This window comes from Pseudorca crassidens, chromosome 21, assembly GCF_039906515.1.
Source record: "Pseudorca crassidens isolate mPseCra1 chromosome 21, mPseCra1.hap1, whole genome shotgun sequence".
NCBI classification, from domain to species: Eukaryota; Metazoa; Chordata; class Mammalia; order Artiodactyla; family Delphinidae; genus Pseudorca; species Pseudorca crassidens.
In genome coordinates this window covers 26,278,106-26,491,461 of record NC_090316.1, presented here as the reverse complement: position 1 = coordinate 26,491,461, position 213,356 = coordinate 26,278,106, and the positions used below count along the sequence as shown (strand labels likewise).

The 213,356-nt window shown below is 45.4% G+C and overlaps 2 protein-coding genes, 2 long non-coding RNA genes and 1 pseudogene across 17 annotated transcripts; 2 read left to right on the top strand and 3 right to left on the bottom strand.

Moving 5' to 3' along the window:
• Window positions 1-907: 907 nt before the first annotated feature.
• On the top strand, window positions 908-50,581 carry TDRP (testis development related protein). 3 transcript variants are annotated; one of them, XM_067722026.1, is made up of 4 exons: window positions 908-925; window positions 1,446-1,661; window positions 46,184-46,287; window positions 48,032-50,581. In XM_067722026.1, exons 2-4 carry the CDS (start codon window positions 1,530-1,532, stop codon window positions 48,375-48,377), a joined length of 582 nt encoding a protein of 193 aa, XP_067578127.1. In that variant the 5' UTR covers window positions 908-925; window positions 1,446-1,529; the 3' UTR covers window positions 48,378-50,581. The 3 variants fall into 3 exon arrangements, with proteins under 3 accessions (XP_067578127.1, XP_067578128.1, XP_067578129.1); XM_067722027.1 differs by lacking the exons at window positions 908-925; window positions 1,446-1,661 and adding exons at window positions 43,312-43,433; window positions 43,713-43,808; XM_067722028.1 differs by lacking the exons at window positions 908-925; window positions 1,446-1,661 and adding an exon at window positions 45,714-46,068.
• FBXO25 (F-box protein 25) lies at window positions 47,937-111,535 on the bottom strand. Of its 11 annotated transcripts, XR_010939603.1 has the most exons (12): window positions 111,382-111,535; window positions 104,954-105,094; window positions 87,625-87,728; window positions 86,648-86,697; window positions 83,972-84,064; window positions 70,270-70,363; window positions 68,840-69,024; window positions 67,597-67,779; window positions 66,213-66,356; window positions 62,801-62,827; window positions 60,690-62,205; window positions 55,847-56,240 (listed from the first exon to the last, which is right to left on the bottom strand). XR_010939603.1 is itself a non-coding variant. In XM_067722016.1 (11 exons), the coding sequence occupies exons 2-11, from the start codon at window positions 105,085-105,087 to the stop codon at window positions 62,116-62,118; spliced, it is 1,104 nt and encodes a 367-aa protein (XP_067578117.1). In that variant the 5' UTR covers window positions 105,088-105,094; window positions 111,382-111,535; the 3' UTR covers window positions 55,847-62,115. The 11 variants fall into 11 exon arrangements, 10 of the variants coding, with proteins under 10 accessions (XP_067578122.1, XP_067578117.1, XP_067578120.1 ...); XM_067722016.1 differs by having other exon boundaries at window positions 55,847-62,205; XM_067722021.1 differs by lacking the exons at window positions 55,847-56,240; window positions 60,690-62,205; window positions 62,801-62,827 and adding an exon at window positions 47,937-50,252.
• On the bottom strand, window positions 80,751-83,412 carry LOC137216138 (uncharacterized). Of its 2 annotated transcripts, XR_010939605.1 has the most exons (3): window positions 82,151-83,412; window positions 81,751-81,808; window positions 80,751-81,690 (listed from the first exon to the last, which is right to left on the bottom strand). It is a non-coding gene; the product is annotated as an uncharacterized lncRNA (long non-coding RNA). The 2 variants fall into 2 exon arrangements; XR_010939606.1 differs by lacking the exon at window positions 81,751-81,808.
• Window positions 111,536-113,120: 1,585 nt separating the features above from the next.
• On the bottom strand, window positions 113,121-184,314 carry LOC137216010 (uncharacterized). Its single transcript, XR_010939542.1, has 14 exons — window positions 184,242-184,314; window positions 181,617-181,737; window positions 168,773-169,027; window positions 167,482-167,712; window positions 135,397-143,654; window positions 133,030-134,517; window positions 123,388-127,623; window positions 122,595-122,656; window positions 122,250-122,471; window positions 118,368-118,493; window positions 117,214-117,331; window positions 114,050-116,950; window positions 113,576-113,688; window positions 113,121-113,446 (listed from the first exon to the last, which is right to left on the bottom strand). It is a non-coding gene; the product is annotated as an uncharacterized lncRNA (long non-coding RNA).
• On the top strand, window positions 172,055-173,578 carry LOC137216188 (ubiquitin carboxyl-terminal hydrolase 17-like; annotated as a pseudogene).
• Window positions 184,315-213,356: the final 29,042 nt, after the last annotated feature.

The window sequence follows — 213,356 nt, the reverse complement described above, 5'->3', positions numbered from 1 at the left end:
TTATATTTTATTGTTTGGCTCTTTTGTGAGATATGAAATCAAAGTCATCTTGTACTTGGGAATGTGTGAGGTACTTCTCCTGCTTCAGAGTTTTGGTGAGAGGCCAGAGGACACTTCGGGCCGGTCCTCTTCTGCCCCAGGCTGCGGTTCGGGCGGGGGCCCTGCCACGTTCGCCGTGACTGTGGCTGTAACCTATCTTACCTAGAAAAAGTAACAATTTTCGGCTGTCATAATTAGCTGTCAAAGTCCCTTCAACTGCCTGTGAACTACACCAGGTGTGCCACATCTTACTTGCTCGTCAACGTCAGGCTCCCCGAATGCGAGGGACCAGCGAGCACCACGGCGGGTTCCAAGGCGGCCTGGCCAGCGCAGCTGCCCACTTTTCCCTCGGACCCTGGGCTCCTAACGTGGAGACGTTGGAAGCTCGCGTCCCTCCCCCTGCCTATAGCTGAACACGGTCCCTGCACCCGCCCCGGCCGAGCCCACCTCCTGCTGCCCATCCCGGGGCTCGGCCGCACCCTCCCCCCGGCAGGTCCACGTGCCCAGCGCCTCCGCCCTCGGGGTTCCCGGCCACCATTCGCGCAGTTTCCCACCCGAACAGCTGGGCTGCTGCGCAGCCCCGAGACCACCAGGCGCGGGGGCGGAGCGCCCTGGCGGGAACTGGAACCGCTTCCAGTCCCGCCCACCGCGCCCTCGAGCCACGGACCCAGGGGTGTGCGCATGCGCACTATGCCCGCTCCGCGTCCGGCGGCTGTCGCCATGGTGACCGGAGCCCCGGCCGCCCCGCCCCCAGCGCCCCTGCCCCGCAGACCTGGCCGCGCCCCCCCGCAGGGTGAGGGGTTAGGGGGTCAGCTCGGGTTGGGGGTGGATCCCGGGCTGAGGGGTGAGGAGGTCCGCCCGGGTTGCGGGGGCCTCGGACTGAGGGGTGAGCGGGGGCGGTCCCAGATGAGTGGGGGCCAGGTTAAGGGGGCCCGGGTGAGAGGTGATCCCTGGTGGAGGGTGAGGGGGTCGGCCGGGAGGTTCGGGGATCATCCCGAGGTGTTGAGGGGCCCGTGGTGGGGGGTGAGGTGTGAGGGGGTCAGCTTGGGGTGGGGACCCGAGGTAAGGACCTCGTGGAGTGATGTGGGGGGCGGGGACCTCGCTGAGAGGAGGAGGAGGAGCCTCGTTGGAGGTGTGGGAGGGTCGGTCGGGGTCAGGGCCTGGCCGGAGGGGCGGTGACTTGGGGTGGGGGGACCGCGAGCAGGGGAAATGGGGGCCTGGGGGGTGTGGCCCGCCTGGAGGTGGGCCCGGTCCCGGGCGTACGGTGGGTCTCGCTGGGTGCGGGGACCGGGTCCGGTCCGGGAGGGGCCGGGGCGGGGTGGGGGTGGGGAGGGCCCGGTCCTGGAGGTGGGCCCGCCCCACAGCCCGGCCCCGCCCGGCCCCACTGGCCGCGTCCGGTCCTGCAGGAGCCGCAGCCGGTGCGTCCGCGCTGCGGGCCGGCCGAGGAGGGGCGCGCACGGACGCACGGACGCCGGCGCCCGCCCGGGAGCATGTGGAAGCTGGGCCGGAGCCGGGTGCTCCTGGACGAGCCCCCCGAGGAGGAGGATGGCCTGCGGGCGGGGCCGCCGCCCTCCGTCGCCCCCGCCGCCGCCGCTGCCGCCGCCGCCGCTGCCGCCGCGCAGGTGAGGGGGCGCGGGTCGGGGAGGGCGCGGGTCGGGGAGGGCGCAGGTGAGGCCTGCGCTGCGCCGTTGGAGAGGCGCACAGGTGGGGTGCGCAGGTGAGGCCCGCGCCGCGCGGCCCGTTAGGATCCCGCGTGGCTCGTGGTGACCCCCCCACGTTAGGAATGACTGAACCCCATGCCCCGCCACCCTCTTCGCGCGTGTTCGGGACCGCGGGCGCAGTCCCCGGAGGTGGTAGGGCAGAGGGCGCGCACCCAGGAACCTCGGGCCGTGGCCTTGCTGCGGACGGGGACCGCGCCACGCCGGGGCGGACTCACGGGCAAGGCCTGGACCGGTGGGGGCCAAAGCAGCGCGCTAAGTGTGCTAAATACTTGTTTGTTTAAGCAACAGACCTTCACCTATGTTTAAACCTTTGGTTGGAGGAAGAAGGCAGATGTCCTTTATACAGAAAGACACTGGCCTTACGAGTTCAGAGATGTGCCTGGGATGTTTAGAATTTTTTAATTAAAAAGGATCCCAGGTGGATCCTGTCTGCGCTACAAATGCTTGCCTCCACCTCATCCCCAACGCAGCGTTCCTTTCCATGTGCAGTGAAATTCAGCTCTTTATTTTATTTTTAAAATGACGGTGGTCATACAGTTTCTTGTTTGTTAAATGTTTGGAAACTCTCCTGTTGCTGGTGGCCTGTAACGGAAGTTAATGGGGATTGGTATCTTTCTTCTCAGGACTTGTAAATAGTTCACCAGATTGTTTCTTTCCCAGTTGGTTCTAAATAACTTCCCTTGGAACTGAAGTTGTCTCGTCTTGATAAGACATTTTTTTATAGGAGTTAAATGCCCTTGATTAAGCATTTAAATACGGTCCCTATCTGAAGTGTCTTTCAGAAGTCAAGTTTTGGTGGTATTAGTGCTCACCTTACTCTTTATTTTTTAAATCTCAAAATGTTATGGTTACTTCATTTTTATAAATTTATTTATAAATTTATTTATTTATTTATTTTTGGCTGCGTTGGGTCTTCATTGCTGCACGCGGGCTTTCTCTAGTTGTGGCGAGCGGGGGCTATTCGTTGCGGTGCGTGGGCTTCTCATCGCGGTGGCTTCTCTTGTTGCGGAGCACGGGCTCTAGGCACGCGAGCTCAGTAGTTGTGGCTCACGGGCTCTAGGGCGCAGGCTCAGTAGTTGTGGCGCACGGGCTTAGCTGCTGCGTAGCATGTGGGATCTTCCTGGACCAGAGCTGCAACCCGTGTCCCCTGCATTGGCAGGTGGATTCTTAACCACTGTGCCATCAGGAAAGCCCTTTATGGTTACTTTAAACAGCAGCTCTCTTAAATATAATGTTGAGAATTTATATGCAGTTTAAGTGTGGTTATAGAGTTATTTAATTTTGTAAATAACTATTATTGGTCAAAGATAAGCAATATTTGTTGTTTCTGAACGAACTATTAAAATTTTTAAATTGATTCTTCCTATGTTCTGCTTGTATTTCTCCTAATGAATTCTAAAACACGTTTTTTCCTCTTAAGTTAAATTACTTACAGGGAAAAGTTGGAAGGATAGGAGATTGAACACCCACATATATACTTCCTAGACTCAGCCATTAGTGATACATTTATTAAAACTTTTTTCCCGATCTTCAAGTTTACAGAATTACAATCTATACCTTTTTTTCTCACTGTGTATTTGTGTGTGTGTTTTAATAGTCTTTATTTTTAGGTACCCAGCAATTGAGTGGAAAATGCAGAGTTCCCATATACCCCCTGTCCCCATACAGACACAGCCTCCCCCTGATACTAGCAAAATCCCATTTGTTACAACCAGTGAACCTCTGTGGACACATCATTATCGCCCAGAGTCCACAATTTACATTAGGGTTCCCTCTTGGTGTTGTTCGTTCTGTGGGTCTGAACAAATGTGTAATGACATGAACTCACCATTATAGTGCCATACAGAGGAGGTTCACTGCCCGAAAAACCCTCTGTGCTCTGCCTGTTCACCCCTTCCTACAGCCCCACAGCCACTGATCTTTTTAGTCTCCATAGTTTTGTCTTCTCCAGAATGTCAGAGTTGAATCATAAAATATGCAGCTTTTATAGATTGGTTTCTCTTACTCACTGAGCAGTATATTTAAGGGTCCTCCCTGTCTTTTCATGACTTGGTAATTCATTTCTTTTTAACGCTGGTTAATATTCCATCGTCTGCATGTACCAGTTTACCTGTTCACCTACAGAAGGGCATCTTGGTTGCTTCCACGTTTTGGCAGTTGTGTATAAAGCTGCTGTAAAACATCATGTGCAGGGTTTTGTGTGGACATTAGTTTTTAACTCACTTGGATAAATACCAAGGAGTGTGATTCCTAGATCATAGGCTAAGAGTATGTTTTGTTTTGTAAGAAACCAGACTGTCTCCAAAGTGACTGTACCAATCTGCATGCCCACCAGCAATAAATGAGAGTTCCTCTTGCGTCCTGTCCTTGCATTCCAGTTATCAGTGTTCTGGATTTTGGTCATTCTAATAGGTGTGTAGTGGCATCTCGTTTAATTTGCATTTCCCTGATGACCGTGATGTGGACCACCTCTTTATATTGCTCATTTGCCATCTGTATGTCTTCTTCGGTGAGATGTCTGGTCAGATTTTTTTGCCCCATTTTTTGAGTTGCTTTTTCTCCTTATTGTTGAGTTTTAAGAGTTCTTTGTGTATTTTGGATAACAGTCCTTTATCAGATGTCTTTTCCAAATATTTTCTCCCAGTCTGTGGCTTGTCTTTTCATTTTCTTAACATTTATGTTTCACAGAGCAGAAGTTTTTAATTTTAATGAAGTCCAGGTTATCAGTTATTTCTTTCATAGATCATGTCTTTGGTGGTGTTTCCCCAAAGCCATCAGCACACCCAAAGTCATCTGGATTTTATCCTGTATTATCTTCTAGGAGTGAGAGCTGACTGCAGCTTCTGTGTTACTTTATTAAGGGTATCTATAGTTTGATGTGTTGAAAACTTTGCTATAGAAAAGCAGACTTTTTGTGGCAAGTCAGTCATACTCTAAATTGAGTTCATTTCATCAGGTAGATTGATCTTTATCCCAAAGCCAGCTTCTCTTAGCATTAAACTTTAAAATTCATGACAAGTCTACCATAAAACTTCTGCTGGCAAAATTTTATTTTAAAGTTGAAAGAGGTAGGAATTCATACGAGAAGAATTTAATGGATCTGTTAAATTGTGTCTCATTAGAAAGACGGTCTTATCTGTTTCATTTTCAGTCTCCAGCGGCCCGCCACCCCCCTCCACCCCTGTCAGCCCGCTCATATTAAACATGTAGGCTCAGAGTACACTTTGTCTTATTCTAGAAAGGCATTTAGTTTGTATTCAAATCTGGTCTGTTCGACCTACTTGAAAATCAGGTCACATGGCTGTAATCTGTGTTGTTTTTTTAAAAAGAAAAAAATAGCTTAATGTTAGGTTCTAATAAGTTTGAAATGTGAGGCATTCAGTTATTACTTGGATTTAAGGAACACTTGACTGTACTAAAATAGCTTTAACATTATAGAAAATAAATTTCTCTGAGCATTTCTTTAGGCAATTGGCCTTTTTTGTCATGAATACACATCTATTTTGTAACAGTGGGGTTTTTAAGGTGAATCATTTATTGTAATCATTTAAAAAAGAGAGACTTACAAGTTTTAATGAGTCTAATTAAAAAAAAACAAATCTGCTATGCATATGGTAGAAGATTTCTGGATATTAAATGCCGGGTCTTAACTTCTTCCTCTTTCCAGTGGGAAGTATTGTTACCTTTTTTTATATAGCTATCCATGCAACATTTATGCATATACATAAATGTGTGTTTAAAATCGTACATTTGTTTTCCCACTACAAACATTTTTCTGCACTTTGAATTGTTCCCTCGATAAATAATATGTGTAGCATGGAACACTTCCTGTCTTAGCACTGCAGCTGAAAAAAATCATCTTTAAGCCTGTGTATTATTAAATCTAATTGGGCTCCTTCTGGTGGATATGGAGTTGCTGAGTCTTCTTTAGGCCCTGCTCCGGGGTCTGTGAGCGGTGAGAAGGAAATGGGGGTCTGCGATGAGATCCGCGTGCTGAGGTTTGGGCCGGCCTTCACTTGCTTTGAGCTGCACTGCACTGGGACTTAGTTAGCTGTACTTTAATGTCCTTAGAAACAAAACTCATGGTGTTTTTGGCATATTTTCATGTTAAAATTTTAAAAGACTTAGACATATTCTGTAGGCATTCCAAAAAAAAAAATCAGGGAACATTTCAGGTGCTTTTTACTCTGCTCTGAAGATAGGAAGAACCAAGGGGTAGTAAGTCTTAGTTGAGATGACACCGAATCTTTCTTGCGGGGTACTGTGAGAGCTCTGTTTAAGTTTGCTTTATGGTGATGGGAAGAACGGAGTGAAGTAGATGCGTGGAGGTTTATGGGAGCGCTTTAGTTGAGAAAGTAAATGCTCTAAGGCCTCAAACTCTTTCTTGGGGCTGATATACTGGGAGGAGCATGGGCTTTGAGGATAGACTGGGCTTTAATTAACAACTTTAAGACACTTACCCCTTGCTTTTTCCACTTAGCAATACGTTTTGGATCTGATTGTTATGTGAAGGCTTCTTTATTCTTTCCAGTGTTTGTGTGTGTATCAGTGTTGTATGGTATTTCCTGGTATGGATATATAGACTTTAAATGCCAGACCTCTATTGGTGACCTTTAGGAGGTTATTTCTAGTCTCTTTCTATTACAAACATGAGTATAAATCATTTCACATATCTGACGATAGATGTCTAGAAGTGGAGCTGAGTCCAAGGGGACCTCCCTTTGTAATTTTTTTTAATCAAACATTTATTAGTTTATTTTTCTTTTTTTCTTATTAGTTATCTATTTTATACATATTAGTGTGTACATGTCAATCCCAATCTCCCAATTCATACCCCCCCTGCTTTCCCCCCTTGCTGTCCATACATTTGTTCTCTACATGTATGTCTCTATTTCTGCCTTGCAAACTGGTTCATCTGTACCATTTTTCTAGATTCCACATATATGTGTTAATATACGATATTTGTTTTTCTCTTTCTGACTTATTTCACTCTTTATGACAGCCTCTAGGTCCATCCATGTCTCTAGAAATGATCCAATTTCGTTCCCTTTTATGGCTGAGTAATATTCCATTGTATATATGTACCATATCTTCTTTATCCATTCATCTGTCGATGGGCATTTCTGTTGCTTCCATGACCTGGCTGTTGTAAATAGTGCTGCAGTGAACATTGGGGTACATGTGTCTTTTTTTTTCTTTTAAAGCTTTTTTTTGTTAATCAGTTAATGTTATTTTATTTATTTTTGGCTGTGTTGGGTCTTCGTTGCTGTGCGGGGGCTTTCTCTAGTTGCAGTGAGTGGAGACTACTCTTCCTTGCGGCGTACAGGCTTCAGTAGTTGTGGCTTGTGGGCTCTAGAGCGCAGGCTCCATAGTTGGGGCGCATGGGCTTAGTTGCTCCGTGGCATGTGGGATCTTCCCGGACCAGGGCTTGAACCCATGTCCCTGCATTGGCAGGCAGATTCTTAACCACTGTGCCACCAGGGAAGCCCCATGTGTCTTTTTGAATTATGGTTTTCTCTGGGTATATTCCCAGTAGTGGGATTGCTGGGTCATACAGTAATTCTATTTTTAGTTTCTTAAGGAACCTCCATACTGTTCTCCATAGTGGCTGTATCAATTTACATTCCCATCAACAATGCAAGAGGGTTCCCTTTTCTCCACACCCTCTCCAGCATTTGTATGGAGACACAAAAGACCCCGAATAGCCAAAGCAGTTTTGAGAAAAAAAAAAAAGGAGCTGGAAGAATCAGACTTCCTGACTTCAGACTATACTACAAAGCTACAGTAATCAAGACAATATGGTACTGGCACGAAAACAGAAATATAGATCAATGGAACAGGATAGAAAGCCCAGAGATAAACCCACACACCTATGGTCACCTAATCTATGACAAAGGAGGCAAGGATATACAATGGAGAAAAGACAGTCTCTTCACTAAGTGGTGCTGGGAAAACTGGACAGCTACATGTAAAAGAATGAAATTAGAACACTCCCTAACACCATACACAAAAATAAACTCAAAATGGGTGAAAGACCTAAATGTAAGACCAGTTATAAAACTCTTGGAGGGAAACATAGGAAAAACACTCTTTGACATAAATCACAAGATCTCTTTTGACCTACCTCCTAGAGTAATGGAAATAAAAACAAAAATAAACAAATGGGACCTAATGAAACTTAAGAGCTTTTGTACAGCAAAGGAAACTATAAACAAGACAAAAAGACAACCCTCAGAATGGGAGAAAATACTTGCAAACAAATCAACGGACAAAGGATTAATCTCCAAAATATATAAACAGCTCATACAGCTCAATATCAAAAACACAAACAACCCAATCAAAAAATGGGTGGAAGACCTAAATAGACATTTCTCCAAAGAAGACCTACAGTTGGCCAAGAGGCACATGAAAAGCTACTCAACATCACTAATTACTAGGGAAATGCAAATCAAAACTACAATGAGGTATCACCTCACACTGGTTAGAATAGGCATCATCAGAAAATCTCCCTTTGTAATTTTGATAGATGTCTCGAAAGTGCCCTCCCAAAGAGGTTGCATGAATGTATGCGTCAACCAGCCATGTATGCAACTGGCTTTCAGGATGGGCTGGCCAGTATGATACAATGCAGTATGTCTGCAGAGTTTTAGATCTGATGGGTGAAAAGTACTACCTTAATGTGGTTTTAATTTGTGTTTCCCTCGTGGACGATATTAAATAGCTTTTCCTATGTTTATAAGCCTAAACGAAGACTTCTAAAGTCTTCCCCATCAGTCCTGTTACCATGTCACTAGATGGATTAAACTGGAGTCAAAATAACTGCATTTATGTGCAGATACAGCCTGGTGGTTCAGATGTGGACGTTGTCACTGGTGTCCGTATCCATATGCCTTGGTTGAGTCCCACCCCTGCTGCTTGTTACCAGATGCCCTTGTGCAGGCCCCCATCCAGACAAGCTTCCGGTTTGTTTTTCATCTGTGAAATTGGCATAAGGTGAAGCTACTCTACCGTGTATTATCTGTTGTCCTTAGACACTGCTAAAAGCCCTTGACTGGGTTAGTGCCACCATTTGCCAGATGTGTAAACCAGTCACAAAGCAGGAGGGTGACAGCTACTACCAGGTGGTGACAGAGACTCTCTACTTGACCAGAATGGAGTCAGGCTCCCTTGTGCCCTGTCTCGGATCAATGTCAATGAGTCTTGACCCTGAGAATCTTTGTCAGCAGCTCTGGAATCTTCTTGCTGCCCATGTGGCCCAGCCGGGGTAGGGGTGGGGAGGCTACAGATGGACAGGAGCTTTGAGGGTGGCGGTGACAGTGATCCCAGTGTCAGCCCAGCTGCACTCCTACCAGTGACAGCGACCTCCTGCATCTCACTGGTTTGATAGCATTCAGAGAGCACTTAACTGTCTTCTTAAGAGTCATCTACATTCTGGTCCAAAGGCTCCACAGAGGAGGATTCTATGCCCACTGCTGTGACCCTAATGCCAAGAAGGGGCTGGGGGTGCACCTGTCCGTGCTCGTGGAGTGAAGGGACTGGGTGCAGGATTGTCGACACCACCAGATGTGGGAACTGGGCTTGTGTGTAGAGTGCTGAGGGGGTTAAATGGGTCATCAGGGAAGCAGCCGCAGCGTCGGTTTTCTTTTCATCGGCCTGGAAGGATGAGTGGGAGTCATCTAGCCTAGAATATCTGATTTCTTCCTGGATACAGGTTCATTTGGGACTAGGCAGATACTTCTCTGTGAGGTTAGTCTTACTGGACATTCCCGTGATAAATCTGATGTTTAGTCCGCAAAACTCCTTTCATCAAATAAAAGCAGACAGTTAGTTGAGGGAAGGGGAGGAAGAGGAGGAGAAGATAAAAGATCAGAGGTAAAATACTCCTTCCTTCTAGATTCACTTAAGGCATCTCAAAGGAGGCCTGAAGTTTCTCCTGTTTATGAGACAGAGTAGCACAGTCCAATAGAAATACAGTGCAAAAATTTTCTGGTAGCCACATTAAAAGTGTTTTTTAAAAAGGTGAAATTAATTTCAATGCAATATTCTAAATTAAATATATCCAAAATATTAATTATATCAATATGTAGCCAATATAAAAATTTGTTAAGGAGTTACTTTACTTTCACTTTTTTTTCATACTAAGTCTTTGAAATCTAGTGTGTATTTTACATTTACTAGCACATCTCAATTTGTATACTCACTTTTCCTCAGAAATACGTGGTCAGTATTTAGATTTTATAAAATTTGCAGTTGAAAAAGTAGATTGTTTTATCCAAGTTGTTCTGAACATACATAAAAGTTTTCTAATAACTGAATTGAGTGTCTTTTTTTGAATTGGTACATAAATAATTTAAAATGCGTTTCCTCAGTCGTGTTAGCCCTGTTCCAGTTCCCTGGCAACTGTGTTTAGCTGCTGGTTAGGGAATTGGATGGCGTAGTTCCAGACTTTTCCCCCAGCTTCAGATCAGCTCATCTCAGGTCTGTGGATGCTTGTACGTGCCTGGGCCTGTGAACCTCTCTAGGCATGAGCTGGTTGAATTCCAAGGTCCCCCGCCCTGTCCTGTTAGCACAGTGGCCATTTGAGGATGGAAATGGTTAAGGCTTGGTGTCTGTCTCAGGCCCCAGGCCCCAGCACACTACTCTGTGTAATGTTCACCTGTCAATGCTAATATTAAGCATTTAGATTGAAATTGTTATTCCTATGAGTTAAAAATCCTAGTTCGTAAGGTTCACTTTTACTGATTTTACTAGAACTTAAGGTCGTACGACTTAGAATATTCTTTAAAAATTGCTACTCATTAAAAATTGCATCACAGAAGATTGTGATGTACCTTAAGGAGAAGATGCATGTTAGATGAGCTTTGTTCAGGCGTGAGGTCAACGTTAATGGCTGTACAATACATATTAAATAAAGTGTCTTTATACAGAAACACACACAAAACAAGGTTATGTATTGAATGATTGATGAAAATGTGACAGAGGCTCACAGGAACCTGACCCTGTATTTCCTGTAAGAGCAGTGATTCAGTATTTGCTGATTCATTGTCTGTGGCAACTTTTACAGCGCAGCTGCCTTGAATAAGGAGAATCAACTCTATTTTACATTTGAGGAACTTAAGGAAGCTAAAAAACTTGTGCAGAGTTATGTAGCCACTAATAGGAATTTGAATCCGGGTTTCTCTTGAGGTTTTTTTTTTTGCTACCCTCTTTCTCTTACCTTACAGGTTATCATAAATTCGTGATATTTTTCTTCACTTTCCAAACATTCATATTTTATATTCAAAAAATTCTAGGGCTTCAACAATTAGTGCCTTAAAAAGCATTGATAAAATTGTGTCTTGGCTCAAATTTCAACAAACACCCTAGGATATTTCTACTTTTTGCTATGTTTAAGTATTGTAATAATGAGTGTATTTATCGAAGTCTTACTATGGGAGATAGATGGTTCTCTGGTGAATTAGCAAGTGAAAAGTACTAGAACATTGTGAGAAAAGCAGAGCTGTCACACATACACGCGCCCTTTTCTTTATTCACCTCCTTTTCAACTTAATTATTGGAGGAAGAGCAGGTAGACTTTAAGCCGGTTCTTGAGGAAAGACAGTGAGAAAGGGGGGAAATGGCGTAGCTTTGGATCCAAAAGAGGTTTGGGGGATAGAGAACAAACCAATTTAACTGGCACGGGAGGTTGGGAAGCCCATTAAGGGTTTCAGACTTCACCTTTTAGACGAATATTGAGGGCCTTTGAGTCAGGGCTTCATGCATTTGACAGGAAATACTTGTCTGCGGAGGAGGGATTAGAGGCAAGGTGCATTGAAACAGGATTCTGGTGTAGGAGTTGGGACGTGAAATAAGAGCCTGAATTCTAGATGGAACAGTATCAGGACAAGAGGGAAGAAGTGAGCTTGCCAAAGCCGGTGGAAGAGAGCTGTTGCCTTTTGAGGTGAAGGTCAAAGGCTGAAGGGCAGTCGGAGTGATCAGGACGAAGATGTCACCTCTGAGCAGCAGGGAAGCCCAGGGCGCTGTGGCTTTGGGAGCAGCTTAACGAGTTGACTGTGGACGTGTGACTTGGGGATGGCGTCGCACATCCTGATGGACGAGCTGCGCAGGTGCGGTGCTGGGGGGAGGAGCTGAAGGGCTCATCATTTGTGAAAAACTGCAAGGACCTGGCTCTCCATTTCAGAACTTACACTGCAGCTGATGAATGAACTGGGACCAGGGGAAAGGGAGTAGGTAGCCCGGTGTCAGCAGGCAGACCTGGGCCCACCTGTCGCTAATTGTGTGACTAGGGGCAGATGAGTCAGTTATTCCCTCTCCAGAATTGCTGTTCTCAGTGAGAGGTTTAGAGCAGGAATTGGGCTGTGTGCCCTGTACAGTCTCCATCACAGCTGCTCAACTTTGCAGCTGTCCTGTGCAAACAGCTATGACGTGTGTAAGTGCACAGGTGTGGCTGCGTTCCAATAGAACTGCTGACCCCTGGTTTAGACTAAAGGATCTTTGAAGTCTCTTCTAACTCTAAGGCAACTTGATTCATTAGAGGTTTGCAGTGTGGAATTTGTTGTGATTTCAGGTACAAGTAGGGAGTCTTAATTGCTAAACTTGGAAATAAATGGCAGGGTGCTAGAGCTCATTTATATTCTTCCTGGGCTTACATTTTGTTAATTAACAAGTGTGCATTCGTATAGCTTTCCATGCTTTCACATAAATTAATTGTCTGGTTTGGTCCCTTATCTCATTCCATGACGAAATGAGTCATGCTTTTATGGTCAAGGGGACGACATTAAGAACAGCATGTGATCGTCCATATCATCTTAACCCAGATGGAGCATGGAGGCAAAAGGAACCGGGAGGTGTTTTGAGACAGTAAGAACTGTGTGTGTAATGGTGTTCATCTTAGTTCTGCGGAGCCTGGGGGCCAGCAGGTGCCCTTCTGGGCAGACTGCTGACTTTCCCCCAGTAGCAAGTGTTCATTGGGTGTACAGCTCCCTAACCAGAGAGCATCGTTTGCACCAGCAGGGGCTCTGTGTCCAGGTTCTGGCCTGTCATGTGAGAGGAAGCCGTGTGTGCACCTGCCTCGCTTCCTCTCTTTCCCTCGTCACGTAGGTCAGTGGTGGAGGGCTGTCTTCCACCCCAGAGGTGGTGTTGTGTGGTGGTGTGCTGTGTTACAGCAGCAAATTTTATTACAACCAAGAGGCTTTATTACACAGTTCCCCCCAGTGACCTACTGTAAGTCACGTACCAGTTACTTCATTCTCCCTCTTCTGTATCAGGTAAACTTTAAACTAATACCTGATGTGATTTAGTGCTTCCTTGTAACTATTTGTATCTCTTTTTAGATCTTTTTTGCCAGGTATTTGGCTATAGCTAAATACTAAGCTTGTTGACTGAAGACCAGTAATACTTTTTAAAAACAAAGTTTTATAGTGATGGTGTTTTAAACAATAAATGGAGAAGTTTTGCCCCAAGATGTAATTATAGACATTGATCGATGTGACAAGAAAGTGTGCTAAGAAATTTTACAGAGAAAAGACAGTCTGTAACTATAATTAAGACTGATCATCTCCACACCTTTCCATTTTTATCATAAGGAATATATGTATCTCCGTGTTGCTTTTTCCTGATACCAAGCAGTTCTCCAATTTTCTGACACCAAGTGGGTGTTCTGCGATTCATTTCAGTTCTGACACTACCTGAAGTTAGCACAGACCCCACAAGCGAAGGGCTCAGTCCCACAGGACTGCCGCCATGTCAGAAGTCAGCCACAGATGGGGTGCCCAGGCAAGCATAAGAGGAGTGACGCCAGCAAGATGGTGGAAAGGAAGCCCCAAGCCTGTTTCCCCTCAGAGACACTGCCTTACAATATATGGTCCAAAAAAGCCTTTATGACTCCAGAAACCAGTTAAGGAGTTGCAGTAAACCAGGCAGGCACAAAGCTGAGAACAGCTGCATTGAAATGGGTAAGGAGGCTGCTTCACTTCACTCACAATAGCCGTTCCCACAAGTGTCCCTTAGCACAATTGGTAGTAAACGCCAAACTCAAGACTTCTCCGTCAGGAAGGTAATAGAAGAGTGGAGCACGTGCCCTACGTTCTGGCTTTTTGAGAAGCTGCCCAGGGGACTAGCTTGTCTCACCTGACTGGCATACTTGGCACACCTGGGGCCACTGAGAACAAATGAGAGTTCAGCTGCTTGTTGCAGTGCCAGAGAACCTACAGACAGATGCCAGAGGGAAAAAGAGGTTACAAGCTCTGGAAAGAGAAACTGAGAAAACTCTCTAATTGGGAAATTACATGCACAACCTCAGAGGAGACACATCCCCAGAAAAGATTTAGAGGCTCCCAGAATCTCTAGCCAGCATGCTTGGTGAAGGTCTTTCCCTGTATGAAGCCAGTCCATAAAGACTGGGAGAGGTGGCAGTTTTTTCAGATGCCCAAATCTCAGCAAAAAATAATGAGGCATCTGAAGAAACAGGGAAATATGGCCTAGTCATAGGAACAAAATAAATATCCAGAAACTGACCCTAAAGAAGCTGAGATCTGTGAATTACCTACAAATTCAAATTAATTGTCTTAAACACAGTATGCTACGAGAGAGCATAGAGAACTAGCTGCAGTTGTGAAAATGATGCATGAACGAAATGTAAATATCAACAAAGAGGAAGTATAAAAAAGGACCAAATTGTGGAGCTGAAGAATACAATAGCTAAATTGAAAATTTCTCTAGGGGGTTCAACAACAGAATCGACCAAGTAGAAGAAAGAATCAGTGAGTTTGAAGACAAGTCACTTGAAATTACCGAGTCAGGAACAGAAAGAAAAAAGAATGACAAAGAGTGTAGAAGGCCTAAGAGACTTATGGGACACGAATAAGTGGACCAATACATGCAGTGTCAGAGAACTAGGAGAAAAGGGCAGGAAGCTTCCCAAACCTGAGGAAGGAGATAAATATCCAAATTCAGGTTGCTCAAAAGAGGCCCAAACCAAGACACATTATAATAAAACTGTCACAAGGCAAAGCCAAAGAGAGAATCTTAAAAACAGCAAGAAAAAAGCGAGTTGTCACATACAAGGGAGCGCCCATAAGATTCTCAGTGAATATCTTAGCAGTAACGTTACAGGCCAGGAGGAAGTGGGATGATATAGTCAAAGTGCTGAAAGAAAATAAAAATGCCAACCAGGAAAACTATCTGGCAAAACCGTCCTTCAAAAATGAAGGAGAAATAAGACCTTCCCAGAGAAATAAAAGCTGAGGAAGTAATTACCTTGTCACTAGACTTGCTTTAGCAGAGGAACTAAAGGGAGTTCCTTCACATTGAAATGTAACATAAAAGCACATGAAAACATAATGCTTTTTGTTAAAGGTGAATATATAGACAGGTATAAAATCTGTAATACTGTGATGGTGTTACGTAGATCACTTTTAATTTGGGTATAGAACTTAAAAGATAAAAACATAAATATAGTAACTATAAATAAATGTAAAAAGATGTAATTTGTGATATTGATAACAAGTGGAGGGGAGATATAAAGGAGTAGAGTTTCTGTATGTGATTGAAGTTATTAGTTTAAAAGATTGTTGTAACTATAAAATATATTATGTAGCCCCCACAAAAAAATACCCGTAGAATATACACAAAAGAAAATGAGAAAGGGATCGAAGCATGTCCCTACAGAAAACCAATGAAACAAAGGAAGGAAGCAAGAACAGAAAAGAGGAACAAATAAACTGTAAGACATACAAAAAACAATCAACAAAATGGAAATGGTAAGTGCTTCCCTATCAGTAATTACTTTCAGTGTAAATGTATTAAACTCCCCAATCAAAAGATACAGAGTAGCTGAATAGATTTTTAAAAATAAGTATGCAAGGGCTTCCCTGGTGGCGCAGTGGTTGAGAGTCCGCCTGCCGATGCAGGGGACATGGGTTCATGCCCCGGTCCGGGAAGATCCCACATGCTGCGGAGCGGCTGGGCCCGTGAGCCATGGCTGCTGAGCCTGCGCGTCCAGAGCCTGTGCTCCGCAATGGGAGAGGCTGCAACAGTGAGAGGCCCGCGTACCACAAAAAAAAAAAAAAAAAAGTATGCAAGTACATGAGACAAAAAAATAAGTCAAAAATTTGTCACAGGAGACAAGGAGGGTCATCATATAATTATATATGTTACATATATATTATATATGTAATACATATATATTATATATGTAATACATATATCACAGCTCCCAAATATATGAAGCAAACATTGACAGAATTAAGGACAGAAATAGACAACAACATAATAATAGTAGGAAACTTGAATACCCCACTTCCAGTAATGAGTAAAACAACATACAGAAAATCAGTAAGCAAACAGCAGATTTGAACAATACTATAGACCAAATGGACCTAAACAGACTATATAGAACATTCCGAACAACAGCGGAATACATGTTCTTCTCAGATTAACAAAGAACATTCTCCAAGGGAAATCATGTTAGGCCACAAAACAAGTCTTAATAAATTTAGTAAGATTGAAATCATACTGAGGATCTTTTGAACCACAATGGAATGAAACTAGAAATCAATAGCTAAAGGAAAACTGGAAATTCATAGGTATGTAGAAAGTAAGACACTCTTGAACAACCAGTGGGCTAAAATCACCAGAGAAATTAGAAAATATCTTGAGGCAAATGAAAACAAAAACGCAAGACACCCAAATTTATGGGATGTAGCAAAGCAGTACCAAGAAGGAGTTTATGGTGGCAGATGCTTACATTAAAAATTAGACCTCTTGGGCTTCCCTGGTGGCGCAGTGGTTGAGAGTCCGCCTGCCGATGCAGGGGACACGGGTTCTGTGAGCCATGGCATGGCTGCTGAGCCTGCGCATCCGGAGCCTGTGCTCCACAGTGGGAGAGGCCACAACAGTGAGAGGCCTGTGTACCGCAAAAAAAAAAAAAAAAAAAAATAGACCTCAAGTCAGTATATTTACACTTTAAGGAACTAGAAAAAGAACAAACTAAACTGAAAGTTAGCAGAAAGAAGGAAATCATAAAGAATAGAGCAGAGGGAAATGATTAGATAGTAGAAGAACAATAGAAAAGAAGTCAGTGAAACTAAAAGTTGGTTTTTTGAAAAGATTAACAAAGTTGACAAACTCTCAGAGGAAAAAAAAAGAAAAATCAGAAATGACAGGTGGTATTAAAACTGATGTCACAGAAATAAAAAGGATTACAAGAGATTGCTATGAACAATTATACACTAACAAATTTGATAAACTGGAAGATATGAATAGATTTTTAGAAGCATACAACCGATCAAGACTGAACATGAAGAAATAAAAATCTGAACAGATATATAACTAGTAAGGAGTTTGAATCAGTAATCAAAAACCTCCCAACAAAGAAAAACCGCGGACCAGATGGCTTCACTGGAAAATTCTTTTGAACACTTAAAGAAAATTAACACCAGTCCTTCTTAAACTCTTCCCAAAAATTGAAGAGGAAGAAACATTTCCAAACTCATTTTTTGAGGCCAGCATTACTCTAATAGCAAAACCAGAAAAAGATACTACAAGCAGACTTCCCTGGCGGTCCCGTGGTTAAGACTTCATGCTCCCACTGCAGGGGGTGTGGGTTTGATCCCTGGTCAGGCAACTAAGATCCCACATGCTGTGTGGCGTGGCCAAAAAAAAAGAAAAAGATGCTACAAGAAAAGTATAGAACAGTATCTTTGATGAATATTGATACAAAAATCCTCAACAAAATACTAGCAAACCAAATTCAGCAACACATTAAAAGGATGATACACTATGACCAAGTGGGATTTATTCTTGGAACCCAAGGATGGTTCAAGATTTGAAAATCTATGTGTAACATGCCACATTAACATATTGAAGGAGAAAAACCACATAATTATCTCAATTGATACAGAAAAAGCATTTCATAAAATTCAGCACCTTATCATGACAAAGCATTTAACTGATTATAAACAGAGGGAAAATACCACAACATAATTAAGACCATATATGAAAAGCCCACAGCTAACATCCTACTCAGTGGTGAAAAATTGAAGGCTTTTACTCGAAGATCAGTAATAATGCAAGGATGCCCATTCTTGCCACTTCTGTTCCATGTAGTACTGGAAGTCCTAGCCAGAGCACATTAGGCAAGAAAAAGAAATAAAAGGCATCCAAATTGGAAAGAGAGAAGTAAAATTATCTCTTTTTGCAGATGACACGATCTTATACATAGAAAACTTAGAGATTCCACAAAAAAGCTTGTTATAACTAATGAGCAAATTTAGAAAAGTTGCTGGATACATAATCAGGTTTGTTTCTATACACTACAGTGAAAATTCCAAAACGGAGATTAAGAAAAAAATCCCATTTACAGTAGCATCAAAAGAATAAAAAACTTGGAATAAATTTAACCATGGGGACAAAAATGCAATGCACTGAAACTAGAAAACGTTGCTGAAAGAAATTAAAGAAGACACAAATAAGTAGAAAGACATCCTATGTTCATGGAGTGGAAGACTTGATATTCTTAAAATATCCACACTACCCAAAGTGATCTATGGATTCACTGTAATCCCTACCAGATCCAGTGGCAGTTTTTGCAGAAATAGAAAAATCCATCTTAAATTCATATGGAATCCTAAAGAACTATGAATAGCCAAAATTCTTTTTGACTAGCCTGCAGTTTTTTTCTTGAGAAAGAAAAAGCTGGAGACCTCACACTTTCTGACCTCAAAACATATTACAGACTACAGTAACATAAACAGTATGGCACTAGAGAGCCCAGAAATAAACTCTCACTTATATGGTCAAATGGTCTATGACAAGGGTGACAAGAACACATGATGGGGAAAGAACAGTCTGTTCAGCCAATGAAATGTAGAAAACTGGTTATCCACATGCAAAAAAATGAAGTTGAACCCTGACATTATACCATGTACAAAGGATAACTTAGAATGAATTAAAGACCTGAACGTAAGATCTGAAACCATAAGACTCCTAGAAGAAAACAGGCAAAAATCTTCTTCGTATTGGTCTTGGCAGTGATTTCTTGGATATGCCACCAGAACACAGCCAGTAAAACCAAAAATTGACAAGTGAGGCTACATGAAACTTAAAAACTTCTGTGCAGTGAAGGAAACAACAGTAAAAAGGGCAGCCTATGGAATGTGAGAAAATATTTGCAAACCTCATACCTGAGGTTTGGGGTTAATATGCAGAATATAGAAATGAACTACAGCTCAACACCAAAAACAAACAAGGAAACAAACCTGATTTTTAAAATGGGCAAAGAACTTGAGTATACATTTTTCCAAAGAACTATGCAAATTTACTATATTCTGTTTGCATGGAAATGCAAATCAAAACCACAATATCAGCTCACACATGTTAGGATGGCCACTATCAAAAACCCCCCAGAAAATAACAAGTGTTGGTAAAGATGAAATTGAAATTGAAGAAATTGCAACCCTGTGCACTGTTGGTGGGAATGTAAAATGGTGCAGCCACTATGGAAAACAGCCTGGAGTTTCCGAAAATGTTTTAAATATAGAGAAGTACCATATGATTCAGTAGTCCCACTCCTTCCTTCCATAAAGAAAATGTGGTCCGTGCGCAGAATGGAATAATGCTTAGCCTTTAAAAAGAGGGAAATCCTGTCATGCTCCAACATTGATGAACCTTGGGGATATTATGCTAAGTGAAACAAGCTCACCACGAAAAGATAAATGTGTATGATTCCACTTATATGAGGTCTTGAAATAATCAAAGTTTCAGACACAGGACATAGAATTGGAGTGCCCAGGGCTAGGGAAGGCAGAAAACAGGGAGCTACTGTTTGGTGGTTAGGAGTTTTAGTTTTGCAGGATGAAAAAAAGTCCTAGAGCTCTCTTGCACAACAGTGTGCATATAGTTAGTACTGTACTTGCTATAGACCGAATGTTTGTGTCTCCCTGCAAATTCATATGTTGAAACCTAACCCCCAAGGTGATGGTGTTAGGAGGTGGGGCCTTTGGGAGGTCATAGGTCATGAGGATGGAACCCTCATGAATGGGATTAGTGCCCTTAGAAAGGAAGCACCAGAGAGCTCCCTTCTCTCTTCCGCCATCTGAGGACATAGGGGAAAAAGTGCCATTGTGAACCAGGAAATGGGCCTCACCATACACTGAATCTGCAGGCCCCTTCATCTTGTATTTCCAGCCTCCAGAACTATAAGACATAAATTTCTGTTGTTTATAAGACACCTAGTCTGTTGTATTGTGTATGGTAATCCCAAACTGACTAAGACAGTACTATATACTTAGAAATGGTTAAAATGGTACATTTTGTGTTATGTGTTTTTTACCATAATAAAAAAGTGGGTGCCCAGGCTACCCACACTTCTCTCTAGCTGACTACAAGTCAGGGGTTCCATGATCTCCCACTGGTTTCAGTAATTAACTAGGAAAGCTTACAGAAATTCAAGAAAGCACTTTACTTAAAATTAGAGGTATATTGTAAAGGATAAAACGCAGGAACAACCAGATGGAAGAGATGCATGGAGCCAGGTGTGTGGGGAGGGGCCTCCTCGACCTCTGTGGACCTGCTGTCTTCCCTGCGCACGTGCCCTCACCAGCCTGGAGGCTCCTGAACCTGTTATCTGGAAGTTCTGTTTCCTCCTATCAGGCAGGATAGATTAAATCACTGGCATTGGTCACTGAGTCAATTTTAGCCTTTCCCAAAGGTCAAGGGAGGGGTGGTGGTGGGATGGACGGACCGACAGACGGAAAGTTCTGACTATAGGAGTTTGCTTTTCTGGTGGCCAGCCCCCATCCTGGAGTTCTCTGCCCCCCCCCACCAAGACCCCCCTGCGTCATCTTATTAGCATACAAAAGACTATAAATTCCAAGTCTTTAGGGGCTTTGTGCCAGGAAGCAGAGACAAAGACCAAATATTTATCTTTACCAAATCCCCAATATTTGATTTGTTGTAAATGTATATGGATTTCAAACTAGACTTTTTATTAAAATACGTAAATGTTTTCTTAAAAAATGATAAAATCTCTCAGTTTTTCTCTGTGTTTTTCCTCTTGCTTTTATGCTGAGAAAGGCATTTCCTTCCTTGAGATCAGATTCTCCTTAGTTCCTTTATGGCTTCATTTAAAAGGAAAAACTCTTTCATCTGTGTGGAATTTATTTTGCTGTCTGTTGTGAAAATAAGAACTTAAGTTTTTTTCTCTAAAAGTAGATAAGCAGTTGTTCTACATCTTTTTTTTTTTGTTTAAATCATTGTTCTTTTACCCTCTTGGACACATCACTCTTATTAAAATTGCTGTGTGTTATGGTTTGTTGGGTTTTTCCATTCTGTTCTCTTGAATTCTGCCTATTCTTGTTACATTTCCACAGTTTACTTGCTGAAGTTTTATAATATGTTTAATAACTGGTGGCACAAATTGCCTTTTATGAGACTTTTTAAAATGTCTTCCTTTTTGTGAATGAAAAATGTTGCCTGCCACATCTGGAAAAAAGTGTTGCTGCCATCAAAGCACTACGCCCCTCCTGATGGCGCGCCCTGAGGGGACTCAGGCTGGAGACAGATGGGCTGACTCAGCCACTGCAGCCCTCCTCCCTACCCCCCCTCCTCCCAAACTGTGCACCCTGAGGGAACTTAGGCTGGGAAAGCACAGGATGCTGGCCCCAGAGAGGTGCATAGCAAAGGAATGATTTCAGAGTCCAGACTCTTGCATCTTGCCATGCACAGAAAAGCACTAAATTCCTTAACTTGGTTTTCTTTAATTAACAGTACTCTTTGGATGTTCCCACTACCTGGTCTTTGTTGGAAAAACTTCTGTGTATCCTAGCTCCTCCCTTACCTCTTCAGAGCAGTCCCTCAGAGCCATCTAAGAGGCTGCATCCCAGGCTTGAAGCCCGCAGAAATAAAACAATTGTCAACTTTTAGGTTGTGCTTTTTTCTTTTCCAGTCGACACTTTCCTGTTTACTTTTTGTATGTATGTGTCTTATTGAGCTAGGTTATTATCTTCTTTTTTTGTTTTTAATACGACTTTATGTTTTAGAGCAGTTTTAGGTTCACAGCAAAATTGAGGGTGGGGCACAGAGATTTCCCATGTACCCCTCCCCCCGACCCTCCCCCAGCCCACTGTCACCATCCCCACCAGATGGGAGATTCGTTACAATCCATGAACCTGCACTGATACATCATCACCATCCAGAGTCCCTGGCTTACATCAGGGCTCACTCTTGGCGTTGAACATTCTGTGGGTTTGACAAATGTATAATGACAGGTATCCACCATGAGAGTGTCATAGAGAGTAGTTTCACTGCCCTAAAAATCCTCTGTGCTCCACCTGTTCCTCCCTCCCCCAAACCCTGATCTTTTTACTGTCCCCAGTTTTGCCTTTTCCAGAATGTCATAGAGTTGAATCACACAGTCTGTAGCCTTCTCAGATGGGCTTCTTTCACTCAGTTAAATGCATTTAACGTTTTGTCATGTCTTTTCATGACTTGATAGCTCATTTCTTTTTAGCTGAATAATATCCCCATTGTCTGGATGGACCAAGTTTATTTACCCATTCAACTGCTGAAGGACATCTTGGTTGCTTCCAAGATTTGGATATTATGAATGAAGCTTCTGTATAAACATCCACATGCAGGTTGATGTGTGATCATAGCTTTTTGACTCCTTTGGGTAAATACTAAGGCATGTGATTGCTGGACCTTATGGTTAGAGTATGTTTATTTGTATAAGAAACCGCCAACCTGTCCTCCAAAGTGACTTTTCCATTTTGCATTCCTGCCGGTAATGATGAGAGTTCCTGTTGCTCCACATCCTCACCGGCACTTGGTGTTGTCAGTGTTTTGCATTTTGGCCATTTTCATAGTTGCATAGTGGTATCTAACTGTTGTTTTAATTTGCAATTTCCTGATGACATATGTTGTTTGTCACCTTTTCATATGCTTAGTCACTGTCTGTCTATACATGTTTTAGTTAATGCTTAATTGTTTTCCGTGAAATAAATGTGCTGTGGACCCCCTGATATTTAATGGGTTCACTCTGGCTGGGACACCAGTTACAGCTGACATCTTTGATTATTCACTTTTGCATGTGAAAGTGGAAAACAGGTTTGTTTTTGTATGAGAAAATAGGAATTCACCTTTTTGGTTTCACCCTGTATATCTTCTTTGGTGAGGGGTATGTTCAGGTCTTTTGCCCATTTTTATATTGGGTTTTCATTTTCTTGTTGTTGAGATTTAAGAGTTCTTTGTATGTTTTGGACAATAGTCAAATACCTGATAGGTATGTCTTTTGCAAATATTTTCTTCAGGTCCATGGATTTTCTTCTCACCCTCTTGAATTTCCACCTTTTCTTGTTGTAGTCCACATTTCTGAGGACCATGATTTGAGCCGATGGGGGCAGCAGCTCACTGTCTGGAGGGACTTGGGAGAAGCAAGGGGCTTAGACCTGCATCTTCTGAGGCCCATAGGACTTAGAGTTGCCACATATTCTACCCCCATCCCAGGTAGAAATCATAACTACCAGACCAGTAATTTGAGAAGAAATTATACTTCCTAATATTTATTCTTGTCATTCAGGTAATGATTTTTTTATCTTCATTTATTCAAGTTATTTTTTAAATGTAATTTGTCAAGGTAACGTGTAACTTTTGTCTGAACATCTTAAATGTTCTTGTCTTGAGAATAGCATTTTTTCTGTTGTCTTTAACTGCAGTAAACCTATTTAGTTTTATACATTTATTTTATATTTAGCCATTTCATTAGGTCTAATGGTTCTTCACTTGATGCTTTTCCATTTTCTAGTTATATGGTCTTTGCCTAAATTATAATAATTGTATTTTCCTTTCCAGTTGTTTTAACTCATTTCTGTTTTATGCCTTGTACTGATTAGAACTTATAGAATAATACTGAGTAATAATGTGGGAGGGCTGCCGTATCTTTTTTCTGACTTTATTTTGGGTTATGCAGGCTGGAATATCATTTATTTTGATAGTACTTTAAGCATGCTCATGTACACAATATTTTGAATGCCTGTATCTGTAGTTGTAATCAGAGAGGGAGATTTCATAGTTTCATAGATACAGCTTTTTTGGCTGGTCAAGAGATTAGTGAGCATTTAAAAATCATAGAAAATGTAGAGCAGAAAATATATTTAAAGTGAGGATGGAGGAGGAACCTGTCAGATTCAGTCCCATGGCTGTCTCAGTACGCGGAGGCCAGTGTTGTCCAAATTTAATGAAGTTCAGGCTGAGTAGGCACTAGGTCATTTCCACTAGGTTGCAGATGGTAAGTGGGGACCTGACCTGACCTGCATTCCCAGTATATGTGGTATCTTTATTCAGAGATATTAGCTGAAGTGGAATAAAGTCTGAATTGGAAAACTTCCTTTTCTAGATTTTTTTTCAGGATAAATTCCATCAATATCCAGTTCCTTCGACATACAAAATGAGAATCTTTATTTTAGGTGGCCCTTCAAGGCCAGAAGCAAGTACTCTCAACCTGTTGGTGCCAGCCTCTGGGGGCGAGGGATGGCATGTGAGAGCTGCAAATCGGCTCATTCAGCATGTGTCCCCATGGTCTTTGGGTGGGACTCCTTCCCCGGAGCTGGAAAGCTGATTTTGCCGTTTCCCAGTGTCAGTGGGGACTACCTTTCCCTGTAGCCACTTACAGAAAACAGTCCACTGTGCCGATGTGGACCTTCTGGTCACCAAGGGGCTTTGTAACCAAAGGGTTCCTTGTATTTACACGTGTGAGCTAAGGAGCAGCAGGTCGGGCTGAGGCATCCTGGACCCTGGATTGTTGCAGAGAATGTTGATCCAGAGAAGCGTGGAGGACGGCGGCCTCCCTACTCCTGTGTTGTGGTTGTGAATCCGTGGCTGTTCCCTGGCAGGTCAGCTCTGGTCCCGTTTTCTGGGGGTCATTCCTGCAGGCTCAGTGTGGAGCCCCATCCTTCAGTCTTTCAGCAGCTGGACGTGCAGCTGTATTTTTCTGTATTAAATCTCTGTATGTGAGTTAAATAGTGGCTGCTGTTAATTGTCTGTACCAAGCTCTGCAGGCCCTGGGTGTGCTGCTTCCAGGATTGGAACATGTGAAGATCAGTCATGGCAGTTGGCATCTGCGCTCAGGCATCTTTACACAGGAGTGAAAAGGGTAGTGCATACCATGCCTTTGCTATGAACTGTTTCAGCTGTAAAACTACTATTAAGAGTCTACTTTTGTGATGTGACCAGATATTTCAGGCATTTTCCTCCATTGTTGGGCCAAGGCTGGTAAGAGGTGGTAGGAATAAGCTCTCTCTGGGCTTCTGAGTGTGATCTGCGCCCCTTCCACGGTATTTTCAAATACAACCACCTGCCTTTTTCTCTTTAAACAGCTTTATTGAGACGTCATTCATATAACAGTGAACTCATTCACTTAAATGGTACAATTAAATGGTTTTTAGTGTATTCACAGATATGTGCAACTGCCGATTTCAGGACATTTTCAGGACCTCAGAAAGAAGCCTTGTGCCCTGTGGCTCTCCGCCCCCCGTACTTTCCCTCCCCAAGCAGCTGCTCGTCTGCTTTGTATTACTACAGATTTCACTATTTTGGACTTTCACAGATCATGTAATGTGTGGACTTTTGTGACTGGCCGCTTTCACTGAGCATAATATTTTAAAAGGTTCACCTGTGTTATAGCATGTGTCAGTATTTTGTTACTTTTTATGGCTGAATAATATTCCATTTTATCCATTTACCACAAACGTTTGGGTTGTTTCCACTTTTTGGCTATTATGAATGCTGCTATAAACAGTTGTGGCAAAGATTTTGTGTGGACCTGTTTTTCACTTCCGACGGGTATATATCTAGGAGTGGAATTTCTAGGTGCCTCAGACTGAATGTTTATGCCCCCCAAATTCATATGTTAAATCCTAACCCCCAGTGTGAATTAGGTCAGGTGCCAGAAGCCTAATGAATGGGATTAGTGCTCTCATAAAAGGGACCCCTGAGAGTCCACTGCCTCTTCCATCACGTGGGAGTGCGCTGAGCTTAGCCATCAGTGAGCCAAGAAGTGGGCCCTCATCAGACACCCACTCTGCTGGCACCTTGGTCTTGAACTTCCCACCCTCCAGACTGTGAGGAATAAATTTCCATTGTTTATAAGCCACCCAGTCCGTGGTGTTCTGTTATAGCAGCTCAAATGGAGAAGACACTGGATCACATGGTTTCTCTATGTGAAATCGTTTTACAAACCTGCTGACTGTTTCCTACAAGTGACATCGTTTTTCATTCCCACCAGTAGTGTTTGAGGGTTTGATCTCTACAATTCCGCACATACACGTATTATTACCTGACTTTTTGATTCTAGCCATCCTTGTGGGAGTGAAGTAGTATTTCATTGTGGTTTTGATTTGTATCAGTATTTCTCTGATGACTGATGTATTGAGCATCTTTTCGTGTACTTATTGGCTATTTGTATCACTTTCTTGATAGTGTACTTTGAAGCACAAAAGTTTTAAATTTTGATGAAGTTCAGTTGCTTCATGGTTTGATAAGACATCAACTTATCAATGTCTACAAAGAAGTCAGATAGGATTACATTGCATTGAATCTGTAACCATGTTATGTATTCTGATCCATGAACATTGTATGATTTTTCCATTTATCCACATATTTTAAAAGTTTATTTCAACAATATTTTGTGGTTTTCAGAGAAGAAATTTTGAACTTTTGTAAAATGTATCCCTAAGTATTCTTTTTGATGTGTTTGTATGTGGCATTGTTTTCTTTATTTTTTTGATTGCTCATTGCTGGTGTATAGGAACACAACTGATTTTTGTATATTGATCATGTATTGTGTCACCACATTGAACTGGTTTATTCTAATAGGTTTTTAGGGGATTCCTTAGGATTTTCTATGTAAAATATGATGTCATCGCAAATAGAAGTATTGTACTTTTTCCTCTCCAATCTGGATGCTTTTTATTTCTTTTTCTTGTCTAATTGCCTTGCTGGCACCTCAACACAGTGTTGAATAGCGATAGGCATCCTTGACTCATTCCTGATCTTAGGGGGAAAGCTTTCAGTATTTTACCATTTAGTCTGATGTTAGCTGTGAGTTTTTCATAGATGCTCATTATCAGATTGAGGAAGTTCTCTTTTTTTAAAAAAAATAATCATTGATTTTTAAAAATAGTATAACAAGCAAAACAAACATTTAAAACTTATTGCTACCATGCTTAGAACATACAGTGACAGTTCTATTATAACTATATAATATATGTAAATTATACTTGAAACCTGAATGTTGTGTCTTGACTTTAATTCATTTCAAACTATTTCTGATTTCCCTTTTTTTTTTTTTTTTTTGCGGTACGCGGGCCTCTCACTGTTGTGGCCTCTCTGGTTGCAGAGCACAGGCTCCGGACGCGCAGGCTCAGCGGCCACGGCTCACAGGCCCAGCCGCTCCGCGGCATGTGGGATCCTCCTGGACCGGGGCACGAACCCGCGTCCCCTGCATCGGCAGGCAGACTCCCAACCAGTGTGCCACCTGGGAAGCCCTGATTTCCCTTTTGAGTGCTTGTTTGATTCATTGGTTATTTAGGCATGCTTTGTTTAATTTCCACCTCGTTGTGAGTTTTTCCTGGTATGGATTTTTAATTTCATTCCTCTGTTGTCAGAGGCTCTACTGTGAATAATTTTATCTTTTTCACCTGTTGTTTATTTTCTGTCTAGTTCTATCCATTATTGATAGTGGCATACTGAAGTCTCTTTTATTGTTGGATTGTCTAGTTCTCTCTTTATTTCTCTACACTTTTGCTTCTTCTTCTCGTATTTTTTTCTGTTATTATGTGCCTATATGTTTTTGTTATATCTTCCTGATGGTGAGCCATTTATCATTATGAAATAATCTTTATCTTTATTAACTTTAAATTTTTTAATGTTTATTTTATTCATTAATATAGCCACTCCAGCTATATTTGTGGTTGCTGTTTGCATGATTTATCTTTTCCCTTCCTTTTACTTTCAGTCTGTTTTTATCTTTGAATCTAAAGTATGTCTCCTGTAGGCAGCATTTAGTTGGATCACTTTTTAAAATCCAGTATGACAATCTCTGCCTTTGATTGGATTGTTTAATCAGTTTACATTTAATAGTATTATTGCTTAGTTGAATTTACATCTGCCATTTTTTGTTTTCTTCATGTCTTTTTTGTTCTGCTATTCCTCCTTTACTACTTTCTTTTGTGTTAAGTGTATACTTTCTAATGTAACATCTTAATATCTTCTTATTTTACTGTCTGTAGTCATCTTCACAGTCCAGTACACTTTTACCTGCACCCGCCTCTTTTATGCTATTATTGGCAAATGTATTACACTTTTGTTACATAAGCCTAACATTACATTAGATACGTGTTATTGTATACACTTTTTAAGTTAGTTATAAGAAGTAAAAAAATAAGCATTTATACTGTGTTTTATAATTACATAATTACTTCTACCAGTGCTCTTTGTTTTTTCATGTGGATTTGAATTACCATTTGGAGTTACTTTTAGTCTGAAGACCTTCCTTTAGTGTTTCTTGTAAGACAGATCTGCTAGCAACAAATTCTTTTAGATTTGCTTATCTGGGGAAGTCTTTATTTCATCTTTATTTATGAGAGATAGCTTTGTTGGATACAGGATTTGTGTTTGTCAGTTTTTTCATGGAGTACTTTGAGTGTGTTATTCCCCTGCCTCTGGCCTTCATTGTTTCTTCTGAGAGCCAGCTCCTAATCTTACTTGGAGGAGGGGGGGGGTCCCTTGGTAAGTGACTGTTTGTTTACACATTTCAGTAGTTTCACTGGGGAGTGGGTCCTGGTCTCTTCAGGCCGTCGTGGTGGAGGCTGATACTTGCTTTAATTTGTAAAGCCCGCCTAAGTGGGTGTTGCTCGTGCAGGGGCAGGGGCAGCGTGACCCCCCCCTTGTGTCGTGCGGGGGCCGGGGCAGCGTGCCCCCCCCCCCCCCCCGCACGCGTGCTGGCTCCGTTTCTCGTTTTGCTCATCTCTTGGCGGAAGTCAAATCCTCCACTCCTCTTCCTTCTCATGGGAAGTGTTTGGTACAGAAGTGAATGGAGGCTGGGAGTGCACGGGGTGAAAGTCCTGTTACTTTTGCTGTTTCTGGCGTTCGCCAGGCCTGTGCAGAGAGGACACAGCGGCCGCCACGCTTCAGCAACGTGGTGATTGCGCGCGCAGCTCTGCTCCGAGGCTGGACCCGTCGTTTACCGTCAGTTCAGGAGCCACTGTTTAAAATCAGTGTTTAGGATCAATGCCATTTAGTGAGTTATATGTCTCAAATAATTTTAAAAAGGAATGAGGGATTGAGTTAAGATGAGAGTTTTTTTCTTTTATCTATTGATTCTTATCTCTGGCTCTTACATATACTCGTCTACCTTTAAGTTTATTTTTGCGGTAGTAACTTAGAATACTGCCGTGACTTATAAACACTAGCTACCTTTGGTCTGATTTTTACATGTGTTTATTGGCATCTTTATGCAATTTGTAATTGCTCTGTTTTGACACTTAGAACAAGTTAGGTTCTTACTACTATTTTTAGTAGTATGACTGCAAATACCTAAAATTTTAGAATACCTGATGATTATGTGATTGTTATATGGTTAACGATGTTTAGCTTCTCATCCCGCTGTGGGAGTGGAGAACTGAATCTAAATTTCTGGTAGGATTATGGGCTGTTCTGTCACTTCTGCCCTGGAAACCAGGCATGTAACCCACACGGGAGCCTGGGAGGAAGACGGGAACCGGGCCCTCCATCAGCCTTTCCTTCCTGCCGTGCCCGCAGCTGGTGGCTCACTGGCACCCCTCTCTGGCGGTGAGAGCTGAATGGCCTCGAGGAGGTGGCCAAGCTGGCCTTTCTTAGGACAGAGGCCCGCGGTGGCAGAGCAGGAAGGGCTGGGACAGCGGCGGTGGTAGTGCTATCAGGGGCCGGAGGGAAGTGCAAATAGCCTGGTGCCCGCGTGTGAAGGTGGGGCAGCGCGGGTGAAGCGTGGGAATGGCTACCCTCCGGGCCAAGGAGACCTGGAGCTGAGACCACATGCACTGGAGCCTGCCCCTCCTCCTGGGACCGTAGGCAGGGGGAGGGGGGCTGGCAGGAAGGCCAGCTGCAGAGGGAGCGGGAGGGCAGCATCCCCACTTGGGGCCTGGGATCGGGTTTCTAGCTCTCCTGGCCCCGCTGCTCCCTGGCGAGGCCTCCACCTTCCAGGCCTCTTCACTGGAGGGTGTGCACACTTCCTTGCGTGATTTCTGTGCTGCTATGCAGAAGGCTGGGCTTTGTGAGTAACCATTTTTATTTCTTCTCAACCTAAGCCTCGTTGGTGTCCTGGTTATCTGATGATACTGGATGTGGGCAGCTTTTTTATTCCCATTGCTGTGAATGAAGAGGATATTCAGAGGTTGGAAGTGGGTGGGAGTAGATGGAATTTTCCTTTGGCTTCTGGCAACAGGTTAAGTTCATCCGTCTGAAATATTTCTAGCAAAAAAAATCCCCATATTTTGGATCTTGGTTGGCAAAGTGGTGGATTATGTTTCTTCACTGGGATTGCTTTTTCCAGTTTCTTTTAAGCGTCTTTGTCTTAGTGTGATCAGGCTGCTATAACTAAACACCACAGACTGGGTGGCTTAAACAACAGAAATTCGTTTCTCGCAGCTCTGGTGAGGACCCCTTCCTGGCTGTAGGCTTCTGGCTGTGGAGGAAGGGCTGAGGAAGCTCTCGGGGTCTCTTTTCTAAGGGCACTAATCCCAGCACGAGGGCTCCACCCTCAGGACCTGGTCACCTTCCCAAAGACCCCCCTCCTAACACCATCACATCAGGGTTTAGGATTCCAACATGTGAATTTTGGGGGGAAACATACATTTAGACCATGGCCTTCCATGTGCGGACGAATAGCATTTCTCCCTCCTGAAGGCCCTTCGGCCCTGGAGTCTTAGCAGAGGGCCTGCATAATGAGCCTGTTATTAAAGCCGATTAGCACTTAGCGCCTGGGGTGCGTGGATTTGTGTGGAACGGTTAACCTCCGACTGGATTAGTCCCTCTCAGCACTTGGCAAACCTGCTGCACAGTTTGTACCAAGGAAGGTTGTAGTGGGCAGTGTGCATGGGCTTGGATTTTCCAGTTACGTAAGTACTCCACATGTATTAATTAATGTTTGTTTTCATCAGGCCTACGAGAGTATATGAAGCTTGTCATTTATATTGGTTACATAAATTGAGTATTTAAGTAATCATTTAAGGTTAAGTTTTATTTTGGGTAAATACTCTGTTAAAAAATTTGGTGTGGGAAGGAAAAATTCCCTTTTCCCCACTCTCTAAATCCTGCTCTAAATAAGTAATTACCACTATTAATATACAATTAGCCAGTTAGTTTTCAAATAGCTCTTTTAAAAAGGACATAAGGTGGAAGTTTTTCAGAATGGGAAATGATTAAAAATGCAGCTTAAAAGCTCTGAATGAACTTACTACGTTTGGTTCCGAAACGTGCAGAAGCCGAGAGCAGAGTTCTTTTGTCTTAACCACTGTCTGTGTTTGAATAGTTTTTGGTGTGTTAGAATTTAAACATTCCAAGATCTCTGTGTTCACTTCCTGAGATAGTAGAGCACAAAGAAGTCAGTGAACCAGGAGTGTGAACGGGGAGTGTTTGCGGGAGGGCCGAGTACTGAGCTTCTCCTCCTGAGACGCTTGGGTGATAAGAAGGTGGTGGCCAAGGGTGTGCAGATCCAGGGCAGGCGCAGAGACCCGGGCCGCCTCTGTGGGGACAGCGCCCACGGTCCTGTGCCTCCTGAAGAGATCTCATTTCGCACCTCATCTGGGGACTTATTTCTAGCTTCAGGACTTTTAATAACACTTCATGGCTGCACCCCAAGGCTAAACGAGCGAAAGAAAACTGAAGGAAAAGAAGGGCATGTTATGCAGAAGACAGCGTCTCGGGCACCAGGAAAGGCCGAGGGCTGCCGGCAGGGCGGGGTGGGGGCACAGAGCTGCTGGGAGCTGTTTAATGACAGAAGATCCGAGTCATTTCAGGCCACGGGTCCTCCCCTTCTCTCTGGCTGTAGAACAGAAGGCTCGCCTGACCGGGTCCTGTGTCTCCTGAGCTGAAGACCTGGTCACATGACCAAGCTTCTCCCATATACTCAGCCTTCCCTAGTCAGAGAAGATCCTGTTCTCTTTCGTTTTGCCCATTTTCCTACTGGGTTGTTTTGATTTTTTTTAAATTGTTTTATAAAACTCTTTATATTGAGGACTTTGGATTTTTATCATTAAAAATCCAAAAACTTTTGCAATCTTTCCTAGAAAAATAGCTTGTTTTTTTTGTTTTTCAAATTCGGAAAGAACTGTACAGTTTATAATTAAATAAAAGAAGCAGTACCCATTTCTCCCCTCCCCACCATGAGTTCTGGTCTCAGAAGTTACCCTTTTTAATGTTGAAGCTATCTCTCAAGACACCTGCCTGCAGGTTTCCAAGCTCAGTGCTTATCCTATGTGGCAGAGAGAGATTCTGTAGAATGCGGCCTCTGTAGAGACTGGCCCCTGTGTGTATAAACTGTTTACTCTTTGCTTCTGGGTTTCAGAGGGAAGCACTTTTCAGAGCAGTCTTTTCTGCAGCATTAGGGAGACGTTTCCCACGGGCACGGGGTTGAGATGTGTTTTATTTGACCTGTTACCTACGGGGCAGAATCCCATGTGTCCTCAGTGGCCTCTGCTGTGGATCAGACGTTTTCCGACACCTGAGAATGCACTGCTGCACGTGTTCCTTTCCACAGCATCTGGGAGGCGTGGTCCCCCCAGCGGGGAGCTCTGTTCTGAACTGGGGGCTGCTGCTGTGGCCACTGCATGTCTGTCTTTGATGCTGGAAACCCCTCAGCCGTGCTCTTGCTTTTCCTCATGAAACCCATCTTAGCTGGGTCGCACCCTGACTCTGGCTGAGCTCTGCCCTGCGTCAGTTTCTATCTGGCAACTTGCCCTGTCGCACTGAGGTCTCCTCCTCCCAGAAGACTCAGTATCTGCTTGGTAACACCTCGTACTCTTTCTGTCCACCGTCTGCCTTTTAGTTTCCTGGGGCCTCCTCCCGCCTCGGCCCCCGCCAGCCAGCCCTTCAGGGATGCCCTGTTCCCTGCTCTCTCCGACTAGGACACATGGTCTGCAACTGTAGCTGTACTAAAGGGGACACGTTGAGTCAAGTGTCTGCCTGCCACCCAGTTCTCCAGTTCACAGTTTTTGCTCTTCCCTCTAGAGATCCTGTCTGCATGTAACACATCTAAACACAGAAGGACGTCAGTACACACATGCATGCCCAGATGTCCTAAGTACAAAGAGTGTGTGTGTCCCCAGATCTGTACGGGCAGCTGGTAGCACCGCTGGCATCTTGCTGGTTGGTCGGTGTTAGTCCCTGCGGCCCCTTCTGCCCCCAGGTGTGGATGCACCGCATCTGCCTAATGAGGCCTCAGCAGACAGGCGTTCGGGTCGCCCCCCTCGGGACTCGGCAGTGTATTTTCCTGCTCATGCTTTCGGCACAAAGATGCACTTTGCTCTGAATCACGAACCTCTCTTTTCTTCCATTAGCATGAATAATTTAGTTGACTGTCAAATGATTAGGGTATTTGAAAGATTTAAACATTGTTGAACAAGTGACCGAACCAACCAAGTAACCAAAGTGACCAAACCAACCAAGTGACCAAAGTTTAATTGGTGGTTGATCAGGAACATTTTTCATATTTTAGAAACTACTACATGTGTTTGTTACTATTGGCGAACGCAGCTGTAACGTTGCACACTCCAGAACAAGTGCACGTCCCCACCAAGGAGCATTTCCACGGCAGACCGTTGTACAGAGAATGTAGTTTCCAGAGCAAGCCGCGTGAAGCCTTAGCTGTTTCTCTCCTTAGTCCCAGGAGTTTGTGTACAGCTCTTCGGTGAGTGCCATCCCGACAGATAAACTGTCAGCCGGATGGATGCAGAGCCTCCGGCTGCGGAGAGGCTGCCTCTGGTCGGGTTCAGTCCAGGGAACGGAAGGCCCTCGGCTCACCCCAGCCGTCCCTAAAGCTCAGTGCACTAGTGGAGGAACCGCTGTGTCCCTGCGTTGGGCAGAGGGAAAGCACAGGGACACGGTCCAGCCAGCAGGCCTGCCTCACTCTACCCAGGACGGGGACGGGGAGGGCGCAGGTGCCTCTGTTACCCACAGGTCCTCAGCAGGTGTCGTCCTGCCTCAGGTCTGAAGAGTGTGCCTGAAGTGTGTGTGTCATATGAAGGGTTTTTTGAGATACAGGTGATGTACGATATTATATGAGTTACAGGTGGGCAACACAGTGATCCAGTTTTTAAAGGTTATACTCCATGTATAGTCATCATAAAATACTGGCTACATTCCCTGTGCTGCACAGTGTCTGATGGGCAGGGCTGAGGGCCGGGTGTCCCCTCGGCCTCACGCCGGCCCCCGTCCCCCTGGTCCCCCTTCACACCCGTGGCTGCTCCCACGCCCTCCCTCCCATTTCTGTCTCTGCCATCAGTGGCGGGACCACCTTCTTCTCAGACCTCTTCACCTCATGCGTCTGTGAGCCTGTGAAGGCCCCGTAGCAATTCTCCCGGAGCCGAGAGCTCTAGTCTGGCGACGGGGCCTTTGGTTTCACAGCTTGACCTAGAGGCCTGGATTGGGTTGTGAAATCAGTTTCCTCCAGGATTACCAGTTTCTCAATGAATTCAGTGTTTAAACATAAAGTGGTTGTGAGTTCTAAAATTTAGAAGGGTTAGGAAATTAGGCTTTTTAAATTACATTTTATTCAGAACCTTGGCCGTCGCTGTCCTTTGGGACACACCAGACTGAGCCCCTTCCCGTGCGGGGTACTGAGGGCAGGGCCTCGGCCCTGGTTTGTGGCTTGGAAGTCATGCCCACAGCACCCACTGCCTCCAGAGTCCCCAGGCAGAGTTGGGGTGCTGAGGGGGGGCTCTGGGGAGGCTCCCGCCCGGCCCCAAGCCACCCCACACTGCCCAACCTGAGTACTTTTCACTCCAAAGCAGCTTCCCGACACGGATCCGAGCCCTTCCTGGGGCAGTGATGGCCCTTAGCCCGCCGACAGGATGACTCGAGTTGGGCTCTGCCCTGACACAGCGCGTGGCCTCTGGCTTCAGGCGGCCGGCGCTATGCGTTGACCTCTTTGATCCACGCAAGGAAGCACACTCCCGGGCGGATGACTGTGGGGTGACAGCACTGCAGTAATGTCACCTGGTGCAGACGACCATGACACTGAAGCTGAACTCCACCCATGCGGGATGACAGCAGTGTTTTCCTGCTGAAAGACTGGGATGCCTGACCTAAGGAAGAGTAACATTTTTCTCCTGATGTTTGACCTTAAATACCTTTAAAAAATAATTGCTTTTATTAAAGCATTCATATGCCGTGGGATCTGGACTGGACCAGTACCCTCAGGTTATGTGGCCTCCACAGAACCCAGCAGGGCACTAGGTTGTGTTCTTCCTCCTCATCCCTTGCATTCGTTTCTGATTTTCAGAGATATCTTGGCATAACATTTCCTTCGCCCCCATCACTGAAATGGCGCATCTCATTTATCACCATGCAGTTTGCATGTAATTTTCCTTGCTCGGGTAAAATTTGTGTTTTGATCCTCTTTTGGACCAAGAGTTGCCCTGGCAGCCTGGGGGCAGGTAGCTAATGCTTTCTCACAGTGCACGTATAATCAGACACTTCTAATAACTCGGTTACACGCTTTGCCAGAAAAATCTGAGATGAGAAACTTGCATCTGTCACATTTGGATAATTAAAGCACTTAAAGCTTTATATTTGAGGAAAAACAAGAGTAAATGCAAATGGTACTATATTTTGGTCTTTAACTTAGAGACATTTTGTTCTTTTTTTTTTTTTTTTAGGTAATGAAGTTTTGTGCTTGGTTTTTTCTCGGCTTGTGTTTTGGGGAAGTCTTTTTTTTTTTTTTTTTTGCGGTACGCGGGCCTCTCACTGCTGCGGCCTCTCCCGTTGTGGAGCACAGGCTCCGGACGCGCAGGCTCAGCGGCCATGGCCCACGGGCCCAGCCGCTCCGCGGCATGTGGGATCCTCCTGGACCGGGGCACGAACCCGTGTCCCCTGCATCGGCAGGTGGTCTCCCAACCACTGCGCCACCAGGGAAGCCCCTTGTTCAATATTTTAAGATTACAAACTGTGAGACCGAGTTGGAGGGATGGCAGCTTAGAGTGTTTAACTTGGTCAGATAAGGTTCTATTTTCCAGATCCAAAGAGACGAAGTTCACAGGTCTAGTTAGTTTGCTTTTTTCCAGTTTTAGGAGATATAACTGACACACAGCGCTGAATAACTTTCAGATGTACAGCATAGTGACGACTTATATGTATTTCGAAAGGAGGACAACAATAAATTTAGCTAACATCCATGGTCTCATAGATACAAAAAAAGGAAACATTATTTTCCTTGTGATGAGCTCTTAACAGCCTTCTCTTAACAGCTTTCGAATGCACATTACAACATTGCCGTCCGTGTCATCATGCACACGGCCGATACTTGTTTACCTTATAACTGTAAGTTTGTGCCATTTGACCACCTTCCCCCAATTCCACCCACTCTCCTCTGGTAACCACAAATTAATTTTTTTTCAAGATTCTATTGATAACTGAGATCATATGGCATTTGTCTTTCTCTTTCTCACTTATTTTCCATAGCATAATGTCCTCAGGTCCATCCATGCTGTCACAAAAGGCAGGATTTTATTTTATTTTTTTTATGGCTGAGTAATGTTCCATTATATATATGCTGCTTTTTTTTTTTTTTTTTTTTGCGGTACGTGGGCCTCTCACTGCTGTGGCCTCGTTGAGGAGCGCAGGCTCAGCGGCCATGGCTCATGGGCCCAGCCGCTCCACGGCATGTGGGATCTTCCCGGACCGGGGCACGAACTCCTGTCCCCTGCATTAGCAGGCGGACTCTCAACCACTGCACCACCAGGGAAGCCCTATATGCCACATTTTATCTGTTCATCTGCCGACGGACACTTAGGTTGTTTCCATATCTTGGCTGTTGTAAATAGTGCTGCTGTGAACATAGGGGTACATATATCTTTTTGAGTTAGTATTTTTGTTTCCTTTAGATTAATACCCAAAAGTGGAACTGCTGGGTCATATGGTAGTTTTTATTTTTAATATTTTTGAGGAACCTCCACGCTGTTCTCCACAGTGGCTGCACCAATCTACATTCCCACCAACAGTGCACGAGGGCTCCCTTTTCTCCACACCCTCACCAACACTTGTTACTTCTTGTCTGTCTGACGATGGCCATTCTGACAGGTGTGAGGTGATATCTCCTTATGGTTCTGATTTTCATTTCCCTCATGATTAGAGACGTTGAGGACCTTTTCGTGTACCTGTTGGCGACCTGTATGTCTTCTTTTGAAAATTTTCTAGTCAGATCCTCTGCCTATTTCTACACCATATTGTTTGCTTTTTGTTGTTGTTATTGAGTCGTATGAGTTCTTCACATATTTTGGATATTATCTGGTATATAGTTTGCAAATATTTTTTCTCATTCTGTAGGTTGTCTTTTCACTTTGTTGATGGTTTCTTTCGCTGTGCAGAAGCTTATTTGTCTGATGTCATCCCACTTGTTTATTTTTTATTTTGTTGCTTGTGCTTTAGTGGTGATTTCCCCAAAAAAATCATTGCCAAGACCTATGTCAAAGAGCTTTATTTTCTTATTTCTTTTAGGAGTTTTATGGTTTCCAGTCTTACATTTACGTCTTTAATCTGTTTCAAGTTAATTTCTGTGAATGGTGTAAGATAGGGGTCCAATTTCACTCCTCTGCATGTATGTGGCTGTCTGGCTTTCCCATGACCATTTATTGAAGAGACTGTCTTTTCTCCATTGAATATTCTTGGCTCCCTTGTCAAGTATTAGTTGACTGTATATGCATGGGTATATTTCTGGGCTCTCTGTTCCATTGATCCATGTGTCAGTTTTTATGCCAGTACCATACTGTTTTGATGACTATAGCTTTATAGTATAGCTTGAAATCAAGAAGTGTGATGCCTTTTGCTTTGTTCTTCTTTCTCAGGATTACTTTAGCTATTCAAGGTCTATTATGGTTCCATACACATTTTAGGATTGTTTATGTTTTTTCCACTTCTGTAAAAAATGCCATTAGAATCTCAATAGGGATTGCATTGAATCTAGAGATGGCTTTGGGTAGTATGGACATTTTAACAATATTAATTCTTCCAACCCATGAACATGGGATACGTTTCCATTTATCTGTATCTTTTTCATCAATGTCTTGTAGTTTTCAGTGTAGAGATCTTTGACTTCCTTGCTTAAATTTATTCCTAAGTATTTTATGTTTTAGATGCCATTGTAAATGGTATCTTTCTTTTTCACATAATTTATTGTTAGCTTGTAGAAATGGTACCAATTTTTGAATGTTAATGTTTTAAATTTATTTATTTATTTCTATTTTGGGCTGTGTTGGGTCTTCGTTGCTGTGCGCAGGTGTTCTCTAGTTGAGGTAAGTGGGGGCTACTCTTTGCTGCGGTGTGTGGGCTTCTTATTGCAGTGGCTTCTCTTGTTGCGGAGCACGGGCTCTAGGCATGTGGGCTTCGGTAGTTGTGGCACAAGGGCTCAGTAGTTATAGCTCGCGGGCTCTAGAGTGCAGGCTCAGTAGTTGTGGCGCATGGGCTTAGTTGCTCTGTGGCATGTGGAATCTTCCCGGAACAGGGCTCAAACCCGTGTCCCCTGCACTGGCAGGCGGATTATTAACCACTGCACCACCAGGGAAGTCCTGAATGTTAATTTTGTAACCTGCAGCTTTACTGACTTTATTGATTAGTTCTAACAGGTTTTTTTTGGTGGAGTCATTAGGATTTTCTGTATATAAAATCATGGATTCTGCAAATAGAAACAGTTTTCCTTCTTCCTTTCCAATGCTGATACTCTCTATTTCTCTGGCCTGACTGCTCTGGCTAGGACTTCCAGTAAGTACTGTATTGAATAGGAGTGGTGAGAGTGGACAGCCTTGTCTTGTTCCTGATCTTAGGGGAAAAGTTTTCAACCTTTCATCATTGAGTATGATGTTAGCTGTGGGCTTTTCATCTGTAGTCTTTATTATGCTGAGGTATGTTCCTTCCATACTTGAGTTTTTATCCTGAATGTTGAAAATTTTGTCAAATGCCTTTTCTGCATCTACTGAGATGGTATTTCTTTCCTTTCGTTCTATTAATGTGATGTATCACACTTATTTGATTTGTGTGTTTCAACCATCTTTGCATCCCAGGGAAATCCCACTCGATCATGGTGAATGATCCTTTTAATGTGCTGCTGAATTTGGTTTGCTAGTATTGAGAATTTTTGCATCTGTGTTCATCAGGAAAATTGGCCTGCCTATAATTTTTCTTTTCTTGCACTGTTCTTTTCTGACTTTGGTATCAGGATAATTCTGGCCTTGAAAAATGAGTTTACAAGTGTTCCTCTCCGATTTTCTGGAAGAGTTTGAGAAAAATTAATGTTAATTCTTCTTTAAATGTTTGATAAAATTCACCAGTGAAGCTCTCTGGTCCTGGACTTCTCTTCATTGGGAGATTTTTTAAATTACTGATTCAATTTCCTTACTAGTAAATGGTCTGTTCGGATTTTATATTTCTTCTTATTCAGTCTCAGTAGGTTATGTTTCTGAGAATCTTTCCATTTCATCTTGGTAGTCCAGTTTGTTGGCATGTAACTGTTCATAGTATTCTCTTATGGTTGTTTGTTTCTCTGTGATATGAGTTGTAATTTCATAGTAGCTTCTTATGATCCTTATATTTACATGGTATCAATTGTAATGTTTCTTTCATTTAGAATTTTGTTGATTTTGGTTCTGTTTTCCCTGGGGAGTCTAGATAAAGGTTTGTCAGTTTTGTTTATGTTTTCAAAGAACCAACTCTTAGTTTTATAAATCTTTCTATCATTTTCTTGTTCTCTATTTCACTTATTTCTTCTCTTTATCATTTTCTTTATTCTACTAACTTTGGGCTCAGTTCGTCCTTTTTTTCCTACTTCCCTGAAGCACAGAGTTGTGTTACTTGGGATCTTCCTTGTTTCTGTGTGAACTTGTCTCTTAGAATTGCTTTCATTGCATCTGTAAGTTTTAGTATGCTGTGTTTCCATTTTTGTTTGTCTCCAGATAATAGTTTTATTTCCCCTTTAATATCTTCTTTGACCTGTGGGTTGTTCAAGAGAGCCTTGTTTAGTTTCCATGTATTCATGCAGTTTCCAGATTTCCTCCTCTTACTGATGGTATATGTTGTGGTCAGAGAAGATACTTACCATGCTTTCAGCCTTCTTGAATTTGCTCAGACTTGTTTTGTGGCCTAACATATGGTCTGTCATAGAAAACATTCCATGTGTGCTTGAAAGAACGTGTATTTTGCTGTCATGCTATATAGAATGTTCTGCATGTTCTGTTAGGTTCATTTCATCTATAGTGTTGTTCAGACTCACTGTTTCCATATTGATTCTCTGGATGATGTATATCCATTGTTGAGAGTGGGGTATTAAATTCCCCAGCTATTACTGTATTGCAGTTTATTTCTCTTTTTAGCTCTGTTAGTTTTGTTTTGCTTTTTTGGCCACACTGCGTGACTTTGTGGGGTCTTAGTTCCCCAACCAGGGATCAGACCCAGGCCCTTAGCAGTGAAAGAGCTGAGTCCTAACCACTGGACTGCCAGGGAATTCCCTTAGGTCTGTTAGTTTTTACTTTATACATTTATGCGCTCCAGGGTTGGGTACATAAATATTAATTGTGTCTTCTTGATGGACTGACCCCTTTATCATTATATAATGGCCGCCTTTGTCCCTCTTTACCATTTGTAAAGTCTATTTTGTCTTGAAGTATCTTTTCCCATCATCCATTCACTCTCAGCCTATGTGTGTCTTTAAGGCTAAAGTGAGTCTCTTCGTAGGAAGCATATTGTTGGGTCTTGTTTTTTTTTTTAATCCATTCAGTCATTTTGTGTCTTTTGATTGGAAACTTTAGTGCATTTAAATTTAATTATTGATAGGCAAGACACTTTGTTAATTTCTTTCTGGCTATGTCATAGATCCATTGTTACTTGCTTTTTATCCTGCTCTCTTTTGTTGTGGTTTTTGTTTGTTTTTTGGCTGCCTTGGGTCTTTGTTGCTGCGTGCGGGCTTTCTCTAGTTGCGGTGAGTGGGGACTGCTCTTCGTTGTGGCGCTCGGGCTTCTCATTGCAGTGGCTTCTCGTTGCAGAGCATGGGCTCTAGGCACACGGGCTTCAGTAGTTGTGGCACGTAGGCCCTAAAGCATGCAGCATTCAGTAGTTGCAGCACACGGGCTTCAGCAGTTGTGGCTCGTGGGCTCTAGAGCGCAGTAGTTGTGGCACACGGGCTTAGTTGCTCCGTGCCACGTGGGATCTTCCCAGACCAGGGATCGAACCTGTGTCCCCTGCATTGGCAAGCGGTATTTAACTTCTATTTCTTCTCCCCCTCACATTTTAGGTTACTGATATTATAGTTTACATATGTTTTATGTTGTATATCCAAGGACAGATTATTGTAGTTATGACTATTTTTAGTACTTTTTTTCTACTTTTAAGCTAGAGTTGTGATTTATGCACCACCACTACTACCATATTACAGACTCTAACTCTGACTATAAATTTACCTGTACTAGCGAGTTTTACACTACCTTCCTGTCTTTATGATGTTAATTAGAGTCCTTTTATTTTGCTGATGAGCTCCCTCAGCTTTTGTTTGTTTGGCAGAGTCTTTATCTCTCCTTATTTCTGAAGGACAGTTTTGCTGGTATAGAAATCTTAGTTGACAGTTTTTTCTTTTAGTATTTTATAACATTTTATAATATTGTATGTTAATTATAATTCAATAAATAAAAATTTTAATAATTAAAAAAATATTTTGAATATATCATCCCATCCTCTCCTGGCCTGAAAAGTTTCTCTTAGAAATCTCTCCATAGTTTTATTGGGGGAGGGTAGCCCGTTCCCTTGTATGTAACTTGTCTCTTTTCTCTTGCTGCTTTCAAAATTGTTTGTCTTTGACTTTTAACAATTTAATTGTGTGTCTCAATGTAGATGTATTTAGGTTCAACCTATTTGGGGTCCTTTGGGTTTCATAGATCTGGATATCCATTTCTCTCCCCAGGCTTGAGACATTTTCAGCCATTATTGCTTTAAATATACTTTTGTCCCTTTATCTTCTCCTGGAATTGCCGTAATGTGGATATTGTTGTTTCTGACTATGTTGCACAAGTCCCTCTGGCTTTCCTCATTCTTTCTTTTTTTTTTGCTCCTCTGACTGGATAATTTCAGCTGTCCTGTCTTCCAGGTCACTGATCATTTCAGTTGTTTCTCTGTATTGTGAAGGCTACTTTTGAAGCTCTCACTTGAAATTTTTCAGCTCAGTGACTGTTTTTCAGTTCCAGGATTTCTGGTGTGTGGTTTTCCTTTTGGTTTTGATGGTGTCTGCTTCTTTTTTGAACTCCTGTTTTGTTCATGTGTTGTTTCCTAATTTCATTTAGTTGTCTGTTATTGTGGTTCACTAAACTTCATTAATAGGGTTATTCTGAATCCTTTGGTAGTTCACAGATACCACATTGCTTTTGGGTCAGTTACTGGAGCTTTCTGAGTTCCCTTTGGTGGTGTGACATTTACCTGCTGTCGTGATGCCTGACTCCTTACGTTGTCTTCTGCGCTTTTGAGTGAGTGGGTTCTTCTTCCAGGCCTTATAGATTCTTTGCTAGAGACAGTTCTTGAGCAGCTTAGTCTGGGTTTCTGGACTTGTCAGCTGCTAACGTGCTCAGGCAGATGGGGCTTGCTATGCGTGTTTACTCTGGGGCAAGGCCACTATCTGAGCCCTGGGCCCTGAGGTCCTGTTGGGTCGGGGGGTTGCTGCTGGCTGACAGTGTTCAGACAGGTTGGCTGGCTTGGTTCTCTGCCCACGTTGAGCCTGTAAGAGGGACCGCAGGGCCTGGGTTCTCTGGTTAGGCTCCACAAACAGCCAGGATGGGACGCTATCCTCAGCAGTAGAGGGGGCTGTGCATTAGCTTCCGTGCCCTGGTGGGGCAGCAGCGTGGGCCTCAGGGTCTGCCCAGCTCAATGTCTGGGGTCCCAGATCTTACTGGACTGTGCCTGAATTCCCTGGCTACACGGGGCCACCGGTTCTGCTCTGCAGAAGGGAAGAACCTCGGGCTGTGCCCTCCACTCAGTTGCCACTGTAAGCAGGGCTCCTGGATAGACAGCACAGCCTCCTGTGTGCTCTGCTCAGGGCCCCTGGGCAGGCGGGCTGAAGGCTGTACTCAGCTGTGGGCGGGCCGTGGGTTAGTTTCCCCTCCCAGGGGCAGCAGCTGGTCAGGCTCTTTGTGGTCTCGACTCAAGCTGACCCACGCCCCAAGTTCCCTTGTCGGATGGTGCCGCTGGTTTTGCTTTGTGGGTGATCAGCTCTGCCTGTTGGACTCTGGTTGGCAAGGCTGGGAGCTTTACTCAGCCGTGGGCAGTGCTGTGAACTCACTTTCTGCCCAGGCAGAGCGGGAGGCCCGGAGAACCCAGTCGGGCTTTGTGCTCACGCGGGGCAGTAGACGAGGTGTGACAAGACCCTCCTGCTAAATTGCTCCAACAGAACGAGTTTTGGTAAGTTATGGATGACAACTTTCTTTCTAGGATTCCATAGATTTTCCTCCCATGGGATGTGAAGTACTTTTTTTTTTTAACGGAGTTATGGGCACAGGGAAAAGTAATTCTTCCTTGTTCGGAGCTGGAATTCATTTTCTCATCTCTTTTGGACAGCTTCTTGGGTACTGCTCAGTTTCATAGCGTATCACCTGTGTCTTCATTTTGGGGTCGTCCCTTTCTCCTGGCTCTCGTCTCACTTATAAAGAATTTTTTTACCCCTGGCCCTTCTGACTGCAGGACGCATTTGAGTTTGTCATCTGCCCTCTGAGGATGGAAACTTCCTCACCCCACACCGCGAACGGCACCTGCCCTCCACACAGCCCACCTTTCCAGGTGAGCTCAGGAGCGCTTCCACGTCCACGGGCACCCTTCATGTGGCGCTTGTGGAGGGCAGCCTCCCTGAGATCAGGGGCAGAGCCCTTGGGCTGGGACCTGCTGGGTGGCTGCAGTCATGTCTGTGGGTGACATCCCCGTGTCCCTCTCGGGGTGCAGTTCAGGTGTAAACGTGGGCACTGCAGGCAGAGCAGGTCTGTCAGTGAAGGAGCGGTCTGGCTTTGACACATTCTTCTGGGATCGTTAAGCCCAGCGTGACGGCCGCGCTCCTGTAGGATGTGCCTGGCCCAGGGTGGGCCTCCCTCAGGCTGCCGGCGGGCCGTTTGCCCCACACTGTACGTGAGCGCTCACCACTCAGAACTCCTACTGCTCTGTCTGTAGATGTGACATCACTTGTCACTTAGTAGTTATCTGCCAGCAGAGAGAGGTTTTCGCACCTGGTCTCTCTGATTTCTTCCAGGTGCTGTGTCAGCTGTGACCTGGGACATCTGCTTGTTGGGGACGTGGAGCCTCGCTCTTACGTCACCTGGCAGGTATTGCCAGCCCTTGAGTGACGTGTGGCAGTGGGAGAGGTGTCCTGAGTCCCCACAACCAGAGGCCTGGATTCACATGCCGGGGACAGATGTGGCATCCAAGGGGGTGGGGTCACCTACAGGTTCTGAGCCCGGCCGGACTAGGGGCACCAAGGCCAGCCCATGGAGGGAGAGGCGGGAAGAAGGCTGCCCTTCTTGAGGGGCAGCAAGGTGGAGGCAAGCCTGGTGGGCAGTGTCCAGTGGGAGGTGTGGGTGAGGTTAGAGCTCAGGGTCTGACACGGGCCCTTATGCTCTCCACGGAGAGGTGGTGGGTGACAACCAGAGAGCTCTTTGGCTCACATGCATCCCTGCACCTGCCCAGAGGGCGAGCGCATCTGTGTTTCCCAATTACACGTGAGAAGAAGCTGGGAAGGGAGGGTTTAGAGGCAGAGGAGTAGGGAGAAGGGGGAGAATGCCCTAAGCCAGTGACACGTTCCTGCAGGGTGAGCCTCCCGGACTGAACGGCACAGGTGGTTTGTGTTGAGGTTTTTACTATTTTAAACGTTTTTAGACGCTCCTTTCGGTGGTGGTTTTATCTCTAGTTTCCCCCAAGCTCTGGGGCCCACATCTAAGACTTACCATCTCATTTAGATCATCTCAGCGATTTGTAGTAAGTTTCTCCTGTAGGCTACAGAGTGGTTGCCCTAGAACTCTTTCCCCCCGCCCCCAGTTTTATTGAGAAACTGACACGCGTCACTGTATAAATTCCACGTGTAGTATGATGCTGTGACTGACATACGTCAGGAAGTGATGACCACGCTAGGGTTAGTTACCACCCATCATCTCGTGTAGATACAGGAAAAAGAAGGAAATAGGTTTTTCTCCTTGTGATGACAACATAGGATGTACTCTGTTAACAACCTTGCTGCACAGGCAGAGAGTGGGTTCCGTCCAGATCACTGCAATAGAGCAAGTCATGCCAAGTTTTTGATTTCCCAGCATGTATAAAAGTTGTGTTTATGCTAGATTGTAGTCTGTTAAATGTGCAGTAGTATTATGTCTTTAAAAACGTAGACACCTTAATTAAAAAATGCTTAATTGCTAAAAAGCATGCCAACCATCATCTGAGCCCTCAGTGAGACAATCAGCCCTGGAGGGGCGAGCGCGGCAGGGTCGCAAGCTGTTTGTTTCCTGTTCTGCGGATGGTCTCACACCACTGCTCGCTTGCAGCCTCCTGGTTCAGGTTTCAGTGCTGCTGCATTTTTAACATTTCAAAGCATTTAAAGCCAGGTCTGCCCTACGGGAGATGCCCTCCTCCATCCCCTTCAAAGAAAACCAGCTGCAGCTGGTGTGATTTTTGGGCTCCAGGGACGTGAGAGTGGCTCACAGTAAAGGCAGTTAACACGAGACTTCTGGAGATGTCCTTCCTTTTCTCCATTCCTCCCTTATTACTGTATCTCTTTGAATCTGAGATGCCAGGCGTTAATTACATCCTGATTTCAGAAATGAAAAAGTAGAAAATCATTTGTCTTAGAATAAACAGAAATGCGTGGTTTCTTCTCAAAGTCCACCTGGAGGTTGGTGCAGCCCCGCACCTCGTGTCAGGAGCCCCACCGTCCCGACTGGCTTGGCGGCAGTGTGGTCACTGATCGTCTGTTATTAAACGTGGGTGGGTTTACCCACTGTCCTCACTGGGTAACGGAGATTACCTGCAACTGATGGGAAAAGTCGCTGTGCGGATACGGCAGGTAAGGAAATTGGTTCCAGCTTCTGTGCTGAATGCCAGCCCCGCAGTTACTGCATAACAGCTGTGACCTGTTTATTCACTATGTCAGATGTGATCTTTTTTTAACCTTTTATTAGGTTCAGGGAGCGAGTTTCCGAGGCTGGAAAGAAGTGACTTCACTGTTTAATAAGGATGACGAGCAGCACCTGCTGGAAAGATGTAAATCCCCCAAGTCCAGAGGGTGAGTAGCTGCTATCTGGACAGCAGCCGTTCCAGCGGCGGTGGGGAAGCAGGGCAGTGTGCAGGGACGCTGAGGGCTTCCTTCCCCGTGTGAGGAGACAGAAATGAGTCGTACTGATTTTGACAGTAAGCACTTAGAAAGATTATGGAAAAGTGGAAAAAAAGCTTCTCTGACCAGCTCTCAAACTTTAACAGTAAATAGAACTTATGAGCCTTAAAGCAGCTTGTAGCCATGCTTAAGGTGTGTAGTAGTTTCAGAAAATCAAGAAAAAAACCCAGTTAAAAATGCAAAGATTGATTGTAAACTGTAAAAGATTTTAGAAAATTGGGGCTTCCCTGGTGGTGCAGTGGTTAAGAATCCGCCTGCCAAGGGGAGGGGACATGAGTTCGAGCCCTGGTCCGGGAAGATCCCACATGCTGCAGAGCAACTAAGCCTGTGCACCACAACTACTGAGCCTGTGCTCTAGAGCCCGCAAGCCACAACTACTGGGCCCATGTGCCACAACTACTGGGCCCATGTGCCACAACTACTGAAGCCCACGCACCTAGAGCCCGTGCTCTGCAACAAGAGAAGCCACCGTAATGAGAAGCCTGCATGCCACAAGAGAAAGCCTGTGGACAGCAACAAAAACCCAACACAGCCAAAAATAAATAAATTAAAAAAAACAGATTTTAGAAAACTGAATATATTTAAGCTGACAGTGCTGCTAATTTATTATAAATATTTTGAAAGTTTAAAAAATGTATTTAGGGAGTTCCCTGGCAGTCCACTGGTTAGGACTCTGCGCTTTCACTGCCGTGGGCCTGGATTTGATCCCTGGTTGGGGAACTAAGATCCCACAAGCCATGCGGCATGGCCAACAACAAAAAAATGTTTTTAAAGATGAAAATATAAGTTCAGTGACGACCTAGTGGAATTGCCAGTGGCAGGTGACTCCTGGTGAGTCTGACCGTAGAGAGGCTTCTCTCCCGAGGACCGGGTGCCTCGGCAGCACTCATGACCCCCCAGCACTGTCTGGCCCTCCCCTGCCTCTGACCCCGTGGTCGTGACCTCATGCGCCCTCTCTGCAGGGACTGTGTAAGTCGGTCCTCTTGGATGTCAGGGTGGCAGCTGACAGGGGGCCTGAAAACACGCCTGTGTCCTGGCCCCTCGGTCCAATTAAATGAGACTCTGAAGGGGTCGGGCCTGGACGCCGGCGTTTTTACCCGTGTCCTGGGGATGCTCCCGGCCGCCAGGCTGGGGGACTGCGGCCAGAGCCCTGAGTCGTGTGTGAATATTCGCCTCCACAGTCGGCCGTATTTTCCTCAGAGCGCACAGCGCTCTGAGCTCTGAACATCTGAGGCTGCAGCTCTGAATAAACCTGTGGAAAACTGAACCTGTGGTAAATGGAGTAACCCCCCGTTTCTGAATCTGGACCTGGGGCTTCTTTTCTCAGGTTGGTTCAGAGACGAGCTCGGCCTTCCGTGTGGCCTTGAGACAGTCTGCTTTTTTCTCTTCTGTTTGAGAGTGACTTTGCATTTTGCCAAGTCTGGTACCTTAAATACAGCGTTCACAAGTTTCCCTAATCATGTGTAGTGACTGCTTTTTCCTTATTAATATTAATATTTCAAGTTTTACGTATAAATCTGTGTGAGCTTTCCAAACAAGACTTTTTTAAAAAAGAACCTTTTATTTTATAAAATAAACACAACTTGAGGCTCTGAGATGATTGATCACCAACACTTAACTCTTTCGTCTCCTGTAGAACTAACTTACGATTAAAAGAAGACTTGAAGACGGAGAAGAAGTCTGGATTTTGGGACAATTTGGTTTTGAAACAGAGTACACAGTCTAAGAAACCAGATGAGATCGAAGGTTGGGAGCCACCAAAACTTATTCTTGAAGACGTGGCAGCCAACTCGGGCGACCCCATGAGTGACCGTCTGTCCGGGCCGGGCTGGGAAGAGGACGCCAGGGGCTCCACCAAGTACACCAGCCTGGCCGGTGCCGGGAACAGCTCGCGCTGGAGCCTCAGGTCAGCGGGGAAGCTGGTCAGCATCCGTCGGCAGAGCAGAGGCCACCTGACGGACGACTGGGAGGAGCTGGAGTGACGGCCCCACTCCTGCGAGTTCACAAACCAAGGTCTGCCTGATTTTGCACCTTTGTATCTCATTTCATTCAGATTCCTAGAGTTTGCTGTATCACAGTGTGTTTTTAGTAGAGTATCAAGTTTGGTCCTTCCCTGATGAAAACTGCAGAGAATCTGCCCTGTGCTGTTTTATTTGGACTCTCCTCTTCAAATGCTTACTTAGGAAATTCCTCAGTGGACACGAACAGGGACCGCACATCAACTGCCTTATGTGGAAACGTCCTCCTGTCGTCCACGTGTTGCTGAGACTGGAGACGTGAGGTTTGCTGCTGTCCGGGAGGAGCGCAGTGGTAATTTGCATTTTGCCACAAAACCGTCTTCCTGTGTCCTCGGTTGCAGTTCTTTGTTCCGTGTCTTGATCCCTTTCTCTGCATGTAGCACATACGTGTAGTCTGTGACACAAGAATGTAGCAGCTGCGCAGTTCTCTTCTGTTGCCAGAAACCTGCAATCCAGGTGTAAAATGAATCTTCCAAAGGTCATGTTACATTGTGTTAACTCTTCTTTTGTACTAAATTTTAAAATACGCAAGCAGAATAAACCCTGGAGAAGCAAAGGCTGTATCTGATCAGCGTGAATGCACTGTCTGCAAACGCGTCTTCATCTCCAGCCTCCTGTACGCGCATTAGATGATGACAGTGGTTCTTACCTTGAGGTTTTATTTTTATTTCTCCTGAACTTTTAAATATTGATCTTATTTTCTTCTAAAACTTTGTTCTCGGTTTTTGATTGCAGATCAAAGAATGCTATATATAAAGCATGGATCAGTTTTAGTAACCTGACAGTTAATTTTGTTTGGAAAATAATAACTCGCTTGTTAAGAGTTAAAACTGTATGTAAAATGATGAAAGTGCCTCTCTTCTCTAACACCCAGGGTTTTGTTTTTCCAAATGAGAGACTGGCTGGTTTGGGCACGTCACTGAGGCATCTCGTGTGTCTCCAGACTTGCTCTCTGCCTCCCTGATGGACTGGCCCCGTGGTCAGGTACCCGTGCACGTGTGTCCTCAGCAGGACAGCTCCGATCCACAGGAGTACGTGTCTATCTCAGGTCACGGTGGCTTCACAGAGAAGGTATTGGGGTTTTTTGGTTAAAAACAAAAACCTCCAGTTACACTGTGCATTCCTCTCTTTAAAAGCCACTGTCCTCAGTGTCCAGTTCTGTGCTGTTCGACGTAAAGGGGTGCCATTTAGCATTTCTGTGGACTCCGGGGGGTGACAGTGTCTGCCTGTCATCTGTCATTTCTCAATCAGTCATCTGTCTACACTCTGTCATCTCCAGCCGTCTATGTACAATGTATACCTGTCCTCTAACCATCTCTCTCTGTCTACGTAGCGTCCATCAGTCATCTATGTCCATCTTTTTCTAAGAGACAAGAAGTTTACTTCACTGAGCCTTGAAAGGGGGACATGTAAGTGGTGGTAAAATCCAGTTTGCGTTAGAACCTTGAAATGTTAATACTGGAACTGAAAACCGTGTTTCCTCGGGGAAACAGTTCAGTCCATAGACTGTAGTCCTTCTCCCTAAAGAGAAGCTTGCTGTGGCTGCAGACGAGCTCCAGGCCGTCATTTACGCGAGGATTTTAAAGCAGGAGCCGCGGGCTTGTCTTGGGCTAATCCTGTGTTGAGGTGCAGGGAGGCAGACCTCGTGTCCGAGGCTCTAGGCAGGGAGCTCAGCACGGTGGTGGGGACAGTGTCCTCACTGTGGGGAGCCTGTGCCCGTGTGCTGCGACGCTCAGTGCCCGTGACACACCCGTGGTGCACAGCTGGCAGAACAACTCTTCATACCATTGTTCCTCAAAACCAGACCGGGGTTGGAATATGCACATAAATCACACTTATCTACAAAGATAAACGTAAAAATGAATTTTTCTTCTGTTGTATCTGATTAAACAAAAATATTTGTGGGTTTTAATATAAATATTTATTGGTATGCTTTGGGGGAAAGATATTTTTTCTTGATAGAATTTACCGAAGCATCTTTGTTTTGTTCACTGGCTGATGAGAGAAGAGGTTTGTTTGAATTCTGTAAAAACATAGCTTCTCTGTGTGAAGAGTGAAGTGTCTGCTCTTTCGACTGTCGTTTTTAACAGAAAAGTGATTGGCTTCAAAGAAGGTTGAATTCTTAATGCTGAGGTTTTTTAAAATAAAACATGCTTTCTACACTCTGACTGTTAGTTTGCACGGTTACTGGCATCTGCTTCCGGTGACTCAGTCACTCAGAGCTGATGGTGCCCGTCTCGACACCTTCAGCCTCATTTAAGATGCCAATAGAATGTGTAGACTCACAAATAAACGACCACCTTCAGCCTCAGCTGTCAGGGTCATCGTTTGTGGATCTGAATGGACGCTGTTTGGGAACAGCAGGCGCTGCGCCTGCCCTGCCCTGGGCCCGCTTCCGATTTTACTGCAGTGACTCCACGAGTTAGAGCCTGAAGCAAGCCCCCCCTCAGCACCCAGCTGACAGGAGGACGTTCTTTACTTAATCATCTTCATCTTGTAAAAAGGTTTCCATCTGTTTTTCTCAAACAGTGGCCTCTTCTGGAGAGAAACCCTGACCTCCCTTAGGGACTGGATGACCACGATGCCGTCTCAAGCCAGGTGACACGTCCGAGTCCCACCACCTTCCTTTCCCGTGGTGTGCGTGTTTCTGCCTTTCCCTCGCTGGTCTCCTGGCCTGTCCCTGCCCTCGTCCCCTCTTCCTCCCCTCCCCCCCACCTCACCCACTCCTGCTCCCGTCCTGCTCTACACCTGCCTCTGGGGGCGTGTGCTTCCGCTGGTGGTTTCAGACCCTGAACCTCAGGTGCTCACTCACAGACATACGTCACCAGATATTTTCTGACTGTTGTCACAGGCCGGGGACTTTCTCTTCTTTCTCCCCATTTACTTCTAGCCATTTATATATATATACTTTCTAGTTTTTATGGTTCTCAGTTGATATTTGAACAAAAGAAGGGCAGGACACTATTTAATAAGCTTTAAAGAAATGAATTGGCTAAAAATTTAACTTTGTGATAAAATAGTCCAAAGGGGGGTACAGACGGTGCTGAATGACTAACCAAGGGACCTGCTGCTGCCACTGCTTTCTTCTGGCAGAAGAGCGGTTCTGGGTGATGGATGCGGGGCAGGAACGCCCTCCGAGGGGGTTTCCCAGCGCCTGTGCCCTGAGGACAGGCACCGTCACTTCCTAGTAGTTGCCGCTTCACCACAAGGGTCTGATGGGGCTGTGACCCACACGTGATGCTGTCGTGGTGAGTGCGTGTCCTCACGGCTGTGTTCTGTAGTTTGTAATCGTGGATACAGGACCCAGCCTGGTCCAGAACTGTCTGCAGGGCACCTCCTGGGTCGCAGGGTCCCTTGGGGCTCCTGGGGCAGGGGGGTGGGGTAGGGTGGTGGATGGCCACATCCTGTCCCAGCCTGGTCCACTCGGTGCTGGCCAGCTGTTAACGTTCAGCCAGCTGAATGCACCTGTTTTCAGAAAAAGCGCTACTTTGTAACCTAAATGGCTTTCGATTCATGTTGTGCAGAGTCACGTTGCAATGAAAAATTACCAATCTTCACTAATAGCAGAACAAAGTGATGAACTATTGATAGATTTTGCCCACTGTTGAAAAATGTAAAATTTCTACTGAAAGAAGCCGTCTCAGGATTTGGAAAATATTTGAGCTGTGTCCTTTAGTAACAGGGTGATGAACGCAAAGGTGGCCCCCAGGGTGTGAGGTGTCACATGGGTCTAGAAGGAAAGCCCCGCATAGCTGGGTAGCACCCCGGATTTGGTGCCCCTGATGAGGTCATCGTGTTACCCTGGAAACAGTGGCCCAGCACCCGACTTTCCTCAAACCCACGGGGAGAATGACGTGGCAGACGAGACCTTTTAACGGTTGCATTCGGATGAGGGATTGCAGGTGACTTTCACCTCTATGTTTTTCACGCCTTCTGGGGTATTTTGAAAAATCAGTTAGACAAGCGTACAGACCGTATTAACAAGCAAACCAGCTCCGCTCTGGGTTTTTCTAACCATGTCGTCTCCCCGCTGTGTTCGCACAAGGACAGGTCAGGGCGCTGCGGCTGGGCCTGAGGTCATGGGAAGGTGAGGTGTGGCCGGGCCAGCCCTGCAGGGGGCCCTGACCCGCTCCGTAGTGAAGCCATGGGGGTAATAAACCGAATATTGGCTTCTTCCCTGTGAGGAAGAGGCCGTCTTTTCTGACCGAGTGTCTGTGTTCCAGTTCCCAAGTGGCGACTCTAGCCTTCATGCAGAAATTCTGAATTTAGAAATGGTGGCTTTAAACAGAACAGCAAGGGAGAGATGACACGTGGCTGTGGCGTGTGCATCTGCCTCGCGGGGGGAGGGCGGTGAGGAGACCTCAGACTCTGGCGTCGGGCGAGGGTCTCAGGCGCCGTCCACTCCACTCCCTGGTGCCGCCCGGCCTCCTGCGGGGCACCTGGTCCATCGGGGCTCCCAGAGGCGGTGCCGCTGCGCCCGTTTCCCAGATGATCAGAGTGAGGCTCCGAGGGTATTTGTGCCCAGGCACTCATTGGACCAGGAGCTGAGATCCAGGTGGGGAAGCCGGAGGCACCTGCTGTTCTGAGGGGTCTGACGTGTCCCCAGCACTGGTTGGGGGTGCAGGGCCTGGCTTCAGACTCACAGGGACGGGGTCTAAATGCTGGCTTAGACCTCGGGAGGCCACACAGTTTGTCCCTCGTCGCAGAAGGCGTGGCTGGACAGGGTGTGGCTGGCATGGAATGCGGTGGTGAGGGCCAGGCGAGGCTGCGGGGCGTCTGGGCAGGTGTCCCCACCTGGCGGTCCCTCCTGGACGGGTGGAGCCCCCTGCCCGTATGCACCGGGCAAACGTTTTCATGAAGCGGACGGAGCATGGGATTCAGTGGGGTGAGGAGGCCGTGTAGCTGGTGGACGGGAAGCTGAGAGGCTGGCAGAGTTTGGGAGACGTTCCTGGGGCAGCAGGGGTGCCAGGGCCTCGGAGCGGGAGGTTACTCCAGATCTGCAGGCTCTGCGAGGCTGGTTCAAGGAAAGGGGCTCCTCCTGGACTAAGCTTTTCGCACCTGTCAGCCACCCAGGGTCCCGATGGTGAGGAAGCCAGCGCCCAGCTTCCGTGCATTCACAGCTCATCCAGGAGAACCATCCCCAGTGAAACAGTCATTCTCCTTTTAACAACAGGAAAGGCCACGCTCGGCTGTGAACAAGAGTCCCCACACCTCGGTCACTCTGTGGGTCCTGAGGAATTGGGGGCCCCCGGGTCTCAGTGTGTGTGGGAGTGTTAAGAGTTGTGCTTTTTCTGTACAGCGTGTGCCACTCCTGAGCCCGGTAGCAGCAGGCATGTGCAAGGGAGGCCAGATTACACCTAAACCTCTAAGTGGTGGTTATTTTTCATAATTAACCCGTCACATTTCAATTTGGAAGTGACAGGCATTTCAGTTTTTAAAAACTGTATTATGGAAAATATCTATGCAAAGGTAAGAACAGTGCAGTGGGCAACTCAGCCACTGAGATTCCACAGTTGCTGAACGTGTCATATTTGCTTCACGTGTGTGTTTTACCTGATAAACGATTTCAAGGCTGAGATATATATTCACCACTTAAAAGTAAATTACAGACATCGTGACGTTTCGCTCCTGAATGCGTACAGCATGCATTTCTAAAAACGAAGCTATTCCCCCAGCATAACTAACTACTACGTCAATGGCACACCTCACAAAATTAACCATTCCCTAACATCATCCGATACCCATAGATACAGCCAGGTTTTCCCAGTTGTCTGGAAAATGTCCTTTTAGCTGCTTTTAATCTTGTCCTCAAGACCACGACATGGTGTGTGCATTGTGCCTGGCCTGCTGCAGGGGCTCAGCCGATACTCAGGTAGGTGTGAAATGTGGGCATGGGGATGACAGGTTCCCTCCCGCCTCGCCTGCCTGCAGTTGCCTCTCTCCGCCTGCAGGAATGTGTGTCTGGGGACTTGCTTCTGTACAAATCCACCGCTTTGTGCTGGGTTCTGATACTCAAGAGTCCTTTCTCTGGGTATCGGCCAAGTTTCTGATTCTGTCCCAGGCCTCTGTCATCTGTCTTCTGGTCGCCAGTCTCCCTCCAGGGTCTTTGGCCTCAGTGAAGTGGTGGACAAGTTTATATAATTAGAAGTTAATGTCTCAGCATGACTTTTCAGAATTGCAGAATTTAGTGATAAAGGCAGGGTAGAATTTTAGCTTTCAAGAGAGTTGAATAAATCTGGAAGGGGGTGGTGATGGGAAAAATATCATTTGCTTTGAGTTTTCTTTCTGAGAAGTATTTCTTTCTTTAGAGGCTAGGGTTTCAAAATTCTCTTCTCCCTAGAAACTTAGAACTGGCTCAGTAAGCTAGCAGGAGGATGCCAAGAATTTTTGTTCTGTAAGAAATCTCCAAAGCTCAACATGCAGAAGCACCTGGAAGACCAGCTTCCCTTGGGAACCAGTGAGCAGGGCCCAGATGAGGGCATTGCTCTCCCCCAGGAGATACGCAGCTCTATTCTAGTACTTCGCTGTTTCTCTCACTTTATAATTTTGGGTGCTTACAGATCTTCAAAAGGCAATGTGAGATAAAATACTGGAAAGATATCAAAATGTAAGTAATTACCTTGAAGTAGAATTATGGGTAGCATTTTCTTTTTTTTTGTATATTGGCTTTTTAACAAAACTTTTTACAGTGAATATAATTACTTTTGTGATAAAAAAAACAGGGCGACAAATGTTGTTGAAAAAGTAACACCTCAGTTTTTAAATGGAAAATAGCAAACATATCCAAAAGAAGAAACAAAATTATATAAATCATGGGCTGGCACACTACAGCCTGGTGGACAACTGTGGCCGTCCCCCTGTACTTACTTATATGGCATACAAGTTAAGAATGTTTACATTTTCAAATGGTAGAACAACTTAAAAGAATAATATACTGTGACACATGAAATCCCACAGACTTTAATTGCAACACTCGCTATCAATGTCCCCCACGCAGCTGAAGTCTGAGTTACGTATAGATTGTCTATGGCTGCAAGAGAGAATGTGGGCCCTGGAAAGCCAAAAATATTTAACACCTGCCTCCTCACAGAAAATCTGCTGAACCCTGGTGAAAACTCCTTCATGTACACATCCTTCCCCTCTACAGTTTTCAGCTCCTGGCCAGTCTTGTTTTATCTTTAGTCACCCCCTAGCCTCAATCAAGAGAATTAACTATGTTAAAGTAAATCCCATAATCCTGTAATTTCATCATCTTCATGTTGTTTAAATTAAAAAGTTGAGAATTTACCAAGAAGATGTAATAATCATAAACATACATGAACAAACATTAGAGCTTCTAAACATATGAAGCAAACACTGAGGAAAGAAGAGCCAGCTCTATATTATAGTAGGAGACCCCAATACCCCACTTCAAGAAGAGACAATATCCACCATTAGATCAATCAATTTAATACACGTTATTATACACAGAACAAAGGAAAAACATGATCATTTCAATTGATGCAGAAAAAGCAGTTGACAAAATTCAACACCCTTTCACGATGGAAATACTCAACTAATTCTGAATAGAAGGAAACTGCCCCAACATTATACAGCCATATAAAAAGTCCCAGCTGACACCCTCTCAATGCTGAAAGACTGAAAGCTTTTCCTCTAAGATCAGGAACAAGACAAAATGCCCACTCTCACTACTTCTGTTCCACACAGATTGGAAGTCTGCACCAGACAGAGCCATCTGGGCAAGAAAAAGAAATAAAGCATCCAAATTGGAAAGGAAGTATTAAAATTTTCTGTTTGCAGGTGGCATGATCTTACATGTAGAAAATCCTAAAGACAACAAAAAAATCAACATACAAACATCAGTTGCATTTCTATACAATAACAATGAAAAATCCAAAGAGGAAATTAAGAAAATTTCATTTTTTAATGGCAACAAAAAGAATAAAACACTTAGGAATGAACTGAGTGAAAAAAGGCTGAAAGAAAAAGACACAAATAAATGGAAGCCATCCCATGTTCATGGATTGGAAAACTTCCACCCAAAGCAATCTATAGAGTCAATACAATCCCCACCCAAGTCATAATGGCATATTTGGTCAAATGATTTTCAACAAGGGTGCCAAAACCATTCAGTAGGGAAAGGACAGTCAACACACGTTGCTGGGAAAACCACATATCCACATGCAAACGAATGAAGTTGGATCCTTACCTTATTATGCTATGTGCAAAAATTAAAACTATAAAACTCTTAGAAGAAAACATAGGGAGAAAGCTTCATGACATTGGATTTGGCAATGAAGTCCTAGATATGACAAAATGTGCAGGCACCAAAAAAAAAATAGAGAAATTGGACATCAAAATTTAAAACCTCTGTGCGTCCAAGGACACAGTCAACAGAGTGAAAAGGCAACCTAGGGAATCGGAGAGAACATTTTCAAGTTGTCTAGCTGATAAGGACTTAGTGTCCAGAGTTGTAGTAGTTCTTTCTATATTCAACAACAAAGCCACATACAACTCAATTAAAAAGAGGGCAAAGGACCTGAATAGACATTTCCCCAAGAAAGACATATAAACAGCCAACAAGCACAGGAGAAGATGCTCAACATCACTTCTCATCAGGGAAATGAAAATCAAAGCCATAATGAGATATCACCTCCCAACCATGTGGACAACTACTATAAAAAACAAACAAAAAAAGCCCAACCTCACAAGATAACAAGTGTTGGTGAGGATGTAGAGAAACTGGAGCCCCTGGGCACTGTTAGAGGCTGCACCATTGTACACTCCCACCATGGAAAATAGTATGGTGGTTCCTCAAAATATTAACTATATAATTAGCACATGATCCAGCAATTCCACTTCTGGGTATACATTCAAAAGGAAACGAAACCTTTATCTAGAAGAGAGATTTGTACACCATGTTCACAGCAGCCCAAAGGTGGAAGCAACCCAAGTGCCCATCAACAGACAGAGAAACAGAATGTGGTCCAACCACACAATGGAACACTATTCAGCTCACAAGTGAAGGAAATCCTGAGCGATGCTACAACACGGATGAAAAGACAACTACTTTATGATTCCAGTTACATGTAGTCAGATCCATAGAGACAAAGTAGATGGTGGGGGCCAGAGGCTGGTGGGTGGGGAAGGGGAATTAGTGTTTAATGGGGACAATTTCTGTTTGCAGAGATAAAAAGTGTTCTGTAGATGATGGTGGTGGTGTTTGCACAACAATGTGAATGTACCTAATGCCACTGGACTGTACACTGAAACATGGTTAAGATGGCAAATTTTATGTGTATTTTACTGCAATTAAAATTTTTTAATGACATTTGAATTTTCTATGTAGATTAAATAGTAAAAAGCTACTTGCATTCGTCTGTGCAAATTTCTCAAATGACTGTCAAAGAAAAGTGAAAATTTTATCCAAATAATAAAAACAACATAGTTGAGGTGTCTCTCCTGTCTGACACAGAAGAACAAACACCGTGTGTGGAGAATCTCGCCATCCTGAGCGAGAGACACGTGAAAAGCCCTCTCGCGTCCTCAGGTGGCTGTGCTCTGAGCACCTCTGTTCTCCATGTGGGCCTGAGTCGGTGCTGGGGGTGGGGAGGGCAGCAGAACCCCCAGGAATACGCCTGAGAGATGCATGTGCCAATGACACCCAGAAGGTGCTGGCGAGGGGGCACTGCAGTCACACCTGTGTGGTGGGAAGGAGCAGGCCACACCAGCCATAGCAGGGGTCGGGAAGGTGCATGTGGCACGTCCCTGCTGGGATTCTGGGGGGCGCCCAGGGGACACTGTTCTCCAAAAGTGAGGGTCTGCTTCCTCTGCAAAAAGGGACAGAAAGCAGAGCTTGTCGGGAGTGAGGTCAGAAGACACGACCACACCCAGATAGGAGCAGGGGGGTGCGAGCTGAGAAGCAAGTGGATGTCGGGCCTTTCAGCCGAGCAGGTGTCAGCAGCAGGAAATCACTGTGTCCCTCAGGGTTTTCCCTCCCAGGTTTGCAGATCCTTGGGTATCTCACCGGGTGGGGGTGATGCTGCGTTTGGTGGGGAATACAGGAAAGGGAGAGGAGTGAAGCATATGCATTTTCTCACACCGTTAATGAAAGAAAGAAATGTCATAAGCCAAGACAGCTTCTGCCTTTTCATCTGTGGTTTTCAGCACACTTCCTTCTGTAACTATGGAGGAAAGCAGCAGATGAAGTTTACAGCCTGTTTATTGCTAGGTTAGGGCCCATGATGAAGAAAATGAGCTCTAACCAAGATACGTCTCAGCTATCCCGTTAAAGGCAAAGGATTTTCCAAAAGGGAGGATGTCACTAAACTGAAAACAGACGCTTCTCAGTAACTTCAGTTTCCAAGGAATTATCCTAATGCTTAAAGGAGGACACACACCAATTCTTCACAAACCCTTCCCAGAAAATGGGAGGGAACACTCCCAAGGCAAGCCCCTTCTAGGAGGCTGTTTTCACCCTGATACCAAAACCAGACAAAGACTCACCAGAAAAGCACAGCTAATCTCTCTTGTGAAAATGCTCAGTAAAACCAGCAAACTAAACCCACCAACTGTGTATGGAAACCACATGGGACGTGGGCCTGAAAATGCAAGGTTGGTTCAACACACAAAAGTCAACACACGACCACCTCTGTAGATGTAGAAAGAGCACTCGAAAAAATCTAACATCCTTTCATGATTAAAAAAAAAAACAAACACGTCAACAAAGCGAGGCTGGATGGGAGCACCTCACCCTGATCCAGGTGTCCACAGAGAGGCCCAGCATGCACCACACCCACAGGCGAAGGGCAGGGAGCCTCCCAGGAACATGCTAGGATGTGTGTGCACTGCCATCCACGTGCATGGGGGTCTGGCCGGAAAGCTGGGAAGGAGAGGAGAGAGGGAAGGAGGGAGGGAAGAAAGAAGGAAAGGTGAAAAGCCACCTCTATTTGCAGAGGACACGATGTATATCCACGTCCTAAGGAATCTACAAAAAATACCGCTAGGTTTAATTAGCGATTTCAGCAAAGTTACAGGATACAAAATCAGTATACAAACACCTTACATGAGCATTTTGTTTGATTCTGTATGTTTGTTAGAATCTGTATGATTCTAAAAGCAGCATTTACAGCAGAAATAACATCAAATCCTTCAATACTGTCCCTAAAGGAGACATGGTTCTCCATGGACAGCCCTGAGCAAACGCACAACAGATGCCATGAAACTCCCAGACTAGCACCTGGACCTGCTGCAGAACCTAACGTGGCTCCTCCTGGCCCATGAGTCACAACCCGGGTGAGAAAATGTACCTCAAGGCAAAGGAAGACGCCACAGACTTCCAGATGCCACTTCCTGAGGGTGGCAGTTCCCGCAGGAGTGGCTCTGGGCCCACTCCTGGCCGTGCTGAGAGGGTAGAGGGCGTGCAGATGACACATCGTGGGGAGCGACACCGTGCAGCCCGAGTCTGGTGAGCCCTCTGATGGAGCCACACTCAGAAATGACACATGAACCTGCAGCTCAGGACGATCCCTCCCTTCCTGTTCACGTCATCTGATCTTCCGTAAATGAGTGATCAGGACCCAGGAACTTGTGTGCCTGGAACTCTCTGCCTGCCCCCAAATGTATCCTGCTCACGCCCCCTCCCAGTGCTGCGGGCTCAGGCACACCTGCTATAGGTTTTGCCAATGCCTGTGTGCGGTTTTGGGTCCAAGCACATCTGCTGCCTCTGGAAACAGGCTAATTAATAGGGGGAACAGCTGGACTCTTCTCCCAAGACTTTTAATGTTATCTGGGGAAAAAACTCACTTCAAGAGGTTAACGTCCTCCTAAGAAGAAACTTATACAAAAAAGACTAACACCCCAAGAGTAAAACAGGCAAAGAACACAATTAGGTAATTTGCCAAAGCAAAACAAAATACAGGGCTTCCCTAGTGGCGCAGTGGTTAAGAACCCGCCTGCCAACGCAGGGGGCACGGGTTCGAGCTCTGGTCTGGGAAGATCCCACATTCCGCAGAGCAGCTAAGCCCATGTGCCACAACTACAGAGCCTGCGTGCTGCAAACACTGAAGCCTACGTGCCTAGAGCCCATGCTCTGCAACGAGAAGCCACCAGAATGAGAAGCACGTGCACCACAATGAAGAGTAGCCCCCGCTCGCCTCAACTAGAGAAAGCCCGCACACAACAATGAAGACCCAGCTCAGACAAAAATAAATAAATTTATATGTTAAAAAAATACAGAAACAACTCGCCAATAAGCTTTCAGAAGACATGTCCTACCTCATAGCCTCTTCACGTCCATCTCCGGGGGAGAAAGATGCCGCCTTCCATCCTCGCCAGTGCTCCGGAAACATCCTTACAAACAACTGACTCCTTTCCCTGGTTCTGCTTCTCATTTATCGTAAGGAGATCAGCAGATGCACACAGGTGCACAAGTGGTGATGCTGATCACAAAGTGATCTGTTCCAGCTGTGTGGTACCAGGTCGCCAGTAAAAACCATATTTTCACAAACACTTTTGAAAAAAAGGCTGGTTATAAAATGAAAACAGTATATATGATGTTTACGGTTTTATGAAAAGCTTTCACCCAATACACACAGAGGGAAACTATCATTTGACAATTAAGCATAGTCTTGGCTGTGTCAGTTCAGCACAGAATGTAGTGAAAATACACTCTTTATTTACAAATATGCAAAACAGCAAATTTCCATGTGCTAAGAAGGAAGTAGAAATGACTTTGCTTGGGTCCTTGACCCTGTTCAGTCTCCCCTACACCTGCCGGGGCCATTCCTGCATTCCTTCTGGCAAGCACAGCTATCTCTGGGTGGCAGGGTTATATGCAAGTTTTATTCTTTTATAAACCTTTATTTTCAAAATTTTCTAAAACGTACATGCAATACTTTGAAAATAAAACAATCTTTGAAAGGTTTCAATAAATGATATCAAAATCATTGATACTACTTCCTTCAGTAAGATGCAAAACTGATGAAGTTAAAATCGGTAGATAAACATGATTTATTACTTTGCCTGCAAAAGGGGATTCAGAGCAGTACAGTGCAGGTCACACTGGGCTGGCCCCCAGGTTAGGGCCCCTGCCTGCCAGCATCGGGCCATGAGCCCAGGATCACAGCCCCAGACTCACGCCTTTGTGGGTCTTGGATGTCTGCACAATTCACAACCCAACGCTGAGCACCCAGAAGACATGCACATACTTCCCTGGGTTCCTTCTGTATCCAAGGGGATTCATATGGACACGACCAATACAGTTAAAATACATCTCAAGAAAAATAAATATTCTGCACAATGTCCTTACAAGGATCAATGATCTATCCCCGCCCCCGATCACTACAAAATCAGGAAACTATCATTTGACAATTAAGAAGCGTATGCTTGGCTGTTAGTGTCAGTTCAGCACAGGATGCGGTGCTGAAAATACAGACTCTTTCTGAACCACATTCACAAACATGCAAAGTTGCACATTTTAATGCGCTTAGAAGAAAAGCATTTTTTAAAGAAGGAAGTAGAAATGATTTTCCTTGGGCTCCCTGGCCCCACTTCACGGGTGGAAACAACAGATGCTCCCGCCCGCAGGTGCCAGGGCACTTTTCCACGTCCCTCCACGCCCTCCAGCCTGGGCACCAGGTCACGGCTCGGTCACGAAGGACGCGTCCTACCACGCTGCCCAGGCCACGGCGCGGTGGGGCCCTTAGAACTTGAAGAGGTCGATGAAGTGCTGCGGGGACACGGGCGTGAAGCAGCTGTCGGGGTCAGCAGCCGTGCAGGGGTGGCCCGAGTCCTGCGGGAGGAGTGGGTTGTTACCACACGGGGCGTGTTTCTGGAGGGAACGCAGCTCAGAAGTCACCAGCTGCTTGTTTAAACGCGCCCCGGACCCCACCACAAAGGTGCGTGGACAGCAAGCGATGAGAACTACGAAAATGAAGGCAGCCACACGGCTCCCCGGGGGAGAGACTTCCCGAAGGAATTCCTGCTCCAGTGGATGGGGAGACGGGCCGCCCTGAGTTAGGGCCCCAGAGGGAGCCCTGGGCTCTGCGCCCCCGTCCTGGCCGCGCTCCTCCCCTCCCGCCGTGGGTCAGGGTCCACCCCGGGACCTGCTCTGGGCACCGCCCACCCCACTCACCAGAGGGCCCAGCACTGCGTCCCGCAGCAGAAACGGGGCTCAGGTCAGGAGACAGAGCAGCCTCAGGACTGGGGGCCAGTAAGGCCGGGGACCCGGCGGCCAAGTCTACACCCTCCCTCTGGTCTACAGGGCAGCTCATGGGACCCCCGGTCGTGGCGAAGCAAGCAGGCCAGTCACACATCAGCAGAGGGTGCGGCCTGAGGGGCACCAGCCTCCTGGGGACGCGCGCAGACGCGGGCAGAGCAGGAGGTACCTCGAGTAATAAAGCAAGGCGGCAGTCCTTGGAGACGGCGGAGAAAGGGTCAGGAAGGAGTGCAGAGAAGGGAGGAAAAAAGGGAAAACAGGGTTATTAGGAAGAGCCAGACTGTACTTAGCATTTAGGCTGGATGTGTATTATTTACGTAAATGGCTAAAATCATCGGGCAGCTGAATCAGAGGCACCGTCCAGCACCTGAAGGGCCACCTGGGACACTGCCACAGTTTCCACTTCCTCGAGTCTCGGACTGACAACTGATGAGGCTGCAGAGCTACATAACCGTCGGAACTGTTCACTGAAAGTGCACAGAGCGACACTGACACATACGGTTTACACTGCAAATATTTATGGCAGGTTTCTCAGAAGCTCCCTCATTCCCTCTTTGCTGTCTGAGAGTCAACTCCGTGGAATTCAGAGCACGAACCAGACTCCACGCAAGCCCAGGCACCCCAGAGTCCGGATCCCGCGTGGACCCCTGCGCATCCACGGTTTTCAGCTCGAGGTCAGCACCAACCTACAGCTCTCGCCTCTTGCCGGCCCGGCCACCTGGCCCGGCTTCCCCACCCTCGCTGGAGATGGGGGCTGGCCATCAGCGCGGGCTGGGGCCAGCAGCCTCCCTGCTCCGGCCACAGACCCACGGTGTGGACCTGGCAGTGGACACGCCGAGACAAAAAAGGACACGGGGTCCTGATTCCCAGCCTTTAACTGGACTCATTCTGTCCGGCTTCCAACTCAGCCAACCCCCAGTGTTGACCGAAGTTCAATGAAGTCGAGAAACTCAGCTGGAGGACGGTCAGGCGGAAGGAACACAGCGGTCTCGCGTCACTACTCAGCAACCCGGGAGGGCCGGCCCACAGAAGCCAGACAGACCCTGAGCCGGCACCTGCGCTCGCCTGAGTGACTCGGCTCAGTGACTCCAAGACCGTGGTGCACAGTTCTTAAGCCCAGTATTTCCCCTTCTTTCACTTTGGAGGAGTTCCCACAAAGGCAGGTAGAAAACTAACCCCCAGACTCCAGAGAGTGAAGCCAGAACAGACAGGACGGCTGGGGCAGCTGAGAGGTCAGAGCCCAGGCCCACGTGGGCGGAAGAGGACGAGTCTGGCAGCGTGCGGGAGCCGCACCATGGCGGGTCCCCACCAGCACCCGGTGGCATCTGATGGTGTCACGCTGCTGTCTCCCCATCAGCAGAAAGTGCTGGCGAAGGTGAGTCAAAGCGCAGGGGCCACTTCTGAGCACCAGCCCCGCACAGGGCAGGGCACTGCTTAACCTTCACGACTCCACGCGGCAGGTCTGCCCCGACAGGAGGCTCCACGAGGCTGGGAACTAGGGTGAGGCCATGGGATGGTGTGGGATGAGCCGGGGGGGAGAGTCCGGTCAGCTGGGGCAACGCAGGGGGCCTTCCTCGGGAGCTGACACTGCAAGCAGTTTCCACCAGAAATTCCAGAGACTCGTTTTTTTTTTTTTTTTTTAATTTCCACCCACAGATTCAGAATAAAGTTGGAATGGCCTCTAGGAGAAAAAGCTACAGTGTGACCCCACGGGTGGACCGAACCAGGCCCTGAGGCCTGAGGCTGCATGGACATCGAAGTGCTCAGCTTTCAAGGCAAGACTGAACATTTCAGAGCCAAAAGACCAGCAGGAGACACTTGTTCTGAGTTTTCATAAACAAAAGAATCCGCAGGCCAATTCTTCTGGAAACCTAAAAAATCACATCTCAGTTTTAAAAAATCCAGAACTTCCGTGCTTCTCGATGCCTCAGCAGCACATTCTTACACCAACAGCAGGGAGACTAAGGAGGGTGCTTCTCTGTTCACTACTTCAGAGACAGGGCTCCCACACTCTCCACACTGCAACGGCATTCTTAGAGAAACGCCCATCACATCCGCCCCAGGAAGAAACACCACTGCTCCCAGTCTCTCTCTGGAATAAAGTGATCTGCTCAGAACAGAAAACCCTGGGGAGGAGCGTCAGTTCAGAGCAGCAACCAGACGGTCTCGTCTGCTCTGACTCAGCCGTGAAGACGCCTCCTCACGTGTTTTCCACGGGCACCTGCCCGGGTATGCGTTTCTATCCCTGTGATTGGGACCAAGGGCGCACAATAAGGGCTCCGCTCCATGTACTGTAATCCCGCTGACTGATTCGCCTGCGTCCCCGCGCAATGCAGCCGGCACACCGGCGAGAATGAGCGCGAGGTGCCCCTGCCCCAGAGGAACAAGGTTCCACAGAACAGCCACTGCAGCCATGTAACACATTTCTTCTTTTTAATTGTGTGGGAAAAGCCACACTAGAATACGAAACAACCAATTACCAATGACGTGACCTCCTGTTGGTCATGAGTGGGGACAGCAGGACCTGCTCGCCTGCAGCCCAGGAGGTAAAGCTCTGTTGACACAGGGACTCTCACCCCACAACCACGGATTATAGTTAAAAAAGAGCCACATTACCACGGATATAATCTGAAATGGAAACAATTTCAAGTAGTCATTTCTCTTCCAACAGTTTAGAGTCTGCCATGTAATCCATGCAACAAATCACAGATAAATGAAGAGCAAAAGAAATACACCAACAGCCAAGGCGCTGACCAGGTGGAAGGCCTGCGCCTTACAGCCACGCCCGAGGACACGGAGGGGCAGGCGCACACCGCCTGCCAGTTTCGCCACTTTTCTCCCTAGTGAAATTTCACCACGTTAACAAGCAAATTCAAACTCAAGGCAAACTATGGAAATGATTTTACTGAGAGGAGGTGCATGGAAGCACCCCACTCCCCCGCCCTGGAAACTTGTTTTTATCAGAGTCTGGACGGGAGAGGAAGGGAGCCAGAGAGGGAGGGGATGGGCCCAGACAACTGCGGACATGGCTCAGTCTCCACCACGGACCAGACTTGCTAAGTGTGGCTCAAACACATGAGAAGCCTGGGCACCTTCGTGGGCCTCGCCTCTGCTCCAGGCACGGTGCTGTGAGGAGAAGCCCCCTGGAGGTGCCGTCTCCAGGCCTGCCCCCTGGGGGTCCCGACAGTGGAGCCTGAGGCCGAGTGTGGAGGGCAGCTGAGGGGCCCCCTCGGCTTCCAGAAGAGGGTGGGGGATCCTGAGCCTCAACAGCAGAAAGCAGCCCCGCCCGCCAGGACTCGGGCCGAGGCGCCAGCCAGCGCGCTCACCGCCCTCGGGGACAGCCCCCCACCTGCTACCACAGTGCAAGGGGACGGGGTGGGTGGTCCGGCGTTCAGGTCCAACCGCAAGTTGTTCTACTTTTGTGAACCTGTTCCCCTGCCCCAGTCCTTGGTGATACATCATTATCTTATCACAAATACAACTTGCCTTTTTTTTTTTTTTTTTACCATTACCGTTAGGTGAATAGTTTGTTTCTCCAAATTTTAATCCTCAAACTCCAAGACTACATCTGAAATTTTTACCTTCCAAAAGAGGATGCTGCAGTGCCGACAAAAGTGCAGTGTGTCTCCATACTGTTCCTTAGTGGGGTAATGTTTCTGAAGTGCAAAATACATCAACTTCCATTCGATATGACCTTTTTCTGAAAGGATCAAGTGTCTACAAAACTAGACAGACAAAATTCTGTTCAGAATCAGATGGTTTTCATAGCATAACAATTTTTTAAAAGCAGTATACTGCATGAAACATTCAATTATTAGAAATTAAATTTCAAATATAATTCAGTCTATACACTGGAATACCATGCAGCTGTTAAAGAGACTTAAAGGTTCCGATCTGGAATGATGTCCACGACATACTATTAAGCTAAAAGTAAGTTACTACATCATGTATCTGCCAGGGACTTGTAACTAGAACACAAAAAGAACACAACTCAGTAACAGAAAGACAATCCAAATACAAAATAGGCAAAGGACTTGAAAAGACATACAAATGGGCAACAAGCACATGAAAAGATGCTCAGCGCCTCGGGCATCAGATCAGGGATGGGAGGAGGCAGCCCCTCACGCCCCCCGTGAGGCTGTGACCAAACACTCAGAGTAACAGGTGGGGATGGGGGCGTGGAGCAGTCGGGGGCTGCCCGATGGGGCGGCGACTTTGAGCAACAGCTTCTCGGTTCCTCAGAATATTAGACTCCACTCCGGGGCGCCCCCCCCCCCCAGCCGCCCCGCCCCGAGAAGGGGGACCATGGCGGCCCCGTGGCCTGGCCGCACCCAGCCTCACCCCCTCCAGCACGCACTTCTCAGTTTCAGGGCCCGAACCTGCTCACCTCCAGGACGCCCCTGCCCGCCATGCCCCTCAGAGTGGCCGTGTCCACCTAGGGGACGGGCACGTGACCCCACACATCCCCCAAGCCCGTGTCTGAAGAGACACGTGACATCTGTCCCCTCGTCAAGGACCCCCTGGGGCAGGATCGCATCCTGCCCCATCTGAGACTGTCCCCTGCCCTTCACGCTGCCGTGCGTGTCGTGGATGCCCAGCTGTCGGTGCTTCACTCCAGAAACACGGGGTGGGGGGCGAGGAGGGGGGCAACGATGAGGGGGACACACAGGAGTCCGCCGGTCCCCGTGGCTAGTCCCGGTCCTGGGAGGGCAGGGGTGCGGGGAGCGCGTGGCCACCCATGATCCCAGAGGTGACACACCACCCGGAGAGGGGCCTCGAGTTACGGGAAAGACGAGGGGCACGTCCTCGACAGGAAGAACCTGCTCTTGTTCTGCTTCTCTGTTCTGGGCTGTGCTTAGAATCACAGCTCTTTCTCAACATGAAGAACAAGCTTTCCCGTAAGTGATTCTAGCCCATTCCCCGAAGTGGCCAGGCCTGGCCGCTGGGGCCGGAGCCCATGCTCACCTGCTTCTCGCCGAAGTGGTACTGGCAGAGCTTCTTCCACAGCCGCCGGTCCTCGCTAAGCGCGGACAGCGTCGGGGTCACCTGACCCAGAGTGACGATGTCCCACCCATCCGAGAACCTGTACAGGATGTTGCTGAGCATGTGCACGGGAAGGTCGCTGAGCGTCAGGCCGCTGTCCACCTGCTGGGAGGACCCGCGCGCTTACTCCAGCGAGAAGGCGCAGGAGCGCGGCACTCACACTGACATCTGAGGCCCAGGCGACGGGAAGGCCGCCCGCCCCTCCTTCCTCCCCACTTGTCTCCAGATAACGCCCAGCAGCGGCCCTGCCTGGATCTGTGCGACAAGCATTCCCTTCCCTGGGGATCCCGACCGCTGACACCCACACTCCCCGAGTTCGCCAGCTGACGAGGCGTCACCACGCATCAGCTACTAGGGGACAGTGGCACCTGGCCACGTCTATCAAGGCCTGGATAGCAGACACGCCCCAGATGCGTGTGACCCTCACAGCACAAGCCTCTGCCCGTGGGAACGAGGTGGGGTCTGTGCGGCACTCACACCAAGGCCGCCTGGACACTGGATGTTAGATCGTCCCTTGTAACTGCAGGGCCTTAATTAGGGAATCACTGCTCTTTGTAAATCCCACATCTAGGTAGCAAATAAATGGCCCAAAGTTACAGTGTTCCAACGCCACCTTTGAAAGCAACCAGAGATAAATAAAACACAACCTAAAACACTTACTTTAGTCAATAGGGTCAACATTTTTCTTGATGAAACTAGTTACCAGAATAAACAAAAAGCATCAGAACAACTGGAGTGATCTGCATGCTCCTTCTGAACTACAAACACATGTACACACACCATGCAGCGTACAACACATCAACCCTAGAGAAGCAACAGCAGATGAACAGAGTCACTACTATACAATTTAGCCTTAATCCATTGAACGTTATTTTAGCCTGAAATACCTAATCTCCTATAAAGGTAAATCAATTCACCACCTCATCACCCACAGGATCAGCTCTTTTTAATAATTACCATCCCCACCGTCTTTCCAATGACACCTATAACCCATTAAAGGGTCTTCTGGTCTTAATCCATCTTAAAACAGTTTAATATTTATGAAATGTAAAGGAAAAAAACCTTTGGAAAAGCTGTAATAGTCTTTCACATACGCTTAGAAGTAACAACAGTGTTTGTAACAGAAAAACAGAGTGTACTCACTTGTAGGCCAAGAAATGCATACCTCAGTCATCTGAAGATTCTGTAGCTGCTGTTGCCAGTTGAGAATAGTTTCTAACCGGCAAACCCAAATGTTGATATTTCCCACCAGAACGGACTTCCCCACTCCTCTAATTAGAATGCAAAGGGTAGAGCTTAGGTCTTGGAGAAGATCTTTGATTAGGCGAGGGTTTTGGTGGTCATCGAGAACTGGAACAAACAAAAACAATGCACTGATACAGTCAACCCCCGCTGTTAAGAATGACCTGCTTTCACAGCCCAAGGGCCCATTAACAGATAACACAGATATACAGAGTGTGATACATACACACAATGGAATATTACTCAGCCTTAAACAGGAAGGAAATTCTGACACGTGCTACGACGTAGATGCAACTTGAAGCCCTTATGATAAGAACCAGACACAAATGAACAAGTATTGTGTGATCCTCCTTATATGAGGCCCTTAGAATAGTCAAATTCAGAGACAGAAAGTAGATGGTGGGCGCCAGGGGCTGGGCAGTGGGGGGAGGGTCGTGCTGGTTGGTGTTTATGGGGACAGAGTGTCAGCTCGGCAAGGTGAGCTCTGCAGATGATGGTGGGCATCGTTGCACAATGATGTGAATGTACTTAACGCCACTGAGCTGTGCACTTAAGAGTGGTTAAGATGGTAAATTTTATGTATATTTAACCACAATAAAAAACTATGATCTAATTTCACTGCAACTCCAAAGTGGCATCATTTCTGAGATATCACAAGTAGGATGAGATTTTAAAACTTCAAAATATTGTCTGATAGTGTATTTTTGGTTGAGTCTACAGTTTTGCCTTTAAACCTGTCAGTCTCTGTTTTCTTTTATACTTAATCATGAGAATGGATATTTAAAATGGCATATATATGCATAAACTCAAAAGTTCCGTTTATTACTGGCCACTAATCAGGACAAACATTAAATTAAAATGACAGGCTTAGCCGATGCCTAAGAACTAAGTCACAACCTTGCTAATTATAGAAACACTATACAGCTAAGGTGAGCTGTGACTAGTTACCCATGAAACAGTAAGTGTCTTTTTAAAACTCAGGGATTAATTACCTTTCTCTGGGACTTCCCTGGTGGTCCAGCAGTTAAGACACCGCGCTTCCACTGCAGGGGGCACGGGTCTGATCCCTAATTGGGGAACTAAGATCCCACATGCCACGCAGTGTGGCCCCAAAACAAAAAAAATTGTCTTTCTCATTACAATATGTTCTTCTGTATGCAAAAGCACCTTTTAAAGAACAACAATAACAACATCAAGAACTGAGCAGCCAACCCGAGCCCTTGCCCTTGCCCTGACACCATCACATTATTTGACACCATTAATACTGGGGGGAAATAAAAGAAAAATCCAATCTCCTTGCACCGAATTTCTAATTAAGATTTAGATTATTAAAAATATCAGTCATCACCTTACCTTTTTGAACGATTTTATCCAGAACGTTGAAGTAGTTCTTCTGGGCCACACCGCTCAGCGAGGTCAGCTGGGACTTTGCGATCAGCTGCAACAGCTGTGGGGGGGGAGGGTGGGGGGAGTTACAGGTGAGCATCACCTCTGAAGGGAAATGCCCCCAAGTGACAGGGAAGGAGAGCGCAGGCCGCAGGCCGTGACACCCTCCCCACGACGGCACATCTTTGGGGGTCCACCCAGCATCCTGCTGTGCCCTTTCCTCTGAATGTCCCAGTCTCACACGAGCTGAGCCGGACCTTCCCCAACGGCCTCACATCACGTCTGTCCCTCCGGCCTCCCGCCTGACACGCACAGCACTGCCCCTCCCTCCCGCAGCTGCTGCCTGGCGTGCCTCCCAGGCTCCTGCACGCGATGCCGGCACGGCAGCCGGCGGGGAAGGCCTGGGAAGGACGGGACAGCCTTCCCGCTTCTCTGCCCCAGTGCTGTCCCCTCCCCTCAGCTGCTCCGGGGAGAGCTGGCTGTCACAAACACGGCTCATCCGTATCAGTCTTCGGTGAACCCACGGCCCACCTCTCTGTACAAACTGGGTCTCAGGAGTCCTGTGTCAGCCGCTTCCCCGCGTCCCCTCACGTCCTGTAATTTCCGCCTCCCACGCGGGGCCTTGCCCTGGGCCACGCGTGTCTCTGGTGTGGTCCAGGGCTACCTCTGCCAAGTCCTCCCCACCTGGACACATCCATTCACTTCTTCCCATACTGTTTCTTAGTTCTTAGGCATCTGAGCCACTGTGGGTAAGCCTTAAACAGATTTTAGAATCTGTGAATTACATCTGCCTATTTCTCTGAAAAAGGAATTTTTCATCCCTCCTTTCCAATCCTCCTAGCTGCCTCTGTGAGTTTCCAGAGGGAGAAAAGAAAATGCTAACTCACATACTCACGTTGCCATGTTGACCGTGGAAGTTAAAAAAAATTACAAATATGACAATCACATGATGATTGTTGGGGAAAAAATCATTCTGCAACTTCCAGTATATTTACATAAAAGTGTCCTATGCTGCAGTGAACACAGAAACAACGCTCCAGGGCCCTGGCCAGAGAACACCTGAGAAGCCCAAGGCTACAAGGTCAGTCCGGCTCCTCAATCTTTTTTTTTTTTAAAACATCTTTACTGGAGTATAATTGCTTTACAATGGTGCGCCAGTTTCTGCTGTATAACAAAGTGAATCAGCTATACATGTACATATGTCCCCATATCTCCTCCCTCTTGCGTCTCCCTCCCACCCTCCCTGTCCCACCCCTCTAGGTGGTCACAAAGCAAAATGTTAGCACCTTCCATCTTCCTTGTTCGACCAGCATCACAATCAGCACCACTTTAACACTGACTCAGACCCTTTCCCCGCCTGCGTTTACAACCAACTTAGAGACCTGGGGCCAGCTTCACTGCTAACGACAGCCGGAAGGGGTGGGGCTCCCAGCGCTGACCCGACAGACCGAGCCACCGGCCCTGGGCAGTGAGTAACAACCAACCTTCCCTGACAGGCTCCCTGCTCTCAAGACCCTCAGGATCTGAGAGAAACAGACCAGATATGCAAATACATGCCCCTCCTGCTCCGCAAAGAAAAATAGGTGTGGCGCCCGTGGGCCGCGGCCCTCAGAGAGCCGTCCAGGGACCCCCGGGACCCCAGATCTAAGCTACTTCCCTGGTCCCACTGCCGCCTCGCTCGTGTGCAGTGCAGGGTCCCGGTGCCCCACGAGGATGCTGCACACGCTGAATCCAGCCCTGAGAACGCACCATCTTCCACCATCGCAGTCGCTGCGAAGATGGGCACAGGAGGACACAGGCACTCTTTATTTTTAAATAGAGAAATATTTTTAAAACTTATTTTAACTTCCATATGGTAAATATTAATAGACAAAACCCACATAAGCAAATTTCTTTGGGGTCCTCAGTAGTTTCGAAGTGAGGAGGACCCCTGACACCAGGTCTTAGTCTGAGAATGGATATTCTGTCACAAAAGGAAGTAAGTATTCCAACCACCTCCTCCTATCATCAACAAAAACTACAGTTTTCTAATATCACGTAAAAAAATCCTTTAGAAAAAGGCTGAACTCACTAGCAGAAGGTGTGGGGTTGGCATGGTGGGTTAGCTAGTTATCCACAGGGCACCCACCAGAAAAACCACCACAGTGGGATGTGCAAACACAAGAGTGACCATGTTAATAGATGACAGTGAAATCTTAGGTTAAAATGGTAATTAACATAAAAGTGCAGAAGACAATATTTTTTTTTTAATTTATTTTTTGGCTGCATTGGGTCTTGGTTGCTGCGTGCGGGCTTTCTCTAGCTGTGGCGAGCGGGGGCTCCTCTTTGTTGCAGTACGCAGGCTTCTCATTGCGGTGGCTTCTCTTTGTTGCGGAGCATGGGCTCTAGGTGCATGGGTTTCAGTAGTTGTGGCACATGGGCTCAGTAGTTGTAGCTCACGGGCTCTAGAGCCCAGGCTCAGTAGTTGTGGCGCACAGGCTTAGTTGCTCCACGGCACGTGGGCTCTTCCCAGACCAGGGCTTGAACCCGTGTCCCCTGAATTGGCAGGTGGGTTCTTAACCACTGCGCCACCAGGGAAGCCCCCAGAAGACAATTTACAAAGAAGATATAACCACACATTAGCCTCTATTCAGCTAGATATGTAAGACAAAATCTGTTGGAAACCTAAAGAGAATTTGTCAAAAATACAAATACTGTGGGAGATTTTTATACATCTCTTCAAATTTAACAATTCTAAACAAGTAAGGATGTGGAGGAATTAAATAATATAACCGCCAAACCTTGTTTAATAAATAAGCAGAAAAACTTACATCCTTCAAACAGAGAATCTGCATTTTTCTTATGTGTCAATAGAATATTTACAAAAATTAACTATGAAAATGGCCACAAAGGAAAATTTAACGCATTTCAAAAAAACAGAGATCGTACAGGCCGAACTCTCTGATGATAATATACTAAAGCTAGAATTAAAAAAAAGTACGGAAAACCTCAGCTATCTGAGCTCCCAGGCACGTCTGGAATGCCCAAGCGCACGCGTTACGTGGTCAGGATGACAGCGTGGGTGTGAGGCAAGGACAGAGGGTGACGGTTTCGTGTTCAGGTCGCTCTTTCGTGCAGCACAGGGCACCCTCAATGGGCAGAGGCCGGGGGCCATGCCGTCTTCACTTCTGGCTTCACGCAGATTTCCACACTGACCCATTATTACCGAGGCGCTACCGGAAGGGCTGGACATGACTGCCTAATTCTTACAACACCCCTAGAAGACGTACTGTATTATCACGCTGCACAGCGAGAACTGAGGCCCAGAGATGAGGAAAATGACCCCAAAGTCACACAGTAACAGGGACTGGATTCAGGACTGAAACACTGCAAATTCTTGCCACCTGCGTCCCGTGCACCTCACGCGTGTCAGGACGCAGCGAACAGCTTCCACAGGCTTCAGCGATGTGCAAGTTGATTACCTGATTTTAAAAGTCTTCTCAGTTTTACTGTATTTAATGAAAAAGGAATGAGACCTAAACTCTGCAATAGCAGATTCTCACCTAGATGTTCACAAAGCCGGAGCAGTGCCAGCACGCAGGCTTGTTCGCAGACTCTGCGTCCATGTTGTTGTAACTCTCTGGGAAGTGTCAGGAGCTTTCATCAGGTTCTCCCAAGGTCCGTGGCCCCGTTCCTCCCCCAGGGATGAGGGTATCTCATGCAGGGCGAACGCAGGCTGCGTCGAGAACAAGGGTCCCATCTGGGGGACCAGCTCGGGCAGGTGGCCTGTGAGAAGTGACCTCTTTTCGGACTGTCCCTCTTGTCCACCCTCCATGGGAATTAACACCTCATTTGGCTCTCATCCTAGTCACTGACTTCTAATACTGGCAGAAGGAAAAACTGTTATCTTCTATGAATTGAATTGTTACACAATCTATAATTTCAGTTTTGTTAAAAGAATTCTTAGTTCTTGCGTTTGGTCACATTCTACAAGTTACATTGTTGGCAGCATAAATATGCGGGAAGTTAAAGAAAAATGAAGATGGTACTGGACACTTGCAGACTGTGCTAGTGACATTTCAAATTTCCAGAGGACATGCCATCTAATCAGCACACTCCTGCTGGCTGCACACACACATCCCATAAAACGTCAGAGCTACATCTAATTTAATTCTCTTGAGGCCAAACTGTCCAGTTAGTGTCCAGTAGTGTTTCCTTTGACTGGAAGCAGGCATCCCTGGGAGGTCCCACGTGGTCTCTTCTCCTTCATGAATCTTGTTCTTAGGAGCAGTTACATATTTTGCTAGCTTACTTTAATCCAACACTTTTTAAAGGAAAAAATTAGAGAAACTCCTGGAGTAAGTAGCCTATACCAATTCTTGAATCAACAAGAAGGACGTTTTTTAAAAAATAAATTGTAAACATATCTTTTTGTGCTAAGGAACTCAGAGGGCATTCCTTTTGTGAAGAATTTGTTTTCTAATAAGGAACTTCCTCCATTTCTAAATACCAGTTTTCTTGAAAAGAGGAGGTGCCTGTAGGTTCAGTAAAACGACTGGCAAATTAATTATTTTAGTCTCTTATGAGCCAGTTCATATTCAGGTAGAATTTGTGCAGAACGTTTACCATGGAAAAAATCACCAGAACAACTCACAGGACAACCTGCTCATCCGTCCCCTCATTGCGAGTGGAGCAGCTCCAGGTCTGTTCCAGGTGCTGGGGGTGTGTGTGGGGGGGAGCCCAGGGAGTGGGCACGTGGCAGGGACCAAGCTGCGCTGTGACCCAAGACACTGCAACGTGGCACACAAAGGCTCAGGTCAGAGATTCTACGGATGGCCCCTCTCAACAGTCGCCCTGAACTCAAAAGGCCACTGTTTTAAAATGTCTCCACGCGTGTCAGGAAGTCACTGCTTTCCACGAGAGGAGAACGCTACAGTATCAAGACAAAGAAGACCTTTAATACACGCATCTCTGCTGTCAGGAGCGCCTGTGACCTGAGGCACATCTTGCCCGCTTCTGCTCCCTGAATCTGGGGACAGAGCTGGACCTGCATGGCTGCTGTCCTTCCATCTAAGCCGCCCTCAAAAGGTCAGCCAAGCGTAGCAAGCGCTCCTGAGCTGAGCACGTTCAAGAGCTTGTTATGATCCCACCACGAACTCATCATGGCAGCCTCGGGGCAGATACAAACCCCGTTAGGTGTCGTGGAAGAAGAGATCCCTGGTCAGTAAACTGAGAAAACAAGACACAACCCAACACAGAGGTCTGGCCCCTCCACCCCCTGGCCCTGCTGCTGCCTCGCGGGTCCCGGGAAGCTCGTCCACGACCATGGTCTCCCCCCTCCTGTCTCCTCGTGAACTATTCATGCCACGTGGTCCTTGGCAGAGATCAGGAAGAAGCTAAACATCTTCACATAACCAGACGGTCCAGCCGGAGACGTCCTTTCCCTTGTTTTCATGATTCCACTATTTAAAGGACCCAGGAAGCACTTGGGAAACAGGAGTTCACGTCCAAAGATTGAGGAGTGTTGGGAAACAAACTCCTGGGGCCAAAGTCCCAGGACCTAAGGAGGCATGTAAAGATGAGCAGACCAGCTCCCCAGCTCAAGGGCAGAGGTCACGTGAATACCCGAGTGGCCCCGGCCCTGCACACACTGCACCTGGTGCCCTGCGGTGAGGAGGCCCAACCTGTCCTACCTGACGGACAGGCAAGGGGCCCAAATGACACCCCACCACCACCAATCCCTTACCTCGAACAGAAGGAAAGGGTGTCACTAACACGGAGGAGGTGTATCAGGTACATTTTCACCCAGAGTCGCTATGACGGGCACCTCCTGGGGGACCTCAGTGGCACAGGGACAGCCCTCCCCATGGAGCCTTCCGACGCGGCCTGGGTTCCAGGTATGCGGGCCAGCGGCAAGTCTGCAGGAGACCCACGTGCGCAACAACCGTCTGCTCTGAGGCCCCCTACTCTTTTCACCATCAGTCGGTTTCAACGATTCATCAGCAAAATGTGTTCTCATACGCACTCAGGTGGCAGCAGGGTCTCCTTCCAACCTGTGCCAGAAAACGGAAGGCCTCCCGGGTTCTGCTCTTTGTAATTTTTTCACTCACTAGTTTGCAATCATGTCGTCTAACCCACCGTTAACACAGGCTCATTTTCCACATGTTCAAAGTGAGATGGTGTGAGAGTATCTGACTATCGTGTAAAGAAGTATGTTTGGTCCTTCACAGAAGACAAAACATGAACAAGCATGACCTCTCCTCTCAAGGAGAAAAGCACACGGCACCCCAGGGGAGAAGTAACGGCCCTTCTGCATGGTTTCCGCGGCTGCCGTGAGGCAGCCCCACGCCGCGCGGGGTACGTCAGCGGGCACCACTCTCAGGGTTCTGAGGTCGCAGGTCCAGACCCCAGTGTCGGCGGGGCCCTGTTACGTTGTGGCCCAGGGAGGGGACCTCCTTGCCTCACTCAGCTCCTAGTGTTGTGGAGCCCCTGGGCCAATCTCTTCACATGGCTTCTCCCTGTGACTGTGTCTCTGTTCCCTCTTCTCTTAAGGACACAGTCACCAGTTTAGGGCCCTTCCCACTCCAGCAGGACCTCATCCTAACTGATTACACGTGCAAAGACCCCGCTTCCAAATAAGGTCACGTTCTGAGGCTCCAGGTGGACGTGAACCTTGGGGGACACTGTTCAGGCCCGCAGACTCGCTATTCAGAAGTAATTCCTCAAAAACATGATAATTCCTCTAATATAGGAATGTGGAACAGTGAAAAGACTTAAGCAAAACTCTACCACTAAACTTTTCATGCAGGCAACCCACGCGCAAGATGTGAACCCCTCTGTGGCTCAGGTCACCATCTGCCGCGCACGGTGACCCAGCCCATCGAGCTGGCAGAGGATCAGAAGTGAAGAAGCAGGGAGGGTGCTCTGTGAGCCGTCGAGTCTCCCGGTATGGCCTGTGTACGCCTGGAGCAGGGCCGGGCCCACCACTCAGCCGCCCCACTCCCCGGCCCGAGGCCGGCCCCGTTCTGACCGCCACCTCCCGCAGTTAATCCTGACACAGGACAAAACTGGAAAGAAAGTGATGAGAGGTGTGCCATCTCGAAGGACAGCGAGAACTCAGGGTCTGTCCACTGAGATCAAGGGGCGCATCCACACTCGGCCCCTTTGCCTCCTGTCACCAGAACTTTTCGCTGCCCCTCTTCCCGCTCACACCGACACCCTCGTCTCTGGCTCTTCGGGGTGGGATCCTGCACGTACACGTCTGTGACAAAACGCAGGCAGTCCCTGGGGGCCGGGCTGAGCTGCAGAGGGGCTGCACTCGCTGTGGCCTTTCAGAGCTCCCCTGGCGTCCATGGGGCCTCCAAGCCCGACCGTTGGTCCCTGGTGCCCTTCACTTCAAGAGCCACAGCGTAGAACCAGGAAATCGGCCCTGCTGCATCCTCCTGGCCAAGTCACTCAACAATCCTTTTACTTTATTCATTTGTATAAGTTTCAGGTGCACAACACAGTGCCTGGCAATTTTAAAGCTTATACTCCATTTACAGTTATTATGAACTATTGGCTGCATTCCCTGTGCTTCACAATATATCCTTGTAGCCTGTTTATTTTATACACAGTAGTTTGTTCCTCTTAATCCCCTACCCCTACCCAACAATCCCTCTTAGAAATCCGGTTTCCACTGCCAAACTTCCTTCTAAGTCATAAAGTTGTTGAAATATCCTTTCAGAATATCATATGCGCTACTGGAAAGTCCTACCCCTTTAGTGAAATGTTCTGAATGGAGAAATACTATTCTGTGTGATCCCACCTTGTATAAACATGAATCTTCCATGACCAACTTCTCGTAAGCACCCTAATAAGTGCATCTGTTACACCCTAAGCACACCCTGTATTTATTAATATTTCCTGATCCCCTACTGTGACTACAGGGTTAGTAGATTCTTTCTGTATGACCCCAAGTACAAGAAGGGACTTAAATACGTCACAGACGACAGGTTCACCAGCACCGCTGGAAAGGCCTGATCAATTATTAAACCTCACAGATCCTGCCCTGCCAGCCAGCAGCTATTCTCTAAACAGGCCGTGAATGCTAGCAGTGAGTATTAACGTCTGTTAAAATGTTTCTCAACAAATATTTTCATAATTAAGCTACAGAGTTCAACTCTCCTAACACTACGAATACGATGGTGCAGCACACACAGCCAGCACCCGACACCTCGCGCTGCTCCCTGGGCGACGCGCAGGATGGCCCGCCGCGGGCGCGGCTTCCCCGAGCTCAGGGAGGAGCCTTGGGTGAGCTGGAAGGGCCCTCAAGAGGCTGAGTTACTGTCACAGATAAAACCTGATGCTCCTGTGACCAGGCCTCAAATAAAGCTCAGAGGAACCCAACTGTCAGTGAGTAACACATTCCAATTATAGGGAAGTTAATGTGAGGAAGTTAAGGTAACCAAGGTAAAAAAAAGTCACTATTTACAAGCCAAATAAAGTGAATAATGTGTCACAGATGGCAGCAAAGCTCACTGACCACAGGCAGGGAATGAAGTATAAACTCATTTTCCAAATAACCCAAATAAAGGTACATAAACGTAACGATTGTGAGAGTTTTTCCCCTAAGAGGAACCTACTTTAGGAAGCACAGCACACCCGGCATGTTTATACATTTCAACTGCTACCCTGTGCTGCTCTCAGGGAGTTTCCTGACAGCCTCTTTGGCCATCGCCCCCAGTGCCGACCCTTCCAGTGCATGCTGTCCTTGAGCCCGCCCCATCTCTTCCAGGGGACCCGCAGCTGCTGTCCCCGCAGTGCTGGGGGGCCTCGGACTCCAGGGAGCCACCATGCATGACCTACACGCCCCACAGAGAGACACAACCCAACTCTCCCCCAGGAAGGGCTGGCACTGAGGGGCTGCCCAGTTTCCAAGTGTGCACCGACACTACGGACAGACGCCACCTCTCTGCACTGCTGAAACTTCAGTGTGTATCGCTGACAGATGTGACGAGGTCTATGGCTGGAATGTGAATTAGAAGATTCCCTGACACTGTTAGTTTGGAAAGACAAGTCAACCTCACAGGATGGGACCGTGCACCTCTCCTAAGGGCGCTCAGCAATGTGGGCACCAACATTCTCATCCCTCCCACCTCAGACCAGGGGACACCAACTACTAGACAGGAGGTAAAGATGCTGACACTCAGTCTCCAGTCATGACACGGAGCTAAAAGCCCACTTCAAAGGCCTTTTGAAATACCAACTCTGCTATAAGTCTCCCCTTTGTGGCGAAATAACTACATATGTGCTAATAATTCTAAGTTTTTGGTTAATTTTTCTACTTAAAATTTTCAAAATTCCACCAAATTTAAGTCTTTGATTTATTTTAATGAAAGCAAGGTCCTAAAACTGACCAAAAATGCTTTTAATTTACTTACACATTACATATTAATGGTATGAATGAGAAGTAAGCTCAATTACGGACCAGATATTAAGAACTGTCCACTCACCAAGGCCAAATCTAAACTGCATCTTGACTGTCATTTTTTTTCCCTCAATAAGGAAGTTTCTCAGCACATATTATAAAATAATAACTGCAAATAATCAGTTAAGGAGAGAAAAATTACTAGTGAGTAAAGACCAGTTTTTATTGATTTTCTGGAAATAAATTTAATAGTTCAATAAATTATGCTAAGGGCTTTTCAGTAGCCGGCCAAGACAACATTCTCAATCTATAAATAAGCATTTTTTGGTGAATTACAAGATAGTTTTAACAGCAGTTTAACATAATAGCCATATCGCTGACTACCAACTAGTCTGAAACTAAATATACAGCATTACATTTGTAACACAAATTCTGCTGAATGGTGGTGAAGAACACGACTGTTTACAAGCGTGCGGACGAAGCTCAGCGGCGGAGGCGGTGTGTGTGTTTACGCACGTGTTAGCCCAGAGCAAGAAGTGGTGTTTGGACTTATCCGTGGCCAGATGGACAAAATGTAACGTGAATGAGGTTTAAGAACAGGCCGAATGCACGAGGAGCGTGTGAGAGACCACGCACTCATCCATCCCACCACAGTGCGGAGGGGGCAGCTCACAACCCCATGTTTACAGGTTTCCGTACGACTCCCACTAGCGCCGGCAGGCACTGCCTATGTGATTCAACAGTGACCCTAAATTAGATGCCATGTTCTGAGGAACATGGCACATGGAATTAGTTCTCTATTCTCCTTTAAAAAGTTGAGTGAGGGGCTTCCCTGGTGGCGCAGTGGTTGAGAGTCCGCCTGCCGACGCAGGGGACGCGGGTTCGTGCCCCGGTCCAGGAGGATCCCATGTGCCGCGGAGCGGCTGGGCCCGTGGGCCGTGGCCGCTAAGCCTGCGCGTCCGGAGCCTGTGCTCCGCAACGGGAGAGGCCACAGCAGTAAGAGGCCCACGTACCGCAAAAAAAAAAAAAAAAAAAAAAAAAAAAGTTGAGTGAATGCAGCTTGGAAAAACAATGTTTATTCCTCAAAATCAGACTAAAATTTTGAAAAATTGCAAAAGTAACCTAGGTATGAAGATGTTTCAAATAGTTTTAAACAGACAACACCAAAAGTGGCTTATTTCATATACAGGATGTGCAAGAGACAATTTAATTTGGATTTGTGTAATTAGAAGACGTCAAATTTCCATGCCTCCCAAAGTATAGGAGAATAAAGACTAAACTTCCATTCCAAACTACTTATTTTTATTTTGACAACTAAAACAATTTATACTGAACACTAAACTCTAATACTAATTTTTATTCCGAAACTATGTAGTAATTATAGATTAGCCTCAGTTTAAAATGCTAATTTTAGCTAAACAAAGGGACTTCATATAAAATATTAATACGAATTTTTTTCATATAAATTCTTAGAGGAAATATTACTGCATGCCATCCGAAATGTAAGGAAACTCTTTCATCAGTCATTTCAAAACCACTGCATGTACATCTACAGCTCTTCTAATATTAAGGAGTGGCCATCTGGACAACACAGCACAAGTTATAGGAAATTGTCTTGTTGAGAAGAACTGCAAGAGACCCTCACTGTCCTGGTAAGTGTGGTGTAAACATGAAAGCAGCAGAGAGGTGCCAAGGACACCACTCCAGCCACTAAGGCCAACTACGATTCAGTGCGATTCAGGGGTACTGACCGCACAATGATGCACTAACAGACCCGCAAAGCAGTGTTTCCACCCCAGTGGCAGGGTGCTGAGCGAGAGGGGATCCCACCCCCACAGACAAGGTGGCAGCAAGTGCAGGGGGACATGTCACCCAGAGGTGAGGCACAGAGCACGATCAAAAGAAAGCAAGTGGGGGCATCAGGCCTGCTGGGGAGGCAACAGGAGGAAAGGGAAGGGAAAAGAGACAGTACAGCATGTGGACCCGATCACAGAGAGTCACTAGGGCCAGGGGACAGCACGTCACGGCCACGGCACATGGACCCGATCACAGAGAGTCACTAGGGCCAGGGGACAGCGTGCCATGGCCACGGCACATGGACCCGATCACAGAGAGTCACTAGGGCAGGGGACAGTGTGCCATGGCCATGGCACATGGACCCAGTCATAGAGTCACTAGGGCCAGGGGACAGCACACCATGGCCACGGCACGTGGACCCAATCATAGAGTCACTAGGGCCAGGGGACAGCACACCATGGCCGCGGCACATGGACCCAATCACAGAGTCACTAGGGCCAGGGGACAGCATACCATGGCCGCGGCACATGGACCCAATCATAGAGTCACTAGGGCCAGGGGACAGCGCACCATGGCCACGGCAAGTCGACCCGATCAGAGAGAGTCACTAGGACCAGGGGACAGCGCGTCATGGCCACGGCACATGGACCCGATCACAGTCACTAGGGCCAGGGGACAGCGCGCCATGGCCACGGCACATGGACCCGATCACAGAGTCACTGACAGCTGGCTTCATCTGTCTTTGTCTTTCGGAGAAGGCAGACATAAGCAGATCAGTTTGGGAAGGTAACCGGCCTCGGGAAGGGTTTGAAGGAGCAGGAAGCAGGGGCAGGAGGAGGGTGAGGAGGCAAGGACCCCTGATGGGGAGGCCCCACCTGGCGGGAGCGCTCGGCCATCACGGAAGTGCCACAGAGAGAGGCCAGCCGTGTGGGAGGGCCCAGTGGTGCTGGCAAGCCTCGCATAGCGGCCTCAGCGGCTGCCAAAGCCACCAGCCCCGGCGGCCGCTTCTAGAGGCGATGCAGGGAAACGCCACCTCACGCGTTAGCACGTGGACACACCACACATTTTACTTTTTAGTTACGTATTTTTTTACACATACTACAAAAGAACCTGCAGAGAAAGTCTACGATCTGCCAGGTACTACTGTCTAGGATGAGGACAACGTCTGAAGAAAGGCTCCTCAGTGAAAAAGAGATCAGCATGTGGACAAAACAAAGATCCCAAGGCTGTTCAGCTGACCGGGTTCAGTAGGACACAGAGCACAGAATGCTCAGACCTTCTCTGGTCAGCAAACCAAGGGCCTGGACCAGCAAGATGAGCAGAAAGCCCGGCACTGAAACCAGGAGACTCGGTCCTCCCTCCCGCGTCTCCGTCCTCCCTCTCGCGTCTCCGTCCTGCCCCAGAGTCTCTCTCATGCCCCCACGAGTAAAATCCCTCGTGTGGATCACGGTCCAGAGTGGCTGGTATTAGACAACTAAGCATGATCTGAACTATCAAAAAGCACGTGGGTAAACGCTTACTGTGTAACAGACCTCTCTGCTGACACACGTTTTCCTGGATACTCAAATCTTGGCATTTCTACAAAGTGGAGTCAAATTCCAGTTTGGTCGCCTGGAGGGGAGAGGTAGCTGGTGGAGGCCCCTGTCTGGTGCGCAGGCACCTGGGAGAACTCAAACCCTCGGAGGGACTACGGCCTCCACACAGCCCCCACCTGGCGAGGCTGCAGGGAGCACGTGGCTAGGAACCCCAGGTGCTGGTCACATGGATGCCCGGCAAACTCTGACGGGAACCAAACCAAACACTCGGGCTTAAAATCATTTAACCACCCAGTTTTCTGTCCTTCCGGTAGCACTTCCAAATGCCTAGCAGGCATTACAAGGAATATCTTTCCAGAGTCTCATAGCACCATTAAAAATCCAAAATCAACAGCTTCATGACCCATCACTTACTCTTTGCCTATAATAGTAAGAAGGTGAATAACTTTGTTAGGCAAATAAAAGCAGACAGTAAATGGAACATATGGCAAGATCCTTTCTTTTCTGAATGTAGGCCAAGACAAAAATTTCCTCTAAAAACATGTTATTAACACAATAAGGCTTCTGTGGAGTTCCATTCGGTATAAATTTCCTTCTTTCTGTTAGCCCACTGTCCCTCTATTAAGCAGGGATCATACTCCGTGAAAAACACAAAGTAGAAAATGCATGTGAAACCACCAGGTAAGGATTCCCAGGATACCTTCTGCCTCCTCTTTGCATCTCCGACAGCGCGACGGGCGGGGAGTGTGCCCCTGCCCCTGCGGGAGCCTGCAAAAGCCCTAGCGCCAGCCCGGAGCCTCGCCCGACTGCCCGCCCCCGGGGGTTCTCTACCAGCGAACAAGCACAACTGTACGCAGCTGTCAAAAGCATCTTAAATATTTCACATGATAATCCTCAAAACGCAGTCGCTCCAAAGTGTCATCAAGTGACTCTGAAATAAAATACTCACTCTGGCCACGTAAGTGAACCTCCGGGCATCCTGGACCGCACTGAAGAAGTCTAAGCGGTTAAAAGCTTCTCCCAAAGTGCAGTAGCCGTGTCTCTGGAAAAACAGACACAAGTGAAAATCTGTCAAATGAGTCATGAGTCAAAATGAGCTAACAGTTAACGTGAATTAGTCTGCGCAATTTCTTTTTTAATTTTGGCAAAGGATATTCGTTTTTATTAAGATCTATTCCATATTTAGCTGAAAACAGAGTAAAATTAAAACAATGTAAATTTAAGTCATTTATGTATAACCAAGACACTACGCACTGACATTTCTACACCACTTAATGACAAGGATAAATATTGATTAAATATTTGTCAATTTCCTTTGTTGGCATGCATTTGGGGGAGGGCAAAATTAAGCCTAAAATCATAAAATAACTGGATGTATTCTAGGCTGTGCAACTACAAATACATAAATCATGCTTGGCCACTATGAAGAAGCATCTGCTATAAACTACACGTTGGAATTCGATTCCTCTGCGGGGAGTCCTGTGTGCCTGCAGGCCTGGACGTATGCCCAGCCGCTCAGGATCAAGGCCGAGAGGCACCTGAGTGGGGTGGGGTTCTGAATACCAGCGTGTGGGTGCAAAGGGCTAGAGGTGACGGGACGTGACCGTGGGCAGTGATATGCCCTATATTCCATACTGGTTTGTACAGATCTCTACCCCAGGTTTCAGAAGACATTTTAAACTCAATCTTCTGTATTGGAATACTTAGAACATAAAGAGATCTTCAATGCAGAGTTGTGGGTATAGATAAAGTGGAGAATAATCACAGAAAACATGAGGTGACGAACATGCCTCACATTTCAAACAGACGACAGGAGAGGGGCCAGAGGGGGAGCTGGAGGGGAAATCCTTAGTCTCTGACAGAAGACGCACCGTGAGGGCTGATTTGGTTTTACACCCAAATCCCAACAACACTCTCAATGTGTGCACAAGCCAACAAGATACACTTATTTAAAACATTCATTATGTATTTTTACTGAATATCCACTAAGTACAAACTATTTTCCTGGGAGCTGTGGAGGAAGCCAAGATTAACTGGGTATCAATCACAACCTGAAATCAATCACAGCCAGTAGCTTCTCTTTCTCAGTGAACAGAATTCCAAACACTGGTGTTCCTTCCAGGCAGTCCCCCATCTCACAACAGCCTCTTCTTTGGGGGGAAATAAAATCACACGTTTGAAGCACCGAAGCAGCAAACACCTGGCGGGCCCCAGGTGAGAAGACCAAAGGCGTGATGTGATGCGGAGAGAGATGGGACCAGCTCCGAGTCCTGGCCCTTTCCTGTGCCTGCCTGTGCCGGTTCCCAGGACCCATGCAACACTCCGCAGACTCACCGCAAGTTCCCCCTCTGCCGCGTGTGCAGCCGAAGCTGGACCTCTGTTCTGTAATCAGTGTGGTGACACCCAGCAAATGAAATGTCTAACAGTCTTTCTTTCTTTTTTTAAAAAATAAATTTATTTATTTTATTTACTTATTTTTGGCTGCACTGGGTCTTCATTGCTGCGCGCAGGCTCTCTCTAGTTGCAGCGAGCAGGGGCTACTCTTTGTTGCAGTGCAAGGGCTTCTCATTGCAGTGGCTTCTCTTGATGCAGAGCACAGGCTCTAGGCGCACAGGCTTCAGTAGTTGTGGCACGCAGGCTCAGTAGTTGTGGCTCGCGGTCTAGAGTACAGGCTCAGTAGTTGTAGTGCACGGGCTTAGTTGCTCCGTGGCATGTGGGATTTTCCCGGACCAGGGCTAGAACCTGTGTCCCCTGCATTGGCAGGTGGATTCTTAACCACTGCACCACCAGGGAAGTCCAAATGTCTAACAGTCTTTCATAAGCTCAAACTAGGTCAGATTTGCCAAACACCTTCCAATGGTGTACTGGAGTGTATGTTACGGGTTAGAGTGGTTTCATACCCATTAACAATGTTAACCATCGCCAAATAGGTCGGATAAATTTTCTATCTCAGAATCTAATCCTTAAGCTTCTAGGAAGCTGGGCTGGTTTCAGAACACCCACTATTAACACTTCTGGAACACTTAACTTACGCTAACATAATACATGCTAAACAACTGCTCCCTGAATATTTTCCCCCATTGTTGCAAAATAAGGCCAATGCAGAGTTTCTCAGACAACAGATGGAAGCAAGCTTCTCCAGATACCAAGAGAAAAAGGAAACTTGCAGAGTTGAGGCGAACAGAACTTTTGCAAAAGAAAGGCGGGCAGGGCTCAACTGCTCTTCGCAGATTCCAGCTTAACTACCATAACCTTAGCTACTACTCTACAAAATAAATGAGGGGTTTACAAACTGTTCTCACCAACCCAAAACACAGGAGAGCCAAGACACAGCCCTACTAGTACCAGAGGCTCACTATGAACAGCTTTTGGGGAGGGCAGGGGAGGAAATATCAAAGTACCTGGGGGTCCATACTTCTTCTGAAACAGCCCTCCACTGATTCAGATTCCTACGGGGCACTGACATACACCACACACACGAAACACTGTCTCAAGACCCTCTTATGCTTTCACCTCTTAGAATGTGGACACAGCTGTGATATTGCAAAAGAAACAATTTAATGTAACATCACATATTCAACAGTAACAATACAAAACATACTCTTATTTATAATAGAATACTTACTTCTCTTGTGCTTTCTTTATGGACATAGATCCATTTTTCACGATAAAAACCTAGAATAAAAATTAACTTTGTTTTTAAAAGCTGGTGAATCATTACAAAATGAAGATTTTAAGGAACTTCAACAGTGGCACATGCTAACAAAATTATCTGACATCATATAGATAAGAGATGCTTTGACTTGGCTAAATGCAACCAGAATTGCTTCGTTTCCTAATATCAGTTTAAGAGGTACTGAAACATCTTCACGTGAAAGATGATTTATGACAGTACCACGTCTAGGTAACTTGGAAGAAAATAGTGTCACCAAGTGACTGCAGTCATATCCAAACACAAATGGTTATAAAAGTACATTTGGTATACACCCTAATAAAAGTTCTCTTCCTCTTTCATGGCCCCGTATGGTGTTCCATTTAAATACACTTTCCAAGTAACTCACATTCCAGAGCTTTGAGGATCACGAGTACGTTGTCCACGGCGGCCTCCAGAGGGCGCACGACTGAATTCACTAACAGGGTCTCAGGGACTCAAGTCTGGGCATCTGCACAGGGGCCCTTTCAGAGCCTCCCCATCCCCGTCCCGCCTGCATGGCTCCAGTTTTGACCATGTCTACCTTCTGCTCCGAACCAGCAGCATCTCCTGCACCAAAGCCCAATGTCAAGGTCCCTAAGGTTCGGCCTCACTGCTTGGGAGTGAATGGAACTGAATTCAGGACTGCTATTCAACATTCAGACACAGAGGCTGTTTTGTAGGTTTTCCTGTCTTTGGTTTCATTGTAGCAAATCTTACTAATGACTTACTCAACTAAATGGCTGAGCTGCAAATATCTGACCACTAAGTCAGTGGGCAACTGTGGATACAGTGCTGCTACGTATATAACTGTATCAGCATTTACGTCATAAGACAGCACTGTCAATGCAATTCAATTTATCAACATATTCAACAAGTAAATATGAAATTATTAATGAAAATGTTCTTACACTGAGTATTTTTGTCATTTCTAAAATGGTCCTTTTTCCTTTTTTTGGATGCATATTCATGCTCTTCATTATTGAATATTTCTTCATCTTCACTATTTAAGATACTGAAATAAAGATACATTTTATTAAAATATTTTTACAGGGGTTTCTTCATCTGGATTTTCTTTTGTTAAAAAGAAAAAAGAAATATTTCGTTTGCAATTCAGGAGCCCAGAATAAAAATCATGTTAAATTCTGAAAGCAATCCTTAATTTTCAAAGCAACAAATCACAGGTTTGAAATTACAAGGCTAACGTCTACGTTTTTTGTTTGTTTGTTTGTTTGCTTTTTGCGGTACGCGCGGGCTTCTCACTGTTGTGGCCTCTCCCGTTGCGGAGCACAGGCTCCAGACGCGCAGGCTCAGCGGCCATGGCTCACGGGCCCAGCCGCTCTGCGGCATGTGGGATCTTCCCAGACCGGGGCACGAACCCGTGTCCCCTGCATCGGCAGGCGGACTCTCAAACACTGCGCCACCAGGGAAGCCCCATGTCTACGTTTTTTGCTTGTTTTGAGAAACCTGAGATTTATCCTGGTTCTTATCAGAATCCTGTATCAGGAAGTGATGCACAAGTTTTAGAATCGCCTAAGGATTTTGAAATGCTCAACCAAGGTACTTTCAGACTTTAAAACTTATAGTTTTATAGTTTATACTCTGGAAAAAAGTTAATGTGACAACATGATACCTAATACTAATGATTTGCTATATCCCTGACCCAGTGCTGAGTAAACTCAACACTTCTCTTTGTCCCCATACTTCCAAAGACTTAACTGGAACTACTACTGTATTTCTTTACTAAAGCATCAACCAACTAATGCTACCTGTTAAGGCGCTTAACTGAAGCCAGATGAAGTAAAACATTTCTTTTTTCCACTTAAATACATCTAATTCAAAGCTTTCCCATTTTTTTCTTTTGGATAAAATAAAATCATAAGGTGATAACTAAACAACTTGAACACATTTTTAAAAAAAAATTTCTTCCTTGTAGTAAAAAATAAATAAGACTATGCAAAAAGCAGTCCACCCCCTCAAAACTGAAGATGCACACAATTTTTATTTTCAGCACACTCACAGCTGGATTGTTTTCAGTCTGACAGCAAGCAGGGGCTCTGTGGAGACGAGCTGGCTAGCGGAGGGCCAGGGACTGATACTCAAAGCCAAGGGAGTAACCCTGCTGGCTGCCTCGTCGCCACTCTTTGACAAGAAAATTGTACACAAGCTCCTTCCACTAACCTGTATTCACTTTTAATCAAAACAGCTGATTTTCCCAAATGAATCCATTTATCACCATCAGAATAGACTTAAAGAACACTGGCAATAGTCGTAAATCATGAAGACAAGCGAAAGTGCATTTAGAAAAAACAAACAACTTCACATTCAGTGGCAGGCGTTAAACAATACCAATTCATAGAAATGGGTTGATCCTGGCTGTATCTCGCATTGGTTTGTTGTCATTGATTCAAACACTGAAGGTAGAAGATTTCAAATGTGAACAGCTTTTGCAACTACAATCACAAAGGCATCAAGGGAAAGCAGAAGTACACTGCTCTCCAGAAACAGCATCACAGAAAGGAAACCAGGCACCAGGAGAGGAGGGAGCTGCCCGGTATCTCCTGAGAGAGGGAGCCGTGTCCGGCTAGGCCCAGGCAAGCGAGGGGCACTGGGCAAGCGCCCACGTGTGCTCTGCCCTGACTCTGCCCTGGGAGGGCTGGGCCGTCTGAAGGGAGGCAACAGGCCCGGGGACAGACGTACAGGAAGGAAGCACAGACATCTATACATTTCAACCGTGTTGACTTACGAAGACGACACTCTCAGCCCTCCACGCCCACCGCTCGGCACTCCACCAGCACCCCGTCACCCTCTCTCTCAGGAATGTTTTTCTGATAAACCCACCAAAGGTGCATGGCTTCCCCACACCCCACGTCCATTTCCAACCAAGACAAGGATACGTATGGAGAAGAACCATCAAAAACATCTCCTGACATACAGGTAAACAGCAAGGACCTACTGTATAGCATAGGGAACTGTATTCACTATCTTGTAATAACATATAGTGGAAAATAATTAGAAAAAGGATACGTACGGATATATGTGTAACTGAATCAGTCTGCTGTACACCTGAAGTTAACACAATATTGTAAATCAACTATACTTCAATTAAAAAAAAAATCTCCTGACAGAAATAACCAAGGGCCAAGAAAAGAAGTTACTCTCTTCTCCTAACTCATGCCTTGAAGTCAGCCTGCGGCTTTTAACACTGTCCAAGGGTGACCTCACCTTTTCCCACCTTAGGATCCTCACCCTAGTGATGACCCATTAGACAACTGGTGACATTTTTCTCAAGAGTCACATAACATGGTCTTAAGCTTCATCCCCAGACCTTTCTCGGGTCAGCACAATACTCTGTGATGGGCTATCACCTTCCAATCATTGCCACCCAATTCTAGGAAATAAGACAAGGGAGGGTGAACCTCCGGGTTTGAAAATGGTTAATCGGCAGTTCGTAACTGTAATGTTGTAAGACAAGTCACAGAAGTTTTGTAATTAGTAAGAAAAATTACCAACATTTGTGAATGATTTACATTTTAATATTTATAAAGGTAATTTGTGCTAATAAAAAAAAACAAAACCAAGTATAAAATGAAAAGTCTCCCTTGCCAATCTCACGCCTGAGAACTGGGTAAATTTTCATTATTTCTATCTTCACTTGTTCTGGTTGCTAATTTTATAATTCAAACCAAACCAAACCAAAAAACCCAGGCACATACCTCTGTTTTGAGCTGCCTGTAAGAAACAAGGAATTAACCTCATTACTACCCTCCCCTCCATTCTGGGTGGCAATTCATCATTCAACAATCATCAACTCATGACCCATCTAACCTCATCTCTCTCTCCACCCATTTTTTGGCCGGGGACTCACTTCAATTATTTTGACATAAATCCCAGACCGGCTATCATTTCAGGTGTAAATGTCTCAGGATGATACTTAGTCCTGCCGTGATCTGTGTAATTAGTGTTTCTTCATGGATGAGTTCTCCGGGGCGGTCCCATCAGCATCCAATGTCTCTTAAAGGTGCCCAGAGGGCAGGGACTCCTGCTGGACTAACCCCCAGCCGGGGGATGGGCAGGCACTGCTGCCTGGGTGCCCCTGCCTGGCCCTCAGGGAGAGATGGGGAATAGGTGGGCTGTGCTGTTGGCCCGTGTGTATCCCAGGTCTGGAACTGCGGGCACCCCGGCCACCTATAGTGCTGCCCTGACCACATCACTGCTCGGTGCTGGCGTCAGATACCTCCACGGCCTGGGGGAGGGAGGGATGCCCAGCACGTGTTCTGTCGGTCGCTCCTACTGCATTTCTCAAGTAAATACCCCGTGGCTGTCCCTGGGAGGAGCCCCCTGCTGCAGCCACCTCCTTGGCAGTACCATCCCACACTATCCCCACCCCACACTCTCCCCACCCGGAAGCCCTTCGGCTACAGACCATGCAAGCGTGTCTCACAGACTCCTTACCCTTTCGGGTGCACCAAGACACTGAGAGTTGCGCCCCCCATTTTCTCTCAAGTACAATGTATATTTACAGTATTTAAGATAATATATACCTTTTTTTAATCATTTCTAGGATTTTGCATAGGAGGGGAAACTGCAGCATCCATCCCCACCCAATTGCTTGAAATCAGAATCTTAAAAACTGTACTAAACCAGAAATATTTATTACTGCGTTGGGTTAAATAGTGGCCCCCTCAAATATGTCTAAGTCCTAACCCCTGGAACTTGTGAATATGAAGGTCTTTGCAGATATAATTACATGAAGGATCTCAAGACAAAATCATCCTGGATTAACCAGATGGGCCCTAAACCTTATATGGGGAGAGGCCACACAGGAGAGACACGGGGGATGGCGGGTGACAGCAGCCAAGGGACAACAGCCGAGTGACAGCAGAGGCAGAGACTGGAGCTGAAGGACAGCGAGCATTGCTGGCAACCCCAGAAGCTAGAAATTCTCCCAAAGAGCCTCCAGAAGGGACCACCCCTGCTGACACCTGCATTTCGGACTTCTGGCCTCCACACTGCAAGGAAAAAATTTCTGTTGTCTTATACCACTGGGTTTTCAGTATGGCAACCCTAGAAAACGAATACAATTCTCTATCTTCTTAAATTACTTCAGTTGGTATTGCTCTTGAAAGCACATATGGGCTATCAATTCTCCCATACAAACAGAGGAGACTCTGGGAAGAAAAACTCAGCGAAATGAAATATTTAACATGCCAAAGTAAACATTACAAACAAAATGTGATCATTTTACCAAAAAACAAAACAGAGGAACCCCTCAGACACAGTCACCAGTAACTGACTGCCAAGCTGACTTCCACGGGCGTTTCTCTCGGTGAAAGAAACTTCTCTCCCAGCAGGGCCACAGTCTCTGCTCTAACAGTCCCAGGTTACTGTTTTCAGTTGTATGTCTGTCACCTATTAAACTTAGCTTTTTATCCTCACATTACCCACAAAGGGTCAGGGTTATATTACTTTCTCCTGCTGGCCAAATGTTCACGTTTGTTTTCCTGATATAAAGTCACTTTTGCATCGGTGTATTATTAGCCTCTCTCTCAAAAAAGATATTAAAAAAAAGGTCCAATTTTTTTAAGTTAAAAAAAAATGCAAAACCTGTCTGGTTTTAGCATTAGCACTTCTGTCCTAAACATCTCATGTGACATGCTTAAGGAATCTGATGCAGACATGATGCATGAAGGCAGCAGCAGGCAGATGGCAGGATGGGATACTGAAGACCAAGGTGGACAGCGGCCCAGGCAGCCCCACGGCTCTGCCAGCGGGAGAAGCAGTGGACACCCCCATGCAACTTGACGAGGGGAACACCGTCTTCCAGAGGTTCCAGAGGGAGCTCTCTTGGAGAAGGGCCATGTAAGAAGTCCAACCACAGCAGCTGCAGACTCCATGAGAGAGAGCCGGGAAGGCACGAGGGCATAGCGGCCACCCTCTGCATTCCACCGACGCCCCGCAGGCGTGCTCTGATGGCTTGCCTCCAACCTGCTGCCTTGCCTGAATGACAGACCCACCGAGCACCTCATGACGGTCACGCTCCCGCTTACTCTAAGAGTGCACGTCCATAACGTGAGAAAGACACAAAGACCTGACAGCAGTTCTGTAGGAGGAATCACAGGCCAGGAATGGAATGGGTTCAGGTGACATAGTTAACATACTCAAGTGAGTCAAGGATTTATCATTTAGATAAACCCAGTCTTAAAGGTAAAGGTCGCAACAAACGTTATGAATGTGCATGAACAGAGAAGTACGACAACCAGGAAATTAGTGGAGAATCCACTACAGAATGAGCTCGGGAGGCCACCAGGACTAGAGAGGCAAAGGCAAGAAGGCTGGTGTTAAACAAGTAACATGTATGTACTTGTAGAATTACATGATTCTACACGTACACGAAGGGTCCATGATGACAGAAAAGACAGCAAGTGATGGCTATAAGACACATAGCAGAGAACAATGACTAACAAGGTAGGGGAGGGCAGGGGAGACAGGTCAGCAGCTAACTGCAATATTACACACTGTACGGAGCCAACAGTCAGTGTTCAAAAAGAAGAAACCAAGGATACTACACAAAGGTATTAGCATAAAGGTGAAAATAAGAGGTAAAAAACTTCCTAAATATCAAAAGAGTGAAAGCAAATAAAACACAAGGGGCCAGACTCTCTGTTGTGTGTATGAGAGAGGTGAACATAAATAAAGACAGATACAGATGCAAACGTGTACTGTACATCCAAAACATTAATTTCAGGGAACTGAGGCCAAACGGAGCAGTAAGCGTGAAGGGGGTTGGCTCACTTTTAAAGGAAAAGTGTTTGGGGTTGGCTCACAAAGCAAAACAAACACCATACCGAATACGCACACATATAAAAGGATGGGGAAGTACACATCAGCATGTACAGGACCCAGGAAAGACAAGTGTGACAGGAAACTTTACAGCATTAAATACACATATCGATAAAAAAGTAAATAATATAAACATACAACTTGAAAGCTAGAAAAAGAGTAAGTGAACAAAAAGACAGAATTGTTAAAGATAAAAACAGGTGGGGCCTTCCCTGGTGGTCCAGTGTCTAAGGCTCCACGCTCCCAGTGCAGGGGGCCTGGGTTCAATCTCTGCTCAGGGAACTAGATTCCACATGCCGTAACTAAAAGATCCTGTGTGCCGTAACTGAAAGATCCTGTGTGCCGTAACTAAAAGATCCTGTGTGCTGCAACTAAGACCCAGCACAGCCAAATAAATTTAAAAAAAAAAGATAAAACAGGTATTAATAAATAGTAAAAGAATAGAACTGAAAAATAAGCCCCAAAGCTGGTTCACTGGACAAAACAAACCAGCAAGATAAGCCACTCGACATCTTATCAGACAAAACAGAGAAAGTACACTATATAAAATTAATGACAAGAAGAAAATTACAAACACAGACAAGAAATTTTAAAAATTGTAAAAGGCTATTTTGTAAAACTCTTTGTAAATAAATGGGAAGAAATGAAACAAGTTTTTTAAAAATATAAATTTAACCAATAAAAAAAATCAGATTTTTCCCTTAGAGCTAGTTAAATACAAAGTTCATTTAAGAAGAAAGTGAGGAAGAATTAGGAGACAATTCAGAACAAGAACAGCAGTGGGAGAAGTCTAGTCCTACCTGATATTAAAACAAATTATAAAGCCTCATGAAAACTGCCTCTGGTCCAGTTCAAGATGGTGACAAAGGAGGACCCCAAACTCACCTCCTCGCAGACACACAGAATTGACAGCTACATATCGAACAGTTTTCCCTGGGGAAAACCCCCAAACCAGCAGAGCACCCCTACACATCAGCTGAACAAGAAAACAACACATTTAAGTGGGTAGGAGAGGCCCTGACACATCTCACCACAAACCTCAGCCCCGAGGGGCTGCCCAGAGTCGGGAGGGAACTCCCAGCCTGGAGCTTCTCTCTGAGGAGCGAGGGACATGAACCCACATCAGCACCCCAACTTTTAAGACCTGCACCTGAGAGACAAGCCCCCAGACATCCAGTGAGAGCTCTCCACCAGCTGCCTCCAGAACACAGTACAGAGACCTCAGCCCCAAATGCACCAGCCTCCCTGTGAAAGAGGCCTGTCAGTTTACCTTCAGCTATGGCCGGAGGGGCAGGGTGCTAATGAAATACTCATCTGGGGGCTGACTGCAACCCTCTCTAGAGACAGGAGCCTGGCAGGCGCCACATTCATACTCTCTCCCTGCCCCACTGTGGGTCATCAGCATCTCTGAGTGAGGAACAATGCACACATCTGGTACGCGGACCGTCATGGCTGCTGCCCAGAGAACCCAACCCTTGATAGCCTGGCTCTGTGGCCAGTGGCGCTGTGTTCATGGGTTCAATAGGACAATAGCAGAGAAGGAAACCATTCTTAACTGGCTACCCCAGGGCTCAACTCAGAGGAAACCGACAGAAAAGCCCACCTCCCAGTCTTCCCCTGAGAGGTATACGTGCATACTTCAAAAGCTGCTGCCTCAGGGTCTGGCTTCCAATCCAGCTTGAATCTAGGTAACAACTGATATACTCCCCTTTGAGACACTGACAGGTCTTGGCACACCCTCAACTACTGAGAGAGACTAAAAATAAAGTAGGCTGATTGGACAATCACAGAGGTTTGAGAGACAACCAAGAGCTGGGGCAGGGTTGAACAGTAAGGTTCATCTCCTACACCAGGCCACTCCTTCAAGACTGGAGGAGGTGGCTGTTTTATCTAATGCACAGAAACCAACACAGAGAGTCAAGGAAAATGAAGAAACAGAGGACTATGTTCCAAATGAAAGAACGAGATAAAACCTCAGGGAAAAAAACCTTAATAAAATGGAAATAAGTAATTTACCTGATAAAGGGTTCAAAATAATGGTCATGAAGATGCTCACTGAGCTTTGGAGAAGGATAAATGATGAACAAAATAAGAATTTCAACAAAGAGATAGAAAATATAAGAGTACCTAATAGATGTCACAAAGCAGAAGAATACAATAACTGAACTGAAAAATACAACAGAGGGGTTTCAAAGCAGACTAAATGAAGCAGAAGAAAATATCAGTGACTCAAAGACGGGGAGTGGAACTCACCCAATCAGAGCAGCCAAAAGAAAAAAGAATGAAGATACCTTAAGGCATTCTGGGACAACATCAAGCAGACCAACATTCACATTACAGGGGTCCCAGAGGAGAAGAGAGAAAGAGGCAGAAAACTTACTTGAAGAAATAATGGCTGAAAACTTCCCTAACCTGGAGAAAGAAACACACATTCAGATCCAGGAAGCTCAGAGAGTTCCAAATAAGATGAACCCAAAGAAAGCCACACCAAGATACATTATAATTAAAGTGTCAAAAGTTAAAAACAAGAGAAGAGTCTTAAAAGCAGCAAGAGAAAAACAATTCCTTACATACAAGGGAATCTCCATAAGAATATCAGCAGATTTTTCAGTAGCAACTCTGTAGGCCAGAAGGAAGTGGAACAATATAGTCAAAGTGCTGGGAAAAAAAAAAAAAAAAAAAAACAAACTACCAACCAAGAATACTCTACTCAGTAAACTGTCCTTCAGAATTGAGAAGAAATAAAGAATTTTCCAGAGAAGCAAAAGTTAAAGGAGTTCATTATGACTAGAACAGCCCTACAAGAAATATTAAAGGGATGCCTTTAAGCCGAAATGAAAGGGTGCTAAATACAAAGAGGGAAACATGAAAGTACAAATCTCACTTGTAAAGGTAAAAATATAGTAAAATTAAGAATAATCTAATGTAAAGGCAGTGGGTTAATCACTCATAAAGACAGTATGTAGGTTAAAAAACAAAAATATTAGTAGTAAAAATAACTATGACTACAATAATTTGTTAATGGATACACAACATAGAAAGATGTAAATCAACACCAAAAATATAAAACGTGGAGGGAGAGTAAAAATGTAGCTTTAGAATACATTCAAAACATAAGATGTTATCAACTTAAAACAGACTATTACAAATACAAGTTGTTTTATGTAAGGCTTGTGGTAACCACGAAGCAAAAATCTATAGTAGATACACAAAAGATAAAGACACAGGGAACTAAGCATACCACTAAAGAAAGTCATCAAACCACAAAGGAAGTAAACAAGAGAAGAAGAAAGGAACAAAGGAATTACAAAACAGCCAGAAATTAACAAAATGGCAATAAGTACATACCAATCAATATTTACATTAAATGTAAATGGACTAAATTCTCCAATTGAAAGACACAGTGGCTGCATGGATTAAAAAAACAAGACCAATATATATGCTGCCTACAAGACACTCACTTCAGATGCAAGGACACACTAAGACAGAAAGTGAAGGAGTGGAAAAAGATAGTCCAGGCAAATGAAAACCAAAAGAAAACTGGGGTAGCTAAACTTACATCAGAAATAGACAAAATAGACTTTAAGACAAAGACTCTAATAAGAGACAAAGGAGGTCATTATATAATGATAAGCAGATCAACCCAACAAGAGGATATAACATTTGTAAACAGAGGAACACCTAAATAAATAAAGCAAATATTAACAGACCTAAAAGGAGAAATAGACAGCAATACAACAATAGGAGGTGACTTAAATGACATATTAGACCACATGGACTTAACAGACATATATAGAACATTCCATCCAAAAACAAGAGAATACACATTCTTCTCAAGAGCACAGGAAACATTCTCCAGGATGGATCATATTATAAGGCCACAAAACAAGTCTCAATAAATTTAAAAAAGACTGAAATTATATCAAGCACATTTCTGACCCTGATGATATGAAACAAGAAAGCAATTACAAGACAAAGACTGGAAAATGCACAAATATGTGTAGATTAAACACATGTTAATGAACAACCAATGGGCCAAAGAAGAATTCAAAGGAGAAATCAAAAAAATACCTTGAGACAAATGAAAATGGAAATACAACATACCAAAACTTAGGGTATACAGCAAAAGCAATTCTCAGAGGAAAGTTCATAGTGATAAGTGCCTACACCAAGAAACAAGAGAAATCTTAAATAATGTAACTTTATATTTCAAGGAACTAAAAAAGAAGAACAAAGCCTAAAAACAATGGAAAAGGGCTTCCCTAGTGGCACAGTGGTTGAGAGTCCGCCTGCCGATGCAGGGGACACGGGTTCGTGCCCCGGTCCAGGAAGATCCCACATGCCACGGAGCGGCTGGGCCCGTGAGCCATGGCCGCTGAGCCTGCGCGTCTGGAGCCTGTGCTCTGCAACAGGAGAGGCCACAACAGTGAGAGCCCCAGGTACCGCAAAAAACAAAACAAAACAAAACAAAAAAAACCCACCACAATGGAAAAAATAGTAGGAAGACAATGGAAAAGATCAATGAAACTAAGAGCTGGTTCTCTGAAAAGATAAACAAAATTGACAAACATTTAACAAGACTCACCAAGGAGAAAAGAGAGAGGACTCAGAGTCAGAAATGAAAGAGGAGACATCACAGCTCACACCACTGAAATAAAGGATCTTAAGAGACTAGTATGAACAATTATATGCCAACACATTGGACAACCCTGAAGAAATGGTTAAGTTCCCAGAAACTCACAACCTACCAAGACTAAATAATGAGGAAAGAGAAAATCTGAACAGACTGATTAAGAGTAAGGAGATTGAATCAGTAACCAAAAACCTCCCAACAAACAAAAGTCCAGGACCAGAGAGCTTCACTAGTGAATTCTAACAAACATTTAAAGAATAATTAATACTAATCCTTTTCAAAGTCTTCCAAAAAAATCAAAGAGGAGGGAACACTTCCCAAAGTCATTTTGTGAGGCCAGCATTACCCTGATACCAAAACCACACAAGCAAACCACAAGAAAATTACAGGCCAATATCAATGATGAACACAGATGCAAAAATCCTCAACAAAACACTAGCAAACTGAATTCAACAATACATTAAAAGGGTCATATACCATAACCAAGTGAGATTTATTCTAGGGATGCAAGGACGGTTCAACATCTGCAAATTAAACAATGTAAGACACCACATTAACAAAATGAAGTAAAAAAAATCATATGATCGCTCAATAGAAGCAAAAAAAGCATTAGTCAAAATTCAACATCCATTTACAATAAAACTCTCAATAAAGAGGGTATAGAGGGAACGTACCTTACCATAATAAAGGCCATATATGATAAGCCCACAGCTATCATCATGCTCAGTGGTGAAAAGCTGAAAAGGGGAGTTCCGTTTGCTCCACATCTGCATCACCATTTATTGTCAGCCTTTTTAATTTCAGCTATTCTGGTGGGTGGATAGTTCTACCTCACTGTGGCTTTTTTAAAAGCCTTTATTTTTTAGAGCAGTTTTAGGTTTACAACAAAACCAAGAAGAAGGTGCACATCACTGGGGTTTTAATTTAGTTTCCTTGATAACTAAAGATTTGAACTTTTATCTTACTGGCCATTTGCATGTTTGTCCAAGTCATTCTCCCAGCTGCTAATTGAGTTGCTTGTCTCTTTACTAAGTTGCCAAAATCCTGGAAGAAAAGCTGTCAGTGTAACAGCTGAGTTCAATCAGGACACAGAAGCCACATCAATTATTTTAACTGAGAAACTTAAAATGAAAATGTACAAATATGTACAAAACATTGTTAACTAGGTAACCTAAAAGCCGAAAAGAACACTGAAGCATTCCAGAGGTAGTGACTGCAAACAGCTGTCACCACACTGCACTGGGAGAGCGAAGGGCACAGGCTGGAAGCAGCAGGAGGAAGCACTGTTGGCTGGTGCTGGAGTCTGAGCTCAGATGAGAAGCCTCGAGGGCCTGGGATCCACCTGCGGGGTTGGGTGGGGGCACCAGCATCTGGTGTTGAAGGGACACGATAAGCCAGGTCTGCAAATGTCAGAAAAGCTGGGAGGGACAGTCCAGTGCTGCCGACCTGCGGGGACAGGTACAGAAAGGCCCCGGCAGCAGCTGCCCCAGTCCCACCCCACAGGCCCCGTGGCACCCTCCCCAGGCAGGGCCTAGCAGGGCCCACCGGCTGCAGCGTCACAGGGAGGTGTGAGCAGGTAGAACGGAGCCCAGAAAACAGCTTAGTGACAGCTGACAAAACACGATACTTTCTCCCGGTCACTGGCTTGCCTGTTGATGTTCTCAATGGTGACTTTTTAAAGCAACTTTCAAAGATCGGTTTAGACTTCAAGAAGAGTTGCAGCAATAGTACAAAGTCCCCTCCCCCAGCTTCCCCACCATCTCACATGAATGCAGGACGGCAACCAAAGCCAGGAGTGGATGCTGGCACAGTACCGCTGACTCGCCCACAGACCTGTGTCTCGCCAGCCTCCCGCTGGTGCCCTTCGCTGTTCCAGGACCCCATCCGGACCTATGCGATCAGGGTACACGCTGCCCCTGTGTCTTGCTCCTGGTCATGTCACCTGGATCACTCGGTTAAGGTGGGATCTGCCAGGGTTCTCAACTGTAAAGCTACTGTTTTCCCTTTGTGAATTCATAGATATTTTGGAGGACGCTTTGCAAATATTGTTCTTCCTTAACATCTCACCCACTAATCTCAGCATCTATCAGTGGACTCTGCCTGCAGCCATCAGGTGACACTCTACTTCCCTATTCCTTCCACATTCACTAACTGGAATTATTCTGTCAGGAAGAGCTGTCCCTTCTTCCCCACTTATTCATGTGTTATATCCCCATAAACTCAGGGGTATTTATCTTCTCCTTTGAGTTATAATCCAATACCACCATTATTTGCTTTTTGCTCAAATGGCTCCAGCTTTGGCCACTGGACTGCTTTCAGGTTGGCCTCTGCCCTTTTGACATCTGACATATTCCCATCCGCACCCCCCCTTTTTTTTTAAGTATTTCCTTACTTTTGGACACCACAAGATGCTCTAGGCTCAGCTTATATATCCGTACCCCAGCTCTGGAATCAACCACTTCCCCAGGAACCCTTCAAAACAAAGATCCTGGTGTTCAGTCTGCTCATTGCTACTGGGGCACCACCGCTCTTGGCCTCCCAGAAGACAGAACTGGGGAACACGTTATATTAATTCACCTACACACTGATCCCTATCTACCCACCCACCCACCCACAAGAGCAACAACCGCTTGAGTAACACTGACACCACCACCAACAATCCAGCACCACAAGGTACAGTCTAGCATGATTTTGTGACTTCCTTCTCCAAAGTGAGAGATCTGGCTGTCATTATCTGCATTTATTTACTCACTCTGCTTAACCCTAGTATACATGATAAAGTAGTTTCAGAATTGCTAACCCACACCCTGGGGCATGAGAAGCACATTTCCCACCTAGAGTGTCTGTCTATAGCCTGACAATATCCTGTCAACATGGTTTTCCCAAGTTCCCAGGTCAGCTCCTTTCTTCCACACCCACTTCAGTGTGGTTATGGGGTTCGTCTGTAACACAATCACATCCATCTGTCACAGTTTACATCATTTGGGTGAGCAGCTCCCCGTCACACACATCCTGGTTGGTTTTTTTTTTTAAGGTTTACACAGAGCAAAATTTGCTTTTCGTGCTGCACAACTCTATGGGTTTTGACGAATGCAGAGTCGTAGAGGGACTGGCGCCTTCCCTACAGGGCAGCTCTACCACTCCCCAAAAAGCCTCCTGCCATCTGTGTAATCAACTCCTTCCCCTACCTCTAGACCCCTCGCATCCACTGGCCTGTTTTTCACCTCTTTTTCCAGAAGGCCATATAAATGGAATCACACAATATGAAGCCTCTTGGGTTTAGTTTTTCTCACTAAGCAAGATGAAACTAAGATTCATCACGTTGTGTCAATCAACGGTTCGTTCCTTTCGCTCCTGAGTGGCCCTCCCCTGGAGAGCTGAAGAGCATGGGTGATGTCCAAGCTTTGGCAATTACTGGAAAAAAGCTGCTATTAACGTTCACATACAGGTACTGTGTAAACATAAACTTCCATTTTCCTTGGGTAAATGGACTGAGATGCTGGGTCATACGGCAGCTATATGTTGAACTTAATAAGAAAGTACCAAACTAGTCAGCAAAGTGGCTGTGCCATTCTACACTCCCATCAAGCTTACGAGAGGACATTCTTGCCAGCACTCGGCACTGCCCTCACCAGCACCTGTAACGTTCTGTTGTTTGTTAACTGTAGCCGCTGTGGTAGGTGTGTCATGGCACCTTATCTGGAAGGTGAACACTTTCTCCACACTTCTGTCTAGGCCACGTTGGCTGTCTCACTCCCCTGGAACTTCCGGTACATTTCTAGCTGGTCTGCTGCTGACCCCTCATTGCACTGTGATCTCAGGCACACCGCGACGTGTGTCTTCCCAGATTGCCTGCACTTCCCTGCTGACTAATGACGTTGAGCTTATTCTTCTCTGCCCAGATTTACTTCCAAGAAATAAAAAATGGGAAAAAAGGATGAGCAGTGTGGTCAGATGAACATGCACTGACAGCAGGAGCAGAAATAATACCACCTCATTGGAAAATGGAAGGTGGGCCTGCCCGTGACCCAGCAGCTCCACCCCCAGGCACGAGCCCTGAGGATCTCGCGCATGCACAGGAAGGTACACGGTCAGACTCCACTGTCATCAGACGAACGGCCACCCTCCCAGCTGTGCAGGCTGAACACCTGCCTGCCTTTGCCGACGCCCCCCTCACTGCCCACCCACTCCACCTCTCAGCAACCTACCAGCTCCACTTGCAAAACATCTGAATCTGAGTACTTCTCATCACCCGCCACCTCCATCCTCTCTGAGCCACAGTCATTTCTCACTTGGGTCATTACACAGGCTCTTAGGAATGAGTCTATCTGCTCTGCCTCACGTCTCTGCAGCCCATTTCCAACAAAAAAGCCAGAAGGAGCCTGTTAAAACACAAACCTGAACAAAAGCCCCCTCTCTCTGCTCCAAACCACTGACCCGTCTAGCTCTGAGAAAACCTATCTGGCCCTTCATGACCGGCCATGGCCACGCTGGCATCTGGTCCCCTGCTGCCCCTCATCCCACCCACCTTGCTGTCCCCGCAGCTCCCGAGTTCATGACACCTGCCTCGGGGTCTCTGCTCTCCCCCACCTGGGCCGCCCTCTCGGTGCCCAAGGTGTCATTCAGCTGACCCTTCTCAGAGAGGCCCCCCCCGTGACACTTCCATGTACCACCCCCACCCCAACGGTCTTCCCTCCCACCCCAGGTTTTTTCCTTCACAGCACTTAAGACATGGAACAGACCACACGGAGCTCCTTTTGTCCTTTGTGTGACTGTCCCACTAGAATGCAAGCCCCTCCAGGCATGGGTTTTGCCTCTTTCTGTTTACTGCTGGATCCCAGCACTGGGAATGCACAGTAAATGCCTGGCATACGGTATAGACTGAGCACATACGACAGCATGTGTTATCACAAAACCAGAGGCCTCTCAGGTCGGGCTCATGGAGGGATTTATCTGCACACCAAAGGCGCACAGGCAGGACTCAGGCTCCTTCTGTTTCCAAGGAGCCCCCTCTGGAGAGGAGGGGACAGCCACATCCTTTCTGTGGACAAGCAAAGCAAAGTCACCTTCTCCTGGTCCCTCACTGTGAAGGGTCTGGAGTAAGCACTGGGCTGGGAAGACCAACACTCTCTCCGTTCACAGAAGGTAATTAATAAAAACATCTCTGATCCACACATCTTTGTGTGTTCTGGATGAAGCTGATAAAGATTCAGGATGAACTTAATAAAGATGAAAACTAAAAGTCCAACTGCAAGGGTCTGAGAACAATTCATTTACAACGGTCCCATCATGTTGCCTGGCAGGGAGTGAGTGAGCTGCCCATGGTCCCATCCTGTTTGTAAAGTTTATGTAAGGTTGGTAATTACATATGCCATTTGTGCAAAGAGAAGGCACCCAGACTTGCGAGGCACCTGGATGGGAGCAAGGTGTCTTCACTCCACCTGTGGTGGAGAGTCCACGGCTGCTGTGACACAGCCTCTGTCCCTGTGAGGACACCCACACAGAGAGGCCTCTGCCAGCACCACTTATATTTCAAAGGATTTTCAAATAAGTGTGAATAGGAGTGGGTGAGTGGGAGTGTCTGTGGGGAAGGGGGGAAGGGAGACAGGAGAACATGGAGTTTATCATGCAAAGAAAACAGGTCTTGATTGTATTTCTCTAATTCTATGAATATACGAGACAAAAGTATTCTTCGATATTCACAACATGTTTGGAATGAGGGGAAATAAAGAATACATGAGGAAAAAAACACATGCAAATTCCTTAGTGTAGAAGTAGCAGTAACATTCTATTTCATGCATTACAGCTTTTTTTAAACTGACATTTTAGAATTCAGAATGGCAGAGAAATGCCACAATATAAATTCAACGAACACTGTGTGTTATCCTTCCTATAATCTTAAATATAAAATTAATTTCTGCTTTAAATACCTCAAACCCCAATCTCCAGTCTAAAGGTACCAAATTCCTAACAGAAAAACAGATGACCTGTCAGTTCGAAATACACAATTGATAGTTACGCAAGTGTGAGATAAACACATGCAGTAAAATGGATGACTAGACCCGTGACACTTTGGAGGAAGAGGTCTGCAGACCTCCCCAAGCCTCCAAATGCTCAAATACACTTGTGACGGGGATCACGGGTGAGCACACCACGGCCACGCGGGCCTGCTCCTGTCTCCATGCAATCTCTACTTTCATCTGGAGAAAGACCACAACCCCCAGCCTGCCTGCAGCTCCCACTCCAGCCGGTGAGGTTTGGCACAGGTACCCTCCTCCTCTACCTTGCCAAGCACAACGCGGAGATGGGGGCAGAACTCCACCCTGAACCCCGCCGACGAGGCTACCCTCTGGGGATGGCAGAGCTAAAGGCCACCTCACCAACTCAGGCCTCTGACAGAGAAGACTATACTCCTGTCTCGCGCAAGCCACCGTCACCATGGGTCTCTGACGCAGGCCGCCAAAACTACATCTTTTAATTCCTTCAGGTTCCTCAGCTGTAATGGGAGGTTAATAAGAATAATACCTATCTCTCGGACTACTGTAAGGGTTAAACGTCTCAAATGAAAAAGAAGACGGCAGCATCTGTGCGTGGGCACTAGGCGATCTACCAGGCTCAGACTTTGGCTAGTAACTTGTTTCCTTACACCAGCCTTGTGCAGGTGCGGGGGGGTACTCCCAGCCAAGCAGTAAGTCATGGGCTCCAACAGGTGAAGCCGTAAGAGTCAGGCGGGGACGGTGTGGCTCTGCTGAGCTGCGACTCACGTGCCGTGGCTGGCGCCACACCGGTCATTCTCTCCTTCAAGTCCCTCACTCCAGGGTTCACATCTTTTCCAGCCGTCTTCTGTTTTAATCCAGCTCCATCCAGGAGATCTCCAGTCCTGGCCCAAAAATGGCATAGCTCTCCTATAATTTAGGTTAAAAATGTATGTGTAATTGATGTAAGTTTCTTTTCATTTAGAACATTTATTCGTTAACTTTAATGAATACAATTCTTAATATTTAAATGTCCGCACGTGCCTTACATGCCAGCTAGACACTGAGGTGAAACACTGAAGGTTAACACAGGACTTCAGTTGTACTAAAATAAGATGGATGGGGACTGGTGGATTTATTAGCCCAACCCTGCACGTGTCATGAAAGGTTTCCCAGAGGTGGCATCTCAGCTCATGCCTGAAGAACAAGCAGTCAGGGAGTGAGGAAGAAAAGGAACATGACACCGAACAGAAAACTCATGCCAGAAATTAGAAGCAACAGAACATGAAACACTGATGCTCAGCCCTGTACACAGTCCAGTCTGCCTGAGGCTGACCATGTAAGGGGGGAGTGGGGAGTGGCTGGAAGTGAGAATGGAGAGGCCACTGGGGGCAAACAAAGTCAAAGGAGCGGGACTGCACTCTGAGGACACCAAGCGGCCGAGAAAGGAAGCTCCACTCCGCAGGGAGACAGTTCAACCAGACCTGAGCTTCACAAAGACCTCAGGGCTACTCGGTCTCTGCCAGCGCCTAGTGCCTTCCTAGTAATAAATGCTGTCTGAAATTACTTACATGGCTACAGTCTGCCTTCCTCAAGAAAACGCAATGTCTTGTTCAACTCTGTATCCCAACACTTGGAACGATGCCCGGCGTACAAGGGTAGCTCAACAATCACTGAATTAATGGCTCAGAGGGGAGGGTAAGGCTGGAGAGCAAGGCAGGAAAACCGCCAGCATCTAGACTGTACAGAGACCAGACGGCGCGGGGACAGAAGAAAGCCAAGGGGCCAGCTTCAAGGGTCGCTGACATTGAAGGGACAAGCAGGTGAAGACGAGCCGCGAGAAAGGACACCGAACAGGAAGAGCCACGGACGTAGGGGAAGTGGGAAGGCAAGAGAAGAATGGGTTTAAGAAAGAAATGATCAACAGAGAAGACAGTGTTATAAAGAAGCCAGTACGGTAAGAATTAAAAAGTATACATCGTGTTTAGCTACAAAAAGGTAGTTGATGACTCAACAAAAAGTTTCCATAGAGTAATGTGTTATATTAATCTCATGTCCGACGACGTAGATTTGGGATATTTCACTAATGTGGAAGTATCATATCACATCATATCATAGAATACACAAGAGATGAAAGTGTTCAAATACCATCTCCCAAATATATTTAATGTAACTAACAAAAAATAGGCCATTAAATAGGCATTTATACTGGCTTAGAAGAGACAAAAAAATTTCAGAGGGAAATTGTAACTCTTCAACAATATTCCTGTGTCAACTACAAGTGCTCAACATGAAACGTATGATGAAGTCATTTTCCTTTGTACCAAGAGGATCTCAAAACCTTGCTAAACTAAGTAATAATCAGAACACATCTTTTTCAGTCATATATTGTTTAACTGAAATTCTTTCTTTAGAAGATAATTAAAAATAATTCCTTAAATTTCAAAACTATTTTGATAAGCCTCATCTCACACTCTTGTTTCACAACTACTGATCACCCTAAAATGCAAAAGCCACCACCCATGTCTAGTCCATCCAGATTATTTAAGGTTGTCTCCAATAGCAGGTGTCTGATATTTTTTCATGAAGCTTCAGACAGAAGCCAGAGAATACTTTTACGAAAGAAGGCAAGTACCATGATGTAGTAGATGATGCTTAAACGACAAATTTCGTCTCATAAAACACAAACAAGAGAAGAATGTCTTTGAGGACCACCTCTGACAATTGCCAAAGTATCTCTCAATATCATATTTAAACTGCGTTTAAAAAAAATCAAGTGGCAACTGTGCAGAATATTGCTAATAGGTCAAATACAGTATTACTTCAATGACAAACATATAAACACAGACTAAATGTGTCATTATCTTATGTGTCCCTTCCCTAATGGTATACCAGTAAACCCTTGAGGAACTAAAAAAACAAATGAAAACCCCCTCCACACACAATATATGTAAGTATATTTAAAATATATTAAAATATATGCATATGTGCAGTCAAAATGTACAAACCAACAGTCATAAAATAAATAAGCACTGAGGATGTAATGTACAACACGATAATTAACACTGCTGCACGTTATATTTGAAAGTTATTAAAACAGTAAATCTTAAGAGTTCTCATCATGAGGAAAAATATTTTTTCTTTTTCTTTAATGTTGTATCTATAGGAGATGATAGATGTTCACTAAACCTATTGTGGTAATCATTTCATGATGTATGCAAGTCAAATCATCAAGTTGTACACCTTCAACTTACATAGTGCTATATGTCAGTTATATCTCAATAAAACCGGGGCAGGGGGGATGTTACGTAGAAAACTGTCCCTTGAAGAATTCTCTGTAACAGGAACAAACTGTAACAACTATAAAATATCTAAAAGAGGTTTTGTTATATATATTTGTTATTACACTGGGATTGTAAATGGCTATTAACAATAATTGTGCAAATATATGTTAACATGAAAAGATATTCACAGTATATTAAGTGAAAGCAAAGCAAGTTTTAGGAAAATATATGTGATACTTCTGTGTATTTCTACATGCAGGCACAAATTTATACATGTGTGTACAGAAAAAAATCTGAAAGCAGATATAGCAAAATGTAAACAGTGACTATCTCTGCATGTTTGAATTTCAAGTGATTTTACATTATTTTTTATTTGAGGCATTTTTATTTTTAATATTTCTTTTATTAGATGAAAATGTATTACCCACATGACAATTTTTATAGAACACGACTTGCTGATCTGAAAGGCAGAAATGGTGATATTGTTAACCTATATTATTTGATTCCTGATGCAGTTGAAGAATTGTCCCCAGTATGTTTCCTTTTTTCTTTTGTGATCTGTATGCTCACAGATTTTACAAATTGATTATTTTAGTTTTTTCCTTTCTTGTAGAATTTAGAAGTCTTCATATATTTAAATTAATAAAATTGGTTTCTCATTAAATATACACATATGCATATAAGTGTGCATGCATGCCATCTTGCAATATGAGTACTAAATGAGTGGGAAAGAGAGAGTAACTAAAAGAAACTCAGAGTAAAGAGCAAACCACCTGGGAAACCTCTGAAGAGAAACTAGGACATGAGCTTGGCCTTAAAGCATGGGTAGATCTTAAGTGAATGAAGAAAGGAAAAAAATACCAATCACAGAAATGGTGGGTGAAAAAAATGAAGACAGGAATACATGTGACATGTTTGAGAATAAGTGGAATAGGCTGGCTGAAATAGAGAACAGATTGGAAAGGGGACTAGGAGAACGCAGAATATCAAAATTGTTTGGACTTTATTCTCTAAATAATTTAAAGTGTTTGAGCAATCCAGCAATGTGAGCAGTGCTATTTTCACAATAATTTGCCAGGGTGTGAAGGACAGACTGAAGGGGAGAACAGAGGCAGAAAGAACAACTACTTAACAGAAACTTCTTACCAACACCTCAGATAACAAGATATTTTAAGACTTGATGACACACACTGTACTTGCCTATTTAGACACCATGCCCACTCACCACTTAATGCACTTATATTCAGGCCTCACAAGCAATCCCTATAACATTTACACTAAGTTTCTGCAGTAAAGTTAAGAGTCAGCTAGGGGTTTCCTGTAAGATAATTGATTCCTTTACAACTACCAAAACCCTACAGATCATTCATATTGACTTTAACAACTCTGTGAGAAACAAACATAGTTAGCCTGAATTTTTCAGCTGCTAAGTGTTTATATTTCCATGGGTTGGAAGGAGTGAAATGCAGCTAAATGGACCATGGAAATAAAAATAGTACATTTCCAAGAGTTTTATTTTCAACACAGAGGAAAAGATTTGTTTCAAAATAAATGTGTGTATTCCATTCCATATAGGTGTATAATCTTTATACTTATGCTTTACACTTGCATATAACTTTTTTTAAATTGAAGTACAGTTGATTTACAATGTTGTGTGAGCTTCAAGTGTACAGCAAAGTGATTCAATTATGTACATTTTTTTCATATTCTTTCCCATCATAGGTTATTATAATATAACCTTATATAGTACTTATATGTAATCTTTATACTTTATGCTTTAGTTCATGAACTAAAGCAGAGATTCTGGAAGCACAGATATTACAAACAATAACAAAAAAGCCATCAGGGAAAAGAAAAAAAACAGAAAGAAAAAACACACGAGTTGCAATGTGAAAGGCTTGGGTCTCAAATTTTCAAAAATAGTCCCAGTCTGAAGCCTCTAACAAGTCTGCAAATTGAAAAATACTGTTAAACTTTTGGAATGATGACAACCCATCATTTTTTATGGAAATGTATTTATCTGTCCTGCTAAAAGATCTGAATTGCTATCATGTTATAAATTTAATTAAAATCACCTTTGTTCTGATAATTTCCAAATACAAAAATAAGAACTAGAAATTACTCCTGAAAATTATTAAATGTGTAAGAGCAACTACTCAAAAGCGGCTACTCTTGTAAAATAGCTGGTACAATCTGCAATTTTGTGCACATTTCATGCCAACTAATGTCAGAGAGCGTATGGGGCCATCTGCTGTAGATCTTCCCTCAATCTCTATTTTATATGGCAGGACATGGGGGTGAAGCACTGCAGGAGAACAGGGCTTCATGAAGTTCATTTGCCAGTGGAAACTCCTGCACAAGACAAGAAATGTCTTTCCTTCAACAAGCACGCTTTCCGTTAACTAATGATAACAGCAGCAAACATTTTCTAGATCTCAGTATGGGTTAGGCATCACCCTAGACAGTTTACCTCTATTATCTCATTGAGTCCTCACACTACCGTATAAGGTAGGAAATGTTGCAATCCGCATTTAAAAGTTTTAAATCTCTATTTTATAGATGAAGAAACTGAGGCAAAAAGTTTGGTGGAGCTGGGATTTACAGTCATGGAATCTCAATTCACAATCCATGCTCTACCACTATATTTTTAAAACAGCAATTCCTGAACACCCTATTAGAAACATGTCATAAAACTGCAGGGGTTTTTTTCTTACATTTTTTAGCTTATATGTCATACATCATCAGATATGATCTAAAGTAATGATTGATCTAAATATAAAAACACTAAGACAAGGAAAACATGACAGGAAACAGCTCTAAAAATCTGAAAAGGTTACATGTATAACAGTACTTACTCTCCTCAGTTACTAAACTGATTTTCAGAACAATAAAGCCTATACCTGTAGAGCAAGAGCTATGGCTATACACATTACAAACAGATAAGAAACAAACAAGTTACAGTGAAAATAAAAGGCACTTTCATATTCAGAGAAAAAAGCTGGCAAAGGAGTTTCTCTTCCAGTATTTCTTATACTGGAAATTTCATCATAAATTCTGAGAAAATAACTTGCATTGTTCTTAGATAAGAATGACTGATCCTCAATTTGATAAGCATTTGGCTTTTTCTATTGCTTTCTCTTCCTTACAAGATTTCCAAATAATTGAGGGTCAAACATGAATAAGCCTTATAAATGTGGAAGAATCTGATCCAGAAAGACCATCAAGAAATGGTAAACCGAGGGCTGAGAATCAGAAATGGGGTTTACTGCAAGAAGGCCTGAGAGATAATCACAGATGATGCCTCACGGAAATGAAAAACCTTCCCGTAAGAGGGGAAAGTGGAACACGAAAGAATAAGGTAAAACGTGTCTTCTGTGATTAGGGCTGGAGGTAAGGATTTGGAAGAGGTAAGAAAGGAGGGCTCCGCAGGAAAAGGCACGATTCCCCACACTCCTTCAAGATGAGTCCGAGCAGGGCCAGGGCTGGGAGAAGGGTCCAAACGGAGCTTACCGCGAAGAGAAGGACGCAGAATTGAAACGCGTCCGCTCAAGAAAAATAAGAAAGGCAACCGAAGAGGGGCCGGAGCCGGAGCAGAACGGGGGCAGAGGACGGACGCCGGGAGGACTAGGGCAGGCCCGGGCAGGTGCCCGCGCGGGAGGGGCTGGGGAGGACGAGGCCGGAGGGCAGACGCCGGAGACGCCGGGCCGGGGAAGGGTGGTCCGGGAGGCCCCGGGCCGGGGGAGGAGGGGGCCGACCCGGTGGGAGCGGGTTTAGGCGGGGGCGGGAGGGGAGCTGGGCTGCGGGACGCGGAGGGTGGGCGTGGGGTTGAGGACGGGTGGGCCGCGCCGTGTGGCGGGCAGACTGCCTCCGTGCCCACCTGATGCGCGGACGCCCATAGTCCCCACCTAGCGCGCGGGGCGTCCCAATCCTTACCTGGCGCGCCGACAGTCCGGGCCCCACCTGGCGCACTGACAACCCCCAGCCGGCACCTGACGGCGGCCCGTCGGGATTTATTGCCGGAAATCGCCCACCGCCTACCCGGGAGCCCCGCGGGGAAGCCCCGCCCCCAGCCGCGCTGATTGGCCAGCGCGGCTCCGCGCGGCCGTGTTGCTACCCTGATCCCCGAGTCGGCGGCGCGCGCGTGCGCAGTGGGCGTCGCTCCCGGCCCCCCCCCCCGTGCCGCTGCCCGCGCGTGCGCAGTGGGTGCTGCCCGTGGGGCTCGTGGGGGAGGCGGGGGCGTCGTCCGGGCGCTGAGAAGCCCCAGGTGCTGAGGGAGCAGAGAAGGCGTAGGTCACCTAGGTTGTGACTGCCGGGCCGACTGCAGACAGACACTCGAATCCGCTCACCCCAGGCTGCTCAGCTTTCCAACTCAACCTGAATTTCGGGAATGCAGCTTCGATTTGCCCCCAATCCCCCTGTGCACCTCATTACCTTGTATACTGAGTTTTAAGGCCCAAGTACTTTGTATTTATAAACGATTTAGCGGGGTTTTCCCAGTTAGGAGACAAGAATGTGGGGTTCCGGAGGGCAGGGTAGGAGCAGGGCCCCCGGTTCTGGCCAGTGCGAGCTCTCGGCTGGGTCGGAGCAGGACCGAGAGGCGTGGGCATTAACTAAGGCCTGAACCTCTCTGTGTCTCACTTTCCCCGCAAGTAAAATGGAGCCGGCAGCGGGGCTTACCTCACAGGATCTTTATGAAAATTGAATTAACATGGTCAAACATTCAAAACAGTACCTGGGGTATGGTGAGCAGGACATAAGTATTTGATCTTAGTATTTTTCTTTTTGTAAAATGTGTAAAATATAGTAGGTATTCATGTTTTAGAAAAATAATTTTGTAAATTATTCCTCATGTGCTTATTATAATAGTGTTCTTTGACTACATGCTTTTAAAATTATGGGAAAGTGATTATGGACAGAGGTCAGCAGTGTTGCTTGCATATCCTCAATGTAAGAACCGCCCCCTTCTTTTCCTAGTTTTAGGTATCGTCCATGGATGAGCGTTCGGTTCTTTCCAATATTTTGCCGTTAAAAATAAATGAGTAATAAATAAATGAGTAGCTGTATGCGTGGGTGGTTTTGGTTTATTTTTTAAATTTCTGGGGTGGTGTGTTTGCGAGTAAATTACCATCATTGGAATTGTTGGTGCAAAGACAAGTGCAAGTGGAGTTGTGGTCGACATTGCCAGGGCGAGAGCCCCGCCGGCACCCCACGGGGCTTAGAGGAGTATGAAGTCTAGACTAATTGGCCAACGTCCACATAGCTCCTTGTGAAGGAGTTCCACTGGCTGGATTGAGAGGAAGCAAAGTGACAGCCATCCGCAGAGAAACGCAGGGGCCCCCCAAGTGGTTCAGGTCAATTCCGTCCAGCAAATATCTCTGAGAGCGCACTTAGCTTTCTGCTTGTAAAGAGGAGCATGTTCACGGGCCTCTAGAAACTTCACCAGTGGAGGAGGAGAAAGCAGCAGAGGGGCAGGAAGATGCTCCGCAAAGACAGGGTGTGGCTGGGTGCTGTGGAGCCCCGGGAGTGAGGGGAGAGCCCCTGGGAGGGAGCTTGGAGGTGAGGGGGGAGTTGCCATGGGGCGGGCGCAGCCTCAGGAGCAGTGACCCAGAAGGAGGGGCCTACCTACCAGACTGTGCCAGCGTCCCTTCACCTAACAAGTCTATCAACTGGGATGATGGAGAATTTCGAGTTCTTTATTTTCCTAAAAATAATCCAATTGTGATTCGATCCAAGGATTTGGGGACACTTAAACACATTGTTGCAGCCCCTCCCCAAAGTTGGGGTCCGCTGTAGCAGTGAGCTGGGGCAGTCACTGGTCACAGGCATGCTGGTGCCTCCATGCCTCACCGGGGGCTTGGGGTGCAGCCAGCACGAGGCCCCCATGCGTCCTGAAGGCTGCTACACCGCTGGGGAGTGTGTCCCTGATCCTCTGGAGACAAGCTCAGCTTTGCTCCATCCAGGCTCAGAGAATTGTCTCTTTTTCCATGCTCCACCCTGTCTGGAACACATAAGATGTTTAATGGCATCTTTATACAACACATGAAGACTAATTCTATTTTCTATGCAATGATAATACTGGGGTGCAAAATAAAAACCAAACCAAACCACCCAAACAAAACCCTGTCACCTTGGTGCAGACTTGGTAGAGCAGTAGGTACATTAGGGTGACCACACAGACCACATGCTGGGTACCATGGCAGGCGGTGAGGATGTGAAGTTGAAATCCCTGATTTTCAGGAGCTCACTGTTCGAGGCAGATGTAGGATGGCAAATACACAGTGAGAAAATGGGGTGATGGCTATAAAGACATACAAAATATGGAGAGGCCTGGGGCAAAAGCACCTCTCTGACAGATGCCTCCAGGCCAGCAGGCATCTATGGCCAGGGCAGAAGAGGAGATAGCTTGTGTTTGCTGGCTTGTTTCAGATCTCCTCTCGGTCTTGGGCCTCCTTATCTTTCAAATAGGAATCGGAATAGAATCTTAGGATCCTGAACTAAGAGGTGGCCAGGAGCACGTGGTAAGCGTGGGACAGAGGGATGGGAAGGCTGACTGCACAGCCACCTGCAGGCACCTCATCCCTCCACTTTTGAAACTCTGTACTTGCCTGACAAGACATGTCGTCATCAGGCTTCATCCTGAGAGCAGCCAGTTTGCAAGCCCACAACTCCTCACCCAGCTCCAAACCCTCTCTGTTCACCTGGCGCAGAGCTGAAGCCGAATCCGGCCTCTGTGGGCAGCATGCCATTAACCGTTAACTTCTCCCACCTGGTGGGGGTCTCAGTACCTGCAAAACAGCTCAAAGACGTTGTTCTGTGTATTCCTTGATGGGGAACCAGGACCCTGCCCCAAGGCTGCTCTATTGTTTCTCTTGAGTCCCCCTCCCTTCCCTAATTAACAACTGCTTGAATCTGCCCCATGGAACTCATGGAAGGTCATGGAGGCTGACTGAAGCCTGTTTCCTATAATCAAAGAAATGGGGACACAGGAAGGATTTTGTTCCCAGGAACCCCACTGGGCCCTGCTCTGTATCAAGGCTGTCTCAAACTCCACTCATGGACATGTTTACATTAATACAGATGCCCCAGCACATTCCACCCTAGGTATTTATCAAAGATAAATGAAAACAGGGCCACGAGGAGCATGTACAATAATGTTCGTAGCAGTTTATTCCTTGGAACAACCTAGATATCTGTTTGCAAGGAAGTGGACTAACAGACTGGAATATTCAAGCCGTGGAAAGAGAATGAGCCGCTGATACGTGCGACAACGTGGACGCTTGTCAAGAATAGTATCTTAGTGAAGGAACGCAGACACGGAAGTATATGCCGTGTGACTCCATTCGTGTGAAATGTGATAGAACCACACCCGTGGTGGCTTTGCGGGGCCAGGGTAGGGACAGGGCAGCCTTCTGGGGTGATGAGAGTGTCTGGTGTAGTTTGGGATGAGACTATGCCTGTGTTAAATATCATTGAGCATTTCACTGCAAGTATGTTAAACCTCGCTAAGCCAATACATATTTTTTCTTTGGGAGGAACATTTCTATCTGACATAGTCCTGGCCAAATTTTATGCAACATATTGAATTAAAAAAATCAAACAACCAGCAAATATGTTGAGGGCTTACCCCACACCCAGAATCATATTAAGAGTTGTGGGAACTGCAGAAATGTAGAAACCTTCCCTGTCCGCTAGGAGCTTGTGCTCTGTGATTGAGGCAGGAAATACATGTAAGAAGTGTTAGCAATCAAACATTTAAACGAAAATTCAAAAGACCTCAAGGAAGGGCCAGGTCATTCGCACACGTGAACTTTGATGGGGGTCACAGGTGCAGGGAGATCACTTTAGCCTGAGCAGTCATAAGAAGATACTAAAATTCACTTTGGCAGGTGAGGGGGAAAAACATAGTTTCATAACTTAATATGGCCTCTAACAGGGCAGATGTTTTCGGTAACATCTCTTAGAGCCATGCTCCCTTTCCTCTAACGTAAATCTCAGAAAGTAGGCACTTCAATCTAGAGACATAAACGGTAAATCTCTAAGTCTCTCCCACTTCTGGTGTCTTAAAATTCCACCCATGAATTCAAGGGAGCATCTCCATGAAGTCCCGAGTTATTCTCAGCCTGCCCACATGACCCCACTCCTCAAGGCTCAGACCAACCCTCTCTTTATATGCTGATAACAATGACAGCTTTGATAATGACAGTGATGGTGTAAATGGCTAAATTTTACTTACTGTTCACTGCACACCAGGCTGTGCTCAAGCACTCTGCTTGCCTTATGCTCCAAATAACCCTAAAAGGTCAATCCTGTTATTACTGTGTCTTGAAGATGAGGCCCCGAGGCTTCGAGAAAGCTCAGTAACCTTGCTGGGACCCCACAAGTAGGCAGACGTGGATCCAGGATGTGACTTGGCTTGTCTGATGCCATCACTGCATGTCCACCTCCCTGGGGGGCGCCCCCCTGAGATGCCTGTTTTAGGTGATCCTCTTTCCCCCAGCCCTCCAGTGCTTGAATCTTTACCAGTCACTAGCCAACCACAGTTTCCTGTAACTTCTTTCAGTTAATTATATCCCAGCTCGCCCTGCCCTCGACTTACAGAAACATCTCAGCTTTGCGTGAAGACCATGAGCTCTCTGAAGGCAGGGACTAGGGTCTGACACTTTACAGAGCCCTGAAAGTAGAGTTCTCGGTGGAGAGGGGAAGGAGAGGCTGGCTGCCCGTCCAACCAACATCGTTTGATCTACACAACACGACCACGGCTGGAACACTGGGAACAAGTCCCCTTCAGAGTCACCTCAGATGTGGTATTGAAGTTGGCTCGTCCTCTGCATGGTTATTTCCAAGCTGGCATGTGCTTCTCTTGGTTCTATATCGCTTTCTGTGAGATCCAAGCAATGGCATAAACTTCGATAGATTGTTAGAACCAAGAGAGAACTCTGCGTGGAGCCTAATCTGTCCTTGTAGATAAGGCCACACCTTCAAGACTCAGCTGGGGGAGGAACGGCAGAGCTGGGGCCGAGCCTCCCATGCCAAACATGGTTTTCTTCCCCTAACACAGCAGATAGTCTCTGTGTCTGCTGTCCTCTGAGCCTGGGAGTCCCAGATCCCTCTCCCCACGTCCACCAAATGCGAGACCACCATGGGCTGGGCGTGGTCGCTAAGGTGTCTGTAGCCTTTTATCAACAGCATTGCTGGGCTGCTCTCTGACTGGCCCAGACTTCCAGTCACCTTAGGTCACCCTGGTCTCCTGCCCATCATGACTCTGTCCCTCTGCTGAATGGGGGACGACTGACCATACCCTCCTGGGAGGAAGCACAGAGGTGCAGCCTCTGAGTGAGTTGAGCAAAGTCTATTAAGGGGACCCTTCTTCGAAAGGAGAGGCATGAGAAGATCCTCTCACGTCCAGCCATGAGAATTTTCCGAGTTTCTGCTTAGGGTCACTAGTTGTACAAATGAAGGCAATGTGCCACAGATGCCCCATCACCAGGGCTACAGTAAAAACCTAATAAATGGAAAACAGCAACATTGCCTGATGAACAACTGGGTTTTTCCAAGCAATTTTGTCAGCAGAAGTTTACTGCTTTTTGATAGAATTGAAAATAAACAGGGGCTTCCCTGGTGGCGCAGTGGTTAAGAGTCTGCCTGCCAATGCAGGGGACACGGGTTCCAGTCCTGGTCCGGGAAGATCCCACATGCCACGGAGCAGCTGGGCCCGTGCGCCACAACTACTGAGCCCGCATGCCATAACTACTGAAGCCCACGTACCTAGAGCTGCAGCAAGAGAGGCCGCCACGATGAGAGGCCCACGCACAGCAACAAAGAGTAGCCCCTGCTGGCCGCAACTGGAGAAAGCCCACATGCAGCAACAAAGACCCAATGCAGCCTAAATAAATAAATAAATAAATAAATAAATAAATAAAATGAAATAAAAAATTTTGAAAAAGAAAAGAAACAGAAACAATAGAAAGGCAGTATTTTAAATACACCTGGATTTTAGTAAATCATTATGGTAATGTGCTACATAATTTTGGAAAATTAATTCTGGTTTGGCTATCAGCAATAAAATGATGAAATGGTTAATGGGCTCCATAATCATTCTTCCAATAATGTCTGGGAGAAAATGAAGTTAAAGCAAATCTAATTTAGAAAAGCAAGTGGAATTCAATGGTTGAAAATGTCAACAGAAATGATTCTCATCTGTTGGAAAATAGTGTCTAATGCACACGTGGAACTATATAACCAGACACAGAAATTTAGCTTCTCTGTTCGCATGAAAACCTCAGCTTCATCTGAAATGCTGAGGATGGCAGGACAGAAAGAGGATGAATTTGCGCCGTTAGGGAGTCTGCATCTGCGGGACCGAGTTGATAAAGGCAGCCGCAGCCAGGAGAGTAGGTGTGTACGAGGGCCAGAATTTGTTTCTGTGCACACCAGGACCCACACTCATAGAGATGTCTAAACAGAGGAGCCACTTCCTGGCCCTGTGACGGCTCACCTTTTTTCTATCTGCTGGTCCACAGAGCCTCATTCCAGGTGTCTCAATCCACCTCCACGAACAGGGGAAGCAAAGAACAGCAAAAATACCAACAATTTTGCTCAGTCTTTCTACAAATGCTCTTTGCTTTTACTGCAACGTGAAACCCAGAGCAACGTAAGTGACGTGAGCCATGGGTGGGTGTAGCGTCACTGAAAGCCTAACGTTTGAGGAGTACCTAAGGAATGGCACATAACCGCCTGCAACTTCTCTGCTGAAGTCATTCTTCCGAGAACTTCTCTACTATGTCTCAGTGGGCAGAAGTAAAGAAAAGCAAATGCCAAAGCTAGGACCATGCTTAGGCAGGGAGCCCAATCCCAGGTGCGTATTTTAGAGATACAGTGGGGAAACCTTGAGGCACAACCAAACTGAGGAGGGAACTTACACGTGTCCAGAGCTGTGGAGGGCAGTGGAGGGTCCCCAGTGTAGCTACTTGGTTGGGACTTGGTGAGGTTTCGTGCACAGCTGGGCTCTCTCGTCTCTGTGACCCATGGGTCTGATGTGTAGGCAGCTGCCGATGGAAATCCCAAGGATTAGTGTGCTGCTTAAGTGACCCTGTCAAGTTGCCCCGGTGATGCAGCGAAGTCTAGAGACAGGAGCTTACTTTCTGTTTCTTGGTTCCACTACCTCATGTTGACTTGTTGCAGCAAAATACATCAAACATTTACCCTTTCTTCTGCTTCTCATTCCAGCTCTAAAACTCCTACTTCTTTTCAAGGTAACATGGATGTTCTAACTAGTGCAAAGTCACATACAAGGGAGTAGATAATCGGAAGTCAGGGAGATTCATGTTTCAAGATATTATCCTTCCCTACCGGGAGGAAAAGTGTACTGTTGGAAAATATTCAGCCAGCGTTCTAAGCCAGAGAGCCTCATAGGTCCATGGAAATTGCATGTATTTTAAAGAAAAATCTTGAGAGGAAAATAAATAAGCTACTTTATATAGATGTTTCTCCTTTGACTGAAGGACAATTGTGCTGTCTACAATAGTTGTTAGAGCTATAAAACCTTAAAAGGGCATTTATAAGAAGGAAACACAGACTTGCTGTGATTCCTGCTGTTACAAGTGAAATGCCCCCTTGCTCTGCCTTGTCTTATCCTGGCATGGAAGGAAAATTGCCCGGTAGACAGTGTCTGCACAAGATCTTGCGAAAGCTGGGTCTTCAGGTGACTTGCAAGTATCATACGTTTACATATGATGGCTTCCTAACTTATCAAGCCTCCGCTCACAGGTTGCCTTCTCATTAGACCTACCTTTAGTATTTCAGTTAAAATTGCAACGTTCCCCAGACACTCAGAAAGCCCCTCACACTGGTCTATTTTTCACCCTTATTAATGTATTAATAAATTTATTAATTACCCCAGGATGTAAGCTTCACCAGGGCAGAATTTTCTTTTTTCTCTTTTGTTCACCAATGCATCCTGGCTCCCAGGACAGTGCCTGGTACATACTAGACACTTAGATACTTGCTGAATAAATAAATGAATGAACAAAGCAACGAAACACATCCTTCATAAAAAAAATGTTAAGTATGCATGTTCATGTTCTAGACCAGAAGATTCTATTGATCTCACAACAGAATTGAAGGAATATACCAGGAGGGTTGGTAAATGGAGATATTTCCAGATTATGTTGCTTATTTACTTGATAAAGTTTGATGTTACTATGGCCTGAAAGTTTGTCCCCTCAAAATCCACCAGTTGAAATCCTAATGCCTGATGAGATGGCATTAGGAGGTGGGGCCTTTGGGAGGTGCTTGAACCCCGAAGGTTGAACTCTCATGAATGGGATTAGTGCCTTGTAAAGCTACCATTGTCTGTGCTTTGCCTGAAGCTTTTCCTGTATTAACTAGAGATTCAAGGTGGGGATGGCGGGAGAGGATGAGGAATGAGGGAAATATGAACACAAACAATAAGAAGCAGAAGAAAATCAAAAGACAATAGAAGACAAAAAGGTGGAGCAGGACAACACAGCTTGCGGTTTATAAAGCAGACACAGCACACGTCAAAAGATCAAACACCCGTGTCAGCCGCTGTTGGTTAAATAGGCTGTAATGAGCTACCTTGGGAAATCTATGTCACACACATGACATGAGTACTATGGAAAAGGAGACCAAGAACCAAGCTCTAAAAAATGGGCAAGAATGTCTTTCTAAACTTGTTGCTTAGAAAGGAGACAGATTTTTCAGTTGTATTCCTCTTTATCATATTTTAAAATTATTGATCACTAATATTTTATTACTGAAACAATACAGTAGATGGAATATACTATACGCTTAATGAAAACTAGAAAATACAGACAAGCGTAAAGAATAAATATCTACAAACCATCCATAATTCCACCACTCGGAAACAACCACTGTTGTTTTTAAAAGAAGCCCTGTTTTGAAGCCTCAGATAGCTATGCAGGAAACGTTCACCTTTGGAAGAGGGAAGGTCCACCGTGGGGCACACGTGCGGTTAACTGTGTTCACGTGTTTCTCCGCACGGGCCCTCAAACTACTTACATTACAATCATCTGGTGCGTTTACTTAGCTGCAGCATCCCAGGCACACCTGTGGCTTCTCAGTCAGAATTTCTGGGGCTGAGGTCTGGGCAGCGGCTAATCTACAAGCTACTCAGGAGATTCTAAGGCACAGTACGGTTTCAACTGCTGGTCCAAACGAACGTTTCCCAAGCTCGCCACGATGTGTGCGCGAGGATCACCCAACGAGCTTGTGAAAGCTGCCGTCCCACCCCCATGAGATTCTCTTCGCTTTGATCATGGTAAAACCCGCATACTTCTGTTACCCAAAGTCTTTCCGGTTGATTCTCTGCAGCCAGATTTGGAAGCCCCTGCTTTAGATCAGTTGTTTCTTATTTTTGTTAAGCCCTCAAACTCTTTGTTCCAATGACCGGGCTTTCAATTAATGTGTAAAACAAGCGAAAGCAATTACTGTTTGAATCAGAGAAATCTGGGCAAAACTTGTACTCCCCCGCGGTGCCCAGAGGTCTCCCCATCCTGCAGCCTAAACACCGCTGCTGGGTGGGGGAGACCCCGCGGGTGACGGCGCACAGGGCCCGACCTCTGTGGTCTGCAGTTGTCATGTGTTTGACGCTCCACAGGGGACACAGCAGAGAGGCTGGCATCTCATAACCAACCCACGAACTTTCACAGAACAGCTGAGGTCTAAGAGGGGCGAGGTCTAAGAGGGGCAAGGCCCAATTCACACAGACGTCCACTGTGTCTGGAACTCAGTCCAGTGTCAGCGCCAAATGTGACACAAGAGGACAGAATCAAAACGCAATTGCTCCAGCTCTGTAAACACTGTGTGCGCGTGGAAAACATTTGCTCGACGTCCTGTACAATGCTGGTCTCTGAGCGCAAACAAGGGCTCTTCCAGGGAATGGCGTCAAGAGAACAGGACCGCAATTTCTAAAACAAAACTAAATGTTAAATTACCCTTGCCCGCTTGACCCGGTGTCAGTTCCCCAACAGTGCTTTTCACAGTGGCAACAGGAAAATGGTAAAAGTATTTCAGACGGTATTCTGGCTAAGAGAAGGGCAAGAATAAAAAGAAAATAGCGTTCTACAGCAGGGCCTTGCCAAAAGTGCAGCAAGTCAGAATTCTCCGGCTCTTCCGGCTTCCTGGGGTTTAATTTAACCTGTGCTTTGGCATTCCTTCTGCCCGCCAGTCTCCCCAGAAGAGGTGAGATGGCTCAATGAACTTTCACGCATTCATACCATCCGGGTTAAGGTACAGAAAACCACATGCTTTTTCTAGCAACTACAGGCATTTATCTTGGCAAAGCCAGTGGAAAGAGGTCTGTATTACACACTAGATCCCTCTCTACCTCCTCAGATGTGGCGGGATCCCCTTAGGGAAGGATGGAACGTTCAAACTGGGGTAGTTGAAGGAGGATTTAATAAAGGGACTATGTACACCGGTGTGGACAGGGTTTAGGAAACCCAGGAGGGACGGCGTAGTCCCTGGGGCTGGGGAACGCGAGCGCCAGTCCTGTGTTCACCCTGGGTGAGCAGAGTCAATGCCAGGGAATAAGGCCACAGAGGTGGGACCGCCTGAGCTACGCATCCATTCCTGGTGACAGGGAAGACCTCCTGATAACCCAGGAAAAGCGGTTTATGGTTATGGAAACATAGTAACGTTTCGTTATTGCTGATGAGTAGATGCCACAATGCTGTTTATAGTAGATTTGCATGTGAACTTCCATTCTTTTTACGGCTCTCACAAGGTGGTCTGTTAAATGTATAACTTAAACAATTTACCATTTAGAAGTGAGGCATAGGAGAGGCAGTTCCCCTTAAACAAGGTCTCAGACGTGCGGTGTTTTCCGCTGGAATCCCCTGTTCGTCGGAGTCCTCTCGATAGGACGTGGGTGTGGGGTGAGCTGGTGAGGCAGGAGTTAGATGGCCCCAGGCTGAGCAGCTGGAGTCTGTCCCCCTGAACAGATACTCCAAGACGAAGACAGCAGCTGGAGGGAGGAAGACCTGAGCCCAGCCCAGATAAGAGATAACGAGACCTCATATTCCTTCCCGATTACACACGTGCAGAAAGGCTCCTGGGGGTCAACAGGAGGGGGCGCCACCCCATAGTAGGTGATGTCAACCTACCCATAGGCCTCTGTGCTAGAATCCATCTTGGCTAAGAGATGCACGCACACACAGGGCAGGACCTTGAGATAAACCAAATACAGACTCAGAGCCAGACAGAGCAAGATGATTGGCCAGAGGAAACCCGGAAGAACTGCCGAATATAAGTGATTCAAACTACCACGAGGGCGCCACTCTCTGAGTCCATCCATGTGTCTATCCACGTGTACCCTTTTTCCTCCTAATAAATACTTTACTTGTTTCACTGCTTTCCGTCTCTGTGGAAATTCATTTCTACAAAGCCGAAGGGCCAGGGCCTTGTCACTGGCCGCTGGTCTAGTGGCCAGGATTCAGCGCCCTCACTGCCGCGGCCCGACTTCAATCTCTGGCTGCGAGCCGAAATCCTGCCTCAGGCTGCTTCAGGCCGAGGCCACCTGAGATCAAGGCGTGCAGTGTTTTCCACTGGAATCCCCTGTGCCTAGGAGCCCAGTCCAAGGGACGAGGGTGCATGGGGGCAGGCACGTGGGTTTGGTGGGCAGAGGCCTGGGGAGCAGCGATGCAGGTGTGGAGGACAGGGGGCGGGGATGTGGGCGTCGGGGGGAGTGTGATTACATCTCAGGTTTGAGGGTGCCAGCGACTGGGACCGTGACCTTCACAAGAGCCTCTCAGTTCTGTTTTCTCCCCACCTCGGGTGAGACCTTGGGTTTGCCCTGTGATCTCAGTTCTCTGAGGTGTATAAGAAGCACTGTTGATTTTCAATTTGTTCGCTTTTTACTTGTAAAACCACAGGGGTGGCACCATCCAGGCTGCTTACCTGCTAGCCTGGACCCTGGAGACTGGCAGGCCACGCCCTGAGCTCAGGCGTGACTCAGCTCCGGGCCTGGCGACTCTGGAAGGCTGTAGATTTGCGTCCTCCTTCCGGCCGCAGGTCCGGCCCTGCACAGCCCTGGGGCCCCACCCTGCTCCCCCTACTGGCTGCCTGCTGTGGGTCCTGCCTGTTGGGCGCGCAGACAGCCTCTAGAGCTAGAAAAAACAAAGACGTGGATTCTCCTCTGGGCGCCAGAAGGAACCCTCCCCTGCCAACACCTAGTAGGACCCTGACCTCCGGAGCTGTAAGATAAAGGAAGTTGATGATGGGGTGGGGGGGACCGGGTGGGAGAGGAGGAAGCTGGGCGAATGCTCTCCCTGCGGGCAGCTCCCACCTGCAGCCAGCCCACCCGTGGCCCCTGGGGCTCGTGGCTTCCTGGGCTCTGGGTTGGGCCATCGGCCCCCTTCTGAGGGAGCAGACTTCTCAGCAGAGGCCCTTGGCCGCTCAAGCCCTCGGCATCAGCCAGACCTTCCGTCAGGGACAGAGCCCCTCCTGGGCCACCTGCTCGCACGCCCGCCAGCATGCTGTGTGCCTCTCTGTTCACCCAGGTAATTATTCACCCTCTCCTATGGGCCATCGCTGCAACGTCTCCTAGGGAAGAAAAACAAATCCAATGGAAACAAAGCAAAAGCAGATTTTTTAAAAAGAAAAAAGACCACCCTGAGGGCTGTCAGCAGCAGCTTCATAGGTCGGTTCACCGGACTCCAGAGGCAGCTTTTGGGCTTTGAACAATCCCCCTCGGCCCTGAGATGAGGTTAAGACACCCTCGCAGAGAGCACAAGGCTGGGGCAACAGTTCTTTTACTGTAGACTCTTTCCTGCTAGTCTTCCTTCCAATCTCCAGTGGGAAGAGGGGGATAAAACCTAAAAGTGTGAGGTAGGCATTCCATCCTTTAAAATATGCGGATACGTAAAAATCCAGACTTCACATGAGTTTGGAGCACTAAACCCACCTTGCAAAGGATTCTTAACAAGTCTTCAAGCAAATGGTGTTAAATCTAATTAGGCACAGCTTTAAATATTACTGAAAGCAAAGGCCCACGTACGTGACTACAATAAATGACAGTGAGGCATCCGCTCTATTTAAAACACAGTAAGCGATTGTATTTAGCAGCACAATGGCCGAGGGCGTGGGTAGGGGCTGGGGTGGAGTTCAGGCTGGAATGCTCGGGAGGGCGCAGGGTGGCTTTAAATACAGCTCTTGTGGTTGGGATTAACAGATACACACTACTACATATAAAATAGATAACCAACAAGGACCTACTGTGTAGCACAGGGAACTACTCAATATTCTGTAATAACCTATAAGGGAAAATGTGGTGCTCCAAGGACAATGGTGCTTCAAGGACAAAGGACAGCCCAGCCTGAAAAAGCTGGTTACGGACCCCACCAGACTCTCTCGCCCTCCGCGCCATGTTGCGATGGGAACGAAATTCCTGAGCCCACCTGGTCAACGGGACTGTTCCTCTTTCGTCCCAAAGAAGGAAAGGCATCTGCCTTGTCCCACTCCCACCCTATAGAAGGAAGGTGTATATATGTGCCTCGACCAATTGAGAAAAGAAATTTTCACCTCAGACCATTCTTTTGTTCTCTGGCTATAAAAACCGACTAATAGCACATGTTCAGGGTTGGCTATCCCAGACTACTAGGAAGTCGGTCCGCTGTTCTGGCAGCAACCATTCCCGCTAATAAATTCCATCCTCTGCATTCTGCCTTGTGTCTGGAAATTCTTTTCCAACCTGCATTTGGACCACGACAGAAAAGAATCTAAAAGGAATATATATTCAGTTATATACATGTAACTGAATCACTGTGCTGTACAACTGAAACTAACACGGTATTATAAATCAACTATACTTAAATAAAAAATACATAAATAAATAAAGTTCTCGTTCTGAAGGGCGCTCGAAGCTGAGAGCTTGCACACCAGGCTCAGCCGTAAACCACATTTTGGAGGCATGTGTCGTAAGGACACTCTACTCAGCGTGATCCAAAAATCAAATGTCTTTCACGTGTGCCCCTTGTCTACGCATGTACCTAGATGTATTTGTGATAATAAAACACACATTTCTGAAATGTTACTGAATAGTACCTTTTCGTCATTATGCCCTTTCCCAATACACAAAAATTCTGAGTACAAGGGTGGTCCTCGGCCTTTCTTAAGTAGCCACAGTTTATTCCCCTACAACACTGATCTTATTATTCTTCAGAAACTAGGTGAAAGCCCTTTTGTACTTTTATAAAACTAGTAATTTGTATAAGCACAACTTCATTAAAAAAAAATTGGAGGGGAAAAAAACAATAAGCCATAGTAAAGAAGTGATTATAAACTGTCATTCTTAGATCATATAATCTGACAACATCCAAACCAGTACAGACCCCAGTGCTGGTCCTGGGTCTCCAGTTGTTATACTAACACAGGTGCCAGGAGTTCTGCCCACCCCACGACCTGGAAACAGCAAACGCTGAACATGTCTGTGTCATTTTGACATTTCTGGGAATATTTCATCTTGAATAAAAAGGAGAAACATGAAATAAGAGATGCTAAAACCTACATATCTTTATCCAAAACCCAAGAGAAAAGCAAAAATACATTTTTAAATATTTCTATTATAATCACTTTTTTAAACTGGAGGGTGTAAACACCAAGTTGGGCATTATTCATAAACGTGCTTGGGCCGGACTGGCCGAAGGTTAGGTCAATCTTAGCTGCATTTTCACAGTCAAACCTATTGTTTCACACTCAAGTCAGTGTGGTAAACAAGATATTCAGGAAGAAACATCATAGTATTAGTATTAGTTTCCTACTGCTGCTAGAACAAATTACCACAAACTTAATGGTTTAAAACACGCAAATTTATCACTTTGTGGTTCTGGAGCTCAGAAACGGAAAGGGGTCTCTCTGAGCTAAAATCAAGGTGTTGGCAGAGCCGTGTCCCACAGAAAACCCATTTCTTGCCTTTTCTTGCTTCTGGAGGTTGCCCACCTTCCTCGGCTCCCGGGACCCTCCCCCTTCAAAGCCAGCCCTGACCACCAAGACTTTCCCGCCCCCCTCTCCCTGGATCCTCCACTCACTCATAAGGACCCTGATGACACTGAGCCCACCTGGGTGATCCCGGCTGACCGCCCACCTCACGGTCAGCTGATAAGCAACGTTTACCGCTTAGCCTAAGGTAGTCATTGTTTCTGGGGATTAAGACTTGGACATCTTTGGGGCCTTACCCTGCTGCCCACAGATGGGTTACTGGTCTTCACAGAACAATGGTCCTGAACAGGCAGATGATCCTGTGTCTTCGTCCAGTATGGGGACAAAGGCACAAGCGTTGCCACTGAGCCACCAATGCCTCCCACTGGAAGCAGGACTGTCCCGACTTGCGCCATCTGTGAATTCCACCCCAGTGGTGCTCAAGGCTCCCACCAAGAGGACCCCTGCATCCCCACTGCCTGTCCACCATCTACTCAGCTCGCGCAGGCATTTCCTGCTTGTGCCCCTCGACCCTCGGAACTCTCAGTCCAGCCCCTCTGTCCCTCTGAGCCACTGTCGCAGTTACAACCTTTAATTTATTACCAAGTGACTTCAGGTGCGCCTCTCCCAGTCGGACTGTAATCTCCGTGGGGGACTGCAGTTCTGTTCTGTTCCCCATTGGAGCTGTGACACAGTTCTAAGAACCTGCACTTAGATGGTGCTCTGGGAATGTTTGCTGAAGGAACGAGCCTCCCACTGAATGAAAATGAGATGGGAGGAGGTTTACAGAGGACGGTGAACAGCTGGTGACACGGGTTAGATGACTGAAGCTGACGGGTTATCAGGATGCAGGATCTACCCAACAGTGCCTCTGTTTTCATCAGTGGAAACTGTTCATGAGACGGTGGTGAAGGGGCCAGACCGACAGGCTCAGCCCCAGCTCGCCCGCCCGCGGCAGACCCTTAAATCCCTGTGCCTCCTCGTTTTCTCTTTTGCAAAACACGGTAGTGGTACCTGCCCCACCCTCCCCTCCCCCCCAGCAGTGTAGTGATGGCTGAGTGCACGGTGATCAGTCTTCTTCGGACTTGGGCAGAGCCCGGTGCACTGTGAGCGTCCCCGAGAGCCACACACTGTCCTCGTCAGCACAGCTGTCAGAAGGCCCCACGCCAAAGCCACAGCACAGCCGTCACCCGTGGATCGGCCAGGAACTGGAGTTCACTCGGAAAAGAGGGATGGAAATGTTTTTTAAAGCACGTCAAGGTGGTTTATATAATGTCATTTAATTAACCCTTCAAAAAAAGGACCTAACATCAAGAGTCTCTAAACTGATCTCTAAGGGTCACTAGTGAGCAAAACGAAGGTGTGAGGACATCGTACCTAACATGTCCTCACTCCTTAACCTTCGTTTTGCTCACTAGTGACCATTAGAGGTTTAGGGATCCCTGACCCTAATTTAAGGTCCATTTCAATAATAATAACAAGTCGTCAAGAGTGAACAATCTATTACTTCAAGAGAGGTGTTAGTAAATTTGCTGAGTGGAAATGAACTTACTAAATCATCAGCCCTGGGGATGGAATGAACTGCCCGGGGGCAGGGGAGCCGCAGCGGCAGGACTGTCCACGCCTTGTGGCAGATCACAGGGGCCTTGGGAGGGAGCAGCAAAGAACTCCCAACAGTTTCTCCATTTTATTGGAGAAGCATGAGGAGAGATGATTCTAATTAGAAAAGAACAAAATGCTGAAGGTCCCATACGATACAAGATACTGCATGTAGGGCTAATTAGCGCTTTAAAGAGCAAGTCACCTGTCTAAGCAGTAGACAGTGAGGGCTAACTTCACAATAATCATCTCTGACTCTAACTGGAGAGCTACCCTTTGGAAGCGGAGCTCAGAGAAACAATTTGCAGATAACATCAAAAGAGATTTAATCATATGCCTTCCTATTTGAAAATGTTAGCTGCCGCTGTGCAGACATATCTTATCTACCATACAAAAGATAAAAACTCAGCCCACCCACTATTTCTCCTTCTCCGCAAAAAATATTTTTTCTCTGATGGCTTGTTTTCTAACCAAGAAACTTACTGCTTATGTGGTGGCTTATCTTCTGCTGCTAAAGTATTAACTGTTCAAATGTCTTGAGGTGAGAATATGGAAAAGCGGACTCCTGGGCCCTCTCAACATCACTGTACAGGAAGCTGGGAAATGGAACCCACGTTTTACAACCCAGAGTTTTACAACTCTGGGAATCAGGGGCAGGAGGGGAAGGAGCTAAGGAAGCATGAACGCCCAGGGTCTCCCGCACCCCAGGGTCGCCTGCCCCTCACCCCATCTGAGCGTCCTGTCCCTGCCACACACCGAAGGCAAGGAGCAGGGCAGGGGAGAGAAAGCGGTGGCGTCTCGGGGACCCGTCATGCATCAGGGATGAGGGCCTGGGCAAATCCATGCACCGCTCGGCTGGCGATGCCTACCCCTGTTTGAACTGGTCGTGGACCCTGGCTCTGTCCCAGAGGTAGGTAGGGCTTCCCTGGGCTGATGGGCCTGAGAAGGGGGAGCTGAGACCCCTCTCACATGGCGGGAGGTAAAACTGAAGGCCAGTCTGCGTGCTAGTTCTTTGGCCTATGACCCAGCCTTTTAGCTAAGAGTCGGCCAAGGGGAGGTGGGTGGGGAGGGTGTGGCCACCGTCACCCTGTGTGAATTAGGGGATCCTGCAGGGGACGACAGCAAACCCAGGTGATGTCGTGGTCTCTCTGCAGCTCAGCCCTGTCCCTGCCCCCACGGGCCTTCAGGACCAGCCTGGCTCAGCAGACCCACTTCCCTCAAAGATGAATGCTGACTGCCCAGAGTCAGCTCGGGGCCAGGTGGAGACATGCTGCCCAGCTGGGTAGGGAGAAGATGTTAGGCAGATGGGGAACGTACAAGAGTCATGAACGTGAGGGACAAGCGCGACAGCCAGTTATCACTACTCTTCTCAACAGTGCACTGGAGAACAAGCCTTTGCAGTAAAATAAAAAATTAAAACCATGAGTTATAAGGGATGAGAGAAAGCAAAGCTATCATTTTCTTGCAGATGATACGATTGTCTATCTATAAAATCCAAGAGAATCTATGAATAAACTACTCAGATTAATAAAAGTTTAGGGCTTCCCTAGTGGTGTAGTGGTTAAGAATCTGCCTGCCAATGCAGGGGACACGGCTTCGAGCCCTGGTCCAGGAAGATCCCACGAGCCACGGAGCAACTAAGCCTGTGCGCCACAGCTACTGAGCCTGCACCCTAGAGCCCGTGAGCCACAACTACTGAGCCCGTGTGCCACAACTACTGAAGCCCACATGCCTAAAGCCTGTGCTCCGCAACAAGAGAAGCCACCGCAATGAGAAGCCCACGCACCGCAACAAAGAGTAGCCCCCACTCGTCGCAACTAGAGAAAGCTCGTGTGCAGCAACGAAGACCCAACGCAGCCAAAAATAAATAAATTTATTAAAAAATAAAATAAAAAAATAAAAGTTTAGCAAGATTTGCAGAGGACAAGAGCAATGCACAAAATTCATATCATTTCTTTACAGTAGCAATAACCAAGTGGGAATTATAATTTAAACTGCATCATTCATAGCCACAGCAAAATCTATGGCATTCATAGTTGCGGCAAAATCTAACAAACGTGCAAGATCTTCACAGAGAAAACAACAAGCGTGTTACTAAAAAATATAAAGGAAGAATTTAATAAATGGGGAAAAATTTCACGGTTAGAAATTTTACCCAATTTCGTGGATAGAAAGATTCAATTTTGTAAGTGAATTCTCCAAAATCTTTAAATTCAATGAAAATTCAATCAAAACTCCATCAAAATATATGGGGAACTTAAAAAACTGATTTTAGAGAATATGTGTAAAGAAATAGCTTAAGAAATGCTTGGGGGCTTCCCTGGGGGCTTCCCTGGTGGTGCAGTGGTTAAGGATCCGCCTGCCAATGCAGGGGACATGGGTTCGAGCCCTGGTCCGGGAAGATCCCACATGCCGTGGAGCAACTAAGCCCGCGAGCCACAACTACTGAGCCCGAGAGCCACAGCTACTGAGCCTGCATGCCACAACTACTGAAGCCTGCACGCCTAGAGTCCATGCTCTGCAACAAGAGAAGGCACCACAGTGAGAAGCCCGCACACCACAACAAAGACCCAATGCATCCAAAAATAAATAAATAAATAAAATTAAAAAAAAAAAAAGAAATGCTTGGAATGATACACTACCTGTAATTGGCTTCAGAAGAATATGGGGCAGGGGTGGGGGGACCAAGGGGGAGGCATAGATGAAAACAGATCGGGCATGAATTGATTATCACTGCAGCTGGAATTGGGCTATCCTATTGGGTCTATTTTTGTATGTTTAAAATTTTCTATAATATAAGGTTCAAAAAATTTGAGAAGCAAAAATACCAAAAACTCTTTTTTTGAGAAAAAGCCAAATTGGGAGAATTTACAAGAAAGTGAATATATCAAAGGTACAGTCATAAAGATTGTGACAACAGTACAGCAGTAGAAAAATAGACCAAGGGAAAAGGAGAGCTCAGAAGCAGTCTTGTGTGTATTTGGGAATTTGGTAATCTGATGGTGGTGACGTCACAGGTCAGTAGGAAACACGGACATTCAATATATAATGTGGGGAGACTGGGTCTCTTTATCAGGAAAACCTGTTAAACAAGAATCCTGCTTTATGAATACGACAAATTAAAGCCTAAATGTGACCAACCAAAAACTAATAGGATGAAATATAGGTAATATAGGATTTTGTGATCACGAACATAGTGTGAAAAGAGAAAGGGGCAGAATAATTAATACAGCATGGTGCCACTTAATGTAAAGTAACACTTTCAAAAATAAGTTTGTATAATGGACACATGTACATATGTAAATTTTTAAAAAAGGAATATAAAAATACAAACCACCAAACTGTTTACCACTGGGTGAGTGAGGACAGGCCTCTGTGTTGTTCGTAAAGGATTCCTAAGCTATATCTATTATGTATTTTTTCTTTTAAAAGGATTAGAAACAAGTATGACAAAATATATAGTTAAATTTGCGTTATGGAAACAATGTGTTTTGTAAAAATTCTTTATACTTTTCCTGTATCTTTAATTTTTTTTCAAAAATGCAAAAAGACAAAGAAATAAGAAATCACTCAAAGAAATAACATCACTAAACAAACTTAGAGTCAAGACAAGCTCTCCCAGGAAAAAAGCAGAAGGAAGAGCTGTAAGGGCTCCAAGGAGAGACTGCAGGACAAGGACAGAGGATCAGGAGCAGACGGAGGAGGAAGAAGCCAGGAGGTGAAAAGCTCCTACAGACGCCATCAGAAGTAGGAGAAGCAGGTGGAAAACGCTGTCCTGGACACAGGGAGCAAACCTGAAGTCACTCAGGGTGCTGAGCACGCACAGTGCAAAACGGTTAAGTGACTCGGGGGCCAGGGAATGATGTGGAGATGATGGGAAAATAACGTGTGTATAACTCGTGCTCCTAAAGAAAGAAACCAGAAGAGAAAAAAATTAAAGATATGAGTGCATAAAGGTAACTTTAAAAAATGAAAAATTTTTATCTTTTGGCCTTATGTTCCAGGAAACAAAAGTGATACAAGAAGATGGATATAAAATACCTTGATTAAATAACTCAACTTCAAGGAGAGAGAAAGACCCCTGGTTTCTAGAAGGGAAAGTATCAAAGGCAGGAAGACGTCCAGAAACCAGAGCCAGGGGAGGGGCCTGCGGGTGCCAGGCAGAGGGAGGGGGTCTGTCATAGCCGCTGGCTGGCTCACACAAGAGGGCGGGGTCCTTGTGGGCCTTGGGCAGGGACAGAGGTGATCCACACCCAAGGAACCAGCCGAAGGCAGCTTCTCGAATGCTTAATCATGGGTCTGAATGCCCTGCATTGGATCAAACTCCGTAGGAAAGCTCAGGAAGGGCCCCTAAGGGGCACCAGCTAATCTTTCAATTACTGACAAGACTGGACCAGGGAGCTTAACTGATTTTTCCAATACTCCACAGCTGATTAAAGAGAGCCAGAACTCCTTCTAGCTTTTATTGGATTCTTAATCTGCTGCTCTTTGTTGGAAAGATCAAATGTATAATATTTGTAGTTTTCTCCATTTATTTTTTAAAATAATGTATTTAAAAAATATTTTATATCCATATATTTACACATAGATTATATATCATAGAAAATATATAATATAGAACTATATAGAATACTATATACTATATATAGTATAGCTATATATTATGGTTATAACATATGTAACTATAATACTATATACTATTATGCTATATATACTAAATATTTTATATTCAATATACTTTATATACAATATAGTATACATTATATTGTATATATAGTATTCTACATATTATATAGAATATATGGAATATTTAATACATTCTATATGTCATATACCATATGTAATATATAACTACATACTAAATACTAGATAATACAAATTGTTACATAATCTGCTACAGAAGTATACATACATACATAACTATACATATATATACATATACATACATAACTATACATATGATAACCTAAAATATATAACGCATGTCATACGCATGCATAACTGAGAACAATGTCAGCAGCTCACCTGGCGGTGCCCTCCTTGCTGACTCGGCCAGAGGGCATTTCTGCGTCTGTATCTTCTTCCTTCTATTCTTCAGCCGTCTCAGTAGCTCCGACCCCTCCCCAGGAGGCTCTTCCGCAGCCTCCTGTCTCCCAGGGTTACACTAGCTCCATCCGTGACAAGACCTCATTTGTGGCACTTCTTTCTCTTTCCTACGACGTTACAGTACATCAAGCTTGGAGCACCGTTTCCCCAGGGGTCACTCCCCCGTGGCCTCTGCGGGACATTCTGTGGCACTTGGCACTCGACCACATTGTACAGATGAGGTGCAGACATTGCTTCTCCTCTGTGCCTTCGGAATTGTGCTTCACAGGTTGAGAAAAATCTTACTTAAATAAACTCTGTGAGGCTGGGATTCAAAGCAGGAAGCAGCTGCAGCTGAAACTTCCTACTGGACAATCATCTGTTTAAACAGCAAGAAGCAGCTTGTGAAATCGAAAGTAAACACAAAGATGCCTTTGGACAATGTACCAAAGGGACTGAAAACCAATCCTGCTTAATCCTTCTAAACGCTGCATCTCCCCAGCAGGAACGCAACCTGCCAATTAGGGAAACAAGACAAACACAATCCCTTGGGGCTGCGCGGTGAAGGGGGACAGGTGTATTTAATGAGACCTTTGAAGGGGAAGCCAGTTGCAGGCCTAACATCTCCGTGGGCAGAACAGGGAGAAGCCAGCACCCCAAGGGGAGAGAATGCCAGGAAGTGCCAGAATTATGCAAACGGTACAGGGGAAGCTAAAAACAGACCTTCACAGGTAACCTCCTGTAAGGAAGCCCATGGATTAAATCTCCAGGTTCATCCATTCCACTGCATATTAAGAATTCCCTTCTTTTCCAGCAGCCTCGGCGTGTGCTGTAACCTCCCCCCCGCCCCTTATCACCAGTGTCAGTTCTTGTTTGGTCATATCGATCGGATATGTCTTTGGCTCTGTTACCTACATGGTGTTCTAGAACGTGGACTTGAGTTGGAGCAGTGGGCGTGGGACTCCAAAGGAGGTGCTGGGTCCAGGAGGATAAGATGCAGGGAGAGTCAGCTCATCATAGGCAAGGAGACGTGAGGAGGCAGCCTCAGCCCTCCTCACCTTCACCCAGTGGAGCTCCTGGGCTGACAGTCTGGTGGCTGCTCCGCCTTTCAGACCCCAGTGTGACGACCGGCTGGAAGCTGCTGGAAGATTAATTTTCCGATTATGTAACTTTGTGGAAACGCAGAAGACCCTGGAAAGTCAGTTGAAGTGAACATATGGGCTGTGACATCTCATCTATGAATTTCATCAGCAGAAAACACATGGCTTGGGAGCTTCAAGATGGCGGAAGAGTAAGACGCGGAGATCATCTTCCTCCCCACAAATACATCAGAAATACATCTACGCGTGGAACAACTCCTACAGAACACCTATTGAACGCTGGCAGAAGACCTCAGACCTCCCAAAAGGCAAGAAACTCCCCACGTACCTGGGTAGGGCAAAAGAAAAAAGAATAAACAGAGACAAAAGGATAGGGACGGCACCTGCACCAGTGGGAGGGAGCTGTGAAGGAGGAAAGGTTTCCACACACTAGGAAGCCCCTTCGCGGGCGGAGACTGTGGGTGGCGGAGGCGGGGAGCTTCGCAGCCGCGGAGGAGAGCACAGCAACAGGGGGGCGGAGGGGAAAGCGGGGGGATTCCTGCACAGAGGATAAGTGCCAACCGGCACTCACCAGTCCGAGAGGCTTGTCTGCTCACCCGCCGGGGCAGGCGGGTCTGGGAGTTGAGGCTCGGGCTTCGGTCGGATCCCAGGGAGAGAACTGGGGTTGGCAGCGTGAAAACAGCCTACAGGGGGTTAGTGCGCCACGGCTGGCCGGCAGGGAGTCCAGGGAAAAGCCTGGACCTACCGAAGAGGCAAGAGACTTTTTCTTCCCTCTTTGTTTCCTGGTGCGCGAGGAGACGGGATTCAGAGCACCGCTTAAAGGAGCTCCAGACACGGGCGCGAGCTGCGCCTATCAGCGCGGATCCCAGAGATGGGCATGAGACGCTAAGGCTGCTGCTGCCGCCACCAAGAAGCCTGTGTGCAAGCACAGGTCACTCTCCACACCTCCCTTCCAGGGAGCCTGTGCAGCCCGCCACTGGCAGGGTCCCGCGATCCAGGGACGACTTCCCCGGGAGAACGCACGGCGCGCCTCAGGCTGGTGCAACGTCATGCTGGCCTCTGCCGCCGCAGGCTCGCCCTGTACTCCGTGCCCCTCCCTCCCCCCCCCCCCCCCCCCCGCGGCCTGAGTGAGCCAGAGCCCCCGAAGCAGCTGCTCCTTTAACCCCATCCTGTCTGAGCGAAGTACAGACGCGCTCAGGCGACCTACACGCAGAGGCGGGGCCATATCCAAAGCTGAACCCCAGGAGCTGTGCGAACAAAGAAGAGAAAGGGAAATCTCTCCCAGCAGCCTCGGGAGCAGTGGATTAAATCTCCACCATCAACTTGATGTACCTGCATCTGTGGAATACCCGAATAGACAACGAATCACCCCAAATTGAGGAGGTGTACATTGGGAGCAATGATATATATATATATTTCCCTTTTTCTCTTTCTGTGAGTGTGTATGTGTATGCTTCTGTGCGTGATTTTGTCTGTATAGCTTTGCTTTTACCATTTGTTCCAGGGTTCTGTCTGTCCTTTTTTTTTCTATTACATAAAAAAAATTTTTTTCATAATAATTTTTTTTATTTTAATAACTTTATTTTATTCTACTTTATTTTATTTTATCTTCTTTCTTTCTTTCTTTCTTTTTTTTCTCCCTTTTATTCTGAGCCATGTGGAGGACAGGCTCTTGGTGCTCCAGCCATGTGTCAGGGCTGGGCCACTGAGGTGGGAGAACCAAGTTCAGGACACTGGTCCACAAGAGACCTCCCAGCACCACGTAATACCAAACGGTGAAAATCTCCCAGAGATCTCCATCTCAACGCCAAGACCCAGCTCCACTCAACGACCAGCAAGCTACAATGCTGGACACCCTATGCCAAACAACTAGCAAGTCAGGAACACAACCCCATCCATTAGCACAGAGGCTGCCTAAAATCATAATAAGACCACAGAAACTCCAAAACACACCACCAGATGTGGACCTGCCCACCAGAAAGACAAGATCCAGCCTCATCAACCAGAACACAGGCACTAGTCCCCTCCACCAGGAAGCCTACACAACCCACTGAACCAACCTTAGCCACTGGGGACAGACACCAAAAACAACGGAAACTATGAACCTGCAGCCTATGAAAAGGAGACCCCAAACACAGTAAGTTAAACAGAATGAGAAGACAGAGAAACACACAGCAGATGAAGGAGCAAGGTAAAAACCCACCAGACCTAACAAATGAGGAGGAAATAGGCAGTCTATCTGAAAAAGAATTCAGAATAATGATAGTAAAGATGATACAACATCTTGGAAATAGAATGGAGAAAATACAAGAAACGTTTAACAAGGACCTAGAAGAACTAAAGGGCAAACAAACAGAGATGAACAACACAATAAATGAAACTTAAAATTCTCTAGAAGGGATCAGTAGCAGAATAACTGAGGCAGAAGAACGGATAAGTGACCTGGAAGATAAAATAGTGGAAATAACTACTGCAGAGCATAATAAAGAAAAAAGAATGGAAAGAATTGAGGACAGTCTCAGAGACCTCTGGGACAGTATTAAACACACCAACACTTGAATTATAGGGGTCCCAGAAGAAGAAGAGAAAAAGAAAGGGACTGAGAAAATATTTGAAGAGATTATAGTTGAAAACTTCCCTAATATGGGAAAGGAAATAGTTAATCAAGTCCAGGAAGCACAGAGAGTCCCATACAGGATAAATCCAAGGAGAAACACGCCAAGACACATATTAATCAAACTATCAAAAATTAAATACAAAGAACAAATATTAAAAGCAGCAAGGGAAAAACAACAAGTAACACATAAGGGAATCCCCATAAGGTTAACAGCTGATCTTTCAGCAGAAACTCTGCAAGCCAGAAGGGAGTGGCAGGACATATTTAAAGTGATGAAAGAGAAAAACCTACAACCAAGATTACGCTACCCAGCAAGTATCTCATTCAGATTTGATGGAGAAATTAAAAGCTTTACAGACAAGCAAAAGCTAAGAGAATTCAGCACCACCAAACCACCTTTACAACAAATGCTAAAGGAACTTCTCTAGGCAGGAAACACAAGAGAAGGAAAAGACCTCCAATAATAAACCCAAAACAATTAAGAAAATGGGAATAGGAACATACATATCAATAATTACCTTAAATGTAAATGGATTAAATGCCTCAACCAAAAGACATAGGCTGGCTGAATGGATACAAAAACAAGACCGTATATATGCTATCTACAAGAGACCCACTTCAGACCTAGGGACACATACAGACTGAAAGTGAGGGGATGGAAAAAGATATTCCATGCAAATGGAAATCAAAAGAAAGCTGGAGTAGCAATTCTCATATCAGACAAAATAGACTTTAAAACAAAGACTATTACAAGAGACTATGAAGGACACTACATAATGATCAAGGGATCAATCCAAGAAGAAGATATAACAATTGTAAATATTTATGCGCCCAACATAGGAACACCTCAATACATAAGGCAAATACTAACAGCCATAAAAGGGGAAATCGACAGTAACACAATCATAGTAGGGGACTTTAACACCCCACTTTCACCAATGGATAGATCATCCAAAATGAAAATAAATAAGGAAACACAAGCTTTAAATGATTCATTAAACAAGATGGACTTAATTGATATTTATAGGACATTCCATCCAAAAACAACAGAATACACATTTTTCTCAAGTGCTCATGGAATATTCTCCAGGATAGATCATATCTTGGGTCACAAATCAAGCTTTGGTAAATTTAAGGAAATTGAAATTGTATCAGTATCTTTTCCGACCACAATGCTATGAGACTAGGTATCAATTACAGGAAAAAATCTGTAAGAACTACAAACACATGGAGGCTAAACAACACCCTACTTAATAACCAAGAGATCACTGAAGAAATCAAAGAGGAGATCAAAAAATACCTAGAAACAGATGACCATGAAAACACAACTACCCAAAACCTATGGGATGCAGCAAAAGCAGTTCTAAGAGGGAAGTTTATAGCTATACAAGCCTACCTTAAGAAACAAGAAACATCTCAAATAAACAACCTAACCTTATACCTGAAGCAATTAGAGAAAGAAGAACAAAAAACCCCAAAGTTAGCAGAAGGAAAGAAATCATAAAGATCAGATCAGAAATAAATGAAAAAGAAATGAAGGAAACGATAGCAAAGATCAATAAAACTAAAAGCCGGTTCTCTGAGAAGATAAACAAAATTGATAAACCATTAGCCAGACTTATCAAGAAAAAAAGGGAGAAGACTCAAATCAATAGAATTAGAAATGAAAAAGGAGAAGTAACAACTGACACTGCAGAAATACAAAGGATCATGAGAGATTACTACAAGCGACTCTATGCCAATAAAATCAACAACCTGGAAGAAATGGACAAATTCTTGGAAACGCACAACCTTCCAAGACTGAACCAGGAAGAAATAGAAAATATGAACAGACCAATCACAAGCACTGAAATTGAAACTGTGATTAAAAATCTTCCAACAAAGAAAAGCCCAGGACCAGATGGTTTCACAGGCGAATTCTATGAAACATTTAGAGAAGAGCTAACACCTATCCTTCTCAAACTATAGCAGAAGGAGGAACACTCCCAGATTCATTCTACGAGGCCACCATCACTCTGATTCCAAAACCAGACAAAGATGTCACAAAGAAAGAAAACTACAGGCCAATATCACTGATGAACATAGATGCAAAAATCCTCAACAAAATACTAGCAAACAAAATCCAACAGCACATTAAAAGGATCATACACTATGATCAAGTGGGGTTTATCCCAGGAATGCAAGGATTCTTCAATATATGCAAATCAATCAACGTGATACAGCATATTAACAAATTGAAGGAGAAAAACCATATGATCATCTCAATCGATGCAGAAAAAGCTTTCAACAAAATTCAACACCCATTTATAATAAAAAACCCTCCAGAAAGTAGGCATAGAGGGAACTTTCCTCAACATAATAAAGGCCATATATGACAAACCCACAGCCAACATTGTCCTCAATGGTGAAAAACTGAAACCATTTCCACTAAGATCAGGAACAAGACAAGGTTGCCTACTCTCACCACTATTATTCAAAATAGTTTTGGAAGTTTTAGCCACAGTAATCAGAGAAGAAAAAGAAGTAAAAGGAATCCAAATTGGAAAAGAAGAAGTAAAGCTGTCACTGTTTGCAGATGACGTGATACTATACATAGAGAATCCTAAGGATGCTACCAGAAAACTACTAGAACTAATCAATGAATTTGGTAAAGTAGCAGGGTACAAAATTAATGCAGAGAAATCTCTTGCATTCCTATACACTAATGATGAAAAATCTGAAAGTGAAATTAAGAAAACACTCCCATTTACCATTGCAACAAAAAGAATAAAATACCTAGGAATAAACCTACCTAAGGAGACAAAAGACCTGTATGCAGAAAATTATAAGACACTGATGAAGGAAATTAAAGATGATACAAATAGATGGAGAGATATACCATGTTCTTGGATTGGAAACATCAACATTGTGAAAATGACTCTACTACCCAAAGCAATCTACAGATTCAATGCAATCCCTATCAAACTACCACTGGCATTTTTCACAGAACTAGAACAAAAAAATTCACAATTTGTATGGAGACAAAAAAGACCCCGAATAGCCAAAGCAATCTTGAGAAAGAAAAACGGAGCTGGAGGAATCAGGCTCCCTGACTTCAGACTATATTACAAAGCTACAGTAATCAAGACAGTATGGTACTGGCACAAAAATAGAAATATAGATCAATGGAACAGGATAGAAAGCCCAGAGATAAACCCACGCACATATGGTCACCTTATCTTTGATAAAGGAGGCAAGAATATACAGTGGAGAAAAGACAGCCTCTTCAATAAGTGGTGCTGGGAAAACTGGACAGCTACATATAAAAGAATGAAATTAGAACACTCCCTAACACCATACACAAAAATAAACTCAAAATGGATTAAAACCTAAATGTAAGGCCAGACACCATCAAACTCTTAGAGGAAAACATAGGCAGAACACTCTATGACATAAATCACAGAAAGATCCTTTTTGACCCACCTCCTAGAGAAACGGAAATAAAAACAAAAATAAACAAATGGGACCTAATGAAACTTAAAAGCTTTTGCATAGCAAAGGAAACCATAAACAAGACGAAAAGACGATCCTCAGAATGGGAGAAAATATTTGCAAATGAAGCAACTGACAAAGGATTAATCTCCAAAACATACAAGCAACTCATGCAGCTCAATATCAAGAAAAACAAACAACCCAATCCAAAAATGTGCAGAAGACCTAAATAGAGATTTCTCCAAAGAAGATATAGAGATTGCCAACAAACACATGAAAGAATGCTCAACATCATTAATCATTAGAGAAATGCAAATCAAAACTACAATGAGATATCATCTCACACTGGTCAGTATGGCCATCATCAAAAACTCTACAAACAATAAATGCTGGAGAGGGTGTGGAGAAAACGGAACCTTCTTGCACTGTTGGTGGGAACGTAAATTGATACAGCCACTATGAAGAACAGTATGAAGGTTCCTTAAAAAACTGAAAATAGAACTACCATATGACCCAGCAACCCCACTCCTGGGCATATACCCTGAGAAAACCATAATTCAAAAAGAGTCATGTACCAAAATGTTCATTGCCGCTCAATTTACAATAGCCAGGACATGGAAGCAACCTAAGTGTCCATCAACAGATGAATGGATAAAGAAGATATGGCACATATATACAATGGAATATTACTCAGCCATAACAAGGAACGAAACTGAGTTATTTGTAGTGAGGTGGATGGACCTAGAGGCTGTCATACAGAGTGAAGTAAGTCAGAAAGAGAAAAACAAATACCATATGCTAACACATATATATGGAATATAAAAAAAAAAGAAAGAAAATCATCAGAAGAACCTACGGGCAAGATGGGAATAAACATGCAGACCTACTAGAGAATGGACTTGAGGATACGGGGAGGGGGAAGAGTAAGCTGGGACAAAGTGAGAGAGTGGCATGGACATATATACACTACCAAATGTAAAATGGATAGCTAGTGGGAAGCGGCCGCATAGCACAGGGAGATCAGCTCCGTGCTTTGTGACCAGCTAGAGGGGTGGGATAGGGAAGGTGGGAGGGAGGGAGGGAGACGCAAGAGGGAAGAGATATGGGGACATATGTATATGTATGACTGATTTACTTTGTTATAAAGCAGAAACTGACACACCATTGTAAAGCAATTATACTGTAATAAAGATGTTAAAAAAAAGACTAAAAAATAAAACTAAAAAAGAAAAGAAAACACATGGCTTCATCAATGATATGGCATTTGATTACATTTAATCATGTAAAGTTATTATCACAATTAGGCCATATGAAGTCACCAGTAAGTGCTTTACTGAATTCATTAGCAGGTGTGAAAGGTCGCTGGGGAACATGTAATCTCGAAAGGCTCAGCAAATTGGCAAATAAAATGACAGAGAATCTCACACACGGTTGCTCTTTATAAACCAAAACACACTGTGTCCTCTGGGACAGACCCCAGGTTTCGCTACGGCTCCCCTGGAGACCTGACATCCCGCTGTCCCGTGGGCAGCTGGTGGATCTGGACTCCTGCCTTGGTGTGTGTCCAGCTCTGCAAACGACTGAGACCCCTGGTAGTCCGGAGTCCCAGCCCCTCACTGGCCCTCAGTGGAGCCCTGCAGTTCAAACAAGACGAGGCTGTGGGGAGACTAGGAAACAGTGATTCCTCTTTCCAGCCAGCTTAGTCTAGCCTGTCGTGACTCATGCCCCCGTCTCTCATTCCAAGAATTAACACCGATTTCTTGTGAAATTTGCCTGTTTGTCCTTTGTATGCGTTTCAGCAGCTCGTGAGAACCCGTGAGCATCTTGGGCTGCGGTCACTTGCACTCCAGGCGGCTGCTTCCCAAGCCTCCGGCGCCAAGGCCCAGGCTGACCGTTACTCACCCCTCCTAGTCAGGCGTGTTTTGGGGGTTTGCACAGTTAGAAAGTGGGGTGAGGGCGCCTTAGTCTTGGTAATGATACTCCAGGTGGTGAGGTTCAGACAGCTGGGAAGCTGGCAGCGCCCCAGGATCTCAGAGCATCTGAGGGTTAGAGTCCGTTTCCAGAAGAAACTAAAACCTGGGTTCTGCGTTGCTAAGATCTAGGGTCAGGCCCGCTCCGCTTGCACTCACGCTCTTTCCTTTCTCGCTCATCCTGAGCCGAGCCGTGCTCCTCTCCCTCCCGGAAGCAATGCATCGAGGGTGCAAGCTCCCCAGGCCTGGAAGACCCACGACCAGGAAGCGACCCTGGAGACGAGAACCTGCACTTGTCTCAGGAAAGCAGAGGTCCCAGGAGGCGGTGGGGGAGCCCAGCGGGGTGAGCCTGCCGGCAACCCGAACCTCGGCATCGGTAAACTGTCTGCAGCTGGGCAGGGCTTGCTGGCGCCGGGGCCTCCTTCCTCTCCTGGCACTTGGACCATCCATATGTTTCTGTTCGTCCTCTTCGATCCTCTGCTCCCTTTCGAATCATCCCCGTTTCGCCAGCTCTCCAGTCGAGGCTGAGATTTGAAGCTTCCTTCCTCCTGGACCATCCAGCTCGAATCCCGTGATGCAAAGAGCAGGTGCCGTTCTCTGGTGTTTCCCACTTCCTGGGGGTGCAGCTGGTGACCTTGTTCAGCCAGAAGATATGCTTTGTGAGGGCTCAAACTGAGGCTGAGTATTTTCTGTGTATTAATATAAGGACCTGTCTGGTCTGGACTGTACTTCTTGTGACTCAGTGGTAATGGGCCATTAATTACAAAGCCCGTAATTACACTTTGAAACTGGATGCCATTCCTTAAGAGTTTTCAAAGCTTGGCCCCTGATTGGTTCCAGGTCAGGAAGACATGTTAAATGTTTGTAATATGCTTAGTTTCAAGCAAAATTAACCCGCAAAATTGACCTTGCAGCAGTAAACTGCTAACCTTGAAAAGCACTCTTTTTTTTTCCCTCTCAGAATGGGGAGCTCCGACAGTACATTTTTCCAACAGATATTTCTCAGCTCTGAGAAGGTACATAAAGTGTGTAAGTCAGTATGTACATTTTGGGCTGCTGATTCCCATTCACTGGCATATAGTAAATTACAATTTCTATAATTAAGACATTGAAGAATGGCTTAGCATGGCCTGTTTTTGTTGTAAAAATCCAGTTTCATGAAATTTGTGTGAGGAAAAGTAACAAGAGAATTTAGTGTGTTCTTCAAGCTTTAGTTCCTGGCGCGACTGATCTTACATGGATGGAGTGGGCAGGGGTTTGTGGATGTTTCCCTTTGTGGGCCACACAGCTGTGCCCATGACTCAGCTCAATTGTTACAGCAGGAGAGCGGATAATCCTTAGATGAGCATCTGTGGCTGCGTTTCATTAAAACTTTATTTACAAAAGCAGATGATCACTGAATTTGACCTGTGGAAATTTATAATTTGCTAATTATAAATTATAATTTGCTAATTCTTGGCCTAGAGATTTTAAATATTTACTTAATTCCATTCAACAGAACAGGCCCTGGGCTAAGTAATAATGAGGGAAAAATGAGAAAGACAATTCGGAGTTTATCAGGAGATGATAGTTCTAATTCAATTTCTTTCTTTCTTTCTTTCTTTCTTTTTTTTTTTTGTTTTTTAGGTCACTCTGTGTGGCATGCAGGATTTTGGTTCCCTGACCGGGGATCGGACCCGTGCCCACTGCATTGAGAGTGCAGAGTCTTAACCACTAGACTGCCAGGGAAGTCCCTCCAATTCAATTTCTTAACTGGAACTATTTAAAACAAAATATTTTCTTGGATCAGTCTCCTAAGGCAAAAGGAATAAAAGCAAAAATGAACAAATGGAACCAAATTAAACTGAAAAGCTTTTGCATAGCAAAGGAAACCATTGACAAAACGAGAAAACAACCTACAGAGTGGGAGAACATATTTGCTAATGATGTGACCGACAAGGGTTAATCTCCAAAATATACAAACAGCTCATACAACTCAATGTTGAAAAGACAAACAACTCATTCAAAAAATGGGCAGAAGACCTGAATAGACATTTCTACAAAGAAGACATACAGGTGACCAACTGGCACATGAAAAGATGCTCAACATTGTTAATTATTAGAGAAAAGCAAATCAAAACTGCAATGAGATATCACCTCACACCAGTCAGAATGGTGATCATCAAAAAGTCTACAAATAACCAATGCTGGTGAGGATGTGGAGAAAAGGGAACCTTCCTACACTGTTGGTGGGAATGTAAATTGGTGCAGCCACTATGGAAAACAATGAGGTTCCTCAAAAAACTAAAAATAGAGCTACCATATGATCCAGCAATTCTACTCCTGGGTATGTATCTGGAAAAAAATGAAAACACTAATTCAAAAAGATACATGCACCCCAATGTTCATAGCACCACTATTTATAATAGCTAAGACATTGAAGCAACCCAAGTGCCCATCAACAGATGACTGGATTAAGATACACACACACACACACACACACACACACACACACACACACATATACACACAATGGAATATTACTCAGCCATAAAGAAGAATGAAATAATGTCATTTGCAACGACGTGGATGGAGAATATTATATTTAGTGAAGTAAGTCAGAGAAAGATAAATATTGTATGATATCATTTACATGTGGAATCTAAAAAATAATACGAGTGAATCTATTTACAAAACAGCAATAGACTTCCACATAGAAAACAAACCTGTGGTTACCAAAGGGGAGAGGGAAAGGGGGAGGGACAAATTAGGGGTATGGGATCAACACACTATACAAACTACTATACATAAAATAGATAAGCAACAAGGATTTATTGTAGAGCACAGGGACTTATAAATATTATCTTGTAATAACCTATAATGGAGTATAATCTGCAAAAATACTGAATCACCATGCTGTACACCTGAAGCTAACATAATATTGTAAATCGACTACACTTCTAAGAGCTGGTGCAATGTCCCAGCATCTTTCCCTCTGCCATGAGGCTGTCAACGCTGCAGATGTGGGAGATTCTTTCTCCATGGGACTGAGGGTGAAACTGATTGAGCTGGTGAATTGACGAAGCAGCGCCTCTGTTAGCTTGTGAGGGATGAACCTGGGCAAGTAGTGAAGCTTTGCTTTTTTAACCCACAGAGGTTTTCTGAGGTTGTCTGTTACCATGGCAGGGCTTGGTCAGTCCTGATTAATATGGTCAAGAGGGACTTGAGGCAGAGCTGTCCAGGTGAGGATACAGGGTACCCACTGATTCATCGTTCACACATTTGCCAACTGCTCTGAGACACCTGTGCGGACAAGATGAGTAAAACATGATTCCTGCCTTCAAGGAAATTAGGGCATCACAGGGAAACAGCGGTGGAGCAAAGTGCTGCACAGGATTACCAAGGACAGACACTGTTACATCCCTGGGAAAGCCTGGAATAAACCGTAGGGTATTGAAACTTTCCTAAGAGATTGTAGGGAGTTACATATTCAAGAAACTTATTAAGTGGTTGCTTCTAAAGGGTAGAATTACTGAAGTTTTCAGAAAAGCAAACCCCTGGTGAAAGGCAGCGTCGGTTCTGTCTGAGGAAGGGCAGCCTGACCAATCCAGGATTTCCAAAAGGTGCGCATGGATAAAAGATACTGTTGTTGTAATCTACATAAGATTTTAAAAAGGAGAGCAAAATCTGACTTACTGGTACCTTTCTGGAAGGAAACGGGCAACTCTGTTTCTCAGGGGTAAGTGCAGGACCTTATTTGAAGTTCCTCTAAGTGCTCTTCAGAAAACAAGATGTGAGGTGGTTGAGAATCTGCCTGCCAATGCAGGGGACATGGGTTTGAGCCCTGGTCTGGGAAGATCCCACATGCTGCGGAGCAACTAGGCCCGTGAGCCACAGCTACTGAGCCTGCGCGTCTGGAGCCTGTGCTCTGCAACAAAAGAGGCCGCGATAGAGAGAGGCCCACGCACCGCGATGAAGAGTGGCCCCTGCTCGCCACAACTAGAGAAAGCCCTCGCACAGAAATGAAGACCCAACACAGCCATAAATAAATTAATAAATAAAGCAAACTGTCAACAAGTAAAAATAAACAAACACTAAAAAAAAAAAAAAGAGTCCTGCTCTGTCTAAAAGTACTGGTCGTCATTGGAGATGATTTTGGAATTTGGTACATTTAACGGAAGCAAATGACTGAAGACTGAAGCCAAGAATGGAAGGCCTGGACTCAGCTGAACACCGTTTGTCTCCGAGGTAGAAGAACCCCCCACAGAGCCGGGCGTTGTTGGCATCAACAACCTCAATGGGAGGATTCCCCCAAAGGCAGTTCTCACACGGCTGCCTTCCCTCCTTCGCCTGGGCAATACCCCCCCTCACCCCCGCAGCAGGCCAGGCGCCTCCTGCCGGGACCGCGCTATGGCAGGTTGGGTGTTCTGGCTCCACTACCCAGACTGCTATTTTCATTTCCCAGCCTCTCTGCCTGAAACAGACTGGAACAGACCGGACTTTGATGCAGACACTTGTTAAAACAGACCTTCAAGCAAACCCCAAATCAAGGAGTCAACAAGAGCAAAAATTCTTTTTGAGGAGCATTGGGTTCAACACTCTGGAAACTCCCATTAAAACCAGGATCTGGCCAAGGAAGGGAAAAAGGGTGATGGGGAAAATTAATCCCTTTATTTTGGTTATCACATTTTTTTTTTTTTGCGGTACGCGGGCCTCTCACTGTTGCAGCCTCTCCTGTTGCGGAGCACAGGCTCCAGACGCGCAGGCTCCGGGTGCGCAGGCTCAGCAGCCATGGCCCATGGGCCCAGCCGCTCCGCGGCATGTGGGATCTTCCCGGACCGGGGCATGGACCCGCCTCCCCTGCATCGGCAGGTGGACTCCCAACCACTGCGCCACCAGGGAAGCCCATGGTTATTACATTTTTAAAAGATTAAATCTGGTTGAAAAACCACAGAGACAGTCCCAGACGGAAAACGGCAGGTTTCTCCCCACTTGGAGAGCCTGTGGAAGGAGGGCTGCTGTGGCTTGGTGACCAGTGCTGGTCCTGCCTGCGCTGCTCTTCTGAGGTTCATCTGAACAGCCCGGAGATCTGCCTTTTTCTTTCTCACCCGCCCCTCACAGCCCACCCGCTTCGCAAGTCTCTCTCCAAAGGCTCTGCTTCCCTCCCAGAAGCTCAGGATCTGGACAGTCGCAGCACAGGCGCCTCTGACAGCTGACCCAGCGTGGAAGCTGCCTGTGGCTACCGGGTCCTAGTGGAGTCTCAGGAGCTTTAGAAAAATACCTATCCACTGTCTTGAAAATCAGAAGGAGGACAGTGATTTCATCCTTGTTCTCCTTGTCTTGTGGATATTTCAAAATGGCACCCAGTACACAAAAGTTAACTCAAAATGGATTGAAGACTTGAACATAAAACCTAAAACCATAAAATTCCTAGAAGAAAACATAGGCAGTAAGTTCTGCGAATGGGTCCTGGTGATGATTTTTTTGGATGTGACACCAAAAACAAAGGCAACAAAAGCATAAACAACAAACAAGAGGGACTACATCAAACTAAGACGCTTCTGCACAGCAAAGGAATCCATCAACAAAATGAGAAGGCAACCTACCAAATGGGAGAAAACATCTAACAAGGGGTTAATATCCAAAACATAATAAACTCAAACAACTCAATAGGAAAAAAAAAACCCAATCTTATTTAAAAAATGAGCAGATCTGAAGAGATGTTTCTCTAAAGAAGACATACAAATGCCAACAGGTACATGAAAAGATGCTCAACATCATTCATCACCAGGAAAATACAAATCAAAGCCACAATGAGATATCACCTGACACTGTCAGAATGGCCATCATTAAAAAGACAAGAAATAACAAATGTTGGCAAAGATGTGAAGAAAAGGGAACCCTTGTGCATTGTTGGTGGGAATGTAAATTGGTACAGCCACTATGGAGAACAGTCTGGAGGTTCCTCAAAAAGTTAAAAATTAGGGGGCTTCCCTGGTGGTGCAGTGGTTGAGAATCTGCCTGCCAATGCAAGGGACACAGGTTCGAGCCCTGGTCTGGGAAGATCCCACATGCCGCGGAGAAACTGGGCCTGTGAGCCATGGCCACTGAGCCTGCGCGTCTGGAGCCTGTGCTCCGCAACAAAAGAGGCCGCGATAGTGAGAGGACCGCGCACTGCGATGAAGAGTGGCCCCTGCTTGCCGCAACTAGAGAAAGCCCTCGCACAGAAACGAAGACCCAACACAGCCAAAAATAAATAAATAAATAAATAAATAAAAGAAAAAAGAAGTTCAAAATTAGGGACTTCCTGGGAGGTCAGTGGTTAAGACTCTGTGCTCCCAATGCAGGGGGCCTGGGTTCCATTCCTGGTCGGGGAACTATATTCTGCATGCCGCAACTAAAGATCCCACGTGCCGCAACTAAGACCTGGCGCAGCCAAATAAATAAATAAATATTTAAAAAATTAAACTATGACATGATCCAGCAATTCCACTTCTGAAGAAAATGAAAACACTAACATGGAAAGATATATGCACCCCCATGTTTACAGCAGCATTTAAATAGCCAAGATATGGAAGCAAACTGAGTGTCCATTGATGGATGAATCAATAAAAAAAAATGTAACACACACGCACACGCACACACACACACGAATACTAGTCAGCCATAGAAAAGGAAATCTTGCCATTTGTGACAACATGGATGGACCTAGAGGGTATTACGCCAAGTAAAATAAGTCAGAGAAAGACAAACACCGTATGATCTCATATGCGGAATTAAAAAAAAAACAACACATGACAAAAACTGACCTCACGGTTACAGAAAACAGATTGGTGGTTACCAGAGGAAGGATTAGGGGTGGGTGAAATGGGTGTGGGTCCAAAGCTACAAATTTCCAGTTGTAAGTCCTGGGACGCACTATACTGCACGGTGAGCGTGGTCTCATTCCGAAGCAAAGGTGTCCAGTGATTTTGGTGAATCTCACCCAGCTCTGCAGTCAGTGGTGGCTCAACACAAATGGGATGAGAGGGGAGATCATGCTTGCAACCCTAGCATTGCAAAGGGAGCCTCTGAACAGACGGGTCAGCTGGTAAATGTGTAGTACAGGTCTTCTCTATTTAATAGGTCGTTTTAAGAGGGACGCGTTGATTCCATGACATGCTAGTTTAAAGCCATCCAGAACTATGTATTCCTTTATTTAAGACGCACATTTTCCCACTTGGGGCGTGAGAAAAAGTACGGTGTTCACTCATCGTACTTTCCCTCTGGTTTCTATTTCCCTTGTTTTTAAAGACTCTTTATCAGCTCCAAAAGATGAAATATCCTCAAATACGAAAGGTCTGCTCTCTATTTGAAAAGACTAGCCCCAAGAAACACACCCACATTTCCACAGACTTCAAAACTGTTCATTAAAATGCACTGAAAGAGAAGAATGTTGAGAAGGGCTGGTGGGGGTCTTGGGGTGCCCACTCTGGGGGACACACACTGGAGAAGGGCTGTGGGGGTCTTGTAAAGTATCCAACAGGATTGTCTACGGAGAGATTTCTTAGAAACAGAAGGTGTAATCAGGAGATGTGGATAACCAAGGGCAGTTAACTGTAAGCTTTAACCAGGTGATCACAGGAGTCAGGTCGTCACATGTCTATGGTTAAGCACTGGGATATCTTGTTTAATTTTTTCAACTGGCAACCAATTTAAAAAATAGTTCTGTTCCCTGCTAATCAATCATGCATTAACAAGCAATAAATATTTAAACCCTCTGCTAGGTACTATAGGTGTTAAAAGAGACAGAAGGTGATTTTAACCTAGTCTGGAAATCAAGATGTGTGCACAGGATGACCTGACTGGAACCAGGAATATATTGAGAATCAACAGCACAGAGAAAAGCACAGGGACTGGGAAATGAGGTGGCAGAGGAAACGGGCTGTAACCTGGAAAATAAAACATGGGTGGTGGTCAATTCCCCGTTTGCTCGTCCAGAGCTCACTGATCCTTGAAGCCCGACTTTCACGTAATTCAGTGGTTTGGTGCATGTTCCCCTCCCCAGCATTCTTGAAAATGTTTTATGTGTGGGACCAGCCAGCTTATTGAAAAGTTACAATTTAATGAACCAAAAATATTGTGTAAGGCCCATATTCAACATTAAGCGGGCAGACTGCATAGAAAGACAGGATTTCACCTTCATCTACAAAACCCATTCACAATCTGCACATGTGCAAAGCCCGGGGGTGTGTGATTTGGCCCTGCGGCTCCATGCTTCGACCTCGAAGCTTCCTGCACACGCAGGCCCCCAGCCTCCTGGGCTGTGCTGTCAGAACCAAGACGGGGCAGTGCCAGCCGGCACCGCGGGTCAGCATGGGCCGTGGGCGTGGTGGCTGCCGTGGAGCTCAGCAAGCCTTGTTGAGGTAAGTGGGCTGTGGACTCATTGTCTCGGGCAGCACTCTCCATCCCCTTAGCTGTGCCAACCCTCAGGGGAATTTGGTGGGTGAGGACGCGTCAGACTAGAGGCCAACTCCAGCACCTGTGTGCGTGCGTTTGTGTGTATGTTTCCGTATGTGTATGTGCATAGTGTGGGTGCATGTGTGTGCACATGTGTAGTGTGTATTTAAGTATGTGTGGGTGTATGTTGTGTATATACGTATGCACGTGTGTACTGTGTGCTTCCTCTGTGGGTGTTGCTTTGTGTGCACACGTGTCCTCTGCATGGACGTACACGTGTATACATGCGTATGTATTTTGCACATGTGTGTGATTGTGCGCACGTTATGCATGTGTACGTGTGTTGTGTGCAAGCGATGGTATTATGAGGGCAGGTGGAGGCCGCTAAGCTGCCACAGGGACAGATATCGCGAGAGAACCAGGATCCAGACGGAACAGTGAGCGCAGGGTAGGCTCCAGCCTCGGGGCAGACCTGCCAGGCTCCTCCCAGCACCTGGTGGAGCCGCTCGCTGGATTCCTGCCGTGGGCTTCTCCCATCCTGTTCCAGTCTGTTCCGGTCCTGCCCCTTTGAGGGGCGTCTACGCAGGGACACAACAGCTGACAGCGTTTCCCAATCCTCTTGGGTGGACTCAAGCTTTTACTGGCGGGACTGGTCAAAGGTCAAGGGTGCAACCCGTCGCCGAGGCGGGTGGTGGGGGCTCCTGACCCCCGTGTTCAGGAGGAACAAGCGGGCTGCGTGCACGCGTCCTGAGCGCAGAGACTCCACTTCTGTTCTTCCCGCAGGCCCTTCCTCCTCCTCCAGCCACTGCCCTGGAGTCTGATCTGGAGCTCTGCGCTCCAAAAGCGTTACAGCCCAGGGGCGGTTCCTTCCTCAGGGCCTCATTCCTGCTGAGCGAGAGGTTTCTTTGAACTGACCAAAGTCATATTTGCTTGATTCAGGTTCAATAGATTTCATGTCTGTCAATACAACTTAAAAATACCCCCGAACATACATGCCCTATTACAGACTTTCTTCCAGGTACATCTCCCTCACATATGAGTTAGCCTAATAATTTCTTCTCACTTCTGCAACAATAAACTTCTTTCCTGATCAGCTCTACCCAACAGTGACAATATCCCAAGTAGGCACTTGTAACGTAAAAGCTGATTACAGGAGGTGCCGAAGTTATGAGGCTCAGAAAATACGACCTATTCAATGAAAATCAGGAACCAGGGCTTAGAACTCTGCATACTTTCCTCAGACGCAAAGGAAATCCTAGGAGCCCAGGGGCCGCAGCTGTGGTCTCTCATTACGAGGAAGACGGAGCAAAAGGGGAAAAAACCTTAAAGAACAGGGAGGTAATAAATAGAATCATTTGTGGGCTGATGAGAATAACTACCAGGATAAGAGCCATGAAGCAAAGATTAATCGGCACGTCAGCGGTTTGCAAGTTTCGAGGAGTTTAACCACAGGAGGACGGCACTCTAGTACACAGTCCCGCTGGGACCGGCGCGCAGACGGGGTGGGACGGCTGGCGCTTTTGAAGCCCTATCTCCCTCCGCCTCATGCCACCCGATTTTAGTTGTGACTGTGAGTGCCAGACTTGTGCCAAACTATGCATAAAAACGAAGGCAAGTTTAATTTTAAAACCCCAGCTGTTTTTCGAAACTTGTGTATCAAGGATAAGATATATGGTAAGATATATGTAACTTAGATATATATATAGTTGGTGTTTTGATGGATTCTTTTCTGATTTTTTTCCTCTCTGCAATATTCATGTACATCTAGAGAAAGCAACTACTCTCATTTGCAATAGCTAAAATATTTTATGGGGAGTCCCATATTCCCCTTTCACTTAAAAGTCCTTTACAGGGGGCTTCCCTGGTGGCGCAGTGGTTAAGGATCTGCCTGCTGATGCAGGGAACACGGGTTCGAGCCCTGGTCTGGGAAGATCCCACATGCCATGGAGCAACTGGGCCCGTGGGCCACAACTACTGAGCCTGTGCTCTAGAGCCCGCGAACCACAACTACTGAAGCCCATGCACCTAGAGTCCGTGCTCCACAACAAGAGAAGCCACTGCAACGAGTAGCCCCTGCTCGCTCCAACTAGAGAAAGCCTGCGCACAGCAACGAAGACCCAACGAAGCCACAAATAAGTAAAATTAAAAAAAAAAAAAGTTCTTTACAGGACTTTCCTGGCGGTCCAGTGGTTAAGAATCCACCTTCCAAAGCAGGGGACGTGGGTTCAATCCCTGGTGGGGAGACTAAGATCCTACATGCCTCGGGGCAACTTAGCCCATGCGCCTCAACTAGAGAGCCCGCGCACCGCAACTAAGACCCGATGCAGCCAAAAATAAATAAATAAATATGTATTTTTAAAGTTCTTTACAAACATTTCACCATAGATAAAAAAAATTCAGAACAATTTTAATGACTAATAACATTTCATTGCATTTATATTTAACCAGTTCTTCATTTTGAACTCAGATACCTTCAATAATTTTTCTATGAAGTAACAGTTATGAACATCTTCAGATGTGAATATTTGTATTTCCAATTATTTTCTTAGCCTAGTTTCCTAAAAACTAAAATTTCTAGGTCAAAAAGTCAACACACATCTTGACTGACAAGTTGATCTCCACAAAGTGGCTATCAGTCACCTCCCACTGCATGGTATCTGCAATACCCTGTGGTCCACAGCTGCCACACGTCTGTGTTCTCCCGTGAAACTGCATCCTTGGTTTATTGGACATGCCTCCTCAAGTCTTTGAAACTACCTAGCAATTGCCTTAGTTTTCTAATCAGTTCTGATTTCTAGGATTACAGGGCTTTGGAGAGAAACACGGAGCTAGTTAGTCGTCCATGACAATCAGAAAGGCTCCTTCACGTGGAGAAGAGCTGTGCTCCTCTGAGCCTTCTGAAATCTTTTGTCATTATAATGACTTGGGCTCTGACTCCCTCCAGCTCAGGCTGATTTCCTGGGCATTGTTTACTACAGAGGATTCAGAGTCTGGGAAGATGCATTCCTGCCTACAGCATCCCCCATGAGGCTAGAACCAGGAATCTGAAGGAGCTGGGGAAGCGTGCTCAGAGCCCTCATCATCTCCTTTTCACTGGATGCTGAGTCAGGAAAAGGGCAGTGGGCCCTGAGGACGTGCCCACCTGCCCTGTCCCAGCCCGGGCCGCCTATCTAACTCTCCCCCAACTCCCTAATTCCCCTCCCACCATCTCTCCACTCACCCAGCCAGAGGCCCTTTCTGCTGACACTTCATGGTGACATATGCACTTCAGATGTAGTGCCTACTTCTCACTCCCTGAGCCCAGATTTCCACCGACATCCGTCCCCACTTTGTTGTGTTTGTGGTCAGTTCCCTCCCCTCAGCAGTGCTGACTATACAGTCTAGTTGGAAGGAACTGGTGCCCTTGCCCGTGTGGGATGTACCAAACCCTAAACACGCAACCAGAAACCATCTCTGCAGCATAAGCTCACTTCCATATTCTTTAGAACACTCTTGAACTTGGATTTTTAGTCTTTTTTCTCATCCCTCTATAAGGGCTTCTAATCTTTCTCTAGCATGAAATTTAATTATTTCCACTTGGGGTATCAGCCCCGGCTGCTTTGATTTTAAAGTAATCTCTCATTTGCCAAGGAAAATTCATTAGAGCAAATAGCGGTTTTCTCTCTGTCACATCCCATTAAAACGTGGCAAGAATCAGGCAGAGGGGCCAGCAGACCTGTGTTGAGGTCGCCAAGCAGCCACGTGGGCAGCCGAGCCCCTAGCCAGGAGGAGATCGTGAGACAGGAAATTGCCTTTTGAGAAGCAGAGTCAGAGACGCAGGCTATGTATTACACAAACATGTATACATGTACACATACGCATGTGTGTGATCCAGCTCTCAGCAATATTGTAACCTGGCAGCAGAAGACAAACACGCTGGCCTGGGAGTGGTCGCTGTTCTGGAAACTGCACCTTCCAGCAAGTTCAAGTTGAAGAGCCAGTCAGTCTGTGAGGCAAAAGCAGAAAAGGAGCAGCACCCTGGGGCCCGGGGTCCTCTGCCCAGCATGTGTTCTCCTGTGTCTGATACTGGGTGTTGTTCTCCCAGTCGTGGCTGGCCTGGAACGCTCTGACCACTGCTGCGTGCGAACATGCCCCTGCCTGGGTTATAGGACCACAGCCTTCGGGAAGCTTACAGTGACCCTCGGCAGGAATTCCCCTTCTCCTCCCTGCATAGCATCTGCCATCACTACATTGCCACTGAGTCGGTTCTTCTCTGACAGGGAGAGTCATCAGGGAATGGCCAGGACATCGTATATTGCAATGGACTGAAGTCCAATTCAAAATGGCTTAGGGTATGTAGCCCAAGGCCCAGGTGTGATCATCAGGCATGGCTGGATCCAGGTGGTCGTATTGGAAATTTGTCCCCATCTTTGGTCGCTCCTTCTGAGTAGGCTTCATTGCTGGCTTGGTTTCTCCATGTGGCAGCAACAACGACTCCCAAAGCTTGGGGCTTTCATGTGCTTTGCGTCTAGTCATCAGAAAAAGGGGGGCTTTCCTTCAATAATCCCAGTAGACACGGGTATAATATGTATTGGTCTTGCTAGAGTCAGGTGCCCACCTTGAACCCATCTCAGCAGTCAGGGATGGAAGACCCTCCCAGGAGAGGCCTAGCTTGTGGGCCTCCCCTAGAGACACAAGGTGGGGCAGCCCCACCCAGTCACACTCTCAAGAGTGTCACCCAAGTTACATGCCTTGGAGAGGAGTGAGTCCCCAAAGGAAAACAGGGTGCCCTTATAAAGAGAAAGAGGGTGCTGGACAGACAAGCAGAGCAGGTGCCCCTACAGTTGTCAATTCTAATTAGGAAGCAGGGCAGGGGACCATCAGCCAGTTCACCAGAACAGTTGTGCTGGCTTTTACTAAAACATGACCTACTAAGAACATGGCACTCGTTAGCGCTGTGACTCCCTCATCCTTCTTGCCTTGGACAAAGAAGAGCATATTTAGTAACCCCACTTTGTGCTAGCACTGTGATATGCAACACTGAGGAATATCATAGCTAGTCCCTCTACTGAGGTGCTCACTACATAATGTTGAAGGCAAAGATGTTAACAAAAACGCCTAAAGTTATACACAAATGTAATCAGTTCTACAGCAAAAGGCTGTGGAGCAACAGTTCTGGTTCGGGGTGGAGTGGTTGAAGGTTTCAGAGCTGACAACATTTGAACTGGGCTTTGAAGTATGAATAGGAGCTCACCAGACAGTAATGAGGTATTCAGACATTGTATGCAGAGGGAAACAAAATATGAGAGGGTGCAGAGTTGTAAGTGACTCTGTCACAGAAACAAAACCTTCTGCAAACAAGAATACTGTAAGCATAGGCTTTGCTGTTAGTGCAGAGCAATCTTTGTGAATAAGTTAAAAAATACTAACTTAGAACATAGGAAGTGTTTGGCAGGGATGTAGGGAGAGGAGAGAGCTGAAGGTGGAAAAACAGGACCAGATGATGGATGATGTGAGTCTCGGCCTCATCCCACAGAAAGTGAGGAACCATACATGGGAATCAGCCCACAAACACAGGTTCCCGTGAAGCACTATTAAGGCAAAGTCACTCCCTCTCTTTGCAGCGTGTGCTGCATTTTCGGTGGGTATGCGGCTGGACTTTGGCACAGCGCCCAAAGCTTATGGCATTAAAAGCCACACTGACTTAGACGTAGCTGGTCTGTCTGGGAAGATGGACAGAAGCCAATTCCTCTGAACACAGTCCCTTTTCAGACACTTTACGCAGATTGAAAGTCCAGGAGCAGCAGGCTCTCCCTGCGGTGGGGACGGGGACCCCAGGTCATGTCCACGGTCCTGTAAAGTGGGTTGGCCAATGTGTCACATGGGGGCGAGCAGGACCCCCCTCTTCTACTCATGCCCAGGGCACATGTGGCTCACAGCGGCCAGAAACCAAGGACGGGCCTCCCTCGGCCAAGGTTGTTGAAGTGGGAGGATAGTTCTGCAAGCTGAAGGGTTGGTGCATTGTACCCAGGTGAGATGCCCGTCTCCTAGATGCTCATTCTGGGATCTCAAGATCAGTTTCCTCGTTGACTGCACAATACAGGGAGCCCAGTGATACAGCTGAAAACATAAGAACACCTCACTTTTCTAGAACACTTCCCTCCTGCGTGGTCTGGGTCTCAGACACAAACACCTTGGACCAAAGAAATGTTGAGGCTGTGTGTGCCTTTCTGTTTCCTTTAAGCTTTAAGAAAAAAGGTATGAGGTGGCTGATTGCACCAAAAATACAGGCTATTTCTGGCATTCATTCTGAATGCCACCTGACACGGCCAATTTTGGGATCGTACATTTTCCTCTGAAGGACCCTTCGGTCTGGGTTCACAACCATGCAGCCCTGTGCTAGCAAAGTGCCCAGCACGTGGGGTGGCTGCCCCTATAGCACAGCTCCTGTGTCCCGCATTTGGACCAAGCAGAGAGGCACAGAGACCCATCTGAGAAAAACAAACCATAGACGATGGTTCCCACAACAGATCAAACGAGGAGTGAACCAGACAGGAAGCCCCGAGTGAAGGTGGGGCCTGCCCATTCCCATGAGAATCTCCACGCACATCCAGGCGGCCCTTCGTACCTGGGGCTTGTTTTTTTCTTTCCCTCCTTGAGTTAACTCATCAATATGCAAACATGCTGGTCTTCATCTAAAAGCAAAACAAAAATCAAGCAGAACCCCCGCTGACGAGCACACGTCAGTCTCCGGATTCCACTTCACTTCTCTGTCTTCCGTTACTGCATGGCTTCCCCTGCCCCCACTCTGCTGACCAGGCTTCCAGCCCAGGGGTGGCGGCGGCGCCTCTGAAATGCTCTTGACAAAGTTCCTGTCAACTTCCTGTTGGCAGATGTCAGCCTCATCTGCCTGGTCCTTGCAACAGTATTTGGTCACTTTTGCTGACCTTTGAGAAACCAGGTTTTGAAGTGATTTTTCTGGGAACTTGCAGTTTTTCTGCTGTGCCCTTGGCCACAAGGCTGGATCCTCTTCTCTTCCTAGAAATAATGGAAATCCTTTTGTCTGTCTCCGTACTCAGGGTGTCGCACCCTATCCCAAGAGTTTAAGCACGACCACAATGCTGACAGGTTCCCACATTTAGATGCTCAGCCCTGCTCTCCGGGCTCACATACCCAGCCTCTGCCTGGACGTCTCACCTGGATCTCTGGCCGGCAGCTCACACGGAAAGGTTCAGCGCAGGACCCCTGCCTGCCCTGCCCTGCTCTGCTCAGCATGGCAGAGACCAGCAGCGGCTCGGGCCCCAGGCTCAGGAACTTTCTATAAACCCGGTCTCCTTACGTCGCAAGCCCAGTCCATTAGCAAGTCCCGAGTCTGGCCAATTCCCAGGGTCCGAGCCTCCACGTGCCTCTGGGAGCCTGGAGTCCCGTTCCCTGCACCCGGCCCCGCACAGCAGCCAGCGTTCACCCTCCAGTAACCCGTGTGGCCGAGCTCAGAGGCCCCACTGTGCCCAACAGGCCCAACTCCGTCCTTCCTGCCTTCTCCTGGCGCTGTTTGCCCAGTCGTCAGCCTTTCCCCCCGGGACGGATATTCCAAGCTGGCGTATGCTCTTCTCCAGGCTCACTTCAGTCGTCCACTCGAAGGCCGTGGATACTGGAGCTCTGGTGACCCTGAGCCCACCCTGTTACTTCATCCCCTTGCCCTCCTGGGAGTCCTCACGGCCTGAGGGGCCGCGTGTCTGATACAACTCCGTCTTCTGACCAAAGGAGCTGCAGGTGCCGTGAGCTCGGGGCCTCGGCTGGTGCCGACTTCTTGCCCTTCATCCAGGCATCTGAGGCAGCAGTGGGTGCTAAGGACATTCTGTGCGTGAATTATGGTAAATTGAAGCTGGGATGGGTTAAGTAATGTACGCAGTTTTAGTAAGTGGTCTGATGACAAAGCAGTGTAGAAGCTGTGCGCACATCGGGCAGGTAACCTTGTAGCGACCTTGAGGCACAGGCCCCATTTTAATTGTTGGGAGAGAAAGAGGTTGGCATTCATGTTGGAGCAGCAAAAACAGATGCGCAGAGGCAGAAATAGACAAAATGTGTTGATGGAATTTAAAAGAGAGGAGTTTTATAGCATCAGAGAAGTTGGAAGAGAAATTGTGCAAAGTAAGTTGAGACTAATAAATGGAGGGCACCCAGCAATGGGCCACAGAGCCTGGGCTGCAGGGGGCGCGGCAGAGGCTGTGAAGGCATACGGGTGCTGAGGTCCTAGGACTCACCGTGTGTCCAGTCCGTAGGCTTAGTGGGGATTCAACAGAAACAATGGGTCTGCTCTATAAAATCTGTTGACTGGGAAAAGAAAAAAACCCACGTTTTTGTGTCCATTAGCAAGAAAATATACTTCATTTCACATTTTAAATTGAAATGTGTGACATTTACCTTCTTTCTCTATTAAAAAAAATCTGCTTTCAAAAAAGTGATCATATTAAGAAGAAATGAGAAATTCTTACTGACTCAACATTCAATCAGCCTGGATCATTAGACCATAGATTACACATGTCACCAAAAATCCTTCTAAACCAGCATTTGACACAAGAATTGAAATGCAGCATTGAACCAGTTTGAACAAATCTGGAGCAGTGGTGTCTGTGCTTTATATATATATATATATATATACACACACACACACATATATATGTATATATATACAGATATAGATATTTTATATATAGAGATATTTATAATTTAAATATCTATATCTATATATATTTCTACTTGTCAAGAGATGATCGGTTAAAGAAAGAGAACATTTTATTCAATACTCCAGGTCCGTTGTGGACAGATCTTAGAGAAAGTCTCCTTTTGCATGAGGTTAAAACAACTGCACTCTATTTCTTTACACTAAAGGAGCCTCTCACTGTTAGCCAAAGTCAGAATACTTGAAGCTTAATGTGCTGCGTCTCCTTATGGAAACTCCTTCTGCACACGTTTGTGGAGTTTTTGTATCAATGTTTCAGAGGTAAAACCACTTGCCATATGTTACTTCGTCCATTTGCCAGAAAACTTTAACCAAAATCACCTTTTTTTCCCTCTATGAATTTTAGAAATTATATTAAAATTCATCAAGATGGCAGATGAGCATATGAAAAGATGCTCCACGTCGTATGTCATTAGGGAAATAAAAATTAAAACAATGAGATCCCACCACACACATATTAGAACGGCCAAACTCCAGAGCACTGACACCAAATGCCGACAAGGACGTGGAGCAACAGGAACTCTCGTCACTGCCGGTGGGAACGCAAAAGGGTACAGACACTTTGGAAGACAGTCTGGTGATTACTTATAAAACTAAACATACTCTTACAATGTGATCCGGCGATCATGCTCCTTGGTATTTACTCAAAGGGACTGAAAACTTATGCCCACACAAATATCTATAGCAGCTTTATCCGTAACTGCCAAAACCTGGAAGCAAACGAGATGTCCTTCAGCAGGTGAGTGGATAAATAAACTTGGCCTGTCCAGACAGTGGGATATTAGAATGTCAAGTCCCAACAATCTCTGAGGCGATGCAAAAGGGCAGCTGAGGAGAAAATCCTGCAGTCCTGGAAGGAAGCTCTTTGTTCAAGGGACAATCTTTCCAAGCCGCTCTGTTTCTAGGGGCATCTAAACTCTGCCCTTCTGAATGGGGCAGAGTATCAGGAATTTTCCAATTTTCTAATCTCCAGCTCATCTCCAGAATTCACAGTGGAAAACAGTCTGCAGAGTTGCCTCCGTGGGTTCAATTCTTGGGGTCAAACCCAACATAAGACCCAATTTCTAATCAGCCCAGCCCAGAAGCTGGCGGCTTCCTGCTAAGGGCAGCCCACAGGCTGGTTCTTCTGTTCCCCTGGCCACCGCCAGGGAGCTGGGTCATGTCTCTTGTAGAACAACAAACCAGCCAAGGGCTACCTGTGAATCTCTACAAGCGGGAGATTCTGGAAAGTTAAAGTTAATGCATCATTGCACGTATGGACTGGGGTCGTGGGGGTGAATTTACCCGATAGACCAACATTTTCTTTTTTAAAAAAATTAATTTATTTTGGCTGCATTGGGTCTTCGTTGCTGCACGCGGGCTTTCTCTAGTTGCGGCGAGCGGGGCCCACTCTTTGTTGTGGTGCGTGGGCTTCTCATTGCGGTGGCTTCTCTTGTTGCGGAGCATGGGCTCTAGGCACGCAGGCTTCAGTAGTTGCGGCACGCAGGCTCAGTAGTTGTGGCTAGTGGGCTCTAGAGCGCAGGCTCAGTAGTTGTGGCGCACGAGCTTAGTTGCTCTGCGGCATGTGGGATCTTCCCGGACCAGGGCTCGAACCCGTGTCCCCTGCACTGGCAGGCTGATTCTTAACCACTGTGCCACCAGGGAAGCCCCAGACCAACATTTTCTGTAAAACTTTTCGACAAGTGGAAGACAGTGTGGTTGAAACGTAACAAGCAGGATTACCCAGAAATGACCCCAGGGGCAACTTCCATTCTGAGGGCCACGGCACTCAGACCACCCCTCAGCAGGAGGACCCCAGGGACCAGGTGCTGGGAGCTGCTGGCCCCATGTCCCGAGCAGGAGCTTGCCACCCAGAGCCCTCTCCTGAACACTCAGCCCATGGGAGGGGCTCAGAGGGACGCTCACCCCTCGCAGAGCGGCCCCAGCACGCCACGGCCCCACCAGGACCGGGCGCCCCTCGTCCCCCCAGGCTAAGTCTGCCCCCACCTGAGTGTGAACACACCTCAGCTGCCAGCGCTTCGATGGAAACAGTGGTTTCATTCTCTGTCTCTCAGTGATGGATCTTTCAAATAATGTCACACTCAGGTCCTGGGCCCTAGACTCAGAACTCACTGGAGGAGTGCGAGTGGCCGACGCAGGGGTGCGGGCTCGGGAGCAGCTGGCATGTGCTGACCCCGGGGCTCCTTTTCCCCACCCTCCTCCTGCACCAGAGCCCCCACCGTGGCCAGAAGCTCCACACCTCCTTCCTCTGCCCAGGCCCTTTCTTCAGGTCTGAATTTCACCCATAAACTCCCTGCTGGTGGCTGAGGAGAAGGCAGGAGGGTCAGAGTCAGAGGAAGAAGATGTGAGAAGAAGTTGCCCGGAGGCCTTGAAGGTGGAGGAGGGGGCAGGAGCCTCGAGGAGCTGCAAGAAGACAGGGAAGAGGTTCCCCCAGAAGCCTCCAGAAGGAACTGCCTGTGCATTCACTTCAGGCTTCTGTCTCTACAACTGTAAGATCATAAATATGTGCTGTTCTAAGCCAGTGAATTTTTGGAAATGTTCTACAGCAGCAATGGGAACCCTAATTCATCACCATTTCCTTGTTTTCACTCTCCAGTTTTCTTACTGACTTCATGGTGTGTGGTGATCAGAACTGCATATACTACTCTGTGAGAGGGCAGGGGAATATCGGTCAGATTTGCTTGGTGGCCAGGAAAATTATTTCGTAACCTCAAGAGAAGAGTACAGACCAGAACCTTTGGAGACAGCCTTCTAGAGAATCCTGGGTACCAGGAAGCACACTGACTTTGAATTTTAGTGAATGATTATATTGTCCACAATAACAGTGATGTACTGTATTCTTTTCTACAACTGACCCTGTTCTAAGTCTCATTAGAAAGTTGAAAGCCCATTTAAGGAGTCTGGGAAGATGGTGGCAATTTAGTGTTTTTGTATTTTCCCAAAATTCTCCCAGAAACAGACATACTAGATCTGAAAGCAAAACTAAGAACCCAATACCCACGGATCCCACAGTTCTGGAACAGTCTGAACCCTATCAACTCAAAACTAACAGAGCTCCCCCAGCACCCAGATTCCCTCCCTCAGGAGAAACTCCTGAGGACTGAATCTGGCCAAATTGATCAGGACGCACAGTAGGGGCAGAGGAGAAGACACCTCGCAGGTGGTCGGGGAGGGGAGACAAGCGGGTTGATTTCTGAACCGCCCAGGCTAAATTGCTCATCGCTTTGTGAAAACAACAAAAGAGGAAGCACCAGGGCTTCAAAGTTAAAAAGCTATGCCAGCCCATTGCTATCTCCTGGCGATTCAGGAAAAGTCTTTGTTTTGTTTTATTTTTAAAAATAAGCAGCATGAACAATCACAGGAAAATCTCCCCGAGCATTGTCAATTCCCTGCCAACAATAAAGGCGAGCCAGGAAAATACAGGGCTTCCTGCTACTGAAACACACCCATAATAGCAATAACTATAACAATAACAGAAGGAAACCACTAAGTTAAAAGCGGGAGCGGGCATGGGCATTGTTATTCTGAGATTAACGTTTTTACATTGAGGTCAGATTGAGTCATTACTTTGATATCACTGAGAATCAAAATAGTGTGAGTGAAAGGAGACGGTCATGCAATGGATGAGGTTAAGTAAAAACACTGTATTCCTAAATTCGAATGGGAATTACGGATATGAAATGACTAGCTTTGTACAGAAAAGGACTGAAAACAGTGACCAAACCCGATCAGTAGTCACCCCCAGTGAGTAGATTTCTCACTAAAACCATCCGTGGCTTCTGGGAGAAATGGAAGATTTCATGTCTGAGTCGGGAAATGCAACATCTAAAACATCGTGTCCACCGGAAAACAAGAAAGCCACCAAAGGTCTCCAGGTCCACGTCAAAAGGATTCACTGAAGAGGCCCCCACCGACTGAAGATGTGAGAATTACCGCACTGAAACACATCTAATGTTTAAATCCACGAGTTAACAGACATTAAAACAAACTAAAACAAAAAGCGCAAAATCTAAATTGAACCTCAAGGTACAAGTAGTTGATGAGGGAAAGTGTTTTTTGTTTTTTTAAAATAGAAGCTTGGAATTAAAATGTCACTGTTTCACAACTCAGCATACCTGAGTAAATCTAGGCAACCATTTTCAAAGGCTGGTAACATCACCAAGAGAGACAGCCAGGCACCGGGGTTCCCGTGATGGGATCTGCTTTGGTGCCCGGAGGCCTCCAGCCGGCCCCAAAACACTCACCCTTCCACAGCTCTGCATTCTCCCAGCTAAATGAGGCCACAGATTAACAGATACCATGCTGGGTGTTTTGTTTTGCTAAGCAATTATTGTCAACTTCTTGCTTAATGATAGAAATGCAATTACCTCCCACCTTTCAGAGATCCTTAGGGTGGATGCAACAGTACCATATCTGGAATTGCCCCAACGCCCCTGGGGGAGAGTGGTAGGCAGGGCAAAGATGGAACCAGATCGCTCAGCTGTATAACTTATTCTCTCTACTGACAAATTTTCACAATAAGAAAAAAAACAAGACAAACATGCACAAAGCCACACATACTCATTTAGATGAGAACCTGAATGGATTTGGTCCTACGGGGCTTGTGGAGCCACTGAGGGTGGAAATTAGAACCGGGAGACGTTTTTGTTCTACGGAACCTCCTGAGCAGTTTTGCAGCATTAAGAGCATTTTAAGTTGTACCCAAACTCTCACCAAAAAGAGATCTCCCTGATCCATTCTTATGCAAGGAGCTGTGATGTCAGCTTTGTTGATTTAAATTTTAAGCAAAGGGTAGATGGGGGTGACCAGGGGCCGGGAGGTAGGGGAGGTGGGCAGGAGCTGGTCACAGAGACAAAGCTGCAGGGACGCAGGGTAAGCAGTCCCAAGACTACTGTCCAGCACGGTGACTGCAGGTGATAACGCTGGGTCAGGTCCTGGAAATTCGCTCAGGGAGTAGACCTCAGGTGCTCTGACCACACACAGTGGTCACTACGTGAGCCAGACGTGCTAATTAGCTTGACTGTAGTAACTGTTTCACTGTGTGTGTTTCAAACCAGCATGCTGGACACCCCAAAAATTTTAAATTCTTATTTAAATTTTAAAAATTTAAATGCTGAAGAGCTGTGAAAGTGCACTTCTGCTAAATGCCGCCTTCCCGTTGCTTCTGGTATGAGTGGCACCCTCGAAGGCCGCGGCTGTTCCTCGTTCTCCTCTGCAGTCCTAGAAGTAGGTGGTACCGTAACCAAACTGGAGTTGAGGTGCACGGGTCACACGGCCCTGGGAGCAGGTGCCCCAGAGAGCTGCCCTAACGTTCTTGCCCAGGGCTTCCTCTTCCCTCTGAGCTTCACGTTTACCCCAAGGGAGCCTCGCACCCTCCTCACAGCCCCACCTGCTCCTGGTACGTGCACTGCAGGCCTCTGCCCACATTGGCCCCTGGAGCCCCGCACAGAGGGGAGGGCTGGCAGGCGCCGTGCTCCTCCCACAAAGCTGGCTCCACTCGCCTCTGCAACTTCCTTTTTCTCTTTCCCGAATCTCCAGTCCCAGAGCATGTCCCGTGGTTAGTGGGCACCTGTGCTGTCTGCCAGGGCCTCCTGATGGGGCTCCCCAGCTGCCCGCCACTCGACACCCTCCGTGTGAAGACAGGCTGGTCCTCTGGGGGTGAATCATGTGGTTACGTACATGCTCAAAAAACTCCAAACTTGTCCTCAGCCTGTGAGGCTCTGCAAATCCAGCCCTGCCTTTTCTCTCCAAACTCAGGTCCCGAGCCGGCCCCTCGATCTCGTGGCTCCAGCCCCCGTGGGCTTCTCTCTGAGCTGCAAGGGGAGAGTTCCATTCCCCTCGTAGGACCCTCACTCTCACTGTCCCGTGTGCTAATCTTCACATCTGTCTGTGCGGCTGTGATTCGGATCTGGTGAACTGACATGGCTTCCAGGTGATCTTTATCCCGCTGATTTGATCACGGACCTAAGCCTCTGTGTTTTCTTGACTGTGTTTTAGCGAAGCCTCTTGCTCCCCGGCGGGTGCACGTTACCTGGGAACAGCCCCGTCTTGCTGGCCCTGCTCACCCTCCACCTCTGGGTCCTGCCGCAGTGCTGGGCCCACACTGAGTGCTCAGTGAAGGAATTTCTGCCCCTTGGTCTCCACTCCACTCCTGCTGTCTCCCCAGAGCAAGTTTTGTTAGTTCCCCTCCCAATGCGTTTTTCCATTTTCTTGGAAGGAAAAGGGTGCAGATCCTCCCTAAGCCAAGGTCAGCTCCCTTGCAGGGACTTCCTGCAGATGCTGCCGTTGGAGCTGCACCTGGGGCCAGGCACCTTCCCTGAGCGCTGGGTCCTCTGTCTGGAAGGGGCAGGGTGGGCCGGGGGGGACGAAGTCAGACCAGAGATGAGGCCCCATGGCTCTGAGGAGCAGATGCCCAGGTTCCCAGGGGTCATTTCATTCCCATCTCCGCCCCCGACCCTGCTGTCCCCTCAGGAATCATGAGCGGTCCCGACTCCTGTCTCTCCTAGATCCCTGGATGCTGGACCCCAAGGGAGCCTCACTCGGGAACGTGTTTGTCGTTGATGGGTTTCCGTTTGTTGACCAGGCTCAGTAGCTGCAGGAATCAAGCTCTCCTCCTACAGAAACACCAGACCCCCAAAGGGGCCTTCAGTTACCCCTTCCAGTCGCTCCAAGTTAATTAAAAACAAAGTGCTCACTGGTTCAGGTGTCTGCTATTTGTTTTGACAAGGACTGGCTGTCTCTCTGGGAAGAGGCAGCTATGGACCAGCTCCCTGGCACGGCCAGCTGCATCTCAGCTCAGATTGGGACCGAGGCCACTGGCAGAAACTTTGTTCTCCTGACCTTGAGAGGATGACAGCCAGGAGCCCCTTTGGACTGAATAATCCTATAAAGTGCTCAGTGGCCTGGAAAAAATGATTTTTTCAGCTTTAATCCGTTATGATATGTTATTTGAAAATGTAATCTTCCGTGCAAACAAGCAGCACACTGGCCTCCTTTGCTGGCCTGACGTCCCCGTCTGGGCTGACAATGTCTCTTCAAACCCGTCCTCTGGTCGTGTCTGCAGGCTGTGAACTACTTGCATATTGGGGAACCTCGAGCCGGTGTGAAAAGTGAATTCAGTCCTTAGTAACCAGGTGGCCTTGTCTCTGGGACCCCGGCTAACAGATAGGAAGCACCAGGCTCTGCAAGGGAACTGAACACAAACGTCCACGTCCTCCAGGGACTGAGTACATCTAAACCCTCTAATCCTTTCTGAGAACCTGTCTCGCTTGTTTGGATTACACCAGTTCAAGGGGGGCTTCGGGGTCATGCACCTAACTGGACCTGAGGAGCTGGGGGCTGCCACGGCCGCCCCATGCCCCCTCTTCTCTGCCCAGCAGAGTCCTGCCCTCAGCCCCTGGACACAGGCCCAACCATGGGGAGGGAGTGTAAGGACGAACCACTGGACACATGCTCTGGGGAACGCCAGGCACAGCCCAAGGTGACGTGTCTGATCAAGGGACCCCCACCGCATCTTCAGGATCCAGTCCCTGGGCTCCGTGGGGCAGAGTAAAGGGATGTCAGGGTTGTGGAAGGAACATAGGTTTGGGTGAAAGAGGGTCTGGGTTTGATCCTGCCTCTGTCACTCAGGGCCTTTGGGAAGACATACTCAGTTCCCACACAGAGGTGCAGGACGATGCTGGCTTCCTCCCTCGGACAAGGAAGTGAGGGTACACCCAGCCTGGCCGGGCAGCAGCTGCTCACATTGGCACTTCCACCCTCTGCCTTATTTGTGCATTATACACTGATCTGTGCTGTGGAGGAAAGGCCCTCCTCCCTCCTGGGAGGGCATCAGGCACGGCACTCGTGAGAGACGTGGGGTGCTGGGACCCTGCCTCACGGTCTGCCCCCACCATCTGCAGGAAGGACTGTGGTGCCCAGTCACATACGGACTCACAGCAGGAGCGAAGGCACCCACCCCCCCCAAGCTCCCTTCCCACCACACGGGGCTCCACCCCACATCCTGCCCGCAAACAAGACACGCAGGCCAGCCTGTCCTCAGGAGCAAGGATGGCCCACGCCCTTCGGGGCAGGAAGAGGCGGCAGCAAGCTTACCTGCAGCATATGGACAGATGGGGTTACTCCAAGCCCTTGGGGACTCTGGCAAAGTCGTGTTGGAGAGAGGGGAGCTACTGCCATCTGGTGGACGACGCTGGAGATGCTGCCCAAGGTCTCGCGGGCAGGACACCCCACACGGAGGACCCTCTGCTCCCAAAGCAGGAACTGACTCGGCTCTGGACTCACGCTGTCCAACAGAATCACGTGAAATGTTAAGTGTGCTGGTAGCTACAGGAAAAAGTAAAAAGAAATTAATTTTCATAACATTTTATTTAACCCAACGGATCCAAAATATGATTCTTTAACCATGTACTCAATCTAAACATTACTAGTGAGGTTATTTTACACTTTTCTTCCTCCCCAGCACATCTGGGTTCCAGTGTGAATTTCACACCGACCGCACCTCTTGGTGCAGACCGGCCGATTTCCAGGTCCAGGAGCCTCTGTCATCTTGGACCAGTGGTGGCCTGCCAGAGTCTGGTGTCTCCTTTCTGAAAAGTGGAAGAGTCTCAACTACCCTGTAAATTGAGCCTCCAGTACTTACTGGCTGGTATTGTTCCCACCAGGGTCAAAGGTTTTCTAAGACAGGGTTTTGCACTTCATTTGTATCTGTGAAGCTCCTCAGCCACCTGGCAGAGTAGATGCTCAACTTCTGAGTCCCTTTGGCTGCTGAAGTACTGCAGATGAGCGTGAAACCAGACATCTGTTCCTCAAGGTTGGAGGCTGGAGTCCAAGGTCAAGGTGCTGGGGACCTGGGGTTGGGTGAGGACCCGCTTCCTGGTCTGCAGATCCTGTTTTCCCTGAGTTCCCATGAGCACCGAGAAGCTGTTTAAAGCTTCGAGGATGCTGTAGTCACAGGCCTCAGGGGCTGGGGGAGGGAGCAGACCTGTGAGCCTGGGCAGGAGGGCCAAGTCTACTGCCCTAACCTTGATATGTGTTGACCCCAGTCAAGGCATTGAAGAAGGGACATCCTGCACCAGATCCTCGGTCTTTAGTCTGCCTGGGGGTGGGGGGAGAACTCTCTCTCTCTGCTTCTTGACCTACCTACCATAAGGAACTTGGGTAGTCACCCAAAAAACAGAATAAAGCAGACTGAATTGTAATTAAGATGAAGGAAGAAAAAAAGGTGGGCACTAATTAACCAAGGAAAGGAATGATGCTTCAATGGAGACGATGACACAGATGAATGAGTTTGCTGCAGATTTGGTTCCCACCTTCCTAGAATGATCTGCCAAAAGGGAGGCATCCTCAGCCATGGTTTAGTCAACGTGCAGGAGGTAAAACTAACCATTATCCAGGAAATTTGTTGCTCTTCCTGGTATGAAGTCAGTGGGAAGGGATTTCTCCTGGGAGGTCTATGAAGGTCACCATCTCCAACTTTCTGTCCTTGGATGACATGAGAGAATTCACCCTGGAGGAAGACCATATGGATGCCATCTGTGCATCCAGGGTCGCCTCTGTCAAAGCTCTCACTCTGGATGATATATGAGTGCCCAAATTATAAATACGATGAGTGTGGAAGAGTCTTCACCACAGCTGTAACCTAACATACCAGAGAGCGCACACAGGGTGAAAATCAACGTCTCTGTAACCCCTAAGTTTTCTTTTTTAAAAATTTTATTTATTTATTTTTGGCTGTGTTGGGTCTTCGTTGCTCTGCGCGGGCTTTCTCTAGTTGCGGCGAGCGGGGACTACTCTTTTGTTGTGGTGCGTCGGCTTCTCACTGCGGTGGCTTCTCTTGTTGCGGAGCACGGGCTCTAGGCACGTGGGCTGCAGTAGTTGTGGCACATGGGCTCAGTAGTTGTAGTGCACGGGCTTAGTTGCTCCACTGCATGTGGGATCTTACTGGACCAGGGCTCGAATCCATGTATTGGCAGGCGGATTCGTAACCACTGCGCCACCAGGGAAGCCCCCGTAACTTATCCTTAAACAACACGAGTGACCTCCATTTGGGAGGAAGCCTCTCTCTGTTCCCACTGCAGCAGGGACTTCATCTAAGCTTCAGCGTTAGTGTGCACAAGAAAATTCAGGGTAGGAAAAACTATAAAAACAGGAAAATCTTTAGAAAAGTAGACAAGTCTTTACCAGGAGAAGCAAGTTGGAAATGAAATAACACATAACTCATGCTGGAGAAGTTATTAAATGAAAGAAATGTAAAAAGCCCTTTACTTATAGAATATGTGAGACTGCACACTGTATAAAACACTCAGTGTAATGAATTAAGGAAAGCCTTCAGTGATTTCCAACCCCTTAGGTAATATTAAAGTTCCCATACTGAGGAGATACCAATCCTAAAATCAAAGTGAAAAAGCCTTCAGCGGAAATTCATGTTAGAAGTCTCAGAATTGGAAAACCCTCCATCATAAATGTTTTACAACACAATTCATCCATAAATTCAAACTTCTGCCTAATGACTTATTATTGAATATAAAATAAAATAAAATGTAGGAACATGGAACAATTTGGGAATGTTGAGTGCAGAATTTTGTGAAAATTATTACATTACATTTTAAAATGTAATATATAAATATATAGATTAAAAGTTGCAGCTGAAAAGCTATTATGTTGGTCACTTTCCAGTTTTTTTACATAGCTCTAAATATAATTAAGATGACTGGGGTCAATTAGAAAATAAATTTCTGTGTTAACGGAAATATGTAGAATATGAGTGTTAACTATACTCTGCATAGCTATAGTCCAGCTTTCTTTGCTTATTTTTAACAAATGTACCTTCTCCATCCTTTTACTTCTAATATATCTGTATCTTTATATTTAATGTGGGTTTCTTTTACATAACGTATAGTTGAGTCTTTTTTTCTTTTTTTAAAAATCCCCTCTGACAGTCTTTTTTTTTGGCTGTGCCCCACAGGCTTGTGGGATCTTAGCTCCCTGACCAGGGATTGCACCAGGCCCTCGGCAGTGAGAGCGCACAGTCCTAACCACTGGACTGCCAGGGAATTCCCAGTCTTTCTTTTAATTGATGTATTTAAACGTCTGATGTTTAAAGTGGTTACTGTTACTATTGGATTGGTATCTATCCTATTTGTAACTGTTTTCTATTCATTGCCCTTGTTCTTTATTATTTTTTTTGTCTTCCAATTTTTTCTCCCTTACCTGGTTTTAACTGAGCATTTTATATAATTTATATAATGCCATTCTTTGTTCTTACTGTATCAATCAATCAATCATACTTCTAGAAAATGTGTGTCACTGTCCTTGAGTTTGCAATGTGCATTTACAACTAATCTAAGCTGCTTTAAAGTGACACCATGCCACTTGCAAGTACCTTACAACAGACTGCAGGCTTCCCTGCTATCCACTTTCTTGTATGTTAGCAATGAACAACTGGAATTTGAAATAAATTATTTATATTAGCACCCAAAAAATGAAATCCTTAGGCATAAATCTAATAAAAGATATATAAGACTTATATGAAGAAAAGTACAAAACTCAGTGAAATCAATAAATATGTAAATAAAAGTAAAGCTAGTCCATGTACATGGTGAGGAAGACACAATTCTGTCACGATATCAGATCTTCCTGATTTTGACCTGCACATTCAATAGAATGGCAGTCAAAATCCCAGCAAATTATTTTGGGGGTATCAACAAATTGATTTTAAAGTTTATATGAAAAGACAGAAGACCAAAAACTAACCTAACATTGAAGGAGAAAAACAAAGTTGGAACACTGACACCACCCAACTTTAATACTTAAAGTTACCATAAAGCTACAGTGATCAAGACACTGTGGTATTAACAAAAGAACAGACAAACAGTTTAATAGAACAGAATAGAAAGCACAGAAAGAGAGTCATACAAATATACTGGACTGATCTCTGACAAAGGCACACAGGCAATTCAATGAGGAAACAACAGTCTTTTGAACAAATGGTGTTGGAACAACTGGACAGCCACAAGCAAAATAATGAATTTAGATGCAGATATTACACCCTTCATAAAAATCAACTGAAAGTGCATCATAGACTTAAATGTAAAATATAAAACTCCTAGAAGAAAACATAAGAGAAAGTCTAGATGACTCTGGGTTTGGAGATGACATTTTAGGTGCAGTGCCAAAGCCATGATTCATGTCAGAAAAAAATTGATAAACTGGACTTCATTAAAATTTAAGGTACTTCCCTGGTAGTCCAGTGGTAAAGAATCCACCTTACAATTCAGGGGACTCAGGTTCGATCCCTGGTCAGGGAACTAAGATCCCACATGCCACAACTAAGCCCCTCGGGCCACAACTACTGAGCTTGCGTGCCTCAACTAGCGAGCCTGTGTGCTGTAAACTACACAGCCCACACGCCCTGGAGCTTGCACGCCACAACTAGAGAAGAGAAAACCCGCACGCCACAACTAGAGAGAAGCCCATGCACCACAACGAAGAGCCCGCATGCCGCAACAAAAGATCCTGCACACCTCAACAAAAATCCCGCATGCCGCAACTAAGACCTGATGCAGCCAAAAATAAATAATAATAAATCTTAAAAGAAATTTTAAAAGTTCAACCCAATTAAAAATGCACAAACTATCTGAGCAGACACCTGACTAAAGACATACAGATGGCAAAGATCCAACATGTCATAAGGGAACTGCAAATTAAAAGACCTGTTATCGTGGCTAAAACACAGAACGCTGACAACACCAAATGTAAACAAGGATATGGGACAACAGGTGCTCTCGCTCACTCCTGCTGGGAATGTAAAATGATACAGCCAGTTTGAGACACTGAAGCTACTTTTCTCCACTGGGGAGGTGAGGCTCAGTTCATTATCTTTCCAAAACGCAAACCTCCTCAGGCACCCACAGCTGGTGCTGAAGTCCACTGGGGTCTCACTCTAGCAGAAAAACCATCACAATCACCACAGACACCATAACCTGCATGATGGTTTTGCTTCTGTGGCAACAGTGCTCACTCCTTCAGAGAAACTTGTCTGACTTAAAAGAGACTTTATGGGACTCTGGAATATCGGGACCGCCTGCTACATGAATGCAGCGCTGCAAAATCTGACATATACACCATCCCTTGGCAACTCTACACTGACTCAGGGGTACTCTCAGATTTGTCAGCATTAAGGATTCTGCATCCTATGTACTAGGCAAGCCATCATCATTGTGATGTTATCAAGTCATCACACCCGTGAGTTGCTGGCTTCCATACACACAAGCAGGAAGATGTCCATGAATTTCTGATGTTCACTGTCAAAGCCATGCAGAAGGCATGTTTGCAAGGTGACAAGTAGTTACAGTGTCACTTCAAGGGCACCACCCTAACACGACCAATATTTGGAGGGTGCTGGAGACCTTAAATCAAGTGTCTCCATTGCAAGGGCATTTTAAACACCTTTGACCCTTACCTGGACATTAAGCTGGATATCAAGGTAGCTCAGAGTGAGAGGCAAGCTTTAGGATAGTCGATGAAGCCCAAAGAGCTGGACCACGAAAACTCCTGTCATTGTAGTGTTTGTCTAAAGAAGGTGCCTACTGCCAATGTTTACTTTGCACAAGGTCCTCATCCTTGTACTGAAACAGTTCACAGGTGACAAAATTGCTGAGTAACCATATCCTGAGTGTCTTGACGTGCAAATCTTCCTGTCTCAGCAGAACGCAGGACAACTTGTCTATTTACTCTAGGCTGTGCTGGTCTATGCCGCTTTGAGTTGTCTCAATGGACATTACTTCTGATATGTAAAAACTGGGAGAAAAAAAGAGTGGGATGATGGATGATCTAAGGTAGCCACCTGTGACATGACTTCTTTCCTGAGCCAAACTGCCTATGTCCTCTTTAACACTCAGAAGAGCGAACTGGAAAGAAAGAGTGGGAGTCTGGCAATAGGTAGGGAATCAACAGCCCTTGGGCTGATGACACAGCCATGGGAGCAGATTTAGGAAGCCCTGAAGGAGATGCCTACATCCAAGTTCCTGAGTCACAGGAGAATTTGGAAGAACCACCAACCAAAGGAGTCACCTTAGACCAGGGGAAATTTCTCCAAGAACAAAACTGACCAAAGCCTGAATTCAACCTCAGGAAAACAGAATTCACCCCGGGGTGCTGCAGTGCAGTTGTGATTCAGCAGTCAAAATAAAGAGGTGGGATGAGAAGAATCTCTAGAGCAGGAAAACTACCTGCTGAACGTTTCATTCAGGGACATCCCAGCTCAGGCGGAGAACAGTAGCAAACTCCCTTGTCTGGGGCAGAGTGCCAGAGGTACCAAGAGAAAAAACAAGAAGGGTGAGTAACCTGTGCATGTATTCCAGTTATGTTGGTACAAGTGTTGAGGGCACATGTGTGCAATGAGCACATATACATAGTCACTCTGGGGTGAAGAAACAAAGGTGAGGTTTGGTGACGACGTGTACACTGGTGCCACTGTGTAACAGTGACGGATCCAGAGCCGAGGCCTTAGAAGGGAAACTGTGCCTCGATGCCCTGAAACGTGTGTGGGATACGTGTGAATCGCCTTAACAACTTTGCATATTTGATTTTGGAGGTTTTCTAGTGGGATTGGGTGTTGTACATATGCTGATAGGTTGTCAACAGAGGTCTCAGGGTGAGTTCTCAGGGAATACCGGGCTGAGCAATTAAGTATTTGGAGGGATTCTTAGTATAGATTTTGTGGTTTGTGGGTGGCATAGATGGGATAAGAGTATGAGAGCTAAGTATGAGAACAGAGGTATTTTCTGCATATCACCTTGCCTTGGTCAGATATGGGATTTTGTATTTGAGCTTATGTTTTGTAAAATTCAGAGATGTGGGGAATGTGTGTTGGCGTTCTATGTGTGAAGATTCATAAACTTTTGGGGTTATAGAGACAGCAGGGAGTTTTATTTGAAAATGGGGGTAGAAGGCACTTTGCCTTAATGGTGGAGCTTTTTATGGAGACATGTAAATGCTCTAGGAATAGTTTTTTTTCCTGTATTTTGGCTGCATAGTATTAATATCTTACAGAGTTCTCCTGGTTGCCACCTCTATCTTTAAAAGTTATGTATCCTCGGGCTTCCCTGGTGGCGCAGTGGTTGAGAGTCCGCCTGCCGATGCAGGGGACACGGGTTCATGCCCTGGTCCGGGAAGATCCCACATGCCGCAGAGCGGCTGGGCCCGTGAACCATGGCCGCTGAGCCTGCGCGTCCGGAGCCTGTGCTCCACAACGGAAGAGGCCACAACAGTGAGAGGCTCGCGTACCGCAAAAAAAAAAAAAAAAAAAAGTTATGTATCCTCTTTCCCTAAAACAATGATCTTTCCACGCAATAAACAGAAAGCTCGTATGAAACTGAAACTAAATTATAAACAGCAAATGTCCAAATTCATAAAGCTATAAATACAGGGAAAACTAACTAAATGCTATATGCTATGTTTACTTGCTTCAGTTCATTAAAATAGAAGTTATATAAGAACTTCCTGAAAACTCAATTTTTTTATATATAGTGGGGTACAGAGGAATTCAGAAACATTTACAGCACAAAATGACAATGTCACCAGTTTTCAACATTTCCTAACAGATACACTTACATGTTAGAACATGTTGGCTTGGGAAAACTGAGTATTTAAAACAATGGGGTATTGGAAAAACAGTGACAAACATCCAAAAGAGCAAAAAGGAACAGTAAAAATTACAAGCATACAAGCGATATATATAGAACAAAAAAGAGAATGTCACAGAAGCTGTTCTTGAAAAGATTTATAACCTGAATTCACATGGGGCACATCATGTAAAAGAGTAAAACTAGAAACAAACAAAACACAGACGAAAAAAGGGGCAAATAATTATGGACAAAGCAGATATGGGAATTACTTTCAATTATATGAATAATTCCAAGACAATGACACTAAAAAACACAAATTCTGAGCCTGTTCCCCAGTGTTTGTGGGAACTGACTTTATAAAGATAAGCCCGCTGTCACTGAAAGGCAGCATCTTCCCAAAGAAACCCTCCTAAACACACAGGCCTGGCCGTGTGCGTTAGTGTGCATGTGGGATGGGAGCCAAGGGTCAGATAGTAAACTTCCACATGGGGACCGTATTTGTTGGATGTACAGTGGCTTTTTTCTTATGGTTCATACTTGTACGCATTACTTGCATCTTATCTGAGAGTATCAAATAAACAATAAAAGTGATGTCATTTTGAGAAATCATTTTGAAAAAATAGAAGATGTCACAAAGGACACTATATTAGTTTCCTAGGGTTCCCATAACAAATTACCACAAACTTGGGAGCTTAAAACAAGAGTAATTTATTCTCTCAAAGCCCCCAAAAATGTGTGCTGGCAGGGCCACATCCCCTCCACAGACTCTGGGGACCCCCCCCCCGCCCCCCGCCCTCCAGCTTCTGGCAGCTCCTGGCCTCTGCTGGCTCATCTCAGCCTCCGTCACCACGTGGCCTGTCCTTGCGGCTCACACTCCCTCTCATCTCTGACAAAGATACCACTCACTGGACTTAGGGTCCACAATAAATTAAGGAAACAACTTGAGATCTTTTTTTAAAATCTTTATTGGAGTATAACTGCTTTACAAGGTTGTGTTAGTTTCTGCTGTATAACAAAGTGAATCAGCTACACGTATACATATATCTCCATATCCCCTCCCTCTTGTGTCTCCCTCCCACCCTCCCTATCCTACCCCTCTAGGTGGTCACAAAGCACCAGGCTGATTTCCCTGTGCTATGCGGCTGCTTCCCACTAGCCATCTATTTTACATTTGGTAGTGTATATATGTCCATGCCACTCTCTCACTTCGTCCCAGCTTACCCTTCCCCCTCCCCGTGTCAAGTCCATTCTCTACATCTGCATCTTTATTCCTGTCCTGCCCCTAGGTTCTTCATAACTTTTTTTTTTTTTTAGATTCCATATATATGTGTTAGCATACAGTATTTTTTTTTCTCTTTCTGACTTACTTCACTCCGTAGGACAGACTCTAGGTCCATCCACCTCACTACAAATAACTCAATTTCATTTCTTTTTATGGCTGACTAATATTCCATTGTATATATGTGCCACATCTTCTTTATCCATTCATCTGTCGATGGACACTTAGGTTGCTTCCATGTCCTGGCTATTGTAAACAGAACTGCAGTGAACATTGTGGTACATGATTCTTTTTGAATTATGGTTTTCTCAGGGTATATGCCCAGTAGTGGGATTGCTGGGTCATATGGTATTCTATTTTTAGTTTTTAAGGAACGTCCATACTGTTCTCCATAGTGGCTGTATCAATTTACATTCCCACTAACAATGCAAAAGGGTTCCCTTTTCTCCACACCCTCTCCAGCATCTATTGTTTGTAGATTTTTTGAGGATGGCCATTCTGACTGGTGTGAGGTGATACTGCATTGTTCAACTTGAGATCTTTAACTGTATCTACAGACACTCTATTTCCAAATAAGTTCACATGCACAGATCCCTGGGGTTATGACTTGGGCTTATCTTTTTGGGGTCACAGATTCAACCCATGACAGACGTCATTTCAGCCTCCGTTGCAGGTGAATGGTGAAATGGCTCAGAAGCACAGTCAGTGACTAAGGCATGGAGAATGTGAATGTATTTTTTGGCCTGTGTGTTCAGCACGACGGACAGAGATTTTAACTCTTTCCTTCCTAAACTTTATGTGCTTCCAGGAACCTTATTCACTACAAATTGCAGTGCTACCAACATGCCTCTTTCTCTAATATGGAATAAAAATCACATCAAGTATAAAATAATTTCCAGCTTCCTTCAAAAATGTTACTTCAGAGCCTGCCTGTTTTGAAACTTGGTCTCTGAATACTGGCCCCTTAAGCCATGAACAGGATTTCAGGTTAAATGTGGATTTCCACAATCCAGGCTAGTGCTGTGCATAAATGGCATGCTTGTGAAGAAAACACTCCCTGAAGCAAGAGAAACTGAATGTTCGTCTATATTGTGGCATAATTTAGTCATCTCTTACCTGGGTGGGATCTTAAGAAAAAAGAAGTTTTACAAAGAAACGTGAGACCTCCCACATTTACATGGTTTACAATGTAAATTGTGCAGTTTAAACTGTTACAGTGTATGAACCCACATTTTGGTAGATGTACACACATCTAATTAACACCTCCATATGGATTCAGAAAATTACAGAGGCTCTGGGGTTCAGGGGCTACCCCTCCAGCCTTTCTTGCCAGGCACGAGCAGTTGCTGTTCCTCATTTAGGACATGTTCAGGGTCTCAGGCAGAACGAGCATGTCCTCCCACCGCCATCCCTGCTCACGTGGACTGTTTCCAGCCTCTGACAATTCCCACATGCTCTTCCCTAGAAGTTACTGGGAGGTACTGTGGGGACCCTCTGTCAGCCTCTTTAGTAAATCAGAAGCTCTCTGGGGGCAGAGAATTTCATGCAATGTTTTATAACAAGAATGATAAATAATAACAGTGGTAATAACTTCAATACTGATGATTAACAAGAACAATGACAATGAGGTTGAGAATGATAATAAGCCCAAGGAGATGGTAGAAAAGATAAGGACTTCTAAGAGTCGCTGACCACGTGACCATATCAGCGCTCATGGGGTGGAGTGGAGCCACACCAAGGTCTGTACGGTGAGGCATGTTCCCTGAGGACAAGAACAAGTAGGAGGATGGAAAAGAAAACTACCGGGAAGAGGTCCTGGATACACACGGGGCTCCCGCGTGCTGACTGGGACTGGAGGACTCTGGGGTGGAGGGAAGGAGACCTAGCTCCTTCTGTGGGCCTCACAGCCTCCTCTCCTCTGAGCCTGGACATGTACTCCACTCACCCAACATACCGTCCACCTTCCGGTCCTCCTAGAAGCCTAGACAGGGAAATTCCAAGCCTGTACCTTGTAGCTTGCATTTCCAAACCTTAATCTCTCCAGGCTTTTATGGGGATCTGGAGCTGATGACAGTCAAGCAGCCCCTATTCCCACCATACAGTGTACCCCAGAATTCACTGAGGTGAAATACACTTCTCTTCAGCCAGGATACTGGTTACGGGATTCTCCGACTGCTAAACAGAGGAAACCAAGGGGTGGCTTGGAGAGGGCTTCATGGCCATCTTTATGCCCAATGCACAGCACACTAAGAAAGCACAGCGTGCCTGCTCCGCACAGAGTCAACGCACCCTCCCGCACCCCGCCGACTACATGCCACAGCGCAGCCCCTTCTCCATTCCTCGTCCCTATTCCTGTTCATCTCTCAATTGTGAGCAATTCTGAACCTCTTCTGGGGTATAGGGACCAGAGGGTCAAGGAACAGTTATCCTTCAGAAACGACATCTGAGGCGCAGGCCCTCTCTCTCCGTCGCTCCAGATTGTGCTGGGTCTGGGACGTCCAGAAGAGCTCACATGACCAGGCGCCACTTCCCCAGGCTTGGAAATGATTTCATCTGAAACATGCCTGCCTGAGCTGTCTCATAACAAGTGCTCAACCAGTGTCGGCAGTTGTTCTTCCTACTGGATCCACACAACCTCCATGGGCATCTTCATCATTCATGTGACCACCATCATCCTGGAGGGCAGGGGCCCCCAAGGCCAGAAGAATACTGAACCCAGATGGCTCAGGAGTCAAGGGCCCAGAGTCTGGACTCAGCCTGCCTGGACCCCAGCCAGGATCCCCACATGCTGGGCGATGCACAAACGGAGATGGCCCTTGTCCTCACAGGGTTGTTAAGGGGTGGAAATGGTTTCGTGAGTGTAAAGTGCTGAAACCTGGAAGGTTATGAGGCATGGCTGTTCTTATTAACATATGGGGTGACAAGGGCAGTTTGCAGGTGATAAGTGAGCAGAAGGGCAAGAGTTCAAGGTGAGCCCATCTCCACAGATCCCTAAGACCATTTCGTTACCCCTGTTGCCTTCTGCGGGGGTGGGTCTCTCCATTTGAACCTGTCTTAAGTTGCCTGACTAGATGTATCACCTAGAGAAGCTGTGTCAGAAAATAACACCAAACTGTTAAGATAAAGAAAGCAAAGCAAATAAAAAATTGCCTTACATTTTACAAAAAATGTGCTGAGAATTCCATGCTACAATCTCTTGGGCACAATTAAAGTAGCCAGAACACAATCGAAAGGGAGACAAGAAGATCCCAACAATAGCCCCAGACTTCGGGGCTCTTGACTCACACCAACCATAATCCCCACAGGTTAGGAATCCTTGGGAAATGTGGAAATGAGAAATATCACCCAGCAGTCACTCCCCTCTGGTCTGGGGTGGATACCAGCAGTCTGAATATTTTCAAGAAGTTGCTTTAGGCCAAAACTGCCCCCAGGATACCACCCCTCATGTTACTCTCATGATTATGGTATGTTACAAGGCAAAAGAGATCTGGCAGATGTGATTAAGGTCACTATCGGTTGAACTTGAAAGATTATGCAGTTACATCTAATCTAATTACAAGAACCCTTAAAAGCAGCTTTCTCTGGGCTTCCCTGGTGGTGCAGTGGTTAAGAATCCGCCTGCCAATGCAGGGGAAATGGGTTTGAGCCCTGGTCCAGGAAGATCCCACGTGCCGCGGAGCAACTAAGCCCACATGCCACAACTACTGAGCCTGTGCTCTAGAGCCCACAAGCCACAACTACTGAGCCCACATGCCACAACTACTTAAGTCCACATGCCTAGAGCCCGTGCTCCACAACAAAGAGAAGCCTGCGTACCGCAATGAACAGTAGCCCCCGCTCACTGCAACTAGAGAAAGCCTGCGCACAGCAACGAAGACCCAACGCAGCCAAATAAAATAAATAAATTAAACAAACAAAAAACCAAGAAGACACTTAGCATGTTTATGTGGAATTAGTGAATGATTTCTATGCAGTTTGGGGGATGACCATTAGTAGTAGTTACGTTACTAGTTTCAAGCTTATGGTATCATAATACAATATGTGGTGTTATTTTATCCAGTAGAGCTCAATCACTTACTAGAAAGGTCTCAGAGACAGAAAGTAACGATTTCTCCAGGAAGAGCTGATGAAAGGTGAATGGGGTACAGATATATGAGGGTGGTTAAGTGATGGCGTAGGAAGACATGAAGTCCAGAGTTTGCCAACAGACAAAGACCAGCCCATGTCTCACCTGCTGGCTTTGGATCACCGAGATCAAAGCCCTCCAATGGCCCAGGGCTTGGGGATTTGCACACAGAGATGTCTGGACCTCCTGGGCCTAGCAAGAGCAGAGGGCAGAGGGCAGTGTGGTGGTGAGGATCACATGCTGCTGGGGGCTTAATGTTCACGTAGGCAGGGCTGCTACGCTGCAGGAATGTGGGAGTGGCTCAGGAGTCCTGCCTTCCTGGCAGGGAGCTGCGCCCCATCAGCTAGCTGGCTGCTCTCCAGAAAGCAGGTGGGTTTAGGGCAGTGGGTGAGTGCCTATCACCCCCCCTAGTGTCCCCCAGGAATTCCCCAATTACACCTCTGCCTGACTTCTGATGGTTTGCTTTTCCCTTCTGGCGTGGTCTTCCACCTTCAAGGAACACGTTTCAAGGTACAGAACTACGTACGACTGCGACTCAAACCACCCCATAAGTACTTATTTGGGCGCTCTGTCACTCATTCAGGGTAGTCTATACTCTATTCTCCCATTTCCTGACATTATTATTTATCATTGTTGCTGTTGTTGTTATAAGACATTAAATAACATTTCTCTATCCAGTCACGGTCTGATTTACCGGCTAGGATGACTATTTCCAACATATACACACACACACAGGTTTCCTGCTCTACCACAGTACCTCCTGATGGCATTTTCCCCAACGAGTGCTTGGAAATTTTCAAGTCCCCTTCCAGGTGCTCAGACCTGCCATTTCTATAGAGGAAGCTTGAAAAGGGCATCCTGTCCTGCCTGAGCCCCTGGAAAATATTCTAAGTTATCTGGGGTCCAGCAAGGGCCCACGGCTGCCCGAAGTTACTTGGAGGCCATCTTTGGGTCACAAGAGTCACTTCAAATTTCCTGAGACCTCTCAGGGCCAACAAACCACCAAGGCAAGTTCAGAAGTCTTGAGAGAAGTCCTCACCTGTGCAGAAATTTCAAAGTACACCCTAGAACCAGGGAACCATTAATGCCACACCAGGTCACAGCCTCACAGCCAGGAAACTCTGAGGATGCCGAGGTAACAATCCGATGGCCCATGAACAGCTCTAAACAAAAAGTACAAGCCCAAATGTCTGACCTGAAGGTGGCCAGCAGAAAGTGCAGCAAGGCGGTCAGCAATGAGAGAGTGCTGCGGCCTTAATATTTGGTGTAGGTGGAGCTTTGGAGGGAAGTAAAGATGGATCCTGAGTCCAGCTTCCCTGGAGGAAACATACACACAAACATATTTAAATGAACAAAAAATAAGAGTTGTTTCTGAATGACAAATTGTTTTCCAAATGAATTTCCATGCCCTATAATTTTTGCTAATTTCTATTTCAGTATTTTTTTAAAAGAAAGAAGAAAAATGAGTATTGCTCCTATGAGTTGGATTACACAAAAAAATCAATATGACCATCTATTCTAGAACATCCTTCATATAAGCAAAACTTATAATAAATACATAACGTACCATTTGGAAACCGTATCGCAATTAAATAAAATCCATACAAGTAGTTTTCTACATTTAATTTGATAGTTTCCATGTATCACTTGGCCTAGTTGACAGAAACCATGAGCTCTATGAAAGTGAGTTCCTGCTGCCCCTAAATGCATCTCTTTCTAAGGCTGCTGCCAAATAAGGTATGACTACTGTCTAACAAGGTGTGCAGGACTCCTTACACAGCATGAACTTAGATTCTTTAGGCCAACTGTTGCTCTTTTGTAATTTCAAACGAAATATTATGCAATTCATAGATACCATTTCTTGAAGAGAAGCCTTATAAATTTCACATTTTAATTTTCATTCTAAAAATATCGAAACAAGCTCAGTGAAACTGTACCATATGAAAAACATTTGAAGAGGAAAAATGGACACTGCATATCTCTAGCAAAAATTAAACACCAAACTATGGTATTTACTCACTCTCTTTCACTCTGTCTTTCCAAGTGCATCAGACCACCTCCCTCCTCTATTTAAACCTCTCTTTCCAGTGGGACATGGGAAAAGTAAAAACACCAGGCAGGGCATTTTGGCCCATAAGAGCCACCGGAAAAAAAAAAGTTTGTCAAGCCAGGAACTGCTTTTGTTAACACGGAACATCAGTGAACTTCATCTATCTCTGCCTGGCACTCTTAAGATTTTCTAAGTGGCCCTGAGGACCCAAGAGCCACTAGTGTCTGCCTGGAAAGAATGGAGAGGGTGCCTATGCCAGTTAACCTTGCTGCAGAATTTTCTAGGTCAGTTCAGGAGCCTGGGAAATGCCACTACCCAAATGCAGTCCCATGGAAAGCATTCTAGGCCTGCTTGGAAATGTTCTAAGTCCCCTCAGATACCCAGGAAAGGCTGGTGCTGGACTGGAAGGCACTAAGGGGGGCACACACTGAGAAATGACAAATTCTTTAAGTTCTCAAGGGACCCAGGGAAAGACTTGTACCTGTCCCCCTTGGTGGCTAGGAGCGGCAAGGATGACTGGATCCTTGAACATTTGTAGGGGAAAGACAAAAGGAACTTGAAGAGAACATTCACTTCGTTGGAAACCTTAGCTCAAGACCAACTAAGTCAAAAGATCATATAAGCAAAGAAAGGAAGCTGTTATATACTAGAATGATTAACTAGGTTTGACTGTTAATAAAAACATTACCAACATCCTTACCAAGAACACGTTAAAATAGTGTAAAGTACCAAATAATATTTTCAATATGTAATAAAGACTGGAAAAGCATTGAGGCCGCTAACCAAACCTGAGACCATACATTTCAAAAGGAAAATAATGTGGAAACTAGAAAGCCATCTAATGAATGGGATGGGATCCACCCTCCTGTTGCCCCTACTATTGCTATTGATCAGGGCCCTCTCCTCCTACTCTGCCCTCCTCCATCTCTCTGATTCCACTGTTGTCTATTTTCACTGATCGCACTGCTTCTTGCTTAGCTCACTCTCTCCCACTCTTACTGTTTTGCCAAGTCCACAGGATCCACCCACTCTCCATCCTCTACTTTGCAGTCTTTTTCCTCACTCTCCCTTGCTAGCTGTCTCCCTGGCTCTCCCTCTTTGTCCCTTTTTCCTCAACCCCCCCGCCCACTCGACATCCACAGGGGTGGAACAAAGATGCTCTGCCCAGAAGAGCACACTTTCCCGTGAGACATCGGGAATGTGGACACACGTTGGTCGGTATCGCCAGCGGATAGGCTTTGGGACAGAAAGACACGGGGTGTCACTTCACAGGACTGATCCCCTGCCCCCAGCCCGGGGCTCTAGGGCCTTTCTGAGGCGTTGACCGCGAAGCGCAGCGATTGGCACGGCCAGGCCGAGGAGGCCCAGGATGGGCAGGTGGTCTCAGGAGAACACTGGGGTCGGTGGAGTCCCAGGGCCGCGGGAGGGCGCGGCGTCCCGGGCTGCCCCGAGGGGCCGAGAGGGGCGATGCGGGGCGCGAAGGGCGAGAGTCCACGTCGCGAGTGGGGACCTGACACGGCGCGGGTCGGGCCGGGAGAAGGTGAAGAGACCGAAGGCAGAAAGGCCTGACGGGGACGGCCTCGGAGCGATTTTGACCGGAAACGGACGCGGACTCGGACCCGGCAGCCGAGCGCCCGGCATCCCGACTCTCAGGGCGACGCGGGCCGGAGAGGCGAGAACGGGGACCCCCAGAACCTGCGTGTGAAGGATGCGGTCGGGAGGGGGCTGTGGAGCGCGGCTCTGATTCTCAGAGCCGAGGGTCTCACTCACCCGAAGGGACCTTCGCTCCCGAAATCCGCTTCCGCATCGGCAGGAAATTACGCAATCAGGGCGGGGCCTTAGTCTGGGAGAGGCGGGGCGGAGCAGCGTGGGCGTGGGCGAGGCCTGAGCCTTCCCGCCCAGCTCCCGGCCGTTTCCGGGTCAGCCCCTACCCCGGCCGGACACACCTCCAGCCTCAGCGTTTGGGTGCGTTTGATTCGGCTGGTGTCCGGGGAGCCGGGCTGCTTCCTCGGGGCTTCAAGTTAAGTGTTTCGGACAACTCTAGGTACGAGCTTAGAGCTGTGAGCCCTTTCGTGGTAAATGCTGGGATGTTTCCCTGTTAACATGTTGCAAACGGTTTAGGTCGAAATCCCCTTTCGCGCCTGGAGACTCGTGTCCTGCGAGTGCTCGGGGCGCGACTTGGCCTCGGGCGGGGACCTCGCTGGGTCCAAGTGGGCCGTAGTGGGATCCCGAACAACGTCTGTGGTTCCTGCGCTTGGAATGGGTTATTCAGTTTAGCAAGGGCTGGAATTGTCTGTGCTGGCGATGGAAACCAGAGCGACCACGATTTCCATTTCTGCTCCCGGTTCACCGGAGACGCAGCCCTGGGCTCAGTATCGGGGACTTCATGGGGCTAGGACCTGGGCTGCGAGGCTGAGGGGCTGAGGCATTGCTTTACAAGAATAAAATTTACTGCGTGTGTAGATGTAAATTCTTTTCTCCTTATATTTCACTTGTTCAGTTTCACTCATCTTGAGGTGATTTATGAATGCAAGACCTTTGGGACAAGCGTGGATGCTTATCATTCATTTCTAAATATATTGTAATTTCACATTTTTCTTTTTCTATATCACAGAGCTATCTGAAAGTTTTTAATTTAAAAAATGTGAGATATTTTAATCTCTTTGTTTTCTATTTCTCAATGTTTTATGTCAAGTTAGGATGAGGGTTACAAAAGAGTCAAGTGATATATATCTGCATGTGTAACTCATCCAGCCTCCCAATCACCTTCTCCACCAAGTCTTCTGCATTTAGGTTTATACATAATATGTGCTTGGGAGTCTCCATATCGACTGTAGTGATTCCTCTTGGGTCCATATGGGATACATATCTCCCCAGGAGAAGCTGAGTCCATGAGATGGGTACCTTATGAGTAAACTAGTCTTTACACCACATATCTGAGTCTCTGTTTCCTTGGCTGGGGATTAGATCTAATGAAAGCTGAGAAGTTAAAAGAAGTGACATTGCACTGAAGAATAATTTCTTCAGTTTATGTTTTCATTGTCATTATTACTATTTAAAGAAGAGTTTCCAGGGATTCCTTAGAAAAACTACCTCACTAAAGAACTAGTCCCTTTTTTCAGGAGGAAATATAGTCCTATGTAAGCAGTGTTTATTTTAATGGAGATTATTCCTAAACTACTCTCCTCGAGTTTATACACTATTTCAACATAATCATGTGAATTTTTATTTGTACATGGGCTGTTTTTGTGGGTGAATCTTTGAACATCACCTAAAAGATTGTATGAGCGATACATTATTTTTGCCCACCACCTCCAATGGTCCTCAAACTTTGCTGCACATTAACATTATCTGGAGAGTGTTAAGCCTTATGCCAACCTCACCAAAATATGTATCTATGGGGGTAGGACTCAGGCATCAGAAAAGCAGCCTTGGAGCATGCATGGCACAGACTTCTTCCTCTCCCCCTGATAATCATCAGTCTAACCAACTTACCAATAAGGGTTGTTCCTTCTATGGAGAACGTTCTCTGTCTCCCTCCTCTATTACCCAGCACCGGTTTCCAGGCTAATTCCTACTCTTCATCAATCTGGTAATTTTTAGGTAATTCTTCCTCAGACAGGCTTTTCTATGCCGTCCTCACCAAAATATAAAGTATCATCTAGTAACTTATACTTTAAGGTATATTTCATATACTAACACAGTTGATAATTTAATAGTAATTTATTTAGGCTTTAAATATAATTTTCCAAAACAATTATGTCTATTGGAACTTCTACTACATTTGTTAATCAACACACCAATCCTGGTGACTCCAAATTCCTCACTACTCAGTGGCTGCATCTGACAAACACATGACTAGGATATTGATACTGGTTTAAATACAGCCAACTCCCAGAAACTTTCATATATATCTGGAAATCCTGCCAACAAAAGTATCCTTCCAGCTCCATAAGCACTTCAAACCTTATTCATCACACACACACTCAGATGCACGCGCACACACTTTTACTAGTCTCCACAGAAGGGACTGCCCTCTACTACACTGATAAATTAGATCATTTGAGAAACTGTAAGTCATACTTCAGATGACTGCCTGGAAGTCTACAGTTATCCCTGCGTTCATACCCATCCGTTACTACTGCGCTCCTGTAAATTAAAGTGTCCTCTCTACCCTGGGACATTCCAATTTCTCCAATTAAGTCCTTGTCTTTCTTGCTATCTTAGGAACTTTATGCTATTGCTTCTATATTAATTCTACTTTACCAGACATATGTCCTATTCTCCTTGATCTCTCTACTCAATATTAAACTATTAAGAGTCTTCCACTTTGGAACAAAATCTTCATCTGAACCTATCTTCTCTCTAGTTTCTGCTCTGCTGTTCCTTCCCAATCAAACTGAAAGCTGAAAGTGTTGTTACCATTTCCTTACATTTCCTTATGCTTTGACTTACTAAAATCACCAATGATAACCCAATAAATTTATCTTGCTGGCACCATGCATGTTACTCCCATCTAACAGATGTGTCTCGAGCTTTCTGAAACCATGTTCATGTCATTTGTTAGATAGGTAAATGTCTTGGTCATCCCGGGCTGCTATAACAAAATACCACAGACTTGGTAGATTAAACAACACACATTTATTTCTCATAGTTCTGGAGGCTGAAAAGTACAAGGTCAAGGTGTCAGCAGATTTGGTTCCTGGTGATGGACCTGTTCTTGGTTTGCAGAAGGCTGCCTTCTCACTGTGTCTTGACATGGTAGAAAGAAAGAGCTGCGGTCCATTATGGAAAATCCCAAACAAACTTTTTGGCCAACCCAATATTTGAAAGTATTGGTGAACTTGAAATTTTCACCAAAGTTAAATGTGTTTCATGGAAAAATGATATATCACAAAAAAGTAGATTTAACACACCTCCTTGTACCTAAAGTTCAGAAAATAAGGAAAACAGAAATTGTATTAAACATTACTTTCTGCTTAAGAGATTTAAACATATTTGCTTAATTAATCCTCATAAAAACCCTGCTGATTTTGGTTTATTTACTATTATCGACTGAACATCTGTGTCCCCCCCCACCCTCCCCCAAGCAAATTCATATGTTGAAGCCCTAATCCCCCATATAATGGTATTTGGAGGTACCTATAGGAGGTAGGTGCCTATAGGAGGTAATTAGGTTTAGATGAGGTCATGAGAGTGGGTCTCCCACGAAGGGACTGGTGTCATTGTAAGAAAAAAGGAACAATGAAGTTTTCACTCACAGATGCACACTGACCCAAGATGTCTTAATTCATGCTGAAGAATGAATTAAGAATGAATGTGGGAAACACTTTAGCCAAAACTCTCATCTTCATTTCCACAAAGTAACTCACACAGGAGAGAATCCATATGTCTGTAATCAGTGTGGAAGGGCCTTCAGTCATTCTTCATCTTTAAATAGATATAGGAGAATTCATACTGGAGAGAAGCCATATGAATATCATCTATGTGGGAAAACCTTTGTTCAGAGCACTTGCCTTAGGCGACATGAGAGAACTCACTCTAGAGAGAAGCCATTTGGATGCCATCTCTGTGGGAGAGTCTTTATTCAAAGCTGTTGTCTTAGAGAATATGAGAGAACTCATACTGGAGAAAAATCATTTGGATGTCATTTGTATGAGAAAGCCTTTGTTACAAGCTCTTGCTTTAGAAGACATGAGAGAACTCACTCTGTAAATGTTATGAAGGTTGAAGAGTCTTCAGCCACAGCTCTAAACTGAAACAAATCAGAACGCTACATGGGAGAAATTCTAAGACTATATTCATTATGGAAATACCTTCATTTATAATTTATCCTTAAACAACATGAGTGAAATCCACTTGCAGGAGCCCTATATTTATAATCAAGGTGGAAGAGACTTAAGCTGATTTCTAGTTGTGGGGTGCACAAAACTCACTATGAATAATATTCTAATTTCCCTAAAATGGGAAATTAGACAGGAAACTCTTTACCCGGAGGAGTGCATGCTAGGGTAATAACAGAAAATTAGTGCTGGAGAACATATTCAGTGTAATATGCCTGGAAGAAACTTTTACTTGAAGAGATACTATTGTAGATGTAAGATTCCACACTATGTACAAAACACTTTCACTGTAATGAATTAAAGGATGTCTTCAATGATTTTTAATTCCTTAGTTGACATTCAATTTCAAACACTGTATATACCAGTGCTAAAAATCAAATGAAAGATTGGAGTTTTCATCAGAAATCCCTGACTGGGAAAAACACCTATCAATATTTTTGCCATACAATTTAGACATTAATTTATAATATTGCCCAATGGCCTATTATTACAAAAATGTAGGATAAATATCCAGGATTGTGACATCATCTGGGAATTCCGAATGCAGAATTTTGTAACAATAAGCAATAATTTTTTTAATGAATCAAAGTTGTTGCTGAAAAAACTACCATGTTGGTCAGTTTCAACTTTTCATGCAGCAATAATCATAATCATGATGAATACATTCAACCAGAAAGTAACTTTGAATATTAACTGGAAAATGTAGAACACAGGATGATGTGTTATTACTATACTGTTAATATATACATACATCACAATGATGAATTAAAGGTCAATAAATAGATAATTTGTGAATGAAGTCTGCTGGTGCATAACATTTCTTTTAAAAATATCGTTATTGAGACAAAGAAAGGCATAACATTATGATAAAGGGGTCAATTCAAAAAGAGGATAGAATGGCTGTACATATTTATGCACCCAACACAGGAGCACCTCAGTAAAATAAAGCAAATATTAAGAGACCTAAAGAGTGAAATACACATCAATATAATAACAGTAGCCGACTTTAATGCCCCACTTTCATCAATGGATAAAACATGTAGACAGAGTCAAAAAGAAAATCGTGGCCTTAAATGAAACATTAGGCCAGGTGGATTTGATAGATTTGTACAGAACATTTCATCCAAATGCAACAGAATACACATTCTTCTAAAGGGCATGTGGAACTTTCTCAAGAATAAACCATATTTTGGTACACAAGTTTCAATAAATTTAAGAAGACTGGAAAAGATGCTTGTTATAATTTCAATCACAATGGTATGAAACTAGAAATAAACTACCAGAAGAAAGCTGGAAAAGTCAAAAATGGGTGGAAACTGAACAATATGATACTGAACAGCTACTGTGTCAATGAAGAAACCAAAGGAGAAATCAAAAATTACTGGAAGACAAAAATGAAAATATGACATATTAAAATCTATGCAATGCAGCAAAAGCTATAGTAAGAGGGAAGTTTATAGCAATACAAACTAGAAAGGAATTAGGAAAAGAACAAATGAAACCCAAGGTTAGTAGAAGAAAAGAGATAAACATCAGAGGGAAAATAAATGAAATAGAGACTAAAAAGACAATAGAAAAGATCAATGAAACCAAGAGCTGGTTCTTTGAATAATATAAATAGTATAATAATATAAATAGTATTGACAAACCTGTAGCTAGATTCACCAAGAAAAAACGAGGTCTCAGTTGATACCACGGAAAAGACCATGAGATTGCTTTGAACAATTATACTCCATCAAATTGGACACCCTAGAAGAAATGGACAAATTTCTAGCAACATACAACCTACCATCACTGACTCGAAGAAACAAAATCTGAACAGATTGATTACTAGTGAGGAGATTGAATCAGTAATCAAAAACCTCCCAACAAACAAAAGTCCAGGACCAGAAGGTCCTAATGAAGTCTACAACACATTTAAAGGAGAATTAGTACCAATCCTCAAACTCTACAAAAAAATAGAAGAGGAGGGAACACTTCTAAACTCATTTTACCAGCTAGTGCTACCCTGATAGCAAAAACCAGACAAGTACTGATTAATATAGATGCAAAAATCTTCAACAAAATATTAGCAAGTCAATTTCATCAATACATTAAAAAGACATACACCATGATCAAGTGGGATTTATTCCAGGGATGCAAGGATGTTGAAACATCCACAAAATCAATGTGATAGGCCACATTAACATACTGAAGAACAAAACCCATATGATTAGTAGATGCAGAAAAGCATTTAACAAGATTGAACACCAATTTATGATAAAAACTCAATATGGGTACAGAAAGAACACACCTCAACATAATAAAGGCCATACATAACAAGCCCACAGTTAATATCATACTCAATGGTGAAAAGCTGAAAGCTTTTAAGATCAGGAACAGACAAGAGTGCCCACTCTCACCACTTTTATTCAGTGTAGTATTGGAAGTCCTAGCCAGAGCAATTAAGCAAGAAAAAAGGCATCCAACATGGAAAAGAAGTCAAATGTCACATTTGCAGATGACATATTATATATAGAAAACCCTGAGGACTCAAAAAAACTGTTAGAATAAATATATTCAGTAAAGTTGCAGGATACAAAAATCCATATACAAATATCTGTTCCATTTCTACACATTAACAAACAATAAAAAATAATCCCATTTACAACTGAATCAAAAAGAATGTCTAGAAATAAATTTAACCAAGGTGGTAAAGGACCTAGACAATGAAAAACTAAGACATTGATGAAAGAAATTGAAAACAAATAAATGGAAATTATTCTGTGCTCAGGGATTGAGAGAATATTGTTCAAAAATGTCCATACAACCCGAAGTAATATGCAAATTCAATTGATTCCTATCAAAACCCCAATGGCTTTCTTTATAAAAACAGAAACAGAACAAACAATCCTAAAATTTGTATGGAAGCACAGAAGATCCTGAATAGCCATAGTAATCTTAAGCTGGAGGCTTGGAACTTGGAACTAGAAGTTTGTACCTTTTCTCCATTTTCCCACCCCATCCCCCGGCAACCACCATTCTATCTCTGCTTCTGTGAGTTTGTCGTTTTCCGTTTAGAACACTATATGAAGGTTAAATTGTGCAACTAGTAGCAGGCCACGAAGAGGAAAAGGCCATAAAATGCAGACTTAGTTGAGCCACAAGCACTTTCCAGTAGGAAGTCTGTGTCTGGAAGGGGCTGTGCATGCCTGTCTCACAGGCCTTCATAACAACGGACGGTCTGCAGGTGACTTGGAGGAGTGCTGACAACTGCCCAGGACCACAGGACTTCCACCCTTCCATCCCTCACGATGCCCTGCAGTGCCCAAGGACATCCTACCTTGCACAGGACTCACTCCTCAGGCACCTGGAACAGGGGTTGAGGAGCTGATTCTTCCCTCAGCCTCCTCCCATCTTCCTCTCCTGTTTCTCCCTGGTCTCCTGGTTCTGCCCAACAGTATTTCAGGCCCAGAAAGGCTGCCCTGGTGTGGGTGTCCACGTGGACATGGGCCCAGGTGGACCCAATGACACCCAGTCCTTTTCAGCTCATGGTAAATTTAGAGCCATGTGTTTACACACTAACTCGTCAGCAACATATATGATTTTATGTTTCCAATTTATTTTAGGGGACACTATGGGTCAAAATACAAAGAGAGTTAAGTCCTACCTGTTATGATTGTTTCATTAAGGGAAAAAGTCAAACATTTTTGGAGCCAATTCAAGTAAGCAACACAGTAAAAATGTTCTGCGTTTCCTGACCAACTGTTTCCTTGCTTTAATTCAGCCATAAGAAGGAAGCCTCACCATTTGTGACCACATGGATGGTTCTTTAGTCCATTATTCTAAGTGAAATAAGTCAGACAGAGGAAGATCTCACTTACATGAGGAATCTTTTAAAAATTTAGCTCATAGGGACTTCTCTGGTGGTGCAGTGGTTGGGAATCTGCCTGCCAATGCAGGGGACGTGGGTTCAAGCCCTGGTCCGGGAGGATCCCACATGCCACGGAGCAACTAAGCCCGTGTGCCACAACTAATGAGCCTGTGCTCTACAGCCCTCGAGCCACAACTACTGAGCCCGAGTGCCACAACTACTGAAGCTCGTGCACCTAGAGCCCGTACTCTGCAACAAGAAGCCACCGCAATGAGAAGCCCATGCACCGCAAGGAAGAGTAGCCCCCGCTCGCCGCAACTAGAGAAAGCCTGTGTGCAGCAACGAAGACCCAACGCAGCCAAAAATAAATAAATAAATAAATAAATAAATAAATTTAGCTCCCAGATAACCAAGAATAGCTGCAGTTGCCAGAGGCGGGGAGTGTGGGGTGCACAAAATGGGTGAAGGGGTTCAAAAGCTACAAACTGTCTGTTATAAAGTAAATAAGTCACGGGGATGTCATGCACAGCATGGTGACTATAGTTATTAAAACTGTGCTGCATCTTTGAAAGTTGCTAAGAGAGTAAGTCTTACAAGTTCTCATCACAAGAAACAAATCTGTGTAACTGTGTGTGGTGATGGATGTTAACTAGACTTATAGTGATCAGTTCACAAAATATACAAACACTGAACCATTATGTTGTACACCTGAAACTAATATCGTGTTCTATGTTAGTTATACCTCAACGAAAAACAAAAAGTAAAGTTGTGGCAGCATCCTCTGAAGTCTGCTCCTTAGTTTTAACTCTAGGGAGATGTGAGGCCTGCATATGCTAAGGGCCCCGCAGGGGACCTGACACCCCCGGTCACCTAAGGTAGATAGCTAGTGGGAAGCAGCCGCATAGCACAGGGAGATCAGCTCGGTGCTTTGTGATCGCCTGGAGGGGTGGGATAGGGAGGGTGGGAGGGAGGGAGACACAAGAGGGAAGAGATATGGGAACATATGTATATATATAACTGATTCATTTTGTTGTAAAGCAGAAACTAACACACCATTGTAAAGCAATTATACTCCAATAAAGATGTTAAAAAAAAAAGATCTAGTAAGGAAGAGAAAAAAAGTGCCATTATTGCTCTCAAACCTTAAAATCAAATTAAAGTTCACTGTATCTTAATATTAAAATGATGTGGTCAGTCCTGAAGGTTTTGGTTACCTGGAGAGTAAACCACCCCAGAATCGTGGGTCAAGCAAAGGGTCATATTAAAAATCTTCTCCCACTGGCCTTTGCCACAAAATGCAGAGCTCCCTCAGAGAATGAGGTGGAAGATCACCGCAGATGTGAAGAGGGCCCGACTTTCAGAAAGCCTTGAATCATACGAGAGGGGTATGCGTATTCTAATTCTCGCTGTCACAAAGCACTACCCCTTTCTGATCCATTTTAAAAGATTTCTCCCGAAATTTCCACTCTTTGTATCAAATTACGTCATCTCATAAAGACCTGGGAGAAAGACAGCTGACAGTAGTCTCATTTCAAAGTGTGATAAGTTATGGTTTTGGTATAAATAATGTATGGACTTAAAATAACGTGAGCGTCAGAAGACATACACTCTGCAACCGTCTGATATTGTTCAAGTATGTTACAGTTGTGGGGGAACTAACCACTGAAAATTAACAGAAGCCCGGGGGTGGACGCCCCACTTCCCTTTCTCTCACGGCCAGACCCGCACTGCCCGCACCCTCGTCCCCCCAGAAGGGCCCGACAGTTCGCGTATTCCCGTCACGAGTGTCCACGTGTTTCCCTCTCTCCGAATCTGTGTAGGGGTTCCTCCCTCAAAACAAGCCTGAATCCATAGCAAACACCACAGCATTCTGTGATTATCCATCCAAACTCTCAACGACGGTTGTTCTTGGGTTTTGTTTTTGAAGAGTCAGTCCTGCTGAAATACTACCTGGGAAAGTAGAGAATAAACCACGCGGGACCGTCCAGGAAATCAAGGGGCTCTGCTGCAGTTTAAGGAAGTCGTCGGGGAGACGCGCCCACAGCCCCTTTAGCCCTTGGCGTGGACAGGGAGCGTTCTCCTCAGGGCGACGCGGTCCCACGTCGTCCGAAAGTTGGCGGCGCGCTCTGGTGAGTCATCGGAGAAGGAAAAGCTTTCCTCACCGAGGACGCCGTGACGTCAGCAGGCGGAATGCGCACGCGCGCCAGGAGGGTCCCCGCAGGAGGGTTCGCGCCGCCTGCAGTCTGAGGGGCCGTGGGGCAGTAGAAGACGCGCGGAGCTCGCTGTTCGGTGCTTCCTGGCGCCCTCTCCTAGTCTCTGTCTGAGTAACTGAAATCCAGTGTTGGATTATTCAAGGCCACAATTTTGAAAGTTAACACCAAATGGAGCCTACCGCACCGTGCTTTGATTGGAATGGACGGAGATAACAAGAAGCAAAGTATGTCAACTGCATTCCCATACACTAACACTTAATGATTGGAATTGGAAAGAAAAACAATGCAATTTTCAATGCATCCCCCCAAATAATCCTCAAGTATAACTCCAACAAAATATGTACAAGTCTGTGTGTAGAAAAAAAAAACGTTGAAAAAAACACAAAGAAAATGTAAATCAGGGGAGAAGTATCCCTTGATCATGATTGAAAGACACAATATTGTTATGATGTTAATTATTCCCAACTTGACCTATAAATTCGGTGCAATCCCAGTACAAATCAAGCTATTTTGAAGCTATCAGCTAACTCTATTAAAACTTGGAGTAGACTAGGTAATATTGAAGAACAAAGTTGATGAACCATACTTCCTAATCCAAACTTTATTATAAATCTTCAGTAAACAAGAGTGCCTGACATTGGAGAAATAATAGACAGATAGATAAAAAGAACAGAACAGAGAGTGTACAAACAGACCCAGGAAAATACAGTCAAATGATCATAGTAAAAGAAGAAAAGGCAACTCAATGGGAAATACAGTCTCTCAACAAAAGATGATGGCAACAAGTGGATGACCATATGCAATGAAATGAACAAAGACACAAAACTTATATGTATGTTCACTCAAAATAGTTCATATACTTAAACATAAAATTTAAAACAAAAAGTGACATAAGAAAACAAAATATACATGAATTTTAATATACATTAATTAGCTTAATGTACAAAATCAAAACAATGTATGAGAAAAAAATTGATAATATGGACCTTATTAAGTTAAAATTTTTCATTCTACAAAAGAAACAATTCAAGCAAAGAAAACACAAGTCCCAGACTGGGAGAAAATATTTGCAAAACATAAATGTTTAGGACTTCTACCCAAAATATACAAGGAACTTGTAAAACTCAACATAGAGAAAACAAACTACCCAATTAAAAAATGGTTGAGTATCTGAACAGAAAGGTCATCATGCAAGATATACAGATAGGAAACAAACATACAAAATCATGCTCAATATTACTTGTCGTTAGGAAACAGCCAATTAAAAGAGCAACAAGATACCCTGCACACTTACTACAATAGCTAACACTGAAAAAACTGATAATGTGAGTTACAAAGGAGGATGGGGAACACCAGGAAATTTGATTCATTGCTGGTGGGAATGCATAATGTACAGCCACTTTGAAAGACATTTTGGTAGGTTCCTAGAAACGAAAGCATGGTCTCAGCACACGATGCATCATTTGTGTCCCTGTATATTTGCCCAACTGGTTTGAAAATTTGTGTCCACAGAATAAACAGCATGCAATATATTCAGCAGCGTTATGCACAATGACCAAAATCAATGAGGAGCCAAGATGCCCTTCAGTAGGCAAACTTATAACCAAACTATGGCACAGTGGGTAGAGATACTTGAGGACAGACATGGAAAGCAAGCAGAGGGGGTTGGAGACATGGGAAGCCTGGATAGATGGGCTATGGCAAGACATATTTCCCTCCACACCACACTGGTCACGCAGTTGGCTTAAGCTCAGCCTAGTGCCCAACTTCTCCTTACCACTTACCCCCTTTACCATGTGAAAGAAAATCGTTTTTTGGTTTGACTTTGAGATGCTTGCTGATCTCTGCAATCAGATAGTTATCCCTATTGCAATAGCTTTTCTTTCTTTCTTCCCTTTTTTGGGCCGTGCAGCACAGCTTGCGAGATCTTAGTTCCCCAACCAGGGATTGGACCTGAGGAGCCATGGCAGTGAAAGTGAAGGGTCCTAACCACTGGACCACCAGGGAATTCCTGCAATAACCTTTCTTTCTATTTAAAGTCTCTCCCTATAGAACTCTGGATTTGATTTTACTTGACAATAATCAGAATGGTATAAATATAAATAATTATAATACTGATAATAAATAATAGGTATATGATATCAGTCTATATATATTCGTGATTATTTTAAGTTGCTGATCTCTTAATTCCAAATGCATTTTTAAAATCCTTCATATATGATTCATTTTGTTGTGAAGCTGAAACTAACATACCATTGTAAAGCAAATATACTCCAATAAAGATGTTAAAATGAAAAAAAAAAAAAAAAAGAATGGTGACAGGGGAAATAGAGAACAATGTAATAGTAGAATAAATCAGGTTAATAAGCAAATATAGTGTGGTAGCTGTAAACCCAGACAATCGTGGGTCACATTCAAGCACCTGCACTTACCCCAGCAAGTGACTTAATCTCCAGGTTCCAGTTTTCTTACCTGTAAAATGAGAATAATAAAATCCACTTAGATAGATAGATCGATAGATGATAGAAAAATAGGTAGGTAGATAGATAGGAAGGCAGACAGGTATACACACACACACACACTCTTCCCAAAGGTAGCTCTATATATTTGACTGCTATCTGTTCACCAAAACCCATTTTCTCTTCTCCCTGGGCAGAGAGCTGAAGTTAAATGTTGCCACATGACTGAGTTCTAGCCAATGAACTGTAAGTAGAAATGATGTGTACTCTTTCCAGGCCTGGCCTTTTCAGATTCCCCATTGGAGGTCCTCCATACTCTTTCTCCATCTGTTGGCTCAATACAGAGACGTCTGAGGACTCAGAGAACAGAGCTATGAGACACAAGAAGCCCAGTTCTGTGGATAATCATGGGAGGATTACCAACCAACTGGGAATAACTGCTGGAAACTTCACATGAGTGAGAAATGAATTTCTATCGTATTAAACCACTAAGATTTGGGGCTTTATGTCTATCTTTCTATTCTTGTACAGAACCTGACATCATAATCCTTTAATAAATGAGCATTATGACTTTAAAAAAAAATCCTTCATATATACTTTCCTCCCCTCACAATTACAGTTTTTGATATCATATCATACCTCCTAAAACAAAGGAAACAAAAGCAAAAGTAAACAAATGGGATCTAAGTAAACTTAAAAGCTTTTGCAAGGAAAGGAAACCATCGACAAAATGAAAGACAACCTACTGAGTGAGAAAAATCATTTGCAAATAATATGTCTGATAAGGGGTTAATATTCAACATATATGAACAGCTCATGGAACTCAACATCAAAAAAAATACCCAACTTGATTAAAAAGTGGGCAGAAGACCTGAATAGACATTTTTCCAAAGAAGACATACAGATAGCCATCAGGCACAAGAAAAGCTACTCAACATCGCTAATCATCAGGGAAATGCAAATCAAACCCACGATGAGATGTCACCTCACACCTATCAAAATGGTTTTCATCTAAAGGAACACAAATAACAAATGTTGGCGAGGATGTGGAGAAAAGGGAACCCTAGTACACTGTTGGTAGGAATGTAAATTTGTGCAGCCACTGTGGAAAACAGTATGGCAGTTTCTCAAAAAACTAACGACTACCATATGACCCGGCAATTCCACTCTAGTGTATATGTCCAAAAAACCCCAAACCACTAATTTGAAAAGATACATGCACACTAATATTCATAGCAGCACTATTTACAATAGCCAAGATATGGAAGCAACCTCAGTGTCCATCAACAGATGAATGGATAAATAAGATGTGGTACATATATGCAAAGGAATAAAATTCAGCCATAAAAAAGAATGAAATAGTGAAGTTTGCAGCTACATGGATGGACCTAGAGATTATCATACTAAGTGAATTAAGTCAGGTAGAAAAAGACAAATATTATATGATATCACTTATATGTGGAATCTAAAAAATAATACAGATCAATTTATTTACAAAACAGAAACAACCTCAGACATAGAAAACAAACTTATGGTTACCAAAGGGGAAAGGGGAGGGGGAGTGATAAATTAGGAGTATGGGATAAAATTAGGAGTAGAGGACCCACACCACTACAGTATATGTAAAATAGATAAACAACAAGGATTTACTGTATAGCACAGGGAACTATATTCAATATCTTGTAATGACCTATAATGGAAAAGAATGTGAAGCTGTACATCTGAAACTAACACAATATTGTAAATCAAGTATAGTTAAATTAAGAAAAAAGAAATTTTAAAGAAGAGAAAAGAGAAGACACTCCGTACACAGTCATCAGAAATTTATCCCCAAAGATTGGATAGGGAGTTGTAATGTTTGTGCCGATCCTGGGAGGATTGCTATGGGAAATCAAACCTAAAGTGCCTTTGTCTGGGTGTATTTGGAACAGGAGATCACAAACGGCTTATAGTCCTAGGAGGTCTGAGAAAGTCGTGCAATTATCCCCTGGAGCCAGATTCCTCTTGTTCACTCTCAGCACTGGTTGGACAGCCTCAGTGGAGAGAATGTCCCACATATATGGCTCAGGGTGGACTAGAGGATTCTGTGTGCCCAGTGGGTGTCTAGTCACCTAACCTCCCTCTGCTTCCACAGGGTCGGGGTCCAAGAGAGAGGAGGAAGAGAATTGAGGGGACCAGTTTGCACAAGATGGAGCACTGAGAGCTGTGGCAGGCATTTACCCTGGGTCTGGGTGGTTTGGGTGGGACTCACAAGTTCTTCTGAACTAGGAGAGAGGGTGAAAGGGGAGGGGTCGCCAGTACAAGCATCAAGAAGGCAAAGCTGAGGAAGGACAAAGAAGCCATGGGACCCCAGTTTTCCGATTTCCAGACCCACATCTCATAAACATCAGTCCTTCATAAGGATGTGGCCCTAATCACTGGGAACATGCAGTATGCTCTAAGAGAAAGAAGGGGAGGGCTTTCCTTGCCTATGGTCACAAGGAAGACGACTATGACTATTATTGCTAATTAATAATATATGAACACCTCCATTTGAGAGATAAAAATGTGGAAAACACGGAGGTGTGTATGCTTATTAGCCCACAGTGATCAGAAGTTCAGTTCACTCCATGATTCCAAATCATGATTGCAAATCCAAGTCAAACCTCTGCATACACTCATCCTGAATCATTCTAACGCCCTCCTCCACCTGGGGTCTCCAGCAATATCACTCCCTCAACTCTGACTTTTAGATGGAAAACTATTTTATTATCCCTTTACACAAACACAGCTAAATTACATGAACGCACCGTAATTACACAGCTAATAAACCTACTCACGACTGTTCTTCCCTGGGACACTGTTCCCCTTGGTTGGACTTACAAGACAAAAAGTTAAATGTCTCAAAATGATGGAGAAAAAAAAGATAAGACCATTTAGGAGGGTTATTTGAAAATAAGATTCTTCATTTATTCACTCATATATAATTGGATTTCATTTTAGTTCAGTTGTATAAATTGTAGTTTTTCATAAAACCTTGGTCCAAATGCCAGTTTGGATTGGGGAGAAGAAAGTTATATCACTTAGGAAAAGTAACCACTTTCTTTTCCCTAATCTTCAACAGACACAATACAACATGTATAGCTGCTGCAACATGGTACACATCCCATGTACTGGAAAAATGCTAAGATATAATTACACTTCTGAACACTTGGTCAAGGCTTTACATGCTATTATCTCCCTAAGTTTCTAAAACATTATAAATTGTTTGCCATCATCTGCAACATGACAGGAATTTTTAGGAAATCTTTGTGCATGATTTTAATTCCTAATCCCTGGCTACTTAGACACGATGACAAAATATCAAAATCACTAAAAATGATGGGACACTTGAAATCAAACAAGGGATCCTGGCTCAATTAATGTCCTGGGATGAAGGCTGTGTGACATCCATGGGCCTGCGACAGTAGGGGCAGGTGAAGGACCTGGTCAACCACTCATTGATGCAGTTCAGGTGATAGAAGTGTGCGCAGGGCAGAAATCTGATGGAGTCCCCACGCACAAACTCCAACCAACAAATCACACACTCCTCTTGGATCTTTTCTTCAAATCCATCTGTTCTGTACACTCCTTGAGGCAGGTGCTCTTTAAGGCTGATTCTTTGAGCTAACCTCACTTGTTCCTCTTCCAACAGCTGTGCTGCTTGGTGAAGCGAGCTGGGTGTTGGAAGATGGATGGGATTTGGAACTTGTTCCGGATGTGGTTCCTGATCCCAGCGTCTCCTCCCGCGGGATGGAGACTCAGGAACAGAGCTGTCATCCAAGATGCTGGATTTGAGGCAGTTCCCCATCTTTCAGGCCTGGGTGTGAGATCTGTGCACCCTTCTCATGGTCCTCTCTGCAGGAGTTTCAACACACCTCCTTGTTCCTAGGTCTAGAGAAAAAGAAAAAGAAAAGTTTTATTAAATGAGATCCCTGCTTGCAGAGTTCCATAGAGAGGCTTCATTGAGCCTCACGATAACCCTGCTGATTTTGAATCCTTTACTGAGGGAACCAGTGTTGTGAACAGGGGTTTACAGAGCTTTAGTAACGTGACAAAATTGCACGGCTTGGAAATGGGTCATCTGGCCTTACAATTTTGGTCTGTTTCCAAACTCAAATTTCTCAGCAGGATTGTCGTGAGGGGTACATGCCATACCTAGGTTTCACCAGGAATCATCACCTCTCAGGGAAGGACTCAGAGGCCCCACCCTGGAATCCCAGCCTCTCCCCTTTCAGCTCATCTCACAGAATCACTCCCCACCTAGGTTCTCCTACCACCTGGGAACCTGCCATTCACCTATCCACTTTGTATTCAGCCCCACCTTCCTCGCTATACCTGCCTGTTTAATCCACATTTACTCAATTCAGTAGAAAGACCAGGGATTCTCATGTCTGTCTGAACTTTTACTATCTCTGCTGATCAAGACACTGATCCAGGGATTATGGAATCCTGACCTACCAACTCTAATTGCATAGTCATGTGCTACTAAAATTAAATATGTCTTAGGACATTACCTCCCCTACCAAAACGAAGATGTAAATCAGACTCCTCTATTTGGCATTGTTAATTAATGGTTCTACCAGACATTTAGGGGTTTATCTTTTTTTTTTTACGCGGGCCTCTCACTGTTGTGGCCTCTCCCGTTGCGGAGCACAGGCTCCGGACGCGCAGGCTCAGCGGCCATGGCTCACGGGCCCAGCCGCTCCGCGGCATGTGGGATTTTCCCGGACCGGGGCACGAACCCGTGTCCCCTGCATCGGCAGGCGGACTCTCAACCACTGCACCACCAGGGAAGCCCAAGGGGTTGATCTTTTACATGCCCTCAGAGAACCACACAAATACAATTAGGTATTGCTCTCATCCCTACACGGAGACCTATTAGCATTCTTCATCCACACACACACCCTCACACCATACACAGTTTCTTTCGGTCTTGGTTTAAATGTTAACTCCCCAAGGATCCCTTTTCTAAATCTCAACCGCAGTTAGCCTTCCTCTTTCCCTCCCCTTTGTGTTAAATATAATTCTACTATTCATTTAGGCAACTTGTTTATTTATTTACTGTGCTCTCCACTGGTATAACTGCAAAAAAATATTACCTGAATTCTAAGGTTAGGTACAATTCCCTGTGACCACGACGTAGAAATGATTAATCTAGAAAACTTCCATGTCCATAACAACCGAACCAACCCTCAAGGGGCCTACCCCAAATTCTTGTAGACAGATTATGTGATCATTTTTCAATTAAAATTCATTTTTAAAATAAATGACATTTGTCGCTTCTTGTGAAAATTATCTTCATTATTTACCAGAAATCAAATGGATGGAAAATCCAATGAAGCCAGGTCTTTCCTGAGGTTGCTGTCACCACACTCCAGAGCTCAGAACTTCTCTACACAAAACACTGCTCTGATGTGAGTTCTCTTTTTATGCAGTTGATAACCTCATCAATCATATAACCTCATAAACTATAATCCCATCAACCATCTAACCTCTCTCACCATGTAACCCAAAGGACACACCCTAAATAACTTGAGTGTCTGTCAAGATACATCCAATCAAGCATTCCCAGTAACAAAATATATCCCCCTGCTTAGGTAAATCATGTAGATACAACTTTTAAAAACTGACCAAGTCCTTTACTTCTGCACGTCTTCTAAAGGTCTCAGAAGCAAACTTCCTGCTCTTTCCCAGAGGTTTCACTGTTTTTGAGGTTTTTCATTGTTATTATTACTACAGCACAGAATCTGCAGCAAGAGGATCCATACTGTTCTCTATTTCCTTTTTTCCTTTTTTCCAACTATTTGTTCCACCTTTATTGAGGTGTGATTGACAAACACTGTATATACTAAAAGTGTACAATGTGATGTTCTGATATACATACACATTGTGAAATGATTCCCTCAATCAAGCTAATTAACCTATCCATCACCTCACAGATTTACTGTTTTGTGTGTGTTGAGATCTACTCATTTAGCAAATTTCATGTATACAGTATTTTAAACTATAATCACTATGCTCTACATTAGACCTCCAAAAGTTATTCATCTTACAACTAAAAAAGCCCCACATTTCCTCCACCTCAAGCCCACGAAAACCATCATTTTACTCTGTGTCTTTGTAAGTTCCACTTTCTTAAATTCCACATGTAAGTGATATTATGCAGTATTTGTCTTTCTGTGTCTGGCTTATTTCATTCAGCATAACATCAGCTATGTTCATCCACATTGTTGAAATCGCAATATTTCCTTCTTTTGAAAGGCTGAATAATATTGTAAATGTATGTATACATGTACACAACATCTTAATGTATACATCTCTAAATGAATGTTAACTCATTAGAAGACTAAACCACATTGAAACTCAACAAATTCATTTTACTGGATCTATTAAATCCAGTGGTAACTGGTCAAATGAAATACCTAGCTGACCTTAAATTGTGTTAAAAAATCATCCCTTCCAAATAGAAATCTCCTTAAAATGTATTTATGTTTGACACAAATTATGTTTTGGTAAATCAGTGAGGTTGGTGAGTGGGAAATTTGCTATATTTGGTAAACTGAGTTTTGACAAATTCATTTTCTGTGAACTTGTACACAATATAACATACAGTAATTCTGATAGAAGATGTCTGCATCAATATACTTTTTAAAATAGAACCAAGTTATTAAAGGACTACTTTATTTATTCTTATCAAAAACCATAATCTGTAACAATCAGAAACAAATAAACATAAAGATAGCAATGTACGTGATTTGATTTATTTGTTTATGCTCTTCCCAATTCTGCTTGTAGCTCCCTAACCCGTTTTAAAGCAAGGCACCTTGCTCATGGTCATACTGTATTCCATCTAAACGTTGATTGTATTGATATTCTTCCATGGATAATGTCCTACTGTTACTCTAAAATTACCACAGGCTAAGTGACTTAAAGTAACACAAAATTAGTCTCTTACAACTCTGTACCCGGAAGTCCTAAATCACTTATGCTACATCAAAACCAAGGTGTAAGTAGGCCCATGCTACATCTGGAAGTTCTATGACAGAAAGAGATCACTGGGGGGCAGCAGAACCCACTTTCATTGAGCTAATAGTTTCTGTCAAACAGGAGAAATAACGTAAGGAAACTATCAAATTTAATGTAGATATTCGTTAATTGAGGTTTAAATTAAATTAAATTAATGGTATGCCAATGGTGTATTTTTTGTTTATTGTAAATATTGCTTATTTCAAGAATGATGTTTTAGACTAGCTAGTCATGTTGATTTCTTGTGTAATCCAACTAAGTCATAGTAACAATATTAATTTTTCTTATTTAAAAAATGAAATGCACTGTTATTTATATGTAGTCATTATTCTGAAATGCTGGTTTTGAAATAAGTAAAAGCAAGATAGGGCATAAATATTCATCTGGAAAACAATCTGTCATTCGAGACAACTCTTATTTTTGTTCATTTAAATGTCTGTAATGTATATTGTGACAGTTGGTTTTTCTTTTTTGTAATACAAGTGCCTGAGTTAAGCTTTGATTGTTGAGGCATCCACTTCAAATAGGCAACCACTTCAAAGCTGGACCTACGGTGACTTAGAATATTTTCCAGGGGCTCAGACAGGCAAGATGCCCTCCCTGAGTTTCTCCTGAGGGGAAAAAAAAAAAAAAGGCCAGTCCAGGCATCTGGCAGTGTATTTGGAAAGTTTCTGGAAGTTCCCTGGGGGAAGTGACTGTGGAGCTAACCTGGGAGCCAGAGAGCAGCGGTGTGTGCTTTGGGAACCCTCTGTCATCTTCAGGAAATGAGACAGTTCTTCACGGATCAAGAAACTTTATTCAATGTTTTATAACAACAACAACAATAATGATAAGGAATTATTGTAATAATATTCAGGACATGGGTAATCTTGGGAACTCCCATGCCAACCCCAGGAAGAGATCCCTATAGGGCAGACATAGAGAGACCCTGTTTTAGAACCAACCAGCCACAGGAACCTCATGGAATTTCAGGGGTTGAGCCAATTTTCTGATGGCCTGGGTCCCTGCAAAGAAGGCAGGGCCCAGATCCACCTGCTGCTCAAAGGCCCCCTCTACTAGGCACTTTAAGTCCTCATGATGGCCTGGTTGCCTTTCTTGTTCTTTACCTAGCTTTTTCAGGTCCAGAAATTTCAGTTCACATGTCTCAGCCAGTGCTCCTCAACCAGCAGGGGCGACAGTAGCAGCCTGAGCTGTTACTGAGTTCACTGAGTAATTTAGAAAATTTGATGGTAGGTCACATGACAGGTTGTCCCCTCCTTGCCATCCAGTCCAGCACCAGCCTTTCTTGGACACTGAAGGGGATGCAGAACATTCCCAGAGGTTCAGGGGGGCCTAGGATGCCTTCCTTGAGCCTCAATTGTTTTTAAAGCCAGATTTCCAGCCTCTGTGCTGACTTTTAGAATTCTGAGGAGGCTCATGTGGGCAAGGATGCTCTCTGCAGCTTTTCCAGGAAGGTAACAGCACCTCCTGTGCCTTTGAATTGTCTTAGAAAATTATGTGAAGGCTCTGGCTAGTCTAAGACAGCCTTCTGGGTCCTTAAGGCCAGCAAAACAGTTCGGGGGCCCTCAATAAGACTTGTAAAATTTTCCAGATGTCCAGGAGGGGTTTGCCTCTGGAAGGAGACTTCTAATATTTCAAAAGGCTCATCTGACAGACAGGCCTCAAGGGCTACTGCAGGGGGACTTCTCTGCCTGCACAGTGGTTGGGAGTCTGCCTGCCAATGCAGGGGACATGTGTTCAATCCCGGTGCAGGAAGATCCCACATGCCGTGGAACAACTAAGCCCGTGCACTGAGCCTGCGCTTTGGAGCCCGTGAGCCACAACTACTGAGCCCGTGTGCCACAACTACTGAAGCCCGTGCACCTGGAGCCCCTGCTCTGCAACAAGAGAAGCCACCGCAGTGAGAGGCCCGTGTACCGTGACGAAGAGGAGCCCCCACTCAGCACAACTAGAGAGAGCCCATGCACAGCAATGAAGACCCAATGCAACCAGAAATAATTAATTTAAAAATACTATTAAAAAAAAACTGATGAAGGTGTTTCACTTAAAAAAAAAAGAGGCTACTGCAGGAACCTGGGAGAACTGTGAATGTGTAGGTGTGTAGGTATGTTGAGGGACCTTCCCTTACCTTCAGTCAAACTGACACCTAGGTGAAAAGAGAAACTCTGCTCAGTGCTGTATAACTACCACCACAAAAATAATGCATAATAAAAAAACATAATGAGTAACAACATTGATAATGATGATCATCCTAATTATAATAAAAGTAGTAACTATAAAAATGATAATAATTAGAAACCTAGGGAGATTGTAGACTAGAATACAGACTCTCCTACCTAAGTGACCAGATACTGTTATTGGACATCATGGAATATTTTGGAGTTTGAACCCTAGGTCTGCACAATAAAATGTGTTTTGAAAGTCATGGATGAGAACAGGAGGGAAGTAACAACCAAAGGAGGGGAATATGGGCCAATGAGGGATCTCCTGTACCAACCCTGGGAAGAGGGATCTCCCCAGCAGAGGTGGAGGACGCAGGTCTGGAGCCTACCAGTCATAGGATTCCCACCAGAGGGACTTCCCTGGTGGTCCATGGGCTAAAACTCCACACTCCCAATGCAGGGGGCCCGGGTTTGATCCCTGGTCAGGGAACTAGATCCCACATGCCGCAACTAAGTGTCTGCATGCCGCAACTAAAGATCCTGCATGCTGCAACTAAAAGATCCCGCATGTCGCAACAAGGATCCCACGTGCTGCAACTAAGACCCAGCACAGCCAAATATATAAATAAATAAATACTTTAAAGAAAAGTATTCCCACCAGATATCAGGATTCAGGTCAATGGGCTGACAAAACTTGACCCCAGATTTACATCCAGGATACAGTAACCCCACCAGTAACATACATTAAGCTCCCAGTGCTATCTCAGTTCTCAGTGCCTAGCTTTCTTTCTGCCATCTGATCAACCCAGGCCCCTTGAGGTCCAGACATCTGTGTTCATATATATCATTCTGGGGCTCTTGGAGGATGTTACTATTGGAGCTCCCAGCTGGCAAGGTGTGACACGAGCAGGCACTAGAGGTTCCTTGTAGGCACACAGAACTTATAAAGTTCTTCAATTGATTGTTCTGGTGTGTTTCACCCTCCCTGCCTTCCATTTCAGCCCCTGGCTTTTCTGGGCACCCAAGAGGACTTAGAATATTTGCAGAGGCTCTGGCAGGTGTGGCTCATCCTCTGTGCTCTTCAGTTTTCAGCAATGGTACTTTGGACCTCCTGAAGTGACAGAAAATTCTGACAATGCTCTGTCAGGTTGAGATACCGTCTACAACATTTTCAGGAAGATAAGAATGGTTTCTGCATCCCTGAGTTGACTTACAAATCTTTGTGGTTTCTCTAGCAGGTCAAGGAATACTTCCCTGGGTCTCTTCAGATGGAAAAAGAGATTCCTGGTCCCTGAAGAGCTGTTGTAAAGTGAGCAGGGCCTCACTAAGATCAATGGAATCCTCATCTGGAACTCACCTACTCACAGGTTTGTCCCTGCTTCTGGAGCTGGAATTGAAAAATAAGGGTTTTGCTTATTGAAAAGATACTAAGTGGTATGGCAAGGAGCATGGGAGACTGTGAATGTGTGTCTGTTTGAGAACCCTTGGCAATCATCTTCTGAAAATCAGACATCTTTCTTAAGTAGAGAATCACTAGTCAATGCTGTGTAGCTATAACCACACACGAAAATCCATAATAAGAAACTTAATAATAATAACTATAGTGATTATTATCCTTATGACATTAATATGAGGAAGTATAATAATAATACACCTAAGGAGATGAAAGAATACAGACATCTCTAACTGAATAACAAGATAATGACATTGGGCCCATTGGGTAGTTTGAAGTCTTAGTTCTAGGTTTGTGCTAGGAAACTTGCTCTGCAAGGCAAAGACGAACAACAGGAGGGAAAAGAAAACCAACCTGAGGAGAGCATGGGAGAACTTGGGAATTTGTGAGACACTTAGGAGAAGAGAACTACCAGAGAGAGGAAAAGAGGCCTTGGTCCAGGGTTTGCCCATCCCTGGACACTGGAGTTACGCCAACCTCTACAAAGACAGGAACCAGATCCGTACCCAGCAAGGAGAAGACTCACCTACAACATACCTTATATGTCCAGCACAGTCTCAGCCCTTGCCATCTGGGTGCCCTTCTACCTTCTGCTCTGATCAGCTCCTTTGAGGTCTGACATCTTGGTTTTCATATCTCAGAGGGGCTGTTGGTAGATCCCATTTTCAATGTGGCCAGGCCAGCAGAGGGTAACACATGCCTACACGAACCTTGCAGGGCTTCCTGGAGGACTTAGAAAATTTTACGTTTGTTCCTGCTGGTGTGTTGAGAAAATTTTACGTTTGTTCCTGCTGGTGTGTTGAGAAAATTTTACGTTTGTTCCTGCTGGTGTGTTGCTGTCTTCCTGCTTTCCATTCTAGCACCACCTTTTCCGGGACATCCTTGGGGATTTAGCTTAGAGTCAGGGGCTCAGAGCAGCCTAAGACAACCTTTTTGCATCTTCATTTCCAGCAGTGGCGATAGTGGTACTCCTGCCTCGTCACTGTGTCATGAATTTTGAAACAACAACAACAACAGAAACAGAGTGTCGTGGGTCTTAATTTCTGGCAATTGAAAGTCTAGAGAAGCACAGAAAAACTTCTCCTTTCTAGAATCCTCTGATGACCACAAGAGTCAAAGAATTTTAAGATCTAATATAGATAGCAACCTGATATTTGAATCACCTGAGGGTTAATAAATGTTCTTTGATCTGCAAATAAAGGGGTCATGAAGGTTTTGTTAAAATAGTATTGATGCGAGGCTCATCCTCAGAACAACTGAAATAATTTCTGGAGTGATGGTATTTCTTACAATTACCTAAGGTTTCCCAATGGGAAAGCAGTGTTGAGAATGATTTAAGTAAATATTGCTTTTTAAGCTGTAATATACATGCAAATCTCTTGGCGATCAGGGGTTCAACATTAGGAAATTATGATTCAGGAAGTTTGGGAGGGACTGATGAAATTTTATTTTATTTTATAAATTTATTTATTTATTTTTGGCTGCGTTGGGTCTTCGTTGCTGCATGAGGGCTTTCTCTAGTTGTGGCACGCGGGGGCTACTCTTCGTTGCGGTGCCGGCTTCTCATTGCAGTGGCTTCTCTTGTCGCGGAGCACGGGCTCTAGGTGCGCGGGCTTAAGTAGTTGTGGCACGTAGGCTCAGCGGTTGTGGCTGGTGGGCTCTAGAGCGCAGGCTCAGTAGTTCTGGCACATGGGCTTGGTTGCTCTGCGGCATGTGGGATCTTCCCGGACCTGGGCTAGAACCCGTGTCCCCTGCATTGGCAGGTGGATTCTTAACCAATGCGCCACCAGGGAAGCCCCCAAAATTTTATTTTTAACTTAAAAATGGAAATGCTGGGTCACAACATCATTTCTAAGCACAAATAGATTTGGTTCCAGCAATATCACCCATTACCTCCCCCTCCCCCAAATTATATTATTTGTTGACCTTATCAAATTGAGAGAAGAATAGAGAAATCAGCAGTGTCTGAGCAAGACAGTATTTGAGAAACAACATGCGTCAATTCACTAAAACAAGCTTTACTGAGCATCTCCTGTCTGCTCTCAGGTTTGTTAGGCTCCAATGTGTACAAGGCACTGTGCTGGGGACCTCAATACATTATGTAATTTAATCCTCAACATTCTGGCAGTTAGTAATATTCATTGCATGCAAGGAAGGAAGAAGTGGAAATGGGGGGTGGAAGGCAAGCAAGGACATCTAGGGGAAATTTCAGAGTTGGTGGAAGAATGATACTGTGCTACAAATTCTGCTGTGTTCTGAGACCTTGTCACTGGTCCAGGGGTCTAGAGTCTAGAGTCAGGGAAAGAACCAGGTTGCTGCTGCAGATACTGAACCTGTGAGGGGAGAGTGCTAATTGGAGATCCTCCTCACGTGTGCAGCCTGTTGAGCAGGAACCGCAGTCAGACAGGTGCTGTGGGGAGCCTGTCTCTGGGGTAGTGTCTGGTTCTGTGGAGGCAAGTTGGTACCCTGTGCACAGGAGTGGGCGCTGCAGGGACCTTGAGTAAAGGTGAGGTTACTAAAGACTCGGCTCTCAGGGCCTGTTGATCCCCACACCCCCAGCTGCCCTTAGTCCTCAGTACTCATTCTGACAGGAAGGCATCTTATGAGAAACAGTGGCCTAACATCCACAACAGGAAAGACTCAGAACCCAGTACATGCTTTTTGGAATTATGACACTTAAGATGACTCAAAAGCCATCCACCATTCTTTCCTTCATCTGGAAAACTCATTCTTCCTCTATGAATAGTAGAAGGAAAGGGCTCCTGATTGAGTATGAAGGAGCCAACTTCAAATATTGACTGTGAACTTCCCTCACAAAGAACTAGACATTCTGATCCTTTCTCAGAGACCCCTGGACAGATGTGGTGGTGGAGAACCACAGCAATATGGGGTATGTGGGTATTTCTGTGTTGCCCTGTTCATGAAGGTCTGTCTTTGGAAATGACTTGGGATTCCCTATGATGGGAGCTCTGGGACCTCTAAAGTGTGTATCTGAGGCTGGATGTGAAGGTTATCAGCCAACACTCATTGTGTTTATGTTCTTCATTCCCCACTTTCCACTCCTGGATGGCTGTGTTTTCTTCACTTCCAACATGGCATCGTTAGAATATTAAAATAAACATACAATTCATCATGAAAAAAATGAGACAAGAGTTGCTGCATAAGCATCCTGATGATCTCAGCAGAATCTCAGTAGGACAAAAGCCTTGCAAACATTTTCAACACTGGGAAACACCCTATTCACTAACTCCCCTAATGTGGTCACGTCCCCATGAAGGGGAATTGGAATCTCCCTTATTGTACCTGTCTAAACCAAACATATGAACTGCTTCATTTCACCAGGGTTCTGTACTTTAACTCACAGCAAACATCTCAAGCTGAGGGTCCCTAACATGTGAGTACCCTTAGGTCACTTGATGGTCACATGTACTAGGACCAGGGGTACCTTGAGGAGGAAAGTTCCCCCGCCACCCCAGGAATGTGGAAATAGGTTCCCTTATGTGCACTGAATTATGTTTTAGAGAGGCCATATCTTTTTCAGGCCATCCGACTGACTCTCACCAAGATGTGTTAGGTATGGCTGAATCTCTCCCTACAAAGGAGTAGTTCTTTAATGAGGGGGCTTTGCAAAGGAATACCTGGAAAAAAAATTTAATTCTAGTAACAGTAAAGAAAACCAATTAAATTATACTTCAAAGCACTGTTACTTCCTTTTACCCTTCAGCTTTCATTGGACTTAATTCCCACATAAGGAAATAGAGTCTCAGAGATGTGGTGGGGAGACACTGTCGTCACTCAGACACCCACTGCATGTAAACATGAACACAGGAGCTTTGACATGGCAGGCGGGTTGGGGGAATGGACAATTTGTAGAGGCAGAAGTATACTGCTTGACTCCTATGACAAGAGGCGTGTCTGAAGTGTCTAACCCCTGGGTCTGTGGGTCCCTGCAGTTGTCACAGGCACTGCACCCCCTTGTCCTACCCTCAGGGAGAATGCCTCATCCTGAAACGCCCGTAGGCCAGGCAGCAGAGTTTGGGTCATTTCCTTTCCTGCTTAAAAGCACTCAAAGGTCCCTGCCAACCTTTCCGCATTTGGTCTCTTTACCGTCTCCTGCCTCGTGCTGTGCCAGGTCCCCACTCAGGACGTGGACTCTCACCCTTCGCCTCCCATCACCCATCCTGGCCCTCAACGCAGCCCCAGGATGCCACGCCCTCCCTGGCCCTGGGATTCTGCAGACCTCAGTCCTTGGGAGAGGACTAACCTCATCCTCCTTGTCTTCATGGAGCTGGGCCCTGTACCTCCACAGGTCTCCCTTTCGCGGTCACTGCCTCTGGGTAGCCCCTGTCGACTGAAAAAAAATGCACAAGGTGAGAGTTGTGAGCTGTGTTATTTGGGGCAAAATTAGGACAATAGCCCGGGAGACAGCACTTCAGATAGCTCTGAGAAACCGCTCCAGAGAAGTAGGGGAAGGTCAGTGTTATAAAGGATTGCAGTGAAGGCGGTATGTGCAGTCAAGCACACCTTCTGGCAGCGGCTCGCTGCTCATCACGAGGAGCGGAACAGCTATCTGAAGACCTGTTCTGCCAGTTTTCACAAGAACAGAGTGCCTTCTTCCTCATCTCCATCCTGATCTCCTTTCAGGGGGTGTTGAAGGTCAGCAGCTGTAGAGGTCTGTGACTTAGTCCTTATAGAGGCAGATGACATGTGCCGATTTTTAGTTGGCACTCCTGAGTCCTGGCTAGGAAAGGTGACTGGCCCTGTCCTGTGACACCCGTGTCCTCTGTCCCAGATCCCATCTCACTGGCGGTGCCTGCCAGGGTATGTTTACATTCCTGATGTGAACTCTTCCTGCACAGGTGGCATCTTTATTCCATCCTTGTGAATGTGGAGGTGAAGGGCAGGGGAGGGGGAAGGGGGAAGAGAGACAAATGGAGAACCAGGGAGACAGTGAGTCAGGGAGGGAGAAAATGAGAGGGTAACATAGAAGATGGAGGAACAGGTTGGTCCGATGGACTTTCTAGATATGAGAAGAGTCAGACGGTGACCTGGGCAAGAAGCAGTGTGTTAAATGAAAACAGACAAAAAGGGTATCAGCAGAGAGATGGAGTAAGACAGAATAGGAAGAGAGTAAAAGAATGATAGATCTCAAATTCATTACAGTGTTTTAAAAATTATTTCTCTTAAATTTCTTGTGTCACTTTCAGATTATGTCAATCATTTTCCACTCTTTATTGTATGCTGAAAATATTCTTTTGAGCTTACTAAATATTATTCTATTTCAATATGCACTTGGTAAGCATATCGACAAAACTTTTTTTGTATTAACAGTCAAAATCTTGTTTAACCAATTTGTCTAATAATAATTTTCATCAATTCCCTTATGCGATCTTTTAACTTAGTGGTCTGTAAACTAAAGTTTCCCACTAAGTCTGTAAGCGCCCTTTATCCTTTCTTTGTAAATGTTCAAAGACTGACTGAATTGTACCTGAATTTTGTTCCAACAACGCCCATCTGTTCAGGATGAATACACTGCATAGAGGTGTTTACATAGCTGGCTTTCCTTCTTGATTTCCAGTGATGGTAGTTTGTTCTTAATTGTATATTTTCTGATAGTTTAATGTAATGTTCTAGAAAAGAGATGTTAAATACTTGAGATAATTATGATTAAAACCATAGAAAAGAAGTTACTCTTGTTTGAGAGTATGAAATATGGTCTATAATCATTAGATGTAGGAGTGATAAAGTAAACCTTGCCCTATTCCGTTCAGGCTACATTATTCCTCTGAGACTAGTGGTTTCTACATTCTACTGGCTTCTCCCACTGACTTGCTTGCCTGTCCAACACATGCACA

Excerpts from the sequence above, each read along its gene's own strand:
- TDRP (XM_067722026.1), top strand. The coding sequence starts at position 1,530 with ATGTGGAAGCTGGGCCGGAGCCGGGTGCTCCTGGACGAGCCCCCCGAG. Across the intron at positions 1,662-46,183 it reads CCGCCGCTGCCGCCGCGCAG|GTTCAGGGAGCGAGTTTCCG; the intron begins GTGAGGGGGCGC and ends ACCTTTTATTAG. Across the intron at positions 46,288-48,031 it reads AAATCCCCCAAGTCCAGAGG|AACTAACTTACGATTAAAAG; the intron begins GTGAGTAGCTGC and ends CGTCTCCTGTAG.
- FBXO25 (XM_067722018.1), bottom strand. The coding sequence starts at position 105,087 with ATGCCATTTTTGGGCCAGGACTGGAGATCTCCTGGATGGAGCTGGATT. Across the intron at positions 84,065-86,647 it reads ATAAAGAAAGCACAAGAGAA|AGACACGGCTACTGCACTTT; the intron begins GTAAGTATTCTA and ends CTGTTTTTCCAG. Across the intron at positions 66,357-67,596 it reads ACCACTTCGGCGAGAAGCAG|TTTTGTAGACACTTGATCCT; the intron begins GTGAGCATGGGC and ends TTGTCTGTCTAG.